General features: G+C 45.2%; 3 protein-coding genes and 1 pseudogene across 3 annotated transcripts in view; 2 read left to right on the top strand and 2 right to left on the bottom strand.

Annotated features, from left to right (window-relative positions):
* The window catches only part of SYT12 (synaptotagmin 12), a 116,247-nt gene extending 13,199 nt beyond the window's left edge, over positions 1-103,048 (top strand). Inside the window, exons 2-8 of the mRNA XM_088470397.1 lie at positions 31,351-31,404; positions 48,840-49,033; positions 51,666-52,031; positions 81,329-81,544; positions 82,375-82,495; positions 98,651-98,784; positions 100,688-103,048. Coding sequence (XP_088326523.1) covers positions 31,371-31,404; positions 48,840-49,033; positions 51,666-52,031; positions 81,329-81,544; positions 82,375-82,495; positions 98,651-98,784; positions 100,688-100,861 — 1,239 coding nt within the window. The 5' untranslated portion in view covers positions 31,351-31,370 and the 3' untranslated portion in view covers positions 100,862-103,048. The remainder of the gene's footprint in view (positions 1-31,350; positions 31,405-48,839; positions 49,034-51,665; positions 52,032-81,328; positions 81,545-82,374; positions 82,496-98,650; positions 98,785-100,687) is intronic.
* A 10,782-nt stretch (positions 103,049-113,830) lies between these two features.
* Positions 113,831-220,769, bottom strand: IGHMBP2 (immunoglobulin mu DNA binding protein 2). The gene is made up of 15 exons (XM_088470394.1): positions 220,454-220,769; positions 209,342-209,508; positions 205,132-205,324; positions 202,037-202,134; positions 192,612-192,775; positions 183,614-183,814; positions 180,562-180,709; positions 177,156-177,330; positions 165,371-165,553; positions 150,756-150,874; positions 148,617-148,711; positions 142,410-142,533; positions 134,494-135,336; positions 131,967-132,154; positions 113,831-114,054 (listed from the first exon to the last, which is right to left on the bottom strand). The coding sequence occupies exons 1-15, from the start codon at positions 220,522-220,524 to the stop codon at positions 113,866-113,868; spliced, it is 2,958 nt and encodes a 985-aa protein (XP_088326520.1). The 5' UTR covers positions 220,525-220,769; the 3' UTR covers positions 113,831-113,865.
* On the top strand, positions 220,637-244,463 carry MRPL21 (mitochondrial ribosomal protein L21). Its single transcript, XM_088470395.1, has 7 exons — positions 220,637-220,846; positions 228,690-228,750; positions 230,374-230,459; positions 238,589-238,752; positions 239,937-239,989; positions 241,704-241,807; positions 244,352-244,463. Exons 1-7 carry the CDS (start codon positions 220,765-220,767, stop codon positions 244,414-244,416), a joined length of 615 nt encoding a protein of 204 aa, XP_088326521.1. The 5' UTR covers positions 220,637-220,764; the 3' UTR covers positions 244,417-244,463.
* LOC148525789 (5S ribosomal RNA) lies at positions 235,642-235,759 on the bottom strand (annotated as a pseudogene).
* Positions 244,464-288,358: the final 43,895 nt, after the last annotated feature.

The raw sequence follows: 288,358 nt of genomic DNA, 5'->3' as shown, positions 1-288,358 counted from the left end.
TTTCCTTACAACTTGTACATGTACAGACCAATGGCCTCTCGCCCTCAATGTCTTTATTGTCAATGCTGCCCACTAACATGAAGAGACAACAGCCAGCAGCTTCTTACCTGTGATGTGGTGACTGTAATGGGCTGCCATAGAAGCATGAGGCTATGCTTTAAACCAGTGGTTCTCAAACTCTGTCCTCAGGACCCCACACAGGTCATGTTTTGCAGGTCACCCAGCAGGTGCACAGGTGTAATCATTACTCAATGACACATTTTAAAAGGTCCACAGGTGGAGCTAATTATTTTACTTGATTCAGTGTGGAGACCTGGAAAACATGCACTGTTTGGGGGGTCCTAAGGACAGAGTTTGAGAACCTGTGCTTTAAACTAAAGATGTGTCCTCATACATCTAGCCTCTGTACGCCATGTGGTGCGACTTGCCTGGCGTGAGTGAGCCGCCAGGTCCCGCGTTACTCTGCTAGTTCTGGGCGTGTTATCTACATCTTTTTTTTGCTGAAAATGCATCTTACTTGCAATGTAATGCAACTAGGATGCACCAGCAGCAAAGACGTATTTAGAATGATCTCACTGGGGCTCTAAGCAAGGCACCGATTTTGGGGCCCCCCTTCCTCAAACAATCCATAACACTATATTTTTATTCCTGATTTATTCCCCTTATATTATTTGTCATCTTTCCTCCTTTATACTCCGCTTTTTAAAAAAAAATTCACAATTGACCAACCTCTTTCTTGGCAGTTGTAGAGAATAATGCTGGGTACACACTGACAGATATATTGGCCGATCAATTGATCGACCAATATATCTGGTGCCCGTCGGACAGTGTGTATCAGTGGGATGTAGTCAAGTCAAGGTCTCTATGCAGACGCTGAAATCCCGACAAGGGACTTAAGTTAGGCGTCGAAATATCGACGCCTATCTTAATCCTGACGCCGGAATCCAGGAGGACACGTGCCCGAATGAGGTAAGTCCCGTTCTGTTAGCCGCAGGGGGGGGTTTAGGGCAGATATCGTGGTTAGCGTTAGGTTTTGGGTGATTTTACTAGCCCTGTTATAGTTATTTATTTGTAATATATGTATTTCCAATTGTTTACTGTATAGGCCTCATCGTCAGGTCATATGCTTGTCCCCCGGCTGGCTAAGTGACCATGGGGTCACTCAGGTCATGGAAGTCGTCCGTCGCAGATGAGGAAAATAGGTCGACGGAGAACCTGACCTCTTCCCTCCCCCCAATGGCAGCAACACGCCTCTGTCTTAGGAAACGGAAGCCATGTCACTATACCCCCCACCTCCGGCCAACAAGCAGCAGCAGACTGTCAATCACTGCCGCTCTGTGTACGACCACGCGGACTCGTTCAGCAGGTCACTTGTGGCCAGCACCCCCACCCTTCGCGGACGGCACTTTCGACTGTATGCAGAGTTTTATATACCTTGTGGTGCGTCTGTCCCCTATCCCTATGATTGGCTGGTTACACTTACTAATCATCATTATCCGTGCCCATCAGCCTACACTTGCAAAAGATGCACCTGGGAATAGGCATATTTACGCTTCTCACCAGCTCTGTGGCTGCAGTTCCAACAACACCTCCTCATCTCTTGTACTTGCGTATGCTTGGCTCATGCCCATTTTTCCACTTCCTCACGCAGGTAGAAAGATAGGGTCACCTTCATGCAATTGCCCCCCCAGGCTAAAATTTGCCAGCCAGCCCCTGATCTCCCCGATATAGAAAGAGAGCGAGATTTTAGATGTGGCTTCTCCAAAAGTACTTCTAGTGCTGCAGTAAGGAAACAGAATATTACTGTAGTTAGTGTTTATATTTTTTCATATCATGCCTGGTCCCTGGGTGCTTGGTGCACAAAAATACCCCCCCCCCCCCCCGTGGATGGCACAAAAGTCAAGTGTGCTAGTAATTGCAATCGCAAAGCATGCTCACTGACAACATGTAGATGCCCACTATCACTCTTTCATGTCCGCAATGCCTTGCAATACATCAAAAACATCAGTTACATCGGAGCAACTTGCACATTTAAGGCAGGTCTGACCCTACAACTAAATTGCTAACTTTCCTTCACGCAGTGAATGCTCAAGCTGCATATGCCATCACAGAGGCTAATTTATGCACGCCATGCAATGGCGTTCAAATGCACTGGCACGTCTGCGTTTCTCCGACAACCCCCCCCCCCTGTCAACACCCACAAATGGTACTTCCTGTCAATCACTCTGCGATGGGTCTGCATAGTCACTGCAATCACAGACCCGATCGCAATGGTGCCGTCGCGTACATGTACGCGCACTGCGATGCATGCGCAGTGAGAAACAATTGCCCGTCTACGTAGGCTTTAGCGGTTGCGATCCTTGCTGAATCAGGCCCTCAGTTGCACACAGATATACAAGTGTTGCATATTAAATTAATCCGCACAGTCTGCTGCTGCGTCCTAGTCACTTCGCTTTGGCAAAAATAGACGCAAAAAGACGCCTGGTGCTAGCAGAGTCTCACGGCGCCTGGCGCACCGAGAGGAGCTTTTTAGAGTGACTGCAGCAAAGATGTATAAGAACACATCTGTAGGTATAGCAAGGGGCACGGCTGAAGGGATACCTAGGAGAATCAGTATATAATACAGCTGTATGTATTGCTGGTGGACTGAATACCGACGCTGGAAGCCCGAACCGTCAGGATCCCGACTGGGGCTGGTAAGTACCCTAAACCTCCCCTCTCCCCCCTAACCGTAACCCTTCCTTGCCTGACCCTAACCTCCCCCCGGCGATGCCTAACCCCCCAACCTGCAGCCTAAACCTCCCGGGGGGGGGGGGTGCTAACCCTCACTGCCCCCAAGTTATGCCTAACCCGAACTCCCCTGGGGGTGTCTAAAACCAGGGCTGGCCCAATGCACAAACCGAATGTTCGCACCCAGGAAAAAATAAAGGGGCATGGTTTAGAGGTAAACATAATACACCCCCACCCCACATGATAATGCGCAGCACACCCCTCAAATAACAATATACCACACCACATAATACACCCCCACTCCTCAGATCACATTAATATACCCACCACCCCACATAACAATACACAGCACACTTCTCAAATAACATTAATAAACAACCACCCAACATAACACACCACCACTACACAAGATAATACACCCCACACATCTCAAATAACAATAATATACCCGGACCACACCACATAATACACCCCCACCCCTCAGATCATATTAATACATCTCCACTCCACATAATACACATCCCTCAAGTAACATTATTAACCCCCACCCCACATAATACACAGCACACCCATCAAATAACATTAATAAATCCCCACCCAACATAACACACCACCACCCCACATAATAACACACAGCCACGCCACCCCTCAAATAACAATAATATACCACCACACCACATTATGCACCCGACCCCACATACTACCCAGCACACTTCTCAAATAACAATAATATAACCTCACACCACATATTACACCGCCACCCCTCAGATCACATTAATATACCCTCCACCCCAAATAATGATACACCCCATACCTCTCTCAAATAACATTAATAGAACCCCCCCCCCTCCCCTAATACTTACCACTACACCTGTAGAAGGCTGTCACTAGTCTGGTGGTCTCGTCACAGTCACAAACTGCTAAGCCCGACCAATGTGCTGGGTGCATCTCACCCTAAATAGCACCCTAAATGCAATGCACAGATTTACCCCCCACACACACAAACGGGAAGCAGTCAGGAAGCCGGTGGACGCAATGCCGACCGCCGGCTTCCCAACTGTCTAATCCCAGCAAGTGTCAAATGTCAGGCGTCGAGATCCGGACGCCTGTCATTAGTCCTATACTGGGAGCCTGACACCCGACTTACCGATCAAATGTAAGCCGAGCGTAGACAGCCGCGGGGGGGGGGAGGGTTAGGTTAGGGGCTCATGGGGGGGACTTATGGTTAGGCACCCCCCGGGAGGTTAGGGTTAGGCACGAGGTAGGGGGGGGGTTAGGCACCCCTGGGGGGAGGTTAGGGTTAGGCACCCCTAAGGGAGGCTTAGGGTTAAGGGGTAGAATTAGCTTAGTTGTACGATCGGGATTTCCTCCTCTGTCGGGCTGCAGCTGCCGGGATTAGAACCACCAGCCATGCGGCCAGCAATAAATCATACTGAGTCCCCACAAACACCCACACCCTTACTAAATGCAATATACAGCCTAGCTTTACCAAATGTACAATGTACAGATCCCACCACCCCAGCCTTAGCAAATACATGGTAGAGATCCCCACCACCCCAGCCTTACTAAATGCAATTTACAGATCCCCCATCCTTTCTCTACAGCAGCTACACTTATAGCTCTTAAGCAGTGCTGCCTCACTTCTCTGCTCCAGTCCTTCAGGATCCAGTACAGGCGGCTTCACACTGGTTCTCTCTCCCGCTCTACAACTGTAAACTGAGGCTACACCCGTGTACCTCAGTCAGGCGATTCGGCCGCGGCGGCCGCCTGCTCCTGTGCAAGCATGCTGCTCCTCTTCAGCTGAGTACTTCTCCTCACAGGTAGCCAGGCACACAGAGAGCGTGCGTAATGGGTGGTCCGGTGCGGCGGAGAAGGAAAGTTGTCTCTCTACTTCAGTGTCTTTTCCTGCGCGGCTACTCATGGTGGCGCCATCTTCTGGCTGGCGCTCTACGCACCTGCGTAGTCAGTGTAACAGGCGGGCTGGGCCCTGCCTAAAACTAACCCTGAAAGCTAACCGTCCCCGCTTACCTAGGTTCGGGATCCCGAGCGTCGGGATTTCGGCATCTGGCTAAAGATAGGCGTCTGTATTTAGACACCTATCTTTAGTACAGAGTCGTCCTTCCAGCGTCGGGGTTCCGACGTCCGGAATTCTGGACGCCGGTAAATGAACTGCGGGCCTGATTCAGGCCCACTCGCGAGTGCACAGCGCTCGCAAGCGGGTCAATGGTTCCCCACTGCGCATGCCGGGGCTGGCTCCGGCGTGCGCATGCGTGAGACCTGGCCAGTGACTGGCGCTCCGTCACCAAATCGGGGCAGCTGTCGATTTTGATTGACAGCTTACATCATTTTGGAGGCGGGTAGGTGGGATGGCTGGCCAAACGGAGGCGTTCCCGAAGGAACGCCTGCCGTTTGGGGGCGACCCCACTGACATCATGAGTGATGTCAGTGGTGAGCTTCCGGCTCTATTAGAGCTGAAAGCTCACTGGGGCTTGCGGGAACAAGACCCTACCACAAGGGTCTCGTCGCAAGCCCCGATGGTTGTGATCAGGGGCGCAGAGAGGGGGGGGGGAGCGGGTACAGTTTGCCCGGGCTTCCAGAGGGGCCCGGCGGGGGCCCGGGTCTGGCGCCGCCCCCCCTCACTTCCTCCCTCCCTCCCTCCCTCCCTCCCTCTGCAGCAGCCCAGCACACAGCGTGAGAGATTGCTTGCGGCTGCTAAGTAGCAGCCGCAAGCAATCTCCTATGCCTGAAGGGGGGAGCGATCACACTGATCGCGCCCCCCACTGGCTTTGCACCGGGCTGAGGGGCTCCCAGCGCCCCCTCCCCGGCGCGCAGCTGCAAAATTCTCTCTACGCCCCTGGTTGTGATGGCCGTGACCATCGCGACCATCACCTGGCCGCTCGCTGAAGCTGTGCATGGTCACCCACAGCTTAGCGAGCAGCCAGGAGGTCGTTTTTTATTTTAAAAAAAACAATGACGCCCTGATTCAGAGCGAGCGCTCCCAAAGAGCGTCCGGCTCTGAATCAGGCCCTGCATCCCCACCTAGGGTAGCAATACAACTAGAACCCCTCAAATCTATTACAAATTTTTTGGCAGAATTGATTTAATCGTGAGCGATGAAATCACTTAGTAAATAAGTTGGTATTACATTTTTAAAAGAGAGGATAATGGGGACCCACATGTACAGTAATTGCAGTAACTTGGCCGGAATAAAATTGCTGATGATATTGCCGCTTTACTGTTATTTCATTTGGCTCCAATTGCCGAAAATGTAAAATAAGCAGGACTCACAAAGAATGCTGTATCCCGTCTTCCAAAAACAGGTTAGCTGATGGCAGCTGAACACTAGTAGGCTATCACATTTTTGTATGGTCCTTGTGTCAAAGATTCCTGTACTTGCTTTTAAGTGTCTGTTTTATGATGACTTTACAGTAGAGAATGAAGCCCCAGATGTAGGCATTCAAACAAGCCTGTTGGCTAGAGCTTCAATTGCATAAATCTATACTTCAGAAGCTGGTATTAAGCGGCACATCTCTTCCTTTGGAGACTGCTCAGTTGTGCCAGTTTGTGCTGCTTCAGCTGCTGGATAATAAGATTTTCTTCTCTGGCTGCAAGAGAAAAAGTGTCATTTTTACTGCTGTGCAATAAATGTCTTTTTTTAATGGAATTGAAATAAGGGGCAAATGTACACTGGCTACATTCATTTCACAGTTTACAAATCAAACATTTTCTGCCACCAGCGTGAAGCACATTGAATCATGAACATAACTGACTCATTACCAGAACACAATTAGTTAGTTCAGCTGTAACACACCTCAAAGTTATAAAGAAATCAAAATGGAACCCTGGAACCATTGGTTGGCATTATGAAATTATGGGCACACAGATGTACTAATCCTTTGGGGCCTATTCATGATTTTAATTATCGGACCCTGATAATAAATATTATAACTCGCTGCGGATTCCGGAGCAATTCATCTTTGCTCCGGCACGATGACAGCTGATGCAAAAATAAGCAGCCCGCGAGCGGCTTCACTGCTCCTTTTCGGAGCAGTAAATCTTCACCCTCTTCTCCCTTTGTGACGGGAGTGCGCATGCCCTAGCTACTGGTCACGCATGTGCACAAAAGCCCCAACGTCCAGCAGAAAGGAGCCGGACAGGGGCGGAGGAATCTGAAAGGATCCCTCTTCGCCACCCGGGACTCCTTCCCATAGGAAAGGAGCGGGTATCAGGAGCATTCACCATTCCAAAGGTGGCGAATGCTCCTGCAGTCAAGCTCCGAAAATATAATATTTTCTGACCTTATACAGGGATACTATCTTTCTCACTGACCCAAAATCAGACAACCATTGCTCATTCCATGATAGGCACAACACCAAGCAGGGGAGAAAAATCACTTAATAAGGAGAAGTAAACACTTCAATCGCTTTTAACTGATGCCCACCAATTGCGACCTCACCCCCTCTGCCTCCTGATTCATCAACTGGTCACATCCACCTCCAGAGTCTAACTGAGAATCCGGTCCTGTGTGTCTACCCTGTTTTATGCCTGTGTGTTATCTGCAAAAAGGCAGATATTATCTTCAATGCAATTAATAATGTCACCAATAAAGACATCGAAGAGCACTCATCCAAGTATATATCCCTGGGCCACTCGTTCCTTCCTTTCAATGTTCTCTGTCTACTACAACTCTTTTCATCCACTCTTCAATCAATACCTTATCCATTCAAGCACCTTTAAATCCAGTCCTAAGCTTTCTCATTACTTTAGTAGTTTTCGGTGTGGGTACCCCTTTGGCACTTCCCCCTCTTCCGTGTCATGGACTACCCCGTCCCACCTCTCTCCGGGACATAAACTACTCACCTGGATGGCCAGGTGACTCCAGGTAAGAAGTATATGTCCCGTTGAGAGGTGTGGACAGGGTTGTCCATGACCCTGTGCTGGCATCTGCGCACGTCTATGGGTGTGGGACAGTGTCTAAGGCCTTACTAAAATAGAGATATGCTGCTTGTTAAACTCTGCTTTGATCTATTGCCTTAGGGAGTGATACTGCAGTGCACTGCTGATTGCAGACTCCTGATGGTCAGGAATCTGCGCATGTGCCAGACATGTGCAGTACGGGTCTGCGATGTTGCGTGCAGTCCGGCAGAAGACTGTTAGTGATTAACAGTCTGCTTTCATTTCTAATTCATCCACTAGGGGACACTGGACTTCATGACAGTAGGGTATAGACGTGTGCTAAGTAGGAGCTGGCACTTTAAATGTAAAAAATGTGACTAGCAACTCCACCTCTGTACCCCCATCCAAGCTCAGTTTTAGTTTGTGCCCGAGGGGAGCTGGTAGTGTTATACACTTCTCCTAAGGGTTATGTCTTTAGTTTTATTAATAGCGCTGCTGCGCTGAAGATAATGAATGAAAGAGGGCAGGCAGTGGCTGCCACTACCTGTCTGCATCATTGGTGCTCCCAGGTGGACTCACTCGCAACAGCTCGCAGTTCGCCTGGGGTCCCTGACTACAGACACCAGTGTCTCTACAAAGGCGGTTCTACATGCCGCTGCATCGAGGTCCTCCACTAGTAAAACCGCCACCGGCAGCGGAGGCAGTTACGTGAGTATAACCTGGCTCCCCGACTAGCGGGGTAGCCAGCTTCATTGACTGTGTTTTATAACAGCAGGTTGCTCTGAGTAGCATCATTCTCTGTGTGAGATCTTCCTCACACAGCGCGCTTCACAGTTCAGATTAAGCGCCATATCCGGGGGGTAGGGGAGCCTAGCTCCAGAGTCCTGCTCCTTCCTCCCAGCGGCCTCAGCGCTTCTCTGATGCATGCTGCCGGCCATTACTCAGAGGACACTGACTGCTGCAATAAGAAAAAGGCTGCTGCATGAGACTGATAGCCTGACCTAAACCTGTAAGTGAACAGTGGGGTTTAGGCTTGTCACAAGAGCATTTATGGCAGAAAGTAACAACTTTCACTTCAGTGGTTGCTTATTAATGCCTAGCGGTCCTTATCTAAGCCCTTCTCTCCTGCCTCTAAACTTATCTCAGTTTCTTCCTGTCCTACACTTTACTGTTTTTTGTGTGGAGTCTGTATGTACTATGGCTGGATGGGGCTCTAAGTCGTCTCAGAAGTAATTTACCTGCACAAATTGTGCTGAGAAGTTTACGCAGGGGCAGTCATCTAACTCCCTTTTGTGTGACAATTGTGATCCTGAACAACAAGCTTCAGGGATGTCCGATCCGCCGTCTTGGTCGCTGCAGTTTGCATCTGTTATGTCGCATCTCTCTGCTGAGCTGGAAGCTTCTCGAAAGAAGAGACAAGCTTCCAGGTCAGCTACTCTAGAGGAACAAGCATGGGCGCAGTCCTTAGTTAAATCAATGGAAGGGATCACAAAAGCCATGGCTCAATCCCATGCCACGGCAACACGACCCTCTCCACGGGTCTCAAAAAGAGATGGTTGCCCTCAGTCCTCCAGTTGGATGACTCGGAGGAGGAGAATATACCAGATCTAGAAGAGGGTGAATATGCTCCAGATTCGCCTGAAGAGCTCCAAGAGGAGCCTGAGCCTGTGTCCGAAGGGATAGAGGTGTTAATTTCTGCAATCTGCCATGTATTGCAGATAAAGGAGGAGGACAAGGGTCCTGCACGGCAATCTTTCTTTTTAAAGAAACAAAGACAAGCTACAGTACTACATTTCCAATTTCAAAAGAATTGGATTCTCTTCTGATTTCAGCTTGGGAACATCCTGATAAAAAATTTCAGATGTCCCGGTGGTTATTATCTTCTTATTGTTTTCCTGCAGATAGCAGAAAATCTTGTGAGACTCCTCCTACAGTAGACCCTTCGGTCTCGCGTCTGTCTAAGAAGACTACACTACCTGTTCTGGGAGCCACGTCTTTGAAGGAGACATTGGACAGGAGATTAGAGAATACTCTTAAATCTATTTATACAGCTGCAGGGGTGACTCTGCATCCTGCGATTGTAAGCTGCTGAACTAACAAAGCTATTGAGCTTTGGGCAAGACAATTGGCTGATGAGATGAGAGACCAGCTATCGGTGGAGAAACTTATTCCTTTGGAAGAGCATAAAGGTGAAGCTGCGGCTTACCTTGGAGAGGCATCCAAGGACGTTTACAATCTTGCCTCCAGACCTTCAACTCTGGTGGTTTCAGCATGCACAGCGCTTTGATTCTGAATCCACCTGCCATTTTTTAAGCCAAAGAAAGCTGTGGAAGCTCTTCCCTTCACAGGAAGTGTCTTATTTGGAGCGGAACTAGATAAATGGATTTCTCAGGCTACTGGGAGTAAATCCACTTATCTTCCATCTGCGGCTCTGCCTCCTAGAAGATCTTACTCTGGACCCTTGTTTTGGTCCGTCCGTGCCCCAGGACGTTCCCGTAGTCACTTCAGAGGAGGACCTACAATGTCCCGTGGTTCCAGAGGACATGGCAGAACCGCACCAACAGCTACACAACAGGAGGTTAAGGGCCTGATTCAGAGCCACTCGTAAGTGGCAGCTCGTTCGCTCCGAGCGATGTTTGCCCAACTGCGCATGCGTACGGATCATTATACACATGGGCGAACCAGTCAGTATGGCCGAAATTCATGTGCTCGCAAAATAGCGAATGCCTGCTAATTTGAGTGACAGGATGAGGCGTATGTGGGTGGTAACAGGGGAAGGTGCTTGAAAACGGGGAGTGGAGATCCGATCGCAGGCGTGCTTAAAGGTCAAAACGGGCGTTTTATGGGTGTGCATATTTAAAACAGCAGCGTCATTGACCACGTCACTGGGTTATTTTATAGCCAGAACTGCTCGCAAAATTGTGGTAGCAAAAACCAACCACAAGAATAGCGAGCAGTTCATACCCTGTTCGATGTACTCGATTAATCTAATAAATAGCGGACATGACGTAGGATGCGAGCGGACAGGGGGCGTAGTTTCCCAAAAAACGACCGCAAGTTTTGTTCGCTCGTTCAGACCTAGAGGCGTGAACAGACCGCAAACAGCGAACGTTTCATTTGAATAGCCACCCCTATTTTCTGGACGAGCGGGCGCAAATAGCGACCGGCTCTGAATCAGGCCCTAAGTCCACTAACAAACCTAGTGCATGACTGGCTTCCCTCTCACCTGGGGGACCCCATGGTGGGAGCACATCTTCGGGACTTCAGAGAAGTATAGACAAAATCTTGTATAGACGCTTGGGTTCGAGACCTCATCACCCACGGATACTAGCTCTATTTTCAGTCTCAGCCTCCCCCTCTGTTTTTCAACACCGGTTTCCCAGTTTCCTACTACAGGAGTGTTGTATTACAAGAGGAAATAGACAGACAAACTTCTATCCGTGTGGGTATTGGTACACAAATACCCAAGTCTCAGACCGGGCAGGGTTTCTACTCCAGTTTGTTTGTAGTTCCAAAGCTGGATGGCTTGGTCAGACCTATTCTGAACTTGAAGGATCTCAATCCCTACTTGAAGATATTCAAGTTCAAGATGGAGTCCCTGCAGTCGGTTATTGCAGGACTGGAGGAAGCCGAATTCATGGTATCTCTAGATCTCAAGGACGCCTACCTTCACATGCTTATCTGGCCACCTCATCAGCCATTTCTGAGGTTCGCCATTCGGAATTCACATTTCCAGTTTCAAGCGTTACCCTTTGGCTTATCATCCCCCAGGGTATTCTCTAAAGTCATGGCAGTGATGATGGGTCTCCTTCGGCAACAAGGGATCACGATTATCCCTTACCTGGACTATCTTCTGCTGAAGGCTCACTCCAGAATAATTATTGTTGAACATCATGTGACTCACAAGCTTCTCGTATGTCACGGGTGGATCTTGAATTTCCCCAAGTCTCATCTACAACCGACACAGATACTCCGGTTTCTGGGAATGATCCTGGACACACAGTCAGCGGGTTTTCCTTCCTCAGGAAAAGGCAGCCTCCATTCAATTGATGGTGAGGACGGTTCTTCAACATAGTAAGGTATCAGTGCATGTCTGCATTTGACTTCTGGGAAAGATGGTGGCAGAATTCGAGGAGATTCCTTACGGATGTTTTCACTAAAGACCGTTTCAACTCTACCTCCTCTGCAGTGGTCAGGATCCCATCTTTTTCTTCACCAATGCATGAGATTATGTCCCAGAATTCAGATTTCCCTTCTCTGGTGACCTAATCTCTTCCCCTCCAATAAGTGTGCTGAGTTCAGAGTGTGGGATTGGTCTCTCCTCACCACGGATGCGAGTCTGAGAGGATGGGGGGGCTGTGACTCAGGAACACCACTTCCAGGGCTGCTGGACCTCGCAGGAAGCGAGTCTGCCAATAAATATCTTGGAATTATAGGCAGTGTTCTACGCTGTTCAGCTAGCACATCATCTGTTGTGGGGCCAAGCAGTCAGAGTTCAGTTGGACAATGCCACAGCAGTGGCATACATAAATCGACAGGGTGGCAATGAAAGAGGTGAGCCGCATCCTGAGCTGGGCAGAAAAGTTCGTAGTGACGACTCCAGCAATCTTCATACCAGGTGTCAACAATTGGGAGGCAGATTACCTCAGCCAACAGAACGTGCACCCAGGAGAATGGGTGCTCCATTCTCAGGTGTTTCAACAACTTGTCCACCGGTGGGGTCTTCTACAAGTCGACCTCATGGCGTCCAGACAAAATCATCAACTACCTCAGTACTTTTCTCGGATGAGAGACCCCGTGGCAGTGGACGCACTGTCAACACCTTGGCGGTTCCAATTTGTCTGTCTGTTCCCACCTTTTCCCCTTCTCCCTTGGATTCTACAATGCATCAAAAGGGAGAGGTGCAAGGTTCTCCTAGTGGCTCCAGATTGGCCTCGCAGAACTTTGTATTCCAATCTACATCTTCTGCTGATCGACAATTTGTGGCTCCTCCCTCTGAGAGACGATCTTTTACTAAACCTTCTGATGAAACCGTTAGAATTGTTAAAGAACAGGGAAATGCGTTAAGAATTTTGAACCATTCATACCGGCTACCTCCTGCCCTTTAAAACAGCTGATGGGCGATATCTGCTATTTTACTGCATTCGTGAGACACATAGTTCTGGGCATTGCAGAGACCACGTCGCAAGTGGAATCTGTGAGTACCTATTGAGCCGACATACCTTGGCTACACGGCCCCATTCACCACAGCTAGGCTGATGCTAAGAGCAAGCCAGACGATTCGATCGGTGACAAGTGGAACTCCAAGTTATTCCCCAGCAGTCTCTTTGGAATTGTACTCTATAACACTATTATTGAGCCGTTAGAGTGAGCTATTGGTGATTAACTATTTTAAGAGGAAAACATTTATCTCCGGAATACTGGATTCTCCCCAGATTTCTTCTGTACTTGGATTGATGATACATGGGACTATAATTCACAAGTAAGGAGTGGGCTCTATATATTCCCCCTGGAATTAAAACCTTTTTACAAAATTTGCACTACATTCACCTTTTTTCCATTGACTATTATGTAAATCGGCATCCAGCTGGTTTACGGTATTACTTTTATTATTGATATGTCTTATTGGCCATTTTTATAATGATTTATATTGCCTTATGATTGACTGTCATTAAAATTGTTGTAAATCTCTTTAGTGAATATAATATATTTATTTATTATCTTTATCTTATTTTTAATTGTGCATCCATGGTTTTGTGGGGTGCTCCCAAACACCCTTATTGAGAGCTGCTTTATTAGTTGTTTTTCACTATTTATAATGGGCACCTGATATATACTTCTTTAGTATTTATTGGTTTCTACATTATGTGTACTTGTTTTACCTCCTCTTCTATTTAATTTTGTTTTTTAAGCAGTCCTCGGGCACAGTTTCCTAAGAATGAGCTTGGAGGGGCGTATAGAGGGGGAGGAGGTAGTCACATTTTTAAAATGTAAAGTGCCCGCTCCCACTTAGCACACGTCTATACCCCACTGTCATGAAGCCTCCAGTGTCCCCTATGGAATCGGAGAATGGGGATTTATCGGTAAGTACCAAAATCCTGTTTTCTTGGCGGGGGCCTCCGTTTCCCTAAACTGAGGCACGTCACCGCCATTGGGGGGGAGGGTGGAGAGGCCAGAATTTCCATCAGCTGATGGAGATTTCCTGGCCTCTTTTACTCATCTGCGGCAGCCGGCTTGTGTGACCCCATGTTCACTCAGCCGGTCGATGGGTTCGCAGATGATCCAATGCTGCGTGCAAGGATGCAGCTCAGATAAGTAATGCATGCAGGACGCGTGTCACCTCCTGCTGCATTACCATATTACAGCTATTGCAGCTGCTAACATGTTAGCAGCTGCGATAGAAGATCCGTCCTCTGCTGAATCAGGCCCTTAGTCATTACAATAAATCAGATCTCTTTGACGCGATCTCTCCCAGTGAATCCATGCTGCTTATGTTCTAGCAAGTTGCTGGAGTTTAGATGTTCTACACTTTCAATGTTTCCATTGGTTTCTTCATCGCTGGAGTCTGGCTCACTGATCTGTATTTGCCGGAGTTTTTCGACTTCCACTTGGTGCAGCATGTGTAGATTTAAGAGGAGATAAAACTAGGCACTTCAGTATTAATCTATTGTGGGGTAAAATCTGCAGCTCACCAAGTGGGGGTGGCAAGTCCCTATCAATTGCAAGAACAAAGAAAACAAAAAAAAATTATTTAATGTCTAAAATACACAATATAAATTATCAATGTGAACACAATAATAAAAATAAAATTGAAAACAAAAATAAAAACAAGTCCTATAGGTGCAATGGTAAATACCTGACCTAATGGACGTAGGTGAACATGAGTGGCTGATACCACTGGAAGAACTAAATAAGTAAACAACAATGTGGCCACATAAAAATAACCATAAAATAAATAATAAATACAATTTAAAAAAATGTGTGTAAAAAAATAGATTTAGGCTTTTCCTCTAAATTTTAAAATGACTATGGCCTGCCGAAACAGCGCTCTGTAGAGAGACCTACCGGTAAATTGTGTCCTTGGTCTAATTTTATCAGGGACTCCAAAAGCAAAGATAGAGGGATATTAGGATGGGTCCACGACAATTTAGGTAAGAGAGGTATTGGGGTTCAACTGAAAAAAAAAATATTCAAAAAGTTGGAATCAGCAATAAAGTCAAATGATCACTGCTGGAACGACTCCTGTCAATAATGACTGGTGGAATAAATCTGTTAGTGGTGTTACCAATACCCATTTAAGCTCATTTAGGGGCCTGTTTATCATACACAGTGAGCTTTATCACTCGTTGTTGATAAAACTCGTTGATACTGGTGCTCCAGCCAATCAGCCTATAACTGTCTTGTGTTTAAAAAATGACAGTTGGGAGCTGCTTGGGTGGAGCACCATTTATCATACACAGTGAGTTTTATCACTTGTTGTGTATGATAAAACTTGTTTAAATAGGCCCCTTAGTGTCCTTGTAGGCATCTCTTCCGCCCCATTGACTCGTTTACTTTCAGTTTTGAGTGTTATGTTACATTCTTCTCTGTACCTGTCCTTGTGCCAACCTCCTTCTTGTCAGTGTTCTGCGGCGAAGCTGTGGACCTCTCCTTCTTCTGCTATGAATACAGAGCAAAAATAAATACTGTATTAAGATTATTATTATTTGCAGCACTGTACAATAAGGGAATCATGACAGTTACATGACCTAAATGGCCTGATTTAGCTTCACGTGCAAAGTGGCTGTAGTTAAGGGAAGCCGCATGAAATTGATTTGCAAATTTCTGGTAGTGCGAGTATTGTTTCAAGTACGTAATGTGGGGGGGGGGGCAGAAGATGCACTGGCCCATCGATTTTATTCTGGCTGCCGCAACTGTCATCATTTAGTATGTGCACGTGCACCAGCCCCATGCTAGCTGCTAGAGATCCCTCAGAATCAGGATCACTTCACTGGCAAGTTCCCACCTCGAAACGCCCTATTTCAGGGAAAGATATATCCAGCTGAATTACGTCGAATTCTGAATAGGACGGACATACGCAAAAATGTATAAATTTGCTTCTGCGTATGCACTCTGGGCCTGATTCGGAGCCGGTCTGAATCAGGGCCAGGCTTTTATTTTTTTTTTGGATTGGCCTCTTGGCCGCTCGCATAGCTGTGGGCTTGCGACGAGACCCTTGTGGTAGGGTCTCGTGGCCGCAAGCCCCAGAGAGATTTCGGCTCTAACAGAGCCGGAATCTCTCCACTGACATCACTCATGATGTCAGGGGGGCCGCCCGCAAATGGCAGGCGTTCTCATGGGAACGCCTCCGTTTGGGCAGCCACCCCCCCGGCCCGCCCACCAAAGGGGGCGAGCTGTCACTCAACATCGGCAGCTCGCCCCCTTTGGTGCGAGACCCGGAGCGACTGATTGCCCGTTGCTAGCCAGGTCTCGCACATGCGCACGATGGAGCCGGGCTCCATCGTGCGCATGCGCTGTGGGCCACCATCGACCCACAGCGAGCACTCAGCGCTTGTGACCGGGTCTGAATCAGGCCCTCTGTGCAAAAACTCTACATTTGAATCCGTGAAGAGAGATCCTTCTGAGAGAGAATCAGCCATACTGTTTGTTTTTTTAAAATGTCCTCCCTGGGAGAAGCCAGGAGAGGAGATTCAGGTGGGCAGTAATGGGGGCGGACTATTCGTGTATTTAAGCCCCTCTTCTCATGACAAAAATGACACACATTTGAATAGGAGGTGGGGCCAAATGTAGCGATTATCATAGAATCCGGTCATTAAGCCCCGCCCCCTCCTGACAGACTGCGGATTGATTTTACAATATTGTTTTAAAACTGTTCATTTGAAATTGCATTTTTTATTTTTAAACAAGTACATGGCTTGCTAAAGCACCCCACACTGGATGCGCTCCTTTTCCAGGCATATTTTGTCATTACTTAAGTAAAAATGTTCTCAAGGATGTGGAAAGTGATACGAATACTTGGGGAAAGTAAAGGCATTATTGTCCTTAAATACATATATGTACAGTACTTGTGCTACACTTCAGAAAATACTGCCTAAAAGTAGTCTGCCCGATGGGCTGACATATAGTACCACGGGTACATATAGAGCGATGTAATAAACAGAATGATCCCTTGTTCGTCCTTCATTAACATGCCTGGAGTCGCAAGCAATATAGTCGGGTTTCATGTGCAGCACATCAAACCTGACGACCATGCATTCGATGCTTGCACGATATGCATGATATATCGTTACGATCTGGCCAAATCATAATGATATCATCTCGGTGTGAACCCAGCTTAAGAGCCACAGCAGAAGTTACTAGTGGGCAGTAAATGATGGCCTTGTGTTTTGTGTCTGAGACAAATAAGCTTTTGATCTGTCATTACAAAAGCGGGGAAACCAGTGTGATGCCTTTATTAGAGATGAATGGCAAAGTGATGGAACGATGTGTGGGTGGGAAACAACAGGATAGAAAAAATTAAACACTTCTACAGTACAAATAATAAACACAAATAGAAACATCTTATATTTAAATCATAGCTCACTAAATCAATAGCATGGGTATTGCCACAGTTATCTCTGAATATACAAGTTACATTCTAATTAGATTTTCACTAGAATTAGGGGGGTATATTTACTAAAGTGCAGATTTTTAGAAGTGGCGATGTTACCCATAGCAACCTATCAGATTCTAGCTATGATTTTCCAAAAGGTGCTAGATAAATGTTAAGTAGAATGTGATTGGTTGCTATGGGCAACATCTCCATTTCTAATAACTCTCACTTTAGTAAATATATCCCTAGGAGTCAATGCTTTAAGGCACAGTTTCCCAGACTCTGCTATTACAGTCCAGGTTTTTAGGATATCCATGCTTAAGTCCAGATGGTTAAATCAAATTGACTGACGTACTAATTAAGTCACATGCTCAAGCATGGTTAGTTATCCTTTAAAATCTGTACAGCAATGGCGGCATTTGAGAAACCCTTTTTTAAGGCTTTTGTTGAGAGTAATCCTTTATCCCTTTTACCCTCTTTACCTGAGTTTTTGTAGTGTTCCTCCCTGGGGCCTCCTGGCACCTCCTTATTGTGCTTTTGGGTTCTCTGATGAAATTTGGCATGATGGCAGATCTCTGTATTAGTAGCTAGAGCCTGTTGACAAGAAAGTGGAGAAGTGAGGAACACAGAGAAGTAAAGATAGGCTTAGGCTTACCATACTACCACCGGGACACTCATGGATTACATAGATTCTGTGGCTGACTGACTTAAAGCCTGCATTTCATCTGGTTTTATTCAGCCACAGAACCTGTGTAATTCACATGTGTCCCAGCTTAAAGATATAGGGCCAAATGTATTAGAATGCTAGTTTTTTGTGCAAAGGCCAACTCTGTTATTCTCGCATATTTAGAATGTGCGAGTTTGTCCTGCAACTCGCAAATGTAATAGGGTGCGAGTTTTAGTATCTTGTTTTTACTTGCATGCAAGTTTAAAACTGCGGGAAAGCTCCCACCTTGTAATGTGACTTTCATTACAAGGTGGAAATGCAGGGGACAAAATGAGTAGGAGTCCCCTATATTTTCCACAACCAGCACCGGACTCTTCCTGGCAGAGGGAGTAATGCCGCAGCCATGGGACCCTTTCACCGGGTCCCCCGGCCAAAGCATTCATCACCCCTTGCTAGTCAGCCCAGGCCGTGGATCCCTGGGGAGGTAGGGACCCCCTTATAAAGCAGTCTCCCCTCTCCAGGGCACCTCAGGCCTGGGCAGATAGCCCGGGGCTATCCCTGGCACCACTGGGCGGTGGGTGCAGGGTTGATTATGCAAAAAAATAGATACAATATTGTCTTTTATAGGAGAACTAAAGGTCCCAGCAAGCCTCCCCAGGGGTGTATTTATAATGGGTGCAGGGTGTGTGGTGCACATGAGCCCTCGGGTCCAGGGGGGGCCTACACCGCACACCCTGCACCCATATGTTTTAATACTTGCCACTTTGAAGTCCTGTAGCGCTGGACAAAACACCTGAAAAAATGGCCGCCGCAGCCATTTTTCCAGCGTTTTGCACATGTGCACTAGGGGAATCATCAGGAACAAGACAGCCGCAACATTTTCCCGATGACCTGTGCATACTCTAGTGCCCAAAGTCTACAGGGGCAGCGCTGAGCACTGCTGGCCACCGGAGAGAGAGGAGGGGGCCTGGTCAGAGACTGCACACTGCCCCCTCCCCTCTAGAAATGACCCTGCCTCCCCCAAATGCTGGTACTTGGAGAACCAGAAGTAGCAGCATGCGGGGTATTAAGGGCCCGCTGGTACCTTTTTTAGATCACCTGCAAAAGAATTATTAAAAAAACGTAGAACACTGACACTGAAGGTTTTAATATTTTATTACACATACATTCACTCACACTAACAATCCATGTAGCCATTCATGTCTTCTTCTCCATATAGTATCCACATAACCTGTATAAAAAAAAATCCGTACTCACCTACCCCTTGTTCCGGTCTTCTTCTGTCCATGTAGGTATCCATGTCTTCAGAAAAAAAAACCCTGAGAAACCCGATCCACGGACATAAGTACCGTCCTCTAAGGATGGTACTTCACAAATGATGGGTCATCCGCGGAATTTCACATAGAGATGCATTGGCTGAGAGAGGCGAGCCTCAGCCTCTCTCAGCCATTGAGCGGTTCCTACCATTGACTTCAGTGATGGGAACCACTAGGTAACCTTTAGTTGCCAGACTCAGACCCTATTACCAGTGTCGTAACAAGCAGGGCATGTGCCCTGTGCACCATGGCAGGCCCAGCAGAGGGCCAGGGCAGTGTATCTTGTTATAGAAGAAACATCCCTTGGCAATGTAGCTTCCTGCTCTCTGAGTCCCGGCATCTCTTCCCCTTCAGTCATATTCTCATTTCAAAACACAGTCATATTTGAGACTCAAACCTGTCACTTTATGCTTTGCAGTCACACAGCTTACCAGTGGAGCATCTGCTATTACAAAGGAAGACAGTGAATTCCAAGTATATGAAGCTACTTCACATTCTTATTTATCTAAAATACAGCCATAGCTAGGATTCGAACTTAGCACCTCATACTTTGTAGCAGAGCTGTAACTAGACTTTTTGATGCCCTGTGCCAGAAAGAGCATTGCACCCCCCCCCCATTTTTCAATGGAGCCATTTGCCTGTGAGTTCTAACTATATCAAGCTACTTCACATTCTCCTTAATTTAAAATAGTCATACCTGGGATCCAAACTGGATGTCACGGCTGGCTAGGGAATCTCCTATGGAGGAGCTGAAAGCCGAGGTCCCGGGTTGTGCAAGGAATCGGAGGCGAGGGGCCTGGATGTATGTCCTCCTCATCCACAAGTATCTGATATTGGCGAGACCTGACCAAAGGCGCAGAGTCTAATATGCTGGGAGGTGTTCACCAGTGACCCCCCTCCAAGCGGGATATCGGTTTAAGCTGCACCCAGCAAGCAGGTCGCAGCCCTTTAATCAGGTGTCCGAGACAGGTGGGAATTGGAGGGAGATAGCAACGATGAGGCCCAGGAGAATGTACCTCCTGAAAGAGGCACTAGCGAGGATTTTGTATTTGGATGTTGTACTGAGTACGCGGGCACACTGCTGGCACAGGAGAATGACACTGTGGTTGTACTTGGAGGATGTACAGAGCACGCGGGCAAGGTATCCAGTCGCACAGCTGGCACAGGAGAGTAACTAGAGATAACTCGAGAGTAAACAGCAAGGGAACCTGAGAAAAAGTGACGGCAAGCAAACACTAGTAGTAACGACGTTGTACAGGCAACTTCCTGCTGTACGGAGCCAAGTATGGGGCGCTGGGGTGATTGGATACATTTTATACAGTAATTTTATGGACTAAATACATTTGAAAGGATCAATGTGAAATACTGCATGTGTCCTGGGATCTGAATACTGCGCATGTGCTGGTGAAGTTCGGACATACGCATTGAGAGCCTGTGTGGGCAGAGCGAATTGGCCGTCGGAAGGAGGGCTGTCGACAGTCTGGGGTGACCTGGCATATGTCGGGTCCCATTATTGGCATGTATGCACAGTGTGTTGTAGATTGTTGAATATGTGTATCTATGTATAATGAGTATATTGTCCTGGGCTGGAACAGTGTTCCAAACCCCGGGTCAGACCTGGAATTCTGGTGTAAAAGGGATATAAATGTATGAATTAGCCCCAGATACACAACATCGATGTTGATCGATTTTAAATGGATCAAATCGATTAAAATCGACCTTTAGTAAATAAACCCCTCATAATGTTGTGTAAAATACACTGCATGTAGCTGACAATACCAAAAAATACTTCAAAGAAATATATCAAACACAGCACTGCTATCTATGAAAGTTCAGCTCTCTTTCCTTTTACATACCTTCCACCTGCCCCAGCTTATGCGAGACAGCCCCTATATAAGAACTATGTCCTGCCTTCCCAATCAAATCAGCTTTGTCCTATGGTGGGAAATTTAGATGGTATCTTCCATTCCCTACAGCTGTGTATAGTACTGCACGTGCATGCTATTGGTACACCTGGCAGTGAAAGGCTGTTTGGAGGGGAGTACAGGGTCTAGACTCCATTTCAGTGGTAGGCATGCCAACTAGGGTATGGTCACACTCCCTCTGTTATGTATACCCGCTCACCTGTCCCATTTCCCGGATCAGAAATGCCATAAAAAGGGATGTTTCACTCTTATCAGAATTTCATTTCCTAGCTATCAATATAGTTGCTAGAAATATGAAACTCTGCATTGGTAACAGACAGCTCATTTATTGTTCTCCATGCCAGTCTCCAGGGGATGGATATTATTGGAATCATCCTAATGTGCTCTAATGGAGTATAGTATATTTTGATTGTGTACGAATGGCTGGCAGCAGAGAACAGGACGGGGTAAGCTGTACATCCTAGAACACATATTAGTTTGTGACAGAATGTGTTTAGTCATCTATTCATCAGGAGGATTTGGCTTAACTGAAAAGGTTGTACATTGTATGCTCTTTTATAAGCAAGCACGGGGCAAGCTGTCATGTCAATGTTTTATCTGTTTTAATGTGATCGAACGTCTGTTGTTGTCAAAACAATTACTTTTAGTAACTGCAACTGTAAAATTGCTGGTTATCCGGGTTACATGTGCAGTGATAGTTATCAGAAAATAGGGAAGGCGCTCGTGTGTGTGTGTTTGTGGGTACTAAATACTAAGGATGTGCAGGCTCGGATAGATTCGAATTTTCCCACCAAGTTCGGATTTTTCCCGCCAAAAATCGGGTCTCAGAAAGAGGCAAAAACGTTATCTTTCATGGACAAACATCATCATTCCTGGACAAAAGTCCATGGAAGATGATGTTTGTCCGTGAAAGATGACGTTTTGCCTCTTTCTGAGACCCGATTTTTGGCATGAAAAATCTGCACTTGGCGGTAAAATTTGAACGTATCCGAGCCTGCGCATCCTACTAATTACCTGTTGTAGGACTCCGGCGGCGGCCCAGGCCAGCTGTGAGCAGGACAAATGTCCCCCTTTGCAGCGTGCAGTGTCGATTTGGACACTGGGCCTGATTCAGAGCCGGACTCTCTGACCAGAGCGCTCGCTTTGCATCAGGGCCCTCCTACCTAAACTTGGAGCGGCCTCCTGGCCGCTCACATAGCTGTGGGTGACCACCCACAGCATATGCGAGCGGCCAAAAAGATGGTCGCGATGGTCAAGACCATCGCGACCATCGGGCTTGCGACGAGACCCTGCGGTAGGGTCTCGGTGACCGCAAGCCCTCAAGTGATTTTGGCTCTATCAGAGCCAAAATCACTCCCACTGACATCAATAGTGATGTCAGTGGGGCCGGACCCAGACGGTAGGCGTTCCCATGGGAACGCCTCCATCTGGCAGCCACGCCCCCGGCAACATTGACAGCACGCCCCCTTTGGTGCGAGACCTGGAGCGACGGCTTCCCCGTCGCTAGCCGGGTCTCGCGCATGCGCACGACGGAGCAGCCTCCGTCGTGCGCATGTGCACTAGGGCACCATCGACCCGCTTGCGAGCGCTCAGCGCTCGCGAGTGGGTCTGAATCAGGCCCACTGTGCATAGTATTTTAAAAAAGCTGACAGTAGTTATTCAGTAACTGAGGGAAAAAAACAGCTGGTAAATCAGCGCTGCACATAACTGGATTGGAAAAGTCTTGAGTCCAACTTTCCTGCACTTTTTGCACGAGGTCCGTTGAGCAGCCGGTTCATCTGAACTGTGTAAAAAATCAAACCTTTCGGTGCCAATAGGTGCAGTTTGTCCATGCAAGTGTCCATTATCATCTAAATTGAATTGGCCCCTTTGTGTATGGGTAAGGTTGAGCCTTCCATACCATACTTGCCTATTTTTGAAAAAGCTTTTCAGGGAGTGTGAAAGCAACATCTATGGTCGTGTCAGTAAAGTGGGCGTGTACTGCTACATCTGAGAGCCGTGCCATAAAACTGACTTACATCTAAATGTAAATGAGCCCCAGAGCAGTCAGTAAGATCTTCGTGTTGATAAAAACACACTGATACTTTTCCGAAAATGCATGAAGCCATAGGGATCATTGTGCCTTATAACCAATGCAGGGAAATTATACTAATGATCCCATTGAATGTACAGATCTCTGTTTTTTATATATAACGGTTTCACTATGGGTGTAAGATGCAATCAGGGAGATTACTAGATGCTTCAGGGAGACAGGGAGATTGCTACTATTTCAGGGAGTCTCCCTGACAATAAGGGAGAGTTGGAAGTATGGCCCTGATTCAGAGCCGGACGCTCTGAATCAGGGCCCACCTCCATAAATATGGAGCGTCCTCCTGGACGCTCGTATAGCTGTGGGTCACCACCCACAGCATATACGAGCGTGCAGGATGATGGTCGCGATGGTCTTGACCATCGCGACCATCGCCACTGCGAGCAGAAGCCTGCGGTTGAGTTTCTCAACCGCAAGGCCAGGAGTGATTTTGGCTCTGTCAGAGCCAAAATCATTCCCACTGACATCACTAGTGATGTCAGTGGGGCCGGCTTCACCAAAGGGGGCGTGCTGTCAATCAACATCGACAGCACGCCCCCTTTTGATCAGACACTACGAGCGAAGGAAAGTCCTTCGCTCGCCGCATCTCGCGCATGCGCACGACGGAGCTCCCTCCGTCGTGCGCATGCACAGTGCAGACCATCGACCCACTTGCGAGTGGACAGCCGCTCGCGAGTGGGTCTGAATCAGGGCCTATGTTCATACAGATTCTCTTTTCTTCTCTACCTCAATGCTTTGTAGATGTTGCAGTATCGAGTTCACTTCACTCCAAAGTTTGAGTCCCATTTTTACCAGAGATTTTTCATAGATGCCAAACATACAGTCAGAATGGCCATCAGTTTGTTTAGTATAAAAGGTGGATACACTAAGGGAAAAGTTAGACGATCTTGGTATCCGGTCGACTTGACGACGTTCAGGTGTTGACATTCTGAATGTCGAAAAGTCATACCACACCCTTTGCTGCAGATAAAATTGAGCCACCTTTTACATGATAAAGGGAATGACGATCACCCATTATTGGGAAACGCATGGCTTGTTTCTGATGTTTGTAAACCCGGTGGTATACGCATATATCCCATGTTTGGGGGTCTGCACATGTGCACAACGGGTCCTGCATGATCGCCCGCAGTTCCCCCTTTAATCATTTCATCATGCTGTGACATTTAGGGGGCAGAGCTGGGGCGGCGACCAGGACTGTTGTACAAACCGGGGTATGTCCGTCCCGTTTGTAGGCTTGCCATACCCAGGGTCTGCGTGGTCGGATGCAGACTTCCTGGACCTGGTAGATGGGTTCAGATGGACAGGCTGAGTAAGCTTTGGCTTACGCAGTATGACCGAGGGTAGAAACCAGTCACAATGGTGATTCAAAGCCGCATCTACAGATGCTGCACTTGGATTGCAGATACATGCAGGATTTCCTATTTGCTACATACACCTCCTGCTGCTTTTGCATTTTAGTTGGACGGCATGACAGTCGCTTCCTTGAAGATATGCAATCAGGCCTATACTTTGGCAGAGAACTTTTATATGCAATCCAAAACACGCAGGATCCAACTCTGGGAAGATGATGTTTTGCCTCATTTTTGTATCAGAATTTGTCCGGAAGACCTGAGGTGGGACGTAAAATCACTCTACAAGCAAACTAAACAGAGCTGGAAGAGGTTTTGAAGTTCTTTAAAATGCATAAATTACCCAGTCTGATGGGCTTTCCACGGGATGTAGTGAGTAGGCCAGTGGACGGGATACTGGCCGTCGATATACCGACGCCAGAATCCCGCTGCCCGGCACTATATCGATGCCGTTATCCTGAAGGGGATCAGGATACCGGCGTCGGCATCCCGACTGCCGGAATCCCAAACAAAGGATCCCCGGTAACTATGCGCGTAGGTTTAGGGGAGGGAATTAGGGTTCGCACACTCTGGGGAGGGTTAGGGTTAGACACCTCCCCAGGAGTTAGGTTTATGGTGCCGGAAGGGGGGGTTAGGCTTAGGCACCACTAAGGGAGGGTTAGGGGGGGGGGGAGCGGAAGAGGGTTAGGCTACTTCCCACCGCTGTTGGGATTCTGCATCTTCGAGATTCCAGCGTCGGGATTTGAACCAGCGGCTAGTCACCCGCCAGTATGTTATACCCAACCCATTTCCACAATCATATAAAAGTTGTTATGCTCATAGAAATTCATATAAAACCTTTTTGCCTCTTTTAAATTCATTTTTCAATGGTAAATCAATGACCTAACCTCATTCTTTTATTAAAGAAATACCTGATGTAGTGCTGAATGCTGACCAATGCCATAATTACATTTACAACACAACAGCCTCAAAAATGAGATCAATGTTTTTAATTGGATAGATAAATCAGCACTTTAGTCACTGTAAAGTATTCAGTTGGCTGGGATGGACCTTCTTGTTTAAGTCATTGATACATATGGGTTTTCAGTAAGCAACCTCCTCATATTATTGTGTGCAGATATCAGGACAGGGGAGGCTTAAGAGAGCAGACGTCCCATGTGTAGTCTCCTTGTTCCCCCTCTCTCCCTGGTGAGTCTACGCTAGGGGTGGGCAATAAGCTGTTCCCCAGCTGTAAACAGGGCCTGATTGGCCATCTGGCTCTTCTGGGATTTGCCAGAAGGGCTGATGGTCTCTGGGCGGTTCGCGGAGAGTGGTTCCACTGGATACATGGTATTAGCTCCAGGGGAGGGAAGGGGTAGGTGCCAGTGGGCCAGGAAGAGAGGGGGGCATGCCACAAGGCCAGGTCCCGTGACTTGAAACTGAACCATGTCCCCTTCGCAAGCACGTGCACACGCATAGGACGGACTGCCAGGGCTGATGTATGGCCCCAGTCCGTCCTTGGTTGTAGAACTATACATCGCAGCATGCCCTGCCACAGTTTTGCTATTTGACCATGCTAGAGGCGGGATGCATGACGCATCGCACTCGCGATGCATTCCGCCGGTCATCGCATGCATGCCTTTGATCCCCGCAAAGGGCCACTCTGTCAGAAAGAGCGGCCCTTTGCAATAAAGGGACTTCCAGGTCTATGACCAAAAAGCAGATCAACAGGAAATGGGACTGCCAACATTTTCCCAGATATCTCTCTACTGCACATGTACAGGTCTCCAGGAATATGGTGCATGTGCCATTTTCCCGGTGATTTCTGCTCCTGCCAGCAGAGAGGTAAGTATAGTCTATGGGTGCAGATTGTGTGTTGTGTGCCGTCCTGGACCCAGGGGCCTGCGTGCATCCTGCACCCATTATAGATACAGATGTGTTCTTACCTTACACATCTTTGCTGCAGTTGCACCAAAATGCCCCTTCTCGGTGTGCTAGGTCCTGTGAGACTCTGCTAGTGCCAGGTAGTTTTTTTTGCTTCTAATTATTTATTTATTTATTTATTTATTTATTAACAGTTTCTTATATAGCGCAGCATATTCCGTTGCGCTTTACAATTGGAAACATTGATAGAACAAAACAGGGTAATAACAGACAGACATAGAGGTAAGAGGGCCCTGCTTGCAAGCTTACAATCTATAGGGAAACAGGCATTGATACACAAGGATAGGTGCTATATATATTGCAATTTGGTCTGGCCAGAATGCAGAGTTTCTTGGTGGGCTGCATGATCCAGTCACATAGGAATGTCGGCAAAATGTCAGGAGTATGTGAAAGAAAGACAATATGTGAGGTTATGTGTGGACTGTGAGAGGGGATGTGATAAGACATGGAAGCTATGAAGGTTATGTGGTCGGTTCTGGAATCTGATAAGCTTGTCTGAAGAGGTGAGTTTTCAGGGAAGGATTGAAGAGTAGAGGTAAGTCTTATTGTGTGTGGTAAGGCATTCCATAGAGTGGGTGCAGCCCGAAGAAAGTCCTGTAACCGTAAATGGGAGCAAGTAATGCGTGGGGATGAGAGACGCAGTTCTTGTGCTGAGCGGAGAGGTCGGGTTGGGAGATATTTTGAGATGAGTGAAGAGATGTATGTTGGTGTAATTCGGTTAATGGCCTTATGTGTAAGTAACAGTATTTTGTATTGAATACGGTAGAAAACTGGCAACCAATGGAGGGACTGACAGAGCGGGGCAGCAGACGATGAACGTTTGGCAAGGAAGATAAGCCTCGCAGCTGCATTCATAATGGATTGTAATGGCGATAGCCTGTTTTTGGGAAGACCAGTAAGGAGACTATTGCAATAGTCAATGCGGGAAATAATGAGTGCATGGATTAGAGTTTTTGCAGTGTCTTGTGTGAGATATGGTCGAATTTTGTATATGTTTTTTAGATGTATGTAACATGATTTTGAGACAGATTGAATGTGGGGAACAAAGGACAATTCAGAATCAAGGATGACACCAAGGCAGCGAGCTTGTGGAGTGGGGTGGATTGTTGAGTTATCAACAGTGATAAAGAGATCAGATTGGTAACTGTTATTGGCCGGTGGAAATATAATTAATTCTGTTTTCGAAATATTAAGTTTCAGGTAGCGAGATGACATCCAAGATGAAATGGCAGAAATACATTCAGTGACACGGACCAATACAGATGGTGATAAATCTGGAGAGGATAGGTAGATTTGAGTATCATCCGCATACAGATGGTACTGAAATCCAAAAGAGCGGATTAGTTTGCCAAGAGAGGTGGTATAGATTGAGAATAGCAAAGGACCTAAGACAGAGCCTTGCGGTACTCCAACTGATAGAGGTAGCGAAGAGGAGGCAGAATCAGAAAAACGAACAGAAAAAGAGCGATCAGATAGGTAGGAAGAGAACCAAGAAAGGGCTGTGTCCTTAAGACCTAGGGATTGTAATGTTTGTACGAGAAGAGAGTGGTCAACAGTGTCAATTAGATATGTAACACTTGTATCTGTGTGCGACTGAGTCCCTGAATCTGTGTACAAAGTGCTACAGTGTAACGGCCGCTGCTTTTTTCATTCCAAGTTATGTATTTTGTTAATTGTAGTTAATGTCATACACCCAAGTTGTTTAGTTTGGTTGTTTGTTTATGTTTATTAAGGGGTCTATTTATCAATCAGTGAAAAGTGTGGAGAAGTTGGACCAGTGGAGAAGTTACCCATGGCAACCAATCTGCTTTGAAGTAGCATTTATCAAGTACAGTCTATAAAATAATAGATAGGAGTTGATTGGTTGCTATGAGCAACTTTTCCACTTCTCCACACTTTTCACTGCTTGATAAATAGACCCTATATCTTTCATCATTATCTTTTAGTGTCCCCATTGCCGTGGAACCAGAGGTGTCCTCATGTTATTGATTTAGCTCCTATTTGTACTTGTAATGTTACACCTTATGGGGAAAATGAAACTGTCCACAATGTCCCATGGTCCATGAAGGCATTCCGTGGTGATGTATCTTCCAGAAATGGGGTTAGAGAGAAAACGAGCAAAGATTACTGTAATGTGCTCAGTCTGCCTTTTCAAGAAGTTCGGCAGCATATAATGGAGAATTAAATCCCCCCATTGATTCTTGGTTTTCATTTACTTTTATGTGGGATTATTTTAGATTTTTGTTCTGTGCAGATTATTCTTCCTGTATTATTATGTCATGATATCTTTCTACTTTGCTTAATTTTGTCAGGAGCGTGTCAGTTGCTTAGCAACCAATTGTATGCTTGGGTAAATTAATTTATACAATGTGATTTTCATTGTGCATTCGACAATTTTGCCTCATTGTTGCACTTCTATTGTTTCTAAATATTTGTTCTATATTAATCATTTCATATATGTCCCTTTATTACACCTGCCACATCCATGTTTCTTGTTTAGTCTCCCTTGAATTTGTCTGGCCGGAACTCAGTAGGGAACATTTCAATCTGTCCAGTTTACAGCCCTGCAGATGCTGGTATTCTGTCCCACAAAGCAATGCGCTTACTTGTAAAAACAGGAGCATGGCCTCATGAAAGGTGTACTAACTAGTCAGATCAGGACGCTTCATGCTTTTGCTGTCAGATTCTCTCTGTGCTTTCTGATCCTTCTACTGTACATGATTAATTGTTCGCTGTAAAGTTTTTTTTTTTTTTGTTTTGTTTTTTTACAGTCCATACATTACTCTTTTTATAATCAATTCTAGTTTATTAATGAGTGCAAAGTGCCCAAATTGGCTGCATTTATTTATATCTATTAATTCAAAATGCTGTCCACAGCAAGAAAAGGAACCGATTCCCTTATAACCTGCTTTTAACTTAAGCTGGTATAAACACCCTTTGTCTGAAAGGAATTTAAAAATAAAAAATAAAACCCACCCAAAAAAACATGTTGTCATTTTACATTACGTACTGTTGTATGGCTTTATGGTCAAGTGCCAGTGGAACCGTGTTTACATTAGAGATCCGTCGCTCTGGGTCTCGCACCAAAGGGGGCGTGCTGTCGATGTTGAGTGACAGCACGCCCCCTTTGGTGTGCGGGCAGGGGGGGGGTGGCTGCCCAGATGGAGGCGTTCCCATGAGAACGCCTACCATCTGGAGCCGGCCCCACTGACATCACAAGTGATGTCAGTGGGAGAGCTTTCGGCTCTGTTTGAGCCGAAAGCTCTCTGGGGCTTGCGGCCACGAGACCCTACCACAAGGGTCTCGTCGCAAGCCCGATGGTCAAGACCATCGCGTCCATCATCCTGGCCGCTCGCATTATCTGTGGGTGGCAACCCACAGCAATGCGAGCGGCCAGGAGGCCGCTCCATAAAAATAAAAAAAACGCCCTGATTTAGAGCGAGCGCTCTGTCAGAGCGTCCGGCTCTGAATCAGGGCACGAGTCTTTAATCATATCACTGTTGGGGTTCCTAGTAGAACCAAGTACTGTCTTGGGTCTTCCTGTCAGTTGGATCTAAAAACCGGATCTCATGTGTTTTTGATTGCATGTAAGTTCCTCCCTCGTTATTTCAGGTGCCAAAATTGGTCAAAATGGATGTCATTGATGTTACTAATACTATAGGTACAAAAACAGGTCCAAGTTACATGATTTTACCTGTTTTTATAAATTTTAGTTAAGAAATCCAAAATTGAAACTCAACCAAAAGCTTGCTAGATCTTGATTTTCAGTATGAATACAGACTGTGAAAGCGTGGACGAGCAGCTTGTGGCGGCCAAGTTTTCATAGCGAAGTAGTTTTTTTTTCCTTTGATGTCAGTTCTCCCTTTCACGCCTCCAAATTACATCAGGCTGTGGGAAGACTACCTAGCTGGGCTTCCCCCAGCCCTCTCCCATCACTGAATGGATGCGCGCAGCATCCATTCAGACTCTGGGGTCCAGTACAGCTGCGGCAGTGGGGTCCCCAACCTCCCGATTTGACGACCCGCGGGCCCCTTTGGTCCACGGGTGGAACAGCGGGACAGTGCTGCTGAAATCGGGATGCTGGGGAGGGGTGCGCCTTCTATGGGTGGTGCCCCTGTTCGACCGCACTGGTAGAACACCCCTAGACCCGGCCCTGGTCGTAAGACAGGTTAGTTTTACTCTACTGATGAGGTGTTGTCGCCATAGTAATCTTTCTAGGTGAACGACTAATCAAATCACCTAGTAGCTGGCTCCCTGTAAAGTTTCCCTCAGGATAGCTTGCTTTGAGAGTGGTTTTGCCAAAACCAAAACACAGGGGTTCTCACAAGTTGACATGCATCAACTTGCATTTTTTAGACCTATTTAAAAGGCTAGTAAAAGTCACAATGAATGGAGGAGGCAAATTTTTCACTTTAAGGTCACTTTTTTTTTAATGCCAAAATCAAACACTCACACAATCTCCAGTAGCATGCAATTATTAATTATAATTTTAAATTACTTTAAACTCCACCTAATATGAATATGTGACCTCTACTGGGTTTGAGGGTACATAGTTATACCGTCTACTTTACTTGTGTTGTATTTTATACTATTTTAAGTTTTTGGTATAGACGTAATAAACTACTACTGGGGTAGTTTCACATCAGTGTGATCCTAATGGACAGGTCTTTATATGCATGTGGAATGCTTTACATTGAAACAGTATAAGTGGTTGATGATGCCCATGGGGAATGTGCAAATGATAATTACTATTTGGGCATCTCTTATGATGTTTTTCTTGGCTACTTTAAAAACAGACACTGTCACAACTATCTAAACACTGGCAATAATAATAATACTTATTATTACTTATTTTTACTGAAGGTAAACCCTGAATAAATGCCATGGAGAACAAAATTATCGACTATCACGTTAGTGGTAAGTAATGCTTTATATTTTACTTAAATATACTGTAGATAAAATACTAAATAAATTAATGAGCGCAATTATAAAAAAAATATAAATTTTTTGGGGGGCTGCTAGCAAATTGCATGCCTGTTTTAATAAATCACTAAAGCTCTCATGTCATGCCGGATAAAACATTGAATATATGTATAGTAATCCATTGCTAAAAGGGCTACTTAGTGCCAGAGAAAGCAGCATATTTAATGAAATGCAGCGGTTCTAAGTCAAGTATTTTAGTATAGATTGGGGCAGATGTCTGAGTCTTTATAAAAATTAAAAACATTTTTTTTTAATGGCTTTGCCGATTCCGGTTTATGATGTTTTGGTCAATTCATTGTGCCTGTAATAGAAGGAATTATTTCCATGAATTAGATTAATGTGTTTCTGAATTTTGTTGGAATGAATTGTCTTTCTAACTTTTATAATTAGACCAGCATAAAAAAATAATGGCACAACAATTCCCTATTATTCGGGCTGATACATTACAGTGCCAACCAGCAATTTAGCACTGTCAGTTAAAGACTTCATAGATACAAAGGCTTCAAAGCAACTATACAGCAGTTAACATTTATACAATTTGATCTTGGTTTGGTGTACTCAAATTAATATAGATGATAAAGTAATACAAAAAAAAGTTGCCTAGTGACTTACACACATGTTGGTTGTTGTGGAAATTTCTTACTATTTGTAACGTCATAATTATCTCTTTTTTAATTATGGTACAAAATTGGACAGACCTATTTAATTACTACAGTACCATCTTCTAAGGCTGTTGCAGCTGTTCTTAAATAAATCTATCTAGCCCTAGTCATTCTGAAATGGGTGTGATTGTAAAATAGGTGTTGGCAGTATAACTATAAACATGCTGCTTTAACTATATATTTATTGCCGACTAGAGATGTGTGGTTCGGTTATCCAAAAATCCGAATCCACCCGAAATTCGTAACTCCATGCAGAACAAAGTCGCCATTCTTGTCTCCTGAGGAGATCCAGACAGATCTGAATCGCATTTCTGATCTTCCTATGGTTCGGAGTTTGTATTTTAAATCCGAATTTCAGGTTTTGGATTGCAAAAATTACCTGGTTTTACCTGTTTTTAAAAACTTATCAACTAAAATAAAAAAAAACTCAGATCCAAACCAAAAACCAAAACACTTGAAGGTGGTTTTGTAAAACCAAAACACGAAGATAAATCCAGATCCAAAACCAAAACACGGGGTCAGCGCACATCTTTGCCAGCACAGTTAAAATTCTTTAATTACCATTTTAACTAGGCTGATATTGCAGTGCCGGGATTATGGCGCTGACACTATTGAAAATTGTCTGCAATGTTCTTGTCGATATATTGTATCACATTCTTGAAATGGGCTACTTAAAATTCATGGAACAGGCTGACCTGTCCATTGGTGGTGTTAAGACATTGCAGAGCAATAAGTGTTATGCTGGGTACACACTGGAAGATATTTTGGCCGATCAATTGATCGCCCAATATATCGGGTGCCCGTCGACCAGTGTGCTGCACAGCCGATAGCAGATATACCTGCAGATATTACATAAACACAAAAGAAGAAAGTGAGGTGTTACATGTGGTGCACAATGAGAATCCCTAGTCACATCTATTATTTGGCTATATTGCTTTAAGTTTGAATTAAAACTTAATAAATCCTTATTAGTCTTCCTTAAAATATATTGTTCAGGACAATAGGGCAAAATATTTGTTAAAACGATAGAATTGTTGTGTGAAAAAGATATGAAAAGTGTATTAAAAAGAGAGTTTCATATACCGCTGATCTATTGCATATATTTTTATACTCTTCACATGTATCGGTTCAATAATGCTCCCAAAATCTCAAATAATGGTGGTTTAGTTACAAATATATCTACCTAACTATCACTCTACCATGAATAATATATTGGAGACACTGAATCTAAATTAATTCCTGGTAACCACCTATTCTTAACACTTCTAGATATAGTAAGTAAATCAGTGTTGTTCAATCCTGTTGCAACTTTAATGCATAAATGTTGCCAAATTTGTAGCAGCTTTTAATAAATTTATATCTGTTCCTCAACCTGATACATTGTAGACCAAACAAACATCCACGTGTATTCTCCAGTGTAAATATTCAGTGGTGGGATATAATGACAGATATTCTACCCTGGAAGGTAATGATAATTATCCCAGTTAATAGTACTGTACCTTGTTATTGCTACTAATTATTCAAGCTTTAAAATATATTCATGTTAGTTGTTTAATAATTCAGTGATTTTATTTTTGTATGATAGATAATATTTGTGTGATGTTCATTACATCTGTGTCTCTGTCTGTAGCTATGTAGGAAATTGCTATAAAGAAATATTTTAATCAATATATAATACAATATGTTCTGCTACATCACAGGTTGCATTTTCACTGTGAACTTGTTCATAAGATGACAATCTGTATTGTCATCTAATGCACCGCTCTCTATTTTATTAATGGTGTTGGCTTCTACATATAACATTGAGTGGTGCTTCCAATATTAGGAGCCATGTTACCAGTCACTGCATTAGTGCTGCTGTGGGCAGGGAACTGCACTTCTCTCCTTACTGCACGTCCCTTCCAGGTACAAATACAGAATAGGAAATATACCTTTCCCATCTGGCTTCCTCCACCCACAAAGTTCACTAAAAAAATAAACTTGCCCCTCGCCACGCTTTGGGCTTGGTGGCTCGCTACACTCACCCCAAGATTATATTCCCCCTCTATGCCCACTTGGATGGTAGAGAATGACGTTGGACAGTAATTGATGATGTCAGGGTACAGAATGGGTTCTAACTGTAACCAAGCCAGAAGGGAAGTACGGGGGAACCTGTCAAAGTAACCCATAGTAGACCATCCCTCCGATATACAAAGCCGCAATCCCACTATTAAATGGGTGTGGGACCACGATGACACAATTTAGCGTGAAGGGGGAATGGGTGACCAGCAGGGAGCTGATTGCGAGATGCCTATCTGCTCTTCCCAGGGTCCGGATGAGATTTAGGAGTCTCCCGGACGTTGAAATAGAGCAGAGGCAAGTATGATCTTTATTAGCATACTATCAAGAAAAGAAATGGGTTAGTTGGTGAGCTGTAGATATATCTAGTTTCATATCTGCAATGGCACTTCACAGGCATGACCAATTAACCCTCTATAGTACACTGATAGTGATGCTAAAATCTTTAAGTGACAGCGTTAAAACTATCAAAGCGTATTTATTTCATACAAATCTGACATTCCAAAAAATAGAAACCCAAAAACTCTTCTAGCCGCTCTGTCTCTCAATATAAATCACCAGCAGCTGTTTTTAGATGAAAAAAATTACTTGCATATTAAATTATACAATTTTATTTAAATTCCACAATCAATAAAAAAAAATATAAATCTCAACAACTGACTTGATATAATTGCAATTACAGTATGCACCATATAGGGATATTGACTCACTGACATAAAATCATCTTTATCCATTTATATTAGGTAGTCCAGACTAAACATTTAAAACCCTTTGGGATAGTTTGTTGTTATATTAATTTATAGTCTCTCTGCTCCTACTATGTTCCTTGTATACATACAGACTCTGCCATGAAGCATGAAATATGTCTATGATGTTTTATAAATGCAGTAAAAATAATTAGTATTCCCTGACACATTTTATCACGATGATTTAAAGGCGTGCAATGAAGTGTCCATTCTCGAGCATTTCAATCCCACCCCACCAGTCAATAACATATAATGGAAGCAACAATCCCATTAAAAAAATGAGGTTTGTGTGAGTTTTGTTTTCACTCATATCACTGTGGCAAGCTAAAAGACCAGCATGATAATACACATTTCATCTGGTTTGTTTATTCAAACTCCCACTAATGATATATGGTTCGGTACAGTTTGCACAGTGTCATGTGATAACCATGGCAACCAGACACAAGGCATATGATAGTAAGCAGAGTGGCTTGGTAATGCCCCTCTGAGCTCAGTCTGCTATTCACTGTAAAATCCTTCCCCTTTTTCTCCCCCCTCCTCTAAGAAAAATCAGATACATGCTTAAAGGTACTTAACGTGCTATTTAAAGAATATAAAAAGTTTGTGTGATTACTCACTGAGGGCCTGATTTACTACAGATCGCAATTCTGCTTATACGCACGCAACACAGTTGCTAATATCAGCGGTGATATGCAAATGTCTGCATTCGCATTGCGATCGCAGAATAACATATGGACTCCCACTTCCCCTTACTCGCATCCGTATACTTTGGCAACATAGCGAAATAATCAGTAACATTGAGAACCATCGGACCTATTCGCACAATAGTGGTTGACCAGACCTTACTCAGAAATTGCTAAACTTCCTGTGTGTATCTAGAGCTCAAGCTGTGTCTTCTGTTGCAGTGGCTTAATTATATACGCCCTTGTAACGGCGTTTGAACACACTGGCATGACTGCGTTTCACTGACCACCCCCTGTCACACCCCCGAACGGTCACTTCCTGTCATTCGGTGTATAATGATGCTGCGTGCTCACTGCGATTGCAAGCCGCTCGCAGTGAAGGGTTCACACACTGCAACGCGGACGCATGCAAAGTATTGCGTGCGTATAAGCAACTGCGTTCCTTCCTGAATCAGGCCCTGAATTAGTAGTCTCCAAAAACAAGTCAATTTTTATATTAAAACAATTAAATCGATATAAAAAAAATCATATTAAACACTGATAAAAGACTCACTAACCTTATCCATAACACATTTCAGCAGAGATTAATATTTTACAAATACAGTGACTGCACAAGTTGCGTACTACTACTGTTATCTAATAAGAGCAATCATCTGCAATTGCAAGTGTGACTCAAGATAAAAATAATTTGATCTGTTTACAACAGCAATTGTCAGAAGAATTTAGATCACATTAGTCAAAAGTGGCATATCCATCATGTGTGCAGGGTCTGCGGTACACACAGGCTCATGGATCTAGGGGTGCCCCTCACTGCACAGCCTACACCATGGATGGACCAATATGCTTTGCTGTGGCTGCGCACCCCCACTCCCTGTAATACCTGTGGCGCCATTATTCCAGTGATTTCTTCAGAACTATGGAGCCGCACAGGAGTCTCCTCTTTCACACTATGCATGCTCCAGCTTTAGGAATACACCACTTGAAAGATGGTGTCATTGACAGATTATGGGGTCTATTTACTAAGCCGTGTTAGGAGATAAAGTGAACGGTGATAAGGTACCAGCCAATCAGCTCCTAACTGCCATGTTACAGGCTGTGTTTAAAAAATGGCAGTTAGGAGCTGATTGGCTGGTACTCACCAATCAGTTTATCTCCTAACACAGCTTAGTAAATAGACCCCTGTATGTGGTAGAGGCCATTTGTAAGGGGGGAGGTGGGGGGAGAGAATGGACATAGATCTTAAAGCAGACCTGGTACTTGTGTAATAAATTACCAGAGAAGTGAGCAGTTATTGCATTGAGACAAAGGGGTTTACTTAATTAAGGGCAGGATGTATCAATGTAAAAATCTGGTAAGACCTACGAAAATTGCTGTTTTTTTTAGGTTGACCACAGTACATATGGTTTCCATATGTATTAAATTGGTTCTGCAAGAGATACTGTAGGTGCTGCGGACCTGAGGCACAAAGGGCCTGATTCTGTAAGGATCGTAATTGCAAAGTTGCACACAGGCTATAGATATATGATGTATGCACGCAGGCTATAGATATGATGTATACACTCAGTCTATAGATATACAGGTCCGGATCAAGGTCTGTGGGGGCCCCTGGGCAACAAAATTGGTGGGGCCCTTATTGATAATTGATAATTATCGAAGCGATATTTTGCGGATGTCAACAAAAAGCATAATGTACTGTGTATGTGTAATATATATATATATATATATATATATATATATATATATATATATATATTATACACACACACACTTACCTACTTGTACACAGGCTCTCTCCTCTTCTGCTCCACGGCAGAGGCAGTGTAACATGACACCTTGGAGTCCCACTCAGCAGCTCTGCCTCATGCTGTCACACACTGCTGGCAGGCTGGCCCCTGGGTAGCAGCTTCCTTGCTTGCTTGGGCTCTGTTCCAATCAGGTACAGTCTCGCGAGATTTTGCATCCTAATCTCACGAGACTGTGACTGGAATGAAGCTCCTCGGCAGCTGCTGAAAGGAAAAAGCTGAGCTGCCGAGGAGTACCGCACCGGAGACAGCTAAATGCTGTAATCCGGTTTTCAATAGAAGTAGTGGCCGGAGGCAGGGGACAGCGTGTGGGGGCTCCTTATGTGTGGGGGCCCCAAGACGACCGCCCCTCTCGCCCTGCCTATAATCCGGCCCTGTAGATATATGATGTATGCACGCAGGCTATAGATATATGATGTATGCACGCAGGCTATAGATATATGATGTATGCACGCAGGCTATAGATATATGATGTATGCACGCAGGCTATAGATATATGATGTATGCACTCATGCTATAGATATATGATGTATGCACACAGGTTATAGATATATGATGTATGCACTCAGGCTATAGATATGATGTATGCACTCAGGCTATAGATTTATGATGTATGCACGCAAGCAGCTTTGCAATTTCAATCCTTGCAGATATGGTAATGCAGCAGGAGGCATCGCACCTCCTGTGCATTACTTAACCGAGCTGCATTGTCCAACGCAGCATCAGTTAATCTGCGTACCATTGGCCGGCTGCGGTTACCCATGGGGTCTCTCAGCGGGCCACCGCAGTTTAGGGGAAGAGGCCAGGAAATCTCCGTCAGCCAACGGATATCCTGGCCTCTTCTCTCCCCACCAACGGCGGCAACACACACCTACATTTTCAGAAAACGGAGGGCATCGCCACCCCCTCCCCGCCCACAAACTGGAAGCAGACTGTCAATCACTGACAGTCTGCTGGCAGTTTGCGTGCGACCTTATAAACCCATTCTGCACATGTGCAGAATTGGTCTGGCACCTGCGCAAATTCCCAAACATCGGGAATCTGCGTTCAGCAGTGCACTAGCATGCACTGCTGCATCAGACCCAATGTGCCTAATGCAGCAAATTTAGGAAGGGGAATCTTTCCCGGACTTCAGTATTATAGGCAATGCTGATAGCCGCGCATGCGCGATAGGACTCCTGGGTCATGTTTGTTAGAGCAGGAACCTACCTGGGGCTTGCGTTAGATGAGACCCTACCGCAAGGGTCTCGTCGCAATTCGCGATGGTCTCGACCATCGCGACCATCACTTAGTCACTCGCTAAAGCTGTGGGTGGTAATCCACAGCTTAGCGAGCGACCAGGAGGCGGCCTTTCAAAAGAAAAGCGTCCGCCCTCATTCAGAGTGAGCGCTTGCTTTTTGCGAACGGCTCTGAATGAGGTCCTGAGTCTTGATTGATGCAATAGCATTGAACAGAACATTGACACTACACACATACACAACACTGAGCACTTTGGAACCACTTAAATCATTTTGTTGATTGAATTTCCTCTGGAGGATAAAGGGTTTCTCTTCCCAGAAACTGAGTGACACAACGAACCTATTGAAGACGGGAGTACGAGTATCCCACTATGACAGTATGGGGCTGATTCTTAGTCGTATGCAGCGGCAACCATATCTGCGTCTTTTGCTGGTCGCATGTCATTGACTTTATGCTAATACCGCTACATGCCCTTCCCTGTTGTACTGTACATCCATGTGTCTGACTGTGCAAGGACTGAGACTCCCATTGTAATATACTGTAATACCTCTTAGTGCATCTTTGGACATAACCATTGGCGGCACTATCAGAATTTGCACCAGTCCCATGCTAGGGGCAGATTCCCCATCATAGTATGGTCTCCAATGTAAACTATTTATGCATCTGAGTTCGCAAACACTCCAGCGACTTGTCCGGAAACTCCCATTACATGCCCTTAAGACCACCGACATTGTGCATTAGCCGTGCGTATATTTAAGCAGTTCAGCGGTTATCAGTAAACTGCGCATGCGTGAAGGTATATTACCGTAGTCGCACTGTGACTTTTCACTCACCTTTTGTGAGTGTTTGTGGGAGGTACGAGGAGCTGTGGCAAAAACACAGGTGCATTGGAACCGTTTTTGGGGCGTGTCACAGCCTGCCTCTGCGATCTCGCACACAATAAAAATATCTCTGGCTTTCATGGTGATTGTTTCTGGGTGGTAACGGGGGTGGCTTCCCAGATGCAGGTGTGTCACAGTCAGCGACTGATTCTAAATACGTAGTTGCACTAACACAGGCGGCCATGTTCACATGGAAATTCTGCGCCTCCATAGGGCTGGTGCGATCATCGGTGGTGCGTCTTAATAATGATATTATATTCTTAATTTCTATACTATTTTGAAAATGTAAACCTCTCTATCTTGTTATTTCTACCTGTTAAGCTCCTTTAGTTCTATTTGGAGAAAGAGCACTATATACAATGTCTTGCAAAAGTATTCACCCCCCTTTGCATTTTTCATGTTTTGTTGCCTCACAACCTGGAATTAAAATGGATTTTTTGAAGTCGTGCATCATTTCATTCACAGAACATGCCAGTAACTTGTTGTGTTTTTTTTTTTTATATTGTGAATCAAACATTTAGGACAACATAACAGAAAACTTCAGCGTGCATAACTATTCACCCCCCTAAAGTCTGTACTTTGTCGAGTCACCTTTTGTGGCAATTATAGCTGGAAGTCGCTTTGGATAAGTCTCTATGAGCTTGCCTCATCTTGCGCCTGGTATTTTTTCCCATTCCTCAAGGCAAAACTGCTCCAGCTCCTTCGTGTTGGATGGTTTCCGCTTGTGAACAGCAATCTTCAAGTCTAACCACAGATTCTCAATTGGACTGAGATCTGGGCTGTGACTAGGCCATTCCAACACATTTAAATATTTCCCCTTAAACCAGTCGAGTGTTGCTTTAGCAGTATGCTTCGGGTCATTGTCCTGCTGGAAGGTGAACCTCCGTCCCAGTCTCAAATCACAGGAAGAATGAAACAGGTTTTGCTCAAGAATATCCCTGTATTTAGCACCATCCATCTTTCCCTCGACTCTAATCAGTTTCCCAGTCCCTGCTGCTGAAAAACATCCCCACAGCATGATGCTGCCACCACCATGTTTCACTGTGGGGATGGTGTTCTTGGGGTGATGGGATGTGTTGGGTTTGCACCAGACATAGGACCTGATTCAGACCTGCTCGCTAGGATGCGATCGCTCGTTGTTGGCCGATATTTGCGTTCTGCACATGCATCACATTGCGTGTGTGCGAACCACTGTGACAGATCAGGAAGCATTCGCTCGCTCAACATAGCCAAGTTTAATGAGTGACAGGAGAGGCTGTTTGTGGGTGGTAACAGGGGCAGGGCAAGAGTAACGGGGGAGTGGAGTTGTGGACGCAGACCTGCCTGAGTGTTTAAATGCTGTTTCAGAGGCATGCATAATTAACAGGCAGCGTCATAGTACACGTCTCCTGGTTGAATTATACACTGAAGGGAGCGCAGTGCTTGCGGGCAGTATATTCAACCTCAAGCGCTGCGAGCACATCCGATGGTGCTCGATGTACCAATGTTTTCATGCACTTCCTGGGGATGACGTGCGCAAATGGGCGTCTTATGAATGGCTGGTGGGCGTCTGCATACACAAAGTGATCGCTCGCCAAGACATAGTGGGAGTGCTAATTCCTTGCCAAGCGATTGCCTGCCTTGCTGGGCGTGCGCTGGATTTGCATACGCTGGGAGCGAGCGATCGCATCTAGTGAACGGGTCTGAATCAGGCAGATAGTGTTTTCCTTGGTGGCAGAAAAGTTACAATTTAGTCTCATCTAACCAGAGCACTTTCCTCCATACATTTGGGGAGTCGCCCACATGCCTTTTTGGCAAACTCAAATCATGTCTTCTTATTTTTATCACTAAGTAATGGCTTTTTCCTGGCCACTCTTCCATAAAGCCCAGCTCTATGGAGTGTACGGCTTATTGTGGTCACATGCACAGATACACCAGTCTCTGCTGTGGAACTCTGCAGCTCCTTCAGGGTTACCTTTGGTCTCTGTACTGCCTCTCTGATTAATGCCCTCCTTGCCCAGTCTGTGAGTTTTGGTGGGTGGCCCTCTCTTGGCAGGTTTGTTGTGGTACCATGTTCTTTCTATTTGATGATGATGGATTTGATGGTGCTCCGGGGGATCATCAAAGATTTGGATATTTTTTATAACCCAACCCAGAATTGTACTTCTCAACAACTTTGTCCCTGACTTGTTTGGAGAGCTCCTTGGTCTTCATGGTGTGAGGCCTCTTGCTTAGTGGTGTTGCAGCCTCTGGGGCCTTTCAGAAAAGGTGTGTTTATACTGACAGATCATGTGACACTTAGATTTCACACAGGTGGACTTCATTTCACTATGTGACTTCTAAAGGTAATTTGTTGCACCAGAACTTTTGAGGGGCTTCATAGCAAAGGGGGTAATTACATATGCACATGCCAATTTTCAGAATTTTATTTATAAAGATTCTTTTTTATATATTTTTTTTCTCATTTCACTTCACCAAATTAGACTATAAAATTCAGATTTAAAAAAATAAATAAATAACAGGTTGTAATGTAACAAAAAAGGTTAAAAGCCAAGGGGGGTGAATACTTTTGCAAGGCACTGTAAATAAAATTATTATTATTACTATTTATATAGTGCAGACAGAGAATATTTAAGTCATTCACATCAGTTCCTGCCCCAGTGGAGCTTACAATCTATGTACACACACATGCACGCTAAGGTTATTCATTTTTTTTGTCATAAACTATTTGGCTTATTGGCCAGATTACGGTGTGTGGGCCCCTACCAATAAAATCGTTATATGATATGCTGTCAATGTTATTAAAAATTATGCCTTACAGAACCCCGAGTACACATTATGCCACAGTACCTGCTATGATAATATGCTCCTTCCTCCCCGTCTACCCTATCTGGGTCTCACCTGTTTGTCTGCCCTTCCCCTTTAGGATGTAAGCTCTAATGAGCAGGGCCCTCTACCCTCTTGTGATTCTCCCTACTTTACTTTCATCTACTTCTTACTCCCCACTAGTGTACCTAACACTTGGTTGCTTATGCTCTGCTGCTTATGTGGGTGTTATGGTCGCTAATGTAGCAATGTATATTATCCATGTCTTTGTACTTGTCCTGTATTGTATTGTATTGTACTGTAAGTCTTTGGTCACCTATTTGTTTATATATTTTGTAAGGCGCTGCGGAACACTTGTGGCAACATATAAATAAATGATGATGAGGATGATAATAATAATAATAATACACTTGAAACGATTGTAGACACGATCAAACAATATAGATGGGTTGTTAACGACTGCAAATCATTGGCAATATATTGTTTGACAGCAAACAACCTCACGATGCATCTTCTGTCTCCCCGTCGGCTGGCAAAAAATGGAGGAGGGGAGTGGGCAGGAAAAGTGACGACAAATCGTTCGTCGTCAATGAAATCATTCGTCATGCGTACACACGGAACAATGTGTTTCAAATCGTGAAAGACAGGTCGTGATCATTCTGCATGTTCAAAAGACCACAGACCACCACCAACGACCAGCGGGAGCGTGCATGTGCATCGTTATCATGCCTACACACTGCAATTTTATAAACTATTTGACGTTCCAATCGGTCGAAAACGGCAATATCATACCATATGCGGACACCTTTTAGATCAGTGCTGTCAAACTCGAGCCCTTCAGCTGCAGTGGAACTACAAATCCCAGCATGCACTGCTATTAGGGCATGCTAAAACTGTGGCAGGGAATGCAGGGATATGTAGTCCCACAGCAGCTGGAGGGCCCGAGTTTGACACCACTGTTTTAGATGTATATTATAAAAATAGCTGAATACAGTGAACAAAATATTGTACAGTAAAGTAACAATATTTCAAGAATCCAAAAGTCAATAAAAATTTACAATATTTAACAATAATTATCATATATAATAGTATATGTCATACACTGACAAACAACCTCTCCAAATGTTAGTGTTACATTAGTAAAATCCTATTGTATCAATCATATTCAGGAACTAAGGGAAGAGGAGTTAAAGCAAGGTGACTGTAGCAGAGGGGAATACAGTACACGCATAAAGAGTGTGGCTGAATCTCACAGTCCATTCACCCTTGGATCAAAAGCAAAATGTTCCATCGTCCTCTCTCTCCCTGTGAGAGGAATAGCAATCTAGTCTCTCTAACGTCAAACAAAAATAGTTAGTAACCGCCTCACACGTTCTAGGTCACCGGTTACAACTTCGGAGAGTGATTGCTCAGAGGCATCAAAATCTTCTTGTTTCCTAGTATATTGAAACATTGTTAAGTTAATCATAAAATGTCACTATTCAACCCGTCTAATTATTATATTAATTAGTGAACAGATGATGCGCCGAGAGCAAGCCAGTTTCTATTTTGTGACTAATTGCATTGCGAAAACATAAAAAATAAAACCAAGATATAATTAAAAATAGATGCATATCTTACCTTAATGCGACATTTAGATTTTAATAACGTTGACAGTGTTACTGTATATTAAAAACAGTAGATTACTGCTAAATAAATGAATTGCTACATAATGGGATAAAACAAGATCTACCTCAATATTTACAGAAATATCCATTCTCCAAATGAATGTGAGTGGGTGTATAAAAATCTAATAATATAGGTAAAAAATATTTCTTTCATATTTAGTCAGCATAGTCACACAGTATTTGAAGTACATATTATAAGAACTTATTATATTGAAGATACTAAGATATATTAAGTACATATATGTAACAATATTTCATTCAGTCTACAGAGAGTACCATTTCCTTCAGATATCTCCAGGGGTCCAGAGAAGGGGGCAGTGGGTACTGATTACCTGGGCCCGTGGGAGGGATCCAGCGGGGGTCTGTGCCAGCTGCTGAGGGGGACAAAGGACCCCCTTTGCAGTGTGCAGCGCAACTTCCCAGCATCACACATAGGGCCTCATTTACTAACGAGTTTTATCACTAAATGTGTGATACATGTCACTGTGTATGATAATGGTGCTCCAGGCTCCCAACTGTCAACTGTTAGAAAAATGACAGTTGGGAGCTGATTGGCTGGATCACCATTTATAATACACAGTGAAATTTATCACTCGTTTTGGTGATAAAACTCGTTAGTAAATGGGGGCCATAGTATTTTCTGTTGCCAAGCCCCCGTTTTGTACACGCCCCCTTCCGTATCTGGGCCCCGCAGAGGAGTCAACGGCCCTGTTTATTTTCTTATAGCATCTAGTAAATTCAGAGCTCACTGATTGCAGCATAACAAAAAAATTCTAAGTGAACAAAAATCCTAAAAGAGCTGTAAAATACAGTTACACAATGTGCATCAAAAAGTGAAAAAGCAGTAGGCTTTAGTATTGTGTTGCCATATGTTTACCAAATACTTAATTTGGAATAAATTGCACTAACTCCAAGGGCCAAATGTAATGGGGTGAGCGTTTAGAAAATGTGAGGGTTTAGCAGTAAACTTTCACATTGGTCGAGTTCTATCTTCAAAATGGGAAAACATCTGGATGAGATTTTAATACCTGAGAATGTTTTGAGCCTGAAAAACATGCGAGTTTGCTCTGTTGCTTTGTTCTCGGACTCTATCACATTGGCCGAGTTTAAAAAGTGTTAGAAAACTCTCACATTTTCTAAACTCTCATCCTATTACATTTGGCCCCAAGCGTTTGTTGATACCAAAATCAGCACTTAAATAATATATCCCCTTTAGATTAATAAGAAAAAAAACAAACTCACAAATGGCAGAAGATCTCAGATGTGTTTTCCCTTTCATGTAGTATCCCTCCCATCTTAAATATTTTTAATATCTAGTTGTCTTTGTCATTAAAGACTAAATAGTTTGTTCTACAATGGGCTAATTGTCCAAACTAGTACAGAGCACAGCAACAACACAGTGATAACAGTGTAAAACAAAATAGTTATATATCCAAAAGCCTACCTTTAATGGAGGCCTGGCTAATGTTTAAACCTATATGCAGGGTGATCAGGGATAATTAGTTTTGCCAATATACTTACTATGACTACACAGATTTAACCACTTATTTTATGGAATGGGATTGATGCTGGCGGCTGTTTAGACGCCGGTTCAAATCGCGACAGCAGGTGCCCGACAGGATGAGATCCCGACTGGGGTAGGTAAGTATCCAATTCCTAACCCTCCCTTAGTGGTGCCTAACCCTAACCTCCCCCCCAGAGGTGCATAAACCTAATCCACCCCCTACCCGCACCCTAAACCTAACCCCAGTGGTGCCTAACTCTAACCCTTCCACCTAGGGGTGCCTAACCCTAAGCCCCATCAAACCTAACCCTAACCTCGCTAGAGTCCCTGGCGTCCTCGGTATTCATCTGTCAGTATTAATATAGGCGTCCGTATTTTGATGCCTATGTTAAATCCCTTGCTGGGATTCCGCAATCGGTTTTGAGACCAGAGGTGTCATCACTACATCCCTATTCCATTATTTACCAATATGCAGAGGTTTTGGCAGGAAAACTGTATTGTTTAGGCTGGTAAATAGAATGGGATTCATTCAGCTGAGAAGGGTTCTACTGCAACCAAAATCCACCTCCCTGGTGTCTAGTGTACTGAGCCTACTGCCAAGACGTCTCACTGGTTAGAAAGCCTCCTGTTCTGCCAGGGATTAATATGCACCTACTGCACAGTACAAATGCCATTGGTAGTTTAGTGGGGCTTTGACAGGGCCTTAAATGTATGATTTTTAGTTCAGTTACACATGAGGGGGAAAACTGGTGCAAGCGAAATGCCTTCACCAGTCAAAGATGGCCACTGGGATTAATGCCAAATGAAAGAGCACACTGGGGGCTGGGGAATATTCTAGGGCTTTAGTTGACCAGGTCGGGCATCTAATTTAACAAGGGTACCTTACAGTACCTGTTCTGCCAACCTTGACTAGTACACACACCTTTTTTTTTTGTGCTGCCCATGTCCAACTGTTCTTAGAAGGGGTTCATGCCAGAACCTCAGTTTGACTCATGCCGCCTCTTCATCTTGATCCCAGCGACGTCATCTGGACAGCAAATGTTAGCTCTTTTGTGATCGGGAAGCGTATGGCACCATGATTTGTACTTGGCTCATATACAGTGCCAAAATTCAGTTGATTGGCTCACGCAGGGCCGTAGCTAGGGTAGTGCGGCCAGTGTCACCGCACAGGGCACCACAGGTCAGGGGGCGCTGTTTGGGCCTGTCAAACTTCTATTTATTATCATTCTTGCTTGTAGCTTCCTCTTATTTCATCCCCAGCATCTCCTGGCCTCTCCTATCTCTTCCCTGGCTCTTCCCCATGAAGCCATAGCTTTATTTTGGGTGCATTATGTCCCTTTGAAAAATGAGGGGGGCACCAATGCTCTTTCTGGCACAGGGCACCAAAAAGTTCTATTTACGGCTCTGGGCTCACCATGCAGCCTTTGATTATGTAATGATGAATTCTCAGAGATTTATGATGCCCAGTGCCAGAGACCATCATGGACAAACAGCTGAACTGAAGAAGCCTCTGCCTGAAGGTGCTGGTGAGCAAATCTTCATCCTCTTGGAGCAGGAGCAAGAACAGGGAGCTGACAAATGTTCAGACTGGGCCAGAGGCAATCCAATTGAGGTCCAGAGGCCTTACACATCTGCCAAATAAGTGTGAGCACAGGGAACTTGCCCTCAGGATATACAGATTATTATTATTATTATTATTATTATTATTATCATTTATTTATATGGCACCACAAGTGTTCTGCAGCGCCTTACAAAGTAGATAAACAAATAGGTTTACAAGTGACTTACAGTACAATACAATACATTACATGGATAATAGACATTGCTCCATTCGCGACCATTCGCGACCATAACACCCAGATAAGCAACAGAGCAAAGCAACCAAGTGTTAGGTGCTCTAATGGGGAGCAAGAAGTAGATGAAAGTAGAGAATGGAGAAGCACAAGAGGGTAGAGGGCCCTGCTCATAAGAACTTACATTCTAAGAGCTCACTCACGTTTGTCTACATGAGCAGTTCCTTTATTTTATTTCGGGATAGTCCCATGCTATAATGTCATATACACATGCTGCTGCTTGAGAGGGTTTAGTAAAGTTCGATGTTTTTAATATCCTAAGAATTATATTTACCTATGGTGGGTAATTCTATAACAGGCAGTGTTTCCTGACCTTAGTCCTCAAGGTACACTAACAGTCCAGGTATTTGTGATATCCATGCTTGAGCACAGATGGTTAAATCAAAATAACTAAGGTACTTCTTAAGACACCTGTGCTCAAATATGGCTATCTTTACAACCTGGACTATTAGTGTACCTTGAGGACCGTGGTTGGCAATTTCTGGTGTAGGGTAACGGGTAAGTCTAGTGTGCTTTGGGGGTCATTCAGACCCGCTCGTGAGCGGCAGTACGCTGGCAAGCGGGTCGATGTTCCCCCACTGCGCATGCGCATGACGGAGGGAGCTCCGTCGTGCGCATGAGCGAGACCCAGCGAGCGACGGGCTCTCCATCGCTCCGGGTCTCGCACCAAAGGGGGCGTGCTGTCGATGTTGATTGACAGCACGCCCCCTTTGGTGGGCGTGCTGGGGGCGTGCCTGCCAGACGGAGGCGTTCCCATGGGAACGCCTACCGTCTCAAGCCGGCCCCACTGACATCACTAGTAATGTCAGTGGGAGTGATTTTGGCTCTGATAGAGCCAAAATCACTCCAGGGCTTGCGGCAGCGAGACCCTACCGCAGGGTCTCCATCGCAAGCCCGATGGTCGCGATGGTCAAGACCATCACGACCATCATCATGGACGCTCGCTATAGCTGTGGGTGGTAACCCACAGCTATGCGAGCGTCCATGAGGACACTCCAAAAAAAGGTAGGAGGGTCCTGATGCAGAGCGAGCGCTCTGGTCAGAGCGTACAGCTCTGAATCAGGCCCTTTACCTGCTCCCAGAGTTACTTATTTCTCTCTGATTTCTGAAAGTTTGCTGTTTCTCCCCAAATAATTTATTTTATTTTATTGTCCTCTTAGGTAGAAGTTTCAAATATATAAATAAGTAATTTACAGTTGGTTTGGGAAAAGTTTTTTTTTTTGTATTATTCATTGCTCATTACTGATGGTATAACACATGAATACACTTCCTAGTCGGGCTGTTTGAGCTTTAGGACTTCCAGAAATGTTGCACAGTAGAAAATTCTTGCTTTGATCACTAAGTGACGTACATGGTTCTAGAACCCATTTAGAATGCTTTATATGTTGGCTGCCATCATCTGAATGTTATGTGTCATTTATATTTCTACATGAAAGCACTCATCAATAACTTATGCACTTGCTTGACAGTCATCACAAGTCCGCCAGGATGGGAAATAGGAATATACATTGCTGGTGCGTTGACGCTACTTGGAGTAGTGGGTCTATACCTATGGAAACTGTACAGATCAGGAAATTACCCATCACCTTCACCGTTCCCCAACTATGATTATCGATATCTCAAGCACAAATATGGGACATCATACGCTGAGGTAAAGAAGAAGGTAAGCACATGTTGACCAACTGCGAGCATGTGGATTATATTTGGCTTGGTTTTAAGAGTATTTTAATTCACAGAATGTTCAAGATATTGTTCTCGGACAATTGTTCTATTTTTATTGAGTAGATTCACAAAATGGTAAAATGATGATGAACACCCTTTGTGCCGATCGCTGTTTTTGGCAGTGCAGTCACAAATTTGTGGGCAATCCCCCGGACCACCAGAAGAGAAAGCAGCCCTCCCGCATTCTGTCCACTTCCTAGCAAAGTGGGCACTTTGGAGAGGATAATGCAGCAAATTGCGAGAAAACTGTGAGGGGGCGGGGCCAACATGACGTGATCCTATGAAAATAACTTCATATTGGCCCCACCTCCACTCGATCAACCTGCTATTTGTGGCATTCCTCGCATGAGGGCAGGGCCTAGTAATGCGTAGCGCCAGGCCCCGCCCCCACCTGTCAGCTGCACCTCTCCTCTGAGCTTTTCCTGGAGGAGAGAGTGCAAAAGTAGGCAAGTAGGATACATACATACATACATACATACATACATACATGCATGTTCCCATTCTGCTGATCAGCATTTGTGAATCTGTGGCTTTTACTAACGGCTTCATGCAATCTTCTGTTGGTTCATTTAAGTAATGGTCTGCTATGGCTGTCTGTCAACATTTGTCTTATTGTCAGACTATTGGCAGGGATATTTTATTTGTAAACTACTACTGCTGTGTTGTTTTTATTATTTTTTTGCATATTAATCTACCGCCACTATATTAAGCAGCACTGAGCAGAAACTCACACCAACACAGATGGCATTAAATGGTTTCACTATCTCATTTAAACAACGCTGTGGTTTTCGATAAATAGATTATAACACAAAGGTAGAATTGTTCTCGGGTGATTAGGGCCCTGTAGTTTTCCTTGGTAGAACTAGTGGGTGTGCTATTCAGAAATTCGACATGGACAGTATGTCGCATTAACAAAGTCAACACTGATATAATGTAGACCCTGTTAATGTTGACAGTCGGCATGTTGACAATGCATTTTCCATTGACTTGTCAACTAACCCTAACCCAAAACCAGGGGCTTCCAAACTTTTTTCTTGGAGTGCCAAATGAAGAAAATTACGTTGAATGGAGTCCCACAAGATTGCTTCTCACAGTTTGCCCCCCCAGCAATTAGGTAAGTGTTCTTTGCTGAGTCCCCCCTGGCGTGCCAGCCCAGAGTCCCCCCACCCCCTGGCGTGCCATCCGAGAGTGTCCCCCCCCCTCCCTTGTGTGCCAGCCCAGAGTTCCCCCCCCCCCTCCCTTGTGTGCCAGCCCAGAGTTCCCCCCCCCCCCCTCCCTTGTGTGCCAGCCCAGAGTTCCCCCCCCCTCCCTTGTGTGCCAGCCCAGAGTTCCCCCCCCCCTCCCTTGTGTGCCAGCCCAGAGTCCCCCCCCCCCCCTCCCTTGTGTGCCAGCCCAGAGTTCCCCCCCCCCTCCCTTGTGTGCCAGCCCAGAGTTCCCCCCCCCCTCCCTTGTGGGCCAGCCCAGAGTTCCCCCCCCCCTCCCTTGTGGGCCAGCCCAGAGTTCCCCCCCCCCCTCCCTTGTGGGCCAGCCCAGAGTTCCCCCCCCCTCCCTTGTGGGCCAGCCCAGAGTTCCCCCCCCTCCCTTGTGTGCCAGCCCAGAGTCGTTATCCCCTTGTGTACCCCCCTTATGTTACTTACCTCTCTTGATCTGTGTCTGAGACATGGTCTGAATGCCGACAGACAGAATATTGATATTCTGTCCATGACAACATTCTGCCAGTGCCGACATTAAGAATGCAGGCATGTTGACATTCTCAGTGAAGGTGAAGATTGATTACATTCTAATTTAAAATTAGTTAAATGGATGAATTGGTATGTAATGCCAGTGGCTGTTTAGCCGCTGAATCAAATACCGTCAGCGGCAGCCCGGCAGGTCAAAATCCAGACAGCTGAAGGCAAGTACCCTAACCCTCCCCTCTCCACCCCTAACCCTCCCTTATGGGAGCCTAACCCTAACCTCCCCCCATTAGTGCCTAAACCTAACACACCTCCCCGCACCCTAAACCTAACCCTCCTAGGGGGGGGTGCCCAGCCCTAACCCCCCTAGTGGTGCCTAAGCCTAACCCCACCTTCCCCTACCCTAACCGTTCCGTGGGGTGCCTAACCCTAAGTCCCCCTGGGTGTCCCTAAACCTAGCCCCCCCACCACGGGATAGCGCCCACCGGTATCCTGACTGTATGCCACTTCGATGAGATATGCCGCTGGACAGCTCTATTTACGTGTGTGTCTACATCTAACCATCGCTTTTATATGGACACACCCTTTTTGTACTCGGTGTACATTTGCCAATCTGTTCCCTACACCGTTTCGCCTCTCCAGGCATAAGGATAAATAAGTCAACAATACACAACAGTCTACCAACTGATGTATGCGTCAGCATTTTATGAGTGTATGTGCAGCATGGAGCTCCTTAATGTTTAGAGGATACAGTACCTTTTGCATTAAGAAGAAGCTATATAGTATGATTTAGTATCTATGAAAATGTTGTTGGCTATAGGTGTGAAAATTGATACATTGTCATCTCATCCACTATTCTGTTGCTATTTCACTATGGTGTTTTCTTCCATTCCACAGAGAGCTGCTCATAGCAATTCTGCAAACAATGTGAGGAATCTCAATGACACCTATGAAAGCATGACGGAATTTGGCCATATGGAATTGATCAACAGAGAGATGGAAATGACGCCATATGGGATGTTAAAGAAATCCGTCTCTACGGATTCTCTCAGCTCCATCTCTTCCATTGGGAATAACTTCGGCCAAGACTTTACCGTAGGACAGATTGAAGTGACTATGGACTATGATGTGAATTCCAACACATTGCACGTCATGCTTATACAGGGGAAAGATCTGCTAGAGAAGAAAGAAGATGGCGCCTTTGAGTCCTGTTTCGTGCACATTAGTCTGCTCCCAGATGAACAGATTGTGGGCATTTCAAGGGTAAGGGACTTTTATATATGGTTGTCATTTTCACCTTATGTTTGTTCGCTTTACCTTTCAAAGTAATGATATACACTACAGTTCTTAGTGGAATGTGTTTAGCTAGATGGTTTATACTTAATTGTTTAGGTTTAGTTAGATGGTTAACACTGGTCATAAGGCCTCTAGCCATACAGCACCTGTTATGTCCAACAGTTGCAGAACTTCGTCCTCAGTACCCCATAGGCAAACACAAAGGGGGGGGAACACATGGAAACCTCTCCCCTCTAGAAATCCTGCGTTTGCTCCAGTACCTGGATACAAGGTCTGCCATGCTTCTCGTACCGGCTCGTATAATGGAGTTTAGGTTCTGCGTTGCCTCAGATCCCTCTTGGATAGAAGTCGCTTAGCAGAATGTCGTTTTAAGAGAGGAGGGGGTCTGTGTGCAGGCTCTGATCGGGTCCCCTCCTCATCGGTGGTGCAGTAGACTCTGGCATTGTGCCAGAGTCTACTGGGTAGGCGAAGGTCTCCGGGAACATGCCACCTGTGCCGCGTTACCATGACATCTCTACTGCGCGTACACGAGTCTCTGGAAAATGGCCACAGTGGCCATTTTCCCGGTGATTTCTGCAGCTCTGCAGATAGCACCGTGCTGCCGGAGCGGGTATGTATATCTATATGGGTGCAGGTGTGAGGAGTGTGGGCCGCCCCTGGACCCAGGGGCCCGTGTGCTTGCACCCATTATAGATACATCCCTGCCGTTTAGACATGCACAGTAACTCTGCCAGGACCGTGCTTGGAAGTAAAGTGATCACACGAGCATTCACTTTACCTTTCATTACTTCTGAGGGACTGGCTCCCAAGATCCTATTGGAGCCCATGTGCCTGCATGTAGTTCTTGATACATTCCCCCAATACATAACTTCTTATATTATGCTTATAGGACCTATAATACAGTCATTGAGGTATGTTTTTTTTTCTGTGTACTTCAGGTAACCAAACACATGCCTATGCATTTTTACCTCTTTGTGTTACCATGTTTGATATAATAGTCTTTGCATGAGTGCATAGGACTGCAAAATAATAATAAAAAATAATCTGACTAGATCTACAGATCCCTGTTTCCCCAGTGCCAGGTAATTGTGCAATGTGTTTGTACATTACATATACTCCCACCTCCCTCCAGTTGGTGAGACACTGCAGTATAGGAACCGTGAATAGCTGCTGTGTGTACAGACGAGCAGAGGAAAATCAGGCAGACCGTCCTTGGGGGATACTGCCTGCCAGGCTTCCAGCATCCCAGTGTGATGCGTGGGCGTTTGTGCTACAAGTTTAATATGGTAGATACTCATTAAAATATGACAGCAGAAAATCTTGGCCTGCGTCTTTTTATATACTGCACGATTCTCCCCCAAAGAATACAGTACATTCATCATACTAAGCATAGCCGTACCAGAGACTATAATAAAACCTTACCTCACACTTTTGTCAAACACTGACATTTTATTAACGCTTTAATGCAAGGATGAAGGTGGAACCCTCCGACAACCATATTAGACGACAGATTGAGGTTAACTCAAGCAGAATAAAGTTCCATGGGGAAAGACTATCTAGGATACAGTTAATAAGGACATATTTCCCCAGGGCAGGATTCGCAAGGAACATTCCAAACAAAATAAAAAATTTGTCAATACAACCGTTTGCCTCAAATGTTCAGAAATTTCAAGGTTGTTCCTAAACATATATATTTTGCAGTAAAATAATGAATAATACAGTCATAATAAATAAAAACATTATTTTGTTTAAATATTATTCCAGAAAAAAAGATATATAATATTATATATATATTTATATAAATATTTTTCAGAGTTGATATAAAAAGCGATGATAATTTAATTTTTTCAATTTTTTGAAGGTTGCGGCAGTTAGACGCCATTGGCTTTTTTTTTATAAACATTACTTTATGTTTATACGTTTTTGTTACTAATGGCAGATGTCATCAATCGAGAGGTAGGGTGCTATCTGCTTGTTTCATGTATAATGAAGTTGGTCCTAATTGCCTTTCAATGTAGGCTTTTAATAGCGTAATGTAGCTGGATGGATTTGTTTCTGTGCATTTATAACACTCTCATCTATTTGTAGCCTACCTCCTACATGAATTGGAATGAGCAGCTTAGTTATTTATTTTTCCATATAATCTAAAAATAAATTGAAATCATGATAGTATAATGTGTCCTTCTCATATACAGGAAAATTACAGTCACGCTCTTTAAGAAGAATGGAACACTCCCAACATAAACTTACGCAGACGAAATAGTATTTTATTGTAAGAGTACAAAATCCCCTTAATAAGGTGTCATTTGTAACAGCTCCTTCATTTTAATTGCTGGCAGCAGCCATACTTGTTGCTCCTGTCTAAAGGTTGAAGGCTTTCCTGGAAACTGACCATACCATATGTAAGCAGTTTTAATTGTAGCCTTCCGGACTATGCTTAATCTGCTTAATCCTTGCCGGGCTGTAGTGCCATGCACATGCTCAGACCGCCTTATAGCATGCTCATTTCATAGTAACCTGTCGCCGGCAGCATTAGGCTGCACACGGAGAACGGAGACACTGCTAGACAGGTAACTCATGTAATAACCAATGGTATAAAAGTATCACTGCAATATACAATGGTACTTAAATAATTATACCGCCAGCAGCTTGTTCCATTGTTTAATGGAGCCCCGTGTACTATGATATTAATGCATTTATCTTTACAAGCCTTTGCATCTCTACTGCCTGTTACATTGCTGGTCTATGTGGCATAACCTGCTTTATTGCATTGATGGTAAGCTACAGTGAACATTGGGCCTGATTTAGGTTTGGGAAAAGAGTAAAGCTGGGTACAAACTTACCGTTGTGTGTACCCGGCGATGCGATGGCCGACGGACCGATATATCGGCTCCAATCACTTGCCTGGCGTCAGCAGCTGGGTCGTTCCATCGGCCTTACATGCAGGCCGACGGAACGACCCAAATGGACAACCTGTGGGAGCTCGCATGGCTGTCCATAGTGGGTACACATTTGCCGATGTGAACGATATATGTCGGCCCTATCCGCCGGATCGGGCGATATATATCGTCTAATGTGTACGTTCAATCGTTTACAAAAGTGTCTAAAATGACCAGCGATGCGCGTGCCCGCTGGTCATTTAGACATCTATCATCTCGTTCCAACATGCTGGTCAACCTGACGATATCAGGTTTAGCAGGTTTCCAGATGATTAATCACCTTGCACTGAACGTCTGCACGTTCAGTGCAGGCTCATCACACGACTGACAAATGACTGAACGATTACAATGTCGCAATCGTGCAGTCGTTTTCAGATCTTGTAGTGGATACCCCCCTTAACTGTGTACCTGCACGAACCATGTTGAACGCAACATTTGCATGGCCCCTCGGTATTCTTTTCAGTACATAAATGGGCTTCGCTATATATTTTGATGTCATGGTCGTCATGTCCACATCCACCAAATCGACATTCAGCATGTTGACATATTGACAAGCACTTTTTAGCTAAACCCTATCAGTAACCCTAACATTAAGGGCTCTATTTGGTAAACTTAAAACCATATATTCTCCTTCCCCAGCCTCACAGCTACAACGTCCCTCCTTGCCACAAATTTCCCCCATGGTTGGAAAAAAAAAAAGACAAGATAAAGAAAGAAATGACCTGCTGGCAGCCATTGGTCCACAAGGGAAATTGCTGGTGATCCATATGTCCAATCTGCCCCTGCTCTGTTCTCAGTGTAGAGTGAGCAGTATCTGTCTGGTGTGGTGCTAAGACAGATCAGTCACCAGGTCCAAGTACAGTCCACCCTCCTGCCCTAACTTTACATTTCCTTATCTGCCCATCCCTTAGTCCTTTGCCCCCTCCATGCTAAGCACCTTGAGTTTGCGTCTGCTCCTGTGTGAGTTTCTATCACCCCCTTTGTGTTTGACTGTCTCAAATGTTGTATGTGAATTTCTTTAACTCTAAGTCTATCTGCCTCAATCTTTGTATGTGTGCCAATGTCTCCCCATCTGTCTCTGTATTTCTCTCATTCTGCGCCATACAAATGTTTTTGTCTCTGATGCCACATTATGGGTGCCTCTCCCTAGCTTTCCACTTCTTTGAGTGTCCCCTCTCATCCCATCGGTTCCACCTCCTGCTATCTGCTCCCCGCCATCCACTTTCCTCTTGTAGCAAATGTTCTCCTTATATTTCATATTCTCTCCATGTGATACTGGATGCCTAAATCTGTTTATTATTTATGCACAAACTGGCTACCTGGCTCAGTTTGTGCATAAATATCTATACTGGGCCAGTGTTGTGTGCTTGACCCAGAGTCTACAATTTGTCAGCAACCCCTGATTGCGGATGATCGATCTTTAGTGTTTCAGGATGCAAGATATCGATATATATTGGTGCCATCCTACCCCCCCAACCTCAGAGTTCAAATTGGGATGAACGACCTGGTGGGATGGTGGGCAGCCTTCCAAAGGCCGGGCTATTGTGAAGTAAGGTTGCCACGAGCAGCAGCCACTTGAAATGATTTTACAGGAGGAAAGGTGGCGAGAACCTATTGCTCCAAAAGCACCGGATGTGGTCTCACCCCTTGCCCCACGTGGCATGCCCTTTTTGCGCGCAATCAATTTGTCCTGGATTATGTCTGGGACAATGCTGGAAGGGATGAAAGCAGGAGCCGAATGTCACAAAGAACTGCAGATTAGGACATTATAACAATCATAAATTGTCACTTATAATTTAAGAGGGTGCAAATTTGCACTAGAACCACAGCAACCAAGCAGATGTTTCCTCTCATTAATTTTTAACAAGACAGAAAAAATAAATATCTGATTAGATACTGTGATTAGTTGCTAGATTCATTCCTTTGCGCAGTGTTAGTACATAGGCCTCAGTGAGAGATATGGTTGTAAAGAAATATACAGTACTATGCATCAAGCAGCCTATTGTTACTGCATTTTTCTTCATTTTACAAGAGATCAGCATCTGATGCAGCAAACTCAGTGGAGCAGGAAACATTTTTAAAGGAAGCAAATTAATACAAGTGGGATTTCCTGCAGTGACTGGGGATTATCGGTCATATGTTGCTGGGTTTTAACTATCTTGCTGCTCAATTTTCACATCTCTGAGCATCCTGCACACTTTTTAAAAGCACAGTGAGGAATGCTGCAGGCATGTGGAAAATAAATTAGGTTATGCAGGGGCGATTTAAGAGAGAAGGGGGGGCCTGTGTGCAGTCTCTGTGATGGCCCCCTCTCTCTCGCGCGCGCTTTCATGTGCCGAATAGACTCTGACACAGGGCATGATTAAGAGATGTACATTCATCCGAGGATGAATGCACATCTCCGATGTGTAGGGGTCTGCGCCTGCGCAGGACCCATTCTCTGCATGTGCAGGACGGGTCCTGCAATATCGCTCACTGATCCCTCCAAGCCGCAACATGATTGACATGCTGCAGTGTTTGGGTGGCAGAGCAGGGGCGTGCCTGGTCACCATTCCCGGGACGAACAAGGCTAGGGTCTGCATCGGCAGACGTAGGTTCCTGGACTCTTGTGTAACCAGGCATCGGCCAGACTGCGGGAGGCTTCAGCTCCTACAGCTTGAACGAAGGAGCAACCATCACTGATCCCAGCAACGATGGTGATCCCAGCCTGCGATGTCTGTCGCAGTGCTGGGATCGCAAATGCAGCAAAGAGATTTCTAACAACTCCTTCTGTGTTTGCATCTGAGGTGGACGGATTTGCACAGCTGCTTTTGTGCGGCTATGTAAATCCGTCCATCTCTAATTCAGGCCCACTGTACCAGGGTATACTGCGCTTGTGCAAATCTCCGGGAAAATGCTGCTGGTGCCATTTTACCACTTCTGCTGCGTCCGTGGAAAAGTAAGTATAGTCTGTGTGCAGGGGGTGTGGTGGGGATGATGTAGTTATGAGACCGGCGGCCGTGGTGCTGCCGGTGTCAAACCCGATGCTGAAAGTCCGACACAGGACTTAAGATAGGCATCGAAATACTGACGCCTATCTTAATCCCGACGCTGGAACAGAGATGCCAGCCTGAACCAGGTAATTCCGGGGGGGGGATTAGATTTAGATAGCATAGCGGGGTTAGCGTTAGGTTTTGGGGGGGTTAGGGTTATTCACCCCGAGGGGCAGGTTTAGGCTCCAGTGAGGGGAGGTTCGGGTTAGGCACTAAGGGGGGAGACTTAGGCACTAACGGGGAGGGTTAGGGTGCGGGTGGGGAGGGTTGGGGTTAGGCTACAAGAAAGGAGAGTTAGGGGGAGAAGGGGGAGGGTAAGTATACTTACCCGACCCCTGTCGGGATACCAACTATCGTGCACTGCTGAATCAGGCCCATAAACTGTTATCTCGTTCCTGGATTTACACTTCTGTATTTTTGGGGAGGCTTTCTGGCTTCAAATAAGTCACCGGACAGAGGGCCTGATTCAACAAGGATTGCAAATGCAAAGCTACATGCAGTCTATAGATATATGATGTATGCACGCAGGCTATAGATATATGATGTATGCACGCAGACAACTTTGCAATTGCGATCCTTGCTATGATGCAAATGCTTCAGGAGGTGTATGACACCTCCAGCTGCATTTGCGATCACAGCAATGCGACGGAGGTCACAGGCTGGGATCACCATCGTGACCATCGGTGGACGGCACCGGGCCTCCGGCCAGCTGAGTAAGCTTCAGCTTACTCAGACTGACTGGCTTGCGAGCCCAGGACACTGCATTGATCAACGCAGATCCTGGGCTGGCCACTCCAGGAAAATGGTATGGACACTTTTCCGGGAACGCCGGCCGCACCCGCACCGCCCCTTAAGTGCCTCTGCTTGTCTGTCAATCGGACAGAGGCATTCAAGGGTCTGCGTGCTACTACGCAGGACCCATTGTGCACACTCGCAGATTGGGTCCTGCGTGCACGCAGATTCTCGATAATCTGTAATCTGCACTGCATTTGCGCTCACTGCTGAATCAGGCCCAGAGTCCGTAAACTTATTTAGAAAAATAAGTAATCTTCCATCTGAAAAACACATTTTTGGTCAGCTGTAGGTCACCAGGCTTGATAAATACAGGACATATATTTAACATACATGACAAGGTTATAGGGAATCTAATAACTTGTGATGCTCCAGCACATAATCACTACAATTAGAATATCATTCATTTACCCCAAGTGGCAGAAAACAAGTCTCCATTCACAGTTGTGTTGATGCAGAGTTGGCAGCAAATTCACCCCCAAATGGCAAGATGAAAATGTGTTCACTATCAAAGCTGCAATGGTCGGGAGCCTCCTGAAAATTGGGTGGTACTCCCAGCCCCCCGGAAGAGTAGGCAAGTCTCCCAGTCGGCACCACGCACCCCCACCCCCTCACCATTTGCTCCCCCTTGCAATTGGCCGGTTTGGGGGAGACGATGACACGATTTGCACTTAAACGCATCATCGAGGCCCCGCCCTCGGCTGCACAATGCCAGTAATCTCGGTATTGTATAGTGGGGGCGTGGTCACGATGACGCAATCACACAGTCACGCCCGCGCCTACAAATTTGCATCACACCCGCGCTCTGACTATCTAGCTGCCTTCTCCCGGAAGAGGCAGATAGATTGTCGGCAATCCTGTATTGGCCAAAGGCTGCAGCGAGCTAACTGGCTAAACTAAGCGACAGAGCGACGGCACAAACACATGGCAGTTTAACAAGTATATAGCACATCTACGAAAAACAATTGCATGTAAGTGCAGCTCACTTCAAGTTCACTTCTGACAGACATGCACAAGAGCCTGTGTGTACTGGACTGCAGGCGCTAGCTACAGGGGCATTTTAAGAGAGGAGGGGGCCCATGTGCGGGGCCCCCTCCTCTCTCCCTGGTGGCTGGCAGCCGACTGACGCGGCTGTCCAGCCACCAGAGCATTAGTAGACTCCGGGCACTAGAGTGTGCCCTGAGTCTACTACGCATGTGCAGAACACCGGAAAAATGGCCATGGCGGCCATTCTCCGGCATTCTGTGCATGCACAGTAGACTCCGGGCACACTCTAGTGCCCGGGGTCTACTGCGCATGCGCAGAACACCGGAAAATGGCCGCAGCGGCCATTTTTCCGGTGTTATGAGCAGCAGTGACACCCGACGTGGGACCTCGGACAGGTAAGTTTAAAAAACAAAATGGGTGCAGTGTGTGCGGTGCAGGGCCCACCTGGACCCCGCACACACTGCACCCATTATAGATACGCCACTGGCTAGCTAATATCTGGCAAACAAACATACACAGTGACAAAGATGCCTGCAGTCTTTTACATGCTTCCCACCCACTCCATCTACCTACAACTCTCTAATGGTGGCTAGTATGTAGTATTGCAGCATGAGCTACAGCCCACGTCCTCTCCATACACTGTCCTCTGTGAAATGGCACCTGAAATCACGAGGGAAGGACATACATGCAATCCGAAACACGCGAGATATGGTTTTTAGATCTGAATTCCAAACTTGACGAAAAGACCAGAGTCAGGACTGTGTTCTACTCAGAATCCCAGGGTGATCCGAGACGAGACTCCGTTCGACTCAGAACCCTAACGATCAGTTGCGTTCGGTTTTCAGCAAATCCGAACCGCTCGTCTCTGACACCCATGCTTTAGCAATTTGCTTTGCATCGCTATAAGTTTTTAATAAAATTTAACAAACATCAGATCCAACTCTCCATCTTGTGTACAAGACATACTAAAACAAGCACAGAAACACTTAGGGCTCTATTTATTAACATTATTTTTACTAAAATAAAGTGAAAAAGGGTGTTTTCACACCCTTTTCACATTATTTTATTTTCACCTGTAGTTATTACAGGGCAATTGGAGTAGAATTAGTAAAATTCTACTCCAACCCCTAAGTATCACTTATTTTTAGTAAAGCAGATCGCATTTCACATAATTGTAATGGGAAATGTGATCCGACCAGAGTTACTAAAAATAAATTGCAAAAAAATACCGGGGGAAGCCCTGTGATAATAACGCCACCTGGAGGTGGCGTTATCCAGGGTCTCCCCTGGTTACCGGGCTCCCACTCTGCTCTAACGGGGAGAGCAGAGGCGGGAGCCGGTACCAGTAATCAGCTATGTGGTCTAAACAGACCGCATGCTGATTGCTGTAAAAAAAAGAAAAAAAAATGGAAACATTTTGTTTTTTACTTACCTGAATCCAGGGACCGGTGATCGGGCCTCCGGTGATGGCTCCTCTCTGGTCAGCTGGTCTCCCACAGTGCACTGCTGCCTGGTCATCAGGTGATCGGGTCCCAGTGCAGTATGGGAGATCACCTGACCGGGAAGCCCGGAGAAGATCACCGGAGGCCAGGAGGATGCAGGTAAGTGTAATGAAGGGAGGGGGGGTCGCGGGGGGCAGGGCTTAGCGTCGGTGGGGGGGTAGCAGCGACGGTGGATCGGCGCATGCGCGGGCTCTTAGTCGCGGTATTTTTTCCGCAGGGACAGAGCTTTATCGCAAGCTCTGTCCCTGCAAGGGATTTATAGTAAATCCCTGTGATATTGCCCGAATTCGCAATGTGAATTCACTCGGTAATATCACACTACAATCCGCATTCAATATGCGGATTGTAGTAAATAGAGCCCTTAGTGCCTGATTCTGGGTAGGATACAAGTGGAAATGCTGACGGATCTCACGTATAGCTGAAAACTGCATATGCATTGTAGAAAGAAATCAGCAACTACACCTGCGCCGAGCCATGTGTACTTGCATAGAGGCCCTGATTCAGTGGAGGATGCAGTGGACAAAATCGCGCAGAACCCGTACTGCGATTTTGCGTGCAGTGTGGAAGCAGACTGTCAGTGATTGACAGCCTGCCTGTATTTCTGGGCGGTGACGGCCTCAGTTTCCAAAAACAGGCACGTCACCGCCATTGGGGATTTTAGTGAGGAGGCCAGAATCTCTGTTGGCTGACAGAGATTTCCTGGCCTTTTTTGTGCATCTGCAGCGGCAGGCTTGGGTGACCCTCATGGTCACTTAGCTGGCCAATGCTATCGCAGATGATCCGATGCTGCATCCTAGGATGCAGCTTGGACCAGTAATGCATGCAGGAGGCGTGACGCCTCCTGCTGCATTACCATATTGGTAAAATCTGTCATCTGCTGAATCAGGCCCAGAGATTGCAGATTGTTCCATCCATTGATGGACCAATCTTTTCATGAATTGGGTGTTTCTGGGCGGCGACTATGCAGATGCATGGTACTGCTCCATCCAGTGGGAGTGTAGTGGGCGTGGACCCAGTGTGTGCAAGTCTAGATACTAATGATGACGGCTGCAGATCTGGACAGAAAAACAGCGAGCAGGTCGGCCTTCAACATGCAGACGCACAGACGTTTGTCATTCATAGGTAGATAGCATAAGGTAGTAAGTACGCTGCTGCGGCCATACATGACCAACGATTTCATGAACTACGAACGATTTTTTACAGTATTAAAATGAATGAAAATCAACCAAATCTGACTGCAAACACATCAGATGTCAGAAAAAAACGTGGTTCAATGCGCTCTTGAACAAAAAGCTAAATTAGAAGTAACTGCTCATGTAATGGTTTTGAGTTTGTTTTAATTCCTAGTGCTGCTTCAAATGTTAGTGGCTTTCCTGTGCCACTATAGACTCAAATGGTAATTGTCATGCATACGAGGCGCAAAATAGGAATTAATGGTTTTAATGAGTAGGGGTAATAAGAAGTATAGCAATGCATTAATAAATACCAATAAAAATAACAATAAAAAATTAATCCATAAATAGTCTAAAATGTAAATTATTCAGCATAGGCCTAGTTGCATTTGATCAATGTAAAATTAGATTGTATGTTTACAATTGAAATACAACATATGGGCACCTCAGGAAGAAGGCAGTTCAGTGTATTCCAAATAATGGCATCAATGTGTATACAGCAACATCACACATATTAATTAGGGGTGAGCGGGTTCGGATTTCTGAAATCCGAGCTCCCCGATCCGAGGCTGATCCGAGTCCGGCTCGACTTTTCCCGCCTGACTCGGATCTGAAATCGAGGCAAAACGTCATCATCCCGCCTTCCGGGTCTCGCGGGTTTTGGATCCTATATAAGGTACCCGCGTCGGCGCCATTTTCTCACTCGGCTGTGGACAGTGAAGAGGGAGGGTGGGAGTTAGGGCTGGCTGGCTGGGCTGTGTAGTGTGTAGTGTAGTGTAGTGTTGTGCTGTGCTGTGCTGTGCTGTGCTGCGCTGTGCTGCTGTTGTCCATAGGGGCTGTGTCCACTACTTCAAAGTCCATAGGGGCTGGCTGAACTGTGTTGTGCAGTCAGTTGTCCATAGGGGCTGTGTCCACTCCAAAGTCCTGGGCAGTGTCCCAGTCCTAAAGGGGTGCTGTAGTGTTGTCCAGGGGGTGCTCTGTCCGTCAGGGGTGCTACCCCAAGTGCTAAAAAAAATATATTTTTTTTCTGTGTTTGTGAATTGTGTGCGCAGTAGCCGCACGTGCATCAACAAAGTAGTGCCAAGCGTGCACCTGTGTCATAAGTAAAGGGCCGGCTGGCTTGACCGCTAAAGGGTGCTGTAACCCCCAAAGTACACTCCAAACCAAATAAAAAAATATTTTCTGTGTTTGTGACTTGTGTGCACTGTGGCTGCACGTGCATCAACAAAGGAGCAGCGCCAAGCGTGCGCCTGTGTCCCATAAGTAAAGAGCCGGCTGGCTCATTTCTTAAAGGGTGGTGTAACCCACGAAGTGCACTACTCTCCAGCAAATATAAAAAAATATTTTCTGTGTTTGTGTGCGCCTTAGCCGCACGTATATATCAATATAACATAAATGAAGGACAAAACTTTCTCCGATAAAAATAAAATAGGGAAAGATCAAGAACCACTTCCTCCTAGTGCTGTTGCTGCTGCTGGGAGTTGTTCATCATCCCAGAGAGGAAGTAGGAACACCACTACTTATACTAAACAATTGACCCTCCAACAGTCCCTAGCGATGAGGATGAAGTACGACAGCAGTCATCCTGAAGCAAAACGTATAACTGAGGCCTTGACTGCTATGTTGGTGTTAGACGTGCGTCCGGTATCCGCCATTTGTGCAGTGGGATTTAGACAATTGATGGAGGTAGTGTGTCCCCGGTTCCAAATCCCGTCTAGATTCCACCTGCATCCTCAAAGCAGCAGCGACAAGCGTGCGTCTGTCTGTTAAAGGATTACATCGGTGACAGCATCCAAGTAGGCATGTCAGATATTCCGTACCTGTACTGGCAGGAAAAAGAAGCAATTTGGAGGTCCCTGTACAAACTGGCTCTATTTTACCTGAGTCGCCCCCCCTCCAGTGTGTACTCCGAAAGACTGTTTAGTGCAGCCGGGAACCTTGTCAGCGAAAGGCGTAGGAGGTTGCTTCCACAAAATGTGGAGAAGATGATGTTCATAAAATGAATTATCAACTCTTCCAAGGAGACCAGCCTCCAGAACGTACAGAGACACCTGTGGTTGTGTATTCCAGCGGGGACGAATTAATACTCTGTTAGGTTGAGGATGTACTCAACACTGAAGAGGGTGAGGAATCGGTGGATGAGGACGACATCTTGCCTCCGTAGAGCCAGTTTGTGCAGGGACAGATAAATTGCCAGCTTGTTTTGTGGGGGCCCAAACGAACCAATCATTTCAGCCACAGTCGTGTGGCAGACCCTGGCGCTGAAATGTTTGGTTTGTTAAAGTGTGCATGTCCTTTTTATACAACATAAGGGTGGGTGGGAGGGGCCCAAGGAAAATTCCATCTTGCACCTCTTTTTTTTTCTTTGAATTATGTACTGTTTGGGGCCTAGTTTTTCAAACTGCCATCCTGTCTGCCACTGCAGTGTCACTCCTAGATGGACCACGTGTTTGTGCCGCCCACTCGTATCTCTTAGCATAGTCATCCAGCTACCTCGGTGCAACCTTTTGGATATAAAAACACTATTGTGAGGTGTGAGGTGTGCAGAATAGATTGGAAATGCGTGGAAATTAAGGTTATTGAGGTTAATAATAGCATAGGAGCAGAAAAACACACAAATTCTGTGATTTTAGCTGTTTTTATGCTTTTTTTTAAAAAAATACAGATCCAAAACACAAAATCCAGAACCCAAAACACGGAAGGGTGGTTTTGGCAAAACCAATCCAGATCCAAAACACGAAGAAAGATCCAGATCCAAAAACAAAACACGAAAAGTGGCCGGTGCACACTCCTAATATTAATCCCTTTGAGTTGCTGTAGTTTGCAGAATTTAATTAATTAGCTGTTTAGAATACCATCAGTCATTAAAATTCACCATAACAGGTGAATGGGTGGATGTTGGAAAATGCAGGTTTCCCAATATGGATTCAGGGGCCTATTCATTAAACGCAAAAATTCAATGGAGATAATTAGCTTTAGAACTCTCATGGAGTTCTAGCTAATTATAGGTGGAATTCATCATTCCACCTCTCCATAAGTATCTATTCCGAAAAGCTGTCATTTTTGCGATGACAGCTTTTCAGGAAATAGATACTTTTCCCTGCCTACACTACCTTATCGCATCTGGAAACAGTGCTGCGCATGCGCTGTTACATCTGTAAAACCAGCGCATGCGCAGCACTGCCTACAGATGCGTTAAGTTTCGTACCCCCACCCCCACCCCCCCGACCCCCTCCGCTCACCTTCCCATCCCCCCCGACTTACCTGTCCACGCAGCAGCCTCCGGCTCCGTCATGCTGGTCTGTCATGTGGTTTCCCAGCAGACCACATGACAGATTAGAAACGTTCTTGTGCTCTGCTGGGGAGCACACATGTCCGACCAGCCTCCGGAGCCTGAGGACGGAGCAGAGCGCCGGAGGGACTCGTCGGGGGACCTGCACACGCTGATACAGGTAAGTGGATTCTGCTATTCGCCACCTCACAGTGGCGAATAGTAACTGCATCAAATTCCGAAAATTGATAATTTTCGGAATTTGATGAATACCATAATTTCCACATCCCCATACTAATGTATGGGGAGTGTGGAAATTAACGCAGGGGAACTTAGCAAGGAGATATCTGAAGTCTGTTCATGAATACCAAAATAACGTTATTTAAGGAAAATGTCCTTAAAAACATTATTTTAGTGTTGATGAATAGGCCCCTCAGTCAGGTAAAACAGTCTCCAGTCTTTACTTTAAACTCTCTCCGTTGTCTCGAAGATATAGTGAGACTTTCCAGATAGTTTGCATGAATGGGGCGGTGCGCGCACCTCCTACCTTTGTGCTGATATCTGTGGGATGTAATGTTGCCTCCCTCTGGTTGCTCACCGAGTCCTGATGACAAAGTTGGAAACCCGTTCTCGGTGGGTCCCGCGATGCAGCAGCCGCTGAAGGTTGGGGAGAGCCGGCGGTGAGCGTGCACGCCTGTGTCACCATCGGATCCCTTCTTCCGGGTAGCGCTCCTTCCAGGGGGCGTGGCCAACGCGTTTCGCCCGTCCAATCAAATGCGGCCTTCGTCAGGGCTGTCATACAATCTAATTTTACATTGATCAAATGCATCTAGGCCTAAGCTGAATTATTTACATTTTAGACTATTTATGGATTAATTTTTTATTGTTATTTTTATTGGTATTTATTAATGCATTGCTATACTGTTCACTCTTCTTATTACCTTTAATCATTAAAATCCATTAATTCCTATTTTGCGCCTCGTATGCATCACAATTAACATCAGATGTCAGATATCATTATCTGACAAATGGGAACGCACATCGTTCATCATTGCAGGGACATATGTCAAATTTTCTTTCAGATATGAACGATTTTTAAAATCGTTATTGTACAAATCTGAAGGAAAATCTGACTGTATGTATGCACCATAACCTTAACTAAAATCTGTAATCTTTTTCTCTCAAACAAACCCCACCCCACCCCCCAAAAAAAAAAATAAACAAACTAAAAAAAACACAGGGGCTACTTCAGCATTTCCCGTATGTATGAGTGTAGAGAACCGGTCCTGCATGATTGACAGGCAGAGGCATTTAAGGGGCGGTGCGGGGTTTAGCCGGCGTTGGCAGAAACGGGGACATGTCTGCCCTATTCTCCGGGAGTGGCAAGGCCGGGGGCTGCGTTCACGGACGCAGTTTCCTAACCTCACAAGAAAGCCAGCCTGAGTGAGCTGAGGCTTACTCAGCTACTCAGCTGCCCGGCGCCATCCTCGGTCGCAGTGCTGGGATCGCAAATGCAGCAGGGGGTGTCATACATATTAGCACGGACGGAATTGCAAAGCTACACGCAGGTAGCTTTGCAATTCCGTCCTAAGCAGAATCACCCCCACAGTTCGGAGCAGGGGCGCCGAGATGGGGGGGGGGGGGAACGGGTACTAATGGAGGGGCCCAGCGCTGCCCCCCTCCCTCTTACATCACAGCAGTCCAGCACACACTGTGCTGGGCTGCACTGGGAGACTGCTCGCGGCTGCTACGCAGCGGCCGCAGCAGTCTCCTGCCTGTGGGAGGATCAATCACAATGGTCGTGCGGCCGACTGACTATGCACCAGGCTGAGGGGCTCACAGCCCTCCCCCCCCCCCTTTGTGCAAAAATATGTTTTGTTTTTTTTCCCCTAAGGGGGCATGGTCACGCCTCCCGAGAGTAGGCCATGCCCCCTTCACCCAGCGTAGCTGTTTGTGTACCTGGTTCTGACCTAAACTACCATCCCATCTCTCAACTCTTGTGCTGCTTGAAAGACTTGCCTACACCCGCCTCACACACTTTCTTGACTTATTGGACCCACTTCGGTCCAACTTTCATTTCCAACATTCAACAGAGACTGCATTGACTAATGTGGCCAATGACTTGATAACTGCTAAGTCTAAAAATCCATTATTCACTTCTCCTGGATCTCTCTGCTATATTTAAGATTGTTGAACACTCTCTTGGATTTGGGGAGGTAGGCTGCACACTTGCACTCTGCTGCAGGCAGGAGGGAAGTGTTATGGGGGAATTGGTTGGCCATCATCCTGATTCTCCCCCCCTACTTCCTTGATTTGCCACTGGTAGGTACTGGAGGCTGCAACAGGCAAAACAGCGATAAGATACTGTATGTAGCTGGACCTCAGGAGGTAGAGCTACTGGGGTTGCTTCTGTTCAAATATATACTCTTTGTAGAAACATGTAGTCACCGTAGGTCATAGAACTTCTCAGGAGAGGTAACTGTCACTGTCTTAAAAAAAATTCCAAATAGTCGCCTTCTTATTTTGGCAAGCCTCTTCACTTTCCTGTGTGGCAGCAATGAAAACATGATGGTATAACAGGGACCCGAGCAGTATTATTTCCCATCATCTCCTGGGGGATATGTAGTAAGCCTTGGAACATGATAAAGTGGAGATAAGTAAATTACCAACCAATCAGCTCCTAACTGTCAGTTTACCGGCTCTGTTTGAAAAATGGCAGTAGGAGCTGATTGATTGGCTAGTACTTTATCTCCATCCACTTTATCTCTTTCCAAAGGATTAGTACATCTCCCCACCCCCCATGACGGTATGACATCTCTACCGTGAATTCTGAAAGGCCTTCTCCCGGCACTTGCTTTACATGCCCTTGGTGTATCACACGGTAGTAAATTTATCTCACTAATTGCACAGCTTTGGATACTTGCAGAACACGAGGTCAGTTTAATTAATTGTCCCCTGAGATGAAACTATATTATGCAACTATGCTACCTCAGCCTGCCTGTCCATTTACTCTATCGATTAGACTAAGCTTGTAATGAAGCAGTGATCACTGATCCCTGCTGTGGCAATCCCAGCTCAAGTCATTTAAAACCCAGCAGGATGACATTGTTTGCAAATGTACAGTAAAATCTACCCCTATGCTTATATACAAACAGAAATAGGAATTATATACATCAAAGCGCCAGAAGAACACGGATGCCAATAACTTCAGACTATGCGACACAAGGCCTATGGTTTTGTTTTTTTTTCACAATAACACAGTAATTATAATTATATTGTTAGTGAAGGTATCAACCCTTACATAGGAGATGTCAATGCAGTAAACTATGCTCAAATGATTTATTTTCTGTTTGTGGCTTTGAATACAGAAATGAGTGAGATTTCTTCAAGCAGATGGTCATAAGCTTAGAAAAAGCTGAGCTAAGGGAGATAGAGGAATATTTAATGTAAAGCATTGTCAGAACACTGTAATTGGCCGCAAATTGCTCCACAGTATTTCATATTGGGGGAAATTCCCCTATGTCAGCATTCTGTGAAAGGATTTCAGTAGTAGGAGGCATCTGATAATGGTGACTGGCACTAGAATACCCCTTTCACACTGCCGGCAATATACTGGGTTGTTGTACAGTGTGAAAGGGCCCAGTTGAAATAACCCGTCGTGAGCAACCTGGCATTTCAACCCAGGTAATGAACACGTGTTCAACACAGCTCACGGTGCAGTGTGAACGGGTAACCTGGGTCCATGTGACCAGGGACCTGTACACAGGGGCAGGACGGGCCCAGGTGAAGGGGGCGTCACCTAATCGCAGGAGGTGTAACCACGCCCCCTTAGTTTTTATTTATTTTTTAATATATATATTTTTGCATCGCTGTGTAGTGGCGCACTGGGGCAGGAGGTGCTGTGAACCCCTCAGCCTAGCTCAAAGCCGTGGGGGGGCGTGATCAGCGTGTGCAGGGCTGCTGTGTGATTTAAGAGGGAGGGGGGACGGCACTCCTGCCCGTACAGCATAGGAAGCAGAGCCGGCACTTGAAGATGATCTCATCTCCAAGCTAAACTAAGCTAAGCGACAGCAGTGGGCGGCAGTAATGTGGCAGTTCAGCTTTGAACATGGCACAGAGTGGCATTGCAGTGGTAGACAGGATAGCAGTTTAATAAACTATATGACCCCTAGGAATTTTAAAAACCAAGAATGCTTTCCTTAACTAGGTCAGAGGCCCAACTGAGTTGGAATGTTTATGGACTGCAGACAGGGAAAGGACCGAAGGATCGATTAATTTTTAATTTATTTAATTTAATATTTTGATTCTTACAAAAATTTATGAGGGAAGATCAATCTAGGATCAAGTTCTTCAGTTCCTAAAATACATCTATGATCTGGAGGAGGTTTTTAAATTTTTTATACATCATGCTCTAATAAAAAAAAAATGAGGTGGCCTTGCTTTTGGAGGTGCTGCTAGAACATACTGTAAACAGACGTTTACTTGTTTGTACTCAGGGAGGTTGTTAGGGATAATGGGACCAAGACTTGCTGTTTACATCAGAGGAAAGCAGCCTGTAGTTCTCCGCCCACCCCATCAATTTGGTGGTTCAGAATATTCTTTAAAAAAAATGAGTGGCATGAAGGAGATGCTGTCTGTGGCCATTACAATTTCTGAACATTCATAAACCATAAAATTAAAAATGTCAGGCAGCAATGCCCCAAACAGCACATAATGCAAAGAAAAGAGGTGCAAGATGAAATTGTCCTTGGGCCCACCCACCCTTATGTTGTATATATGAAACAGGACATTCACAGTTTAACAAACCAATCACTTCAGCGACAGTGACTTGTGGCTGAAATTATTGGTTTGTTTGGACCCCCCACAAAACAAGCTGCCAATGCGCAGTGGACATTGGTGGCAATGATCCCATACACAAACTGGCTTTACAATATAGGTAAGATCAGATGTCGTTATAGTCATCCCCATCAGTGTGTACATCCTCTTCTTCACACAATATTAATTCGTCCCCGGTGGAATCCACCATTACAGACGCTTCTGTATTTTTTTTTACTTAATTGCTGGTAAAACGTCTTCCTTGTGGAATTTGTAATTAATTTTGGTGACCATAATCTTTTCCACATTTTCAGGAAGTAATCTCCTACGCCAATCACTGACAAGGTTCCCGGCTGCACTGAAAACTCTTTCAGAGTACACACTGGAGGGTGGGCAACTTAAGTACAGCAAAGCCAGTTTGTGTAAGGGACTCCAAATTGCCTCTTTTTCCTGCCAGTAGTGAAACAGACTATCTGACATGATTATTTTAGGGATAGTATCCAAATAGGCATCAACCATTCTCTGAATGGTGACCGTATCAGACAAAGTCACGGTAAACATGTCACTTATTGTAGGTAGTTCTTTCAGACCCAACCAGATGTCATTAGTTTTTGCTGACTGATCTGCATAACCACCAGCAGTGGGTCTCTTAGGTAAATTTAGTTTTTTTCCTGGCAGCCGCAGAAACTGAAGCAGGAGATGATGCCGTGTCACGTGCCGCTTGAGCTGACAATTTTTTCAACAACAGCTCTTTGCATCTTTTCAGATTTATGTTCATCGGAAAGAAAGACACAAGGTATGACTTAAACCTAGTGATCTTATTTCAAGAGATTGACGACCCTTGGATCCTGGTGAAGCGAATGAAGTGCTTGATCTACAAGTCTGACATACTTAGCGGAATCACTCCGTTTCAGCTCCTCCTTCATTTTCTCCTGCTGCTTTTGCAAAAGTCTGATTAGGGGAATGACCTGACTCAAGCTGGCAGTGTCTAAATTAACTTCACATGTGTCAAGTTCAAAGGGTTTGAGAACCTTGCACAACATGGAAATTATTCTCCACTGTGCTTGACTAAGGTCCATTCCCGCTCCTCTCCCTATGTCATAGGCCATAGTGTAGCCTTGGATGGCCTTTTGCTGCTCTTCCATCCGTTGAAGCATATAGAGGGTAGAATTCCACCTAGTTACTACCTCTTGCTTCAGCTGATGTCAGAGAAAATTCAACAGTTCATTCTGGTTCTGCAATCTTCGAGATGCAGTTGCTGATTTTCAAAAATGTCCAGAAATCTTTCAGACCACCGAGAGCATTTCTTGCACACCCGTCATTTTTAAAAAAAATGTTGCACCACCAAATTAATTGTGTGAGTAAAACATGGGATGTGTTTGAATTCACCGACATGTAATGCTCGCACAATATTGCTGGCATTGTCAGAAATCACAAATCCAGAGAAGAGTCCAAGTGGGATAAGCTATTTTGCAATGATTTCCCTGAGAGGTTCTCAGCGGTATGCCTTTTTAGTGAAACCGGTGATACACAGAGTAGCCTGCCTCTGAATGAGCTGGCATGTGTTAGATGCTGCTGCTGTTTGCACTTTTGGAGGCAATACACCTAGCCAGTGGGCTGTCACAGTCATGTAATCTTTAGTTTGCCCTGTCCCACTTGTCCACATATCTGTGGTTAAGTGGACAGTGGGCACAACATCATTTTTGGAGGACATTAATATGTCTTTTTTTAATGTCCTTGTACAGATTGGGAATTGCTATTCTAGAGAAGAGGAATCTAGAAAGGACATGGTAGAGGGGACACAGGACCTCCATTAACTGTGTAAAACCCACTGCATTAATGGCGTATACTGGACGTATATCTAATACCAGCATAGCTGTTATGGCGTCAGTAATCCGCTGTGCAACTGGGTGTCTGCTGTCATACTTGTTCCCCATTGCAAAGGATTGTTTGACAATCAATTGTTTGGCTAAATTAAAAGTAGTCTTCCTCCTGGTCCCCTTCTGGGATGAAGACCCACTCACAGCAGCAGCAACAGGCATAGCACTCAAGGATCCTTCTGAGGAACCACGGATAGGAGAGGAGTCAGTCATTCTTACTGGTTGCAGAACTACTTTCGATCACGATTGAGGATGTTGATGATTATGCAGGTGTCAGTGGTGGAGATTGCAGGCGCTTGGATCCAGATAGAAGGGAGCAGCTAGGTGACACTGGCCTGATTGTTGTTACATTTTTTTTAGCCAAAGTTTCTGAATTTGAAAAACCCTTTTAAATTTTATGAATGCGCTGCAAGTGACGTAACAGGGAGGAGGTTCCTAGAAGGTTAAGGTCCTTACCTCTACTCGCTGTTACTTGGCAATGGTTTCAAATGGCTTGGCAAAGGTTGTCCGGATTTGGGTGGAAATAATTCCACACATGAGAAGTGGATTTTTTGGTCCTTTGCCCATGCATGATAACAATGGGATTTTTCCCACCATGGACAACACATGTTGCCTGATTTACAGTTTTTACACAAACATCCTTGGCATCAACATCTTCATCATCCACGTTGTTATCGCCAACTACATAAATATCCTCCTGGGGCAATTCCACAGAAGCATCCTCTATTTCTACGTCAGCATGTTGACTTGTGCTGCTTATCCCCACATTTGCAGAAGGCACACAAATGGTGGAAGGAGGATCCTCTTAAAGTACAGTACTAGAAAGGTCAGGCTTACACATGGCAACTGCGTTCATACTTGGACTCTCCTCTGGGATCTGTGGCTTTTCGGAGCACACAGTTGGTTCCGGTGTTTTACTCATCTTTAACAATTTGAATTTTTTTTTATACCTTTACTACAAGCAGAATGGCTTAAATCATCACAACTAGAACCACCAGTCATAAATAGAGGCCGAGGCCTTATCCTTTCTTTGCCACTACGTGTAGTGAATGGCATATTGCCTATTTTTTTGTTTCTCTAAAGCTGACTTCGCTTTAGATTTTTTTTTTTTCTTTGATTTTACATGGCCTGACTTAAGCCCTTGGGCATCGGCCTTCATAGATGACGTTGACGGCCTTGCATCATCATCATGACTGCTACAGGCAGCTACAAAACTGGTATGTGGTTCCTGCTCTCCAGTCATGCGACTGTCCTCCATACTCACTGCGGTCTTGCAGCAGTGTCACCAAGCAATTATAGCGCGGCTAATGCACACAACCACCCAAAAAAAACCCAACTATTTTTAAAACTGGGGAAGAGCACCCCTAAACGAGGCAGCAGCCTCTTGATAAATGACACAGGCAGCACTGGGGGTGAAGAGCACCCCTGATGGATAGAGCACCCCCTGGACAACACAGCAGCATCCTTTTATCGACTGCAGTGACACAGGAGCCACTGAAGAACCCTTCTTCTGTCTGCAGCACAGCTCCTATAGATAACACAACCACCATGGACAACAGCACAGCACAGCTCAGCCAGCCCCTATGGTCAACAACAGCAGCCAGCCCCTATGGACAACAACAGCACAGCACAGCCCCTGCTTTCTCTTCACTCTCCACAGCCGGAATGAAAATGGTGGTGAGTGCGGGAACCTTTATACAATCCAAAACCCGCGAGAATCCGACAATGGGATGATGATGTTTTGCCTCGGTTTAAGATCTGAGTCAGGTGGGAAAACCCGAGCCAGACTCTGATCTCGCCTCAGATCTGTAAGTTCGGGTGGGTTCGGTGCTCAGAGAACCAGAACCGCTCATCTCTAGTGTATGCACCATTACTGTAATATCTTCCTGTAACAACTGGCATTGTTTACCATTGCCAGTCACTACTAGCACAAAAAACCAGGGGTTTTCATTTCTTCGTACAGCAATATTCAGAGAAGGGATTACCGTGGAGAGGTCTGATATTTCTCCAGTGGAGCCCCTGCTTAGTGTTAGAATTGGGAAAAGCTATTCACAGAAGAACAGAAAGCTCAGCTTTAAGTTCCTCTTCTCTGTAGAAATTTGCTGTCTCAGGTTGGCGTAATGAGGCAAAACTAATCCCTCATTAGGAGAAAGTAGGGCAGATGAATACTTCCCTACATCCTCCCCATACTCGTTTCGCACCCTTTATATCATCCAGCGTTCCATTGCACGAGCAGACACTAGGGTACATAACACTGCCGGTGCATGCGCAGTGTGACCAAAAGGTAATCTCATTGCGATAATTCATTCCTGCCGGCATCATGGAGAGGCTGCTTTTATAGGACATCACCAATAAGGTAAGTATTAGTGCATGCCTACAAATTATTCTTATATATCCAGGATCGTAGCTATACCTATTGGGGCCCCATAGCAAAAATTCCACAGGGCCCACATAGATCTTGCTATGCCATCCCATCCACCCCTCACACTATTCAGCACCTGGGCTTGGCGATCCATCTCTCCTCACTGATGCTGGGAGGAGGTGAGGCTGTGGTCCGGGCATGTCCTAGCACAGTGGTGGTGAACCCTGGCACTCCAGCTGCTGTTGGACTACATACAGGGCCGCACTGGGTCCGGGTGACAGGGGGCATGGCCTAATCGCAGGGCAGGGGACCACGCCTACTTAGGAAAAAAAACACAGAAAAAAAACCTTTTAGCAGCGCTGAGAGGGGGCGCTGTGTGCCCCTCATCCCGGCGCACATCCAATGGGGGGCGCGATCAGCATGATTGCTCCCCCCATAGGCATAGGAGACTGCTCCAGCTGCTACTTACCAGCTGCGAGCAGTCTCCCACTGCAGCCCAGCACACAGCAGCATGTGCTAGGCTGCTGTGATGTAGAAGGGAGGGGGGGTGGTGCCAGACCCGGGCCCCCAACGGGCCCCTCCAGCAAGCCCACGCAATTTGTACCCGCTGCCCCCCCCCCGTCTCGGCACCCCTGACAACATGTCCCAGCATGCCCTGCCACAGATTTAGCATTCCCTAATAGCAAAACTCTGGCAGTGCATACTGGGATATGTATTCCCACAGCAGCTGGAGTGTCAGGGTTAGCCACCACTGTCCTAGCATGATCAGCACAGCCACGCCCCCACCCAGCATCAATGAGGAGAGTCGTATCAGAGGAGGGATTGGTGTGGGGGAGCTCCAGAGTTGCTGTTGGTTAGTCTGACGGGGGCCCGCAATGCTGATGATCCCTGCAGCAAACTGCTTCCTAGTCACAGGCTGAAGTGTGCCTGTGACTAAGAAGCAGTTTGCAGGAGGTATCAGCGGCCACTTCTCTTCTCTCACTGTGTTATGCCACTGAGGTGAGCTGGGTACATGCAGGGCAGCTTCCAAACAACATGGCTTCCAGTACTGACAGTCGAAATGCAACCCCCCCACACACTTTTCGAAACATAATGTGAAAAGCAGTCCTGTCATTCTGTGTAATGCCACCCACCAAGCAGAGTGCCGAAGTCCAGATAGCCTATCTGGTGACAGCAGCCAGCAGGGGTTGGAGCTCGCCCGCCCCTAGAAACGGCCCTGGGTGCAGGGAGAGGTGGGCCCCATAGGTGCAGTGGGCCTCATAGGATCCGCACCTCCTGTATCCACGGTAGCTACGCCCCAGTATATATATCACATCGATATGTGATATAGAGTGAGAATTACCACTTTGCACACACTGTTCTAAATGAATAGACCCCAGGCCACAGTCTATAAAATTATAGCTATAATCCGTGTCTGACTGGGGCATAAAGGGCCCACCGGGAAAATTAAGTACTAAGGGCTCATGCTTAAGTGGTGTGATCATCCACCAGAAGGTTTATGGGCAACCACCACAGTTGCTTGGCTAACCATTAGGCAATTTGGTGTACTTTCTATAGAAGAAAACAAAGAATGGATTTTTTTCATTGCATAGTTGGGAACATGACCCCTGCAAGAGAGAGTGGGGGCCCTCAGACAGTGGGGCCCACCGGGGAATTCCCCTTTACCCCTGTGGGCCAGTCTGACCCTGGCTATAATCTGATTGGTTAAGATGGCTAACACCTCCACTGGTACTATTCAGAAGGTTTGATAAATCACCCCCTTGGTTGGCAAGTCCCTGGCAATGGTACATCACATACTTAATACTGTAAGATTGTTCACCTGTGATAGGAATGTAGAGAGCAGAAGTGCAGAACCGAGTAAAATGATCAGTATTCTTCAGCGGCCCTGATACAGCTGTCATTCCTAAGGTCTCTTTGGATTCACACCACGCAGATAACAGGATAATATCCAATTTTAATGTAAAGTATGTGACAAATTTAAAATAAGTGAACAATTCTAACACACTCATGGGCTTATTCTCAATTAATTTAAATACATATTTCAGCTGCCTTACACCTGCTTCAGAGCCTGTAGCTTCCTTTTGAACAGGGAGAACATGATCTTCCAGATGAAGAGATCGATAGCAGAGTTGATTAGCAGTGGAAATAGATTGCAAAACAATTAGTTTCTGTGGTTTCCCTAGTTCAAAGCTTGTAAGCTATAAGCAGAGGCAATGGGGGGGGGGGGGGGGGGGGGGTTTATATTTAGTAATTGCCGATAATCAGCATTTTTTGGCTGTTTTTCTGCAAGTGGCGTTTGCTGCATGTATTGCCTTTACATCAAATCTTTAAGGGGCCTATTCATCATCACTAATTGGCCGATTACCGTTACACGTGCAGAAATGCTAGTTTCCACATATTTTAGGTAACGGGCCATCCATCATCAGGGGTTCCGATAGGACCACCTGATATTCAGCAAACTCTGAAAACGTTAAGTTTTGGAGTTTGCCTGCGAAAACAAATGCCATCATCAGATAGCGCTAGTTGTCTAAGACCGGCTCCCTCCTCACTGCCTCCCCAGCGGTTTTTGAGCACGCGTGACGCCTTGGGCCTCTGTGGGGACCCAAGCAGTGGCGATAATGATGATGGTGGAAATAGTTTTGACCCCATCTGCCTGGATGGGGGCACTGAAAGGTGACTGCACGGAATAGTAGCTTTCTATTGGACCATGCACGGGACTCGCACGTCACCCAGACAGCAGGCATTTGCTGAACTGTATGCGCAGCCTGAGGGGAGAGGGTGGTTCATGCAGTCCCCCCACTGCCCCCCTCAGTTTTTTTGCCATAGCTAGGGGAAAGGGCCACTAAGTGGTTGTACTGTGGTTGCTTTCAGTGGCCTGCATATAATCTAATGTGCATAGTAATGTAGCTAGAATGAGTTGTGAAAGTATTGCAGGAGCCACATTTTCATAGTTGGATCCTAAGAACAGTGTGACTGCAGAGGAGATGATTTATTATATGCACACAGCTAAACACCTTGGAGTCGCACCATTGCCAGTAGATGGTCTGCCTTCTGCACTACTCGGCAGCTGCAGCAAAATAGAGATATGCTTTTATGTGTGTGGAACTTAAAAAGTACTGGAGGTGCACTGAGCAAAAAAATAGATGTCACATGAAAGCAGGGGGTTGCCGGTACATTTTGGCCTTGTGTGCTTGCAAACAGCTCATAGCGGGTGAGTCCGCACTGGACATACTTGCAAAGCTGCATGCAAGCATTCCATCCTTCCTATTATGTTAATGCAGCTGAGAGCGTCATACCTCCCTCATGCGTTAATGATCTGAGCTGCGTCTGCTTGATCTTGGCCTGCATGCTTCCATCACAAATGTCCAGAAGAGGCCAGGAAGCCTGCATCTGCCCATGGAGATCCTGAACTATAGCCTCCCCCCCCCCCCACACCCACCCAACGGCGGAGACCTCTGCTTTGGCATACGGAGGCCATCGCCACTCCCTCCCCACCCCCAATTGGCAGTAGACTGTCAATCACTGACAGTCTGCTGCCACTCTGCGTCCGATCACGCAGGACCCATTCTGCACATTCCCGACTGTTGGCAATCTGCGTACAGCAGCGAGCTGCTGAATCACCCCCATAGTTCACAAGCAGCAGCCAATCTGTTATGGTAATTTAGGTGCTATGACCGTGGTGACAGTTCCAATTAAAGTATGTTTTGTGGCTGTCTGTATTCCAGTGTAACCTATGGCTCTCCACTGTGCTATCATTCTATGACAATTGGTGCCGGTACTTAGAAAAAGCTTCAAGCTGACACAAGATGTACGAGTAGCTTTCAACCTCTGGCTAAGTCTGGACGCCTACTGTATTCTATTCATTTCCGAAATGATTTCTCTGATTTCTTACAACTTATAAGAATTAAAAAATATAACCAAAAAAAAGGTACATTTACTGCATACTATATAGTACAACAAGAAAAAACTGATTCTCCAGCTATTTTGGAACTATAAGTTTGTTCATTGAGAGAATACATGGGCCCTTTCCAGGGGCGCCTCAAGAGAGGAGGGGTCCCATCTGCAGTCTCCGTGTGGGCCCCCTCCTCTCTACCATGTTTCTGATGAAATTTCCTACTGATTTCTGCAGCACTGCTGCCAACGCAGGACTCCGAAGAGGTGAGTATTGAACATGGGTGCAGGGTGCACCACACACCCTGCGCCCATTCTAGATACGCCACTGGCACTTTTCTATTTAAAAGTGCTCCATCTATGTTATATCACTAGGAACAACCCACCACCAGGCTTTAGTAATCAATATCGGAAAAATATAGAATTGTTCGAAAAGGTGAAAAATAATAATAATAAAAAAATAAACACACACACACATACACATATATATTGTGACACAGTTAGGTTAGGGGGTCCCTCTCCTGGGTAGAGGACTCCTTCCTTTCACACACAGCAGCTGGGAAACAGTACGCCAGACTGGATGCAAGTACAAGCTGGTCGGCGCCAGTCTTTATTGTACAATGTCAGAAACAAACATAAAGAAAACATAAACATAAATCCTAGCCCTGTCGGGGCACTAACTTCACAGGTAGTTCCCTCACTACCAGAACCTGGCAGGGCCTAATGCCCTCACCAGCAACAAGGGCACAGCAAAACACTTACAGTTAGGTTTTCAAGTGTCTCTGAGCAAACTCCCTGTCTGCTCTCCCAGGTGAGACAATCAGCCCTCAACACACTAGGCTTATATTGGCCACTCTCAGGTGGAAACCCTAACAAGCCTGTTACTAGGCTAAGAGAACCAAAACCTGGAGTGGCCGTGGGTGGAGCCCTCCCTCTCCTCTCACCCACAACCCCCAGGTCCCAACCCGGCTTTTCAAAAAGCCGAGACTCAAGCCTGCTACACTGCAGACTTTCTCCTGGAGGTTTAAAACACATAAGACAGGAATCTGGGACAAATGTACCTGCCACAGACCACTTTACCAATGATCCTATCACAATATATATATATATATATATATATATATATATATATTATGACATACACACAGCATATATTAGTCACACACGGTAAAAGTCAACAGGCACTTTGAACTTATCGCCTGATTCAGAGATGTCTGCTAATCCGATGGTTATCGCACATCTCCGATGGTGGGAAGACTGTGCATGCGCAGGAGGTGTACTGCACATGTGCAGCCCTCCATCTGCGAGATCGCTCCATCTGCGAGTTCCCTCGCAGAACCTCACAGCCGCAGCCTGGTTGACAGGCTGCGGCATTTAGGAAGTGGAGCGGGGGGGGGTTTCTGGGCAGCGTTCCCCAAAATGGGGGGGCGTGTCACCCCTGTTTTTCAGGAGGAACAAGGCCAGGGTCTGCATGGGTGCATGCAGACTTCCTAGCCTCGCAAGCTGCCAGGACCCGGTCAGGCTGCGGCAAGCTTCAGCTACCGTAGCCTGGCTGAAGGGACAATTGTGACCGATGGTCACGATTGTTTCGATAGTCATCCCGGGCTGTGACCTCTTTGCAGCGCTGCGATCACGCAGATGCAGCAAGGAGGTATTTGACACCTCCTTCTATATTTGCATTTTAAATGGACGCAATTGCACAGCGGTTTTCGTGCGTCTATGCGATTCCATCTATTTCTGAATCGTGTAATGTAAAATACAGACTACACTCCTCTCCCCATGTCCGTAATCAGTCCCAACACAAGACAGCTTGTAACATGGATAATACAAGTATGCCCCCTACAACAGAGAAAATCAGCCCCAGGTCCATCAGTGTGGGGCTAACACCTCTATGGGGGGTACACCCCAAAAATAATTCAAACTAACTGCCAGAAGTTACCAGTATGCGCTCTTCAAAAACAGTAATTAACGGATTGGAACCCCTGGAGTGAACACTTTTTGCTTTTCCAGTGGCTTATTATCCATTAGTATAATAGATAGGGGATACCTAAATGCCCCTTATACAAAATGAGTTAGACATCAAAGTACATTTTCAAATAAACTTTGAGTAAAAAGATTCCTTGAAACCCTAATGCACTCAGCCCACTTATGTCCACAATTCTCTTCTTCTTGATGGTACAAACTTTTGCACTCCTGCATATTCTACAGTACATAACCTTTATCCGTATAACTGAGTGCATCAGTCGTTGGGTGATGGCACAAAATAGCTTTTATGGTGCAGGGTCACACTTGTGCACTTTTGTAAATAAGCATCAGAGATCAATAGTGACATGTTTGGGGAAAATACGTAATATGTGTGTGTGGTTTTATTCCTCTCACTGTAAAGGGCTGTGCTATATGTTATCTGGAGTGAACTGTAGCAGGTTTTGCCAAGCCGCAAACAGCAGTCTGCAGGCTGCAGCAATCACACCGAGTTTTGATAAACTGTCACTTACTTTGTTTTGTCTCAAAACAAAATTACAGATTTTGAATTTGGCACAGAGAGACTTAAATATTTCACCCCGCACAGTTCCCATTAAGTACCTTGTTTTGACATGCGCTTACCATTTTTGTTTTGACAGATACAGAGAAACGCTTATTCAGTCCTGTTTGATGAAAAGTTTTCTATTCCTCTCGATCCGCTGGCACTGGAAGAAAATAGCCTGAGGTTCTCTATTTTTGGAATAGATGGGGATGAAAGGAATGTCAGCACGGGAGTAGCAGAACTGAAATTATCAGACCTGGATTTGACAATTCGTCCTTTCAATACATGGATATACCTGCAAGATGTTAATAAGGTTATTTCTATTTAATTATTATTATTTTTTTTACTTTTATTTTAAATGTGTAATAGTATTCCATAACCAGTAATCAGGGACGCGGAGAACGAGCACAAGCCCCAGCAGAATTACTTATACCCCTTTTCCACTGCTGCAATAAGCCGGTTTATTGCTGGGTCTTCCCAGGTAGCGGCTCAGTGGAAGAGGGTCGCTGAAAAATAACTCTAGTCAAGTGACCTGGGCTACCAGGGTTGGACCCGGAATGGACCTGGGTAATGGTGCAGTGTAAATGGTACGACCCGGGTTGTCCGACCCAGGTCATGCCTAAAATGAGCTGATTGGTGGCTGTGGAGCAGTCACCTCTCACTTTTTATGACCTCACAAGTTTAGCAGGGCAGACTCAGATTCAGTGTGAACGGGGATGACCCAGGAATAACCCGGATCGAAGGCCCAGTGTAAACGGCGTCTGGCCTGGGTTGGAACAACTCTGCCTAATTTAAGACCTTGCATATGTGGAATGTATTGGACAGAGTCAGACTAGAGAGATCCTCTCCAAGCCATTATTTAGATATGAGTTGTTTTGTCCAATTCACCATCAGATTCGTCCTGCTGCAATTTAATACATGTAGCTGCTTTGCTTGGTAGTAGTCGAAAACTGCACAGAAGATAAACTAAATTCTGTTTTAATGGTTATTTCCACTATTATGCAAGGCCTGTGGCTACCATAACTACAGTAGAAAGGTTATGTTCAGCTACAACATTTGTCTTTATATCTGTATATACAGTATATTGGTAAATACAAGACTATATGAAAATCTATGATGGAAAACCACAATATTGTCTTTCAGACCACAGATACTGTAGGAGAAATTCTGCTGTCCCTCAGCTACCTCCCTACTGCCGAACGCCTCACTGTGGTTGTCGTTAAGGGGAAGAACTTAGTGTGGACAGAAAACAAGGCCACAGCAGGTAATCACTTCACTAAAATGTCCTACAAAGCAAAATAAAACTGCAGGCATTGTTTGTACATTCTTGCAGAACAGAAGATTATTACTGCTAAATATTTATGGGTTGTGTTGTGGACATGATTTATCTTAACAGTTTTCACTTAAAAAGCTGCAGGAAAGTTGTAAAAGCACAAAGTATGATCTACGCCGGCAATAATAGGGGGATTGTAAAAATGGAAAACTATTTTTATGTCAGATGAATCCGTCCACTCATATAATCATAATAAGAACACAAATGCTAAAGATAGAATAAAACATTCTAAAGTGTCTGTACCAGAAGTGCAAACTCGCAGATAGATATAGGGTTTTTTTTTAGTTTGGTGAAAAAATCATCAGGTTTACAATTTTATATAAATAAGAACTGGAAGGCAATCTGCAGTTTAGGCTTGTTAGCAGAGTGCCTGAGCTGCCATTCACATACCTAAGAGTATTGGTATGGACGTGTATCTAGAGAGATGTGTGGATGGGCAGGCACTCAGGCAGTGACATGGGTGTCGCTATAGTGGGTGCAGGAGGTGCCATTGCTATGGGGCCCAGAAACATAGGGGGACCTGGACACAGGTCATCTACACTAGTTGTCCACCAAATTCCCAAATTTTCCTGCTAATCAACTGAGTCCTACCAGTTGCAAAGCCAAAATGGGGTTACATAGCATTTTTAATGAATTATGTGTTTAGTGGATTTTAGAATGAAAAGGGGGACTTGTAATGTGGTATAAAATGAACTGGAGGGCACTATAATGTGGTATAATATAGAGTACTGCAATGTGGCACAATATGAACTCAAGACATATGAAGAGGGGACACTATAATGTGGCATAATATGAACTGAGTGGTACTGTAATATGGTATAAAATGGACTGGGGCACTGTGAAGTGGCATAATATAAATTGGGAGCACTACAATGGTGCACTGTATGAACTGTGGGCACTACAGTGTGGCATAATATGAAATGGGGGCACTACAATAAGTTGGGAGCACTGAGATGTTGCTCTGTATGAACTGTGGGCACTACAGTGTGGCATAATATGAAATAGGGGCACTACAATAAGTTGGGAGCACTGAGATGTTGCTCTGTATGAACTGTGGGCACTACAGTGTGGCATAAAATGAAATGGGGCCAATTTTATGTGACATGATATGTACTGGGACACTGTGTGGCATAATGTGTACTGGCAGCACTACAGTGTGGCATATTGTGAACTAGGGCACTACAATGGGGTATACATTTAACTAGGGCACTACTAATGGGACATAAAATTAACACAAGTTGGCACAACTATGGGACATTACTAAGAGGCATAACATTAACTCAAATACTACTATGGGGCATAATGTTAATTTGGGCATAAAATGAACAAGTGCAGCAGAGAAAGGTGTCTCTTTAGATGCATTAGAGTGTGGGCTCTTCAAATGTTGCTATGGGGCCCACAAAGTTCTGGCTATGCCCCTGGGCAATGACATCTCACCACAAGGGGTAAGTGAAAATCTGAGTGGAGCACTGCAGTGGGGTAAAGGGTCTGTGTCAGTTCCACACTATTATAGTAATTTGGACACACACAATCTGTCGATTGACATGTTGTCGACAGTCAATATGTTGACAGCATAACGGCGTCGGCATTAATAAAAAGTTATCAGGCCGACACTGTTACAATGCTCTGAATAACATTACAACAGTGTCGGTATGGCCCTGTCTATATCATGCTGTCGACTGTATGTTGATTGATAAACTAATTACTTCCTAAGTAAACTGATAAACAATCATTTAATATTGACTTGATCTTGCTAAAACCTGTTAAATTCAAAATGCAAAAATTCAGGACCTAATCACTTAGAACTACAACACACAGATGGAGCATAAGAATTGTTACTTACAGATGGCTCAAGACGCAAAAGTTCTATATTTCTCTCAATCAGAAGGATCGTTAACATGTGAAGCTACAACACAAAATAAAAAGGCTCTAAGACAGTACAAGGGGGAAAATCAAACAGAGAGATATCAAGGCACTAAGTGACAGTAATAAGCACTCACTGACCCAGCGCCATGGAAGAGGCAGACAGAAAGGACCAGAGTCACTGGCTGTGAGGGGTGGGTGGGGGGCGCACTGGTGACCAGGACAGATCAGTGTGAGAACCAAGAATATGGACAGCTTACGGTCTAGGGGAGTGGGTGGTATAACTAGGAGTTAAACTAAGAAGGCTTGAGGTACTGCACGTGTCTTAGAAGTAGGGGTGAGCGGGTTCGGATTTCTGAAATCCGAGCCCCCCCGAGCCCCCCCGATCCGAGTCCGATCCGAATCAGGCTCGACTTTTCCCGCCTGACTCGGATCTGAAATCGAGGCAAAACGTCATCATCCCGCCTTCCGAGTCTCGTGGGTTTTGGATCCTATATAAGGTACCCGCGTCGGCGCCATTTTCTCACTCGGCTGTGGACAGTGAAGAGGGAGGGTGGGAGTTAGGGCTGTGTAGTGTAGTGTAGTGTAGTGTAGTGCTGCTGTTGTCCACTACTTCAAAGTCCATAGGGGCTGGCTGTGTTGTGCTGTGCTGCTGTTGTTAATAGGGGCTGTGTCCACTACTTCAAAGTCCATAGGGGCTGGCTGGACTGTGTTGTGCAGTCAGTTCTCCATAGGGGCTGTGTCCACTCCAAAGTCCTGTGCAGTGTCCCAGTCCTAAAGGAGTGCTGTAGTGTTGTCCAGGGGGTGCTCTGTCCATCAGGGGTGCTCCCCCCAAGTGCTAAAAAAATAATATATTTTCTGTGTTTGTGAATTGTGTGCGCAGTAGCCGCACGTGCATCAACAAAGTAGTGCCAAGCGTGCGCCTGTGTCATAAGTAAAGGGCCGGCTGGCTTGACCGTTAAGGGTGCTGTAACCCCCGAAAGTACACTCCAGTCCAAACCAAAAAAAAAATTATTTTCTGTGTTTGTGAATTGTGTGCGCAGTAGCCGCACGTGCATCAACAAAGTAGTGCCAAGCGTACGCCTGTGTCATAAGTAAAGGGCCGGCTGGCTTGACCGTTAAAGGGTTCTGTAACCCCCAAAGTACACTCCAAACCAAAAAAATATATATTTTCTGTGTTTGTGACTTGTGTGCACTGTGGCTGCACGTGCATCAACAAAGGAGCAGCGCCAAGCGTGCGCCTGTGTCCCATAAGTAAAGAGCCGGCTGGCTCATTTCTTAAAGGGTGGTGTAACCCACAAAGTGCACTACTCTCCAGCAAAAAGAAAAAAATATTTTCTGTGTTTGTGTGCGCTTTAGCCGCACGTATATATATCAATATAACATAAATGGAGGACCAAACTTTCTCCGATAAAAATAAAATCGGGAAAGATCAAGAACCACTTCCTCCTAGTGCTGTTGCTGCTGCTGGGAGTTGTTCATCATCCCAGAGAGGAAGTAGGAACATCACTACTTTTACTAAACAATTGACCCTCCAACAGTTCCTAGCGATGAGGATGAAGTACGACAGCAGTCATCCTGAAGCAAAACGTATAACTGAGGCCTTGACTGCTATGTTGGTGTTAGACGTGCGTCCGGTATCCGACATTAGTGCAGTGGGATTTAGACAATTGATGGAGGTAGTGTGTCCTCGGTTCCAAATCCCGTCTAGATTCCACCTGCATCCTCAAAGCAGCAGCGACAAGCGTGCGTCTGTCTGTTAAAGGGTGTTGTAACTCTCAAAGTGCTCCAAAAAATAAAAAACTATTTTTTTAATGTGTTTGTGACTTGTGTGCGATGTAGCCGCACTTGCATCCTCAAAGCGGCAGCGACAAGCGTGCGTCTGTCTGTTAAAGGGTGGTGACACCCTCAAAGTGTGCTACACAAACAATTAAAATATTCTTTTTTTTTTTCTGTCTTTGTGAATTGTGTGGGCTGTAGCCGCACTTGAATCCTCAAAGCAGCAGCGACAAGCGTGCGTCTGTCTGTTAAAGGATTACATCGGTGACAGCATCCAAGTAGGCATGTCAGACAGTCCGTACCTGTACTGGCAGGAAAAAGAAGCAATTTGGAGGTCCCTGTACAAACTGGCTCTATTTTACCTGAGTTGCCCCCCCTCCAGTGTGTACTCCGAAAGAGTGTTTAGTGCAGCCGGGAACCTTGTCAGCGAAAGGCGTAGGAGGTTGCTTCCACAAAATGTGGAGAAGATGATGTTCATAAAATTAATTATCAACTCTTCCAGGGAGACCAGCCTCCAGAACGTACAGAGGGACCTATGGTTCCAGCAGGGACGAATTAATACTCTGTGAGGATGAGGATGTACACACTGAAGAGGGTGAGGAATCGGTGGATGAGGAGGATGAGGATGACATCTTGCCTCCGTAGAGCCAGTTTGTGCAGGGACAGATAAATTGCCAGCTTGTTTTGTGGGGGCCCAAACGAACCAATCATTTCAGCCACAGTTGTGTGGCAGACCCTGGCGCTGAAATGATTGGTTTGTTAAAGTGTGCATGTCCTGTTTATACAACATAAGGGTGGGTGGGAGGGCCCAAGGACAATTCCATCTTGCACCTCTTTTTTTTCTTTGCATTATGTACAGTTTGGGGCCTAGTTTTTCAATGCCATCCTGTCTGCCACTGCAGTTTCACGCCTAGATGGGTCACGTGTTTGTGCCGCCCACTCGTGTCGCTTAGCATAGTCATCCAGCTACCTCGGTGCAACCTTTTGGACATGAAAACACTATTGTGAGGTGTGAGGTATTCAGAATAGACTGGAAATGAGTGGAAATTAAGGTTATTGAGGTTAATAATAGCATAGGAGCAGAAAAACCTACAAATTCTGTGATTTTAGCTGTTTTTATGCTTTTTTTCAAAAAAATACAGATCCAAAACACAAAACCCAGAACCCAAAACACGGAAGGGTGGTTTTGGCAAAACCAATCCAGATCCAAAACACGAAGAAAGATCCAGATCCAAAACCAAAACACAAAACACGAAAAGTGGCCGGTGCACACCCCTACTTAGAAGAGTTTGGAGGCTGGAATGAACAGGGGCGTTTTCAGGGCATGATTGCTTCTTACATCTTATTTTGCGGCCTTTTTTCTCTCTGCTTCTCCCTCATCTCTTACAAAAAGGAGGGTCACTGTCCAAGAGACAGAATACACAGGACCTGATTCAGGGGTGCTCGCTAATGCAGCTGCGTCTGCATATTTTGCTGCAGTGCGACTGCGACTTTATACTGATACCGCAGCGGATGGGATTCATACAGAGATGCCGACCGTCTGCAGCACTAAGACGTACCATCGAACACTGCACCAGCCCTATGGAGGCGCAGAATCTCTGTATGAGCATCGGCATTGCCGCAATCAGTTAGTGCAACTGCAGCGAAAGACCCAGTCGCTGACCGCCACAAGTCTGTTTCTGGCTAGCCACGCCCATTACCACTCAGAAACAACCACAGAAATTGCCTCTCTCTGCATACAGATTTATTCTGTGGCTTTTGGCGGTAACCATCGGGATGTATGTGATGACTGAAAACTATGCCCACTAGCGTGCGGCATCGAGATAGCATGCGTCTCTGAATCAGGCCCACAGGGTGCTGGAGGTCATGATTTTCATGGTGTTTTTCTTAAAAATGGTGTCTCCTTCAATAACCATAGAAAATCATCTGACAAGACGTTATATCATACCTGCCTACCCTCCTAGAAGTCGTGGGAGGCTCCCGATTTTTTTTTTTTTTTTTTGGTAATCCCCCGCACCCTCGGAAGGGTAGGCACTTCTCCCGAATTCTGCACACTTCCTAGTGAAGTGGGCAGAATGGGGAGAATATTACCGGGGATCGGCGGGTCAGTTCGTTGGGGCGGGGCCTAATGACACAATTCTATGAGAATCACGTCATATAGTCCCGCCCCTATTTTAAATACCTGGCCCCCGCACCGATTTCTTGTGAGGGGGCGGGACTTAATTACACGACCCGGTCAGTTCCGTCCCCAAATCCGCCCACCTGCTTCTCCTCCCCAGGCTTCTCCCAGAGAGGACAATTTATAAGTCGGCAAGCATGCGTTATATGTGTAAATAGGGTCATTTTTTTTTTCCCTTTACATCTTTTGTCTGAGGGTGGAAATCTACTTATTTTTGGAATGTTACAAAATACAGTACCTTCTCATATTACATCCACACAACATATACTTTAGGTCAGGGGTGGGGAACCTCAGGCCCGGGGCCGTATAAGGCCCACGGGATCATTTGGTCTGGCCCTTTGAGGTTTTTTTTTGCTAGCTCCATCTGGCTAGCAGGGTGACTAAAATTGCACCCTGCAGCCAGAATCTATGCAGCAGTGCCTCCTGGAGTGTTCTTGGGATGCTTAATACAGTCACACCACTGCCCTTACAGCTCCCCAGTGCATCCTCAGGATGTAATCAGCGGCGATTGTGGACTGGGCCCGCGAATAATGTTATATTTATCAAAATGGCCATCGGCAAAAAAAAGGTCCCCACCCCTGCTTTAGATTAAATGGTAAATTGCAGCACAAGTTGCACAACACTAACAAAATGGCTGTCAGACAGTAAAGTCACTTGGTTTACATTTCAGGTAAAATCATTGTCTTGAACAAAAACACACACAAAATCAGGCGCTCCAGAAATGACTGAAAATTGCAAATCTAAATGCAGCTCACCACTGTGGGTTAGGCAAACCCCCCCAACAAACTAACAAAGATTGTTTAAGGAAGTGTGGGAGCGCTAAAAGATTTGGAACTGCAGCACATAAGGTGTAGAGATATCAATGTAATATATACATATTTATTAACTCGACAGCATAAATCAATAATTATTAAAAAACAGTATACATGCAAATGTTAGAAGATGTAAATCGGCAAGTAAATCATCACATAAATAAAGATAAAGAGGATGATGAAGAGAATGGTCTCAAAATAGTCCTAAATGGTCTCTAAGTTGTAGGAAAAATGTTTTTATATACAGTCTTATTAGGTCTTAAAAGGAAAAATATGAATGACCATAAAATTAAAAATAGAAAATAAAAATTAGAAAATATACTGAATGATAAATAGATCCTCAAAGAGTCTTGACGATTGTATGAAAAATGTGAATATCACAACTTGTGTACAAAAATATAGTCGATGGTGCTGGCTTACCGGCTGAATCCACGAGGTAGCCTAGTTGCCCAATGGCAGAGTAATCCCAAAAGGTATGTCCACTTGTGAATCCCGGCTGGGAAAGAGTGGTGTAGGTGGACAAGCAGGGCGGCTCCAAATCGTAGCGGCTGTGTAGCTCTGAAAGTGGAGCGGCTGTGATGAAAGCCCTCTGCCTCTGAATAAGCAGCATCTCAATCGGAAACCGTGTCCGCCGGAGATAGCCTGGCAAGTGGCTAATCGCAAGGGATCACGTGGAATCAGCGTATTGCCGTACCTGGATGCTGTGTGTGAGAGCCGCCTCCGGAGACGGCCTCTCAGCTCAGTATAGTAGAATAGTAAAGCTCAATGAGCCCTGTTCTTGGAAATGTGAATGGGAACACTAACGCGTTTCTCGGCTCAAACAACTGGCCGTTTCCTCAGAGGTTAAAGTTCCCATTCACTGCAGTTAGTTTTATAGTTGGAGGTAATGATAGTTACAGGTGTAGTCCTCAGTTCAATTAAGAGTGACAATGTATAGTAGTTGATTATTCGAAAGAATCCTCCATTTGTGCGTTTTTGTAAGACTCTATATTGAACTCAGTTATATTAAAAATGTTAAATTAGAATAGTATATATATATATATGCATGTGTACATATTCACATATAAAGTATACAGAAAATTTAATAAATAAAAAATACACAGAATTAATAAGAGCAATCTAAAAAAATATATTAAATATAAATAAATATTAAAAATATATATTATATAATGAATATCTAAATAAAAAAAATGCATATATAGAGGAATCCATAAATATATGCCAGCATATTGATTATAATTCTGATACCGAAAAATACAAAATACAATATCTTAATCTAAAACATGGTAATAATGATATAATGAAGAATTGATGCTATATTGAGATAATTATTATAGTGAATCTATTGAAAAACAGAAACATAAATACAGTTGAATAAAAATAAAAAATAGAAAGATATTTGTAAAATTGTAAAAAATAATAATAATAATAATAAAGGTGAAAAAATGAATGATTTAAAAAAATAAATATAAATGTAAAAAAATATATGTAATGATAAAAGAGGACCAAAGAAAGAAACCTATATGAATGTGAACATGTATAAACATAAACATGTAACATGTATGAGTGAAATGGAAACAAGGAAAGTGTATTAATAGGAAGAACAACTGTTTGGACACAGTGTTCTGTAGGACCCAATGGCATACATGAACACGCGTGCATGCATGTGTGAATGCATACACGCATGTACACTTCGAAACATGGATGACGTGTGTGCAAGGTGGTGAAAGAAGAGGAAGGAGAAAGGGGGGGACTGAAGGCTAAAAGAAGGCAACCATGAGGGATGATAAAAAAGCAGGGCATATTGAAGGCTTGCGTGCGCGTTGTTACAGCGGGCAACCCCAGAAGAGTGAGATATATTTAAACTCAGAATGCTGGGGATGTCAGTGGCCCAACACACATGGATCAATGAGAGAAAAGATAGTCTAATGGCCCAAATGAATGATAATACATGAATAGAAGATAAATAGTAAATAAAAAATGAATATATATATATATATTACATACAAAGGTGTATGTTGTATCAACATAAGTGACCGTAATAAATACAAATAAATAATTGCAATGATATAGGTAGAATTACAAGGAGACCCAATGACTGATTCAAAGAGGTTGAAACACAAAATATACAATAGTGAAGGTGAAAGTGAATAAGTGAATCGTGAGTGAACATGCGCGATATAGCATCGGTCAGCCCCCACATTGAGGTATTTTTAAACTCAAATTGTAAGTGCTGACCAATGGTAAATCGAGCATATATCTGGAATGAGAAAAGGGAGTTGACACCAAATCAACCCGAAATGACTATGCACCTATGACAGAAGTGGAGAGCCCACCCCTAGGGACCTAGGATCTGGGGTTCCACCATCATAATGGTGTCAGCAGTTATTAAGCTCAATTGTGTCGTTGAGACCTTTTGGTGAAAGAGTATCTAAGTTGAAGATCCAGAAGGCTTCACGTTTACAAAGAAGATTAAATCTATCACCACCTCTTTTAGTGAGGTGAATTTTTTCTAAAGCTGCAATAGTAATGTCTTGCATTTTACTAGCTTGACAGTTATGCATATGTCGCGAAAGGCTATGTTGTTGAAAGCCTTTGATAATGTTTCTTCTATACTCCATAAATCGAAGGTGTAGACTACGTGTCGTCCTGCCAACATACTGGATACCGCATTTGCATTGGATAACATAAATGACAAATTGTGATCTACAATTCAGAAAACTCTTAATGTTGAATCCCATTTTAGTGCTATTTGAAAATTTGGTATGAGTACCATTAACCGTATGTTGACAAGTTATGCATTTGTCTCTTCCACATTTGTAGAAACCTTTTGGGTTTTGGTGGTAACCAATTACCAACAGAGGAAATAGATGTTGTAGCTATATCTATAGGGAAAGTACTAGGAGCCAATTTGTGTTTAAGAGTCTGAGCTTTTCTAAAAATAACCATGCTTTTGGATGGAAGTAGAGAGCCAAGATATCTGTCATGATGTAAAATGGTTATATTATTATTATGAATTTTCTTAATATCATGTGCTGCTGTGTTAAATTGGGTGACAAAAGTGAGTGATCTGTCAGATGGCGTGTGTTTAATGATTTTATTAACTTTTTTAGAAACTTTTTTAGAGAGAATAGACAATATGGGTGTCTTATGAATTTCTTTTAAAGCTTGGTCTAGGATAGATGTAGGGTATCCTTTTTGGACAAAAGTCTGATATAAATATTGGCTCTGTTATTCAAATGCTTGCTCTGTTGAACTGTTTCTTCTAAGGTGAAGAAACTGTCCTTTAGGGATGTTGTTTTTCCAAGGTCTATAGTGACTACTTTTATAATGTAAATAATTCTGGCAATCAACCTCTTTTATGTAAGTGGCTGATTGTACTTTCCCGTCTAATATTTGAACTTGAATATCAAGAAAATTGATGGTAGTAAAATCATAAGTGTGGGTGAAAGTGAGACCAAAGGTGTTGTGATTGAGGTGATTAATAAAGTTGTCTAAATCCTTAATTCCACCATCCCAAATTATAAATATATCATCAATGTAATGACCATAAAGTACCAGGTTTGCACTGAACTCGCACGACCAAACATGACGCTCCTCAAAGAGGCCCATGTAGAGGTTGGCATAGCTCGGAGCTAACCTGGTACCCATGGCCGTGCCTCGTGTTTGTAGAAAAAATTGAGTGTTAGAAGGAAAATAATTGTGTTCTAAAATAAACCGTGTAGATGATAAAAGAAAATCTCTTAAGTTAGAATCTATTTCCATATCACTGTGTAAATAGTGATTTATAGCTAATAGTCCAAATTCATGTGGAATATTCGTGTAAAGTGATTCGACATCACAAGTTAACAGTATATATGAGTCTTTCCAAACTATTGACTCTATCATCTGTAGAAAATGTGTGGTGTCCTTAATATGAGATGGGAGTGCACTAACTTATATTTGTAGATATGAATCTACATATGCTGAAAGGTTGGTGGTCATTGAACCTACTCCTGAGATTATAGGACATCCAGGTGGGCATTATAAAGATTTGTGCACCTTGGGTAAATAGTAAAAAATAGGTGTAATAGGGTGATCTATAAGTAGGAATTTAAAAGTCTCTTTAGTGATAGTTCCAGTGATGTGAGTGGTAGTAAGAAGAGTGTATAACTCTTCTTGAAGTTTACTCATGGGATCAGAAGATTGCAAGTTATCCCAGTTGTCTGGAAGACTCCAATAGATAGTCCTCTCTGTTGAGTAGTACTAGGCTCCCCCCCTTTGTCTGCTTGTTTAATAATAATGGTTTTGTCTTTCATCAAGTCTTGTTGGGGAATATTATGTGACCATAAAAACAATGATCCCATTTGTGAAAGCATTGGAGGATAATGCTGGCTGGAAGTCCTCAGTGTAAGCAAGACATGGGGCTTTATCAACTTGCAGAGCTGTTTGAGTTAGTACATACAGTATATGTCTTGGTGTTGCTCCTGGTAATCTTAACATGGCTTCACTTGAATTTCAATGAAGTAGTTGACTAATCACAAGAATTACACCTTTATCTCGTTGGTACTTTATCATTATTTAAATAAAAGGCTTATATTTTCTGAACTGTTAGGATTTCAGAGTCCAGGCTGGGCTGATAATAAGAAATCTTCAAATTGGAAGAGATAAAATCAAGCCATTATGAAACTGTAATGGCTTAGAGCACAGGTTCTCAAACTCTGTCCTCAGCACCCCAAACAGTGCATGTTTTACAGGTCTCCTCACAGAATCACAAGTGAAATAATTAGCTCCACCTGTGGATCTTTTAAAATGTGTGTGTAATTTAATAATGACTACACCTGTGCACCTGCTGGGTGACCTGGAAAATGTGAACTGTGTGGGGTCCTGAGGACCGAGTTTGAGAACTACTGACTTAGAGGATCTATTCTATAAAGATTACCATTGATAAAAATGAGCTCAACACATTGTACATGGGGGCATAGTTTGGCTGCCATGTTAGCAGTGACCTGCCTCCTGGCCATCCTCACACAGCTAGGCCCCGCCCCTGTGCTTTCCTGTGTGTCCACAGTCCCAGAACGATGGGGTGGGGCTGAATGTGGGTGGCTGAGACTGATGTTGGGTCCACTTAGTATACTACATACTGTATATATATCTGTGAGAGAGGGAGCAGTTGAAGGGGTTAATACAACACTTTGAGCATGAACCAGCGCTGCACACTAATGAATGAGGTGCATGAGAGGAAAGAGGCCGATTAGGCACTGTCCAATACTAGTTGCAAAAGATACACCTCCAAACACGCGTGACTTCATTTATGTCCGGATCAGGGGTGTAGTAGGTATTACCACTGGCCGCATGGCCGGCGGTTCAAATCCCAACAGCAGAAGCCCGGCAGGGGTGAACATCCCTATCGCTAATTAAGATAAGTACCGCTAACCTAATTCCCTACCCTAATCCTCGTTTAGGGGTGCCTAACCCTAACCCCCCCCTTCCCCATAGCCTGCACCTAAGTCTTCCTGACTACATTCCCTGGATCAGGCATGGACAGTGAAAGGCCACCATCAAATGATGACTGGGCTTCTGCCATCAAGACTTCTAACCTAACCATCTCATCAACAGAATTCTATGGGAAAAAAATATTAATATGGTTAGCACATGTGCAATGGCACCCCGCGACCATACCCAATATTAAACAGCTGAATTCAATGGCCATTGCTTCCATACCATTTGAGGGCAACTACTATTGGAAAGCGGCAATCGATTGGTGAAAACACTACCATCGAAAGGGAAACATCGATGGTAGTCCGGATTTCCACAGCACACAATTGCATGATCACACCCTAACTGCACTTTGTTTAAGATTGATCTGTCAAAATGCATATAACACTGCATTCCATATACTGCGTGCACCCATTATCAGAAAATGTACACTTGCAAATTCATGCGAGCTATGCTCAACATTCAGGGAGGATTGGCAAGTATGATTAATGCCACTAACCTGTATTAAACAAGCAACAACGCCAATTTGCCCAACTGCTGCATTCTGTTTGGCTCATGAAATCCAAGTGCCTACAGTACCTTATCCCAAAGGGCAAGTGCAAAAAGTAGGCAAGAGATATTCCATAATAGCATTTGCACTGCAGCTTTTGCAGCTTGTAAAGGACTCTCTTAAATTCAAGCAATGGTTATATAAATGTGCCCAGCATGCTCATTGTCTCTTTGCCATTATAGAAAGGCTGCTTACTTAACTGCAACTCATTCAGGTAGTTGTGAAGCTTTTGTTCTAGTGATTGGTCTGCAGTCTTCTAGGTAACAGAAATTCCCTGTAGAGAACTGCAGGCCTGATTCAGCAAGGAACACAGTTGCTTATACGCACACAATCGGCCGATTGTTGTATACTGCGCATGCATACATCACAGTGCGCAAACCAGACACTGCGATTGGGTCTGCAATCGCAGTGACTACGCAGATCCATTGCAGTGTGATCGACGGGAAGTGACGTTTGTGGGTGGTGACACAGGGGGGGGAAATGGTCGGGCGAACGCAGGCGTGCCAGTGCGTTTCAACGGCATTGCAGGGGCATGCATAAATTAGCCACTGCAATACCATACATAGCCTGAAGCCTCATAGCGTGCACTGAAATAAGCAATTCCTGAGTGAGGTCTGACCTGCCTTAACTGTTCGTATAGGTCCAATGTTACTCGATGTTAGTACTTCACGGTCTTTGGAATTACCAACCAAAAAATGTATCTGCCCCTAACTAGGCAGGTTTGTAGAGAGACCTGAAAATATATGTTGTGATGTATAAACATGGTACTAAACTCCCTATGGGCTCCGTCTACATTTCTACACCAGGTGAATAGAGGAAAAAAACATATCTACAACAAAGAAGAGGAGACATATTGGCGGGGAAAAGGGTCGGCTTTATTTCATTATTGAATTGAAAGGAGGGAAAAGGTATGGTGACAAAGAAAGAACGTCCCTACACCCAGTATTGCCATCTTAACAAATAATGCTATAAAAGTTGCAGGTGGGGCCAACTGCCAGCCCATCACCAACAATTCAAGGCAAAAACCACGTATCCACTAGACTATATGCTCCATGAGCGATATCGTCTAGTGTTTGCCCTGCAGTGATGGGCTCAATGTTGTTAACGACACTGAGCATCCATACTGAACGATATCGTTCCTTGATGTCACCCTCCCTCATCCCCGTACTTGCAGAACCTGACAATATTGTCAGGTTGACCTGCAAGCACAGGCGATGAAAGATATCATCAACGACCAGCGGGAGCACGCATCGTTGATCATTGATGGCATTCCCACAACATGATATTGGGGGTGATTAACGATAAGGATATCGTTATCTTTCAAAGCGTCCAATTTATCATGTAGTGGATATGCGGCTTTATATTGGGGCCAACTGCTAGCCCATCACCAACAAATCAAAGCCTAGATGGGAGCAAACTGCCAGCCCATCACCAACAATTCAAGGCTTAGATGGGAGCCAACTGCCAGCCCATCACCAACAATTCAAGGCTTAGATGGGAACAAACTGCCAGCCCATCACCAACAATTCAAGGCTTAGATGGGGGCCAACTGCCAGCTCATCACCAACAGCTTAAGGCTTAGATGGGGGACAACTGCCAGCCCATCACCAACAATTCAAGGCTTAGACAGGGACCAACTGCCAGCTCATCACTAGCAATGAAATGCTTAGATGGGGCCAACTGCAGTCCATCATCAGAGATTATTTCAGGGGATGGATGTTCTTATCATTTGGCCAATTTAGCTTGTTCTGTGACTCATTTTAGACTGTTCAGAATAACTACATTGGTAAAACTTAAGGTATTTTGTCACCTAATAAAAAGCACAATTCAACCAATAAATAAGAAATGTACTGTATTTAAAAATATTTGTTACTTTTCAAATTAAATTAGCGATGTGCGATGACCCATGTGTGTTGGTTTTGATTTTGGCAAAATCATCCTCAAATGTTTTGGTTTGAATCCACTTTTAGTTTTGGATTTCTTTAAAATTGATCAAAACAGCTAAAATCATACAATTTGGACCTGTTTACATTGAATCCAAAACCTGAGATTCGTTTTTTAAATCCAAGTTCCGAACTTACAGTAGACCCGAGCTGGAACCCTGTTCTACTCTGAATCCCAGAAGTTCGGCTGTGTTCGGTTTTCAGGGAAACTGGACCACACATTTCTAATTTTAATATGAGTAAAATCACACCCGTAAGGTCATTTATGGAGCACAAAACAAATACTACACATTTTCCCTGTTCATATAGTACAGCTAAACACACTTCTAGGCTGGTACATCTGTGTGTGACTGAGGGCCTCATTCTACAAGGAACGCAGTTGCTTAATACGCATGCAAACGGACGATTGTTGTGTTCTGCTCATGCATATGCATCGCCGTGTGCGTGCATGAATCAGTCACTGCGATCGCAGACCCATCGCAGAGTGATTGATAGGAAGTGCCGTTTGGGGGGTGGTGATGGGGGAAGTTGGCCGCACGCTAGTGTGCCAGTGCGTTTGATCGCCGTTGCATGGGCGTGCATAAATTATCCAATGCGATACCATACGTAGCCTGAGGCCTCATAGCGTGCGCTGAAGTAAGCAATTCCTGAATGAGGTATGACCTGCCTTAACTGTGCATATGGGTCCGATGTTACTCAATATTACCGATTGTTTCGCTGTGTTGACAAAGTATACGGATGTGAGTAAGGGGAAGTGGACGTCCTTATGTTAGGCTGCGATCACAATACGAATGCATACATTTGCATATCACAGCTGATTATACGTTGCGTGCGTAGAAGCAGAATAGCGATCAGGCCCTGAGTCTGAATCTGTGTACAAAGTGCTCCAATGAGCAGCCCGGGCTTTTCCTCACACTGCATTCCGTTGTGCTTCATCTGTGACTTTGTGTGTTTATAGCAATTCCTGTGCGATTGAAGTTGCGGCCTAGCGTCTCTGGTACAATGTGAGTGACTTTTCGCCTCGTCTGTGATGCAAGTAAATGCACAATTGAAAGAAAAATACTGTGCATTAATCATCTGAGAGCGTCTTTGTTGCGACAAGCGTCTCGCGCCAAGACGCTCAGTGTATGAGGACACATCTGTAATAATGTATTTTTGTATGTTTATATATGAAATGCACAATATATGGGTGCTCACAGCAATAATGTGAAAACATAAAGGGGCATATATACTAAATATTGGGTTTTAGACCCAATAATTACAATTTAAACTTTCCTCCAAATGTACTAAGAATCACATGCAGGGGCAGCAGCTCTGAAAGGACCCCATCCCTGCAATGTGTAAATTAGGGAAATGATGGCTAGAGCAATAATTTCCCTTCTATATTGGGAGCCGCGGCAATTGCCGGGGAGTGTTCCAGCATTCACTTATAAGTGCAGACAATTAGCAGTTCATAATTAATCTGTTTATTTGAATCTGCAGACCCGTTTGTAAAGGTGTACCTGTTACAGGATGGCAGGAAGATCAGTAAGAAAAAGACAGCAGTGAAACGAGATGATAGAGATCCGGTATTTAATGAGGCGATGATATTCTCTGTACCAGCCATAGTACTGCAGGTAAGTCATTGCAATCATGCCTGTGAGGCTTCACTCCTAGTTTGTGCTTTGAGCTCTAGGGGACCCTGTAATAGAAAATGTGGGTATGAATACATTATACTAGTTTTGAAAGTAAACATTGTGTTCCTGGCTTTATTTTAAATGGATCTTGCACTGAAGATTTTTTTTTTTTGGCAAATATAATTTGCTACAGTAAAGGGCATGTAAAATACAGTCAATCATGGCATAACATGGGTGGGGCAAGCAGGGCATTTGCCCTGGGCACGTTAGTGGAGCAGCCCCCCTCATTTTTTGGTTTAGATTTATTTGCTTTCACCTGGCTACGGTGATCACTATCTCAGCGATCCCAGTGCCATTGATTTATAGTTGCAGTTTAACAGAAGCCCCTCTCCCCCCCCCCCCCCCCCAATCAACATACCTCTTATATGGCAACAAGGAAATCCCCCACCAGCAAACCCATTTCCCCCACAAGCATAGACTGAACCCATATAAAGCTCCTCTAACAAATGACCAACCCCTTCCTTTTCCTTCCACTTATACTGGGGTCTCCAATCTTCTTTACTCAGGGGCCTGATTCAGCGAAGGTCACGGTACCGATATTTACGCAGTTGAGCGCTGTTTTCCTACTGCTAACGCGCGTAAAGTTCAGAAATCCCTTAGTGTGCACGCACAAAATAATGTGTGTGATACTGATCGCAATTGCGTACAGAATTGCTAACACTTGAGAAGGGGCGTTGCGATCCCTGGGCGTATCAGGGTAGAGACTGGGAGGTGACCTAAAGTGATCATAAAAGGGGTAATGTCAATGGCGTTAGGGGAGTGTCTTCTCCATTGCCAATGGCATATACAATACTTCAGAGGCAATGTTAAGTTGGATATGAGGAGTGTAGCAAATGTCTATGTTGGGGTGATTACAAACTCCACTGCAAATGCACAGACCACACAGCCTGATTGTGGGCGCCTCACCGCTTGTATACTCCATCGCACAGTGGAGCACACAGGGAAGGCTGAGATGATCATTTGCATAGTCCCGCAACCACTATTTCAAGAGCGGCTGCATCCGCGGCTGTATTAGCTACCATCTCGGAATCAGAGCCTCAGTGTGCACTAGGTGACATTCAGTTGTCAGTGCCCCCTAGATCAGAAGCTTCTAGGGTGTGCAATGATGGAACAATGGGCATCCCCCGGAATAACTCTGATTATTCACTGCTAGATTCAGTAATAAAGCTGCAGCTTTTAAGATTGTTTTAAAACCTTAAGAGGGAACGTAATATTTCCATGATCAATATGTAGGGCACAAGAGGGGTGGACTGCTGTAGGTCACCCGTGGGACAGCTTTCAAATCCGTAATTACTGTTTTGCTTACCTCTCCATGCACCTGAGCCCATCATGTGCTCACTTTGGGAAAAGCATTGGGCTGCATGACCGTGATGCATTTGGGTCTGTTTAATCACCTCTGTCCTTTCAATGCTGTTGCCTGCAGTGGAGGAGTCGTCATTTTGTGGGCCAAAAATGTTAGCGCATGTGTTATAATTTGTAACTACAGTATTCTCAATGGATAGAGCTCACAAAATGTATCCATATTAAAGTTTCTAAAATTTTTGTGTATGTTGTCCTGCAACATTTTAATTTCACTTTCCCGTCTTCCCATGCAGTACTAAAAAAAATATATTGGTGATTTATACCATTATTGATAAGCAAAATGTTTTTGCTTTGGGTTTTTTTGCAGTAATTTATTTGTTTTCCATTATTTCTCTCAGAACTGAATAAATTTTTTCAAATCAGAGCAATAGGAATACATATCCCCTAACGTCAATGTATGTAACAGGATCCATAGAAAAACAAAAAGTTGATGTGTGTCCAACTGGTGACTGTAGACTGTGATGATTTGTTGCCGTTCCAGGACCTGTCTCTGAGGATTACGGTGGCGGAATGCTGTGATGATGGGAGGGCCGAGAACATTGGACATGTGATCATCGGTCCAGCAGTCAGCGGGCTGGGCGTGACTCATTGGAACCAAATGTTAGCTACCCTAAGAAAGCCTGTTTCTATGTGGCACCAGTTACATCAAAATTAAACTATGCACCCCGTTATGTCACCAAGTGCAGAAAAGCATAAGATCGGGGAGCAATGATGACACCAATCTTGTAAAACATATTAATGAACAAATATATTTTGTGTACATAATCTGCATGGGACCTCAACACTCTGTCATTATAGTTCAAGCAGAAAGTTATGGTAAAGCTGCTGTTTTTCCTATTTGTTTTGTGACTATTTTTGTTCTCGTTTCCAAGGATGATTTAAAAATCAAGCTTGTATATTGCAGACAGAAATGATGATGCATTAAGATGCATCACCAAATGGTGCTTTGCTTTACAAAATATAATAAAAGTTTGGAAATAATTATATTTTAATGACAGAGAGGTATAAACTTAATAGTAACTTAAAACACTTAGGGGCTGTGCTTGCTTGTTATTATTGAGATAACAGCTGCCCCTGGCCAAAGCCATAATTACATGTAGTAACTAAATGACAAACTACTTACTGCTATGTTAGAAAAAGATATAAAATATAAGGACAACAAAATCCAAAAAGTGACACTTTCATCGTTCATCACTGTGCAGCATATAGCTGCCTATTCACGGTCAGAACCTTACTTTGAACAATTTTATATCCATACTCATGGTCAAATTGGATGGGGTAATTCTGATCTAAGTTTGAGAGACTGGATCACGTGGAAGTCTATTCATGTGGTCTGTCAGCAACCACACTTTGTAGATGGTGGTCATTGGCCGACCCAATTTTTGTCAGTCCTAATTAACGTCCAGTCATACCAGCTATTCTTCGAGATTAATGAACACAACTTTGATGGCCAAAGTTTAACAAATTCTAATTAGCTGTCCAAGTCTGTGCATGTTTGGATAACTTTAAAGTGTGTACCGACTTTTTATTAAAAGTGATGCAAGACAGAGACACTCCACCTCACTAAACACATGTGAAGCCTTGACTAGAGGATCTCAGATAGCATAATGACCTGGTTTAAGAGATGTATAAAGTTGTCAATGAAAAACTCTGGTTAGGTATATACATGCAATAGAAGTCTTTATATTTTTGTACACCGCTGATGCGACTGGGAATCCTAGGATAACAGTCTACTGTAAAGGTGGATTAAATATTTACAATAAAAACGTCAACTGTAATACCTTAATTTGCAGACAATGCAACACTGGCAGAACAAAATATCTTGTTCTATAAATAATTCACATCACAGTGATCATTATAAAAATAAACTGTTGCTTCTTAAACATAGTATCTAGTATTCAATATGGTACGTTTACTATGAATCAAAGGGTTTTAGCAAGTATTAGTATTATCCTTTAGAATGGGACTTTGATTTTGAGGGATTTTGTTCTATCTGGTGTGTCACATTCGCTCTGAAACCAGTGTATTATTTTGGTGTAAATATCTATACCACCACCATTCATCAGCAAAAACTAAGCATGTAACATTGATATTTTTCATAAACTACATGTTTGCACCTTATTCTATTTTTCTATGAGACTTTACACTTGTTATAATATATATTTAATATACATTAGATGGTACACAACGTTATTATTGCTACCGACAATGTTATGTTAAAGCAAAAACATAATAAAAAAAAAATAAAATCTGTATCTAACTAGTCTTTTTGGCTTGATGATCTTCCTCTTCAGTATATTGTGGTCTGTGATGATTTGTAAGTCACTGGCTTCATCTCACATGTATTATTATCTTTTATCTATAAAGTGCTGACATACTTCAGATACAAACAACATCAGTGATCCTTGCGGGTTATACAAAAATCGACTAAAACATACTAAAGAGGGGGAAAGTCATAACAAAACCATCTAAAAAAAATAGTTTTTTCTTAATGAAATGTTAAAATTTTTTAATTTGACCCAATACAATTTAGTTACTTTCACAGGTATAGGGCTCGGAAACATGGACTTTGAAAAATAATGCCTGTTAAAAGCTTAGACAAAACCTTTTACTTTGTCCTCACTTTTAAGAGGCTAAATTCTCAGTTTCCCTAATATATTATGGACTCTATGTATTCCACAGTACTTAGTTTCTGTATTAGAGAGGTGCAACGTGTAATATTTAGTTATTACATATGACACAGCTCTGCGCAATATAGCCTAGAAGTGATCTCAGAATTTGGTGCACGGAGGAGGGGAGACAAGGGTACAATATATCACATATGGGGATCTATTTACTAAGCAGTGTTAGGAGACAGAGTGAAAAGTGATAAGGTGCCAGCCAATCAGCTCCCAACTGTCATCTCACAGGCTGTGTTTGAAAAATGAGTTGGGAGCTGATTGGCTGGCACCTTATCACTCTGTCTCCTAACACTGCTTAGTAAATAGACCCCATACTGATTCACCTCATTACAATGCGTTTGAGCCCTTGCTCCAGCCACATACCCAGTGGACAGCTACACAAGTAGCAGAGAGGACACAAATATGAAGAGTGAAAATGTGCTGCTCTTGTTTCCATATTTGCATTAATAAAATGACTCAATTGCACTTAATTAGCATTCCAAAAAAAACTCCATTATATTGTGTTAAATGTAATAATTTGTAAATGCTAAAGACATTAGTGAAACTGACATGAAGCATAGCAAATGCCTGTAAAAAATGATTGCATCCATTAAATGATTTTTTGGATTAGTGGCATTTAAGAATACACACTAAATGCATCAGATTAATGTCTATATTTACGATTCCTAACTAAGGTGTGCGTGTAGGTCTATTAAATGACTTTGCTGACAGATCTATTCAATTATTTGTAGCACTAGCAGCATCGAGAATACGCACCGAGGTGCTCATGCAAATTGTATGTAAACGCATTTTTACACATCTTACTGCAAAATTGTTCTTTGAAGAAAATCTAAATATTGTGCTTTCAATGCACACACTACACAATGTATTTACCTGCAAATGTATATAGAAAAATATGGGAAACAAAAATTATTTTTTTTTCTCCCCTACAAATGCTACAAGTATTTTTTATTCCCAATGAGGTATGCTATTGTTGCGCAATCATTTTAGCTACAATAACATGTTACCATTGTGCTATAGTTCGTCTGACTTTGAAAATGATTTCTAGTTATTTGTTCTCCAATATGCAATGGTGTGGACTATTCATAAAGGCTTCATCAGAAATGGGGTTTTTTTGCCACTTTGGCTTTGAATGAAGACATTTTGCATAAAAGTTACACCCTGCTGTTATGTGTAAAGGTGCATACACAAACAACGATTTTTTTGAACGATAATCCTTGAAAAAATCATTCACTTTCTAAGTTAAAAAGATGAACGATTATCGTTCATGCGCGTTCACGTTTGTAGTTCAGTCAGACTGACCAACTCAACGAATATGCAAGTCGTTTGTAGTTAAAAAAAAATCGTTCATTCCATTTAGTAAATGAACGATTTTAGTAAACGATTTTCGTTAATTTTTCCCTTGAAATAATGAACGAAAATAGTTTACTAAAATCATTCATTTACAAAATCGTTGTGTGTGTACGCACCTTAAATGTTTGTGCTCTTTGTAAGAGAATATGCTTACTCCATGGAGTTTGTACTGTGTACAGCCCTTCCACACAAGGCCATCCTGAAGCCGATGCCACAAATATTAGGCATATGACGTGCTGGTGGGTGGGGGTCAGCACACAGCAGAGACTACAGGGCAGTGATAAAAGCAGGTTCCCCTGGAAACGAGCACAAACACAGCAAACGGCAATCTGTACTGCATTTATTTTTTTTTCAAGCACAAACAACATGGTAGAAAATATTTCCAAAATGTGGTCAGATTAATAATGTTGGCATTACCCAGTCTCCTCTAAATACTGAAACTGTGAAAAGAGTAAAACAGTGGGATCCGATCAGATCATTTATCAAAATGCGTACATCAGTATCTACATTCAAATATTTAAGATAAATAAATGCAGTAATATTAATAAAACTATTTTGCATGTATTCCATATTTTATTGTACATATGACTTCTCAAATAACATGTCAGTGATTAATGTAATTAAAGTTGCATTACCACCTAAAGCTGCATACACACACAACAATGTTGGTGAACGATTTTCATTCAGATTTTCCCTTGAAAAAGTGACCGAAAATCGTTCACTAAAAATCGGTGTTGGTTACTAAATTGCTGAACGATTTTCATGAACGATTTTTTAATCAGGCATACAGTAAATGGAAATCGATCATCGTTTATCGTTCATTCTGTACAACATGAACGATTTTCTGAACGAAAATCATTTGTTGGACAGTCAGAATGGACGATGTATTACAAACGTGAACACGCATGAACGATTATTGTTCACCTTTAAAAAGATGAACAATTTTACAAACGATTTAACGATAACGGCGTCGTTATAGTTAAATCGTTCAAAAAATCGTTGTGCACCTTTAGAGGCAAAACATTTACGTTTGCCACTTAAAATTGCTGCAGAGGTGGTTTGAGTGGTGTGGACCAATCAGAAGCCACAGTATTAAAGGGAGAAGGGGCATATTAGTATAGGTGGTAATGAAGCTTTAATACAGTGGTATACAAATATTGAAAGTAACATATGGATTTATACATGACACAGCTTGACATTACATTAAACACAATTATAAGGTAGGCATAGCACTAACTCACGTTTAAATTGTTTTGTAACACTTGAATACCCTGTAAATATTTCTATACTTCAACAGAGCTTTATTTAGTGATAAATGTGGGGTGATCTACTAAACTTTTTGCCAATTTTAATATTTTTAAATCTATGAAAGTGTAAATCTCCATTAAAATTGTCACTTTTTTTTTAAACTTTCCAAACAGAATTTTTTTTTAAATAAATCTCTAAATTACAAAGTACATTGGAACCTAGTAAATAGGTAATTTATACTCGCCAATAATTTCAATTCCTTAAATCTCTGCAAAACAGCCATAAAAAAAGAGGTTAATCCCTAATCAGGTGAAAACAGGGAAGAGGAGAAAAAAATTTGACACCCCTGGAAAGAAAATAGTGTAATTCGTTGTCTTTAATAAACTTACCGAGCTGCCGCTGACAAATATATAGACAGAGCAGCAATTCAAGTAAATGAAATTATCGGGGAGTATAATATGCTTATTTCCTCCTGTTTTCATGGCAGCTCTAACAAAATGGGATGTACCAAAGCAATAATCCTGGGTGGGCTTAAAAAATAAAAATTCGTCAATCTGCTCATACCAAAAAAAGTATGAATTGATGGCCAGTCCACTATTTTGCATACAGGGCCGGACTGGCCATCTGGCAAATTTCAGAAGGGCTGATGGCATCAGGGACGGCTCAAGGAGTTCAGCTGCCGCTGCACAGGGCGTAAGTCGCCTTCTGGACTTCGGAGGTGTCCCCATCCTCTACCCCCCCATCGAAGTTCATTCATAGTATGAGCTCAGGGGGAGGGAAGGGTTGGCGGCAGTGATGGGCCAGAGCGCTTGGATTGGCCGGGAAGAGACGTGGATGTGCCGCAAGACCAGGTCCCTGTGACTCATGGCACGCCCCCCTTTGCGAGCTTGCACGCACAGGGGGGACTGCCAGGGCTGATCTACAGCCCCAGTCCATCCCTGTTTGCATATGTAATTTGCTGAAACCTCCCAAGGAGGCTGCTACAGTATTTTTGGCACTTTACATCCATTTCTTTTATAAACTCGTGACTTTCTGAATCCATCAAGCAAAATGTTCTTTGGATGGAGTAGAGCCTAGATTAGAACATTCAGGAAGTAGTTCTTGAAAGACAGTATCATTGCTCTGACTGGTTGGTTTGGGACAAATTTGATTGATAAGAAATGTGGAAACTACCTTGGGCAGGAAAACTACTTATTCAGAACACCAATTAATCTGCATAATGTTGAAAAATAGTCCCACGCACTATAATGCTTGAATTTCTACAACTCTCCTAGCAGAAAAGATTGCCAACAGATACAGAAACTTGAGTGTGAGCCATTTAAGCAATGCTTCCTATAACGGATCAAAGTGCTCTTTTACAGCAGCCTCTAACACATGATTAAGGTCCCTCAGCTCCTTGAAGGAATCGTCTTACAAGATGATCTAACAGTAATTGTGTCTAGGAGCACTCTAAGTACCAAGACTGCACATTTAATGTACAAAGGGCAAGACCCGTTTTTTGCCACTGCCATTGGAGGAAACCTTATACCAGAGGTGTTCTAGCATGAACTGGACCCATTAATCTGGGTTTGCACCAACATGTAAAGGCCTTACAAACTCTGTAACACACTAATGAAGAATTTTTCTTTCTTGCTTGAGAGTCATTTGTTTCTAAGTAATGGCCGCACCATCAGAAATAAAGGGGTATATTTTATTACAATTTAAAAAAAATGAAAAGTAAAGGGGGTTGCATTCTAGAAAATGATAGGCTGGCAAGCGGCTACTGCTTCCATTGTCTCTTTTCTGATATACTTCGGTGTGTGAGGAATGAGAAGAAGGAGGCAATACACACCCCAGTTGGGTATTTCAGGTTCAGATCTATTCCCTCTGCTCTGTAATCTCTGTGATTGGAGTAGAATTACGGTCAGTGTTTTGGTTTGTCAACATCAGGTCTGTTTCAGGGGCCGCACATTTTTCTACCTCCTTGTGTGGGGTCTATACTCCTGGTTAGATAAGATACCTGCTTAGATTAGTTGCTACCTGTACTTTGCTCTCTCGGCCTATGCGAAGAGCCGACAGATATGGGGCACAGAAGCTTTGCATTTCACTGTGTCTATTTGTATTCCCCAAAATTGCAGATGCTCAGTTGATGCCAGGTGACTATTGCCTGCGTTTATGATACAACCAAGATCATTACTTTTGAGTGCGTTGTTTTGAGCACTATGTCTGTTCTCAAATCACTATTAGCAGGATATTGTTCAGAAAAGGATGATGTGGGTAAAGGTTTTGGGAGATGACAAGAAGCCAAATGACAGACTTGTTAACTGGGAATTACGCCCCCTGCAGAATTATTACTGGAAGCTTTGATGCTTGGTGTTCTGGGAACGTGCATGTAGGCAGCCTGTAAGTCTGTTGACATAAGGAAACCTCCTTTCTCTAATGCTTTGAGGGCCTACAGTACTTCTGAGTTGGATGCATCCCCATCGGCTGTAGCCTACTTCTATATGCTAATGCAATATCCACTCATGTATACTAAAAATCTCTGCGCCTGCATGCGGAAGCCTATCCCACCCACTGTGTTTTATCTTCACAGATGCAAACGTCATCATTAGTATCTGGACTTTTGCCCACACACATGCTAGATGCAAAAGACCCACCTAAAACAGGCTGTCCCAGCCAGCTGACATGCCCATGACACTCCCATGAGACGGAATAGTTCTGCGCATTCACATGGTCCCACCCCCCCACTTACCGGCCAGAAATGCCATTTTATGGATAGTGTGCTCCGTCGACTGACATATCAATCTGTAAACACCAGGGAACTCCATCCGTGTGCGTATGACGGATATCGATTCCTTTCTTTAGCGTTCGTGCAGTATGACCATATCCACAAGATCAGTCTCCATCTACACTTGCCTCTGCCTGAGACTTAATGAGGAAATGCCTTTCATACATAAATTGAGTCTTCTCAAATCAACAAATAGCAAGTTGTGGTTTACTTAAGCACAGTTCTGGGTATCTTCTATATTACTTTTTTTCTTTTCCTCTTGTTATACAACAAGTATTCTCAGGGCATATAAAGAAGAGAAACATAGAAGTAACTTATGGTACAGTTCTTTAAACAATTAGACAGCCTTGTATTGAAATCAGTGTAGTTATTTTTCTAGTCCAAAACAGTTCTCAGGCACCAGATCAACCCCCTTTGGTGTAATCCTTACTAGACTGAAGTTTTGGAGGACGTATCACATCACTCCTCCATCAAGGATCAATAATTCACTGAATCCATCTTCAATCTCACCATCATTTCACCAAAAAGAGGGAGAAAATATATATGATCATTTTTCATACTTCATTTAATTGCACGCAAATAAAACCAATCTGGTTTGCCTTTTAAATGATTGTCACTTTAAAACGGTTGCCAGACTTGCGACAATACCTGCAACTGCAAGCCACAGGCTATTACATTTACCCATAAGACTTCTTCAGGACAGCTGAGAGATCAACGGATCCTGGGTACTAGGGGTGTGACCAAATATGGGGGGCGTGAGGACCACACCCCCATATTTGAAAAATACTATGCGCGGCACAGCAGCTGGCCCAGGTCCCGCCAATAGACCCAGGTAATCAGTACCCCCCTCCACCCAAGTCTCTCCAATAGGCCCAGATGATCAGTACCCCCTCCACCCAAGTTTCTCCAATAGGCCCAGGTAATCTATTTTTTGCTCATTCACTATCACTTTCTGTAAAATAAATACAATAGTGAGTAAGAGAAAAAAACAGGAAGAAATAAATAAATGACCTTGAAAGAAATGTAACCACTGGCTTTATGTTATTTTCATTTTAAGAGTTATTTGTGTAAAAAAACATTGAAGTTTAATGAAAAGCAATAAAACATGGAAAAATAAATGCCTTGTTGTGTTGTTGCCAACACTTGGGTATCACAATGAAATTGGATCCTAAAAAATCAGTTTGGTAATACTAGACACACCAGAGCCTCTGGTAGATTACAGGAGTTACCAGATTGCCATCTCTCATATCAAGGCTTTAAAGTTCTCTGCCCATACTTGCTGGCTTTTTGGTTGTCAGTCGGGTAGATGGTGCAGGGAGGTGGGGGTGGGCAACTAAGTGAGAAATGCAGGGAGCATACTGCAGCTTAGTGGGCATTGTGGGAGGTGTGGGGGAGCGAGGTTAAGTGAGTGGTGTAGGGGGCGTGACAATGCATCATGGCCCCGCCCTCCACCATGCAATGTCGCAATTACCAGCATTTAAATCGGTGGGCAGCGCCATATGCCAGTCACCCCATATTTTCAAAGTGGCAATCACTTTAAAGGTTAAATCTAACAGGTTTAGCCTTTGAAATGATTGCTACTTTAAAAATACGGTGAGACTTGCAAAAATACCCACAGTAAACAAGATGGTAGCCCAGGTATTAAAAAGTTTTATATTGCAATTAGATTGTTATTTATTATCCCACTCCCGGGAGTTTTATTAAGTGTTGTATAATGAATATTTGGTATGTTTACTTTTTTACCAATAAATCTTTGAGATATTACCCCATGCTGGGAGTGATAAGCGCTACTTACCTATTGTGTTTTTTTAAATACCCACAGTGGCTGAAAATCGTAACCCATTACATTTAGGTATCAGCCACAATCAAATCTTCATTCTTTCACCTGATGAACATAACCAGAATCAAGCACTCAATTTCCTCAGACGACCTGCCTAAAGTCATGCAAAATAATTGCACCACTTACAACTTACACCACTTACAACTGGTACAAAATGCAGCCTCCACGCTGTTAACTAACCAGCTCCATTCCTGCCACATAACACCCATATACTCCCTCCACTGGCTGCCTGTAAGAATCTATTTCAAGATTGGCTTACTGACTTTCAAAGCCCTACATAAGCAGGATCCAAGGTATCTGCAGTACTTCCCATTCCTTACTGCCCCGCTCGCTTACTTTGATCTGTAGATGAAGGAATATTAGCATTACTGTACTTAGAATCTCACTTAATTAGTTGCGTCAATATTTTAGCTTTGCGGCTTCAACTCTATAAAACTCGCTTCCTTGCACAGTCCGAGAGGCCTCCACTCTAGAGACCTTCAAAAACAGACTCAAGACCTACATATTTCCTCAAGTATTTCACTAATGTCCCCATAGTTCATCAAATCAAATAATACTACCCAAATGCTTAGTTGTTTTTTGTGTTAAAGTTTATTTTGTATTCTGTATTTTTTTTAAATACAAATGTAAAGCCTTTGATTGCTATTGGGAGAAAAGTGCTATATAAATAACATTATTATAATACAGACCCCGTATCAATTGATACGGGACCATCGATTGGCCATCCCTATTAAGGAGTACCATTTAAACTGGTGAAATGAGCTGAAATCTGACATGCCTGCTGAATTATTGAATTTAATAACCTGGCTATAGTCTGTTAGAAACTGAGCAAACCTTTTTCAGTGCTTTGTCAAACTACATAAAACAGCTATGACAACATCCAGAAAAGCAAGCTTATGCTGGGTACACAGTAGACCATATGTCGGGTGATCTGGTGGATCGGAGCGACATATCAGGGATATCGTCTAGTGTGTAACCGCTATGACGCCAACAACGCGCACACCCTCTGTTTCTCATCGTCATCCTCTGTTGGCCTTGCATGCAGGGTAGTCGGGGGATGTCTTTAGCGAGGGCCATGCTGCCAATTGCAGCATGGTCGTCGCTCTGTCGCTGCCCGCATCGGCAAGTGTGTATGCACGCTCCCCGGCCGAGTCCCCTCATTGCCGAGGTCGAGCTGGGTACACATTGTCTAGTGTGTACCTAGTCTAAAGCAGATAACGTTATCGTTCATTATATCGTCCAGTGGATATGCCGTCAATGACCAGCGATGCGCGCTCCCGCTGGTCGTTGACGATGTCGCTCATGATATTGTCAGGTTCTGCAAGTACAGGGATGAGGGAGGGTGACGTCACTGAACGATATATCGTTCAGTGTGGGTGCTCAATGTCATTAAGGACATTGAGCACACCACTGCCGGGGACACAGTACACGATATCGCTCATGCAGCAAATTGTGTAGTGGATATGCGCCTTTACTCTGATCTGCAGAAGACTTCAAGGCAGGGATAATGATCTCCTGATTAAAATGAAATCTAGATACAACCTTAACCCTTAGTACAGATTCTCTCTCTTCTATCTTATGCAATAGCTGGAAAAAAATATATATTTCCCATGGCAGAAAATGAAGTAAGTTGAATGAGCTGAAAGAATAAGGTTAAGCAGGGTTCCAAAGCAGAGCTATATGGAGGCTGCATATGTAATCTCTGATATATCAGCCAATTTCCCCTGAAAATATATGGATAATGCAGATACCTGCACCTTTAAGGAACTAATGTGCATGCGGCACCTAACTAGACTGTAAGAAGAAAACATAGGGAGCCACATAGGGAGTTATGTAGTGGGTTCTGAGATTACAGAACCGGCATGATTTTGGCAAGTTCGCAGTTAATTTTAAAGCAGCAATCAGTACGTCAAAACCAGCCTTATAACAGATTGCCGCTTTAAATTTAGTGGTACACTCGCCAAAATCACTCCAGTTACACAATCTTGTAACCCAGAGGTTCCCAAAGTCCGCCATTACAGTCAGGGGCTGGCTGGCAACTTTTAGCCTGGGGGGCAAATGCATGCAGGCGGCCCTGGCAGAGGAGCAGTGTGTAGCCAGGGTGCCCGAAGAACGTGCGTGCTACGGCGCCCCCCCCCTCAAGTGTTCCAGGGAGGAGGCGGGTCCATATGGGATTAATGTAAAGTAAAAATAAATATTATGGGCAGCCCCATCATGGTGCCCATATGCAGTGCCCCCCTGTGCCCCAGGAGAGGACCCCCTTATGCAGGCCTCCAGTAGTGATCCCCCCTATGTAGTGCTCCTTATACAGTGGCCCCAGTAGTGCCCCCAGTAGTGGTACCCCCTATGCAGTGCTCCCAGTAGCAGTCCACCCCCCATGCAGTGCCCCCAATAGTGGTAGCCCTTATGCAGTGCTCCTTAAATAGTGGCCCTAGGTGCAGTCTTCCCCCTATGCAGTACCCTTTTTATAGAGCCCCAAGCAGTGGTCCCTCGATTGCAGCGCCCCCAGTGGTAGTCCCCTCCCCCTATGTAGTGCCCCTAGTAGTAGTAGTAGTCCCCCCCTTGTAGTGCCTCCTGTAGTGGTTCCCCCCTTGTATTGACCCCAGTAGTATCCCCCCCCCTTGCAGTGCCTCATGTAGTGGTTTCCCCCTTGTATTGCCCCCAGTAGTAGTAGTGGTTTCCCCTTGTATTGCCCCTAGTAGTAGTAGTAGTGGTTCCCCCCCCCTTGTAGTGCCCCCAATAGTAGTGGTTCCCCCCTTGTAGTGCCCCCAGTAGTAGTGGTTCCCCCCTTGTAGTGCCCCCAGTAGTAGTAGTCCCCCCTTTTGTATTGCCCCCAGTAGTAGTCCCCCCTTTTGTATTGCCCCCAGTAATAGTAGTCCTCCCCCCTTGTAGTGCCCCCAGTAATAGTAGTCCACCCCTTGTAGTGCCCGCCCCTCCCCCAGTAGACACATGTAATTAAAAAAAAAACACCTGAATCCCCGCTCCCACCGTCCGCACTCCCGGCCGGGCTGCTCTGCATTATGGGAGAGATGTCATGACATCATGACGCCTCTCCCATTGCCCACTGCGGGAGCCGGAAGATGGAGCGGCTCCTGCAGTGGGCGCAGCAGCAGCTAATGATAGTCTGTCAGACTCTCATTGGCTGCTGATCAAAACAAACACACAGCTGCCAGTGCCGGCGGCTGTGTTTGTCACTTGTGTAGCGCTGACCGAACTCGTCCGGTCAGCGCTACACGCGCGGTGCAGTCTGTGTCACAGTGACACAGACTGCCCGCGGCCCGCTTGACGTCCACGTTTTAGGGATATCCATGCTTGAGCACAGGTGACCTAATTAGTACCTCAATCCATTTGATTTAACCATCTGGACTCAAGCTTGGATATCCCTAAAACGTGGACTGTAATGGCGGACTTTGGGAACCTCTGTTGTTACCTATTACATAACCCCTATAGTCTTCTAATTTAAAAAAAAAAAAAAAAAAAGACTTATGGTCCCAGAAACATATTTTGGTCATTTCGGTAAGGACAACTGTTCTATCTCATTACGAATTGATACAACGGACTATGAACACACCATACTCTCCGTGTGATGAGATCCACAGTTTGCGCAAGACCATATATTTTTTTTGACAGATAACATGTATATATAAATATGACAAAGTGGGTTCCTGAAAGTCACTTAATGAGCACATAGAATGTATCCCCCTCCCCAAACAGAGCAGATTCCTCAGACATACATGTGAAGTATAAATCTTTTATTGCAAGTCAACAATTTATTTTTCCTTCTTAACTTTTCTCTGTTTTGAAAATTCATTAATCTTCTTATCTAGTTTTCTCTGCAAATGAGCTTTCTTAGTGGGGTCCAGCGAGTGGTCCTTGTGCCCGCTCCCTGGGTAAATCACTCCGTCCCGGCTGATTCTTGCACGTGCGTTTGCTTTGGCTCTTTCACCACAGCCGTGAACCTGGAAGATATTGTAAACATTTAATCTATTCAGAGTATATGTAACAAATATGCATTAAATAATAATTTTATACTGTACAGATTACAATAGGAAACTACCAGTCTTGTTTGCTAAAGACAAACATGTATTTTTATTTAAATAAGCAGATAATGAACAAATTAGAAACATTTTCGAAGGCAAAGAAAAAAAAAAGTGTTAAAACATCAATTAAAAAGGGGTGTGGTATGACCAGTTCACATTCAGAATGTCGGCAGGTTGTGTATGTCTACATGGATGTTAGATCAACAACAAATATGTCGACCTACACTTAGGTCGACATTTTTTAAATGACGACACGTTCAGAATGTCAACACCAGAATTTTGACCTTTTTTGCCTACTTTAGCCTAACCCGAACCTTTAATGCTGGGTACACACTAGACCAGGGGTGGGCAATAAGCGGCCCGCCAGCTGCTGTTGAACTATACATTCCAGAATGCCCTGCAACAGTTTAAACCTGGGCATTTAGAAAAACGGTGGCAGGGAATGCCGGGATATGCACTGCAGGCCGACCAGAAGATGCAACACATTTTTTTTTTAACCAGCAAAATCAAACGTTCTGCTTGCTACAAACAGGATTTAAAATGTCAGCAGCTTTATGGTGGAATAATGCACTTCCTAACACTGACGTATGTGCTGGAGGATCCAGCTGACCAAATTAACAGCGTGCCATTCCGTGCTGGCTCACTCACATCAGAACTTACAAGACAAACAAAGGGAGACTCTGCACAGGATAAAGAATATAGTACATGGATATAGAAACCAACATATAAATTAGTATAAGAGGGGAAACCCTATCTCATGACCTGGTTGGTGGTGCTCCCCTGGAGTAATCCCTAGATAAATGCATACCTGCTGACCTTCTGGCTGCTCCTTCCGGGTGGGAGCAGCCAGATCGGCAGGAGGAAGGGGGTGGGCGGGTCAGGGGGGAGTAGCCGGGCGGGTGACAGCACTTGTGGGCATGGCGGGGCCATGCGATGGCGTCAGTTTGGCCCCACCCCCGCTACACAATGCTGATAAAAAAAGCATTGTGAAGCAGGGGGCGGGGCCAAAATGCCACAAATCGCGTCTCCACCCCCCCCGCTGCGGGGGTTGCAGGGGTTATTGTGGGGGGGATAGGAGGGGTGGGTGGCAGCCGGGAGGATTGCCAGCCTTCCCGGGAGGTCGGGAGCGGCACCCGATTTTCGGGAGGGTAGGCAAGTATGGATACATGAACCTAATATTACCCTGTATAGCAGGATAACAGAAAAAACTCCTTTGTGGGGGCACTCTTATCAAGTACAAAGAAAATAATTATAAAACATAACTTTTATTATGTATTCACCTAAAAAGCAAGAAAGAATAATCTTTCACACATACAACTCAGACAATACATACACTGCGGTATTGGTGACATTTTTTTTTTTTACCACAGAAAAGAATATTATTTACTAAGAATAATAGTTCAGTTTTGAATGTAATATTTAGTATCCTATTACATTCCTTTCCTTTATTGATAATTAGTGGGAAAGAAAAGTCGAAATGTTAGATATGCTTGTCACAACAATCTATCACTATTTTGTAGCAAATAGGCTGTCTATGTATATTTGTTGCAAGCTATATCTTAAACGGGTGTCGGGAAAAATTGTCAGTTAAGTGACTAATTACGTATAACACATAGACACAATGTAGTAAAAGATCCACGAGGGTGAAGGCTTGTACACACTGCCCTTAATATTATGCTCTCGTCACATGTTCTTAGAACCCAATAACCACACAAAGGGGAATATTTACCATTTATACGGAATTGGTCAAAATAATTATAATTTCTTACAGCGACAATAAGAAATAATGTGTCGCCTAAATTTACCGATAATCACATGCAGGAACAGGGGCTCCCCCTGTGATGTGTAAACAAGTAGAGCGATAGTAAAGTGACCAAATAACATAGGCCCTGATTCAGAGCCGGACACTCTGACAGAGCGCTCGCTCAGAATCAGGGCCGGCTATCTTGTTTTTTTAGAGCGGCCTCCTGGCCGCTCGCATAGCTGTGGGTGACCACCCCACAGCTATAGCGAGCAGCCAGGAAGATGGTCAAGACCATCGCGACCATCGGGCTTGCGCCAAGACCCTTGTGGTAGGGTCTCGTTGCCGCAAGCCCCAGAGAGATTTTGGCTCTCACAGAGCCGAAATCTCTCCCACTGACATCACTCGTGATGTCAGTGGGGCCGCCCCCAAACGGAGGCGTTCACATGGGAACGGCTCCGTTTGGGCAGCCACTCCACTGGCCCGCCCACCAAAGAGGGTGTGCTGTCACTCAACATCGACAGCACACCCCCTTTGGTATGAGACCCGGAGCGACGGTATGCCCGTCGCTAGCCGGGACTCGCGCATGCGCACTGGGCCACCATCGACCCGCTTGCAAGCGCTCAGAGCGCGCGAGCGGGTCTGAATCAGGCCCATAGTGCGATGTATAGCCCAAACACTACAATGCCTAATGCCATCTTGGCAAACTTCACAATTTAGCAGCCCCCATAGGGGCTGCTTTTGTTTGCAAACAAAAATGGAGGGTATGGAAGATATTTTCTGCGGTCCCCCAATCTTACATCCTGGGGATACTTTGTGTTTTGCAGAGATTTTCCACAATATCCCCTTGGTAAATGTTCCCCTAACTCTGGTAGTCCAACAAATAATGGCAGATAATAGACCTTATACACACACAGTTCCCAACCAATGTTCACATTGCCTCAGTGTTGACTGCAGTGTTCAAACGTCGCTGCTGGGTGCAGTATAATGATGTTTTCTGGAACCGCAGGGAAACTTTGAGAACATGTTTCACAGCTTGTTAAAAACCAGGACAAAGAACAAGGTTTTGTCTATGCTTTTAGCTGGTGCTTTTCAACACCCTTGTGTACTAACCAGTGTATCTATATCTAGCTTGCTGTGTTGTACTTCAATGACTATTGTTCTTAGAAGTCTGCAATGCTCTGGGCACATGGATGATATATTATTTTGTGTCCTGACAAAATAAATTGACCGGTTTAAGTGCAATTTTTTATTTTGGATAACATACTGTAAGAAATAGTGCATTATAATATTTTCTCCTTTATTTATAGAACTGGACAGACTGACACTTCCTCCTATGTAACCTACAACTCCTGGCTACAAGCCAGGACAGGGTCCTTGGGGACGAGAGAGCTCTGCTACTATTTATTACAGTACTTCCTGGGGGACAAGTGCTATTAGTTACTCACATGCTGCTATTTTATAGTCCTCTACATTTGTTAATCAGCTGGCTCCTTTCTGTCTAACATGAGCTGCCTAAAACGACTGACATAAATTTTAAAGTGTTTAGGAGCATTGGCTCTTCTGGTTGTAAGTACATCCTTTATCACTTCAAGCTTACAATTAATGCTAATTCATTATTTACATTTGTGTAGCTCGTCTTACCTTGTATTGCGGACGTTCGTATGGCTACTTTATTATTGGTTGCTTTTGTTTTATGCTTACAATTTTAGCTACTTAAGTAATTTACACACTAAAAACCAAACCAAACAGCACAGCAGCGCTCAAGATTTAGAGCAATACGCTGCACTATTAAGTAGAAAATTGCTCCAAATACTTTGTTTTGGGGCAACTTTGTGTATTTTGCATTTTTGTTTTTTAAAAACAATGAAGCACAATATTGGGATGATTTAAAAAGACAGACTGGGGAGGATAAGCGTAGTTTACAGAGCACCAACAGGACTGTCTGGAGTACGGCCAATTTATACCATTGGCAGCTCCAAAGCTCTATTTCTATGAAAATACCTATGTACTGTATGTTGTATCGTAAACCTACATGCCACTGCAATACTCTTGGCGTACCTGCATGACAAGTATAAAAAGATGTTGCACTGCTCCTTGCTTGTTTTGTTGCTGTGACTCTGTGGGGTAAATTTAGAAGTGATGTTGCCCATAGCAACCAATCAGATTCTATCCATTATCTTCTAGAAGGTGCTAGTTAAATGTTAAGTAGAATCTGATTGGTTGTTATGGGCAACATCAATTCTAAAACGCACTTCTAAAAATTCTCACTTTAGTAAATTTACCCGTGTGTGTTGAACCAACAATTATGAGAATATACCCCATGTAAATAAAATGATGGCCTTACTTTAAACTAATATCACAAAGTGATGTAACTAGTTACTAGTGCATGGATAGGTTGCATTCTCACGAACATTAGTTTAGCAAACAAAATGGCTGCCTCTACTGCACGTAGATTAAAGAGGCAATACAAAAAGTTAACATCATGTAATATACTGATGTTATCAGAAATATCAGGGACAATGAAGGTATAGTAGCACCACATTACCTCATCGGTCCCAGGGCAGCTCTACACCATTAATATTAATTATAGATCATGCTGCAGATTGGTCTATATGGCCTAACTCAATATTTGCAATAGGTGGAAATGACGTCCATCTCCAATGACCCAGGCGTTCAGCTCACACATTTTTTATTTATTTTTAAAATTCTTATCATCTTTGTTATGTATTTACAACCTATTTCTAAATGAGAAAATTGAAATTTAATGTTACGGGCAATTCTTATATATCCTTAAATTAAGTTTTTGTATTTTATTTAAAATGTGATAAAATACAGATGTCTCCTCATACATCTAGCCTCCTTGCGCGTTAAACAGCCCTTCTAGTCGCGCCATGCCGTGGCGTGACTCGGCAGCATCTAGCGTCTATTCGTGCAACTTTTTACCTTCAAATGCTTCTTATGTGCCCGGATGCGAACAGCAGCTTCTGCTGATTAAAATGATATGCAGAATACATATACTGTATTCTGTGAGCAAATGCGGGTGTATCTGCATGCGAAATGCTACGTTACAGTGTCAGCGGTGGTAAAACTAACGTAGCGCTTTGCATGCAGATACACCCGCAGGCGCACACAGAACATAGGCATGCCGCATATCATTTTAATCAGCAGAAGCTGCTTGTGCTAACTGTTTGCATTGCAGTGCAAATCAGATGCATTTGAAGGTAAAACGTTGCACGAAAGACTCTGCGCTACAGAGTCACATGGAGCTCCTGCGTTATGTGTTGCGCGACTTGTAGCGCGCGGAGGATAGATGTATGTGGACACATCTGTATACTTGATGGAAGAAAAAAAAAAAAGAAAGTTGTCAGGCAGCTTAAGTACTTCCTTCCTCTCTTTATATTTTTACTTCACATCAAGGCAAGTACAAGCCAAGGTGTGATGTTTGTCAGTTTGCTGAGTGGATATATGGATCGCTGTGCGTTGTTTGTCAGTATGCGGAGCTGATATATGGATCGCTGTGTGATGCAGACGTGTCTGGAATAGGATAAGACAGGAACACTGATTTCTCATCATGGCAATAATAAAATGACTGTACGGGCAGGATATTGCAGGATTACTATCTGTATATAAATCTAGAAATGTGGTTACCATGGATGTAAATTCCAAGTTAAATAGACATTTCTTTTATTAGGGAAATGCACTGGAGAAAATGAATTTACACCTCTGTTCCGTGCACAGAACACAATAGATATGATTAGTAACAGTGATTTGCAGAGAACGGTAAACTTACAATGGTAAAATTCACATTCTGCAGCACTGGCTTAATCTAGTAATGTTCTCAATGTGCGATAGTGTTGTGCAGTAGGAGATTCAGACTATCTTGGACACTGCGTGATACACTAGCAATCGACTGTACTTATTCTTATAATGTGTTCTATGCCAAACTCATAATTCTCCCATAATACATTCAGCGCCTGGAACGCACACAAGCAGCCAGAAGCCAACACTGCAGTCTAATCTAATAGATAACACACTGATTGAACCTCTACTAAAACCACACACTGACAGACAAGCACAATTAAGGGAAAGGTATGCTCATGTCTGCAGTAGTCCTCAAATGACTGATCTATTGATCACTAGGAAGACTACATTGTCAGTACTTAAAGGTGCAAAACCGTGAAAAACATTGAGCATTGTTTTATTTTTTCTTTAACATAAATCACTCTGCTTTATTGTAAGAAGATACATGATACTGTGTAAGCGACTATTAATGATTTACAGATTGTGAAGTGTCATGGTCTTGCCGTGGTAACCACAGTCACATCACATGATAAAGTGTGCACACAAAGGCTGTGGAACACCCCATTTTGAGTGCTGAAATGAAAAGGCAATTCAGCTGAGAAACTATGCTTTGCAGTGGCAGCCCTGACTGTCTCCTCGCAGAAAGATTTTGCTAAGTATAAGTATATTGCTAGCCAGAGAAAGCCCATCTTGTTTGGATGGCTGCAATAATAATAAGAAATAAAAATTATGTGGGTTTGCAGACTTGCTTATGAAGTCATTAGTTAGTAACAACAGTGTAATTCTCATTGCGTTCAACAGATCACTATTTTGAAAACGTTATTCCTGCGTTCACCTAACAGTGAATGCAGACAATATAATTAGATAGATCTACAAGCAATTGTGAGTTCTTACCCTTACTAGACTTGTTGTCTCAGGGGTGTATAATAAGGCACTATCCACTTTATCTTTTACACCAGTGGTTCCCAAACTGAGTGCCGTGGAACCATGGAGGTACCACTGGGCACTTGCAGGAGTGCCACGGATTGGTGGTCCAGAACCAAACCAAATCCAGATCCAAATAAAATGATGTATGTAATAGACAAAACCAGTTATGGTGGCTGGCAGTTCTAAAATACATGCACAAACAGGAGCACAACTCTGTCCACTGCCCCATAACTGAACCGGAGGATGACAGATGAGCACAATTTACTTAAATTAAGAATGTTTCTGATTTTCTCGCTAAGAGATGTTTGGTCTCGGGGTACTGTGAAAAAACAATGCTGATATTTTAGGGCACTGTGATTCTAGATGGTTTGAGAACCACTGGCTTCAGGCTCATACACTCTAGACCAGGACTAAAATCTAGGACCCAGGATGAAAGTGTAGGAACCAGACCACCGTCCCCCCAAAAAATATTACAGGAGTGAGGAGCACAGCTCTGTGTGTCATGCAACTGTTATACACACTATACTAGTTCACAAAATGGTCACAGTTGAATGGATACAGTAAAATGGAGGCCCCCTCACTGCTCTACACAGCTCCCCTGCTCAACCCCCCAGTAATAACAAACCACATTTCACATAAAATAATGGTGCCAGAAAGTACAACAAAACCCCCCTCCCCTCGTGGTCTCACCACTATCCCTCTGAAGCTGCTCCGCAATCCCTGGCCACGCATAGACCCTACTACCGGAGAGCTCTATGCAGCCGGAGATAGGAGACAGTAGACAGCCGGGATGTACAGGAGGATCAGCGTAGACTGGGACAGACAGTAGGGATTAGAGCAGACCAGGATGGAGAGGAGTTGTCAGCACAGGCCGGACGGACAGAGGCACAGCAGTCACCACAGGCGACACTCAGCACATGCACTCCTGTGCATGATATGAACACAACAATACTATAGGCATGAATCTCCTCCCTCACTGCAAAATCTAGTAGCCAGGCAGCAAAATCTGGTAGCCATGGCGACCTTGCCCCTGGGATTTGTCGAGTCCTGCACTAGACGATGTGCTGTATGAAAAATATTGGTGAAAGATTTCCCTTGAACTTTCTGTAATGCAGATCAAATGATATTAGGTGTACACACTGACAGAAATCTTTTAAGATATCCTTCAAATGGTACCCGCCAGAGGTATTCCCTCTCCCCCTTGATATTCACATTAGCTATAGAACCTCTAGCTGAAAAAATGTAGATCCTGTAATTCCCTTGAGGGTCTCTATTGGCTGTTTTAAGCATAAAATCTGTTTATTTGCTAACAATGTTTTATTATTTGTCACAAAACCCAACACTTCTGCTCTCCATGACATTCTTAATGAAAATTCAGCAATTTCTTACTACAAATTAAATACTACTAAAACGGAAGCCTTAGCGTATGGTATAGAGGATTCCTTACACACTCTCCAGAACCAATATCATTACACCTGACAGACTTCCCAAATTCCAGCACAACTACAGGACATCATACCTTGTAACTACCAATCATTACTCCTACAATTCTCTACTCACTACAAACTGGGCCAACTATGAGATTTCTTGGTTAGGATGTATGGCTTCTGTTAAAATGATGTCACTCCCGAAATTTTTTTAATCTTTTCAGAGCTATACCTCATTTAATTCCTGGTAGTCTCTTAACTAACTTCTACGCTGTTATCTCTGCTTTTCTCTGGAAGGGCAAGAGACCCAGGGGTAAATTTACTAAAGTGAGAGTTTTTAGAAGTGAGTTTTAAAAGTGATGTTGCCCATAGCAACCGATCAGATTCTACTTAACATTTAACTAGCACCTTCTAGAAGATAATAGCTAGAATCTGATTGGTTGCTATGGGCAACATCACTTTTAAAACCCACTTCTAAAAACTCTCACTTCAGTAAATTTACAACCCCCACCCCCCCCCCCCCAGAGTGTCCAGGACTCACTTATTTAGATCTAACCCTAAGGGTGGTCTGGCTGCTCCTAATCTTGAATTTTATCAACATGCGTGCCTTTTAGATCAACTAAGACATTGGCTTTCCCCCTCACTTATTAAACCCTGGGTTGATATTGAGCGCTCCAACAGTACGCCTTTCACCTTACCAGATTTTTCATGGACGGAATCCCAAAGTAGATCCCCTCAATCCCTTAGACTGAAGAGTATATCAGATTCTTTAGTGGTTTGGGAAAAGTTGATTAAGGTTTATGGCGAGGTCTCTCCCTATTTCCAACACTTCAAAGTGGCGGTTTCAAACTTAATTCCCGATTTATCTCAAACTACTTGGTTAGAACGGCGTAGTATACTGACAGTCCAAGATTTGTATGATCACCAGCTTCTTAAGACGTTTCTCCAGCTTCGGGAGAAATATTCATTGCCTTCTAAGGACTTTTACAAATATCTACAAATTAGACACTGGCTATCGTCTAAATCTGCGAATTGTCAACCCCTTCCTCCCCCTCCACAGTGGTGTCACAAGGGGGGTGCTGGCCACACCCGGGTGTCACACGCCGAGGGGTGACGCCAAGGTGCAGACTCCCCCTCAGTGACAGGAGCCGGGTGCTGCACTATATAATTAAGTGCAGCACTCGGCTCCTGACACTGTGAGGGAGCCGGCCGGCACTGCACACAGGGTAGTCCGCACCTCCAGCACCCTCCTTGCCCCCCAGTAATAACGCGACCACGGGGTTCGTCCACCCCGCTTCCCATGTGGTCACGCCCTTGTCCGCGAGGGCCCCCTACCCCCATTTCGGTGGCGCGCAAACTGCGTCCCTCCCGCCCCAGTTGACACCGTGGGGACGGATGCCACTGCCCTTCCGCCCTACATAACTTTCAAACTCTCCTCCCTAAATCACAAAAGCGGTATCTCTATGTGGTATAAAACCTTACTTTCCTCATTGGAAGATAAAAAGTTAGAAATTCAAACCAAATGGGAGTCACAACTTCAAATCTCCCTTACAGATGAGGATTGGATGGTTTACAAATATTTTTAAAATGTCCAAATGTATAAATCATTCTGAAATGCTGTTTAAACTCATACATGGTTTATAGTATACACACTGAATGATAATCGTTGAACAATATCGTTATCGTCCATAAAAATAGTCTAGTGTGTATGCAGCTTTACACATTACTTCGGCCAACATCTGCTTGCATTACTGTCAGGTACTTGGCTGTTAACATGTAAAATTATTACAAATCTCCTTTATCAAAATTTTCCAGCACTGCAACACCCTGCTCTATAATGATTTAAAGTCATGACGATTTTCAATTTAAGACAATCTTGGACCTTGTTTATATTAACTCACCAGAGCGCTTGTCCAATGAGTTGGAGAATGTACTGTGTTCACTTCCTGATCACCCGACTGCTAAACCTAGCACAAGGTCAGGGGCGATGATTATTAAAATATTGCCCCCCCCCGCAAGTCAGCCATAGCTAGATACTGTGCTTATTTAGCCATAACAAATGTACCAATTACATGGATATATCACAACACAGCTCAAGCTGAATAAAACATAAATAAGGGATGCTTTGTTTAAAAAAACCCCGAAAAGCCAACTTTCGATCACATTTAATGAAACGGTAGCCTCCATCTAGTCTCAAGACAAATTATTTTGGCCGCCTGGTAAATTAGACAAGATCGAGAGCCACACTTACAATTTATACCAATCACACATTATATAAAGCAGTATTCCAGCACATTGAATCCAGAAGCACACCCACATTCTAAGAGAAATGACTCCTATACATTGTATTACAACACTACCCCCATTTCATATTCCAGCACAATGACACTGGAGTGGATATAGTGGTGACCTGTATAGCCTATTCTCTGTCAGCCAGTGTGCAATACCCAGCCCACTCTCTGGTGGCTAATACAGAAACCATTCCTGTGTGGCTAATATATAGTATGGGACACTTGTCCAGTTCAGGGCTCATTTCCTGGTGCTCAGTGTACAATGCAAACTACTGTAAATATTCTAATAAATGATTTATCAGTTATTAATATAGCGCACACATATTCCACAGCGCTTTACAGAGAATATTTGGTCATTAAGTCCCTGCCCCAGTGGAGCTTACAATCTATATTTCCCAATCACATGCACACACACACACATACACACTAGGGTTAGTTTTGTTAGGAGCCAATTAACCGATCTGTAAATTTTTTGGAGTGTGGGAGGAAACCGGAGGAAACCCACGCAAGCCAGGGAGAATATACAAACTCCACACAGTTTGGGCTGTAGTGGGAATCGAACCCATGACCTCAGTGAGGCATTAATGCTAATCATTATACACCATTTATTTTACAATGTTATTTTTACGTCAATGTCTTACTTCTATTGACCAACTGGTTATATTGGATGTTCTTTATTACAATTATTCCTCATCTTTGTGCCATACACTAATGTTTGTGCATTTATTTGAGAATTCCAAAATAATTTCAGCCACAAAGGGTCTGATTCAGAGTTATGTGCAATTCTGCATCTGGATGCATCTAAGGATGCGTCACGGCCTGACTAACGCAACCTAAAGCAATTACATGCAATTCATGCTGTCTGCATCTCAGTTGCATAACACTTGTGGCTGAATGGGCGTTCATTGGGTAATAACGGGGTGTTCGCACATAGGATTAATGTCCCGTGGGCGAGTAAATGAATTGCAGGCTATTCAGAGGTGAGTGTATGCAGAGATACATCTGATCTCAGTCAGGTCTCCAGGTTGGTGCACATGCAGACAGACAGCAGTGACGAGGGCTGTGGGGAGTGCGGTAGCATAGGTGCGGCCGACTCTGAATACAAGAGGGTGTTCAATAGAATTCCAATCACTGGAAGCAGACAAGATTGTGAATGATTCACGTGCGACTCAAGGTGCGTACACACTAGACTATTCGCTCCATGAGCGATATCGTCTAGTGTGTCCCCGGAATGTGTCAATGTCGTTAACGACATTGAGCACACACACTGAACGATATCCTGAATGATATCGTTCAGGGCAGGACACCCTCCCTCATCCCGAACGTGCAACAACCTGACAATATCGGCAGGTTGGCATGCTGGTACGGGCAATGAGTGACAATGGCCAACGACCTGCGGGAGCGTGCATCGTTGGTCATTGATGCATACACATTGGCCGATATACTGGGCAACCGAACTATATCGTTCGGTTGTTTAAAATATCGGCCAGTGTGTATGCACCATTAGAATCTCACCCACTTCCCTTGCTTATCTGCAATTCTCAGATTGTTTCTCTAAATCTACGTATACACTTCTTGAGTATGTTTTTTATGGGGCCCCCAGTAGCCTACCACTCTACTTCTCTAACTCAGCTACTGCACTGCGTACCCCTGCCACAGGTTAAAGAAAAATATTTTTTTGCACTTACTGTAGCTGTGCATCGGTTTTCATTGAGGTCTATGCTTAAGCTAGTGACACACAGATGCTTAGAGTGTCTAACAGTGTTCGAATCTGGTGCATACTTGACCTATTTACCTGCAGATAGAGATCTATAAATGATTCAGGCAGAATGGCCTCCAGCAGGGACTCCCTGATGTATATTAATGTACTCGCCTCTCCATACTGGTCTAGAACCCTGTGACCTGGGCGGTTTTGCAATTTGTATACTGGAGCGCTTACAGACCCTCTCCATACTTCAGGGGCAGGAGAATAGATACACATACTGTACACCTAAATCTTATACTTCATGCTAAATAAATATTTAAAGAAACAAAGTAAGTGACTGGTAAGAGGTTCTTTTTAAATCAATTAATAAAATCTCTGAAAAACATCTACTTGCTGCGCTGCTCCAAAATATAGTTTAACCGAGAGAAGTTGGATAACTTGTGTAACCCTTCCTGTTTCACTGGTGGCTCCCACTGGGACATAATGAATGACAGAAGTAATCTGCCTGGCTGAGCCCTGAAAGACAACAGCATCTGTGTCTGTAACAACCTTCCAGGATGCTTGCTGTATATAGGCATATCATCTCCCCCCCTCATGGTCACTTCATCTAAGATTTATTCTATTCTGATCTAACTCCTCAGACTCATACGTATAAATATGTGAATGTTATAATACAATTTATTTGAATGGTTTAGTGGTTACCTTTAATTCAGAGTTGCTCAACTTTTTCTTTTATTTAATCAGGAACCACTGTTCTGGGATCCCAAAGAAGGTAGTTCCCAATACTGTGTAACACATCTGACATTCAGAAGAGTCTAAAAGGTATATTCACTGAAGTGCAGGTTTTTAGAAGTGGAGATGTTGCCCATAGCAACCAATCAGATTCTAGTTAACTTTAATCTAGCACTTTCTAGAATGTAATAGCTATAATCTGATTGGTTGCTATGGGCAACATCTCCACTTCTAAAAACAGCACTTTAGTAAATATGACCCTAATCTACTTGTAAAGATTTACTTAGGCAGCAATAAGCACCAAGTAGCACAGCAGAATACGTATATAGGGAACCCTTCAGGATATTGAACACGAGTAATTTGAGGGAATGAGAACGGCATTACTACAAAACATGAAGCACTGGGAAACCCAACAGAGTGCTCTTGGTTTGCATGTTAATGCAATATTAGCTGGTTATTCATTAAACATGGACTAATTAGGGTTCCCATAGGATTGGACTGGCTTCAGCTGCTCTTACCGAGCTTGTAGGCATCTATACCTGTCATGTGACATCTGGTTAGTGGGGCATACGGGGACATGCTTATTAACTCCTTCATGACAGGACAAATTAATATGCTGATCTATTTGCTGACAAACATGCCAGGTAACAAAGTGCGCTAGTGTTTCTCAGTGCTGTCCTCAGATGCCTTTCTCATGCTAGAATCTAAAGGCTACCTCTGCCTGGAACAACCATCAGCTTAGATACAAATTCTAATTCTCTCTCAGACAGGGATAGTTTGAAGTGGAAATAAATACAGAAAAGCGCAGTGCTCTGCCTCTGCATGCCGACACCTCTGGACGGGGTTGATGCAGGAGCAGGGGGTGGGGGGGGAGTGTAAGTCATGTGCCCCCTGTGTGGTACATGTACGGAGCTTGATTAGGGACGGGAATCGAATGATGTTTCATCTGAACCAGTGATGGATTAGTTCCGATTGCTGACCCTGCAATGGTGAGGGTCCAAGATTCTCTCACCATTGCCAGTTTTTTCTTTTCCTGTGTCCTACTGATAAGGGAGCCAGGGCATGCAGCTTGTTGGACAACGGCTGAATTTAATTCTGCAATAAATGTAGGATGCAAGTAAAGCCATAGATTAAGTTGTGGGTACAGTCTAGAATAGAAGAATAACAGGTTCCACTATTATTACCACTAAGGCACAATGCCCCGTGGTATTTTATTAGGTGTTAAATGTAAAATGATCTACCCACTATTTCAACAAATAAGGTGTATGCAAGCCTTTGTATTGCCTATCTTTATGATATAAGTGACAATATCTAGGGGTACGGGGGGCGCGCTATGGCAGCATGGTGGAAGGGGTCTAAGATTTTATATATCTTAGCGTCACCCAATGTCTACACATAATGTAATGCTGCAATAGTAGCTATAAACAATGAAATACCATCAGCTGACCTTTGGTAATCAGGGTGGAAGGATGTAATATGCAGCACAGGTAATCTGTATGTTTGTATGACAGTAATTGTTTTCAGTAAATGTGGAAGTGTATAATGTAAAACATTGTTTCACACTGTTAGACCTGGCCATTGGTTGATCATGCATCCAATGAATGAAGCCGGAACTGGGAAAGGTGGGCAGCCCTACTGTAATTGGAAGGTCAGCAGATCACTAAGGAGTCCCCCAATCCCTGGCCAATCAGGTCTACCACTGCGTTATCTATACAGTGCAAACACTAAGCTAAAATAAAAGGTACAGAAATCACTGCCCAAACAAGCCGACAATCATTTCTTTGTGTCACTGTACCATGTCACTTACATTTTCAGACAATGATGTGTTTCATAACAGTGACCCAAAATACAGATCCAATATCCCTATAGGTTGGGGCCCACCTTTACTTTCTGCACTTTGTCTAAAATAAGATTGGATAAAACCAGTGACAGATACCTGTGAATTTTGGGCACGGTAGCCTAGTGCATGCAGAGAGCAGTGTAAGTGCTGAGTTTTGTTACGCGAGTCTTCATACACACTATAAATGTTTCATGCAGAGCTGCCTCCAGCATAGTCTCCCTACTGTACATTACGGTGTTCAGCTCTCCTTACTGATCTAAGGCTCTGTGATCTGAGCTCAGCTTTGCACTCCCTATACTTGGAGCTGCTGCAGTAAGAACTTCCTTATCGTTATAAGTAAGAGGGGGATAATATAAATATATATATATGTATATATATATATATATATACATACATACATACATACACACACACACATGTATGTTATGATATATAGAAATTCAATGAATACCAATCCATCCTGCATGAACAATATATATCCATTTAAACATTTAAAGAAAAAATGTGACTGCTTCTGGCGTCAGGTTCTTCTAAGCCATTTAACTAGTAACCACTGCCAGCTGGGCTTTTGTCGACACTGTTACGTTCCATGTGACCGTACAGTCCACGTCAGTTCCCTCGCTGTTAATGAGAAAACGTCCTCCTGATGCCCAGGATCCCCGGCAGTGATGTGGCCGTGCGAGCGGCACTCTGGGGGGCATGTAACAAAAGTACAGATGCGTCTTCACACACCTAGCCTCAATACGCCATGCGGCGCGAGACACCTGGTGTGAGTGGGCCGTCAGATCCCATGTGCGACTCCGCATGTGCAGAGCGTCTTTTTCACCCGGAAATGTGTCTTAGTCGCAATCGAATGTGACAACCCGCTTCACGAGACTGCACTGACTTGTATATGTGTATGAATTTGTATACGAAGCACAACTTGGCGTGAGAAAAAGTCAGCTGCTGCATCGTGGCACATCATATACAGATTCAGTCACACACAGATATATTTTTAGGGCAAAAAAGAAACATGGCGCAAGCAAAGTGGCCCTGGACCTGGTTTGTTTGGTGTGATTGCAGCAACAGTGTATGAAGACACATCTGTACTTGGAGGGGAACTCAGTTGCTCCCCTGAGCACTGCCTAGCCACATCACTGCCAGGGGTAATGGGCAATTCCAATGGTGCAGGGTTGTGATCCTTTAGGCACTGGGGAGAAAGGGGGTGAGTAATGCCCTACAGAAGGTTAATCATCCTGGGGGGTGTTATTATACACATTTATAGTGAGACAAGGGTGGGTGTAGTACTGCAGAGGGGATGTATGGTCACTGGTGGGTGGGGGTCTGTGCCACTGGAGACCTATCATTACTAGGGGTGGGGGGTGTGGGGGTAGTGCCAATGGGGGGGTGGAAGGTACTGTTGCAATGGAGGCCAATGGACACGGAGGAAGGGGTGACTAGGCATATTCTATTTCAATAAAATATTTAAATACAATTTTAAAATTAAAAAAACAACAATTTGGGAGCAGGTTTTGGGGCAGCAATTAGCCAGTTAAGTGGTTAAGTCGATTACCAAAGTCACTGAAAGCCTAGATTTTGTGAGTAGAAATAGTTTTAATTACAGTGCATCCGGAAAGTATTCACAACGCTTCACTTTTCCACATTTTGTTATGTTACAGCGTTATTCCAAAAAGGAATAAATTTATTTGTGTCCTCAAAATTCTACAACGTGTACAAAGTTTTTTTGATATTTTTGCAAATTTAATAAAAAAAAAAAAAAAAAAAAAAAAAGAAATCACATGTACATAAGTATTCACAGCCTTTGCCATGAAGCGCAAAATTGAGCTCAGGTGCATCCTGTTTCCACTGATCATCCTTGAGATGTTCCTACAGCATAATTGGAGTCCACCTGTGGTAAATTCAGTTGATTGGACATGATTTTGAAAGGCCTACACCTGTCTATATAAGATCCCACACTTGACAGTGCATGTCAGAGCACAAACCAAGCATGAAGTCCAAGGAACTGTCTGTAGACCTCCGAGACAGGATTGTCTCGAGGCACAAATCTGGGGAAGGTTACAGAAAAATATCTGCTGCTTTGAAGGTCCCAATGAGCACAGTGGCCTCCTTCATCTGTAAATGGAAGAAGTTCGGAACCACCAGGACTCTTCCTAGAGTTGGCCGGCCGTCTAAACTGAGCGATCGGGGGAGTAGGGCCCTAGTCAGGGAGGTGACCAAGAACCCGATGGTCACTTTGTCAGAGCTACAGCATTCCTCTGTGGAGAGAGGAGAACCTTCCAGAGGGACAACCATCTCTGCAGCAACCCACCAATTAATATGGTAGAGTGGCCAAACGGAAGTCACTCCTTAGTAAAAAGCACATGGAAGTCCGCCTGGAGTTTGCCAAAATGCACCTGAAGGACTCTCAGACCATGATGAGACAAAGATTGAACTCTTTGGTGTGAATGCCAGGCATTATGTTTGGAGGAAAACAGGCACCGCTCATCACCAGGCTAATACCATCCCTACAGTGAAGCATGATGGTGGCAGCATCATACTGTGGGGATGTTTTTCAATGGCAGGAACTGGGAGACTAGTAAGGATAGAGGGAAAGATGAATGCAGCAATGTACAGAGACATCCTGGATGAAAACCTGCTCCAGAGCGCTCTTGACCTCAGACTGAGGCGACGGTTCATCTTTCAGCAGGACAACGACCCTAAGCACACAGCCAAGATATCAAAGGAGTGGCTTCAGGACAACTCTGTGAATGTCCTTGAGTGGCCCAGCCAGAGCCCAGACTTGAATCCGATTGAACATCTCTGGAGAGATCTGAAAATGGCTGTGCACCAACGCTTTTCATCCAACCTGATGGAGCTTGAGAGGTGCTGCAAACAGGAATGGGTGAAACTGCCCAAAGATAGGTGTGCAAAGCTTGTGGCATCATATTCAAAAAAACGTGAGGCTGTAATTTCTGCCAAAGGTGCATCAACAAAGTATTGATTAAAGGTTGTGAATACTTATGTACATGTGATTTCTTATTTATTTTTTTTATTAAAATTTGCAAAAATCGCAAAAACACTTTTTACACATTGTCATTATGGGGTATTGTGTGTAGAATTTTGAGGACAAAAATGAATTTATTCCATTTTGGAATAAGGCTGTAACATAACAAAATGTGGAAAAAGTGAAGCGCTGTGAATACTTTCCGGATGCACTGTATGTAATAAAGTAGTTCTCCTTTAAGTTCTGGCCCGTTCATGAAACAAAAGGCAGTAATGAGAAACATTGCAACACAGTAAACTATCTGGCACCTGAGGGATAGCAAACTGGTCTAGTAAATGTATTGCAGGCGGCAGGAGGGCTAATCACAACATCATTGATTACCTCTGGAATATGGTGACTGAGGCAGAAGCGTTTATTGCAGTGTATGCAGAAATCTCCCACCGTTACAACACTCGCCTTGCATTTAGCAAAACCACAAGTGTTGTCAGCTTTCACAACAGATGCAATTAGTGCATCAAAGCCGTCCATGTCTAAGCTTTCTGCTTCCGGTTTCAGATCACCATTATTACCTGCAAGTGACATAAGAAAAGTACGGTGCAGTAGTAAATGTTAACTGATTACATAACTAATGATTATTTTCATAACTACTTTACAACATGCATTAAAGCCATTCCATTCCAAGAAATAAGTCATAGGATAGCATTTTCAGCAGTGTTCTACTCTTTTTGGATGTGTCTAATCTAGGGTTGCTATAAGTCCAGGCTTTTCCTGATCGTACCGAAATTGGGGTCCGTGTCCCAATTCCTCTTGTACTGTAATACACTATAGGTGGTATATTTACTAAATTGCATGTTTTTAGAAATGGAGATGTTGCCCATAGCAACCAGATACTACTTAATATTTGGAACTGAAGATTTTAAGGAAAAAAGAATAGGCGCTTCACAGAGATAGACAAAAGCTGCCTTTTAACCAACACCTAAAGAACTATCCCAAAAAAGATCAAGGAGGTATCTATGAAAAAATATGGTGGTGTGGAAGATGGCGCTGATGTTTTAACAGAAAAAACACAAGTACAGATATATACTTATCGGAGAGATTATTCGCTATGCAGTTTATATCTTCACTTGTTGTTCTCCAGGAAAAATATGAGTATTTTCAGAAATATGTGGAGACAAAAAATGAATAGAAACAGTGTGTAGTATGAAGAAAAATTCAAAAGGTTAAGAAATATAGACTGTATCGGATGTCTGATTCCTAGTGGATAATACAGCTTTGATTGATGTTTGATAATTGTTGACTTTAGACGTAGTATTGAGTCATACCTCACTTACGTCAAAACAATATTGGATGACACATATAAGGGTATCTTTATATCTGATATTTTTTCTGAACTATATGATGTTTTTTTCCTTTTAAGTAGTATGATGTATACCTTACTTACACAAGTAAAGTATATGCTGTGCCCATCAAGGTATCTTTACAATTTATGGAGCTGTAGATGCGTTCCAAATACTCACAAATCTTGTGAATGTGTTCCTCTCATTAAGGTTTCTTTTTCAAAAACTCCATCAATCCGGTAAAAATTAAAAAGGCTTTATTGACATGAGGATAAATAAAAGTATAAAAATGCAGATATAAAGCGTTGTTGGGTGGGAACTAGTCCGCTGCCCAGAGATGAGGCGCCGATTCCAATACAAATGAATGACCCAGCAAATCCGGTAACTGCGCAGTCAGTAGAAGTGAAAAAGTTGTGGATTGTACCTTTCCTTGTGTAGCAGGACCATTGAAACCACCTTTCAAAGCCTCCTCTGGCCTTTAACGCGTTTTGAGAGGTGTCCCCTCTTTTTCAAGGCATGGGAGAAAGGTTAGATCCACAACTCGCACTTTTACTGACTGTGCAGTTACCGGACCTGCTGGGTCATTCAATTGTATTGGAATCGGCGCCTCATCTCTGGGCGGCGGACTAGTCCCCACCGAACAACACTTTATATCCGCATTTTTATACTTTTATTTATCCTCATGTCAATAAAGCCTTTTTAATTTTTACCGGCTTGATGGGAGTTTTTGAAAAAGAAACCTTGATGAGAGGAACACATTCACAAGATTTGAGAGTATTTGGAACGCATCTACAGCTCCATATATTGTAAAGATACCTTGATGGGCACAGCACATACTTTACTTGTGTAAGTAAGGTATACATCATACTACTTAAAAAGAAAAAAACATCATAGTTCAGAAAAAATATCAGATACAAAGATACCCGTCATCCAATATTGTTTTGACGTAAGTGAGGTATGACTCAATACTACGTCTAAAGTCAACAATAATCAAACATCAATCAAAGCTGTATTATCCACTAGGAATCAGACATCCGATACAGTCTATATTTCTTGACCTTTTGAATTTTTCTTCATACTACACACTGTTTCTATTCATTTTTTGTCTCCAAATATTATTTTTCCTGGAGAACAACAAGGGAACATATAAACTACTTAATATTTATCTAGCACTTTCTAGGAGATTATAGCTAGAATCTGATTGGTTGCTATTGGCAACATCTCCACTTCTAAAAACCCGCACTATAGTAAATATGCCCCTAAGCTTTTTAATGTAATTTATTTAAATCATAACTGTTGTTTCTCTATATCATTCCTCTCTCACCCCATCAAATTTACCGCAGCTTAGCATTTCCCTGCCATAACAACCCATGCACCTGTCCCCTTTCCAGCCCCTTGCCCATCCTTATAATGTCATAGTAGGGGTTCCATAAACCCATATATTTAACACTTATCTACACTATTTCCATTAGACAAAAGAAAAAATTAAACTAGGAATAAAGCGTTTAGGATGAAAGTAACTGAAGAGCAATAACTACTATTTTACATTAGGTTTATGAAATGTTACTGACGTTTGGCATCAGTTGTCTTCTTTTCCATGACCTTCCGAACGGTTGCTTCATTTTTTTTTTTTGTCTTTTTTTCGTCAAGCTTTGCTTTCTCCCTCTGCATCCGTTCCACGTGTAAGGCCTTCAAGTCAACTTTGTCTGAAGAAACACTCTGGCGGATTTTTATTTCCGCTGGCGGTGACTGTAGAGGTTTCTGGGTGGTTGCGTCATCCACGTTCTGAGACTTTAGAAACACAGAAATTGGTATAGTTTTGGTAAGGGAAATGGTCCTACTTTTGCCATCTCCTGTGCTAACATGCTGAAGACCAAGTTCTTCTGCTACCTCGTGAACCAACAATCGGTCATGTGATGTTAGCATCGATGGGAAAATAAAGTGAGTTTTATCACGGTCTTCTAAAAAGTCTTCAATCACTTTCCTCAGACTTTCTTTGCTTGACGTCTTTTCAATTTGTGCGTCTAAGATTTTATTTTGCTGGAAGCTCCCAACAGAGTCAGTCCTCCTTTCTCTGTTGTTCTCCTTTGCCCGACTCTCAGTTATACCATTGGATTTTTGGTTGTCCAGTTTTGAAGCTCCAGGATTTTTTGGCTTAGTGTTACTGTATTTTTTATGGTTTATTTCTGGCTTGCAAGAATTTTCATTATCACGGGAATATTTCTCTGGGACAATATCATCAAGGTATTCAAAGGCCGTCCGGACTTCCCCGTGATTGCTGAAATAAGTCACCAAGTCTTTGAGAAATTTGTTGTTCCCGACAGTGTGGGAATCGCAAATAACAGCTACATGACGACGGGCTCGGGTTACGGCTACGTTTATCCTTCTCTCTTCAGACAAAAATCCCACTTCACCTAAAAAAAAACAATAATTCAAATTATCATAGAATAAAAGTTAATGTTGATGGAAGATGAATAGATCATAACTAATACTGCTTTTATACCTAAATTCCGGGTCTGACCCGGAGGTTGGAACAGGGTTCCAAACTGGATCAGACCCGGAATTTAGTTCGGCGCCGACCCAAGATATTCCCGAGACGGCGCAGTTTTCCGGCGTTGAAGTGGACGCTTGGAGATGACGTCATCTCCAAGCGCCACTGAAGCCGGCCAAACGGCAGGCATGCAGCTTGATCCAGGTCATCGTGACTCGGATCGCGCCGTTTACACTGCAGGGTTTCACGGGTTATTCCCTTGTAAAACCATGCAAGTTACCTGGGTTGGATTTCTGGGTCACTCCACCCGGGAATCCAACTCAGTCCCCTTTTACACCAAGTATCTACCCGGGTTAACCCTGCAATAACCCGGGTATTAGCTCTGGTGTGAAAAAGGGGTATCAGTTCTGTTTAAGTGTTTATTGGAGAGTAGCTCCTATGAAATATGCTGTATATGCATACATTTCACAAAGACAAAATTATGTACCTAAAACAGAAATGGCTTGAAAAATATTTCAATAAAAAACCCTCTGTAATGCACATTGAAACCATTTGCATTACTGAGCAAGTAATAAAAGCCTGAAGTAACAAGCACAAATACTTAATTGAAAATGTAATTCTAGCATTGTATATGTTTTATCTCTAGTAACACCCCTCTATAATGGACAAAGAGGTTAGACAGTGTAGAAGCCTGACCCAAGTGATTTGCTTGCGGTTTCCTCGGTAACAATAATGTTATGTACATAATGGTGTATTCGCACGAGGTAAGACATTCCAATGCATAATTAACAAACATGCTATGCTTTGCGGTTTTAACTTTTTGACTCATGCAGCCTTTTAGCCACTGGCCAATAGATGTGTGATGTGGGAGATGACTGCAAGTCACCTCCAATTATAATGCATATCATTGTCTTAAGATACTTTACTAAAAACACTGAAATGTTTGCTTTTCAGATTTTTTTAAATGTGGTTGTTTTCAGTCAGTTTGAAGAGTGATCGTATTTCCATTCCCCATCCACGTAACAGCACATAATACATTTTAATATGCAGAACACTTGTAATTTAAAGTATAAAATTGCATACTAGAAGCTCAGCATGTAAAAGGCAGCTGCTCACACTCACTGCTAGGAGATACCTTTGAGGATAAGAAGGCTCAGTACACTAGAATTTCATCTATAAAGGACAGCTTTCATAGTGACTATGCATGGAGGAACAATCTACTGCAATAAATGTAGCTAAACTAGTACCAAGGTTAACCCATTGAATACAATTGCTTAACAACCATAATGGGAAAATAATCTATAGCATGCATAAATCGTTGTAATATTTAGGGCCGGATTCAATTAGCCGCGAAAAGCCGCAGTTTGGCGAAAAGTTTACACTTGTGCAAACTTTTTGCCAAAAATGAGCCTCATGCTATCCTATTCAGTGCCGTAACTAGACTTTTTGGTGCCCTGTGCCAGAAAAAGCATTGGCGCCCCCCTCATTTTTCAAAGGGACATAATGCACCCAAAAAAGTGCCATGGCTTCATGGGGAAGGGCCAGGGAAGAGATAGGAGAGGCCAGCAGATGCTGGGGATGAAATAAGAGGAAGCTACAAGCAAGAATGATAATAAACAGAAATTTGACAGGCCCAAACAGCGCCCCGTGCCCTGTGCGATGGCACCAGCCGCACTACCCTAGCTATGGCTCTGATCCTATTAGCTGCGGCTTCTTGCACATTACAAATTTTGCGCAGCTAAAAGCGGCAAATAAATTTTCACCATCTCAGAGCAGCTGTGCAAAACCCCTATTTTGGGCTAAAAATGTGGGGACTTGGTTCAGAACCCCTAGGACACCCCCCAATGACTTGTTAAAAAAATTATTTTTGCCTATTAACTTAATTCCCCCTAATAATTACATGTAATTTTTGGGGTCAAAATGTAAAAAGTGTTGGAAAATGGGTTTAAAGTAGTGTGGTAATTTGGGGGGCTGTATGGATAGGACAGGTGTTTATTGGGATTGCAGGAGGCTGCATCAGGTGTATTTTGAACATTTTTGTTTAGTACCCTAAAATGACACAAAAATATAGTTGCACCCATTTTTATGTACCCCTAATTTATCTGCAACATTTATTTTGCCCCCCAAAAACTTGCTTTCTATCAAGCCATTTGACACAATTTAAAAACCCCAAACACTTTGATTTTGCCCAACAGTACACTTCTAAACATTTCCCCATTTTCAGGCGCACTTTTCGCCATATTTTTATCGGGCGTGTGCCGCATTGCGTCTTTTGTAATAGGATTGCCCGAAAACAAGCTTACGCGATAGCGGCAAAAAGTGACACATTCGTGCAAAGGGTGCGAAAAGTTTGCACATGCGAAAACTTAAAGTTTTTGCGTCTAATTGAATCTGGCCCTTAGTGTGTGTTTTAAATCAAGAGTAAAGTAAAATTTATAAAATGTATTACTTGGTATGGTGTCTATTCAACAAATAACACGGTGGCCCCAAATAATTTAGGCATTTGTCTTGCCAGGCCTCTGTCTTGCCACACGTTGCGGTGGATGGTAAAAAAAACAAACAAACACAGGAGCAATTCAACAGTGCGGGGATAGCAGCTTCGAAAAACAGCAGCTTCCGTAATCTGTGACACGAGATTCCTCCCCTGATTAATAGCGGAGTTCTACACTGTCAAAACCTGACCTGGCATTGTTAGTGCACATGCACACAGAGAAAGCTGGCGTTCCGCTTTTGGTGGAGGCCACTCTAATGAATGGAACCAGCACTTAAAGTTTTATAAAAGTAAGTGAAAGTTAATAATAAACCTACTAAGCATAATGAAGAGGCCGCTAACAGTTAAGGAACTAATAAAGCCAATATTGGATATTAATATTCATCAAAGGCTGCGTTACAGAACTGTATAATATATACTATTTAAAGTAATGGAAAGTTTATATGTAACTATATATTAATTTTTTAACTCCTCTGCAGCAGAAAGGAGAGAGTGCTGGTCTAACACAGCGGGTACAGAGAGACTGACAACTTGGCTGGCTTGCTTTGCAGAAATGAACTATGTGGATGGGCCATGTGCAATGATAATGCAGTCACTGCAATCTCACATGTATCACAACTCATTTGAACATTGTCCTAAAGAAGTGCGAGGGCCTTCAGCTGCCTGTAAAAGAATTGGGAGGTACTACTTTCTAACAGCGCTGCAGTGAGATGTCAGGTTCACACTGAACAAAGTATTTTTAAATAAAAGTTTCAATGTAGGTTTTTTTAAAAAAATTTTTAAAGATCAAGTGCTTTTTCAGCTTTCCATTATCATCAAACAATTACTCCCTCGACTTAGGGCCGTATTCAATTAGAGGCGAAAATGCTGTTTGGCAAAAAGTTTAGGCGGATTCGGACTTTCCGCCTGTTTTCAAAGTATCTCCATATTCAATTCTAGGACGATTTCACGTAAGCGGAAAGTCAATGCATTGTAATAGCCGGAAAAGTATCTTCTATGAATAGCATGAGAAAAAAAGTGCAAAATCGTTATTTTGGGGTGCAAACGTGGGGAAGAGCCTCAGAACCCTTGGGACAGCCCCCTAAAGAACAAATCAAACAAAATAAATAAAAAAAAATAATACCTCAGAACACCTCAAAAAGTACTTTTGTTTTGGGGGCGAAAAAGCAAAAAGAGAAGGGACAACTATAAAAACTAGCAAAATAGACTTCTTATGGTGCTGTAAGGAGGGGCCAAGTGTTTTAGGGATTGCAGGGTCATGTATGAGGGTGGTTTTTCAAGTTTTTAAAAAGATCACTTTAGAGACATAAAAACATGCTAGCACCCATTTTCAAGTACCCCAAATTTGACTGGACTACTTATTTTCACCAAAATATACTACATTATGCCATTCTTCACCACTTTTGCAAAGACGCTAATAAGAAGCAATTGAAACTACTTCAGTACCCAAAACACTTTTATTAGGGCTATTAGTACACATATACATTGATTCCCTATGTTAGTGCATCTTTTCTTGGGGTACCGACGGATTTCCCCACTTCTGACAGTACTTTCCGCCTGTTCCGCATTTCCCGCTTTCCGTTTTCACCTGTTTAGGAATTGAATAGGGCAAAAAGCAGGGACGTGCACAAACAGTTTTTGCCTCGAAACAGGTGAAGGAGGTGGAAAGTTGGAGAGGCGTAATGTCTCCGACTTTTTGCCTCTAATTGAATAAGGGCCTAGGTCGTCGTAAATGCAAACATCAAAAGTAAAACAGAAATCTCTCTGATGTAGTGTAGACACATTATATAACCTGCAGGTGGCAGTGCTGCTGTTGTGCATGGAGGTATTGTTATCAGCAAAATGATTTCCCCCCCAAAAAATACATTCATTTACAAGTATGCAAGCAGGTCGAATGCAAAACAAGCAAGGCCATGGCAGAAAAGGGTAGGGAAACGGGTCTTGCATCGAGTAAAAAATGCTGTCTTGTTATAATGTTTACCCATGGGATGTAGTACATGCAGAAGTGGCCTTGGGTATCTACATTGTTTTTGTTTACAAACAGCTGAAATGATGCCCATGGTGCGTCACCCGTTTGAAAAAAAAAACCTGATTGTTTGCCATTGTGCATGTGTGAATTCCGCACTGCGAGCACACGCAGCCATTGTATTGTGATTATAATCGTACAGAGGATTTACTTGTACAATGAGTGACAGGTAGTCAGCGTTTGGGGGGAGGTTAAGATTGCAGGCGTATTGGACCATTTAAACGCTGTTTCATGGGCATGTATACCTAACCATTGTGATCTCCTTCGCGTATGAGAGCTCTCTGCATGTCAGGAGAGCTGCAGTGTTTGCGGCTGGTCAGACTTGACTTACGTGCTGCATGACTGCCTGCTGTGCGACAATGTTACCACCATGTTTACGCTGCTGCACATCGTCGGACAGATAAGAGCAGGCAGCAGTGGGGCGACCCTATGCTCGGCTATGCTGTGGATGGCATTAGCATATTATTACTATTGCGGTCCAAGAGAGATCAAAGCTGCGATTTCATTAGCGTACATCTCAGATTCAGGCCCCAAGTTCTTCTACAGTTACTAAACACATTCATATATCTTTCCAGCTTCCTTCTGTGCTTTTTCAGCCATATACAAAGTCGACGCAGTTATTTTGTTGTTGTTGCCGTGCTCTGCTCATTGCATAGAACTGTATGCAGAGACCAATTATACTGCGCTCGCTCCTTATACAAAGACACTGCTCAGAGGGTAATGACAAATATAAATACAAGTAAAACATTACAGGTTGTGCACAACGCAAAAAAAATGCAATTCTCCTAAAAGTGGAAACCCCTATAAAAACTTAGGGACCAATACGGCAACACTTGTAAATCTGTTTCCTTATAAGCCTAGTACCCCACAAGAAAATCCATTATGAGAATAAATCTCAGAAGAATATTTCACAAAACCATCTGAACCAATCTAAAGTTTTGATTCTCTATCGCTACCCATCGCCATCTTGTGAGCAACCTAAGCAGTATGTAGACATGACCATGTAACCTCCGCCCTCAAGCACACGGACTGTAGGAGGCCACACACATACATTTCACTGTCCTAATTTACAATGAGGAGTAAAGCTGGGTACACATTAGACGATGTGCAAACATTGAGATGGTCCTCCCGATTTCCCTTAAACTCCCAGACAAATGATATAGGGCCTGATTCAGCGAGGAACGCATGGATGCAGACGCACGCACCCCGCTGCTGCGAGAATATGCTAATGACTGCATACGCACGGCAATGGCAGCAGAATGAGCAGACGCCCAGCACTACATAATACCACTCACTTCCTATTACTTGCGTCCTCCATACAGTACCTGGCAAGACAGCGGTAACATCGAGAACCATCGGACCCATACGCACAATACCGTCCAAACACCGAAACATACAAAACACCGTCCAAACGCACAGACACACCTGTATTTGCCCGACCACTCCCCCGTCACCACCCACAAGCGGCACTTCCTGTCAATCAATTGTCCCTGGGGCTGCGGACTCCTAGCGTACGCATACTCCATTGCACTGGCTGGTTCGCGCACACATGCCATCACAGGGGCTTAATTATGCACGCCCCTGTAACAACGTTCAAACGCACAGGCACGCCTGCGTTCCTTCGACCACCCCCCTCTCACCCCCTAAACGATGCTTCCTGTCAATCAATTATTTGACGCTACACATCTGCTGCACTTGCATACCTGATCGCAGGGGCCGGCTTCCGCACTGCGTTGCATACGCATAACACAAACATCGACCGGTTGCGTGCGTCCGCAGCCTTGCGATCCAACCTGAATTAGGCCCAATATCTCTTGCGTCGATCGGTCATTAAGATATATCGTTAACATATCTCCTGGTCATCCGGTAGTGCGTACACACTGCACGATGTGCTTAAAATCGTTAGTGATATCTTCAAATTGGCCTGCGCTTCAGGCAGATCTACAGATATGACGAACGACTCACGGGAGCGCGCGATAGTGCATACACACTGGATGATGTGGATGATTTGTCGTTCCAATCCGTCGGAAATTGGTAAGTCGTCCAATATACCGTCTGTGTACCCAGCTTAAATCCAGCTAGATTTCAACCCCAAGATGCAATTATAGAACACTGCACTTTGGCAAAATGGGCAGAGGGATTTGGGAGTAACTTTAACTAATTATTTCTTTTGAATTATAAACAGACGAGAAGCTGCTGTGAGCAGCAATTTGTAGCCCTACGGAAGCATCAGTCATAGAGTAGTTTATACTTTCTAGGGCAAGACACATACAATATTGGTTTGGCATGTGGCATGGGTGTATATGTGTAAAAAGAAGCACTTCTCTTAAAAAAAACAAAAAACGACATTCTATTACATTACCATTACTACTCAGCTCCCATCACTTAAAGGCATTTCCTATATTTTAATGACTGGAGCGATGTTCTAGGAAACAGCAGACAATAGGCAGACAATGGGCATGGATGATCAGGTACTGACCTTTAGCATTGGACCGTACAAAGGATAATATAACGGCTTCCTTCTCCCGTCCCTGAAAGCCATCCACAGACTTCATTTCTAGATCTGGGTACCTGTGCCGGAGACACTGCCTGAGCAAATCCACCTGGGAACGAGAACATACAGCAAACAAATTGCATTTTCCAGTCAGATTGATTCAGTATCAAAAGGAACATATTAACATTTTCAATTAGAATCGAGAAGTTCCCATAACAAGAGACACCACAGGAGGTTTCAAATGACAACCAAATCATATAAACGTTTTGCATCCACGATTACCTTACTGAAAATTGAGTTCAGGTAATGAAACGTGTCCTTGAAGTCCACATGTCACCTGCAGACAGAGGACATGAGCTGCACGCAAAGCAAACATATCTGATTTAATCACACCTAGCACGCTCCCTGGGTGAACATCCGCATCTTTGCAGATCTGCTCGCATGGAAGGCAGCTTGAGGCTACATGGGTGTAAACGGGGCGTTTGGAATTAGCATAAACTTGCCATAGGAGTGTGTGGGCTTGCAGACAAAACTACCACCTATATACAGGGGGAGGGGCCCTAGATTGCACACCCTAAGCACAATGCGGGGTGCTACTTGCTGAGACTTGTAGTGCTGCAAGCAGAAAAAGAGACAGATGCAAGTGCACACTCTAACCATGCTGAACCTAATAATTATACTGCTAAATTGCATCCAAGAGGTTCTTTGCATAATAATGGCCATAATTATGGGCCTGCCCACCGCGTCCAGGTGACCTCTATCAGGCAGGTCCTTAACACTCCTATGGAACAAATAGGATGCAATTTAGCAGTATAATTATTAGGTTCAGCATAGTTAGAGTGTGCACTTGCATCTGTCTTTTTTTCTGCTTGCAGCACTACAAGTCTCAGCAAGTAGCACCTCACATTGTGCTTAGGGTGTGCAATCTAGGGCTCCTCCCCCTATGCATTCTGTACTATGTGTATGTATGTATGTATGTACACTGGAAGGACGAGACTCCTTCCACTTTGATTAGCACCCTCTCACCTGTTCCTGGGTGTTTTTAAATACCAAGGAGTCCTTGCACTCCAAGACTGCACATCTTATGAGGCACACTGTGGGTAAGACCTATTATACATATGCTGTGTGTCAGTTTTGAGACTGGTATTGGGGTGCGGGGCTCTCTGGGCTGGTGTGGCTGGACTGCTTCATGGCATCATAATGTACACTTTTTCACTTCTTTAGTTTGTTTTTTGTATATCTACACTTTTTATTATAACCTCCTACTTATGTAGGACTTAACACATGGGTGTTTATTATTCTTTAACCCTCACTTTAAATCTCACATTATTGTGATGCCATGGGGCGGTTCTGCTGGGTTGACCTGGGGGGTCCCGTGCCCTGTGTTTGTTCCATAGGAGTGTTAGGGACCTGCCTGATGGAGGTCACCTGGACACGGTGGTCAGGCCCATAATTATGGCCATTATTATGCTAAGAACCTCTTGGATGCAATTTAGCAGTATTATTATTAGGTTCAGCATAGTTAGAGTGGGCAAAACTACCACCTATTCAGATGTGAACGAATGCAATTTCAGGGGGGCTTTTTATCACTCAGGATAGGCCTGGTGCAAATCCATGCAGATAGTGGTGCCAGCTGCTCCCACAAGCCACTACGGTTAGGCACTAGGGGGAAAGGGTTTAGGGTGCGGGGAGGGAGAGGTTAGGTTCAGGCACCGGGGAGGGTTAGGATACCTACCGACAAGTGTCGGTATCCTAACCCTGTCAGGATGTCGGCGTCAGGATTTTGACTGCCCAGGATCCCGAGAGCCTGCATCCCGTACCCATCCACGCCAGGCCTAGATGTATAGGGGCGGTGCAGCCGCATAAATGCGAGTGACCCTCTGAATACGGCCACAGCTATTTTCAAGCACGCAGATGTGGCGGTTTTCTGTGCATTCTATACAGGAGGCCCAGAGGGAGTGATTCATTGAACTAAACCAAATACTCATAAAAATGCTCATCATCAATACAATAGGAAATAGTGACATCATTAAGGCCCAAGACACAAATTCTAAGATTGTTTCCTTGTTATCTTTGAAAAGTCATGTGTTCCTTTTTATGCCCCAGTACCCAGAAATGATAAAAGAGGGGGTATCCAAGATGACCTCATCAACTACTCTACACACATTGTTTGAATTCTAAATGTTATTTCCTTTCACTATTGTACCAAGTTATGGTGTGCAAAGAAATCTAACAATGTTGCATTGTTGCTATACGTTATGGTGAACTGAAAGTGGAGTCACCCCAACTGCAAACCCAGTTATTCTAATTCCTTTCTACCTACAGATGTGTCCTCATACATCTAGCCTCCTTGTGCGTTAAACAGCTCTTCTAGTTGCGCCATGCTGTGGTGTGACTCAGTAGCGCTGTGCGTCTTTTTACCTTCAAATGTGAACAGATAGCATAAGCAGCTTCTGCTGATTAAAATGATATGCGGCATGCCTGTGTTCTGTGTGCGACTGCGGGTATATCTGCATGCCAAATGCTACGTTACAGTGCCAGTGACTAACACTAACGTAGCGCTTTGCATGCAGATACACCTGCAGTTGCACACAGAATATAGGCATGCTGCATATCATTTTAATCAGCAGAAGCTGCTTGTGCGCACGGAGAATAGATGTATGTGGACATCTGTAGTTCCCAAGGACTTTAGTTTGTTCACATATAGTTCAGGATCAACTTATAACACTGAGAATTCAGGGCATTGGGCCCGATTCTGATTTGTACACAAACCCGATGGTTTGCGAACAAGTCCACTGGTGGGTGGACTGCGCATGTGGAGAAAAGGTCCACTGACCTTTTCTGGACTGGACTGCTTCATGGCATCGCACGCAGTACCCCCCGTCTTGCAACTCGGCTATGTCACTATTTCCTAGTGAATTGGTAATGGCATTCTTATAAATATTTGTTAACGTACACTGCGCCAGCGTATTCCACTGAGCTTGGCAAGTGGGAATAATCACAGCAATACAACTAGACTAGGTAATAACATACAGACAATGAGGGAACAGGACCCTGCTTTTAGTCTTACCATCTATTTTCTCTTGCTGAAAAAAAAATAGTTGCAGTTAAGCGTTTGGGAGTGAGGAGGGGGCAGCACTTGGCAGAGTTCCCAAAACTGGGTTTGTCTCGCCCCCTTTTCCTGGAAGTGCCCAGTGTCTGCATCTTGCCATGCAGATTTACTGGCCTTGGCAGCGCAGGTGAGGTGGCCAATCTGAGGAGCCCGATGCTGCCACCATCGCGACCCATCTGATTGCTGCATCTCCGGACGCAACACTCGGATCTTGCGATGCCAGCAGGAGGCATCTTTTGTCATTAGACGCCTCCTGCAGCATTAGCGTCTAACTTTGAATCGGGCAAATCGTTGTTGAGGGCGATTAACTTATTCCCTACTATCAGCAATTGAAGATCAGAATTGGAAAGCGATGGGCCACAACAGGGGTGAACAACCTTTTTGTGGTCCGATGAGCACATTGGGAGATTATACAAATTTGAAAGGACTGCAATAAAATGCTAAATTGCTTAATAATTTAGAATACATATAATTTAGTAAGTAGAGGAGGAATCTCTTATGTGGTTATGCCAATACTTCTCAACATTGTAAAATTTCCCGTGGACATAGAAGGGAACTGGCTCCCAGACAGCAGCAAGACTTAATCCCATACGATGGGAGTTTGATCATGGCTGACTTGCAAGACTAAGCTCCAATGTGCAACGAGATTCTGGCAGTGAATCGAAGTTCAACAGATTCATTCGGATTTGCTGCCAGATTGTCTGAGCTCCCAGTCACAACCCCAGCCCCTGAAGGATACTTGGTGCAATGCTGAACAGGAGAGATACTACTGTAATATTTACTTCCCCATGTCTCTCTGGTACCCCTGTACCTGTCCTGGACCACAAAAACTTCCAGTGGACCACAAAAATTTGCAGAAAACTGGTGGTGCATCTTTGGGTCCACATTAAAAGCATACAGAAAATAAAGGGAGATAGCTTTTATATGTATACTTTAAAGTGCACCTACAACCACAAGCAGTGGATGCAACCATTTTATAAGGCAAGAGAAAATAGATGGTAAGCTAAATAAATTTTGACAAATATTTACAAGAATACCATCTACCAATTCACTAGGAAATAGCATGGCCACCGCCTCCTAGAGAACTGATCACATACAGGCTTTGTGTAATGTCTCTTTCCGCGAAGGCAACGGGTCTCATTAGCTAAGCACACTGGATGCGCTTGTGCCCAGCGCAAATCAGTTACTTATGGTGCACACACACGGACACATTTTTCTTCAGATCTGAACGATAACGATTTAAAAAATCGTTCATATCTGAAGGAAAATCTGACATATCCGACATGTCTGAACGATGAGCGTTCCCGATGGTCAGATAACGATATCTGACATCTGATGTGTTTGCACGATTCCATTCATTTTAATGCAGTCAAAAATCGTTCATAGTTCAAATCGTTGGTCAAATCGTTCATCTGATACATTACACTTTTGGAAATCTCTGAGGAGAGGCGGCAAAACCTAGCTAATGCTATTGGATGGACTAAACCGTTACTAGCTATTCAAGTAACTAGGCCAGGAATTTACATTGCGTACGGGAGCTGATGGACTGGCCACAGCTTCTATAAAAGTGTTAGTGCAGTTGGACCAGGAGCCAGATACAAGTAGGTGGGGGAAAGACAATTGCCCAACCAAAGGACTGCAGAATAAAGTATAGGGGGTGTCTAAATAGCAGTAGTCGTACAAAAGCAAATAATTACAATTGGCTTAATTTAAAATCAGAGCTTGAAGGTAGAGCAGCAGTGATAAAACTACTAAAGCCTCTAACATAGTCATTAGCCTTGGAGCTCTTTGCAAACTGCAGTGAAAGCTATTTCGACAAACAGACATTTATCTTAATGGTTCTTCCCCATGGTCAGTAGAGTGGATCAGTCTACTGCATTTGTCTTCAATAATCCCACAAAAGCTCAGCATTCATCATGCAAACAACAAGAGGACTGTCTGAAGAACTGCAGAATTTTTTAAAAGACACAACACCCCTAAAAACATATTAGTCATATATGAAAATGCATAGAGATGTGTCCTCAGGCCCTGTGTGACTCGCTGTGCCGAGAATATTTTTATGCTTAAAATGTGTGTTTTATTTGCATAATTAAAACAACTAGAAGTACCACAACTACATTGCTAGCATACAAAGACCACTGAGGCTTGCAACATTTGTATATCTGTGTGCGACTCAGTCCGAATCTGTGTAAATAGGGCTCTGATAAGAGCCGCCACAGCTTTTTCTCATGCCAAGTTCTGTTGTGCTTCAACTGAGTCTTTGTAATGTGTGTTATACCAATTCCTGTGCCATTAAAGCCGCAGCCTAGCATCTCTGGTACGCTGTGGGCGGCTTTTCGCTACGCTTGCATTGCGGGCAAGATGCTAAATTGAAAGAAAAATATGATATGCTACTTGCAAGCCTCAGTCTAGCCGGGCATCTCACGCCGAATTGCTTAAAGACGTTCAGTGTATGAAGACACATCTGTACTTTTATATCATGCAACAGCTCAACATATGTCCCTAGGGGGTCTATTTACTAAGCAGTGTTAGGAGACACAGTGAAGAGTGATAAGGTGCCAGCCAATCAGCTCCTAACTGCCATCTCACAGGCCGTGTTTGAAAAATGACAGTTGGGAGCTGATTGGCTGGCACCTTATCACTTTTCAATGTGTCTCCTAACACTGCTTAGTAACTAGACCCCCTAGATTACATAGCTAGAGTCCACAATCCTTTGTAATCAGCCATTGAAATGAAGACAGGCCGTCTGTAGTGTCACTGAATTGTCTTATAGATAGAAATTTAGGTCCGCAAAGAAAAACTGCTCTAGCGAGCCCATGATAGTGTATTAGTAGCTCGTTCATGCAGAACATAAGTACTTGCAATACTGACATTTTTATTTTACTAATTCATTTGGTAACAGACAAAAAAGAGCTTTATCTAAAACTTGTTTGTGTACATCTCCCAGTAATAACTATACGGTTCCACATTAAACACAGCAGATAGACAAATGCACAGCTTTGCCTATGGTACATCACTCTCGTGTCCTAGCAATGAGCTACATCCGACCATACAAAGGCAGCTGTAAAATCTTTCCTTACCTGAAGATTGTATGGTGCTATCACAGCTATATCACAGGCTTTCAAGCCCGCGCCGGTCAGCGCCTGGATGTGTAAATCCACCAGCCGAACCTCACCTGGCAGGAAAAAAGCACCGCAATGAATTCAGTCTTTGTATGCAAATGAGATTGCAAATGGCTGAAAGAAAATGAAATGCGGTGCAGAGCTCCTATAAATATATAAATATTCTGTAATGTAATAGAAAAGGGCTAGGGGAACAAACTAGAACAATTCATTTTTATTAAGTGAGCCGAAGTGATTTTAAATGAGAAGGTTACAGTTCCTCAGGAAGAAGATTTAAACATACAGGAAAGAGTATTGAATATTCGTGTTAAGATGACCACTAATGTAATTTCTTCATCCCTTGATCACACTTCACACTTGTATTTATCTTATTCATAGGGAACAAGGGCTCTTCCAAAACATATAGTATTATTTTATTATCATAATATTCTGGCCTCCTGGGACTAAGTAACAGCGCTAATAATATTTTCTTGTACAGTATAGGATTATCAGTCAGCCATAACCTAAGTTACAGCACTAAGTAGTAAGGAGGGGACAGGACAAGCCAACCTTAGGAATGGTAAAGAATACGCAAGCTACAGAACAGTGGCGTAACTCCTGATGGCAATGGAAGCGTTCGTGCAGAGTGGGGTGTTGTGCCAGTGGAAGCGTGAAGACGAGGGGGAAACCCCTGGTACAGAATACCAGGATATGACCCAGCAAGATATCATTATCATCACCCCTTCCCATAAATCCATGAGCATCTGCAAGCCTCCACCCTCTGCCTCCATAAGCTGGCAGGATGTCCTCCTCTGTTATCCTTTTTGGATGATATTTTCCCTCAGAGTTCACCTTAGACAATGTTGTACGTGAAAATGTCTCGTTCATCGAAGCTCCTGCCAAAATCACCCCAACAATCACCACTCTTTTAAAGCTGCTGTGGGTTTACTACTGCAGCATGCGAGCCATAATTAAAAGTCAGCCAGGTCACTCCAGAAATTTGATTCAAAATCCCGACTCTGGATTCTAGACATCCGACATCCCGATCAAAGGTACACCGGGACTTGTTAGCTGTTAGCCGTGGGAGAGGGGGTATTGGAGTCAACAGGCTCTGGGAGGGGGGGTGGGGTTAGGCCCTAAGGGGGGATATCTGATAGATGTCTCAACCTCAGATACTGTAGGTCGAAGGACTGGCAGACCTGAGCGGTTTTTTTCCTCTGACTAGTTTCGCTGCAAAGCACTGGGAGCTTTTTCAGTGCTGGACAGCTATATGACCCATATGGAGGAAAAGTATATTGTAGAAAATTAGGAATCATCGCCGTGGGAGATCAATTTCAAAGAGGTGGAGAAATATCTGGGCTGAGGGGTTGAAATTAGAAGCATAATAGCCATTTGGAACTAATATAATTTGCATTTCATCTAAGAGGTCATTACAACCCAGAGGGTGCGCACAAACGCAAGAACTTCGGCGTATTGGGTGTCGCACTTTTGTGTTGGAGCGCTTGTATCTCCATATATAAGGGGGGACTGTTAGGTGTAAGCACCAAGGGGGGAGGGTTAGGTTTAGGCACTAACGGGGAGAGTTAGGGTACGTGGTGGGGAGGGGGTTATGGTGCTAGAAGGGAGGGTTAGTATACTTACCTGACCCGTCTTGATACAGAGCATCGGGGTGCCACTGGCTGCATTTTGACAGCAGGCATCCCGACAGCTGGTATTTCATACCCAACCCGCTTAACACACCTGTGTGGAAGTTCATGCTTTCATTATGCATGGCGCCCCGGCGCCCCTCATTTACCCAGTTGTTTCCATTGTTTAATCTACTGCCTATATTTCAGTGGCCCTTTATTCTGGCACTGGCTGAGAGTAATACTACCATGGAAAAGCGATTATTCCTCAATGTTCAGCACGATCAGCTTCTGCATCCTTCAAATCACATCAGACTATGTAATAATACACTTTCTGGCCATTGTTTTGTTATTTCTATAATAAAACATATCTTTTGCAGATGCAGTGCAAGTTTACGTAGAAAATGATTTTGCATTACAAGTGGTCAGAGCCTCCAGCAAACTCAGCAAAAGGTCGTTCTCAGCTAAAGAACTCCGGAAGTTAGTGAAGTACCTGGATTGCCCTTGGATTGCTCATCTTCAACATCTATCTCCAACAGGCCGCAATGAGCAGTGTCAATCAGCAGTAAGGGGATGCTGGTCTCCTCCGTTACTGCTACCCCCGGTAAGTCTCTACGACAGTCAATAGGAGACACAATCAGTAATCTCTATGCATGTTTTCATGTTGTGTACACACCCAATCTTCCCTTTATGTACTATAAATACATGGACGGAACTAAAAACACAGAGGGCCTGATTCAGAGCTGGGCGCAGTGCCGATGTCAGACGCAAGTGGGCGATTTTTCAGTCTGTACTTGCCACTTGATGATTAATGCCGAAAAAACGAATTTGGAGGCAGAGACGGGCAATTTCAGTGGGAGTTCCTGGGTGGCAACGGGCAAAACACGGGCGTGTCGCAGTCAGCAACGTTTTCAGCAGTTGCACGGAGTTTGGCAGCCATTTTCAGACATACATTCTCGCCTCCATAGGGCTGATGCAATGCTCGATGGTGCAACCGATGTGCGATCGATGGTGTGTCTTAATATACAAAGCAGCAGATTCGCATCGCAGTCGCTGGAAGTCTCTGTACGAATCCCATTGGCTGCGGCATTGGCATAAAGGCGCAGACGATATGGAAAAAGATGCAGTCGAGGCTTCATTAGTGTCCACCCTCTGAATCAGGCCCAGAATCGTTATTTTAACTGACTACCTAACAAGTGTTAGCTATGGGCTGGCCACCAGGCAGCACTCAGGCCAGATACAGCCTCTACATCTCCACCCCGAGATCTCCTACTGATAAACTTTCATGACAACAGTTTTGTAAAATGGAGCTGGCCTGCCACATGTATTTATAACATATATGTAGCCCCAGCAATAAAAAAGGCTGCTCAGCACTGTGTTAGGAGAAAAAAAATATATACATCCACATAATAAGTAATGCTACAGAGTATTGCAAATGTTTTCTCTGGTTTTGAAAAGGGCTGAACTGAGGGCCCGATTCAGAGATGTATGTTCATCCGATGATGAACGTACATCTCCGATGGTTAGGGGTCTGCGTCTGCGCAGGACCCCCCCCCACCAAGCGGCAGCATGACTGACATGTTGCGGCGTTTGGGGAGCTGAGCGGGGGCGTGCCTGGTCCTGTATTCCGGTAGGGACAAGGCCAAGGTCTGCGTATGCAGATTCCTGGCCTCTGAAGTTACCAGGCACCGGCCTGGCTGCAGGAAGTATCAGCTCCCGGAGCCTTACCAAAAAAGCAGCCATCGGTTTCTGATGGTGATCACAAATGCAGCAAGTAGGTGGGACAGCAGCGGGGTAGGCAGAGTGGGACAGCAGCGGGGTAGGCAGAGCGGGACGGCAGCGGGGTAGGCAGAGCGGGACGGCAGCAGGGTAGGCAGAGCGGGACGGCAGCAGGGTAGGCAGAGCGGGACGGCAGCAGGGTAGGCAGAGTGGGACGGCAGCAGGGTAGGCAGAGTGGGACGGCAGCAGGGTAGGCAGAGTGGGACGGCAGCAGGGTAGGCAGAGTGGGACGGCAGCAGGGTAGGCAGAGTGGGACAGCAGCAGGGTAGGCAGAGTGGGACAGCAGCAGGGTAGGCAGAGTGGAGAATAGGTAGGTAGGCAAAGTGAAGAGTGTGGAAGCAGCAGGGTAGGTAGAATGGAGTGTAGGACAGCTACAGGGTAAGTAGAGTGGAGAGTGGGACAGCAGCGGGGTAGGCAGAGTGGAAAGTGGGGCAGCAGCAGGGTAGGCATGGTAGGAAGAGTGGGGCAACAGCAGGGTAGGGAGATTGGAGAGTGGGAAAGCAGAGGAGTAGGCAGAGTGGAGAGTGGGACAGCAGCAGGGTAGGCAGAGTGGAGAGTGGGACAGCAGCAGGGTAGGCAGAGTGTAGAGTGGGGCAGCAGCAGGGTAGGCAGGGTGGAGAGTGGGACAGTAGCAGGGTAGGCAGGGTGGAGAGTGTGGAAGTAGCAGGGTAGGCAGGGTGGAGAGTGGGGAAGTAGCAGGGTAGGCAGAGTGGAGAGTGGGGCAGCAGCATGAGAGGCAGAGTTTGCTTCCAGAGAGCGTTTGTAGGCTGGGGAGAGTTTTAATCCCATAAATCCAGCTTCAGTTCGCCAAGAGTTCTGTTGGGTGGTCTCTTCTACTGGGTAAAGTGCCCTCAGCTATTCAATTAGAGAAGAAAAACAAGACACACATTCCACCAGCAAGTCTGATTATGAGCAACCTCCATTCTGTATATAGCTATTTAATTGTGACCTGTGATCAACCCAGACATCTGCTTGCACCCCTCGGGGGTGTGAGTTAACCACGAGTTTGTCACGACACCGCAACCCAGCCTGCGCTCAGATATGCCAACCTGATGCAGATGGGCGGTTGTGATGTGGGTTTTACTAAAGCTGCCACCACGAAGAGTATTAGAATAGCGCGCTTGCACACTTATATTCACAATTATTACACAAATGTAGCATGGGCCTCTCCAGGAACGTGAATTCATTAGAGCACAGAGATAACGCTGATACATTTTAGGATTTATTAAGAAAATATCTCCAGGGTTAAATTACAAGGAAAAAAACAGGTGAATAAACGAGACATACAAATATAAATGCACAGAATGATTTCAAGCAAAAGAAAATGATAAAGAGTCAGAATCCTAAGTTATGTTACGATGAGATCTTAGGTACCTCCCCTTTAGGATGTAAGCTTTTTAATAGCAGGGCCCTCTACCTTCTTGTGCTTCTTTTCTACTTTCATCTACTTCTTACTCCCTACTAGGGCACCTAACACTTGGTTGCTTTGCTCTGTTGCTTATCTGGGTGTTATGGTCGTTAATGTAGCAATGTATATTATCCATATCCCGGTCCTGGATTGTATTGTACTGTAAGTCACTGGTCAACTTATTTGTTTTTGGACTTTGTAAGGCGCTGCGGAACACTTGTGGCGCCATATATATATGATAAGAACACTGGGATTGTGCGACACAACGTATGGTGATTGAACCTGCCTCTATGTGTATAAGAATGAATTCTGTGTTCAAGGACTGTCAGCCTGCAATAAATCATGATCATTGTAAGTTGGTGTTTACAGCTTATTCTGCCCTAGACCAATGACCATAGACCTGCTCAATTAATTTAACTGGGTAATTTGGTGCCTGTGGCAAAATAAAGAAAAAGTAATGACAATTCAGAACAACATATTCTTCAGGCTGAACAGTTCTATAAAAATAGTTAATTGCAAAAACCTTTATAGGATTGATTAATGATTAGTTACATTTTTACAATACAAGAAAATAAAGAAACAAAAGGAATAAATCCCTTCAGTACATCTTCCATTTTACTAATCCTTCTCACTACCTTGCAGGTAGAAGCCTTCACAAAAAAAACTGTGTGTTATGGTTATAGTATTGAGCCCGATGGGTTATGGATGGATAGACTCCTTCACCCTGCGCTATTGAAGCACAACACCAAAGAGCTCATGGTGGCTTCTGGCTTCAGGTAATAGGAAGCTCTGTGTGTACAGTAGGCCCCAAAGTACAGATTCCCCCCTCCATCAGTGACTGTATTCGGGTATGGAGAAAAAACAGGATTTTGGTATTTACCGATAAATCCCTTTCTCTGATTCCACAGTGGACACTTGAGTTCAAGACAGTGGGGTGGTAGAGTAGAGCCTGGCACTTTAAATAAGTTACAAGGGTGACTGGCTCCTCCCCCTCTATGCCCCATCAGCCCCAGTATGCCGCGCTGGGCGGGCGTCCAGTGTCCCCTGTGGAATCGGAGAAAGGGATTTATCGGTAAGTACCAAAAACAAGAGATATGGTAAGAACTTACCTTTGTTATCTCTGTTTCTACGAAGTCCATAGGGTCCACAGGGTTGACCTTGGGGGGTATAGCTGGATCTGGATCCATGGGCACCACGCAGTTAAAGCTTTAGCTGCTCCCAGGATGCACTTGGGTCCGTCCTCCTCTATACCCCGCCCCCGGCCACAGCACCTCAGTTGGTAAGCAGCCAAGGCCGGAGGAGGAGACTAAACAGAGAGAAGGAAGACTGGAACACACAAGAAACCATACTCACAGAAATGGGAGACGGAAAACCGGTGACCAGCCACACAGCCCATTTGAAGCCAGGTGCGTCAGGGCGGGCGCCCTGTGGACCCTATGGACTTCGTAGAAACAGAGATAACAAAGGTAAGTTCTTACCATATCTCTTGTTTTCTACTTCAGGGTCCATAGGGGGTCCACAGGGTTGACCTTGGGGATGTCCCAAAGCAGTACAACTAAGGGCGGGGACGCTCCTGTGCTGAAAGGAGTACCCGGCGCCCAAAGGATGCATCCTGAGAGGCAAAGGTGTCAAACGCATAGAACCTCAAAAACGTTTGAATTGAAGACCAAGTGGCCGCCTTACACAGCTGAACAGCAGAAGCGCCACGTCTAGCAGCCCAAGAGGGACCCACAGAACGAGTGGAATGAGCCTTAACAGAGGCTGGCACAGGTAATCCCTCCTGTGCATAAGCCTCACAAATAACGGAACGAAGCCAACGGGCTAACGTTTGTTTGTTGGCAGGCCAACCCCTCTTGTGAAAACCAAAGAGGATAAACAAGGAATCAGACTTCCTAACCGAAGCCGTCCGGTCTACATAAATTCTAAGCGCCCGGACCACATCTAAGGAAGTCTCACCAGCTGAAAGATCAGGGGACTGAAAAGCTGGCACAACAAGTTCCTGATTAATATGGAACTTCGAGACCACTTTGGGCAAAAACTCAGGACGAGTGCGGAGCACCGCTCTGTCCTGGTGAAAAATCAGGAAAGGAGGGCGACAGGAAAGCGCCCCCAATTCAGACACCCTCCTGGCCGAAGCAATTGCCAGGAGAAAAACCGTCTTAAATGTCAGCCACTTGAGCTCCACCGCCTCAAGAGGCTCAAACGGAGGACCCTGCAGGACCCGTAGCACCACCGCCAAGTCCCAAGGAGCCACAGGAGGCACAAAGGGAGGCTGGATCCTGAGAACACCCTGGAAAAAGGTGTGAACGTCTGGTAGTATTGCAATCCGCCGTTGAAACCACACGGACAAGGCGGACACATGAACCTTCAGAGATGCAAGGCGTAAGCCGAGATCCAATCCTGACTGAAGAAATTCCAAGATCCTAGAAACTCGGAACACCTGAGGATCATAATGTCTGGACTCACACCACTGAAAGTAAGTGTGCCACACTCTGTGATAAATCCGTGCTGAAGCAGGCTTGCGTGCCCTGAGCATGGTACCAATAACCGAACTGGAGAAGCCCCGAGACCTCAAGACGGCTGTCTCAAGAGCCACACCGTCAAAGACAGCCGACCCAGATCCGGGTAAAGGCAGGGCCCCTGAGACAACAGGTCCCGACGCTGAGGAAGAAGGTACGGAGCGTCGATGGAGAGGCTCCTGAGATCGGAGTACCAAGGACGTCTGGGCCACGCCGGAGCTACCAGCACGAGCATGCCGCCGTCCTGCTTGAATTTCCGCAGAACCCGAGGAAGCAGGGATATCGGAGGAAACAGATACGCCAGGTGAAACGTCCATTTCACCGACAGCGCGTCCACCAGACTTGCACCTGCGTCTCTTGTCCTTGACCCGTAAACGGGCAACTTGTGATTGTGACGGGAGGCCATCAAGTCCAGCTCCGGCAGTCCCCACCTGTCCACGAGTAGCTGAAACACCTCTGGGTGAAGCGACCATTCCCCGGGATGCACGTCGTGACGGCTGAGGAAGTCCGCCTCCCAATTGAGGACTCCGGGGATGAAGACCGCCGAGATCGCTGGAATGTGACCCTCCGCCCAAGTCAGGATACGAGACACCTCCGACATCGCTGCCTGACTGCGAGTTCCGCCTTGGTGATTGATATACGCCACCGTGGTGGCGTTGTCGGACTGCACCTGTACCGCCCTTCCGTGAAGAGCGGGGCCGGACGACTGCAGGGCCCTGTATACTGCACGCAGTTCCAGGATGTTGATGGGGAGAAGTGCTTCTTCCGCTGACCAACGACCCTGAAGCGACAAAGAGCCGGTCACTGCCCCCCAACCCCGGAGACTGGCATCCGTCGTGAGCAGGACCCAGTCCGGGATCCAAAATGGGCGCCCCTCGACCAGATGAGCTGTCTGAAGCCACCAAGCCAAAGATAGCCGAACGTCCGGAGACAACACCAGCACCTGAGAGCGGATCCGGTGAGGTAACCCGTTCCATTCTGATAGAATCAGCCCCTGCAGGGGCCGGGAATGGAACTGGGCAAATTCCACCATGTCGAATGTCGACACCATGGACCCCAAAACTCTCAAAGCCGAATGGACCGACAGGCGGCAACGGCTCAGGCAACTGCGTATCCGCAGCTGTAGGGAGGCGACCTTCAGGGCAGGGCTCCCAAATGAACCATCCGCTGTGATGGAATCAGGGAGGACTTTTTCCAATTTATCAACCACCCGTGTGCTTGCAGGCAAGCGATCGTCAGGTGGAGATGTTGAAGCAGTACCTCCGGAGAGCTCGCCAGCAACAGAAGGTCGTCCAGGTACGGCAGCAGCCGTACATTCTGGTTCCGAAGATGTGCGGCCATGACCGCCATAATCTTCGTGAACACCCTCGGTGCCGTGGAGAGACCAAAGGGTAGCGCCCGGAACTGATAGTGGTGTTGAAGGATAGCGAACCTCAGATACCGCTGGTGTGAAGATGCTATCGGAACATGGAGGTAGGCGTCCTGGATGTCCAGGGACACCATGTAATCCCCCGGTTCCATCGCCAGAATAATGGAACGTAACGTTTCCATCCTGAACTTGGGAACCCTGAGGAATTTGTTCAGAGACTTCAAGTTGAGGATAGGGCGATGAGAACCATTGGGTTTCTGCACCAGAAACAGAGACGAATAATACCCCATCCCTCGTTGTGATAGAGGAACGGGAACAATGACCCCTGCTTTCAGCAAGGACTCTATAGCCTCCTGAACCTGTAACGCCTTGGTCTTGTCCTGAGAAGGACTTGTGCAGAAAAACTGGTGGGGTGGTCTGTGCCGAAAAGACAGGGCGTACCCCTGGGAGACCACTTCTCGAACCCAGGCATCTGTGGTGGTATTGTGCCAGCACTGGGCAAATAGAAGAAGTCGGCCTCCCACTCTGAGGTCCCCCAGAGGGAGGCCCGTCCCATCAGGCCGCAGGTTTATCTTCCTGCTTGGAAGAAGGGCGCCGAGCACTCCAGGCTTGCTTCTTGGGTTTAGAGGCCGTCTTACTCGCAGACTGTCTCGGGAAGGACTGACCTTTCGCCTTACCCTGAACCCGAAAGGAACGAAAAGCCGAACTCCGAACCTTAGCAGGCAGTGCCGCCGAAGGGAGGAAGGCCGACTTGGATTTAGCCAGGGTGTCCACTATTTTGTCCAAGTCCGGACCAAATAGTAATTCCCCATTGAAAGGTAAGGCCTCCAGACCTTTCTTTGAATCAGAGTCCGCTCTCCAGGACCGCAACCATAAGGATCGGCGGGCAGACACCGCTGCAGCCGATACCCTCGAGGTCAGCAGACTAGCATCTAAAGAAGCTTCTCCAATGTAAGAAGCAGCGTCCCTCATTTGTCCCAACAACGCCCGCTGGACATCCGGAGCGTCGTCCGGGAAGGTATCTTCCAATGCACTGGCCCACCCCTCAATGGCCTTGGCCACCCAGGAGATGGCCATGGACGGTCGGGCCACCGCCCCGGAGAGGGAGTAAATAGACTTTAAGCAAGTCTCAACTTTCCTGTCCGTGGGATCCTTCAGCGAGGATATCGACGGTAATGGTAAGGTGGCGCCCCGAGTTAAACGGGTGACATGGGAATCCACCGCCGGTGGAGTTTCCCATTTTTTACAATGTGCCTCAGGGAAGGGGTAATTAGAAGCCAACCGCTTCTGAGGAAGGAATCTCTTACTGGGCGCCTGCCAAGCTACCGCCATATGATCCGTCAACTGATCCGACAGGGGAAACACCGCAGAAGCCACCTTAGTTTTTTTGAAACTAGGAAACTTCGACTTAGGAACCGGTGCCTCATCCTCTATAAGAAGAATAGCTCGCACCGCCCTAACTAGTGCTCGCACATTAATGGACGACTTGGTATCCATTTCCTGGACCGAGGCGTCCGAGTCAGTGTCATCATGGACCTCCCCATCATCTGAGGAACCCTCTGAGTCCGATACCTGAGCAGCCCGTGTCATGAGTAGGCGTTTTGAAATCCTAGAAGGCATGTCAGTCTGCAACATTGACTGAAAAGCCGAGGAAGCGGCCGCCAAATTTTGCACGGAGTTGGAGAGCACATCCACCCAGGGTGGAGGAGTCACCATAGGGGCCTGAAAAGGTACCACAGGCTGCTGCGGCACAGGGGAAGCCTGTATATACATAGGCAACCCCGCATAGGGACCCACCGACTGAGACCCAGGAGGACTCCGCAATAACTGCGGGACACCCGGGGAATGGGGGATGGTCGGCTGGGACAATGACCTAGTAGGGAGAGCAGTCGGGACCGACAGACGGTCCGCAATAGACACCAGCACTTGAGAAAACATCGCCCACGGTGGTTCCTGCGCCAGAGAAGGTCTGGATGGGCCAGGAGCCACCTGGCATCGACTACACAGGCCATCCTGTGACAAATCCTCCCTATCTACTCCTGCAGAACAGCATCCGCAGGAGGCCAACACCGGAGCCACTGAGCGCTCAACCTCCTCGTCTGACATGACAGAATATATTATATATCTGGCACCAGGGTAGAAGTACAACGCACTCACCGGTGTGCTGAACAACAGCCCACAATATGGCACTGAGTAGCACACAACTGTATGTGACGGACCTCACAAATACGTGATCTATATAAGTGAGGTCAGTAGAAACGCCCCTCCCCCACACACCTGTAGGGCTTGTAGGAGAAGTAAAGGGATAGGTATAAGCTGACAGTAAGTAGAAAATAAGCACAGACAGGCAGCACTAGCAAAAGTCACATACCATGCAGGAAGATATACTCACTGCACCTTTACACTACAATCAACCTGCCCAGATTCAGTGTCTGGGAGGGCTATAGTGCTGTGTACGCTGTCCTTAATCAGGGGAGAGGTACACAGGGGGACCGGTCCGCGTGCTCCCTGAAGATCTGCGCTGCCACTGTGAGAAAATGGCTGCTGGAGACCTCAGAGGAGGAGTGGCCGTGTAACTGCAGCTCAGCGACGCCAGACTCCGTGCTGAAAGGCGCGCTGAGCTGAGGGGAGGAGCCGCTGACAGGGAAGGCTTCCTCCCCTGGCTAGCATATTAACCCCAGGGCTTGCCGGCATCCCGCTTGCCATATATCCCTGGTGGTCTAGTGGTCCCACGGGTTATTCCTCCTCAGAGGGGGAGCCCGCCGCCACCGCTAGCGGCCCCCGGTCTGTCCCCTAGGACCGGGGGCAAAGGACTGCATCTGCAGGCAAAACCCGCGAGCCGCCGCTAATCGGCGACTCGCGGCTTACCTTGTCCCCGGCGACTCCGGCAGCAGTCCAGGGAGGGACCCAGAGTCCGGCTAGTACGGACTCTGGCCTCCCGCCGCGATCCCCAGTGCAGTACTGGCGTTGCGGCGCCAGCGGGGAAGGAGAGCGGCAGCGTGGGCGTCTGCATAGACAGCCCGTCGCTGCCACACTAGAGCCTCTGTTTTAAAATAAAAATCTAACAGGCTCTTTTTTTTTTAAAATAAAAATAGAAAGCTTTTGGGGGCTGCTCCTGCAGCCCCCCTGCGCAGGTGACCCGACTCCGGCCGGGCACCAACTCAAACTGAGGTGCTGTGGCCGGGGGCGGGGTATAGAGGAGGACGGACCCAAGTGCATCCTGGGAGCAGCTAAAGCTTTAACTGCGTGGTGCCCATGGATCCAGATTCAGCTATACCCCCCAAGGTCAACCCTGTGGACCCCCTATGGACCCTGAAGTAGAAATCATGTTTTCTCCTTCATCCACTAGGGGACACTGGAGTTCAAGACAGTGGGGATGTCCCAAAGCCAACCTCCTGGGTGGAAAGCGTGGAGAACTTGCTGACCCCTCGGTCAAACTGAAACAGGGACCGCCAAGAACCGTAGGCCCAATGGAAAAGCAAGAGCTGAGGATCAAGTGTCATGATACAATCAGAACTCCTTAATGAACAGTCACAGAAAATTCCACAACATACAGCATAAGTCGAATGGAACAGAACAGCTAGCTAGAGAACAACGGCAGATGAGAAGCATCAGAACACCGTAATCTCAGCTGAAAATAGACCAAACTGGACCATTGGTAGCAGAGAGCCCCAACAAGAATCCAGAGGAGAAGTGCAGTAACATGAGAACAATACTCATACCAGAGTCTAAAAGAGGAAGATGCAACAGTCGCAGACAGCAGAATGCCGGACATAAACAAATCATATAGATATACGTATACAGGTTGAGTCTCACATATGCAAAATGCTTGGGACCAGGGGTATTTTGGATATCGGAATATTCCGTTGTTTGGAATATGTGCATACCATAAAGAAATATCTTGGGAATGGGACCCAACTCTAACACAGAATGCATTTATGCACTATAAAAATCTTATACACACAGGGCTTGATTAGGACCCGCTCACAAGCGGGTCGATGGCTGGGCAGGGTGCACGCACGAGCCACGGATCGAGCGAGAAATCACTCGCTCCAGGGCTCGCAGCAAAACGGGACGGCTGTCGATACTGATCGTCAGCTCGCCCCGTTTTGTAGGCGGGGTGGCAGCCCAAACGGAGGCGTTCCCGAAGGAACGCCTGCCGTTTGAGGACGGCCCTACTGACATCACCAGTGATGTCAGTAGTGAGCTTCCGGCTCTATTAGAGCCGGAAGCTCACTGGTGCTAGCAGCAGATGAGACCCTACCATAAGGGTCTCGTCGTAAGCTCGATGGTCGCGACCATCACCTGGCCGCTCTCAAAAGATGTGGGTGGTCGCCCACAGCTTAGCGAGCAGCCAGAAGGCCGGTCAAAAAAAAACACCCTTCAGACCAGCGAGCGGGTCTGAATCAGGCCCACAGTCTGCAGGTCATTTCATACAATATTTTTAATAATTTTGTGTATCAAAAGAAGTTTTTGTACATACATGAAATTAATTTATGTTTCATGGGACACCTTATACACAGAGCCTGAAGGTTATTTTATGCTATATTTTAATAATTTTGTGCATTAAACAAAGTTTATGTACATTGAACCATCAGAAAGCAAAGGTTTCACTTTCTCAGTCATGCCAAAAATATTCCGTATTTCTGAATATTTGGATATGGGAGACACAACCTGTAACGATACCAATTACAGCTACAGAGCTGATCCTGTCCACAGACTTCTCTAACAAAGAGGATACATGGAGGCCAAAGCCAAGACCGATTAGTCAACCCGAACCATTCTTGAGGTCCAACTAATTACAGGGTTGGCAACCAGCGGAAGGGTTAGATCATAGAAGTCTCCAAAGAGTGGAGATCCCACTGAGCGTGAGGTAGAGGCATCATTGAGAGGATTGAGACTACAAATCCTTTCAGAGGTTCAGACAGCAGTACAACCCATTCTGGAGGGATAAACAGCAATCGGAACCCTGCAGCTGAAAAGAAAACCACAGCAACAAAACCCCAAATAGACAATTTCCACCGTGATGGAAGTGCGTAGTCAGTACCAGCTGCTGGCCTGAACATAGTATGAAAACAACCGGGATACTCTAGCAGTTAAAAATCAGGGATGCAACAGCCACCCAGGGAGTGCAAGCTACCAATATAGGGAAGCATCCCATACTGCAAGGCTAGAGCACTAGGATAACCATAAAGGTACTAGACAGGTACCTGTCAGTGTAATGAAAGTATCAACAGATACTGAACAGGAAATCCAACCAGTCCTTTTGCGGAACATAGTGACTGTCACACTTTAATGTAAAGATGTGCCCTAGCCCATAGATGCACTACAGGCCAGAAACCCAACAGATTCTAGTAGAATAGTGTCACTAATCTCTATGCTGGAAATATGAACCCACATGCCAGGAAAGCTCTAAAGTGTAGCCAACTGATATGAACAGGTACCATAAAAGAACAGATAGCTGCTAGGACAGCAGCCAGGGTACGGAAGGGAGGATAACGGCTGTGTAATGTCAGGTTCCGTGAAATAGGATCAACTTCCTAGGTTTTAGTGGGGTAAGCCTGCTTACCTGTGAGCGACCAGAAGCGCTCTGGACGCTACGTAGAATGTCACTGACCTTTTCCATCTCACAGCAACCCCCTTGTCAGGTATAGACAGTAGCTTCAGTGGGCTAAGAACCAATGCTCTACAGCGCGGACTTCAGTCTGGAGATGTTGCAGTAGAAAATACTGTAGAAACTAGCAGAATGTTAGTGGAGACATGAAGGTCGTACAACAGGACCACAGTCTGGACCTCATTCAGAGCTGGTCGCACAGAGCGTGCAGTCGGTCTGAATGAGGGGAGGATGTCTTGAATTTTCAAGACGTCCTCCTTTGCGGTGGTAAGGCTGTGGGTGCCTTACGACCGCCTAAGGTGATGGTCGCGATGGTCAAGACCATCGTGACCATCGGGGCTCACAATGAGACCCTAAGGTAGGGTCTCCCTTGTCGTAAGCCCCGGAGAGACATTTATAGTGGTCACAACGAGAGGGATATAGAAAACAAACCATAAATTTGAACCGCAGGGTCAAGGATTTACGTGATGCCCACCAATATAATACAACCCAGGCCTGACCCTGCCTATAATCAGCGGGTGGCCCTAGGTCTTTAGGCATAGGAGCAGTAACTGCAGTCTTAACCAATTAAGCCCTAAGGATCTAATAGAACCTGGATACGTTCGTGGTCTGTTTGCCTGTTTATTGCAGCCTTTTCTCCTCAACCTCTATGTTCTGATAGGAAATGTACCTGGGGCCACTTTACTTTACAGACTTTACAGACCATTTTACTGAGATAGCTTGTTCAGTCTGCGACAATTCAATGATATGGAGTGCCGGAATGTATACTGACAAGGGTACCTGTACATGGACATAGAATGCGTTAGTTATCCCAAATAAAGAAAGGATTTATCTGTCCATTTAGGGTTTATAAACAGGTTTTCCCGATTATTAGGAAATATTCATACAAGGAATGGGAATAGATCAGTATATACACACACGTGTACACAGACATAAACATAGTTGTGCGCTATAATGAAACGCGGGATTCGCTTATAAGGAGCACCCCTGCCTATCAGCACTGTGTATTATGCTAGCAGAGCCGATGGCCAGATGCTGCTTCAGGGTAACTGACTGCTCCTGTGCTAGCAGAGAGACTCCCTAGGAAACAGTTACATTCTGACTGTGCTGCCCTTTTAGGAGCAGGACTATAAAATGGCGGGGCCACGCTGTAAACTCCCTGCAATGGGAGCAGTGGGATGCCGCGGTCCCCTCACTACTAGAGACTGTGGAGGAGGCCCGTATCCCGGGGGGTGGCTAGTAAACTGAGTGTATTGCCCTTTGACAGCCTCGGCAGCCCGTCCACAGAAGCCGGCCCGATATCTACCTCTGAAAACCGGCGCGGCTGCGGAGTTCTCTCTTGGAGAGCGCTATTCTGACAGTGAGCACACAGCGCGGCAGTTTAGTGATAGCCCGACTACAGATGGCGCTGCTAATATGCATGACGCGCCTTCTTTAATACCGGCTCATTTGTGCATGCCCGCCAGCAGTAAGGCTCGCCTTTGCCTGCTTACTAGTAAAATACGGGCTGGGCGGATATGTAGGGTTGATCCCCTGCCCGTATTCCGACCGGTGTATGGAAGCATAAGCCCCACCAGTGCAACACATTGTATAAGGCTGGGCCTCTCAAAAAGGGAAGCCTACACTGCGCTGGTCAAATTATAGGACCGCGCTGCTGGTTAGAGCTGCCCCATGTAGAGGGACACGTCTGGTGTCCTGAAGCCCGCCCTTACTGTGTAGAGAAATGGCGAGATCTCGCCTGTCAGCGCTGCCCTGTCTAGGGAGCAGCGGAGTGCGGCGTCTCCTCCTGTCAGAGAGGAAGAAGTTTGTGTGTTAGCAACTCACACTGCCCATCGTTTCTTATTCCACCACCCGTTAGTCAGGGGTTGTGGTCATACTCACCACTGCTGCGGCCGGGGTGCTGGGTGAAGGGGGCGAACGGGGGACCCGGACACAAGCTGGTGTCAGCTGTGGCGGGCCCCGCTGAGTCTGATGACTCATGTATTATAGCCACCCTTTATGGACACTGAACACAGGCTGTAGTAGTCGTGGCGGCTCCCTCCCGGCATCTCCCACGTAACAGGCAGACTGTCACAGTAAGCAGTCTGCCTGTCCTCATTGCTTGAAAATGAAATAAAAACAAAAATATATGAAAAGGCTGGAGACAGCCTAATGTGCTACCGGCTCTTTCAGGCACAATCTAAAAACTGGGGCTGATGGTGCATAGAGGGGGAGGAGCCAGTCACACTACTAAATTATTTAAAGTGCCAGGCTCTACTCTACCACCGTCTATACCCCACTGTCTTGAATTCCAATGTCCCCTAGTGGATGAAGGTGAAAAAAGGTACTTCATGTCTAACACTATCCCCTTACTACATAATATTAGGCAAGGTTAATACACATTCTGGATGGTAATGAGCACTGTATACACTTAACTTACTTGAGTAAATGATGTGCAACAGAGGAATGTGCAGTCAGTCTGCCAGCATACATTGCTTGCGATGCCCAGTGCATTATACATTCATTCATACGATACTGGACAGTCAGCATCTTCACCACTCTATCACCATACTTCTCTATTACACGTTCCATCAAACTCAGAGACAGTCCTTTAGCTGCAGCCCTGTGGGAAACAGACCAGTAGTAAGTATGTATGCAGTTTATATGCACGTAGCTTTCCCACCTGCAGTGCAGGGGACTTCATTTATTGCTCTGCATGTGCCGTGCTGCAACTTTTACTAAATCCATTGCTTTATCATTCTGGCCTTCCACTTTGCAGTGAGAGGTTTTTTTTTTTTTAAATTTACATTTCCCTAGAATCTGATACAGGTCTGCAATCTGTCAATAGAATACATCTGTACGCAGAACTATGCCTGGTGGTATCAAATGCCACAGACAATAGCCAAATATACAAAGTGAGTCACTTAGCAAAAGATGCACTAAGGCACTTTGTAAAAGAACGTGTACAAACAAATACACTAAGGCTACTTTTTCTTGAACGGACTATATATTGGAAGACTATAAAGGTTGTGTAAAATACTCATTACATTATGGGATTAGAGATTAAAACCCAGAACAAAATGAAAGCAAATTGTATGGTTATTCAAAGTGCACTGGTTACATTTAAATATATTGAACTTCTTTCCAACACTAGGCTAGGCTGGGCATTTGGATATTAACCAGCCGAGAGGCAGGAGCATGTTGCATACAATCATAGGTGCAGATCAGTAGGCCACAGTATGTGCTGGAAAGTAGTAAAAAAAAATCATGAGGTCTGGTGTGGTGTGTGGGTAGGGTAAGGGAACACTGCCTGTATAATAATAATAATCATCATGATGTAAGGTGCAGATAGCAGTACTATCTGCTAGCAGATTAACCTTTCACCAAACCCTGGAGCCCTGGGTGAATATGTGGTATGAAAACCGTGGTCCCTGCTAGTATTCAGTGCTCTCCCAAGGATCAATTTCACGGGTGCTGCACCCATCTTTTTTTACAGCCAACCCGGCACTATCCCACTCCAGGGGGTATTTATTTTACTAAAGTGCACGGGTTTATAGAAGTAGAGATTTTGCCTAAAGCAACCAATCAGATTCTAGCTATTATCTTCTAAAAGGTTCTAGGTAAATGATAAGTAAAATCGGATTGGTTGCTATGGGCAACATCTCCACTTTTTTAAACCTGCTCTTTAGTAAATATACCCCCAGGTGTCTGATGGCCAAAACCAGAGTCGCTCTGTCACAGTTACAGAGATCCCTCCCCCGTCTTTATGAGGCAGGGTTCGGTTTGGCCAGCGGGAACATTGCAGAGAGGGTAGATAGAGAGTGCAGACGTGCAATGTGTCCCAGCATGCAGCACTGTGTATTAGCGTGCATCGTTGGACACATTACATTGCCCCCACCAGGGTGGCAACATTTTTTTGGAGAGAACACTGGTGTGCTTGTTCAATGATATCTGTACACAAAAATGAACAATACAACAACAAAAAAAGTAAATAAGCAACAGCATTTACTCTTATTATGTCCTCATATTAGTGCAATGTCCAAATTCATGGCATCCCAAATGTCATGTGAAGAGAAAGTGAATATGGTGGTGACGAGAACCGGGCTTCCATTTACACCTTGTGAAGCTGATTCTAAGTTGGATGCATCTATATTCACAGACACAAATAGCGAGTTTTAGCATACAGCGCAGAAGCAAATGTTCACATTGTTTTCTATCTTCAGCCGACTTGGAGTTGGCCGGATGTCCCTTTGTGAGAAATGGGAGTTACTGGGTGGCATCCATGGGAACACATCCAAAAGCTGTCTCATGGCAGTGCCATTAGAGTGTTGAGTTCCATGCTATTTTGAGTCATACATACTGGGAGTGGAAGCCTGATTCTGACGGGTCTCTTGCACCTAGCATGGATCTGGTGCAAGTTCCGAAACGAATAATAACAATTGCAGCTGTGGACAGATAACAGTGGAAGAAGCAGCTTCCCACTTGTAGCCGTACAGATCCAAACATTAACCCTATGGTTTGATGGTTGATTCCACCTAAACATACACTTAACCTTCCAATTCAAGTGGCAACAACCACCCCAGCTCCGGTTAGCTTACACAATTGGAGCAGGAAAATCTCCAGGAAGGAGTGTAGTGTGGAACTTCTCTGTGCATCAGGGACATAGCAGATCTAATATAGAATAGAGGGTAACAAGTAAGAAGAAGTAAAAAAATATGAGATATGGTAAGAACTTACCCTTGTTATCTCTATTTCTACGAAGTCCATAGGGTTCCACAGGATACCTTGGGGTATAGGTGTGACGTCAGTCGCAGGGCACCAAAGAGTTAAGCTTTCAGCCTCCCAGGATGCACTAGGTCCCCCTCCTATACCCCGCCCCCGGGCCAAGGCACCTCAGTTAGTTACCAAGCCATAGGCCGGAGGAGGAGAAGGAAGAGAGAGAACAAAGATCTGGACACATACAAGAATCACATTCTCACCAGAGGGAGACGGAAAACCGGTGACCAGAGCAAAGCCCATCTGCAGCACAGGTGCGACAGGGCGGGAGTCCTGTGGAACCCTATGGACTTCGTAGAAATAGAGATAACAAGGGTAAGTTCTTACCATATCTCATATTTTCTACTTCAGGGTCCATAGGGTATCCACAGGATACCTTGGGGATGTCCCAAAGCAGTATCCTTTAAGGGTGGGGACGCTCCTGTGCAGAAAGGAGAATCCGCCGCCCGAAGGAAGCATCCTGAGAGGCGAAGGTGTCAAACCTGTAATACCTCACGAAGGTATGGACAGAAGACCACGTAGCAGCCTTGCAGATCTGAACTGCCGAGGCACCACGTCGAGCTGCCCACGAAGGACCCACAGACCTAGTGGAATGAGCCTTCAGAGAAGGAGGGACCGGTAGGCCTTCATGAAGATAAGCTTCAGAAATAGCCATACGGATCCAGGCTGCCAAAGTTTGCTTTGAAGCAGGCCAACCCTTTTTACGGAAGCCAAAGAGGACAAACAAAGCGTCCGACTTCCTAAACGAAGAAGTGCGGTCAACATAAGTCCTTAAGGCCCGCACAACATCCAAAGAGGCCTCACCCACGGAAAGACCCGGTGAGTTAAAGGCCGGAACAACTATTTCCTCGTTAATATGAAACTGGGAAATAACTTTGGGAAGAAACTCGGGCCGAGTGCGGAGCACTGCCCTGTTCCCATAAAAAACCAAGAAAGGGGGTCTACAAGAAAGAGCCCCTAACTCAGAAACACGTCTGGCCGAAGCAATGGCCAGAAGGAAAACAGTCTTAGCTGTTAGCCATTTAAGATCCACTGAGCCCAGTGGTTCAAACGGCGGTCCTTGGAGAGCCCTCAGGACCACAGCCAAATCCCAAGGCGCCACAGGTGGAACAAAGGGCGGCTGAATGCGGAGAACACCCTGCATAAAGGTGCGCACATCCGGGATTGTAGCAATCCTACGGTGAAACCAGACAGATAGGGCCGAAACCTGTACCTTCAAAGAAGCAAGGCGAAGCCCATGATCTAGTCCCGCTTGCAGGAAGGCGAGAATCCGAGACAGACGAAACTCCCGCGGTGCATAACCTCTCGGTCGACACCACTGGAAGAACGTATGCCACACGCGATGGTATATCCTCGCGGAAGACGGTTTCCGAGCTCGTAACATGGTACGCACCACAGAGCTGGAAAACCCCCGGGACCTCAGCATGGCCGTCTCAACAGCCACGCCGTCAAAGACAGCCGAGTCAGGTCCGGGTGAAGGCAAGGACCCTGAGACAGAAGGTCCGGTCGTAGCGGCAACCGCAGAGGAATGTCCACGGACAGACCCTGAAGGTCTGAGAACCAGTGCCGTCTGGGCCACGCGGGAGCTATCAACAGGAGCGTCCCTCCTTCCTGTTTGAATTTCCGGATTACCCGTGGAAGAAGGGAGACCGGAGGGAACAGGTATGCGAACCGGAACGTCCACCGGACGGACAGAGCATCCACCAGAGACGCCCCTTCGTCTCTTGTGCGAGACCCGTACACCGGCAACTTGTTGTTGTGCCGGGACGCCATGAGGTCGATTTCTGGAAGACCCCACCTGTCCACCAGTAGTTGAAAAACGTCCGGGTGCAGGGACCATTCCCCCGGATGAACGTCCTGGCGACTTAGAAAGTCCGCCTCCCAATTGAGCACTCCCGGGATGAAGACCGCTGATATGGCCGGAAGATTGCGCTCCGCCCAAACCAGGATCCGAGAGACCTCTACGAGAGCCGCCCGACTGCGAGTTCCTCCTTGCCTGTTTATGTAGGCCACGGTGGTAGCGTTGTCCGACTGGACCTGCACCGGGCGACCCTGGAGAAACCGCTGTGCCTGCTGGAGAGCATTGAAGACCGCACGGAGTTCCAAGATATTTATTGGAAGCTCCGCTTCTGTCGGCGTCCACCTGCCCTGGAACAAGTGTGGACCCGAAACTGCTCCCCAGCCCCGAAGACTGGCGTCCGTTGTCAACAGGACCCAATTTGGAACCCAGAACGGACGTCCCTTGTTGAGGTGGGTCGTCTGTAACCACCACGTAAGGGACAGGCGAACCTCCTGGGTGAGCACAATCGTCTGGGACTTCAGAGACTGAGTCAGCCCGTTCCACTTGGACAGGATCAGGTGCTGCAGAGGTCTGGAGTGAAACTGGGCGTATTCCACCATGTCGAACACCGACACCATGGAGCCCAGTAACCTCATCGCCGAGTGTAAGGACACCCGGCGGCTGTGCAGACAACTGCGCACCCTTGACTGTAAAGCAGAGATCTTGTCCTCCGTCACGAAGATCCTTTGCTGTCCCGAGTCCAATAAGGCTCCAAGATGCAGAATCCTCCGAGACGGGATTAGAGTGGACTTCTGCCAGTTGATTAGCCAGCCGTGCCGTTGCAGCAGTGCAATGGTCAGGTCCAAGTGGCGTAACAGGAGCTCTGGAGATCCTGCCACCAATAACAGGTCGTCCAAATACGGCAACATGCGGACTCCCTGCAGCCGCAGAGAAGCCGCCATGACCGCCATCACCTTGGTGAAAACACGTGGTGCTGTTGCCAGGCCAAAAGGTAACGCCCGAAACTGGAAGTGGTCGCTGCTGATTGCAAACCTGAGGAACTGTTGATGGCGCCAAAGAATAGGGACATGCAGGTAAGCGTCCTGTATGTCCAATGACACCAAGTAGTCCCCAGGTTCCAGCGCCAGAATGATGGACCGTAGGGTCTCCATCCGAAACTTCGGGACCCGCAAAGACTTGTTGAGTGCTTTGAGGTTGAGAATCGGACGATATGACCCATTGGGTTTCTGTACCAAAAATAGATTTGAATAGAAACCCTGGCCCCTCTGGGAGAATGGAACCGCCACTATAACTCCAGCCTGGAGCATAGTGTGCAATACCTTCCGCAGCTCCGTAGCCTTGTTCCGGTCTGATGGGAGACCCGTGGTGAAGAAGCGAGCCGGGGGTCTGTGCCGGAAGGAGAGGGCGTATCCGTGGGAAACCACCTCCAGAACCCAAGTGTCTGTCGTAGTGGTCGACCAACACTGGGCGAACTGTAGCAGGCGGCCTCCCACCCTGGGATCCCCCAAAGGGAGGCCCGGACCGTCAGGCCGCAGGCTTGCCATCTGGCTTGGGGGCCGGACGTCTGGTACTCCATGCCTGCTTCCGGGGCTTGACCGATTTCTTAGGGCCAGCCTGTCGAGGAAACGACTGTGGTTTGGGCCTGCCCTGGGCCCTAGATGACCGAAAGGACGATGGTCCCGAACCAGAAGGAGCAGCGGCCGACGGGAGACAGGCAGATTTGGCTGCCGCCAGCGTGGCCACAATCTTATCCAGATCCGGACCGAAGAGAACTTCTCCGGTAAACGGCAACGCTTCCAGACCTTTCTTGGAATCTGCGTCCGCCTTCCAGGATCGCAGCCACAAGGTGCGACGAGCAGCTACCGCTGCTGAAGAAATTCTAGACACCAGAGTACTAATGTCTAGAGCCGCCTCGTTGATGTAGGTGGCCGAATCACGGAGATTGCCAATCAACTCCGCCTGATCGGCCGGACAGTCGGATTCAAAAGAAGCCTCTAATGAATCCGCCCAGCGCTCCATCGCTCTGGCAACCCAGCAAATGGCCATAGCCGGCCGTGCTGCCCCCCCAGCAAGGGAATAAGCGGACTTCAGGCAGATTTCTACCTTGCGGTCCGTAGCATCCTTAAGGGAGGACATGGATGGCATCGGCAATGTGGCACTACGGACAAGACGGGTCACGTGAGAATCCACCTGTGGAGGGGATTCCCACTTCGCAAAATAATTATCCGCGAACGGATAAGCCACCGCCAGGCGTCTCTGCGGCTGGTATCTTTTGCCAGGTTGTTTCCACGCCTCCTCTAAATGGTCCACCAACTGACCCGAAAGAGGAAAGACTGTGGCATCGCCCTTCACATCTTTGAAAAAGGCATACTTAGATTTAGCCGCTGGGGGAACTTCGTCCTCAATCACCAAGGCTGTGCGGACCGCCCGAATAAGTCCAGGAATATATACTTTGGACTTAGCATCAGCGTCCTTAGTATGGAGAGGTTCCTGATCGTAAGGATCTAGAATCTCCCCATCATCAGACGTCCCTTCGTCATCCTCATAAGGAGCGGACAGAGACGCCACCGGCCTTTTATGAGACCGCATCACAGACTCCCCTTGCAACACATCCGACAAGTGCTGTACAGAACTCGTCAGGGAGTTAACCCACGCTGGCTCCTGAGAACCCGGGAGCGGGGAAATAGGGAGACTGTGGGGTACCACCAATTGTCGTGGGAACCCCTGCATGGGTGACGACACCACAGACTGCTGGGACAAACCCATCGGAGTAAACGCGGGCTGCGGAGCTAACTGGCCCACTAAAGCTGTTAACGCCTGAGCGAAACAAGCCCAGGGCGGCTCCTGTACCGGTGCTGTAACCGTAATAGGCCGCGCCATGGACAAACACTGCCGGCAAAGGCCCTCCGCGCTACCCTCCCCCTCCGCTAACGGTACTTTGCATGTGGTACACTGTAGCCGGAGGGGAAAATCACTTTCAGACATGATGGCACCACGTATGTGACCTCTCTCACCAATTAAGTATTAAATAGGCGAGAGACCACCCTGCAGCACCGCACCGCAAGGGCTTTAGCAGAAAGAACAGGGACAGTAATAAAGCTGACAGTTTAGAAGAAAAGATTACAGGCAGCAGCGCTAGCACAGTCACATACAATGCAGAAAAATAACAATTCCTGCACTAACAGCGCTGATCACTCAACTACACAGACACAGGGCCTGGTAGGACACAGCGCTGCATACACAGACCTGACCACAGCGGAGGAGAGGTATGCGGGGGGACCCAGACCACGATGCTTCCGTCCAGCGCTTCCAGCAGCGTTCACCATGCGTTCTGGAGAAGATGGCCGCCGAGGAGCAGAGAGGAGGCTGGCCTGGGGGAGGAGCGCTGCCACAGGACCAGTCGGCAGCATGCAGAGAGGGCTGTGTGCAGCGGGGGAGGCGCCGGCTGTGAGACAGGGAAGGCGCGCTCCCCTGGCATGCATTTAACCCCTGGGACGCCGCAGCGCTACCGCTCTGCTGCGGTCCGCTGTCCCAGGGGGTAGTGGAAGCGCAGGTTGGTCGCCTGGCTCCACGCTGCAGCCAGTCCCCAGGGAGCCCCCTGCCTGGGGACTTAGGACCATGTGATCAGCGGGGACCCACCGCGGGACCCCGCTGCTTACCTCTGTCCCCCTTGAATCCGGCCATGGTCCGGAGCATCTGGGGTCACCGCTAGCTGTGACCCCAGACGCCCACCAGCATCCCCGGATCAGTACCGGCGTTCTGGTACCGGCGGGGTGTAGGGAAGACAGCATGGACGTCAGGACTGACTGTCCATGCTGTACATCCAGATGTGCAGCCACAGCTGCATGAAGAATAAGCTTCAGGGGCTCTTCTAGCCCCCACTCCAACAGGTGCACCCGACTCCGGCCGGGCACCAAACTAAACTGAGGTGCCTTGGCCCGGGGGCGGGGTATAGGAGGGGGACCTAGTGCATCCTGGGAGGCTGAAAGCTTAACTCTTTGGTGCCCTGCGACTGACGTCACACCTATACCCCAAGGTATCCTGTGGATACCCTATGGACCCTGAAGTAGAAAGTGTAGATTCTGTTTTAGCTGTTTGACAAAGCTCATCCAGCCTCTGTTGTCACTTTATGATCTCTTATGTTACTGTCATTGTTGGGATGATTAGTGTCACCTTGATGATCAATGACTATTAGAAGGATTCTTGAATACTGTAGAAGCCAAGGAATCCTAAAGGTTCCTTTTTTGATTATTTCCTGCCTAGGATGGATCATGAGAATCGTTTGGGTCAATTAAGCCCTTATATTTTGGACCCTGCAAGTCTCAATAATCTTTAATGTCTTGGTCTCAGAAGACCACTGACTGGTGCTCATGGTGATCACTTGCCATGTCAGCATGGATACGTGCCAACTTCTAAACAACAATATGGGCATTCGGGGTAAATGACAAAGGGATTGATCCCAAGTCACAGAAGTTCCTTCTGCAGGTTATGAATGTGAAACTGGACAAATGTGACAACTTCCACTATAAAGACCTTGGCTTTGCTAAGACCTAGCAAGTTAGTGGGAGTTTTCACTATATGAAAAGAAGAAGAAACCTGCCAAGGAAACAGGTCCCTGAAACTGCATCCCCATAGTCTGGTATAAGGCACTATTAAGGACAATTTACAATTATGCCTCTGCAAATTCAACATAGTCATCTATGTGCACAAGGTCCTGTGGGGGATGTTTAGACAAGCAGGACATAAAGGTAGGATTTCAAAAGATTGCAAAACTCTGCCTTAGAAGGCGAGTTGTAAAGGCACCCATTCAGACACAATACGGCTGAAACGTCCTTAACAGGTGGAAACACGAAGAGCCGAGTGAATCTCTCAGCACCAGAATATGCCAGCAAACTCACCCATTCAGGTTGAAGAATTGAGGCATTCATACAGTACTACCTACGAGAACAATAAGGAAGTCTTCGAGGTGTGCCAAGCCCAGGGACCCAGAATGAAGACTGGATAAGCAGTTGCAGAAGATTGTAGAGGATTCTGACAGCGGTCCTAGAGGTGGGACTATACTATAGTGTCTCTACTGGGGTTACATACCTCAGTATCGGTTTCCTTATGTTCAGGAGCAAAGGTGGACTTTAAATTAGACCCGTTGCTAGAGTGGAAAATAAAATTTAAAAAAAAAATCGAACTCCTTCCAACCATATCCCTATCATGAGCAAAGGTAACATCAGGCTATGTCAACCAAAGTGGCAATTCTGCCTAAAAAGAAATTCACCACAGGTGTAAATGAAAAGAGAGACTGTTACTGCTGCAGATGGTGTGTGGCCCTGTAGATACCCAGCTACCTGGAACTCTTAAGATTAAGATGAAAGAAGTTGGCTACAATGGCACATTACTGCAAAGCGCATGGGTGGAAAATAAAAAAAACCCACCCCTGTTTTAATTCTTTGCTGGACTCAGTCCATCACCACCTAAGTAATGACACAATTTCCAATAGATTTCATATCAGAAGTGGGTGGTGGAGGGCCATATCTTGAGTAAGGCAGTTATACCAAGTAATAAGGGTGAAAAGTATGGCTGGCAAAGAATTAGGGCCAAATGTAATAGCCCATGATTTGTGAGAGCCAGCGTGATTCCAGCGAGATAGTCTTTAGCTTTAAATCGGCAATTTGTTCAAAGCCAAGAACAGGTTGGCTTAGCCTCTAAACTAATTGGCGCTTTAAATCTATTGGACTATCTATTGGAATTGCGCCAGCTCCTGCATCAGGAATTTGCGTCCAACCTTCTGTCCTGAGAACAGTTACAAAGACACAACTCCCTGGTGTGGAAAATGCGGAGTGGAATAAGTGGGCTGGGACTGGAGCTTACCCTTCCCGTCTGTATGGGTTTCCCTGATGGATGAAGAAGAAAACGTTTTGCTTTCAACATGATCAAAACTTTTTCTTGTAAGCACACCACAGGAGACCAATCAATCAGACGGTCGATAAAATGTTTCTAATGACCGCAGAGACATACTATTTTATTGTTTTGGAAGTCGTAATAAATTTGGATTCAGCAGTTTTCAACCTGGTGATAATTATTAAGCAATATATATCAGAGAGTTAATACTAATTTAAGATTTTGCACACATTGAGGGTTATATAATAGTCTGCGAGATGCAGACACAGGCACGATTCCAGTGAGTTTGCCTGCATATTTTTAAAGAGGCAATCATTTAAAAGCCAAAACCAACCTGGTTTTGCCTTTCAAATGATTGCCGCTTTAAAATAAATAAATAAATACTGACACACTTTCCGGTATTGCGCACGTGTCTGCATCTTGCAGGTTATTACATAGGTCCCAGTATGTAATCGCGCCAATCAGAAGGGAATACCCAGGTCCTTTGCGGATTTTGAATATTTTTGAGGTGCTTTGGACAGTTACCGATGACTCACTAAATGTTGTAAATCTATTTGAGCATAACTCTGATCCTTACTATGAACCCATTAGGAGTAGATATTTGATTATCAGACTTGAATCATATTTGGGCCCAATTGGGTCATGATTAATCAGCTGAAGTACAGCAATACCCACCAACTTTCGATTATTACCTTTAAATCATACCCCTATGGGTTATCAATAACAATTTTTGATACCTACCCCTGATGAAGTCAAAACACATAGGGTTTACCAGTTATGGTTCCACTGACCAGTTGTGTGAAGATTCCCTCCCTATTAAGCTCACAAGTGTTTAAAAGTGACGGTGGGTCTCAAAATTAACATCTCCTCTACACTGGCCTTGGCTCACTGATTTATTGGATCTATGTTATGATTCTTACTTTGTTTATGTGAACTAGAACTTTTAAATGTTGAACCTAAGTTTTTATCAAAAATAAACATTTGGCATCTTTCTTAATGGCCTTTTTGGCTTTCTGCTGGGTGATTTTCTGATGGAGGGTATATCCACAGGATCCCTCATGGTCTAATGTTACACAGTTCAAAAGGAGAACACCTTATTTAAACGGTTAGAGGACGGAAATTCACATTCAAGTAACCTGTTAACTCACACTGTCTTAATTCGATTGCACACTTAGGAATTTTGTATGTGTTTATGTTGTATTAGTTCCTTCTAAACAGAGGTTTCCTCCTGTAATGCTGCTTATCATCTGAGCGTGAAATTTAGGTATTTTTTTGGTTTAGATCATGTACATATATATATATACAATATACAAAGAAAACAGCGGCACTCCAGGGTTTTGCAAAAGTCAAAAGCATGTATTTAGATCATCCAACGTTTCGGGGCCGTGTCGCCCCTTTGTCAAGGTATACAATGTACATTGTATACCTTGACAAAGGGACGACACGGGCCCGAAACGTTGGATGATCTAAATACATGCTTTTGACTTTTGCAAAACCCTGGAGTGCCGCTGCTTTCTTTGTATATTGAGTGATATCACCGGAGGGCACCCGGGTGATATGTTCTAAAAGGGAGAGTGCCAGGCTGTACTATACCTATATATATATATATATATATATATATATATATATATATATATACTGAGTTTTTTAAGTCTGTGCCAGTTTTGTAATTTTTTTTCAAATACTTAGGAAGATAAACATAAGAATTGACAGTACAGAGAGAACTGGAAAATGACCGCAGTCCGTGTCTCCTTACTTGTGAGATATGATTGTGGGAGGTAGCTGTTTGTGATCTCCAGCCAAGACACACTTTTTCGCCTGCAGTAGTACGATCCAACAGCTTGCTTCTAATGCCTGAGCGCACTCATCAATCACCACCAGGTCAAAATAGTTATCAGGAAGCAGCTTCAGAGGGCCATCCAGGGAAGCACCTGGCAAAGGAAATAATTTGGAAACAGATCGATGAGCTTACAACTCTGTAATTTCGCAATGGACAATTATTGGTCATTAATCTACGTCTCCAAATGAAATGCCGTATTTGCACGGCACTGTGCCAGAATCCTGAGATCATTAGACAATCTGTTTGCAGGATTATGTGGGGAGTTCAAGCCTCAGAGCCAAAAAAAGTCCTCAATCTTGTGGATACTGCATCAGTCATGTGTAAAGGGTTTGCTGGGAAAAAATAGGAATATATTGGCCTATATTCATCATTAAAGTACAGTATTTGTGACAAGTTCCATATTCTAATGCAAGTATTCATCCCTTTTTATGTAACAGAAAATGGGAGAAAGCCTTCAACACTGCTGCACACTCTTACCATTAAATTATTATCTATGATTAAATGCTGACATATTACACAGTACTGTGCATTGAGGGGGATCATGACCCATGCAAATGACATACAATGACATAAAACAAACGAGCTGACAATCTAAGAGGTGAGGGGAACACTTTATACATTAGGTAGTGAAATGACAATTGTAGATGTTGGAGGGGGCTGTGTTATGGCTACTGTAATGGTGGTACACATTAGGATGACCGGCAATCGTGCAGATGGTCAGGGCGAATTCCCTTCACCTTGGACCAACACAGATTAACCTTACACACTAGACGATTTAATGAACGATGGAACGATACTTAGTTCCGTCCTTAATTAAAAAGCACTGCCGTACACACAATATCGTTTGATTGACCGCGCAGTTGGTCAATCAAACGTTCTCATATGTCGTATGGGAGCGAGCAATTGTATGTACACAATAGACGATGTAGACAATTTGTCGTTCCAATATGACGAATCGTCCAGATATCGTCCTAGTGTGTATACCCCCTAAGGCTGAAGCATCATCAGCCACAAATAATTATCAGTCATTGGTGACTGGCATTTCTGGGTAGCTACCGGTGGTGGTTTTATTACAAAAATCGCCATAATATTACTCAACATAGTCAACCTGCCATATTCTCCCCGGTCATTCATTCCACCTCCTTTACTCATTTTGATTCTTTCACTCCTAAAACACCATTTTACACCTGGAGATTCAGTGCTCGAGCTAGATCTCATCCAGTATCACGTGAGATATTTGGGGCAGATGGAAAAGGACTGCTCACAAAAGCCAAGAGAGGTCATTTGCGGTCATTTTCCAACTAAAATGACCAAGACGTCCACTAATGATCCGATTCATTATTTTGGGGTGGCACATGGTATCATTTGTCCAATAATGCCACTTGTGACCAGCATATGTAATAAATTGCTCATATGTTTATACCATGGTGCCCCAGAACTTTGGCAACATGTTGCTTGCTTTGTTCCCCTCCCAATTTCATCCCCTAAAACTCTCCTAAGAGCTGTTCTGTTGTTCACTGCAGCTACTGTACCTAGCATGTAATAGCAGGATTATACTGGGGCAATTACTGCTAATGTCTGATTGTACTACGCATATCAGATGTGTTATGGTAGATGTCCATCTGTACTCCATTAATGGACTCCACCCACCTGTCTGGCATCACTGTTTAATAAAAAACGAATGAACCATCGGAGACATCTGGATATTAGGAATTCCTTCACTAACAAACGTCCTTAGTATTTTAAGCCTTGTGCACACTTTTTGCAGTCACATAAGAATGGGCACAACGTAATGCATTTAGCTGCCACGGACCATAAAGACCTGTAGCAGTTTACCCATAGAGTAGCTTTCACAGTAAACACTATATAAAAGATTTGAAAAGGAATTACAGCATGCCTGAATAAGAGCGGTGCAAACTTCATGGTATATAGGGCACGGGGATCATTGGTACCATAGCCAGTGCACATGGATGTTGTAACACAACAGGTGACAGAGCACGGTCAGTACAGAACTGTACAGGATATGATAAAGCAGCTGTGTGTATAGACTTTCCATACGAGTGATCGAGGAGGGTATGGTACAAAGGGGTCTATGTACTAAGCCATGGAGAGAGATCAAGTGAACGGAGTTAAAGTACCAACCCATCAGCTCCTGTCTCTTTACAGGTTGTGTTTGAAAAATGGCAGTTAGGAGCTGATTGGCTGGTACTTTGGGCCTGATTCAGACCCACTCGCAAGCGGCTGTCCGCTCGCAAGTGGGTCGATGTTGTGCACTGCGAATGCGCACGACGGCGGGAGCTCCGTCGTGCGCATGCGCCAGACGCAACGAGCGAAGGACTTTCCTTCGCTCGTTGTGTCTGATCAAAGGGGGCGTGCTGTCGATGTTGATTGAGAGCACGCCCCCTTTGGTGGGTGTGCCGGGGGCGTGCCTCCCTGACGGGGGCGTTCCCAAGGGAAAGCCTACCGTCAGAAGCCGGCCCACTGACATCACTAGTGATGTCAGTGGGAGTGATTTTGGCTCTGATAGAGCCAAAATCACTCCGGGCCTTGCGGTTGAAAAACTCAACCGCAGGCTCCGGCTAGCAGTGGCGATGGTCGCGATGGTCAAGACCATCGCGGCAATCAAACTGCACGCTCGTATAGGCTGTGGGTGGTGACCCACAGCTATACGAGCGTCCAGGAGAACGCTCCATAATTATGGAGGGCGGCCCTCATTCAGAGCGTGCGCTCTGCTCAGGGCCTTTATCTCCTATCCACAGCTAAGTACATAGACCCCGAAATGTCAACACTGACATTGTGAATGTCAACAGTTGGATTGTCGACATAGTGATTTTAGCATATGAGTCATAACCCTATGCTACCCCTAACAGCAGCCTAACCTATACGGTCAACATTTTCACTGTCAACATAGAGTCACCATTCTGCACATACACATATTGACTGCATAGCATCCTCCTGCCTACCTCCATTAGGTAGTGAGCAGAGAACAACTGGCATGTGGGCAATGCCCACTGGAAGTGCCTACTAATGACCTCTGCCTACTTGCAATGATTTTGCATAACATGCTACCAGTTATTAAATCTGAACATTGGCATTGATGCATGATTTACAGAGCGCCTCTGTCAGCGCTCTCATGAGTCACCCTGACACCCTCTATTTATATCTTTTTGGAAACATCTAACACAAATGACATATGAATCACAGAGATGGAGGATTATTTTAGCCGAGAATCGACGCCAGCAATAAAGAGGGTTTATTGAAGAGTGCTTCAGATGTGATAACAGCAGAGTGCGACGTACTGGGACATCATTATCAGGCTGACCTGTATTTGTGGCAAGGATGACATTAGCGCCTTTCAGTGTCTCTATCATAGCAGCCTCCTCTCTCTGCTTCAGTTCTTTCCTCAGCGCTTTGATTTCACATTTGAAGCTGCTTTTTTCTTCCCTCTGCTGAAGCTTTCTCATTTTCGCCTTTGGAAATGATTACAAAAAAAATATATATCACATCATAATAGTTTTTTTTTTTTAATGGAGTTTTATTTAAAAGTACATCCGTATCCCATACTAGGTGAAAGCAGACATCTTTTTCACATAAATGTACTCAACTTGTTCAAGTTCTTCCTAAGGATGCAGCTTATCCATTCACCTGGATTCAGCACAAGTGAGGTCACTGGTTTGCAGTGACCTGATAGGCTGCACAGGAAAACGGTCTGCTTCTACCATGTGCCGGTGGCCTTTCACAACAATACATAAGGCTGTCTTTAGGGCAGAGAGAAGAATACCACTAAAGGATTTAGTAAAAAAGTATTTTGTTTGACAAACATGAGCTGTATCAATAACACAGTAGATTTCTACAACTACCAATAAATAGCCTACTTATACAGCTAGGCCAAGGCAATAAACATTAACTTCTCACTATTATGTTTGGCACAGAACATCTGATATACAGTTGGGGTTATGCTGCTGTGATATAGTTGATTTTCACTTCTAAAGGGGCCTATCCATTAGCAGATAAATTGAACGATAGAACGATATATCGTTCAATTTATCTGCTATGGATAGGCCCTGAACGATGACAGATGCGCACTCCCGCGGCTGATAAATTGAATCTTTCATCTCTCCAGCATGTTGGTCAATTATTGCGTATCGCTGCCAGATATTAGAAATATCTGGTAAACGACGAACGATGAAAGATATAAGCAGCAGCTACAGTGAAAAAAATCCACTCCCTATATGATGCCATGCGATATCGTTCATCGTTTGCCAAAATCTGTCATGTACATGTTCAGCACAACCACCGGAATTTTCAAGAGATATCTTTTGTCTTTCATCTCTCAGAAAAACATCTGCTAATGGATAGGCCCCTTAAGGAGTAGCAATTACAAATGTCCAAACATACCTGCAAAAGATAAAATATTTTATATCAGGAGGAGGATTGGAAACTGCTCCCTGTAGTGGAGGAAATTAGTTGCACTGCAGCACAACGGCGGCAAACCATACCAGCACCCTCAGAGACGGACTGTGCAGGCATTAGACTCACCAGGCTGCAACCCCACCAGAACTGTGTTTACACTCTGGTCGGCAATGAAACATCAGCACATGCCCTGGGACTCTCAGTACTACTTCAGGACCCAGTTCTACCCGCTATCTGCCCCCATCCACCACACTCCAGAGACATCTATTTCTATCATTTGTCTAGCACAGTCTATAAATGACAAATAGACGCCGATTGGTTGCTAATAGCCACTGCTCCATTTTTTCTCTCTTGAAAGTTTAATACATCTCCTCCCCAAAGATCTTGGGGTCAAATTCAGTTATCCTCGTTATGTTACAGCGAGAGGATAAGGGGTTGTAGCCTCGAGCTTTAAAGCTCGAAGCTATTCAATTAGAAGTCCTTTTCCTTATGCTGTAACCTGCAGCTAACATGCGTTAAAACATAGGATAGGCACTTGGAGCTATGGGTTAACAGGTTCGCAGAGGCTGCGATAACAGCAGAAAGCCAAACTTAACTCTAACTTTTTGTTCAAGCCTCGGGAGGAGTTGAACAGAAATCTGCATTAAGTGCCGGACACTGCCTCATGGCTAATCCTCATTTCAAGAATTATGGGATTTGGCCCTTAGACTCACTTGAGTTTATCAAGGTACAGTCATATGGGCAATCTGTGATCTTGCCTTTCCATCAGTGTGTTTATTAATCCATACACTGGCAGCACAGTTGGCATTACTGCCTCACAGCACTGAGATGTTGGGTTCGATTCACACCACACCCCATACTGTGTGGAATTTGTATATTATATATTCTGCCTTTGCTTGTTTAGTTTCCTCCCACAATCCAAAAATATACTGGTAGGTTAACAAAAAAATTAACCTGTGCGCACATGTGGTAGGGAATATAGATTGTAAGCTCAAATAGTGCAAGAATTGATGTAAATGCACTATATAAATAAATGAGCAATTTGGATATATGCAATTGCTATACTTTAGAACAGGGTTAGACTACATGAAACACTTCAGGGACAGCAGGGTCAACTCTCTACCCTACATAAGGGCTGCATATCATCATAAATCTCAGTTACTGTATATGTCAGGGGTGGGGAACCTTTTTTCTGCCAAGGGCCACTTTGATATATAGAACATTATTCGCCGGCCCGGTGCAGACCACGCCCCCTCAATGTGACGTCACATTGGGTGGGGCCACAATCGCCTGCGATTACAGCAATGCCCGGAGCATCCTGAGGATGCTTCGGGGTGCTGTAAGGGCAGGGTGTGACCGTCTGAAGATTCCTAAGGAAGCCCCAGGCGGCATTGCTGCATAGATTATGGCTGCAGTGTGTCATTCTAGGCACCCTGCTAGCCAGATGAGGTTAGAAGAATAAAGCTCAGAGGGCAAGACCAAATAATTCTGAGGGCCTTATACAGCCCCCAGGCAGGAGGTTCCCCATCCTTGGTATATGTGAAGACAATCCATTAAATCAAAGAAAGACACATCTGTAATAACATAACAGCAGGTATTTTTAAACAAGTGTAAGCAGCTATAATAAATCTGACCGTAAGGAAGTAGCTGATGAACACAAGTGAGACACCGAGTGCCCATCACTGCTCATCAGCCTCACAGTTCTGTACCAGACATAACAAAAACTAAATTCCTGCTACTTTGCCCATCACAGAACCACAACTCTACAGTCATTTCTAATATCCACATCTTATCACATATATTATTACATTATTATTATTATTATTATTAAACAGTCAATATTTGTAATAGGAATAGGTGATGTAAAACACAATCAGAAAGTATCACCACCACATAGCTAACTATAAGAAACATGATAACAACACAGGCCATTGAAAGAAGAACCACATACTGTTACTTACAAAGGTCAGGTCAATATCTTTGCGGATGTCAGCCACAATCTGCGCATTGTCACTCCGCGCCAATAAGGCATCCAAAGAGTGATGCTGTAAGGATTCCAGGAGGCGCGCCGGGTGACCAAGACGTAATATCCTCTCCTTGTACCCAGCCAACCGCTCCACCAGATTGTCCACAGCTACATTGGAAGGAGCGCAGCAAAGAACCTCAGGGAGAAACAATAAAGATCTTAGACTCACTTGAGTGTAACAGTTTGTCGAGGTACAGTCACATAATACGTGATTAAACCCAGCTGACAAAGCGTTCTCATGACCCAGGCTACAATATAAACAGGAACGTAACTGAGAAAACATCACACCATTACACTAAGAGCTGTGGCACTCTGTCATTTAACAACTCAGCAGTTTTATCACTAAAAGTCTTTAGAAAGATATTAAATGCTCCGTTAGGGACTCCTAAAGAGGAACGCCAATGGCAAATTGTAAAAATCATTTTACCTAAGTAAAATCATTGCGAGTTACTGCGAGTTCCTTGTGCTGTACATAGGACTTCTGCCCAAAATCAACAGTTGACGACTGACATGGCTATTGCTGTCCTTTTGCAGATATGTGGTGAATACCTTACACTCCTCCACATCTGATAATGTCAACATTATTATAATGTCGTCATTGACAGTGTTGACATTCATTATGTAGACAGTTTTGAAATGTCGGCATGTTATAATATCGGCCCAAATGTGACTTCCTGCTCCTGATGTCTGCGGCATTTCCAGTGGTGTCATCTGGGTCCCGGCGATCATGTGACCGTCACTCTCGGGTCAGACCTGTGATTCTGCAAAGCTACGGAGAGTATTGTCTCCTATCCCTAACCCCTAACACTCCCCCTCTAGTGCCTAAGCCTATACCGCCCCCCCCACAGCCTAACTTTAACCTCCCGCCAAAGCCCAACCCTAATGTCGACATTTCACACGTCAACAATCATCACGTTGCCTGTCGATATTTTAACAATGTCGGTATCATAACTGTTGACATTGTGGTGTCGACATTACCAGGGCAATTCAATTGTTTTGCGCAACCCCTGCTGGGCGTCTATAAGAATAGGCTCTCGACGGAGCAATTCAATTGTTTATCCATTCAGGCTTACATTAGTATTTAACGCGGCTACAAGCACAGTTTAGCCACGCACAGCGGCTACAAGCACAGTTCAGCCACGCACAGCGGCTACAAGCACAGTTCAGCCACTCACAGCGGCTACAAGCACAGTTCAGCCACTCACAGCGGCTACAAGCACAGTTCAGCCACGCACAGCGGCTACAAGCACAGTTCAGCCACGCACAGCGGCTACAAGCACAGTTTAGCCACGCACAGCGGCTACAAGCACAGTTTAGCCACGCACAGCGGCTACAAGCACAGTTCAGCCACGCACAGCGGCTACAAGCACAGTTCAGCCACGCACAGCGGCTACAAGCACAGTTTAGCCACGCAAAGTGGTTAAACCCATCTAAATAAGTGGTTAGGGCTGATAAATCTGATATTAAGCTATCCACATAAGACTATGTAACAGGATGGTGTGTCTTTAAGAAGAAGTTATTCATAAGCTTTAATAACTGAAAACTGTTGAGCAGGATTTTCTTACTAACCCTCAAGGCCAAGTCATGAAATGTGCAGCTGGTCAGCAGTATAGCCAAATAGATATGGGTAGACAATGTAGCCTTGCCGCCCATGCATGTATCCTAACCTCCCTTAGCTCCCATCCTGAGAAAGGGATAATGAGGAACAGGGAGAGAATTATGTACTCCCAATACTAACCTTGTAGAACAATGAATGCCTGTATTTTCTGTAATTCTGCATGTCACATTTTGAGATCTATCTCTTTGTAGATACGCCTATAAAGTTGTATGCTTTTCTGTAATACAGTCGGTGCAATCTTTGAACACACGACTGATGGATGTGTCTTGATTTGTCTCCCCGGAGTATACTCTGTAATACAGGGGTCTGACACATAACAAAGGATTGGCTGGTGATTAACTATCAAAGAGTTAATAGCGATCTATCAGGGCGCCCAAGCAAAGGAAATTGCACACATTTCTTCTAGCACCTCAGGAGGCTTTGAGAAGAACGCCCACTTGCCCACCACCACCCGTCGTGCGGCTTTAGGGGAATCGGTATGAATTACCACTGGACGCAAGTTCAAATCTCGACAGCGGCTGGCTGAAAATCCTTATTGTCTTCAGGTAAGTATTAACTAACCTAACCCCCCTAACCCTCCTTAGGGGTGCCTAACCCTAACCTTCCCCCCAGTGCCTAACCCTAATACCCCCTCTAAGTGCCTAAACCTAAGGGGGGTGCCTAACCCTAAGTCCCCCCCGGGAGCCCTAAACCTAACCCCCCCCCCCGCACGGCTGTCCGCAGCGGCGCCCAGCATCACTTCGATCGTGATGCCAGGCGCCGGTCTCCCGGCGTTGGTAAAATGACAGGCGTCTAGATTTAGATGCCTGTCATTTAACCCTCGCCGGGATAAATCAGTCGGGAAGCCGGCTGTCGGGCTTATGCCCGCCAGTTTCCCGACTGCATATCGGCTTTAAGCATCTGAACGGAACAACAATTGAATTGCTCCGTTGGGGCGTCCAATCGTATAGTCGCCCAGTGGGGGGAACCCAAATTGAATCGCCCACTACGAGTGTCGAAATTGTAAATGTCGAACTAATGACTACAATCCCATGCAAACAAACTGTGGAAAGCAATTACTGTATCCATAGTGTACATTATACACAACATGTCTGTGAAATGTAAGCAAAAGGCCATGTTTTTGCATTCAACTGCTGATTTTGGGCAAAAGTCCTATGTATATCATGTATCATGAGTTTTTACAGTCATGATTTTAATTAAACACTGAAAGGGAATTTAACACTGAAAGGGAATTCTCAGTCGCACATGATCTCCTCAAATAGAAACTGAAGCTGCATTTAATACCATTAAGAGGGAATTCAATTGCATGCGATGTCTGCCGGCCTTGCGGCAATGCCTGGCTGCACACATATCGGCCACTTCCGGTACTAAGTTTCCCTACACACATCTATGGGGAGTGAGGGAAAACTAGCAATGTAGGTGGATGCGACTCATTATTCAGGAATGGCACAATGTTTCAATGCTGATTAATTGAATTCCCTCATTACAACGTTATAGAGTTGGGAAACCGCTGTGTACCAAAATGCAGGTACATGTGACCTCAATGCTAACCATGGTACAGAAGTGGAAAATCACCAGTAGATAACACTAAAACTCAAAGGTCTATCAGGTAATAATAGTGTAATATTTAAAATAATGGTTTTATTCTCAGAGAATGTGTTAAAAATACATATATAAAAGATAATTTAGTAACCTAGATACGGTGCTTGGCTGCCCAAAAAGCTCAAAATCACTTTGGATTACAGGGGGGAGGAAACGGCCTACACCTTCAATAAGGATGAAACACTCCTGTCCCTACACTTTCCCACAGTATGGGCTTCCGCAGGGGCATGTGCTATTTACTAGAGAAAATATATAATATTATAATTTACACACAAATACTTTCTTAATTGTACCTATCAATTTAAAGGTTCGGACTAATAAATGGGGTCATAGATTCAGCTCCAATATACACATGGACATGTAAAAATGAGTCCAATTCCAAACTTTGGGGACTCAGGGCCTGATTCTGACTCGCTCGCAAGCGGGTCGATGGTGCCCAAGTGCGCATGCGCACGACCGAGGCGGCTCCATCGTGCGCATGCGCGAGACCCGAATATCGACGGCCAAGCCGTCGTTAAGGGTCTCGCACCAAAGGGGGCGTGCTGTCGATGGTGATTGACAGCACGCCCCCTTTGGTGGGCGTGCTGGGGGCGTGGCTGCCCAGACAGAGGCGTTCCCATGGGAACGCCTACCATCTGGGTCCGGCCCCACTGACATCACTAGTTTTGTCAGTGGGAGTGCTTTTGACTCTGATAGAGCCAAAAGCACTCCTGGGCTTGCGGCAGCGAGACCCTACGCAAGGTTCTCGTCGCAAGCCCGATGGTCGCGATGGTCTTGACCATCGCGACCATCATTTTGGCCGCTCGATATAGCTGTGGGTGGTCACCCACAGCTATGCGAGCGGCAAGGAGGCCGCTCCAAAAATGAGCAGGGACGGCCCTGATTCAGAGCAAGCGCTTTGTCAGAGCGTCTGGCTCTGAATCAGGGCCTCATTACATAGTGCGCGAATAAAACCACTAAAAAAGATTGCAGAGACCTTCCCTAGTAGCGCACATGCCTGGCTCAGTAGAGACAATATATTATAACACAATACTTACCAATGGTGTTGTAGTCTACCACATAAACACTACACATATCACACCTATAGCGCTACTTTTTAAATAACACATTGGACAGTAAGCAGCACACCTATACTGATAACACAAGTAAGGTGAGGGGTGCTGCTTCCTGATAGTCATCCCTGCTGCTGCTGCTGTAGTCCTGGCTGCCTTTTCTAGTACTTCTAATGCCCCTTTCCCATGGACATGAAAATCCCGGATTTTTGCATGTGAACATACATAAACCCAGGATTTTTGTCAGTGGAAGCAGCTCAAACCAGGTCCAGTGTCCCAGAAATCCAACCCTGGTAGCTAGTAGGGTTTTACCCGAGAAGGACCTGGGTAAGGTTCAGTGGAAACGGTTATCCTGGGTCATCAAATCCGGAACCCATTCACAGCATCGGGAGTGCTGCTTTCCTGGGGCAAGGAGATGATCTCCTCTCCAAGCGTCGACACTGCACCTGTGTGCAGTGTGAATGGCATCGACCCTGGCCGGTGCTGCAGTGTAAAAGGGGTTGTCTCGGGTCTGACCTGGTTTGGAACAGTGGGCCTGATTCAGACCCGCTCGCAAGCGGGTCGATGGTGGCCCAGAGCGCATGCGCACGACGGAGCCGGCTCCGTCGGGCGCATGCACGAGACCTGGATAGCATAGGGCAAGCCGTCGCTCCGGGTCTCGTACCAAAGGGGGCGTGGTGTCGATGTTGAGTGACAGCAGGCCCCCTATGGTGGGCGGGCCGGGGTTCGTGGCTGGCCAGACGGTAGGCATTCCATTGGGAACGCCTCCGTCTGGGGCAGGCCCCACTGACATCACAAGTAATGTCAGTGGGAGTGCTTTCGGCTCTAATAGAGCCAAAAGCACTCTCTGGGGCTTGCAGCAACTAGACCCTACCACAAGGGTCTCGTCGCAAGCCCGATCATCATCATGGCCGCTCATATAGCTGTGTGTGGTCACCCACAGCTATACGAGCGGCCAGGAGGCCGCTCTAAAAAAAACAGAGGGACGGCCCTGATTCAGAGCAAGCGCTCTGTCAGAGCGTCCGGCTCTGAATCAGGGCCTGTGGGGGTCATTCAGACCCGCTTGCGAGCGCAGGACGCTCGCAAGCGGGTCGATGTTCCCCCACTGCGCATGCGCACGACGGAGGGAGCTCTGTCGTGCGCATGCGCGAGACCCGGCGAGCGACGGGCTCTCCATCGCTCCGGGTCTCGCACCAAAGGGGGCGTGCTGTCGATGTTGATTGACAGCACGCCCCCTTTGGTGGGCGTGCCTGCCAGACGGAGGCGTTCCCATGGGAACACCTACCGTCTGAAGCCGGCCCCACTGACATCACTAGTGATGTCAGTGGGAGTGATTTTGGCTCTGATAGAGCCAAAAGCACTCCTGGGCTTGCGGCAGCGAGACCCTACCGCAGGGTCGCCGTTGCAAGCCCGATGGTCAAGACCATCGCGACCATCATCATGGACGCTCGCATATGCTGTGGGTGGTCACCCACAGCTATGCGAGCGCTCCATTTTCATGGAGGAGTGCCCTGATTCAGAGCGAGCGCTCTGGTCAGAGCGTTCGGCTCTGAATCAGGCCCTGTGTTCCAAATCCTGGGTCAGACCGGGAACTTTAGTGGAAAAGAGATATAAGTGATTTGAATCTTAAGGGGCAACAAAGAATCCAATCCCTGACTTATAGGTTGAAAAGATGGCATTTTCTGGGCCTCCTGTGAATAATTTGCATTCTTCTTCTTAAATTGGAAACTTCAATCCCCAACATGGTGGTCTGTAGTATACTACTCCATGTGAAACAAACAGAGAACCACTGAGCTAAATGTTTCTCTAACTCGGTCCTCAGGACCCCACACAGATCCACAGGTGGAGCTAATTATTTCACTTGTAATCCTGTGAGGAGACATGGAAAACATGCACCGTTTGGGGTCCTGAGGACCGAGTTTGAGAACCTGTGATTTAGCTTTTCCATTATTTAGATAAGAAGAGTTGACTGTTTCACCATCTGGCTAAGTCTCTGATCCATTACACCAGTGGTTCCCAAACTCTGCCATTACAGTCCAGGTTTTAAGGTTATCCATGCTTGAGTCCAGATGGTCAAATCAAATTGACTGAGGTACAAATTAAGGCACCAGTGCTCAAGCATGGATATCCTTAAAATATGGACTGCAATGGAGTTACACAATAAACTCAGAGCATGCCAGCACAAATGTACTACTGAATGTGCCCATAGGGGAGATTTATCAAACCTTCTAAAGTGTACAATTGGAGATGGTGCCCATAGCAACCAATTAGATTATAGCTGTCATTTTATACAATATGACAGATAAATGATAGCTACTGTAAAATCCGTTTTGGTTGCTACGGGAAACGTCTCCATTTGTTTTCTCTAAATTGTTTGATTAATTTACCCCATAGAGTGAGGATAGTGGCGTCCAAAACCTAACCGAGCTGTTCATATATAGCATGTCCGGTATGCAGAGTGTACATGTGCTCTAGTGTACCGAGGCGGCATGTGCTTTATGGTTTTTTTAATTGATATGACCATCTTATATTTACCCCTCTCTCTCATACAGATACCATAACCAAGATGGTCCCACAATTGTGTGCAGCCAGGTTTTGTTTTCACTAACAAGTTAGTCAGTGTTTTCTGTTTGGCCCAGGTGACTTCAGACAAACATGTTGCATCACCAACTACGAGCTGCGTACAATGACATTAGGACTAGCTCTTCAATCAGAAAAGGTTTTACAGCCTTCTAGATGAGGAGTGGTCTTACATGCTGGGTAGCCTCAAGACGCTACAGCCTGTGCTAGGTTTCAAGAGGGTCATTTATACATTATTCATATTGTCTACTGCAAGCCAGGGGGCCTATTTCGTATGGGGGTTCGGAGCACATCCAGGTGCCCAAAATGTGGGGAAGTGGGTTGTTCCTTCTGGCACCTTTTGTTGGGCTGTTCAGGGGTGGCACATTTCTGGGAGCAGGTCTGGAGCTGTATTTGTCATACTTTACCTCCCTTATACCCTTTTTACACTTGCCAAAATACCCGGATTATTGCCGTGTCACCCCGGGTAGCAGCACAGTGAAAAAGGCTCCTAGGAAAAAAAATACCGGGTCGATTGACCCAGCATTTCTTCTGGGTCTCGAGCAGGGTTTTATATGGGTAAAACCCTGGTCATGCTCAGTGGAAACGGGTAACCCAGGTCTTCCGACCCGTGACCCGTTTACAGCATGCTGATTAGGTGCTGATTGGGTGGTCCTTTTCCCCCCGGGTAAGGACCACCTCCCCTGGCCGCTGGTCCGCTCCGTTCTAGCGTTCAGTGGAGAGCTAGAATTTCCGGGCCATTGGTGATGACATCTCCAAGTGCCGGCACTGCATCCGCGTGCAGTGTGAATGCCGCCGACCCGGGATTTTCCTGGGTCAGCGCCGCAGTGGGAATGGGGTAAATCTCGGGTCTGACCTGGCTTGGGAGTGTGGGCCTGATTCAGACCCGCTCGCAAGCGGGTCGATGGTGGCCCAGTGCGCACGCGTGAGCCCCGGAGCGAGCACAAAAGGCACTTGCTCCGGGACTCACTACAAAAGGGGCGGCTGTCGATGTTGATCGACAGCTCGCCCATTTTGTAGGCGTGGCTTGGGGGTGGCTTCACAAACTGAGGCGTTCCCATGCGAACGCCTGCCGTTTGTGGGCGGCCCCACTGACATCACCAGTGATGTCAGTGGGAGAGCTTCCGGCTCTATTTGAGTCAGAAGCTCTCTGGGGCTTGCGGCCACGAGACCCTACCACAAGGGTCTCGTCGCAAGCCTGATGTCTTGACCATCGCAACCATCATCAAAGCCGCTCGCTATAGCTGTGGGTGGTCACCCACAGCTATGTGAGCGGCCAGGAAGCCGCTCCTAAAAAAACCAGCGCCTGCCCTGATTCAGAGCGAGCGCCTCTGAATCAGGCCATGTGTTCCAAATCTCGGGACAGACCCGGGATTTTGGTGGAGAAGGGGTGCAAAAAACTGCTTATATGCTCTTACTTTAGAGGAACACTTTTCTAAAGTAATATATAAATACGTATTTGGCCTGGTAACTCTGGCTAAAGGTATTATTGCCAGGTCTTGGATGACGAGCGCAGCCCCACAGGTGAATCAGTGGATAACGCTTGTTAATATTACTATGCCGCACGAGAGGTTATGTACACTAACTGCAAGGGGCAGACAAACTACTTCCAGGTATGTTCTTTTTCCTGCCGAAGGGGATGTTCCTGGTGCTGGTGGAGCCCAGGAACAACCAGTCCTTCCTACTCACTCAATTTTTGATATTCATTTGTCTTTTCTAATTTTCTGTTTCGTATTGTCTATGTATATGGACCCTCTGTGTATGATATGCGTTTGGTTTGTCGGGATAATGGCACACTTCTTTGTATCTTGAATCTGCTTTATGTTTGTTTTTTTCTTGCTTTGTGTTTTTTTTTTCTTTGTGTTATGTAAAAAACAATAAAAAAGACATTTGATTCACAAAGTGTTTTACATTGAATCTGCATTACCATGTGCTACCCCGGAGCCAACGCACACAGCACCGTTTTTCTCTGCTGCGGGGGTCCTAATGAAAGGGACTGACTTCAGCCTTATGATACAACAAAGAGTTACTTACATGAGAACATCAAGTTCTAATCAGCACAGCGAAAGCCCAATTCTCACCTTTAGTCCTTGCTTCACAGCTTGCAAGACAATTTCCACCACCGTCGTTGTTTTACCAGTGCCAGGGGGGCCGTGAATAATCGTAATTTCCCTCTGGTTGAGAGAAAAAACGACAGCTTCCTTTTGTGACTCGTCCAAGGATGGATTGAGAAATTCCACAGGTCCTGATGAGGGGTAAAATGAAAAGTGAACAAAGTGAGGGTTATTGTAACGAGAAGCATATTTATTATGTGATCCTTCCTTGTAACACGGCCATATTTTATTCTTTAACTTCTTCAAAGTGTCAGCCTGTGTAATACCCACTCTTCCTGCTATATATTAATCAGTTAAGATCACTGACTAAGGGGCCTATTTACTAAGCTGTGTTAGGAGATAACGTGAATGGTGATAAGGTACCAGCCAATCAGATCCTAACTGCCATTTTTCAAACACAGCCTGTGACATGGCAGTTAGGAGCTGATTGGCTGGTACCTTATCACCATTCACGTTATCTCCTAACACAGCTTAGTAAATAGACCCCTAAATTCACTTGGAAATTATTTTCAAAAATACACATGTAACAACTAGTACACAGAAACTTATACAGTAATACATACAAATGTAAAAATACACCTTCATTATATTCTACGGAGAGTGACCAGGAGCCATCTATCAGTGCGCGCACCACCCCCCACCACAGCGTTCATCACTAACCAGCCCAAGACAGCTCACGTGACCCGGAAGCACCAGCCACAGACGAGAGGACTCCAATAAAGCTGAGGCCAGCAAGGGGACACACTGAGGCGCCGTCGAGACGACAGGGAGGTAAGTCTCCTTAACGGAGGAGGAGTGCGGTCCCTGGTGTCACGAACCTACACCGCTACACCTCCTCCCCAGGCACACGCAGCCCGCCATCGTGCGCCGGCGGTGCTCGTCCGCTCACCCGGACAGGCGTCGCCGTTCCGCACCACCACCGGACTGTTCAGCCAGGAGACCCCTATCCCTAGCATCTCCGGCACCCGATCGGTCACCCCTCAGAACACTGCATCCCGGGCACCGCCATCTTTACCCATTTTCAGCAGGCACTGTCATACTGACTAGCGGGACGCCGCAGTCACCATCATTACTCACCTATTGACTGAGCTACGTTTCTCCCTCCTACCCTGGTCACACACTCCCAATATATCTATAAGACTATTATTCATCACCATGTGCTCATTGTGACATTCACAACTCTGCACAATCATTCCATTTTATCCTACCAACTGGGTTTCACAGGTCCTCTGCACTGTGACACTATTGATTTTTATTTTAATTTTATGTTGCCAATAAACTACCTCAATACAACATTGATACTGAATCGACATTCATTCACTATAGAAGGGGGTCATTTGAGCGCACTTACCATCCCTAAATCAAAAATAATTTATTGTACAGTATATCCATGAAATTATACAGGATAGGAAATTATTCTGAATTATTTACAAAATAATAAATGAATGGAAAAAAAAAGGACAATAATAATTTGCATTCAAGGTGAATATAATATCACCCTTAGAATATACAAATCACTCTGATATTGTATAGCTTTTTATTTCAGGTTTTAAAATAAAGGCTTGTTTTATCCTACAATGAATATGTTTTTTACCTCAGACGGAGCCAGCTGTGAAATAGTGAAAAAATTAGGGTAATTTACAAAGAGCTAGAAATAGAAGGAATGGCACGGCCTACACGTGTCCTGACTCCTCATACACTGAGCCTCAACACCATGTGGTCACTGCATCGTAGCACTTAGTATACAGATTCAGAGACTCAGGGGTATACTTAGGATTTTTAGAAGGGGAGATGTTGCCCATAGCAACCAATCAGGTTCTATCTATTATATTCTAGAAGATGCTAGATAAATATGGGTAACAACCCCACTTCTAAAAACCGGCACTTTAGTAAATATACCCCTCAGTCACACACAGATATATGCGTCGCATATCAAATTAACCAAACACACGCTCTGCACAAGTAGAGTCACATAGGACTTGAGAAGGGCTCTTTGGTGTGACTGCAGCAACAGTGCATGCAGACACATCTATCTATATATGTGCAATTGTGTCTATTTTACAGGTCATACACATCATACGTGAACATCTACAGATATGTCCTCAATCGACTTTGCTGCAGTTGTGCCAAACAGCCACTCTCGGCGCGCCTGGTCCCATGAGACTTTGCCAGCACCGGGCATCTTTTTTTTGGCCGAAAATGCGTCTAAATCCCAATGTGATGCAAATCGCCATGCAAAGTGCTATGATGCAGGAGCCGCAGCTTTTTTTCCAAGTTAAGCTCCATTTACAGACTCAGTCGCGCACAGATATACAAGTGTCACGTATTAAATTAATCAGCACAGTCTGCCGGTGCGCCCTAGTTGAATCGCATTGTGACTTATACACAATGCGAAGAAAAAAGTCGCCGAACGCTAGCTGAGTTGCACAGGACCTGGCGGTTCACTCACGCCAGGCATATCGTGCTGCATGGCGTAATGAGCCTAGATGAGCAATGACTCATCTGTATGCATTCAATGTATGGGATCATATTTTAAAGTTGGACACTACAGTGCATGGCTTACATAACTGAAACCATCACCCCAGCGCATTGAACAATTACATTTGGCTCATCACAGATGTAACTTTTCTGTCTTCCTCCCTACTTGCCAATACTACTCCCAGTGTTGGACTGGGGCATGAAGTGCCCACCAGGGAATGCAGTGGTAGGGGCCCAAGCTTAAGGGGTGTGGTTATCCATCAGAGGGGGTGTGGCCAGTCACCCAAAATGCTTGGCTAATCAATAGGTGTAGATTGTATAGAAGGGAACCAATCACCCATATTGATCAGTGGTACTGCTCCATAGATAACTGACCATCTAGTAGAGTAACAATGTATAATTTGAGGTCTGGAACCTGACACCTTGAAGAGGGGGGTGGGCCCTTAGGCAGTGGAACCCAACGGGGATTTCCCCTGTACTCCTGTGTGCCAGTCCAACCCTGACTACTCCTTTCACCAACATTCATGTTTCATCTAAGTTTTGACAGTAACAAGATACCAGGAATGCCTGTATCCTTCAGACTTACTTCATGGCATTTTGCTAAAAATAATCCCGGATTTCCCTGTCTAGTAGAAATGACCGCTAGAGCTGGCAGTTTTACTATGCTGTATTATATTAAAGGATAATTCTACCCAAAACTCTTTGGACATGTTACGCGTCTACTGTTGACCAGATTATTCCAGCCATCGGTATGTTGCCAGCTATCTGCACGTAAACAGACAAGGTTACCAGGAGCCTTGGGAGACCTAGCTATGTTTGCCAAACTCTACTCCCTCCGGCTGGCCAGGATACACAGATGAGGGGCCCCCTCTTAAAGTTTGAAAGGCAAAAGCAGTATTCAATCCTTAAAGGGCCCACGGGTGTGACAATTACAGAGAATAGTCATGATGAGCAAAGTTAGTAAAACTGGGTTCTGAGGAACTAACAGTCAGGTTTTGTGAGCTAACAGTACAGTTCACTCACTAGGGCAGGGGTGGGGAACCTTTTTTCTGCCGACGGCCATTTTGAGATTTATAACACTATTTGCGGGCCCGATGCAGGCCACGCCCCCTAATGAGGATGCTCCGGGGAGCTGTAAGGGCAGCAGTGAGACTGTATGAAGCGTCCTAAGGACGCTCCAGGCTGCACTGCTGCATAGATTCTGGCTGCAGCATGCCATTCTAGGCACCCTGCTTGCCAGATGAGGCTAGCAGAAAAAGGTCCTAGAGCCAGAAAAATGAATGATGACTTATAAGGCCCCGGGCCTGATGAACAGTGTCATGCAATCTAAAGAGTAGAGATGCGGACAAGTGGAGAAGTTGCCCATAGCAACCAATCATCTTCTACGTATCATTTTATAGAATGTACTTGATAAATGCTAGCCAGAAGCCGATTGGTTGCCATGGACAATTTCTCCACACGTCCACTCTTCCAGTCTTTAGGAGGCTTGCTACATCCCCCCTTGGTCAGATAACATACAATTACTATAATCAGTATAGCTCTGCTGCCCTAATGGGCTGGGAGTATCTGCTGCACCAGGGGGTTATGAGCAAATGGAGGACTCTGAAGAGAATTATACCCTAAGAGCCCTAAGATCAAACAATCCTCAGGGATAGATTTCACCGGGCCCAATCTTACCTGGCCAATGAGATTGCTGTACAATGACAGACCCATTGAACGCCATTGTCTTGCATCTGATGCCACTAACAGTGCCAGGAGATTAGCCGAGTGCCACAGAATCAGAAAGATGGCAGCTCACCATCTAGTAAATGTAACTAGGAATATGCCAGGAGCCTCACTCCATCAATGCCACCTCTAACCCTTCCTCACCTGTCCTTTATTTGGAATAACTGGAATAAAAGAGGTAATTGGGCTTAAGAAAACATTGACCATGATTCCCATTTAGGAGCCCCTTACAAATAAAGAAAAACATTTCCTCGCCCTGTCCCATACCTACAATAGAAGGGACAGACTTATAGAGGCCATTAGTGGGATGGGGGCCACTCACGCACGCAGGGGGGGTTTCCGAGTACCTAGAAACCCCCCCTAGCTGCCGATTTATCACAGCTTCCTATTTCAATTTTTTATATTTTACTTTAGAACATCGCCGCCGGAGCAGCGCAGCCACCGCAGTACAGTATGTCACTCACTCACTGCGTGGCTGCAGAGCTCCGGCGTGTGAGAGGCTGGCCGCAGCTGGCAGCTAGGGGGAGCTGCTCTCAGCTGCTCCTCTCAGGCTGCTCTGTCACATGGGATAAGCGGCGAGTGTCCTGTGTCCTCCGAGACGGCTACACAGTGCAGGCGCAGGTAAAGTTGTTCACTCACGCCTGTATGGGGTGAGCGGGCAGGTGCCGGTAAAAGCCAGTCATCAGCATGATAGTCGGGAGGCAGGGAGGGGAGAGGAGGAGGTGGTAGTACTGTCTGTCTATGTAGGGGTGGTGCTGGGGTGGGAATGACATGGTGGCTGTGCTATTTGTGTATGGGGGTCGGGGGTGCTGTCTGTGTGTAGGGGTAGTGCTGGGGTGGGAATGGACATGGTGGCTGTGCTGTCTGAGTATGAGGGGCTGGGGGTACCATCTGTCTATGGAGAGGGGGGGGTGAAGCCACATACTTTAATTTCTGATGGCAGCTCTAGTTAATGCATCTATTTTTCCTTGCGTTTGCCTTCGGCCTCGCTCACGCAGATGTCTATTATTGCTCAGCAGAACTAATTTTATTGTCATTTATATTAAAACACTTGAAGTACACAAACAGGTGTATGTTGCAGTATTATTCTGGTTAGACTTTTTTGTCATTGGTTCTGTAACCAATTATTTGGAAACCCCCCTTTCAAATCCTGCGTTTGCCACTGGGGGCTTTTTATTTCTCTTTTGGGTCCCTCGCTTTCAAGAAAGAGTTGCCTATCTCTTGGCTCGTCAGAATGTAGTGACTACAGCTACAAGACCTGTCAATTATCCTGTACAAGTTCCTGCATGGAAAGGGTTGTACACAATAAGATTATCTACTTTATTTTCAGACTACTGCATTTCAAACTGTACTACATACATCTCACACGCATGTTTAAGTCTATTTTGCAGCCTGTCTTAATCAAGGATACCACTCCTCTATATTCAGTCTAGGGGCAGCTGGGGCTGTTTGCAGCTGGGGTTAAAAACACCAAGTGTTAAAGGCACAAAGTGTGATTACTTAACAGTTAATCAAACAGTTACCCTGCATGAATATGGACTAATCATCTGTTTATTTCATTTCATCCCTCAGGTATGTGATATTTCATCTCTCATCCTGCCTACTGCATATATACTCTGCATAGACCTTCATGCAATCATGTGCAGTTTTTAAATGTATGTGATATTTCATCTCTCATCCTGCCTACTGCATATATACTCTGCATAGACCTTCATGCAATCATGTGCAGTTTTTAAATGTATGTGATATTTCATCTCTCATCCTGCCTACTGCATATATACTCTGCATAGACATTCATGCAATCATGTGCAGTTTTTAAATGTATGTGATATTTCATCTCTTGCATAGAATTGTTTTTACATGTATAGTCTATATTGTTCAGTGAAGCATAGTTTATGGTATATATCTGGCCTGGCTTTTGCTCCAACTCAGAGCAAGTTATCTCCTTTGATCAGCAGAGCAATTGAGTCAGTTGTAGCCCGTCTTAATCAAGGATACCACTCCTCTATATTCAGTCTAGGGGCAGCTGGGGCTGTTTGCAGCTGGGGTTAAAAACACCAAGTGTTAAAGGCACAAAGTGTGATTACTTAACAGTTAATCAACCAGTTGAACAAACATTGACCAACATCTAAGGTAATTTCAGATTAAGAAACTGATTGCTTTAAAATTTGTCTAAAAATAACAAACCTAAAACTCACCATGTACTACACATTTCTTTTTATCAACTCTCTCCTTTGTATTTTCTCCAAGGATATAACATCCCTAACTTTCCCTGCATCTCCCCTCTCTGGGCACACTGCCGCCCTATTGAGTCACTCACCTCCTCTAAAAACTAATGAGCTTTCTTTTCATCAAAAATTGACAATTACAGCCTCATTGTGTCACTATAAAAAATTTTTACACACCTACAACTATATCTACTTCTCCATCCTTCTGCTTTTATTATCTGGTGACATATCACCAAATCCAGGCCCCTCACACATGCAGCGGATTTACTATGGAATATATATCCTGCAAACCTCACATGTCTCCCATCACCCTCCAAATCAATAAATGTGCCTTATAGAATTCACACTTGATCACAACTTATTATTTTACATCTGAACATCTCTTTACAATAACTGCTTTCACCAATTTCGACATTTACCTGAGACTGCTGGTTCACACGTTAACCCCACACTCTAAATAGCCCCACATAAAGTGGCTTCTGCCACCCGTCAGACTTCACGTAAACTGATATAACAGCCATGGCTCTCCACAAACACCTACAAAAACTGCCTCTTAAAGTAGAATGTCAGTGGCGTAAATCTTAATTCAAATGACTTCCACACATACTGTAAAATAGGAATCCAGCCATCTGTCATCCTAACCCTCTGTCCCACGCTCACTGTCTACCCCATCTGTGTCACCCCTGTCTGTCTGCCCATCCCCTTTAGAATGTAAGCTCTCACGAGCAGGGCCCTCTATCCTCTTGTGCTTATCCTTTCTTTACTTATACTATCTGCTCTATACTCAAAAGCACCTAACCCGTGACTTTTGCCATCCTGTTTCTGTTGCAGCAGTGTTTATATACCATGTACTTGTCTTGTAGTGTCTTAAACTGTATGACACGGTTTTCTTGTTCTGTTCAACTGTTTATGTACTATGTTTCTGTACTATGTAAGGCGCTGCGGAACCCTTGTGGCGCCATATAAATAAAGGATACTAATAATAATAATAATTTTGGAATTTCACCTCATTTCATGTGATTATCTGTGTTTAGGATTTATTGTACTATTATATTGTAAATGAGATCTCCGTAATTATGCCCTGGAAATACCGTAATACTTTGATAATTGTATCACAGTGTGCACTGGAGTCATCTACTTGTTTTAGTGATGACCAAGTTTCATTTGAACGACCATCTGAGCCTCGGGAAATGTTCTTTCCATTGCAGCACTAAATATGCATTCATTTTCTTTCCACTTTTACTCATCAAGATGAATTAAAAGATCTTAAATTGTGTACACTACCGGCCAGAGGTTTTAGGATAGCCCTACTTTTCAGTTTTTTATTGAAATTTAAGCAATTCAAGTCCACTGAATAACCTGAAATGCTAGGAGGTAAAAAAAAAAAGTTAGCAAAAACTGAAAAATATTGTGAAATGCAGTTATTAAAAAAAAAGTTTTTTCAGGGTACAACTAATGGGTTAAGAATTCACTGCTGTTCTGCAGCAATGAAAAAGAAGCTTGCCTGGGCCACGAGGCACCGCCAGTAGACTACTGAAGACTGGAAAAAAGTCTTAGGGGCAGGGGCGTATTAATGCCAGAGGAGGCCCGTTGCACGCCCCCCTCCTCTGAGGAGCACTCCCCCCCCAGCCACACATCTTACCTTGTGCGCCGGAAAGTGGGTCCCTCCTCCTCCGCTGCACCATATTTGGGAAGATGGTGCATGTGGATAAGAGAGCCGAGGCTCTGGCACTTGCGGAAGAAGAGGGAATCGCTTGCCGGCACAAGGCAAGTATAATCTGGGTATGCAGTGCCGGGGCCCCCTGCACCCAGGGGCCCAAGTGCACTGCACCCCTTATAAATACACCTATGCTTATGGTTCAATAAAGCAAAATGTGAAATCTTTGGCTCATAATGCAGGGTTTTCGTTTGCCATCGAGTAGTTGAACGGATTGTTCCTCAGTGTGCAGGATTTATGGGCCTGATTCAGACCCGGTCACAAGCGCTAAGCGCTTGCAACCGGGTCGATGGTGGCCCAGTGCGCATGACGGAGCCGGCTCCGTCGTGCGCATGCGCGAGACCCGGATAGCGACGGGCACTACGTCACTCCGGGTCTTGTACCAAGGGGAGCATGCTGTCGATGTTCCTGGCCGCTCGCTATAGCTGTGGGTGGTCACCCACATTTATGCGAGTGGCCAGGAGGACGTTCAAAAAAAAAAAAATAGCTCGGCCCCGATTCAGAGCGAGCGCTCTGTCAGAGCGTCCGGCTCTGAATCGGGGCCTATGTTCGGAGTGTTAACGCCCAAAATTGAAAAGGGCAAGCTTTTAATAGCAAAACAGCCCATGTTGGTTCTCAAGACAGCAACTTGCACCCTTAGCGAAAAGGGCTACCACAGCATTTTGCAGCGCCATGCAATACCCTCAAGTAAATGCCTAGTTGGTCAAGAAGTCATCCTACAGCAAGATAATGAACCAAAACATAACTACCTTTGAGGAAAAGAACAAGATATGTAGGCACCAAATCATACAATGGCCAGCACAGTCTCCCGACTTAAACCTCATCGAGCTGGTTTGGGATGAACTGGGCAGAAGGGTGAAAGCAAAAGCAACCTACGAGTGCAACACATTTGTCGGAACTTCTGAAACAGTGTTGGGAAAAACTTCAATGGGTGTGCTCGGCAGTTATACATGCAAGAGGTGGCTCATTGGGGTGTCAAAAATTCAGATTAAATTTTGTTAAACAAAATGATTCTATGATTTTTTTTTTTTCTCTCTCCGTATGTTTATTTGTTCTACGTTTCACAGTACATTGAAACTGTGTAAATTTGAACAAAGACTGGAATAATGGGGGTGTTCTACCACTTGTGACTGTAGTGTATGACTTTAGGAACCAATTCCGATGTATATTTTTCTTTCCTCCTTTTGGAATCCGTTTGATAATAAAACTGAGAATGACAGCATACAATTCAGAGATGGTCTTACCGGATGGTGCCGAGCAGCTGGGCTCAGAAGAGCTGAACAGAACATCTATCACACTGCCAGCAGGTCCAGAGTGGTACTGACCTAGTGCAATCAAAGCCCTGAGAATAAAACAATAAAAAAAACTTTTTATAAGCAAGATAACTCCTTTAGGCCTGACGAATAAAATGTGCTTTTGGGTACTATGTATGCTGCAATACAGTGCTCCCATACGCTGTGCAGGTTCTCGATGGCTCCAAATATGCACCCCTCTCCATTACCGAGATGGGCCCCTTTCCAACTCGCAGCCATGAGGTCTACCCCCACCCATCCCCTGGGAACTATGCAAGAACGGAGAGTTTACAGGACAGATGCACACAAAACATTGCTGCCTGCTTTGTCTATCACTGGACCAGTACAAAGATGTGAATTTTCACCTCTGACACATGCGCAGGGCAAACAATTGCGGATGCGCCCGCTTTGCACGTCTGTGAATCAGGCCCTTTATGTACAACCAGACTCACAAAACTCCATATCACTGTAAGGGCTCAATCCTGTTAGGTGCGAGTTGGGTCCAGTGATACGTTCTCTCGGAGAGCTCGCACTGGCGAGTTGGGTCCAGTGATACGTTCTCTCGGAGAGCTCGCACTGCGAATTACCGTTCCGAGCGATGTTCGCACATCTGCGCATGCGTACGGTTTTTAGTACGCATGCGCGAACAAGTCAGTGCGGCCGAAAATCGTTTGTATGCTATATAGCGAGTGCCTGCTATTTTGAGTGACAGAATGAGGCGTATGTGGGTGGTAACAGGGGAAGGTGCTTGAAAACGGGGGAGTGGAATTCGAACACAGGCGTGCTTAAAGGTCAAAACGGGCGTTTTAAGGGAGTGCATAATTAATACAGCAGCGTCATTGACCACGTCACTTGGTTTTTTTTTAACTCAGAACTGCTCGCAAAATAGCGGTTGAAAAAACCAACCACAAGAATAGCGATGCAGTTCATACGCTGTACGATGTACTCGATTAATCTAATAAATAGCGGACATGACGTATGGTGCGAGCGGCCAGGGGGCGATTTTATCAAATAAACAAGCGTATGTTTTGCTCGCTCGTTCAGACTTAGAGGTGTGAACAGACTGCAATTTGCGAACGGATCATTTGAATAGCCACCCCCTTGTTTTTGAACGAACGACCGCAAATAGCAAACGGCTCTGAATCAGGCCCTACATTTGCAATCCAACGCCAAACTCGCATTGATTTTTCGGAGGAAAATCACGTTTATTGTGTGCACCCTCATGAACAGGTGAAATGGTAGAGAAAATCTTTATCTTATAGTAAAAATGACAGGACAAAGTGCAGAACCTCTGGAAAAACCACTCACAATGAATTATCATGTACTTAAAAATGTTTAAATGGCATAATTTGGCCAATATAGACATGTCAGTGTTCAGGTGGATTTCTCTAAACAGCTCAATAATAGGTTAAATGATGCGGGACAGGTACGTGGAGGTGTAAATTATGCGGCGCAGGTATACGTGGAGGTGTAAAATATTCGGAACAGGTACGTGGAGGTGTAAAGGATGCGGAACAGGTATGTGGAGGTGTAAAGGATTCGGAACAGGTACGTGGAGGTGTAAAGGATGCGGAACAGGAACGTGGAGGTGTAAAGGATGCGGAACAGGAACGTGGAGGTGTAAAGGATGCGGGACAGGTACGTGGAGGTGTAAAGGATGCAGAACAGGTACGTGGAGGTGTAAAGGATGCGGGACAGGTACGTGGAGGTGTAAAGGGTGCGGGACAGGTACGTGGAGGTGTAAAGGATGCGGGACAGGTACGTGGAGGTGTAAAGTATGCAGAACAGGTACGTGGAGGTGTAAAGGATGCAGAACAGGTACGTGGAGGTGTAAAGGATGCGGGACAGGTACGTGGAGGTGTAAAGGATGCGGGACAGGTACGTGGAGGTGTAAAGGATGCGGGACAGGTACGTGGAGGTGTAAAGGATGCGGGACAGGTACGTGGAGGTGTAAAGGATGCAGAACAGGTACGTGGAGGTGTAAAGGATGCGGGACAGGTACGTGGAGGTGTAAAGGATGCGGGACAGGTACGTGGAGGTGTAAAGGATGCAGAACAGGTACGTGGAGGTGTAAAGGATGCGGGACAGGTACGTGGAGGTGTAAAGGATGCGGGACAGGTACGTGGAGGTGTAAAGGATGCGGGACAGGTACGTGGAGGTGTAAAGGATGCAGAACAGGTACGTGGAGGTGTAAATGATATAGGACAGGTATGTGGTGGTGTAAAGGATGCGGGGCAGGTATGTGGAGGTGTAAAGGATGCGGGGCAGGTATGTGGAGGTGTAAAGGATGCGGGGCAGGTATGTGGAGGTGTAAAGGATGCGGGGCAGGTATGTGGAGGTGTAAAGGATGCGGGGCAGGTATGTGGAGGTGTAAATGATATAGGACAGATATATAGAGGTGTAAAGGATGTGGGGCAGGTACATGGAGGTGTAAATGATATAGGACAGGTATGTGGAGGTGTAAAGGATGCAGGTCAGGTACATGGAGGTGTAAATGATATAGGACAGATATATAGAGGTGTAAAGGATGTGGGGCAGGTACATTGAGGTGTAGAGATAGTAGAGGGGTTTTTGCACTTGCGGATGAGAGGTAAAAGTGTTTATTCCAACTTTTAACAAACTTGAATAAAAACACTGAAATGTTACTATACAGACATTTTTCTGTTCCCCAAAATGCTGGAAAGACTTTCATTTGATGAAAAAATTTGCTTGTTATAATTTTTCAACCATTAGTAAAAAGTGCAAAGATCATTCATTTGACACCATTTAAGACGTAGCATTTCCTTATGGCCACTAACAGCCTTCTATATGGTCTTGCTATCTCAGTTGTCACTTTTTTGGGGTCTAGGATGGTTTCCCATTCTTTCAGACACTTCTCCCAGGTCGCATTCTATAGAAAAAGTCACACCCCCTCGCCGTGACTGCTGTGAACTGCCATTTCTAATTGGATCCCGCATATCTAGTGAGCACGCATTAGTGGGTTATATGGTAAGGAGTTAATACGGATAGTGTCTCATACTGGATAAAGCAAAAAAAAGGAATCTTACTTTTTGATTCTTTTGTAAGTAATATCATTTGCCAGCTTCAGCAGCCTGTATGTGCTCTCGCTACCCAGATTTAATGAGTCACTGTGGGACTCATCAAAGGCCACATTAATAGCTTTCTGTGTAATGCCAGACACAATCCCTGTGGATAGGGGGTCACTTCCGCAATCCGAATCATAGAGTCCCACAATGTCACCTGCAATAGAAAGGAGAGACGTGGTACAAGAGAAAAACAGAACACCACACATTTATTTCTACAGTCACATGCCCCAAACGACAATGAACTAATTTGCAAATGGCTATCAAGAGGGTTTTTGATCGGAATGGGTATGTATTGCCGGCTATCGGGATGCCTCCTGTCAGAATATCGACAGCGGCAAACCGATGGTTGGTATCCCGACAGGGGACGGGCAAGTACACTTACCCTCCCCTCTTCCCCCTCTAACCCTCTCTCCTTGTAACCAAAAACCTAACCCTTCCCCCTTAGTGCCTAACTCCCCCCCCCCTCCGAGTGGTGCCTAACCCTCCCCAGTAGGAGTGCCTAACCCTAACCCCCCCCCCACAAAACCTAACCCTAAACCCACTAAGCTCCCTAAACCTAGCACCCCTCCCTTCCCGCAGCTAACGCTAAGGGCGCCCCCGACTTACCTTGTTCGGCTTGGCGTCCTTCAGCGTTCCGGCGTTGGAATTGAGATAGGCGTCCAAATACCGACGCCTATCTTAAGTCCCTTGTTGGGATTTGGATGTCGGTATTGAGACCGGCGGCTCTCATAACTACGTCCTCTTTGATCTTTAGAGAGCTATAACCTATTAGCTTGTACGTTAAGACCTGCAATTTAACTATAATTTTTTATTGTTAGTTTTCCAGCAATATATTCATATCACTAATTTCCCTGAGATAAGACATGAATCTGCTCTCTGGGTACAACTGTATTCAATGCAGATCTGAGTAGCGTAACAATCATTCATTATTGCTATAGCCTACTAAAAATAAGCATTGCTAACGGTACCCGCACATACAAAGCTTTCATGCATACGATTATAGCTATGTATAGGTCTCATGTAGTCTAACTTAAAGATATTTTCTGAAATTCGATTATCCAATTGACAGCCTGGTACTAGAAAACAAGTGTGTCACCAGAATAATCTTTAATTTGCTCTGTGTGCCCAATTCTCTACTTTATTGATGTCACTGAACCTCATCAAGTGAATTTGAATAGACAGGTAGCCTGGTCCCTTACAGAACGCTCCCTACAATGAAACATGGCAGGCAGGCAGATTGGAGGACGCCGTTTTGCTTTCGTTTTGAATCTAGTTGCAACATTGTCACAGCTCTGTGTAAAACAACTAAAACTAGGCCGAGTACACACTAGAGCGATATCGGCAATATGTTGTTTTGAGGCAAATTGGAACGACATATCGTTCGGCTCACACAGTATGTAAACTTAATTGTGCGCTCCCATGTTTCGTAGATGACATGCTCTGGTTGGCCCTGCTGCACGGTCAATCAGAAGATATTGTGAACGATGTGGTGCACATTGTGTAGTGTGCATTGCCAACCGGACGACCAGGTGATATGTCATTCTGATTTGGCCTTTGAAGATGTCGCCTCTTAAAAGATGGTTGTTCTAGTGTGTATATGCGCAAGAAACAAATTAAATGGGTCAGTCGCATGAAGGACTGCCCAGTGTGTACGCTCAATATCGTTTGTTTGGGATAATGGAAATTGGAACGAGCATCACGTCATTTTGGCATCGTACTGGTGTGTACACAGCCATACTCTTAAACTTGCCATACAGTGCACAACAATCGCTCAAACCAGTCAACTACATGAGTCGTGTGAATGATTACCGATCAATGTACAGTACTGAACGATGATCATTCACAGCCTAAAAACCTGGATCCTTCGGTTTCATTTTCAAACCTGTCCGATCCACCCGACCGTTGTTCAGCCAACATCAGGCTAGGAACGGAGATCTACACCATGTATGGAGGGGCTCCAACTATCGGGGAGTCAGCTTCTCCTCGGTCTCCGTCAGCTGCTCTGCTACACTGTCATACAGTCTATGGCTGGTCTTAGTGCTACATAGCAGTGGATCATTTCTAAGGGGGTGGGGGGTATTAGTTAAGGAGTTAACAGTGAAGACCAGCCTTACTTACCAATTACTTCTATTCAACACTGGTAGATGTAGACTTTGTACACTCGAGAAAGAGAAAGGTGGAAAAACCATACAGGACTAGTGCATGTGAGAAATGGTATCGTTAACTATTATTTTAAAACCGGCTGTGAAAGTAAAGCTAAAAACAATGCTAAGGTTTTACTACTGGATCTGAATATATAAGATGCAGATCCCTCATGTAGCCAGACGGTGGTGCTCTCGCAATCAAACAATAACAATATATTGTAAAGTGAAGAAAAATTGAAAGAAGACTCTTGGTGGGGGCTCAGCTATTTTTAAATGGAAATCATTAATATAAAAAAAAAAAATTGTATTAATGCATATTAAAATAAAAATCACCATATGATTCTTTTGCAAAAAAATTGTATATATAGACTTGTCAATTAAGAGTCATTATACATACTCACCTATGGTATCACCGCTATAACGCTACTATGATAATATAACCTCCTGTATAGCTCGCAGGATTATACTGTAAGGGATGTAGTCAGGATTCCGACCATCAGAATGGCAACAGCGACATCCCAATGTTCACGACGGTAAGTATTAGGGTTAGGCACTAGGTTTTAGGGTCAAGGTAAGGCTGTGGGAGGGGAGGGTTATGGTTAGGCTGCGGGACAGGACGGTTAGAGTTAGGCTGCGGGAGGGGAAGATTAGGGTTTGGCTGCAGGACAGGATGGTTAGAGTTAGGCTGCGGGAGGGGAAGATTAGGGTTTGGCTGCAGGACAGGATGGTTAGAGTTAGGCTGCGGGAGGGGAAGATTAGGGTTAGGCTGCGGGACAGGACGGTTAGAGTTAGGCTGCGGGAGGGGAAGATTAGGGTTAGGCTGCGGGACAGGACGGTTAGAGTTAGGCTGCGGGAGGGGAAGATTAGGGTTTGGCTGCGGGACAGGATGGTTAGAGTTAGGCTGCGGGAGGGGAGGGTTAGGGTTAGGCTGCGGGACAGGACGGTTAGAGTTAGGCTGCGGGAGGGGATTGTTAGGGTTAGGCTGCGGGACAGGACGGTTAGAGTTAGACTGCGGGAGGGGATTGTTAGGGTTAGGCTGCGGGACAGGACGGTTAGAGTTAGACTGCGGGAGGGGAAGATTAGGGTTAGGCTGCGGGACAGGATGGTTAGAGGCTGCGGGAGGGGAGGGTTAGGGTGAGGTTGCGGGACAGGATAGTTAGAGGCTGCGGGAGGGGAGGGTGAGGTTGCGGGACAGGATGGTTAGAGGCTGCGGGAGGGAAGAATAAAGTTTTGGGTTAAAATACTTACCAAAACCATCTGCATTTTGACCATCAGGATGCCGCTGTCTGTATCTCTGACTGTCAGCATTCTTACCGTCGGGATCCCGTACCCAACCCAACTATAACATAGGCCCTCATTCACAGGCGGTCGCAAGAAGCGAGCGCTCGCTCTGAATGAGGGCGGCCGCTTGACTTTTCAAGTGCGGCCTCCTGGATTGCTAGCTAAGCTGTGTGTTACCACCCACAGCTTTAGCGACCGACCAGGTTGATGGTCGCGATGTTCAAGACCATCGGGGCTTGCGAGGAGACCCTAAGGTTGGGTCTGGGCACTCGCAAGCCCCAGGGAGCTTCCTTATCTGATCGAGCAGGAAACTCCCCACTGACATCACTGCTGATGTCAGTGCGGTTGACCACAAAACGCCTCCGTTTGTGAACCCCCCCCCCCCCCGCCTACAAAACGGGTCGAGCTGTCGATCATCATCGACAGCCGCCCCTTTAGCAGTGAGCTCCGGAGCGAGAGAATTTCTCTCTCACTCCGGGGCTTGCGCACGCGCAGTGCGGCCACTGCTCGTGCGCAGGGCCTAAACATCGACCCGGTTGCGAGTGCTCAGCGCCTTGCGACCGGGTCTGAATGAGGTCCATAATGCTTCCTCCTTATACTGCCATCATGACTTCCTACCAAGTGTTACCTTGTGCTATAAGCTGTAGGTAGAAAGAAGGAACACTGCGTTTGGTACTTTATGGATAATTATATGTATATATAAGCAACTTTACAGACATAAAAGAAAGTTCTCACATCATCAATACCTGATCTAAAGTCGTTACTTGGAAGCACTGCCTCAGCATCGTACTTGGGTGTAAAGGTGACCACAAAGCGTCCATACAGCCCTGTCCTTTGGTTTGATACTCGCAGTTTCAGCAAGCAGACACCCTTCCGCTGTAATTCTTTTAAAGATACATTCTCCTGCCAGGCCCTATAGAGAAAACACAACACATTATCTATAACAGTGCTGCCTTAACATGACCTCAGAATATAGGTCGAGGTAGCCATTTTGCAGCCTGTCAATTCATTAAAAATCAATTGCATTACTGAGACATAAGATACAGTGATGTCGCTGGTTCATACTAAAATTAAAGGTTTAATTTTTACTAATTAGTGTGTAAGGGGTGGAAACGAGGTAAAGACCTTTAACTTTGCTCTCTCTATTGGAATCACGGCTCTTCTCAGGCAGCATGCTCATTGATTCAGATCACAATATGGCGACCTCCATTGTGTACGGTTCACCGAAAATGGACTTTATACTGTAGCTTACACAATAGAGGAAACAACAATTATGAAAGTTTTAGCGAACATGCTGTTTTCTTAAGGTGCGTACACACTAGACCAATGATTCCCAACCTCGGTCCTCAAGGCACACTAACAGTCCTGGTTTTAGTGATATCCATGCTTAAGCATAGATGGTTAAATCAAAATAACTAAGGTACTAATTAAGTCACCTGTGCTCAACTATGGCTATCCTTAAAACCTGGACTGTTAGTGTGCCTTGAAGACCGTGGTTGGGAACCCCTGCACTAGACGATTTGCTCCGTGAGCGATATAGTCTAGTATCCCCCCGGCAGGGGTGTGCTCAACGACATTGAGTACACACAATGAACGATATCGTTCAGTGCCAGCCACCCTCCCTCATCCTCGAACATGACAATATCGCCACGTTGGCCTGCATGTTTGGGCGATGAGCGACAACAACCAACGACCTGCGGGTGCGCGCATCGCTGGTCGTTATCGTTCATCGTTTTAGCATACACACTAGTCGATATAGTGTACGACTGAATGATAACGATATCGTTCAGTCGCTTAAAATATCGGCAAGTGTGTACGCACCTTTACAAACTGCAGTAATGCTGGGTACATACTACTAGATGTAGGGGGGTATTCAATATGTGAGCGAAAAGTCCATGCTGGAGTTTTCGCTCCATATCGCCCGGGATAAAGTATCGGGTGCGTGCCAGCTTTATCCCCGTATTCAATTTGAAAGCTGCGAAAACGGGACCCGACGGAAAGGTATCGGAAAAAAATCTGGATTTTTCGGGAAAGGATCCAGGGACCCCCCTAATGATGTCCTGACATGGGGGATCATTATGCGTATCCCCATTTTGGCCTGCGGAAGGTAAGTAGGTTTTTTAAATAGCCGCTGCAGATGTTTTTTCCCGACAGGGAAGAAGGAGTGAAGAAGAGCATTTAGGATTTTTTTTCCAAAAAAAAAAAAAACTAGGTGCATCAGATTTGGGGTACATGGAAATGGGTGCAAGCCTATTTTTAAGTCCCTAAGGTGCATTTTGAAAATTCTTCAAAAATGCACCTGCGCTACCACCCGCATTCTTTAAAACACCTGCCGCATACTTGGGAACCACCCCCCGGAATTTATTTTGTTAGTTTCAAATTTGTTCACCATATTTTTTAATATTCTTTTAACCCCAAAATTTTACTTAATTTTTTTGGGGTGTCCCTATTTTTTTTTTTTTTTTTTACTTTTTTCGACAATAATCGTTTTAAGGGGGCATTCCCAAGGGTGCAGGCTATTTTTTTAAAGCCTGCACCCCTAAACCCCAATTTCGCACTAATTTTCGCCAGCAAAAGGCTGGCGAAAAAATATCCCCGTTTTTTAACATTAACTTTTCGCACCGGCGAAAAGTCAATATAATTGAATACGGGGATATTAGAAATAGGCAAAAATGACGTCATCGGCGATATTGAATATGGCCCAGAGTAACACCCCAGGCAGGAAATATGAACTACAAGGGTTGTGAAAGGTGCTAGAATGAACACTATAGATATATCGTTTGAACGACATATCGGTAGCAGATCGACAGGAGCGACATATCAGGTCGGCCCTGCAGCACAGCCGTTGCCGATATATCATGCAGATACATACACACATCTGCATGTGTGTACGGGGGACCCATTGACCACCCATACACTCGCTGCAGGGACTGCTGACACTGACATCACAAGCTGTGATGTCTGTCCCAATATATCGGGCGGCTGATTAGGTAAGCTATACACACTTACCAATCGGCCGCTCGGTTGGTGCGACTGCCGGTCGGCCGCTCTGTCTCTTACGTGTGTACCCAGTGTAATAGAAGGCAAATAACAGTTAGCTACAGCACACTTCTTAGAGAAGAAAAAAAATTTTATTAGCGCAATGGCGGTATTGTGTTTGAAAGATTAGGTATACATCGGAAACACACACATCAAATATAATATACATTACAAAAGCACATAATTTATTCTTAGACATACGGGGCATATTCAATTGTTTGCAACTTTTTGTAAAAACTGTCACCGGAAGCTTTTTCCCACAGGTGCAAGATTTTTGGTATTCAAAGGGACGCAATTTTTTTTTTTTTCGCAACTCCAGTCTGGAGCAAAGTTTTTCAAGATCCATATTATAAGTCAGTCCCCTTTCAGACATAAGCCAAAAACCTGGGTTTTTTACTGTGCATGCGCATTGACCCGGGTCAGGCATACGTCTAAAAGAAATAACCTGAGTCGACATTCCCTGGCCCTGTAACCAACCACGTTTTTTCTGAGACTTGCAACCCGGGTAAGTGCCCCTGCTCAAGTCTGAAAGGTATGACCCGGGTCTTGACGACCCAAGGCATGCCTAAAATGACTTGATTGGAGGATACAGTAGGCGCTTAGAGATGACGTCATCTCCAAGCGCCCACTGAGAGAAGAAAGCATGAAGGGTGATAAATAACCCGGGTCCCCACCCCGATGTGAACGGCGGAGTACAAAAAACCCATGTTCTGAGAGCCGGGGTTTTGAGTCTGAAAACAGGAGATATGGTAAGAACTTACCTTTGTTATCTCCGTTTCTACGAAATCCTTAGGGTCCACAGGAATACCTTGGGGTATAGGGCTTGGCTCCAGCCATGGGCACCACAGAGTTAAAGATGTCCCTCCCAGGATGCATCGGGCCTCCTCCTATACCCCGGCCCCAGGCCAAGGCACCTCAGTTTTAGTATCAAGCCATAGGCCTGGAGAGAGGAAAAAGGAAGAAGAAAGTCTGGAACACACAAGATTCACGTTCTCATAGAAAAGGGAGACAGAAACTGGTGACCAGAACAACACCCTATGGAAGCACAGGGCATCAGGACGGGCGCCCTGTGGACCCTAAGGACTTCGTAGAAATGGAGATAACAAAAGGTAAGTTCTTACCATATCTCCTGTTTTCTACCTCAGGGTCCTTAGAGATCCACAAGGATACCTTGGGGATGTCCCAAAGCAGTATCCTTCAAGGGAGGGGACGCTCCTGTGCAGAGAGGAGAATCCGCCGCCCGAAGGAAGCATCCTGAGAAGCAAAAGTGTCAAAGGCGTAATGCTTGACGAAAGTATGGACAGAGGACCACGTGGCCGCCTTACAAAGCTGAACAGCTGAGGCGCAAAGTCGAGCTGCCCACGAAGGTCCCACAGATCTTGTAGAATGAGCTTTCACAGGGGGTGGCACTGGAAGTCCCTCATGAGTGTATGCCTCAGAGATAGCCATGCAGATCCAGCGTGCCAAAGTCTGTTTATTGGCAGGCCAACCCCTCTTATGAAATCCATATAGGACAAACAAAGAGTCCGATTTTCTCAAAGAACTGGTACGGTCCACGTAAATCCGCAGAGCCCGTACCACATCCAAAGAAGCCTCACCAACTGAGAGACCAGATGAATTAAAGGCTGGGACCACAATTTCCTCGTTAATGTGGAAACTAGACACCACTTTAGGAAGGAATTCGGGACGGGTACGAAGTACCGCCCTATCCGAATGAAAAATTAGAAATGGGGGACGACACGAAAGAGCCCCCAAATCCGACACTCTTCTGGCTGAAGCAATAGCCAAAAGGAACACTGTTTTTGCCGTAAGCCACTTCAGATCCACAGAACCCAAAGGTTCAAATGGAGGATCCTGTAGCGCCTTCAGGACCACAGCCAGATCCCATGGAGCTACCGGATGGACATAGGGAGGCTGGATGCGAAGGACACCCTGCATAAAGGTACGGATATCAGGCCGCGTAGCAATACTTTGTTGAAACAAAACCGACAGGGCAGAAACATGCACCTTCAGTGAAGCAAGGCGTAGACCTAAATCCAAGCCTGCCTGAAGGAAAGCCAACACTCTCGATATTCTAAACTCGCGAGGATCGTACGCTTTAGGGCGACACCACTCAAAATAGGTATGCCACACCCTGTGGTAAATTCTAGCTTAAGCCATCTTACGAGCATGTAACATGATATTGACCACCGCTCTAGAGAAACCCTTGAACCTCAAGAGGGAAGTCTCAAGAGCCACGCCGTCAAAGATAGCTGACTCAGGTCCGGGTAGACAATAGGTCCGGCCTCTGAGGTAACAGCCAAAGAGTGTCGATGGATAGACACTGGAGATCCGAGTACCAACTCCTTCTGGGCCACCAGCAGGATCTTGCCTCCTTCCTGCCTGAACTTTCGAATTACTCGAGGCAGCAGGGAGAATGGAGGAAACAGGTACGCGAATTGGAAGTTTCATCGCGTCCACCAGGAGAGCTCCTGCGTCTCTTGTTCGGGATCTGTACGCCCACAGCTTGCGGTTGTGTCTGGAGGCCATAAGGTCTATTTTGGGAAGACCCCACTTGTCCACCAGGAGTTGGAACACCTCCTGGTGAAGAGACCATTCCCCCAGGTGTACATCGTGGCGGCTGAGGAAGTCCGCCTCCCAGTTGAGCACACCCGGAATGAAGACGGCCGAAAAGGCCGGAAGATTGCCTTCTGCCCAAGTCAGAATGCGGGACACCTCCCTTAGAGCCGCTTGGCTTTGAGTTCCTCCCTGACGATTTAGGTAAGCCACCGTGGTGGCGTTGTCTGACTGAACCTCCACAGGTTTCCCCAGCAGGAACGGTCTTGCATGCTGCAGCGCCCTGAACACTGCTCGAATTTCCAATATATTGATTGGCAGGTCAGATTCCTCTGATGTCCACCGGCCCTGGAAGACGTGTGGGCCTGTCACAGCGCCCCAGCCCCGAAGGCAGGCACCCGTTGTTAGAAGGACCCAATCCGAGATGAGACTTTTGTAACCACCACGTCAAAGACAGGCGCACTTCCGGAGTGAGCCTGATCATCTGCGTCTTTATTCGACGGGGATTTCTGTCCCATCTGGACAGGATCAACATTTGCAGAGGCCTGGAATGGAACTGGGCATACTCCACCATGTCGAACGTTGACACCATGGAACCCAGTAACTTCATCTCTGAGAGAAGAGACACTCGGCGACTGCTTAGAACATTGCATATCTTGGACTGCAACAGGGCTATCTTTTCCTCCGTCAAGAAGATCCTCTGTTGCTGAGAGTCCAACAATGCCCCGAGATGGACCATTCTCTGAGAAGGAATTAGAGAGGACTTCTTCCAGTTCACTATCCAGCCGTGAGCCTGCAATACTGATATTGTCAGTTGTAGATGGCTGCAAAGGACTTGTGGCGACCCTGCCAACAACAGAAGGTCATCCAAGTAAGGTAACAGGCGAACTCCCTGCAACCGCAGGTGTGCCGCCATGACCGCCATTACTTTTGTGAACACCCGAGGAGCCGTCCAAACGGTAGAGCCTGAAACTGGTAATGGAGGTCCGACACTGTAAATCTGAGGTAACGCTGATGAACCCTGGCAATGGGGATATGCAGGTAAGCATCCTGAATATCCAGGGACACCACAAAATCCCCAGGCTGCACAGCTAAAACAATAGAACGCAGAGTCTCCATTCGGAACCGAGGGACCCTTAAAAACTTGTTCAGGGACTTGAGGTTGAGTATAGGTCGGTATGATCCATTTGGTTTTTGAACCAGAAAAAGGTTGGAGTAATATCCGGTCCCTCTCAGGGATAACGGAACAGGTTCTATTACTCCCATCTGAAGCATAGGACGCACCGACTCTTGGATCGCTAGAGCCTTCGTTGGATCTGAAGGACGTGCTGTTACAAAGAACTGATGAGGAGGCCTTCTGCGGAAGGAGAGGGCATATCCCTGAGATACCACCTCCCTTACCCAAGTGTCTGTGGTGGTTTTGAACCAACACTGGGCGTATTGCAGAAGTCAGCCTCCCACCTTGGGATCCCCCAAGGGGAGGCCCAACCAGTCAGGCTGAGGGTTTGTCGTCCGGCTTGGCAGCTGGACGTCTGGTACTGAAAGCTTGCTTCTTGGTCTTAGCGGTCTTTTTGGGACCTGAAGGTCTCGGAAAAGACTGAACCCTAGGTTTTCCCGGAGGGTGATAGGGCCGAAAGGACGGATTTTTAGACCCAGACGGAGTCGGGGCTGAAGGTAGACATGCAGATTTGGCAGCCACCAGCGTGTCCACTATTTTATCCAACGCTGGTCCAAACAGGACCTACCCATTGTAGGGTAAGCATTCCAAGCCTTTCTTGGATTCAGCGTCCGCCCTCCAAGAACGTAACCACAAGGAGCGTCGAGCGGCCACAGCCACCGCAGAAATCCTAGAAGCAGGCTCAAATCCAAAGCTGCTTCGTTAATGTACGTAGCGGAATCCCGAAGGTTACCCACTAACACAACCTGTTCGCTGGTAACCTCAGAAGCAAATGATGCTTCCAAAGCGTCCACCCACCTTTCCATAGTCTGAGCCACCCAGCAGACAGCCATAGCTGGTCTAGATGCTCCTCCAGCAAAGGAATAGATAGACTTTAGGCACGCCTCCACTTTACGGTCTGTAGTATCCGTCAGAGAAGACATAGACGACATAGGCAAAGTTGCGCTCTTTACTAAGCACGTCACATGAGAATCCACCTGAGGAGGAGACTCCCATTTAGTGAAGTAATCTTCCGCAAAGGGATATGTACGAGCCAGACGCTTGTGAGGTTGAAATCTCTTTCCTGGAGATTTCCAGGCCTCCTCCATGTGATCTGCTAGCTGACCAGATAGAGGGAATACTGCTGCAGCTCCTTTAACCTCTTTAAAATAAGCATGAGTAGGTGCTGCAGGTAAGTTGTCGTCAGTAATTACCATGGCCACACGGACTGCCCGTATGAGGCCTGGAATGTAAATACTAGACTTAGCCTCTGCCCCTACTTGAGGAGTGGCAGTGTCCGACAAATCTAGAATTTCGCCGTCATCCTCATCATCCTGAGCGGATAGATATGACAATAACGGTCTTTTAGCAGGTCTAGATTGATCCTGCTGAGAGCCCCGCACCCCAGAATCAGACAAACCTGTCAGCCTGATTAAGGACATGTTGCTGGGGGCACTGCATTACTATCGGCCCCGGAACTCCCAGAACAGGAGGCGGGACTACTGCCTGCTGTGCAAACCCCAATTGTGGAAACGTAGGAGGGGCTGCAAGCCTATTTACAAGAACAATCAGGGCTTGTGCAAAACAAGCCCAAGGTGGTTCCTGAGAGGTGCTGGGTACAGCAGAGGTACCAGGGATGGGCAAACATGCAGCACATAACCCATCCTGAAGTACCGCCCCCTCCCCCACACCTGCTTTACATCTGGTGCAGGAAAATAGGAGAGGTGCTCCTTCTAACAGAGTCCTCACTGCACATAGTGGTATGTGACACTCCTCTCACAGAAATAAATCTTAAACTGTGAGGTAAATTCCTACCCTGACAGTACTGGCACTGAGAGGGCTGGTCAGAAGGAAGAAATAGGGATAGTAAAATGGCTGACAGGAGAAAAGATCAGGCACAGCGCTGGCATAAAGTCACATACAATGCAGAAACCCTGCACTAAGTGCACTATCACTTACACAGACCTACAGCCTGGCAGTGATAGCGCTACATACTCTGACATTATACTGGGAGGAGAGGTATGTAAGGGGCACCCAGGCTCCGCACCCTGCACCACAGCATCTTTGCTCATAAAATGGCCGCCAGAGGATGAAGGGAGGCGGGCCTGGGGAGGATCACTGCCTCAGCCCGCCAAACCCTCAACGTAAGGCGGCGGAGAGCAGTGATGGGGAGGAGCCTCCTGTGCACTACAGGGAAGGCATCCTCCCCTGTCAGGCCATTAACGCCCCCGGGATGCTGGAGCGTGTTCCGCAACGCTCCAGCCTCGTATCCCTGGTGGTCTAGTGGAGAGCGTAGGCATCCGCCTGGCTCCACTATACTGTCCTCCCCAGGGAGCCCCCAGCCCTGGGGACGCCAGACTGTGAGTCAGCGGGCGCCTACCGCAGACGCCCACTGCTTACCTTATGTAGCCACCCGTAGATCCGGCCACAGTCCAAGGCCCCCCGGGGGTTCCGCTAGCTGGAACCCCCAAGAGCCCACCGAGCTACCCGGATCGCTACCGGTGGCCAGCGCCAGCGGGGGTGTCGGAGTGGTAGCATGGATGTCCGCTGGACAGTCCTATGCTCTTGAAGATCTTCAGGGGCTGTTATACACAGCCCCCCTCTGTGATGACCCAGCTCCCGGCCGGGCACCTACTGAAACTGAGGTGCCTTGGCCTGGGGGCGGGGTATAGGAGGGGGCCCGATACATCTTGGGAGGGACATCTTTAACTCTGTGGTGCCCATGGCTGGAGCCAAGCCCTATACCTCAAGGTATCCCTGTGGATCCCTAAGGACCCTGAGGTAGAAAGGGGTATTAAAAATGTCAAAACTTTCTTCAAAACCCCTTGGACAACTCCCCCCCATGACATAAGGCAATTACAAATTTCCAATTACCTTCAATTAGAATAATTACATTATAATAGAATGTGGAAAAAAAAGGACTTAAATTACCCCAAAATAAACTTTATAGTCAGTCTATGCACCCCAAATTTGATTACAGTATTTATTTTAACAAATAATTGCCTTTTGTCATTTTCTTAAATTGGTATCAAATTACCCCAAAATCAACTTTTGGTCTACTTTTTATTATTGAAGTTTACTGTTGTATTCATTTGTAATTAAATGAAAAAAATGTTGCTCTTTATCATTTTAACTTTAAAAAAAATAAAATAAAATGCACAAATCAGCCATCGGCAGGATTTTAAAAGCGCAATTTAATATTTCTTTGGGACAGTAATATACTGATTCCCAATATTTATTTTTATTTGTTTAAGGTACAGGCTGATTTGCACATTTTATTTTACAATTCTTGCTGGTCTTTGCCAGAAAAATTATCATGACCAATTGTTTTCAAGCAGATTGCTCGTGAATAGCCACGGTAATCAGAAATTGGTTGCGATACCTGCTGTAATTTTTCCAGGAAAAACCCTGGGATAAGTGCCCATAGCTATTTAATTGCCCGCGCTGTGTAAACCCACTTAGGAGCTGTATTCAATTCATTTTGCATACGCGATAAAGTTTCGCCTGCTGGACTTTGCAAACATCACGTATTTTAGCCGCGGAAACTTATCATGCGCGTACCCGTGATTCGCCCTATTCAATTCCAAAAGACGTGAAGACGGCAACAAGCGAAGTCATAACAGGCTGAAAGTGGTGTCAGAATCGGGGAGATCAGCCTGAACTCCCCAAAAAGATGCAGAAACATTGGGGATCCAGTGGCAAACGCAGGATTTCTAGAGGGGAGTTTCTAAATGCTTGATTTTAGAGTGAGTGTGGCCAGTCCATGAAGAGGGCTTAATTAGCAGTTAACCAGGTTTAATATGCATCATACAAAGTATATTGTGTGTCATAATTTCAGCATATACAGGACCAGCGATCACAGTGAGCCATTAGGTGCGGCAGTAGGTCCATCCTGCCTGAGCTGAATGTTTTTTATTTTAAATGTGGGCACCATTCCAAGAACATGCATATTACTATTTCTATTGTGTTGATGGTGTGGGCTGGGGAGGGGGGTTTCCAGGCAGACGGAAACCCCCCCTCCGTTTGCCTATGGGATCAATGTAGTAGTGCCCGATTAGCCCTAATTCAACTGTCTGGGGAACTTAAGTTTGCACAATTGCTACTAATTAGTGTATTTGCACAAATGAAGAATAGCATAAAGCAGTATTTTTTGGCAGATTACAAGTAGTCCTGGCACATTTGGGGTACCTGAAAATGGGTGCTAGCATATTTTAATGTCTCTAAAGTGCAGTTTTAAAAAATGTGAATTTCCACCCACATACAAGCACCTGCAATCCCAAAAACACTTGACCTCTTCTTAGTGCACCCCCAGAAGCTTATTTCACTAGTTTGCGAACTTGTCCCCCCACTTTTTGCTTTTTCACCCCCAAATTCAAAGTACTCTTTTGGGGTGTTGTTAAGTTTTATTCAGGAATTTTTTGGCGCAGTTGCCCATTGGGGGGCTGTCCCAAGGGGTCTGAGTGGTTTCCCCACCTGTGCACCCCAAAACAAAAATGTTGCACTTCTTTCCTCCTGCTATTCAGAGGCGAATCTATTCCGCCTATTCCATTGCATTGATTTCCGTGTACACGAAAAGCGGATGGAATTGAATAGGGAGATAAGTTTCCGCCTGGTGAAAAAGTGGCAATCGGTGATACTTTTTCGCAGATCTTGGCTTTTTTCTTCTAATTGAATACGGCCCTAAGTCGGAAGATGCAGTTTACCGCGACTAATGCACGGGGCTAGTCACGGTAAACTGCATTTTCCGACTTAAGTGCTGGACGCAATGCTGTTACCGCACGATGTAACATCGCAGCTAGCCCCCAGGCACTAGTTAGTGCAAATTCTCACTGCGCAGGACGGAGATTGGACAGTCAATTACTCTATAGATAAATATTATTTCTGCTGTAGTCTACGTTGCGGCTAATAGTGCAGTTTGTGCATTAATTAAGGACAGGGACTTAAGATGTGGGCTATATAGAGGTGTAGTTACAGAAATAAGGCAGTACACCCCACCAACCTATTCTAGAGCAGGTATACAGCAGTGTTGGAGAGGTGTGCTGTAATATATATACTATAGTATACAGTATACACCACAATGTATAATACTACAGGATCTGCTTCATACCTGGCCTCTTCAATCTCAGCCTCTCTCTCCTCTTGCAGAAGTTCCAACTGAGCTTTAACAAACAGCTCCATCCATATAACAGTCCCAGTACCGGGAACAGAGCATTTGCCTGATATCTTCAACAAACTGCTGCTATGTGTCTGTGACTGTCAGTTTTGGTGTTATCGTTATCATCCCCCGCCACTTCCTGTTGCCGCGGAACTAAACACTCTGTGCCTAGTTTCCTGAGAGGCGGCTATTGCCGGTGAACACTGTACGGAACCGGCGCTGATGCACACAGTGTGTGTACGGTAGTGGTCTAAGGGCAGAAAATGGCGCTGGCTGCAGCCTGTGGGCAGATAACGCGGAGTGTGATAGCCGGGCGATGTGGTCAGGCCTCGGCAGCAGCAGCAGGTAATATATGTAGGGGACTCGGGGGATCGTCACTGACAGACCTGTGACACTCCCATAGCATGGTGGTGCTGTCACAGGTAGCTGCTGCAGTGTCCTTGGCTTATTTCCACTACACCAGTGTTGCCATTATATATAAAAAAAAAAAAAATGTCAGGGACACTTTACTATTGTGATTGCCATGGCGTTCTCTATAGTGGAAGCAGCTGAAGTTCTTCCTCTGTCCAGTGTGTACATTGCCCATTCTGTACCATCCTTACTTATGAGTGGTTTCAACCTTCCCCTACAATTATTGTCCAGTACCTAAATGAAATGTAAAACTGTGTAGATGGGTGTGCGGTTATCTCTGTTGCATGTACTGCACTCACACATGAACGCCCTTGATCCATCTCTCACATAGCAAGTGTACAGAGGTATCATAAGTGCATCATACGGTTGCACGTACTCGCGGGTAAAAGCACTCATACTTAATTAGATGGACCCTAATGAGTAAAGGTGCCCATCCACTTGCCGATAATACTGAGCGATTGCTCGATTACGACATCGTAATCGTGCAATCGCTCAGTTATTGGCTGCACATTGGGCATTTAAATGTCTAAAACGGCCAGCGAGGTGCGAGCCCGCTGGTCGTTTCCGACATCTATCGTCCGAACGTGACTGTCAACCTGATGACCGCCGTCAGGTTGCCCATGTTCGGGGATGATTGATGTGCATACACTGAACGTTCAGTGTATGCACTTCACCCCGAGGGTAGATGACAGCACGATTACGATGTCATAATCGTGCCGTCGTCCCAGCATCTACAAGTGGATGGGCACCTTTAGGGTGAGAATACCGGCACAGGATGTGTGCAATGAGGCCCATTTTACAAGTGCTCTCACCCCAACCCATAGTCGCCAGCTTTCACTGCTCCCCCACCAGAAGACTTCCTGGGGGGGAGTTTAATTCAAAATAATGTGCCATGGAGATGCCCGGTTGCGCACATATCAGACACTTATGGTAGTGCCAACATGACAAGTTTTCCCTAGCACCTCTACGGGGTGCGAGGGGGAACTTGTAGTGCGGTCAGGACACAATATGCCTTTCTGGAACTGAACTCTTCCCCCCCCCTCCCCCCCACTTTAAGGGAGACCGAGCTGGGCATCATTCATTGGTGTTATGCAAATATAGATGGTCAGAGGATGATATTTGTTTATCATCAGTGGTCATTTGGCAATGCTGGAGGCACACTGTTGGTATAATGTTAAAGTACTATTCATTGCTTTTCTTTCTGACAGGAAGTATGTTTGGTGTAATGGTTAGCATTACTGCCGCACAGCACTGAGGTCTTGAGTAGCGTTCCCATTAAGCTGTTTCAGCGGGGTGCCGATTTTAAAAGGCTAGAATGCGCCCTGCGCCCACGAAGGCACCCCGGCTCCCTGCTTATCACAGCCTGATGCTGGCAGGCATGCGGTGCCCTGCCTCCCGCTGTCCCAGCCTTCGTCCTGTGGGTCCAGGGGGTTAAAATTTGGGGGGAGCAGTGATCAGAGGGTGAATAGATGCCGTGCGCACAGCATCTATTCACAGTGTGTGAAGAGCTTGGTGGCAGCCCAGCAGCTCCATGAGTGTCGAGCATGCCCCCGATAATGATGGATAGGTGGGTGTGCTGTGAGACCACGCCCATTTTGGTGTACACGCTCGTCTTTGGCGCATGCAGAAATTCCCTGCTTTTTGATCGGTGCCCTGCCCAATCATGAAGTTAAAATAAATACTATTTGGGTTTGATTACCACCATGGCCCTTTGTGTGGAGTTTGTATATTTTTCCAGTGCTTGTGTGGGTTTCCTTCCAAAATCCAAAGACATACGTAGCGTTCCCGCTAGGCTGTTTTAGCGGGGCGCGGCGCCCTGCCCTCCTTCTTGAGGGCAAAAATCACCCTGCCCTCCAGGAGGAGGGCAAAAAGCGCCCTGCCCTCACAGCCTGCGGGAGCCGTTCTCACCCGCGGGACGCAGTGTCCCGCGGGTGGAGAAACATGCGGTGACCCGGTCACCGCCGGAGAATAGACGCCGGGCGCATGCGCCCGGCATCTATTCTCCCTGTCTGCAGGGCTTGGGGGCTGCCCGGCGTGTCCGTAAGTGCCGGGCACGCCCCCAAGAGTGACGAAAAGGGGACGCGTCTTATAGACATGCCCCCTTTTCCGATGACCACGCCCCCTTCTCGGTCGCGCGCGCTCACGGGCATGCCCTCTCTAGCTCCGGCGCCCTGCCTCCCGCCGAAGCTAGAGGGAACACTATATACGGATAGGTTAATTGGCTCCCAACAAAAATTAACTGTAGTATGTATGTATGTGTGAGTGTGGGGAATGTAAGCGCCACTGGGGCAGGGGCTGATGTGAATGAGCAAATATCCTCTGTAAAGCGCTCTGGAATATGTGTGCGCTATATAAACAAATGTTAATAAGTAACGTCTCTGAGTACCAGCACCTTATTTTTTTGGTATACTTTTTAATTGTTAGTAATAACAGTGGACAGTCCTATATAGCCAGCTGTAGAAACACTGGTATAAGCAACATGCTGGGGGTACATAAATCTAACTGGATGTATGTGTGCCAATGTGCCTAGATTTATGTATGGCTACATATTTCAATGTCATTTCTGATGTTATCCGAAAGAAAGATTGACAGTCAATAGGTCGATGCCAGATGGTCGACGGGGTCAAATGGCAAATTGTCAACAGGGTTAAAATGTCGACACGTTCAAATGGTAAACACAACAAATGTACACAATAATAAATTACACGTTTTTTCATGGTGGTTCAACATTTTTAAGTTTAGTGTTAGGCACTAAGTAGAGGGTCAGGCTAGGGTTAAGTTTAGGCACTAGGGGGAAGGTTAGGATTATGGGTAAATTTTTTTTTTTTTAAATTGTGTTTTCCATTTGTGTGTTGACCATTTGAACATGTTGACCTTAACCCTGTTGAGCATTTGTCAGTCGACCTTTTGTCCCTGTCGACCTTTTTATCATGTCGACCTGTTACCTATCGACCCATCTGGTGTCGACCTATTGACTGTCGATCTAAATATTGTTGATCCATTATACCACATCCTTTCTGATTTATAACTGCAGTATGTATAAAATGTGTATATTTACTAACTAGCTGTTTGTAAAAACCACTGATCGATGGATTTAAAACGGCAAAAGAAATAAATGCTAAGCAAGCTTGATTTATCCATATTTTCTATCGTCTTTTTAAATCAGTCGGTCAAAGCTGCAGATGATGGTCGGTTTTTGATAGCCCTCTGATTAGTAAATCTACCCCTTTTGTATGACTTGCCGTATATACTCGAGTATAAGCCGAGGTATCTACTTTTACCACAAAAAACTGGGAAAACTTATTGACTCGAGTATAAGCCTAGTGTGGGAAATGGCAGCAGCTGGTAGTGCCCCCAGTAGTAATTCCCCCTGGTTGTGCCCCCAGTAGTAATCCCTCCTGGTAGTACCCCCAGTGGTAATCCCCCCCTTTTAGTGCCCCCTGTAGTAATCCCCCACTGGTAGTGCCCCCTGTAGTAATCCTCCCCTGGTAGTTCCCCCAGTGGTAATCCCCCCCTGTAGTAATTGCCCCCTGTAGTAATCCCCCCCTGGTAGTTCCCCCAGTGGTAATCCCCCCTTTTAGTGCCCCCTGTAGTAATCCCCCCTTTTAGTGCCCCCTGTAGTAATCCCCCCCTGGTAGTGCCCCCTGTAGTAATCCCCCCTTGGTAGTTCCCCCAGTGGTAATCCCCCCTTCTAGTGCCCCCTGTAGTAATCGCCCCCTGTAGTAATTGCCCCCTGGTAGTGCCCCCTGTAGTAATCGCCCCCTGGTAGTGCCCCCTGTAGTCCCCACCCCCACCAGTAGAGAGAGACGTGACAAGAATTAAAAAAAAAAATCTCTTACCTGAAACTCCCGCTGCTGGTCCCGCCGCTGTCCGCTCCTCCGGCCGCTTTGCATGGGAGAGACGTCATCATGACGACGTGTCTCCCATCACCCACTGCGGGAGCCGGAAGATGGCTCCCGCAGTGGGAGCAGCAGCAGCCGCTGAGAGTCTGACAGTTCCGGTTGCTGTGTGTTTGGCAGTGTGTAGCGCTGACCGAACTCCGTCCGGTCAGCGCTACATTTGACTCGAGTATAAGCCGAGGGGGTACTTTTTCAGCACATTTTTTGTGCTGAAAAACTCGGCTTATACTCGAGTATATACGGTAATCAGTATCTGCACAAATGTATGCTTTTCTGCAACTCTTATCTAAATTTCTGTGTTTATGCTCGTGTTGATGTGTTTGCATGCCTGTGTATTTAGACAAAGTTATGTAACTGAATAGGAAAAACAGTAAAATAAATACGAAACCTAAAACACAATCAGTGCTCAATACATTACACCACCAGCAAACCACTAATAATGTTTATCTGTGCAAAATGGTGCTTAAAAAAAATGCATCCCAATTCTATATAGAAATAGTAAGATAAAGTGGCATGCGTGTAGGATTTATATATGGAATAGCAGGCACTAGGTGGAGCATTCGTTGATTATTCAGTTGTACGAAGACAAATGGAAAAAAAAAAAAACACATTCCCAATGTAGCAATGTATGCCACATAGTTCTCTCCATTTCCACTGTAAAATGCGTATTAAAAAACTATGCAATCATACGACTGTATTTTTGTATATGCAGAGCTGTATTTAGTTTTACTTTTAATTGGTTTTGAGGTTTGAATGAAGAGGACATTCTGTATCATCTGGCTCTGAATGTAAGAATGTCTCACACGAGATAAGAAGCAATCTACATACAGCTATGTCCCAGCTGCTGGTTATCTGCTGCTATTTTTGGTTTGGCTAAAGCACAATAACCATTATACTGTTAATATTATTATAACTTCATTCAGTGGAAGTTTCCAACAATAACAAGTAAACAACATTTAGGGGTCAATTCAATAGCGGACGATGTGCATGATCTACTGTGTGTATATACCATCCTTATTGTAGCCCTGAGATAGGCATGAGAAATGCTAAGGTACACTATCACTGCCGCTGACCCTGTAACGTAGCGCCTCGCATGCTGCAGCCGCTCATTAATTGTGCATGAAAATGTTGAAAACCTCCAGCGATGCACGCTCCCGCTGGTCATTTTCGACATCAATCATCGCCTGAACATGCAGGTCAATCTGCCCGTAACGACAGATTGGGCATGTTCGGGGATGAGGGAGGGTGCCTGCACTGAATGACATTATCGTTCAGTGTAGGCATTATAGGGGATGAGGAAAAAAGAGACTAATAAATTCTATAAAAAAAACTGTCCGCAGGATGGACACAATATTAATCAATGGAAGCATAGCTCAGTCTTGCCATGGTGTATGAACTGTGACATGAAACTGTCTTCCACAACCTCACCTTTGTAGCAGAGTTTGGCTGTTCCTCACCCAGTTTTAAGTCTTTCACAGCTGTTTCTGTTTCAATCTACATATGGAAATGATCATTATCACCTGTTTGGTATGAATGGTTAATCATACACCTGACTATAATCCTACAAACTCCCTGACTTTGTGCAAGCGTACCCAGAAGAATTGATGCTGTTGTGAAGGCAAAGGGTGGTCACACCAAATATTGATTTGATTTAGATTTCTCTTCTGTACATCCACTTTGCATTTTGTTAATTGATAAAAATAAACTATTAACACTTCTATTTTTTAACCACTTGCCTGGCACAGTCGTATCTGATACCACCGCACCAGGCTGGGCTTTCCCTGACATGGTCGCATCTGATACGACCAGTCAGAAGTGTCCACTAGACGGCTGCGGGAAGCTAGTCTTCCCACAGCCGCCTACATCAGAGGGACCTCAGGGTCCCTCTGCACCCGTAGCTGCCCCTCCACAATGTCCCAATCACTGCTGGCCACAGTGATTGGGACCCGCGGCACGCCCCCTGCACGGCTGCAAGGGTTCCACAGACACAGTGGCTGATGCTGTGTCCCGATCACTGTGGCCAGCAGTGATCGGGTAGCCTGCGCCGCATCTTAACCATACAGCGCGCCTGCCTGCTTACCTTGTGGGGTCATCCCCCTCCATGCGGCTTTGCGGTGGCCCGTCCACCCCTCTCATCCGGCGGTTGATCCGTGTTCTGGCCGGCATCTTCCCAGCTGGCTCCTCCCAGCGCTGCGGTGGCTTGGCCACCCCTCTCAACCCTGCATTCCTCCCGACGCAGTGGCTGCTTGGAAAGTGGCCACCCCTTCTAATCTGGGTGGCCGCGGATCTGTGTTGCCGGCCATCCTCCCGGCACTGCGTCCGCTTGGCCAGCCCTCATCTGGGCGGCTAATCTGCATGTCCCCAGCCGTTCCCTCGGCACTGTGTCAGGTTGGCCACCCGGGCGGCCGCTGGTTTGTGTAACCCGCTCCGCCCACCACTGCGTCGTCTCGGCGAGCCCTCATCCAGACGGCTGACCTTTGTCCCCGGCGCTGCTGACTATAGTCGGCGGCACCCATGCCCCATCCCTCCCATTCAAGCTCCGCCTTGGTCCTCGGCCAGTGTTAAAAAAAAAATGTATATATATATATCTAATAGTGTGTGTGTGTGTGTGTGTGTGTGTGTGTGTGTGTGTGTGTGTGTATATATATATATATATATATATATATATATATATATAATGTATTATGCATTCAAGCTCCGCCTCGGTCCTTGACCAGTGTTGCATGCATACATATATATATATGTGTGTGTGTGTGTATATATATATATATATATATATATATATATATATATATATATACACTGTATATGTGTAAATACATATGTGTGTGGAGAGAGAGAGATATATATATCTATAGCTATATCACAGGGGCTCTGCACTCACCATAATAACTAATACTAAACATAAGAAACAGTGGGGTTTTGGTTCATGAATTGATCAATGCATTTAAGCTTGCAGCCCATCGTCACGGGACCACACTTTACTGCAAATCCCTACTCTATTGCTCAGAGTAGGGACTTGCAGTAAAGTGGGGGTCCCGTGACGATGGGCTGCAAGCTTAAATGCATTGATCAATTCATGAACCAAAACCCCACTGTTTCTTATGTTTAGTATTAGTTATTATGGTGAGTGCAGAGCCCCTGTGATTTCTATTTAAACAATGTGGTCACATACCATGTTGCACCCCAAATGGTGAATGGTGAGTGCCGTGGATTAGTGACACACACACACACGCACACCCCCCTCCCCCCCCCCCCCCCCCCCCCCACAGACCATCGATGATTTGCTAACCAACGATAGTCTATGGCAAGTGTTTTTTTTCCATCACTGACAGGCACCGTTGCTGCATCAACTATGGCAGCCACCAATTGATGTTAAGGAAACATCAGTAGCTGCGGCCTCAAACCATCGATAGTTTCTATCGATGGTTGAACTCATTGACGACCGATGGTACAGTTGTCAATTTTTATGGTATACTGTGTGTAATTTTTTTTTTTTTTTTTATAAAATCGTGCTGGAAAAGATTTAAAAAGATCTTCTTGACCTAATTCAATAAAAAAAAAAACGACTATTTTGGAGCGGTTTTTGGAAAAAGAATTCGTCAGTTAAGTGGTTAAAGCATTATTACTTTGCAGCATTTTGTCTACACCTGCCTAAAACTTTTGCACAGTACTGTATATTAAAATAAAACCATACATTTCCAAGATCGAGGAGAATTTAGTTTTTAAAAGCCACATGTAAGTAGTTTTTTGTGGATTTAATTAAAATTATGAATAGAACTTTATTTTTTTTATTTTTTTTTTAATTTAGAACCTTGGATTATAATTTTTTTTACTTTTTTATTATTCCTTTTCTAATGAGATCATCATTATTTCAGTGTCTTTGCTGCGGCCACCTGTACGATGTCAGAGCTCGCAGAGGTCTTCACTTAAGCCTAAGTAAGTATCATGTCTTAATATTTGGATCCTATCAGTAATATACTTGGCATTACATTTACATAACATTATCTGTTGCTGGGAAATGTCATAGTACTTTCAAATTATATTCATAAAGCCTGTGCTATGCACGTCCGCATCATGTGGATGATGTTCTCTGCCGATGGTGTTGCTTTTAGAAAGTAAAAAATAAAATATATATTTTCATATAAGTAAATTGCCATTTTTTCTAATATAATGTTATTAAATTACCAATTTACATTGATTTTTATTGTATCATTAACTCCAGTTGACTCCTTCATGCGTGCCCTGTATAAGGTCACTCATATATTTGTTTTCTGTATTTATGTAGATATTGTACATTTATAATGGGAATACTTTCAACTACAAGTGTGTGTCCATTCCTGATCAAACCTTCTTTTTACATAGTGCGCCCCCAGACTACTTGCACATTTTTAGGGCTTTATAGGTGTCCGTAGAGGTGTCCTAGTTTCCTGATTACATCTGTTGATCACAGAAACAAACCTGACTATAACCAAATCTATAATTAATACAACACCCCCAGCACAACTGGTAAAGCAACCAAGGTAAAACACTTGGTTCATCTTAATGCCCCAAATATAGTGTAATGAATGGAAACAAAGTGTGGATTTGCCTGCAGTGTCTAACAAGCAGTGCTGGTACCAGGTATGGGTGTTCTGCTGCGATGATCGCCTGTAGTCCTTAATGCGTTTCGAGCCCTATAGATCTACCTCCTACCTTGACTATGACCTTCTTAGGAAGAGCTCCGGGGTCCGAAACTCATTAGACACTGCGGTCAAATCCAGACTGTCCGCGGTGCACTTTCAATGCTGAACTTACATCTTTGAGCTGGTGCGCAGACCTCTGGGCCATCCATTGCTGTGTTGTTGTTTTTTTATTCATATGGGATCTATTTATTTGTTATTTATCGGGTATTTGAAGCCTATTATTTGTGGGCTATTTGGAGCCTAATTATTTGTATATCTTGTTTATCTACAATATTACGCTATATATTGTCCTTCCTTTCTATCCATATATAGGAAATATTATTGAAATTGAGGACTACGAGAGAAATAATGTTTTTTATTCTATTTATTTATGGTTTAGTGCCACTGGGTTTTACATACTTTTTCATTCATTAAACCTGACTATAACTTTTGTTACAAACTGAGGGAAAATTGTAACAGACGTTATAAAAAATGTTACCAAGTTCCAGTCTTACCGCCATGTGATTCTGTCGGGGCGATTCAATTCTTATATCGCACCAGATCTCCCATTTAAAGTGACAGGAAATAGGAGGACGCCCATGCTTTATTGCGCATGTTGTGCCCAAGTAGACCGGGTTTTGCCTCATAAAATGGCTAAACCTACCTAAAGTCCAGTTTAGCGTGCCTTTGGGCGCCCAAAACCAGGGCTTTTTGTACATTTGTGCTCGCCGCCTCAGGAGGGTGCCAGCAGAAATGTGTCCACCCGCAGCATTCATGCCCGAATAGAGCAACACTTGAATTGCTGTCGGGCGCCCATTAGTCACAACAGCGAGTGATAACAATTGAATCGCCACCTTTGTGTTTAGCATGAACATAACCAAATGCTGATTTTTTTCAGCTATGTTCCAAAGACCTCCTTATCTGAGCCCCCGTGGGCAGAGATCAAGCTGCCAGATCCCATTGAAGAAGCAGAAGAGCACCAAGGTTAGTGCTCAGTGCGTTTTATATTAGGTTACATGACCGAGATTGCGGTATGAGACATCTCTGTGACAAAACCAACAATATTGCTATAGGCAGAGTGCATTTATAGTATGTGGCTTTTTGCCCCCTTCACTTTTTCTTTATACATGTCTGTCTGCATTCTTATAGTTCATAAACTTGAACTGCTTTACTAAAAGCTCATGAATAAATGTCACATTTAAAATGTATACATTATATAGTGTTCACTCTGGGTACGGTGCCGGGCAGGGAGCCGGACCTAGGGAGAGAGCACATCTGCACGTGCGTGCCGGAAAAGGGGGCGTGTCTTTAAGATGCATCCCCTTTTTCGTCACACATGGGGGCGTGCCTGGCACTTACGGACATGCCAGGCTGCCCCCGAGCGCTGCTATCAGTGTGAATGGATGCTGGGCGCATGCTTAAAAATTGTGACATCAACTAAGAGCGTGCATAGAGCATGACAGATTTCTAAGAGCACCAATATATGGTTTAATTTAAAAACCCATTTGAGGGCTTTCCTGGTATATTCAGTTAAAACTGAAACATGCAGAAATCTTCCTCTTGCTGCTTCACAAATACGAGCAGCTGACCTTACTTCATGAGTTACTGGCATACTCCTGTATACACCAGCCTGTCTCTTACTGAACACTCAGTCACTTCTGGCTGTACCTTGACGATAGGTGAAACTATAACCACCCTTATATTACACACTTCAGGGTTTATTTACTAAGAGACAGCTTGCAAAGAGGGCAATGCTTTTAAGAACATAACGCAGGTGTTTTGCAATTAAAAGCTTTACCCCTTTTAAATGTTGTTTTTAAACACGCCATGAAGCTGCGGGGTGTGCAAGCCTTTATGGCTGCACATGTTAATGGCCCTAGCCAAAAGGGATAAACACACATATTGCGTCTACAAATACTCCCTGCTGATTGAGTGCAAAGATAACAGGATTTTGGTACTTACCGATAAATCCCTTTCTCCGATTCCACAGGGGACACTGGAGTTCAAGACAGTGGGGTATAGACGGTGGTAGAGCAGAGCCTGGCACTTTAAATAATCTAGAAGTGTGACTGGCTCCTCCCCCTCTATGCCCCATCAGCCCCAGTTTAAGAACTGAGCCCGAGAGGAGACGGAGGACAACAGAAAAATTAGGAAAAGGAGAAGACCACAGAACGGAACAAGACCGACTGAAGGAGAACAAAGGAACCCATTGCAGGGAACCCATGCAGTCACACAACTATAGAAACCAAACAAAACGGCAGGTACGCAGCGCTGGGCGGGCGTCCAGTGTCCCCTGTGGAATCGGAGAAAGGGATTTATCGGTAAGTACCAAAATCATGTTTTCTCCTTCATCCACTAGGGGACACTGGAGTTCAAGACAGTGGGGACGTCCCAAAGCCAACCTCCCGGGTGGGAAGCGCGGAGAACTTGCTGACCCCTCGGCCAAACCAAAACAAGGGGCCGCCAAGAACCATAGGCCCAGCGGAAGCTGAGGATTAAGTGTCGTAGAGCGCAGGAGATAAATACCACTCCTCGCTAAACAGTCATAGAAACTTCCATAACGTACAGGTTAAGTCAAAAGGAACAGAACGGCTGGCGAGAGAACAAAGACAGTTGAGAAACGTCAGAACCAGTTATCTCGACTGAAATAGACCAAACCGGACCGTTGGTAGCCGAGAGCACCAACAAGAATCCATAGAAGGGCCGTAAACGAGAACAAACTCGAGAACCGTATTAGAGGCTAAACAGGAAGCTGCAACAGGTGCAGACAGCAGAATCCCAGCACAGCTGGACATAATCGTATATACAGAAGTATAACAATATCAATACACAGAGCTAAACTTGTCCACAGACTCCTAACAGAGTATGCAGGGAGTCAAAAGACTAGACCGAACAGTCGCCCTGAACCATCCTTGAGGTCCAACTACAACAAAGTTGTTAACCAGCGGAAAGGTTAGGCCATAGAAGTCTCCAAAGAGTGGAGATCCCACTGGGCATGAGCCCTAGGCGAAATAGAGAGGATTGAGACTACAAGACCCTTCAGAGGGTCAGACAGCAGTACATCCCATACTGAAAACAGGGATACAACAGCAACTGAAACGCTGCCGCTAAAAAGAAAAACAACTTCCAGCATGATGGAAGTGCCTAGTCAGTACCAACTGCTGGCCCAAACCCTACCAGTAAAAGAGCACGAATGCAACAGTCAACCAGGAAGAGCTACCAATATAGGGAAGCATCCAGTCAGCAAGGCTAGAGCACTAGGACAACCATGAAGGTACCCATCAGGTACATGTCAGTGTGATCAAATATCAACAGCTATAGAACAGAAAACCCAACCAGGCCCCCTGCGTGGAACATAGTGACTGTTACACATCTATGTAAAGACGTGCACTAGCCCATAGGTGCGCTTCGGTCTATAACCCCAACAGATTCTAGTAGATAGTGTCACTAATCCAATGTTGTAACGATGCACCCACACACCAGGAAAACTCTAAAGTGTAGAGCCAACTGATTAAAAGAGTGGATGGCTGCTAGGACAGCAGCTAGGTGCATAAGGGAGAATAACACTATGTATGTCAGGTTGCATGAAATAGGAGCATCTTCCTAGGCATTAGTGTGGTATGCTCTTACCTGTGAGCGACCAAAAGCCCTCTGGACGCTATGTAGAATGTCACTGACCTTTACCATCACACAGCAACCTGCCACGTTAGGAATAGAGAGTAGCTTCAGTGGGCCAAGACCAATGCTCTACAGCACGGACATCCATCTGGAGATGTGCAGTATAAAATACTGTGGAAACTAGCAAAATGTTAGTGGAGACAAGAAGATCGTAGAACCAGGACTCTATACTTTAGCCTGTTCCATAAGAGATGTGTATCTGTATAGTCGTGTTTAGACTATACATATACCCCTAAAACGATCTGCTAGTGTAAGTACCCTTACATAAATATTTATAATGGTGAAGTGCGTATTATGCCCACCAATCTAATACCACCCAGGCATGACCCTCTTATATCGGCAGGTGGCTCTAGGCCTTCATGATATGAAGTGTACACAAGGGCCCCTTAGAGTCTAATTTTATTAAGTTATGTGACAATAATATGGAGTACCAGAATTGATATTGAAAAGTGTACCTGTAGTTAAGGGTACCTGTACTGAGACATAAAACGCGTTTGTCATCCCAAGTATTCATACAAGGAACGCATTTGTCATCCCAAGTATTCATACAAGGAATGGGTGTCTAATAAGTCTTCTACCAAGTGCATCATTGTAAATAATAATGGGTCCTCCGAACGGGGCGCTGTAGATATAGACTAACGGGAACCGAACTATAACCCCAGGAGGGTGTAAGTACGTATCTTTATATACATGTGTGGACATACACGAAGGCCCCAGGACATGTATAGGGTCCATACTGGAAGCAATGCCTAAGACTATCACTATGTAAGCCGCATCACATGACTAGTTTATAGAGCACCATATAATATGTATGGATCTAGCCTACAGCTTCTGGGAAGCCCAGGCGGCATTCGCATGCGTGTAATTATAGGTAAACCTAATGATTGTGGAATTATAGGCATACCTACACACATACATAAATATATATATGAATATGTACACACACACACACACAACTCAAACCCCAGGGAGAGAGTGTGTAAAGCGGAGTTATTGTACCAACAACCGCATCAGGAGAGTCAGCCTCCAATCGCAGCCTTCTTCTATCAATATGCTAGGTATCAGACAAAACCGATAAGAACAGATCTTACCTCTGCTCTTATGGTAAGGTTAAGAAGCGATATCTACATATGGATACGCGTACCTCATACAATCATATATTATACACATATATATATATACATATACACATACACACACACACGCGGCTTGCCTCCACTCAGAGAGACTGCTCATGTGCCGCGTGTGGCCGTCATTCTGCTACTGCGTAGGGGCAGGATATTTTAGCAGCGTGCTGTCCCAGACTGGTTTTTCGATCCTGGGACCCTTCTGTTACTGGTGTACTCGCCTTATCAGGTGAGCCATTTTATCTCCAGATAAACCCGTTTTTGAAGTGGGAATCAAAAAGACGACCTCAATGCTGTGAGGCAGTAATGCCACCGCACTAGCCGTGCATCACTAACTTCTTCTTGTATGTGCCACCGAATGGAGCACAGAAGATATAAATCTATATAGATGCAATACCCTCTAAGGTAAGCACAGAAAGCTGGTGAAAAAGGTTTTAAGATCAGCCTTAAATGTAGTATATGGGTTTCCACATATATACATAGGAAGAGTACTGCCCCTCTCAAAGGCGAGCCAATGTGAGGCATAAGCCTGGGGAAGGGACGCAAAAAAGAGCTAACCCTGAGTGAAGGGTATGCTATAACCATAAGTGCTAACCGCGGCGCCAGAACAGCGGCTAATACTATACATTTAGGCAAGGTAGTTAGTATACCATGAGGTAGCACAGACTTTAGATGAAGCAAGGCACCCTTTGTGATAGATGCGGTGAGGCAGTTCCAAGGGGAAGTCTGACAGGGGGTAATAGCAGGCGCTGCAATTGGCGGGACTGTCTCGTCAGCACAGCGCTACTAGCAGGGATGTGCACCAACTGAATAACTGGCCCCTCTCAGAACCTCATAACGCGGTGTTATAGTTCAAAATTAAAAGGGGATTGGGCTAGTTCCCATTCTGCTAGCAAACCAGCCATCACTATACTCCTGTCACCCAGTGACAGGTATCCCTACCGTTTGCGCTGAAGCACTCCCAGCGTGGGAGGGGGAGGGCATAGGAGACCCACGCTAAAGCACTCCCTGCTGCAGGTAGTGCACTAAACTATACTACCTGCGTGCAGGAGATGACAGTAACATTTTCTAAAAAAGAACATGAGCAATAATTAAGAGCTATGAAATGTATGTTCTATAATTACTGTCCTTAGAAGGGAAGCAGGGGGCGCTGGAATACCGCTCTGAGTGTGCAAAGTGTTACACTCCAGTCAGCACTGCTAGCCCCGTTAATAGAACTGCATAAAGCGGAGTAGTTGTAAATCCGGTTTGTGCCAGGAAAACGGGGGAGCATTCAAGGCTCCTGATGCAAAACCCCTCATTAACTAAACATCTCTCCTGCTAGACCGGAGAGGATTCATGGGAGCACTGATGTTGTTCTAGGCCTACAGCTCCCGGTATTCCCAGGCGGTCTCTATCCAAGTGCTAACCAGGCCTGACCCTGCTTAGCTTCCGAGATCAGACAAGATCGGGCGTGTTCAGGGTGGTGTGGCCGTAAGCTGCTATGGCAGGGCGTGACGGTCATACAGCGCTACATTGGGGAGCTGCATTTGGTATAACGTTAAGGCTATTAGCCCTATGCTACAGACTAGCCAAAAGGGAAGCCTGCTCAGCCGCGCCAGGAGCTGCGGGATGCAGCGTCTCCTCCTGAGTTTAGATGAGAGCTGCTAATAGCTAAGGCAGTGCTGCAAGCACAGAGAGTACACACAAACTCCACACAGCAAGGGCCGCGGTGGGATCCGAGCCCACAACGTCAGCGCTGAAAGGCAGCCATGCCAACCATTATCTGTGTTATAGCGCAATGATAGCAGAACCGCGCTGCTCTATGTCCAGCAGGTCTGTTGTAGCTTGACTGTGCCTCAGCTGCGTATACTAGCTCGCCTTCTGAAAAGGGAAGACGCAGCGCTCCTGTTATGGAGAATGGCGGGCCTCCGCGCATTCTTAGCACTTGCTGCCTGGGGCACATAGGCTGTACTAATACAGGGCAAGAGGGTGCGCGGTGCAACGGAGACTCTCCCACTATCATCGCACCACTCCTCAGCGGTGCAGCGTCTCCTCCTGTAACAAGAGGAGAGACATTGCAGGTACAGACAGGCCCACTGTAGCGGCGTCTCACAGGCGCGCGGGAGATCAACTCGGCGCCGGTGTTATTTGTGAGCACTGGCGCAGTGATTACAGACAGCCGCTAAGCGGCTCTCCAAGTGTTCCCGTCAAAGCCATCGCCGGAGCTTCTACATTACAAGCCCCGGCGCGGCTCAATTATTAGCTTGCCTGCTCCCGCTAATGGTGTGCGTTTAGCGCGCCTACCGCGGCTACACCTCCTGTTCCCCATCTGGGGAGGAGGACCCGGACTGCGGACTGTCGGCGCTGCACTGCCTTTCAGGGGGAGAGCCCACCTCAACACTGAGCCACAGAAGCTCAGTAACAAATGGCACCGCTGAAATGGCGGGCATCAACAGTGACCGCTAGCGGCATGTCACTGAGCCCAGCTAACTTCCACTACTCCTGCTAATCAGGAGCAGTGGTCATACTTACGGACTGCTGCGGCCGGGATGCTGGGCTGAGGGGGCGGCGTGGAACCCGGACACATGCCGGTGTGAGCAGTGGCGGGTCCTCGCAGGGTCGGATGACTCCAGTATGTGTGCCCCCTCCTTAGGGTCACCGGACACAGGCTGCAGTAGCCGTGTGGTGCCCTTCCCGGCGGCTCCCACGTAGCAGGCAGACTGCCACAGTAAGCAGCCTGCCTGTCCTCAGTGCTTGTAATAAAAGCTTAAATATAATTATATGAGAAAGGCTGCAGACAGCCTGATGTGCGACCGGCTCTCTCGGGCACATTCTAAAAACTGGGGCTGATGGGGCATAGAGGGGGAGGAGCCAGTCACACTTCTAGATTATTTAAAGTGCCAGGCTCTGCTCTACCACCGTCTATACCCCACTGTCTTGAACTCCAGTGTCCCCTAGTGGATGAAGGAGAAATAACCTTTCCTTGCTACTAGTAGAAATGTCAGTTGTACAATATGTTCTGCTCCAATTAAGGATTGCAAATGTCTTAAGAAATATTAAGTAACAAATAATTAATTTGTTACAGTAAACCAAAATATATTGGGGCCTGTATCACAGGTGGCTGTATGAAAAATGTTCTATAACCCATAGCAACAAGGCTGACTGACGTGTTTGCTCATTTTGTGCATTATACAAGAGGGAATATAGTTGCTATGGACAGCACCATCACTCTGTTTATGTATCTAGTGATCAGATTTTGTACATGTCCCCTATTGATAGACTGTGTAATACATTTGAGCTTTTTCAGCTGAAGATGTTGAGAAAATGTTCATGCCCATTTATTTTGTATATATGATAGTTCAGTACTATGCTTGTTTTATGATCACCTATGGCAATGATGCTTACAGACATGTTTACTTCCTCTTTCTGCTGAACTAGCATAATTGATGTAGTGTTCACTCTAGGGGCCTGATTCAGACCCGCTCGCGAGCGCATGGTGCTCGCAAGCGGGTCGATGCTCCTGGGCTCGCGTGCGTACTGCCCGACTGAGTGAGAGCTTCACTCGCTCGGGGCTTGCAGCAAAACGGGGCAGCTGTCGATCTTTATCAACAGCTCGCCCCATTTTGTAGGCGGGTCGGGGGGGTGGCTGTACAAACTGAGGCGTTCCCGAAGAGCAGGAAGTTCACTGGGGCTTGCGGTGGATGAGACCCTACCACAAGGGTCTCGTCGCAAGCCCGATGGTCAAAATAATCGCGACCTACGCCAGGCTGCCCGCATAAGCTGTGGGTGGTCACTCACAGCTATGCGAGCGGCCTGGAGGCGGATTTTTTTTTTTTTTTAAACAGCCCTGATTCAGAGTGAGCGCTTGCAAATAGCGAGCGCCTCTGAATCAGGATCCAGGTCAGGACCCTGGACCTAAAGTAAGCTCGTGGCCAAGGAAAGACGTATCCCCTTTTCATCACTCTTGGGGGCGTGCCCGGCAACTTACGTACATGCTGGGCTGCCCCAAGCGCTGCCCATTCACTGGCGGTTATGGCTACACCGAAGTTTACCCCATCTGCGGGATACTGCAAACCACGGGTGGGGAAGGCACCTGCAAGCTGTTTTTGCGGGGTGCCGCTAAGGAGAGCATGGTGCTTTCTGCCCTTTAGAAATAGGGCAGGGCGTGGCGCCCCACTAAAACAGCCTAACGGGAACACTAATTGATGATTGTGCTGTTTAAAAGAAAACTTATCAATTAATCATACCAAACAATGTATTTTTCCCTTCTGATTAATATTTGTAATTTCTGTATTATTTTAACACCCTTCTTATACATTTTTGTAGAGCTTGTCAAAAAAGTAAACAGTCTCATTGCCACGGGGCAGTTCGGGCGGCTTTTTGCCGTCATCCACTTTGCAAGTAAACAGTGGAAAGTAACCAATGAAGATATTCTTTTAATTAAAGGATCTATCGTAGCACAGTGCGGAGATCGGATCAGGCTAGAGAAGGTAAGTAAGGCTCCTTGTTCATTTCTCATTTGTACCCTAACTATTGGCATGGTAACCTTGCCAAATGCGTTTTGCAGAATTTAGTTTTCCTTAAGTATAAGAGTCGTCTTTAACACTGTGGGGTAGATGTATTGACCGGCATTATGGGGTTTAGTGGTATCGGCGCATGTTACGCGGAGATGTTTGAAATTACGGGGACGCTATTGCACCCCTGTCATTATCGGTGTGCCTATCTTCAAGATAGTGCGCTGATGTGCAGGGAAATGTATGAACAGTCATTGGCACTGACCGTTCCGACAACTGCAGCTATGGATTTCAGCACCTGTCGATGCCGCACTTCAGCACCGCCCCTGGCTGACGGAATTGCAGCTGGGGACCTCTTACAAAAAAAAAAAAAAAGTTTTTTTCCTTTCAGTAACGGCAATGGCTGCCACTGGGGATTTCTGACCGGCGCATGCGCAGATTCGACCGCAAGCGCCAGTCAGATGCCGAAAGAGAGAGTGTGCGATGCGCCAAAGATGGGAATTAGCACTCTCCCTTTTCAGCAAACCAATCAATAATACATCCGGCCGTTATCACAGTGATCCGGAGGTGAAGCAGGTCAGCGCAGATAATGGCTTCTGCCTGCTGTTTATTACATCTACCCCTGTGTACCTGAGTAATGTCTAGTGTTCCAAGTGAATCGCGGTTTTATTTTTGGTAAAGTACAGGAAATTGTTGCTTCTGGCGTATGCAGGAAAATGGTATATTATGGAGTAATCAGCCCACATTGTGTATTTATGTGATGTATGATTCTATAAGTGACACGCATGTATGGATGCTGTCAGGCAAGTTCTTTGAATGTTTGCGCATTTATAAATGGGGAAAAAAATGTAGAATTAATGCCGCTTAATTGTTTCTGTGCTGATGTACTGAAGTGGAAGTACAGGACCCAGCACATTAGAGTGATTTAAAGTTCTGAGAACACCCCAAGCACCATTCTGTCGGCTCGATCCAACCAGGTGCATAGGGGGCAAGTTTGCGTTGCAACAGCATAGAAAATCCGGCAACCGCACGGCATATCGCGCCCCTTGCAGTTCGATCTCACCCCAGACTCGCACATTTTAGTACACACATCCGTGTGTTGGGTTTGGAAATCTTAGTCTAATATGTATCCCTTTTTTTTATATTCCCATCCTCTTTAGGTTTTGCTAGTTGGCAGTGATAACTTTACACTAATGGGAAAGCCTCTCCTTGGGTAAGTTATATTCTTTTCTGCACGATATACTTTGTTCTCTTGTTAATTGCTAAATCTAAAGCTGCATACACACACAACGATTTTGTTACCAATGATTATCTGTTAGATTTTTTAAAGTGTAATGAACGATTTTTTGAACAACAAACGATTTTTGTAACTTCCCTTAATGAAAATCGTTCAGTTGGTCAGTCAGAATAAACTACAAACAGGAACGCGCATGAACGATAATCGTTCATCGTTATAACTCAGAAACTGAACGATTTTTTGGAACGATAACGACGTCGTTATAGTTAAATCGTTAAAAAAAATTGTTACGTGTGTATGCACCTTAACAGATTTGTGTCCAACCGAATAAAAGAAGATTTGGGCAGATAGCATGCTTAGTAAATCATTGATTGTCAGCCTGATGTTCCCGTGTGGGTGGGATGTTTGCTGACCCGTGTATGTGCACTTATTCTACATAGCTTTATAATTGCTGGTAGATGTGCTTTTCTATAAAACTACCACTGTTCAGCATGAAACGATCTTCAATATGCAGTTCATCATGTGAGCTGTAACAGTACAGGCTAAAGGGTCCCAATCTCACAAACACAAGTTAATTGGACATGGCTGACATTGAATTTGGCTATGTGGATAAGTCCATATTATATGGATATCTGTCATTTTGACAGATAGGATCCAATCAATATTGAGAATGGTGAAAGAGATGTTCACCTGTTAATATATTCCCCAATTAGTCAAATCGGGTCCAGCCTATCATCCTGCACCATCTCAGTCACATGGGCAGAGGTGACCAATCCCGGAAGTCTGCACTAGGGTGCTGGATGGAGAGGGTCCCCTGCCAAATTACTGCTCAGAAAGAGAAGGGTAATGGTTTAAGAAAAGTATTCAAAATTAAAATTATTATAAGTCATTCACCTTGAACAAAGGAAGGGACTGTCATGCAATGAGGTAGTGACCCAAATGTACAGTATGCTCTCTTTGGGCCGTATTCAATTAGTGGCGAAATCAGCTGTTTTTCACCAAAAAACAGGCGAAAAGTTTTCTCCATCTCTGACCAGGAAAAAAAAAAAAGCATAATCCCTAATTTTGCCTAAAAATGTTTAAAAACTGTAAAAAAAAACCTGTAAAAAAACACCTGCGCCAACCACGTGCGATGTTTAAAACACTTGTTGCATCCATACGGCCCCTTGAAAACCAGACCCGATACGTTAAACCCATTTTCAACAATTTTTTTTTTTTCACCCAAAATTTAACCGGTCGTCTTTTGCCAAAGTACGCAACTTCCGAAAATAATTTGGGGTAATTTATCATAAGGAGTGGGGGTGTCCAAAGGGTTCTGAAAGAAATCCCCACATTTTTAGGCAAAAATAAGGATTTTGCTTTTTTTTTTTTTTTTTTCTCCTGGTCTGAGATGGAGAAAACTTTTTGCCTTTTACAGTCTATCCTATTATCGTGGGTGCGATAATATCGGCAAAAAAATTGGCCGATTATGATCGCCGCTAATTGAATCCGGCCCTTTGTGTGTGTGTGGGCATATTTGCAAGCTTACTGGCTATATGATCTCTATAAATGTAACTTATGAAATGATTATCACTGTTTAAATTGTTTTACCTGTTGCAACTTTGTAGTATTAGTTTATAAGAAAATGTAATTACCTTCTCATAGCCTGAAAGTAGCCAGAGTGAGGGTGTGTTCTGTGCATTTGTTACAGGAAAGATTTAGTACGAGTTGAAGCAACAGTGATTGAAAAGACAGAGTCTTATCCAAAGATTAACTTGAAGTTTTGGAGGCGCCACAGATACCAAAGGAAGAAAAGTAAGATGTGGCGATAAGAAATGATCGTGCATTGTTCCATTAAGTCATTGGGTTTTTGTCTTTATTGCATAAAGTCCAGTTTATGGAGAGCTGGTTCTCAATGCTCCAATGAGCTTATGCTGCATGCCTATGTTCTGTAGTGTTCACGCTAGGTCCAGCGCCGGGCAGGGGGGTGGACCTAGTAAGGGGCACTCCTGTGCGCCGAAAAGGGTGCGTGGCCAGGAGAAAAGGGGATGTTTCTTTAAAACGCGCCCCCCCCCCCCTTTTCATCTCTTGGGGGCGTGCCCAGCAGCTGCCCCCAAGCGCTCCTATCTCTTTGAATAGATGCTGCACCGCAATGTTTCCCACCCGCGGGCCGTTGCGGCCCGCGGTTGGCTAATGCACCCACCATGTTGCTTTAGCAGGGTGCATTCTGCCCTTTTAAAATCAGGCTGGGCATGACGACCTGCTAAAACAGCCCAGCGGGAACGCTATTCTGTGTACCACTGCTGCAGTATCTGCATACAAAATGCTACGTGTTCCCAGTGGACATTTTATAACACACGGTTATCGGTGAAGAAATTTCATGCAGTTGAGTAAAGATACGTATAATCAGATTTATATACAGAGGTAGAAATACAGTCTATTAGTGCATAATACACAACTTAGATGTGGTCAGATATATCCTTCATATCTTCATTCATCTCCATCATATTGATAATGGATGGTCACACTTGCAGACATCTAAGCACAGGTGCATGCCGTCTCCTTGCCTTAAATCCCCCATTCTTCCTTCTGATGAATTCTCCTCCTACGACTTCCCTCCTCATCATGGGGAACCACTGGTCATATACTATCACTGTTTGCTGAGCACACTATTCTGTGTCTGTCTCACGCTGACCATTCTTGGCATGTGGTTTGCTCACACCATGTAAGGTACTACCAGCTGTTTCTTATGAGCTCACTGCACCTAGGTCTCTCAATGTCCTGTTTGACCTAACATTTGGCCATTCTCTAAATAAAGAAAAACTGCATGGTACATTTGCTGTTTGGGAAATATAGAAATCAAATGATTAACCCTATGGTTACACTATGTTAGTGTCTCAGCCGCTGATACTGTAACGTAGCATTTCGGATGCAGATATAGCTTACTTACAAAATCTTCAACAAGACTACACCAACATACGTTTTTTCAGGTGTCTCAAAGTATCTCCCAATTCGACACCTCCGCTCTGCGTAAGATCTGCGTCTCCTCATCCACACTCCATTACCTGCCCTCATTCATGGCTACAGGGCGTTTTATAAGCATCACCCAGCCTATACAATTCCCTCCCTTGTACAATTAGCCCCAGTTCACACAAATTATGTTCTTCTGGTACACTCGCACAACCCTTTCATCTCAGACCAACATTGCTCTACGACTGGGTCATATAGCACTTGAGTGCATACTTTCCTTTGCAGTCTGGCTGGAGCAATATGCAATACTTAGCAATTAACCTTATGTATCTAACATAATGAATATACATGGCAAGCTAATGTGTCCATCCATGTGGCAGACTTTTTTTTTTTGGAGGGGCAGGCTGTATCTTTGGGGGGGGGGCAGGCGGTATCTGTGTGGCTTTTAACTAGCATTCCAGCTGGCTTATACAGTCACCAGGCCGCTGAAAACACAGATTCAGGACAAAATCTATGGTGATAGATCAGAAGTACATAATCACTTAAGGCCTTGTCCAGTGTACTAGTGTATTGGGAATCCACCGATGAGGGAAGAAGACCATAGAATTCCTGCGGTGGTGGGGACAAATTAGACAGCCTGAGGTCACATCTGGTTGTGGGATATCTCTTACGTATGACATTACACTCTGTTATCAGCCCTTATGAAGAGCCCTAGCTCTTGGTGGCGCTCACAATAAATGAATCATTATGCTGTAATATTCATTTTTCTGTATTAAAAATCATATTTATTTGCACGTTATTGAACTAATTTACTGAGAGACTTGCTATATAATTGTTTTATCTGTTTGGCCTCAGATACATTATAATAGTAATATACAGCTATATAGTAATATTTTTATAGTTTACTATTTATCCCACAGCTCTAGGTGAAATTAACAAAACACGGAACTGTGTATTATGTAAAGTGTGTGTTTATACAGTGTGTGTACACACACACACAGCACTGTATAATATTTAGATGTACACTTGTCCCTTTGCTTTTGATGCACACTTAGCTTTGCCAAATTGCATTTGAATGCCTTGGTGCCGCAGTATACTGTACATCTGTAATCTGTATAGAGGGTATTGTTGGTTTAGTGTGATCGCGTCAACCCCCCAACGTTCATTCTGGCTCTCTAGTTAGACTGGGCAGTACAGCTTTGTGGTAAAGACATAAATACAGTAGAAACCGTGCGGATTTGAATGAACGCTGACGCAGGGAAGATACACCTACATTCTTGCATTTTGTTTGTTTTGAATGGATAAATAATCCTAATATGCATATTAATTTAACGTTATATTGTCGGTAAAAAGTTATTCATAACCTGACTTTTTTTTTTTTTTCCCCAGTTACAATTGACCCACAGATTGTTTTGAGGATCAACACAATTGAAATAGCTCCTGCTTTATCCTGAATATTTTTTTTTCTACTGTAATGTTATTAAAATAATGTCCTCTTCTATTAACTGTACTGTGTGGTTTTTGTGTGGATTCTGATTTTTTTTCAGTATTTTTTTTTATTAAGGTGGTTTTGTGCTTGCTGTATTACAGTACATGTGAAACATGTAATTTCCTTTTCTAAAGAGAAGTTGGTGATCAGAAGACCCCTAACGGGGAGGGAGACACACCAAAGATTATACTTATAAGTGTACAGAGGTACAGGCAGGCACTTGCCGGACTCCATTCCGTTCAGTGAATTAGGGTCCATCTTAACACATAACATATGTATTGCTCCATCTTTTATCATTCGTTGCCAGTGCAAGCTTAAACTTGTAACCGCCTAATTGGTGTTATGAAGAGGGTGACTATGGAATGATTACTTTTTATTGTACTTTTGTGCCTAGAATGTGCTAGGTGACGGTGATATTTATAAAGAGGGAGCATTGTCAAGAGGGAGCTCTGTACTTTATATAAAGTCAAGCCTTTACACTGGCTATAAAAGGTATTCACTCTCTTTTGACCTTTAGCATTTATAATTTTTTTTACTTTATACAACCAACATTTATATATTCTGGAACGCTTGCCACTGAGCAATTAGCTTTGAAAAAAAATAAAAAGATACACCAAAATAAATCACTGGAACAGAGGTCACATAGTTTTTTGATTTGAAACCATGTGTGTACAGCAATGTTGGTTAGTTTCCAAACGTCATCGCAAAGATCAAAAGGTTAAAACAAATCTGAGAAAGCACAGAAAAGTGTACAATAAAGACTTAGGACCTCATTCAGACCCGCTCACAAGCGCTGAGCCCTCGCAAGCGGGTCGATGTTTAGGCCCTGCGCACGCGCAGCGGCCGCACTGCACGTGCGCAAGCCCCGGAGCGAGAGAGAAATTCTCTCGCTCCGGAGCTCACTACAAAAGGGGTGGCTGTCGATGGTGATCGACAGCTCGCCCTGTTTTGTAGGCGTGGCGGGGGGGTGGTTTCGCAAACGGTGGCGTTCGTTAAGGAACGCATGCCATTTTGTGGGCGGCCGCACTGATATCAGCAGTGATGTCAGTGGGGAGCTTCCTGCTCGATCAGAGCAGGAAGCTCCCTGGGGCTTGCGGTTGCTGAGACCCAACCTCAAGGTCTCGTCGCAAGCCCCGATGGTCTTGACCATCAACCTGGTCGGTTGCTAAAGCTGTGGGTGGTAACCCGCAGCTTAGCTAGTGACCAGGAGGCCGCACTTCAAAAGAGAAGCGGCCGCCCACATTTAGAACGAGCGCTCGCATTTCGCGAGCGCCTCTGAATGAGGGCCTTAAACCCTTCACTGCTAAGGACCAGTGATATTCATCTTAAGCACTGCAAGGGTACAAATGGGGGGTGGGCTTTACATAAATGTCCAACCTCCCCCTACACTTTTAGTTGCTTAATGACATAGAACAGGCATTAATGTCATTAAGCCACACTCCTTCAAGCAAAAATATTGAAGAAAATTTTACAAGCTAGGAAATAGAGGCTGAGCATTAAAAGTGCATTTAACGTGTATGATTTCCTCCATTTTAGCAGCTTCACTCTCACGGGTGCACTAATTTGAAAGAGGGAAGTTACATTTTTAAAACAATGTGATCACTTTGTAGTTATCTGGTTATTACCTGACAATATTACACTTTGCTACAGATAGCCTTAAATCCAGAGATTGAGTGAGTGTTAATTGCCAGATTTCCGACATCCTTGCATCAATAAAAACTCGGGGGTCACCTTATTTAATGCGGTTGTTGGGCTACCACATATTGGTCAGAATCAGAGTTAAGAGCAAATCAAAAAAGGAGCAAAGAAGGACAATTTTCTCCTGTCACAAATGCATGGAAAAATATATATATATGTACACACACACACTGTGTATATATATATATGTGTGTGTGTGTGTGTATATATATATATATATATGTGTGTGTGTGTTCAGTTTAGGTCCAGCGCTGGACCAAAACAAAGGGCACTCTGGCACGTGCCGAAAAATGGGGCTTGGCTGATAGAGAAGGGAAGCGCCCCCTTTTCTTCATTCTTGGGGGCGTGCCCGGCACTTATGGATATGCCGGGCTGCCCCCAAGCCGTAATGCTCTGCATGCATGTACTTATGGTTCTCCAAGTACCAGCATGCGGGGAAGGCTTGCTGGGATCTGTAGTTCCACAGCAAAAGACAATATCTTTAACTCTACTTGCACCACACTTGACACAATCAACCCAGCACTCACCGGCCAGGGATAGCCGCGGGTTATCAGTCTGGGGTGCCCTGGAGTTCTGAAAAGGCCTGGTGCTGGTTGTGCGTCAAGGGGGAGGTGCACGCCATTTTTTTTTAAACACAAAATCACAAACTTGTCTCCCTGATCCCGTCCCTGCTTCTGTGTTTATTTATACACAGATGCAGGTATCATGGATCTTTCAGATCCGAGCCTGCATCTGTCTGTTACGTTTGGATTAAGGAACCGGACTGGTGGATTTACCTTATTTCTAGGAAAGACTCTGGGAATTCTTCTGGTTTCAATCGCTGATATTTACCATGGGAACATACTACTACAGGTCAGTGTTCGCAAATACGTGCTATAGCGCGTATTTTGCCCGATATCGGGCACTTGGGACTTTTTTAAAGTACCCGGGGACGTGCTGTGCAGTGGCCAATCCCTGACAGCTGGCAGCAGCACAGCGCGTCCCCCTGCAAAGACAGACATAACGCTGTCTGTTAGAGCAGCGAATGAGAGTAAGATAGTCTCTCATTGGCTGCTGCTGTGGAAAGCCGTGCTGGGATAAAGTGTCTGATCCCAGCATCGGCACAGCGTCCGTGCCTGACACTGGGACAGTGTTTGTTCCCAGCATCGGGTAAGCCACTGCGGCGGGTACCTGGTGAAGGGACCGCCTGGTCCCTTCCACCAGTGATGGCGGGAGTAGCTTGGCTCCTGGCGCGAGCTGAGCTGAGCTCGCTGCCCAGGAGCCAAGTAGCGGCGGTGGTGGTTTGGCACTGGCCGTGAGCTTTTGGCTTGCGGTCCAGCAGCCAATAAAAGGCAGACGCGACGAGCCAATCATGGCTCGTCGCGTCATAGCCCCGCCCACTCGCAGCGTCTTTAATAGACGCTGCTGAGCGGGAAAGTTCTGTCTGTCGGCGGAGGGGAGGAGTGAAGACCTCCCGAAGACAAGTGATGAGCGGCGCGGCAACAGTTCCGGCGGCCGCGCAAGAGGCCGGAAGATGGCGTGATCAAGAAGGAAGAGGCGGCGCCGCTGACCAGGACGGGCCAGTGGCAGAAGACTGAAGCTGAGGACCGGAGAGGACTGCGGGGTGGAAAGAAAAAGAGCTATCGAAGCTCCCCCCCACAGCCTCTTCCACCGTGCAGCCTTGGGCCACTGTTATTTACCCCTCCCTAGACCACCAGGGTTGTTGGGCACTAGGCCCGTGGCATAAATTCAGGCAGTAGGCCTGTGGGTATATAGGTGAGCTATATAGGGGGCATTAGGCCCAATTGAAGGTGTGTGACCTGGGCATTAGGCCCAGGTCACTAAAGGGCAAATAGGTGGGTTCCCAGTAGTTGACCCACCAATTTGCCCTTTAGTGACCTGGGCCTAATGCCCAGGTCACTCCTATTTGGGGGGCAGATACCTCCACTGCCCTGCATAGGGGGTCTGAGAGGCATATGGGGGACTCCTGGGGGCACTGCATAGGGGGACTAAAGGGCATTAATGTGCGGCATCATTTGTAAGGGGTATTACTGCATGGCCTAATGTGTAAAGGCTGGGCATTGCTGTGTGGCATAATGTGTAAAGACCGGACATTTATCCTTTGATAAATATACCTATTACCTAAAGCGTTATTCATAGTCTAACCATACTATAGCTTTAAAATGGGACACTCATGAATTAATTACAAAGGTTCTGTGACTGGCTGACTTCATGCCTGGATTTCACCTGGTTTTAATGAGCCACAGAACCTGTGTAATCCATGAATGTGTCAGTTTAAAGTGATGATATGGTAAACCTACTTATTAACTATGGGTTTTGTGGACAGACAAGTCATATGACCTGAAAGATCATGGAGGCATTAAAACATGCATTTAAGGGGCTTGTGGGGATATATGATGCTGTTGGGGGTATCAGATGGGCATTTTAGGAGGATGTGGGGAGATCTGAAAGGCATATGGGGAGCTCTAAAGCATAAATTATGATGTGACCCAGAAATGGTCAGGTAGGACCCCATTTTATTTAAAGTGGTGGGTCCCTGGTACCCACAAATGTTGTCACTCACCGCGATCACTGCAGGTGTTTGTTCAAATTAATTTGGAACGCTGTGCAATTCTAAATCCCTCCTGTGAATTGAGTCTAAGGAGGTGAGCATATTTATCGACACTGTGATATACAGGAGTGATACTCCAAGTGACTATTAATATATGCATGTTCTATTTCTTCTGGTCCATCAGGTTAAAATGTATTGGTTCTAATTTTCTGAGTATCTCAATGTTCTATTGTAATAAATACTAATTGGTTTTATGTGTCTGTCGGTTATAATCGTAAAGTGTCTCTGCACTAATTATCTTCTAGAGAAGAGGGCTGTAAGAACAGTAGGGAGGAGGACTCTGCTCCAAGGAGCTTACAGTCGAGGGGAGACAGACAGGATGACATGAGCATGTGGATGGGGACCTGAGGGCAGGAAGTATGCAAAGTAGAGATGGCTGAGGCAGGAGGGTGGGGTGAGTGACCTAAATATATACATATATTTTGCATGCACTTAAAAAAAATCACCTGCTGATGTGAAAAAATATTGGGCAGCTTTGTTTTTACACTGAAATTTTGGATTGGGCTAGGACACTATTCTTCCAAACTCTAAATCTTTCTGCATAATTTAAATCTGCCCCACCTGCAGAGCAAAATGGTTTTTATAAAGGTGGCCTATATTTGGTTCCTTCAAAAAGAAAAAAATGCATTCAATCATTAGGGAACAGATTACATGGCCCAACTGGGAAATTGTCTGGAACAGGTTGTCATCCAAATCTGAGCAAGAAGGATACTTGTTAGCGAGGCCACCAAGAGGCTTATGGCAACTGACACAATTAGACTTTCATATCAGACGTGGGAGAAACTGTCTTATGGGACTTCTCCAGCACTTCATAATGCTTTATTAGAGGGTGGCAAATAGAAATCTATTTAAGCTACTGTTGTGCAAAAGTACATAAAATCATCTAAGGCTGGCATGTAACTGCACATAAACAATTGTTAACTCCAGCACTTTTCCAATATCGGGGTAAATTTGTGCAAACTCGGCCCTCTAAATACTAGACAAGTGCTTAAAAAATGCTTTGACTATACTACATGGGACTTCTGGCTGGTCAACTTCCAATATCCATTTTATGTTCCCGCGGATGCTCCCAGATCATAGATCCTACTGTTTCATATTGTGCAATCAACCATTGTCCGTATGACCTTTCCCATGGATGGTTACCATTATTGATTCTGGGGGAGCTGCCGTTGCTCTCTGTCAATATTCTTCTGTGTGCTTTTCAACAATTGATTGAGCTATAATAAAAATACTTTTGAAACTCTACTGAGGTTTCCAAGCAGAGGCCCTGATTCCAAGTAATAGCATTTTGTTTTAAGGTCTGTTGGGACCATAGAAAAATGCTATACTTGGTATCAGAGTTTTCTCAGTATTTCCTCCACAATGTTTTAGAATGTGGGCTATTGTTAACTAAAGTGATCTGCCGAATCTTCTCTCTTTATGATCGCAAAAGAATAAGAATAGTTATCTATGGGGTCTGTAAAAATACTCATTTGCCAAGCTTCGAAAAGTCAAGCCCCAGTTACCTAATGCCATATTTAGAGGATTATATATAAATGATATCTGATTTGTTGCTATGGATAACACCTCCACCGTTCCTTGTTATGTTAGGTACACACCTGGCCTGACCCAACGGTGACCGACTTTCTCTAACCTTTGATATTTAATATCCACAGAAATCCTGCCCTACTGGAAATCCCAGACACATACTGTTCTCTTTCTTATATTCTATAATGTCATAGTGTCACCCGCTGCCATGTGGCATCGATAATGTGTAGCAAAAATTTGGGGGTTTATACTAAGAGTCGGGTTCAAAAACCTGTTGCTTTTGATCGCGTTTATGCTGAAATTTAAAAAGGCAATGATTTTACTAGACGCGTTTTGCTAGTAAAATCATTGCCCTTTTAAGTTTCGGATATAAACCAGTTCAGAACTGCCGGGTTTTAGAACCCAACACATCGTAAATAAACTAGCATGTGTGCAGAACTGATCTCCTGCTATGGATCGCTGAGACTGATGTTCTGGACTGTGGCTAATAATGGGGGGGGTCATCTTTAGGCACTGGGGGTGGGTTATGCTGACCCATAAAGGTTTTTTGGCTGGGGGGATATATTAAAAATAAAGAATTGCATATATAGTAACACATGGGGCGCAGGGGGGGGGCTAATACAGTGGCGGCCCTTTGACACTGGGGGTGATGGTGGGGGCTCTGCCACTGGAATCTTTTACCAATAGAGGGGTTATAATGCTGGGGATCTTTTGCCACTACCCCCTGCTCTGATGGGGGGGGGGGTGGATGAGAAGTGAATATATATGGGGACCTATAGACATGGGGGGGAGAGGAGTGTATTTAAATATATTTTTAAAAACATTCTAAACATTAAATTTACAAAATAAATCTGATTTTTGTGGCAAAAATGTCAGTTGGTTAATTGAATTGTCCTCATTAAATATAGGAAGAACAAACTGCTGGGGTTTGAGAACAAAGTTAAGTTACTTCATGAAATGTGGGATCTAAAAGAACAGTGTGTACACTGAAATCATTTGTACAGTTGAAAGTAAAAAGCTGAAAGAAATGTATTTACACTATACGAAGACTGTTTTCATGATGGTGGAAAACAATCTCCAGTGGTGGGGTTTTATGAGAAGATGAACCATAGTCACTGCTTATTTTTGCTTGTCCTATGGTTTATACCACCACTGAAGAGTGTAAGTATTTCAATGTATAATGCTGTAAAACCTTTAATCTCCCAACAATGTCTCATTTGACATTCAAGGAGAATAAGTAACTATAAGGAATTGAAGATTACTTTTGTTTATTCAATATGTTTCGGACTGTGTGTTGCTGACTGTCTCTGTCCGCCTTCTGTCATTTGGGGTGCTGGAGAAATCCGGGTTGGGAAGCAGTCAGGAAGCCGGCGGACGCAATCCCGACTGTCTAATCCCGGAACGGGTCTAATGACAAGCATCGAAACCCCTGCACCTGTCATTAGACCTACGCTGGGAGCCTGACACCCAGCATCCCAATCGAAGGTAAGCCGGGCGCGGACAGCCACAAGGGGGGGTTAGGTTTAGGGCTCTCAGGGGGTACTTAGGGTTAGGCAGCGGGGAATGGGGGGTTAGGCACCCCTAAGTGAGGGTTAGGGGGGGGAGAAAGATTAGCGTTGCTTAGCAGTCGGGATCTTCACCCCTGCCGGACATGCGCTGCCAGGACTTGAACATACCGATTCCTTTGGGTTACCTGTAAGAAAACCAGGCAAGTATTGGTATAATGCAAATCTCCACGCAGATAGTGCCCTGGCTAGAAATAAACCTTTGATGATGGTGCTGTGAGACAGCAATGCTAACCCCTGTGCCACCATACTGCTCTAAAATCCACCTTTTGTGCAGCCTTATGTAGTCACTAAAATTAATATATACTAATATACAAGTCCCATCTACAGGCATGGACATGCTTACTGTGCTCCAAAAAAGCTTTCAATATATTAGTTATGAATAAATCCATGACATCTTTGGCACAGAAACGTCTGCCCTCACCGACATCTTCTTTATATAATGACTGGGGCATTTATAACTCAGAGAGGGGGCACAGTTTGATATGATTCTTCATAATTTAATCGACTTATTCCTTCCAGCTCACCCTCTTCCTTTAATGTGCAGGGCCCTAATATCCTTGTACTATCCTTAGCACCAGTCTCCTTGTCCCCCACAGTGACTGGCACTGTTTGCTCATCCATACCATGGGTTCCTGATCATTGAGAGCTGTTGTGCCTTCTCACTGCAACTCACCTCTGCCTACTCCTGCAAGCTACAGCGATTTGCCCTACCTTTCCCCCTGTCCATGGTTTTATAGTAAAGTTTGTATTCAGGCTTTGTACTTATGTGCTGGTTCTCAGTTGTGTATTTGTGCTGTTTATTTTACTTGTTTTTATATCTTCCCCATATACTGTGCTACATAAACTTTTTGGTGACTAATAAAAGATCACCATGCATCTTAATGAATGTACAAGTCAATTAGACTTTAACTCAGGTTGCCATATTAATGTAAAATTTTTAGAGATGGCATGACGCCTTCTCAGTAACAGCAGAGTCCTTGAATGAAGAGATGTTACAAAAGAGCTTTTGGATAAAAGGGGTAATTCAGTTCTTAGCGTGTGACTCCGCAACGGATGTGAAGATACTTTGCAGCAATATTTCATTGCTCATTTTTCCCATACTCCCATAGAAGTGCTGTGTGAGGAACAGGATGGTGACAACTTAAACATATATACTGGAGAAGATTGATAGATACAGGTGCAGCGGCACTTGTGGAAAAACAATACAAGCAGTCAGGAGCCGTAAAGCCAACGTTTCAGTGTATTAGGATTACACTTTTGTCAGGGTCCTAACTTATACAAAATAAGTGCTGATCTTTAAGACCACTACCAAAGGCTCCCAGTGATCCCCTCCTGGTCAAGCAATACTACGGCGCAAGTCCTGCGAGACTCTACGTCATGAGGGTCGAAACGTGAGAATATTAGCATACAAAAACAAACAGTAAGAAAATGAATTTACATTGCAGAACTATGAAAAGTAAAACTAAACAAAACATACACAGTGTCAATATATAAAGGCTGTATAACTGGTCCAATAAGCAAAATACTAAAGTAAGATGACAATATCGATGTGGATCAGGATCATAGGAACAGCAGAAATGTTATTGTAATCATTATAAATGAAAATAATATAACTACACCAAATACAGAAGCATGAAAAACAACAAATAAAAGAAACAAAGGGAATGCCCACAGTGGGAACCACAAGATAGGGTAAAGAGAACAAATGGGTACAGAAAATCACAGGAGGCAAGAGATGAATAAGGATTAGTTTAATCCTCTAGTGGGACACCCACTAATGAAGTCTTGGTATGATGAAACGCGTCTGAGGCGGAGCTACTACATAGAGCCTGAGATGCATTGTGCCATTGGTCTGGAATAGAGGCATAGAACATACGTGGCATTAGCAGCATTCCACTGCCCAGGGGAGAGAGCTGTGACTGCACTCTGTAAGAGAGCAGTCTTGCCGTTAAGTAACATTGGGGCTGATTCAGTTGCATGCAATGCTGAACGCAGATTCAAGATTATTGGTAATCTGCGTGTGCACAGATTACCCATTCTGCAAGTGTGCAGAATGGGTCCTACGCAATCGCATGCAGTCCCTTCGATGCCACTGCCTAATTGAGGCGTTTAAGGAGCAGTGGTGATCCCACCCTGTGACCTCTGTCGCAGTGCTGGGATCACAAATGCAGGGGGTGTCATACACCTCCTGCTGCATTTGCATATTTGCAAGAACGGATTTGCCAAGCTGCCTGCGTGCAGCTTTGCAATTCCGTCCAATGCTGACTCACCCCCATTGTATGGACAAGCAGGGAGGGATGATCCCATATCAGGCTTGTCATATGTTTATAATCTGAATCTGAAATGTAGATAACTGATGCAAATTGTGTTATTAAAAGTTTTAACAATTAATATTGATTATCGGTTGTGGACAAAGACACAATAAAAGGACCTCTTTCCACAGTCAATTTTTCTTTGAGAGATTATATATCTATATATATATATATATATGTATATATATATATATATATATATATATATATATATATATATATATATATATATACACATAAATACAATACCATTCAAAAGTTTGGGGTCACCCAGACAATTTTGGGTTTTACATGAAAACTGACTTCTATTTATCAAATGAGTTGCAAAATGATTAGAACATATAGTTAAGACATTGGCAAGGTTAGAAATAACGATTTTTATTTGAAATAATAATTTTGACCTTCAAACTTTGCATTTGTCAAAGAATGCTCCTTTTGCAGCAATTACAGCATTGAAGACCTTTGGCATTCTGGCTGTTAATTTGTTGAGGTAATCTGAAGAAATGTCACCCCATGCTTCCTGAAGCACCTCCCATAAATTGGATTGGATTGATGGGCACTTCTTGCGTACCATACGGTCAAGCTGCTCCCACAACAGCTCAATGGGGTTGAGATATAGTAACTGTGCTGGCCACTCCACTACAGACAGAATACCAGCTGTCTGCTTCTTCCCTAAATAGTTCTTGCATAATTTGGAGGTATGCTTTGGGTCATAGTCCTGTTAGAGGTGGAAATTGGCTCCAATCAAGCGCTGTCCACAGGGTATGGCATGGCGTTGCAAAATGGAGTGATAGCCTTCCTTATTCAAAATCCCTTTTACCTTGTACAAATCTCCCACTTTACCAGCACCAAAGCAGCCCCAGACCATCACATTACCTACACCGTGCTTGACAGATGGCGTCAGGCACTCTTCCAGCATCTTTTCACTTGTTCTGCGTCTCACAAATGTTCTTTTGTGTGATCCAAACACCTCAAACTTCGATTCGTCTGTCCATAACACTTTTTGCAATCTTCCTCTGTCCAATGTCTGTGTTCTTTTGCCCATATTAATCTTTTCCTATTATTTTCCAGTCTCAGATATGGCTTTTTCTTTGCCACTCTGCTTAGAAGGCCAGCATCCCGAAGTCGCCTCTTCACTGTAGACATTGACACTGGCGTTTTGCGGGTACCATTTAATGAAGCTGTCAGTTGAGTATTTGTGAGGCGTCTATTTCTCAAACTAGAGACTCTAATGTACTTGTCTTCTTGCACAGTTGTGCACTGGGGCCTCCCACTTCTCTTTCTACTCTGGCTAGAGCCTGTTTGTGCTGTTCTCTGAAGGGAGTAGTACACACCGTTGTAGGAAATGTTCAGTTTCTTGGCAATTTCTCATATGGAATAGCCTTAATTTCTAAGAACAAGAATAGACTGTTGAGTTTCACATGAAAGTTCTATTTTTCTGGCCATTTGGAGAGTATAATCGAACCCACAAATGTGATGCTCCAGATACTCAACTAGCTCCAAAGGAAGGCCAGTTTTATAGCTTCTCTAACAAGCAAACCCGTTTTCAGCTGTGCTAACCTAATTGCACAAGGGTTCTCAAGGGTTTTCTAATCATCCATTAGTCTTCTAACATGATTAGCAAACACAATGTACCATTGGAACACTGGAGTGATGGCTGCTGCAAATGGGCCTGTATACACCTATGTAGATATTCCTTTAAAAACAGATGTTTGCAGCTAGTATATTCATTTACCACATTAACAATGTATAGAGTGTTTTTCTGATAAATTTAATGTTATCTTCATTGAAAAAAACTGTGTGTTTCTTTAAAAAAGAAGGAAATTTCTAAGTGATCCCAAACTCTTGAACGGTAGTGTGTGTGTGTATATATATATATTTTATATATATATATATATATATATATATATATATCTCAATCAATCAATGTTCTGAAGATGTCCAGATCAATATATATATTTTATGTTCTATCTAGTGGTTAATTTACTAGCAATCATAATAAGTTGTGATGGAAAGAATTACAGAGGAATTAATGTTAACTATCAATAAATAAAAATGAAAACATGTCCATAAATTCCAAAGACGATAACATTGTTGGCTGCGAGAAGAGAATGACGTTGTCATCGAGCAAAAAGCAGAAGGAATTTCAAGTACAAAGGGAGGCGTGCTTAAAAACAATTTGGATACTGTTACAAGGAACACATGTAAGGTGGGTGGAAGAATTCAGGCAAAATAAACTGTCTGACAGTATCTTGAGCTTTTACATAATTATTTTTTATAAATGATATTGTTACATTAAATACTAGCAACAAACTGAAATTCAGATTTGGGTAAAAATACATCTTTTACACTGGGCATTTTATACTTGTTATTTTGTTTGGAGCATCTACTTTAATATTTCTTGTTTCACATTATTATTTATTAGTAGTTGGGGCAGTAATGGCTAAAATAGGCCTAGACCTTCTCTGTTTAATAGGGAGTTTGTAGTAAAGGCAAGGTTTTGGGGAAATAGTATGATTTTTGTTGCCCAAAAAGGGTGGGTTATGCCTCCCACTGGTGTACCTGGGACTTTAGAGGCCCCCAACCTCCCTGTGTCACAGAGCACCGGACTCCAGGGTGCACTTACTGGGTCCGGTGACACTGGTGTGTCAGGCAGCGGACGAGGAGTCCAGGGCGCCTGCTGCCGATGCTTCCGGCTCCCTCCAGCGGCAGTGACAGGGGGCCGCGGCTCTAATAGGAGCGCGCGCGCCATCCTGTTCTATATTTAAAGGGGCAGGTGCACCAAATGTAATAATCATATTTGGCGCGAGATTTCAAGTCCTCCCTATAAGAGGGAGTCTCTGGCAGCACATAGGTGCCAGAGTATAGGCTCATCTCCCATACTCCAGCATTCCTGTGATATTCCATGATCTGTTTCTGATCTTGGCTTCGTTTTGTGACCCTGATTTCGCCTGACCCCTGGTACTACATCTGATATCTGGTTTTGAATTTGGCTATTCCCTGTGACCTGTTTATGCCTGCTCCCTGGTACCGTCTAGTCCGTTTGGTTCTGACCCGGTCTATCGACTAAGCAATACGTCTCCTCCACTGCATCCACAGTTTACCAGCACCTCTATAAGGGAACCTATCCTGAGGGCCGTGACCTGTGTGTCGGACGCAGCCAAGTCCATACCTTCTTGCGAGGGTCCCTGGTGAATACCGCCGGCACATTAGACTCTGCGCATCAGGCATAGGTCTAGCTAACTCCCTGAATACGGGCAGCATCCATAATCTATCTGAGAGATGTGACAGAATACTCTGGCCCCCAAAAAATTGGATACTACTGGTAATCCGTCACCACGAGACCTGCTCGAGAACTTACTTGCTAGAGTCAAGAAGCAAGAACTAGACCAGGCTCAGATTATGCAGTGTTTGCTGACCCTGATGCAGCAAGTCGGTGTCGCTCAAGCACCTCCTGTACAACTGGGTCCATCTACTATGGCACCAGCCGCAGGGGCTTCCGCACCAATACGGATTCCGAATCCAACAAAGTATGATGGGGATCCGACTGGCTGTCGTGGAATCCTGGACCAGTGCTCAATCCAGTTTGAAGTCCATGCAGTAAGTTTCCTTCAGACAGGACAAAAGTGGCTTATATGATCTCGCTGTTGTCAGGTCAAGCATTGGCTTGGGCCTCTCCATTGTGGGAAAGGAATGATCGTCAACAACAGAGTTTCTGAGAGCCTTCCGGAAGGTCTTTGATGAGCCTGGGCAAGAATCCTCCGCAGGGTCGGCCATCTTGCAGCTGAAGCAGGGAAACAAATCTGCGGGACAGTATGCTGTGCAGTTTTGAACCCTTGCTTCAGAGTTGGGTTGGAACAATGAAGCCTTAGTTGCCGCATTTATGCAGGGATTTTCGGATCAAATTAAAGATGTCCTTGCATCTAGGGAGTTGCCAACTTCCTTGGACGACTTGATCTCCTTGTGTATCCGAGTAGACCTTCGCCATAGAGAGAGGGCATGAGAAAGGGGAATAGTCTTGTCGCTTCACGATTCACGGCACCTACTGAGTCTCCAGAAGAACCCATGCAGATTGGAAAATCTCACCTCCCTGCCACAGAAAGAGAAAGGAGGTTCAAAAATAAGCTTTGTTTGTACTGTGGTGAATCAGGCCATCTTCTCTCTGGCTGTCCAAAGCGTCCGGGAAACGAGAAGGCCTAAATGATCGAGAGGTGGTCAGTTTAGGTGCATTGAAATACAGCCCAAAAAACAAAGTTACTTATCAGTTTTCCATCGACGTAACTCCTTTGAAGTAGTCAAGGCCTTCATAGATTCGGGTGCCGATGGCAATTTCATTATGGCTAAAAAGGTCAAAGAGTTGGGTATTGCTAGTATGCCTCTGGAAAAACCCATTCGCATCATCGGAGTGGATGGGAATAACCTTCCTACGGCTACCATTCACTCACAGTCGACGGAAGTCACCATGCAAATAGGGGCTCTTCATCGAGAGTTGATAACATTCTACATTCTTCCATCAGCCAAGAGTCCAGTCATTCTAGGTCTCCCCTGGCTCCGCAAGCATGCTCCCGTTTTAGATTGGAATGAAACTCAAATACTGTCGTGGGGTTCTCAATGCTGTGGGTTCTGTTTATCATCCGTTAAGCCTCCTCAACCTGCCATTCGCAGCTCAGTCGTCTCTCCAGAAGGCCAACTTCCAGTTGCTTATTAATTCTTTAGAGACATGTTCAGTAAAAAAGCAGCAGAGACGCTACCTTCTCACCGAGAGTGGGATTGCGCTATAGACTTACTGCCTGGGAATGTACCACCCCCTGGAAGAATTTTTCCTCTTTCGCTTCCCGAGTCCCAGGTGGTGACTGAATACGTTAAGGAAAATCTGGAGCAGGGGTTTATCAGGGAGTCTAAATCACCCACTGGAGCTGGTTTGTTCTTCGTTAAGAAGAAAGACAGAGGTTTGAGGCCATGCATTGACTACCGGGGCCTGAATGCAATCACCATTAAGGACCGGTATCCCCTACCACTAATTTCTGAACTTTTTGATCGGATAAAAGGGGCAAAGATTTTTACCAAACAGGATCTCCGTGGGGCATACAACCTAATCAGAATCCGGTCTGGGGATGAATGGAAGACAGCGTTTAATATGCGTGATGGCCACTATGAGCACTTAGTCATGCCCTTTGGATTAAGCAATGCTCCAGCTGTTTTCCAAAAGTACATGAACCATATTTTCTGGGATCTGTTATACAAGTACGTGGTGGTATATCTGATATTTTCAGAGGATATTGCTAGTCACCATCAACACGTGTGTGAAGTGCTGTCACGACTCCGGGCTAATCAGCATTATTGCAAGCTTTAGAAATGCTCCTTCGAGCAAAAGGAACTAACATTTTTAGGATACATAATTTCCGATTCCTGTCTTAGAATGGATCCAGAAAAGCTTGCCGCCATTGTAAACTGACCTCGTCCAGTCGGATTGAAGGCTATACAACGCTTCCTGGGGTTTCACAATTTCTACCGCCAGTTCAACAGGAACTATTCATCCACAGCAGCCCCCATCACTGCTCTTACCGAAAAGGTTCAAGACACTCGTGTATGGTTGTCTGAGGCAGAGGAAACATTCACCCAAATGAAACAGTGTTTCCTTTCAGCACCTATTCTGAGGCAACCTAATTGTGATTTACCTTTTTTTTGGAAGTGGACGCTTCCACGGTTGGAGTGGGGGCAGTGCTGTCACAGAAGGCGAGGGAAAACAAGTGGTACTCCTGTGGGTTCTTCTCACGAAAGTTCTCTGGGCCAGAAAGGAACTGCGCGATCGGAGATAGGGAACTACTGGCCATCAAGTTGGCTCTTCAGGAATGGCAATACTTGTCATAGGGAGCTAAATTTCCAGTGACAGTATATACCGATCATAAGAACTTGACATATTTCAAGACGGTCCATTGTCTAAATTACCGCCAGTCTAGGTGGTCGTTATTTTTTAATCGGTTTAATCTTATGATTACCTATCTGCCGGGTAATAAGAATGTGAAGGCCGATGCACTCTCAAGCATTCAGTTTTGATGAGATGGAGGAATTAAAGGAGGACAAGGCCATTCTAAATCCTGCTTGCTTCGTGGCTGTTACCAACAAGGTCAAGATTCCACCACGGAAGACATTTGTAGCACCTGAATCCCGATTCGTTGCTGCAGTGGGCACATTCTTCACGTTTTAGTGGGCATGCAGGAGTCAATAGAACTCTGGAGTTAATTTTCAGGGGGTATTGGTGGCCAACAGTTCGTCAAGATGTTAAGGATTTTGTGGCAGCCTGTCAAATTTGTGCTCAGCACAAGATTCCTCCGCATTCTCCACCTGGTCCTCTGTTGCCACTACCAGTGCTTGATTGTCATTGGACTCCAATTTCCATGGACTTCGTGATGGATCTACCTTCAAGCCAATGGTTCAATACTATCCTGGTGGTGGTGGACAGATTCTCCAAGGCTGCTCACTTTGTGCCATTAAAAGGGCTACCCTCACCACCTAAGCTAGCGGAAGTATTTATTGGGGAAATGTTTAGATTGCACGGATTTCCTAAAGATATTGTTTCTAACCGAGGGGTACAGTTTACCTCTAGATTCTGGAGAACTCTATGCAGGTGCTTTGGCATCAAGTTAAACTTCTCTTCGGCCTCCCATGCACAGAGCAATGGCCAGACGGAACGAATAAACCAAGATTTAGAGCAGTTTATTCGCATGTATGTTTCTGCCAATCAAGATGACTGGGTTTCTATGCTGCCTTGGGCTGAGTTTGCCCACAACAATTTGTAACATGAAGCGTCAGGACATTCCCCATTTTTTACTCAGTATGGTCTGCATCCACTTTTACAAGTTACAAGGCCTGCAGTCTTCCAGCTGTGCATGGTGCAGTGAATCGGTTTTGTAATCTGGAAGGAGGTAAAAAAGAATTTGTGCAAAGCCTCTTCAAGGTATAAACTTTTTGCAGCCGGAATAGGAGGCGGGGTCCGTTGTTAAATTCTGGTGATAAAGTCTGGCTGTCAACCAAGCATCTGAGATTAAAAGTTCCCACTATGAAGTTTGCTCCTAGGTACATCGGTCCTTTCCAGATTCTTCATGTGATTAATCGAGTGGCATTTTGTTTAAAATTACCTGGTACACTTAGGATACCTAACGTATTTCATGTATCCCTAAATACGGGCCGCATCCATAATCCATCCGAGAGTTGTGACACCCTGGCCTCCACTACAATATCCTGAAAATTCCACACGTATAATCCAAGCCACTATAACGTAGGTGAGTTGTATCAAACCTTGGAGAAGTTACCCATATCAATAAATCAGTTTCTACCTATCATTTTATAACATGTATTTGACAAATTCTAGCTATATATAAGTTAGCAGCAATACATCCAAATATATTACATCTCCTTACTTCAAAATAAAGGTTCTGTGTATCATTCTATTTTGTTTGTTGCTTTTCAAACTCTGTAAACTTCCCATTTTGTGGGTTTGACAAGTCTTCCTGTACTAATATACTTTGCAGACTCCTGACCAGCGGCAATGTCACTGTCAGCTTGTTCGGTTTTCATGGAAAATACTTGGATGACATTTGTAAATGTCCTTGTTCTTCCTCTCTTGGTCATTCCCTTGTCCTGGTTTGTTTCAGTTGAGTGAGAAGTAAGGAGTGTTCTTTGGTGATCTTTCTGTCTGTCTGTCTTCACTTATTTCACTGCTTTCAGCAGCAATGGGTGGCCACATCTTTTTCTCTGTCTCAGGTGAAATTGGTTCTTTCTTATTTGTTTACTAGTTGAGATCTATGTGTTTCTGTGCCTTTTCCTGGTTTCACATCATGCTTATCCTTAAATATGAGAGCAATTCTGAAAACTGTACCACGGGAGCTCTGCTCTGTAAATAGGGATGGCCATTAAAGAGCCCATCATCGATGGTGCAATCAGTGTTTTACATTGATGGCAGATAGCCATCAATGGATACCATTAATGGTTTGCACCGTTGATTACTCTGCATGGAGGGCATCATTGCCCTGTGCGCCATTGATTGTGGAGAACCATTGGTGGATAAGCTGCACCAGATGATCAAATTGGCAGCTATAATTACGCCATATTGCTTCTTCAGGGTCCATAGGGATGCACAGGGATACCATGGGGATATTATGGTTGGAGACCAGCACCATACAGTTAAAGCTTCAGCTTCCAGGATGCCTCGGGCCCTCCTCCATATATACCCTGCCCCTAGCCTTAGGACTTCAGTTGTTTGTTTGGTGCAGTAGGATCAAGACACACCTTTGTAACGGGACTGCTATGGCAGTCCTAGGCTTTTATTTTATGTTTTATTTTATGTTTTTGGGTTGGCAGTACCAACTGTCTGAATTAAGACGCATATACTGTGACTCCATCTACCTCCGCTGGGCTGCAACACCAGTAACTGGGCTGTTGATTTCGGCAGGTCGCGGCTAAGCTTGCTAGCCGCAATGCTGTGACCTGGACTGCAACTGGATGTACGGAGATGTCGAGTAAGGTGATTCCTCGCTTACAGGGAATCACGCGTGGCAGTCCTTGCTTCTGTTGTCAGAGACGCACCAGAACCTGTTGCTGTCAGGGCCCGGTATTGTCCGCATCCTCATTACACCACCTGGGCCTTATCGTCTGATGCCAAGGATCAGCAGCAGATGCTTCGGCTGCCACGAGACCAGCGTACCCGACTGGTTAACGCAGCTATGGGGAGGTAGGGGCTCCCCCGGCAGCTCCTCCCCCGACCCAGTCCCTACGAAGGGTTTTGCGCATCTGGGTTGCTCTGCCTACCCTCCACGTGTAATGACACGCTCACTGTCCATGCTCAGTGCGCCCTGTAGCTGTTGGTCTCAGGAGGGTTTGGGTCCGTCTCTCTGTATACTTCTCCCTTGGTTAAGGTATATAGTGCTCTATATCCTGCCATTCCTTTCTGTTTGTGTAGTTGATTTAGAGTCAATTGTAATTTTATTACATAAGCATTGTATGTGACTGTTTGCTAGCTGATGTATTGATACTGTCTTTTATTTCGGTGTGTCAATTAGAACATCACTGTTTTTCTCTCCTTCCTCTTGGGGTGGAGGTTTTTCTCTAAGGACTTCACATTCATTAAGAATTTGTGAAGGTTGTCACATAACATTGCAATTATTGCCTTTATTTGAACATGTCAAAAGATAAAGGTATACAGGAGGGGGAGCCATCTATGCTGGTTTCATGTAAATCATGTATGGCTTATTTGTCAATTAAGGATGGTTTGTGTGTTGTCTGTTATAAAGAGCCACCTCACCAGTCCAGTTTACCTGTCCCTGGACAAGAGCCTTCTTGGCTGCTCCCACTAAGCATGCTGTGGACACCCCATCCAAGGAGACAAAGATTGTACCTCCTATGCATCCTTCCTGGAAGGATGTTGATGGCTATTCTAGTCAGAGTATGGCACCATCTAATGTTGATAGCGTAACGGTAATCACTAAGGCACCCATGTGCAAGTTAGCTTTTTATCAGTCTTCTCAACATATGGCCATCCACAGTGGATGTTCCTTCTTGGGTAAAGGCAGTTAAATCAATCCTAGACATTCAGGATGATGAGCCAACTCATAGTAAGAAGGCTCCAGTGTTTAAGACCACCAGAAGGTGGTCAAAACAGAGTTTCCTGTGTCTGAACAGCTCACTGAGCTTATGGATGAGGTATGGGGTAACCCTGACAAGCCTTTTTAAGTGAATAAGAGAATAACATCGTTGTATCCTTTCCCGGCTTCTGTGTGTACTAAGCGGGATATACCTCCTACTGTAGATGCTCATGTAAATCATTTAATCAGAAATGCTACATTGCTTATTCCGGCGGCATATTCCCTGAAGGATTCCACGGATAAAAAGATTTAAGCATGACTCAAAATGATCTTTTCATCATCTGGAGCTATTACCCGTCCAGCTATGGCTGGAGCCTGGGTAGCCAAGGCTGTTGAAGAATGGATGGGAGCAATGGAAAATTCTTTACCAAATGCTACCAGAGAACAGATATTGTATATCTCTCATATACGGGAAGTAGCTGCCTTTCTGGGAGGACCTGCTGTAGATGCTGGAAATTTAGCTTCTAAAGCATCAGCAGCTTCAATAGTGGCATGCAGGGCCCATTGGTTAAGACCCTGGAAAGCTGATACAAGTTCAAAGGCACTGGAAATTTTACCCTTTTATGGAAAAGTACTTTTAGAAGCAGAGTTGGATAAAATAATATAGCTACTTTGGCAGCTTCAAAGTTAGCAGGTCTGCCATCTACAGCAACAATAAAGTCTAGACAGGCTTATTTTCGTTCCTTCCATTCTCAGGGACGAGCAAGGGAACAGCCTTCCTCTAAGACGTCTAGTTTTCGCAAAATATCAAGGCAACAAACTAAGAGGTCTGGCCCAGAAAGACGTTCAGCTCCTAAGCTGGACGACAAACCCTCTGCCTGATGGGGCGGGTCTCCTCCTGGGGGATCCCAGGGTGGGAGGCTGACTTCTTCAGTTTACGGATTGTTGGCGTCAAACAACAGATGCCTGGGTCCGAGAAGTGGTCTCTCAGGGGTATGCCCCACTTTCAGGAGGATCCTCCCCAGAAGTGTTTTTGCACAGATCCTCCAGCAGATGTGGTAAAGGCTTTGTCATTCACTCCCGGTTCCTGTGTCACAACAGGGAAGGGATTATTATTCCAATCTATTTCTGGTTCAAAAACTGACTGGGGTTTATCGCCCTATACTAAATCTAAAAACCCTCAACATGTTATCCATGTGCCCAAGTTTCGTATGGAAAATATCCGATCAATTATTTTTGGCAATGGAGTCGGGGGATTACAAGGTTTCCCTGGACATTTAGGATGCATATCTGCATTTTCCTTTTAAACCATTCCACCAGTAATTTTTATGGTTTGCTGTCCTTCAGCAACATTACCAATTGCAGCTCTACCCTTTGGCCTATCTACGGCTCCCCGGGTATTTACCAATATAATGGCAGTCATGACAGCCTATCTCAGGGGTCAGGGAGTGAGAATTCTGCCATATCTGGACGACCTTCTGATAATGGCACAGACTTTGTTTTACAAAACCATCTTCAACTGACCATAGCTTGCTTATCAAAGCATGGCTTGATCATCAAATGGAAAATATTATCTCTTTCTCCAACACAGCAGATGGTATATCTGGGAACTTTTCTTGGATTCTCTTGGGTACAGACAGTGTTTCTGACAGAGGACAAGATTGTGGCCTTATCATTGCAAATACGCAAGCTGCTTCACAAACTAAGGGTATCCATTCTGCTAGCAATGCAGGTCCTGGGATAAATGGTTTCCCTTCGACATGATGGGGTATGCTCAGTTCCATTCCAGGTCTCTGCAAAGATTGATTCTCTCCAAGTGGGACAGTATGATCAAATAAAGACCCAGAGGATCCTTCTTACTCCAGAGGTTCGTCACCCCTCCTGTAGTGGCTGAGAAAGGATCATCTGTACAAAGGGCACCCATTCTGTATTCCAAATACGGTGCTTCTCACCACAAACATTAGTCTTCGTGGATGGGGAGCAGTGACATGTCATCACACCTTTCAGAGAAGGTGAACAAATCAGGAAAATCATCTGCCAATAAACATTTAGGAACTGCGAGCAGTATACAAAGGACTTGTCATGGTACAGGACCTTCTCCAAGGCAAGCCGGTCCAGATCCAGTTCAACAATACGACAACAGTGGCCTACCTCAATCATCAGGGAGGCACAGGAAGTTAAGCAGCCATGAAGTAAGTGACAAGGGTTCTGATTTGGGCAGAACGTCATCTTCCGACAATTTCGGCAATGTTCATACCAGGAGTACTCAGTTGGGAAGCAGACTTCCTAAGTTGCCAGGACATACATGCCGGAGAGTGGTCTCTCTATCCGGGAATGTTTCAACTCCTGGTAAACAAATGGGGTCTACCAGAAATAGATCTCATGACGTCACATCACATCACAAGCACAGGGTCCTCAGGTACAGGTCCAGAGACCCATCAGCAGCCTTTGTGGATGCACTGGCAAGGAAGATGGGTCTTCAAGCTAGCGTATCTCTTTCCTCCAATTTCCCTCCTCCCAAGAATTCTCAGGAAATTCAAGCAGGAAAGAGGAACAGTAATATTGGTGGCTCTGGCTTGGCCCAGACGTCACTGGTTCACCAACATACAGAATTTATCCATAGATAGTCTGTATCTTCTTTCGCTATGGCAGGACCTGTGAACGCAGGGTGTCCCTGCCAGCATCCGTGCTTACCTCGTCTGGCTTTGACGGCGTGGCTCTCAAATCTTCCATCTTAAGAGCAAGAGGTTTTTCCAATTCAGACATTGCTAAGGGCACGAAAGCCTGCCTCTGCCCGCATCTATTACTAGGTTTGGCATTCTTTTGGTCAGTGGTGTGCCCACAGAAAGTATGATCCTAAGGTATTCAGGATCTCCAGGATACTGGCTTTTCTCCAGGCTGGATTAGACCTTGGTCTCCGTCTGGCTACATTGAGAGTACAAGTTTCTGCACTCTCAGTCTGGTTCCAAAGAAAGATTGCTTCTTTGCCAGATATTAGAATTTTTACTCATGGAGTTCTGCGTGTTCAGCCTCCTTTTGTCCCACTGGTTGCACGGTGGGATCTGTCTTTGGTTCTTAAGGGGCTGCAGGTTTTCCAATTTGAACCTCTGGACTTTGTACACTTGAAATGGTTGACAGCGCAGACACTTTTTCCTCCTCGCTATCTCTTCTGCACACAGAGGGCCTGACTCAGAGGCGCTCGCAAAAAGCGAGCGCTTGCTCTGAATCAGGGCGGGTGCAGGTCTTTTTAGTTGCAGCCTCATGGCCGCTCGCAAAGCTGTGGGTTACCACCCACAGCTATTGCGAGCGGTCATCAAGACCATCGCAACCATCGGGCTTGCGACGAGACCCTTGTGGTAGGGTCTCATGGCCGCAAGCCCCAGAGAGCTTCTGGCTCAAATAGAGCCATAAGCTCTCTCACTGACATCACTGGTGATGTCAGTGGGGCCGCCCACAAACGGCAGGCGTTCGCATGGAAACGCCTCCGTTTGTGAAGCTACCCCCCCACCACGCCTACAAAACGGGGCAAGCTGTCGATCAGCATCGACAGCTGCCCCTTTTGTAGTGAGTCCCGCAGCGAGCTCTTTTTGCGCTCGCTCCGGGGCACGCGCAGTGCACATGCCGCGCGTGCGCACTGGGCCACAATCGACCCACTTGTGAGTGGGTCTGAATCAGGCCCAGAGTCTTTGATTTGGCAGCGCTTTTTTGTTGCTCCCAATTTTCTATTTTTCACCAGGATAAAGCTGTTCTTTGTACTAGAGAGGGTTACCTTCCTAAGGTAGTGTCCTATTTTCACGTGAATGAAGAAATTGTTGTTCCATCTTTTCAGGCTCCAGATCTTTCAGTAGGTGAAGCCTCCCTGGATGTAGTTCGTGCTCTCTGTATCTATGTGGAGCATACAAGCTGTTAGAAAATCAGATGTTCTTTTTGTATTATATGGCTTTCACAAACGAGGATGGCCAACTAATAAGCAGACTCTGGCGAGATAGCTACGCATGACTATCTCTCAGGTGTACATACAGGTTGATCTCCCTGTCCCAAGCACGGTGACAGCACATTCTACTCGGTCTGTAGGGCCATCGTGGGCATTTAGCCGTGTTGCCTCTGCTGAACAATTGTGCAAGGTAGCTGCGTGGTCTTCTGTCCACACTTTTCTTAAGTTCTATGCCTTTGATACTTTTGCTTCACAGGATGCTTCCTTTGGGCATTGAGTTCTCCTTTCTGCTCAGGAGCGTCCCCCACCATAGGAGAACTGCTTTAGGTAATCCCCATGGTATCCCTGTGGATCCCTATGGACCCTGAAGAAGAAATTAGAGTTATGGTAGACTTACCTAGAAAACTCCTTTTCTTCGAGAACCATTGGGTCCAAAGGGCACCCACCCTGATGCACCTGGCTGCATGAGTAATTTTTTCTTTCAATCACAGATTCCATCATCTTGTGTGTTTCTGGTGTACAATTGCTCTTCCTTCTCCTCTTTCCTTCTCCTGCCTTGAGGCTTGTTCACTAAACTGAAGTCCTATGGCTAGGGGCTGGGTATATATGGAGGAGGACCCGAGGCATCCAGGGAGCTGAAGCTTTAACTGCTTGGTGCCTGGTATCCAACCATAATATTCCACATGGTATCCCTGTGGACCTCAAAGAAAAGGAGTTATCTAGGTAAGTCTACCATTTTTCTAATTTTTTTGGCTATGTGACACTTTAGAAATATCTCTGTATTTTATTATGACCTGAATAATGGAATAACTGCACAATACCCATTTGTGTGCAAACCATACTTATTGTTACTTGTTCCTATTCAATATATATATATATATATATATGACAGCAGCGTACCACTTCTCCGGTTTGGAGTGCCATTCTTAGTACAATCGTTTATCAGTTATCTTTTCAGCCACCATAAACCATGGAAATCTTCAGTTTCTTTAGCTTTGTTTCAATATTATTTACTTTATTTTTTAGTTCTGCTACACAGAAATGTAAATTAAAATAAATCAGAGGCTATATAGACATAAAAAGTGTGAGCCACTACAATTAGGGAAAGGAAGTTTCTCTTACATGATATTGTAGAGACAGCAAATGCAGAATATGTGTCAAGAGGAAAAAGTTTCATCTTACAAATAATTTATATTAGGAACCCTAACACTAGTCACCCTCAGGCCTATAAGCTGGGCGACTATTTCACCGTCAAGCTCAATTTCCACATTGTCTCTGCAGCTCTTAAACCAGCTGTCTGTAATCAGCTGCCTTTCCAGGCACTGATTGAGGCAACACCTGAACTGGACATTCACACAATCCTAATGCTTTTCCTCTGCCACACCTGGGAGATGTGGATATTCCACATTTACTTCATGTGGAATTATGCTGACCCTGTCACACTATGTACACTGGTAATATGGAATAATATTTTTAATCATACTGTATTATTAGTATCAATCAATGTCTGCATGCTTGAATTTAAATGAATGCAGTATATTCTCTTTTGGCCCCAAATATGCCTGTTGTGTAACTACAGCAATTGCAATGGAGGCAGTGGCAATGGGTCCCTGTCACCTCCGATAATTGCTCCACCCACTGGCCATAGTTACGGCATAGATGACCAGCTGCTGCTCCATGTGTTCTCCTGTATTCGGATCATGAAATATGTGGACACATGTAAGCGCAACCCTGTCCATCACCACATCACTGAACCTTAGGATGATGGGTAAGCACAATTTACTTAATAAGTTTTGTAGTTTCTCAATAAGAACCTTTTGGCCTAGGGGTGCCATGGAAACAATGCTGGGCACAGGTTCTCAAACTCTGTCCTCTGGACCCCAAACAGTGCATGTTTTCCAGGTCTCCTCACAGAATCGCAAGTGAAATAATTAGCTTTACAGGTGGATCTTTTAAAATGTGTCAGTGAGTAATGAGTACACCTGTGCACCAACTGGGTGACCTGGAAAATGTGACCCGTGTGAGGTCCTGATGACCGAGTTTGGGAACCATTGCTCTAGGGGGCCGTGATTCAAAAACATTTGGGAACCACTAGGTTGAATAGTTTGTTTTGTTTTGTTTTAAAGGAAAGGGGGCAGCAATTCTTATTATTTGCCTCACACAAATATTTCTTGCCAGGCTCACCCTCGGACTCTGTGAGAGTGAGCAACTACTGCAACTGCTCAGGACGATTTTATTTGTTCTGTATGCTAGGTGGCATTTAGCTCCCTCCAGGGCTGGATTAAGGTTTGTGGGGGCCCCTATATACCACCGTTTCTCGTCACTCTAGGATTTTTTTTTCTTTCTATTCACCTTAATGCCCCTCTTGCAATGCCCACTGTAGAAGTGCCCCTTATGCAATGTCCCCAGTAATTGTCCCCCCTATACAGTGCTCCTTATGCATTGCCCCCTGTAGTAGTCCCCCCTATGCAGTGCCCCCTGTAGTAGTGCCCCTTATGCAGTGCCCCCAGTATTGGTCTTCCCTATGCAGTGCCCCTTATATAATGCCCACAGTAGTGGTCCCCCCTATACAGTGCCCCCTGTAGTTGTCCCCCCTATGCATTGCCCTCAGTAGTAGTTCCCCCCTATGCATTGCCCTCAGTAGTAGTCCCCCCCTATGCATTGCCCTCAGTAGTAGTTCCCCCCTATGCATTGCCCTCAGTAGTATTTCCCCCGTATGCATTGCCCGCAGTAGTAGTCCACCCCTATACAGTGCCCCCAGTAGTAATCCCCCCTATGCAGTGTCCTTTATATAGTGCCCCCAGTAGAATTCCCCCAAAAGCATTGCCCCCAGTAGTAGTCCCCCCATGCTCTGCCCCAGTAGTCCCCCCATACAGTGCCCAAGTAGTAGTCCCCCATGCTCTACCCCAGTAGTAGTCCCCACCTATACAGTGCCCCCAGTAGTAGTCCCCCCTATGCATTGCCCCCAGTAGCAAACACCGCCCATATACAGAGCCCCCATGAAATGGCCCCCTATACAGTGACCCTTGTAGCTGCCCCCCTATACAGGGACGCCTGTAACGCTCCCCCCACCCCCTATGCAGTGACAGTGCCCCACACACACACAAAAAAAAAAGCTTACATGAATCCCCGCTCCTTATGCGACTCCCGGCTCTTCTGTTGCACAGTTGGGAGAGACGTCAGCGTCATGACCACCAGCTGTGTGGGGGAGCCGGCTCCCTTCCGTTGTACAGCAGCCAATGAGAGTCTGTCTGACTATGTCACTGTGTAGTCTACACTACACTAGCAGAGGGGACGCTAGCGGCGGGCGCAGACAGCGCAACGCTGCTAGTGGGGGCCCCTCCATGTGTGGGGGCCCAGGGACGACCGCCCCTGTCGCCCCCCCTTTAATCCGGCCCTGGCTCCCTCTAACTAGCAGCTATAGAGAAGGGACATGTCACCTGCAATCTGTATATTTCAGTGGTTCTCAAACTCGGTCCTCAGGACCTCACACAGTTCATGTTTTGCAGATCACCCAGCTGGTGCACAGGTGTACTCATTACTCACTGACAAATTGTAAAAGTTACACAGGTGGAGCGAATTAGTTTACTTGTGATTCTGTGAGGAGAAATGGAAAACACGCACCGTTTGGGGTCCTGAGGACCGAGTTTGAGAATTTGCGGTATAATTGGAAAATGAGATTGAAAGTACCACAGTTCTGTAAAACACAAGTGATAACAAAAAATCAAGGAAAGGGGATGGTGTAAAATCCATTATTGCACTATTGCAATAAGCACACCACTTCTAGTAAACTAAATGATAAAAAAAATTGCTAACTACTTGTCATTAAATAAAGCATTCCAAATATATTTAAAAATACAAAAAAAAAGTTAGTACCCAATCAAATCAAAAGAAAATATATTGAAACTGTTCAATTTAATGTCTTTATAGCTGGACAAGTCTATTCTAAACTCCCAAGTTGCGTCAGGCTATTTGCAAAGATTTTTGACTTTTGTCTACTTCAAAAAGAAAATCACTTGCTTAAAAAGTAACAAACCCTCTTGTGTACACATAGTATTGAAAACACTCCTGCTTTATATCTAAATAAACCTGACACTAGAGATCCTCAGGGTTCTACAAATACATAAACTTTGTTTAACAGAAATGTAATTATGTTTGTGAATCATGGGTTTGTTTATGTACTGCTTAGATTAGCATTTTACATTGATGGCATTACATTGATGATCTAATTTTAGGAACTACTGGTTGATACTTTATTATTTTGTTTACTATATTTATAAAAAGTTAGGTTGTGTAATGTAGTATAAATGACAATTGTTGCTTACTGTTGCATGTTATTTGTGTATTAGTTGATTTGTTTTACAGAAGGTGGACACATATGGTGGGTTATGTTATACCCCTAGGAGGCAAAGTACTGGAAAACATAAACTGACTTCTCAAGTTCTCTCCATTGCTCAACTGTTCCTCTGCGCCTTTCTCAGTGCACTGTATAGGCTGTGGGTAGAGGGATTTTGCCTTTCCTTGTATGTGTTGTTATTATTATTAGTTATTTTAAACTCTCAAGCCCCTGCTGTCGCATCGTGGCAGAGGTATATTTTACCATTCTGCCCACCTGCTTCCATAGCAGGAGTCTATCACCCAGCTTCTTTCCCCAGACTCCGCTACATGTCAAGTGGATCATTGGCCACCTTAGGGGAGGAGGAATAGAACTTCCATGCATAACCTCAAAAAAAAACAACTATAACACAGCTGTAAAATGATAACATCCATATATATAATTGTGCAAGGCTGTCCTGTCTCCTTAATGTGCTCTCCCCAGTGACTGTCAGGGAGATGGGACAGACTTTAGAGGAGGATGGGGAGTGGTTGGGACGGAGCCGTGATGGGTGGATGAGGAGGACAGCAGAGAGGGGCGATGCCAGCCAGAGAGAAGTGAAGCCAAGTGGGCATGAGGACCAAGGTGACGAGGCATATGCTGAGTCCATTAAACTAGTACTTTAATATTAAATCTATGTATAACCTCTGCACTGATAATATAAGAGACAAATGGTATATAGGAATACACACACTAATTAAGAGATAATCATGAGCACATTTATTATTATAATAAACAATTCATTGACCGGTCAACAGGATAACTCTAAAATATCACAAACATTCTTCATATACAATAAAACATAGTATAAACAAATAAAAAAACAATTATTTGAATAATTAATATAGCTCTGCTTATTTGGGTTGCTATGGGAGGTGGATCTTTTATAACCTAATAAATCCAATATATAAAGAGGGATATTTGTAGTGTCCACACAGAACTCTTAATAATTGCAGTTATAACAGTATATACTACTCATCTCAGAAGTATCACAGTCCTTGAACTGTAGCTTATAGTTAGATTTAATGCAGTGATTATGTAAGCAGCTCCGTGTTGATAATAATATATGGTATATACATGTGTTAGTTTGTCTCCAATTCAGGAGATCCGGACATCCCCCTGCATGCTGATCGGGGACATAGGAGAGAGGGAGGCTTAATCTCCACCTGGAGACTTGGCGCGGTTGATACCTGTCAGGTTCTCTTGTGTGTCCTTAGAGAGCCGCAGCACGGTTACAGCCTCAACCTCTCCAACACTGTGTATCCATTAGCAAAACGTCCGCTCGTCCCTCCGTAATACAATGCATACGAGTGTGCCGAGGGACAGCCAGACTGTCCAGCAAAGCAAACTGGTAAGTGTGGTGTCACAGCAATATCCCACAGGTCCAAGCCACTGACGCGTTTCGCACTTCAAATGGGGGCTTTATCAAAGACCTTGTTAATCATTTAATAAGGATATATTTTATATCTATTTAATTCTTAGTGCCAGGCTTTTTTGTGTATGGTGGTACTTTAATATTAAATCAAATACACAATAATAATGTACACTTTAGGATGGATTCCCTTTAAGGGATCTAATTGAATAGATTGTTTCTCTGAAGAATTATCTCCAGATGCCAGGATACCTCATTATAGGGGAGATGTATTAAACCTGTGAGAGAGAGAAAGTGGAGAAGTTGCCCATACCAGCCTGGGCAGCACAGATGGTGTAATGGTTAGCATTGCTGTCTCACAGCACTGAGGTTTTGGGCTTGATTCCCACCACGGATCTAACTGTATGGAGTTTGTATATTCTCCCTGTGCTTGCGTGGGTTTCCTCCGGGTGCTCTGATTTCCTCCCACACTCCAAAAATATACTGGTAGGTTAATTGGTTCCCAGCAAAGATTACCCCTAGTGTGTATGTGTGTGAGCATGTGATAGGGAATGTAGATTGTAAGCTCCGCTCGGGGCAGGGGCTGATGTGAATGGGCAAATATTCTCTGTAATGCGCTGCGGAATATGTGTGCGCTATATAAATAACTGGTAATAAATAAATGAACTATTAGCTATAAATTATTTAGCACAGTCTATAAAATGACAGAAGCTGATTAGTTGCTATGGATAACATCTCCACTATGATATCTTTCTCACGGATGTTTAATGCATCTCCCACTTTGTGACCAGTCCCACTTTATTATTTAGAAAACCATAATACCTCCTGATAGGCACCCACGCCAGGCCGCTTTGGTGTTAATACCCACCTCCAATTGACTGGGTGAGACCTCCTGAAATATGATAAAAGTCTTCAATGTTGCTGCTCAGCCCAAGAGGCAGATCTTGTCCATTATGGCCACCTCAGACATTAATGTTGTTGCCTATTGCTTTAGTAAATCCCGTGTGTGAAGTCCTGTCACCTGCTATCCTTCAACTGTAGCAAATGTATTTTTTAATTCCTATAATAAGCAATTACTTATATCTGTATCAATTGGGTATTGTTGAGATTTTGATGCAGTGCTTAGAACAGGGGTCAGGGAACTTTTTTACCTTTTAGCCCAAAATATATTTAGATACGCCGACGTTAGTCCCTTGATTTGAAGGGAAGGAAATCATATAGTAGTGCCCCCATAGTTATGCCCCTGTAGTAGTGCCCCCATAGTTATGCCCCTGTAGTAGTGCCCCCGTAGTTATGCCCCTGTAGTAGTGCCCCCATATAATGCCCCTGTAGTAGAGCCCCATATAATGCCCCTGTAGCAGTGCCCCATATAATGCCCCTGTAGTGCCGCTTATACAAAGAAAAAAAAACACTTACCTTAATCCCCGCTCCTGCATTTGCCTCCATCCTGTCCGCCCGGCTGCTCCTCGAAACTATAGGAGAGACGTCGTGACATCTTCCCATAGTGTGCATGGGGAGAGCCGGAAGCTGGAGTTCAGAAGAGAACTCCAGCCTCCGGCTAGCGTGGCGCTGCATGGAAGGAGCCGGGCGCCAGCTGGTAATAACATCTCAGCGGGCGTCCGGCTTAGAGCCTCCCTGTGGCACCGGGCTTGAGGTCGCTGGCACCGCAGCCGGCGCCAGTGACCTCCATTCCTGGGGGTAATGGACGGACAGCCGGGCATGCAATGATTAACATGCATGCCCGGCTGTCCGTCCATTACCCCCAGGAATATCATTTTTACCCCATTTGGGGTCATTTACCCCTGTTCCCCGACCAGTGCCTTAGAAGGAGTGAATAGAAAACAACTACAATATATGATGAAGCTTGCTGGTCTCATTAGCAAACTGTGATTAGGGCTTTCTGGTTGATTTTAAAACATCTTGTAAGAAACAAGGCCAACAAACAGTGTAACAAGTAATGTTCCTTACAAACTCACAGCTGTTTTATGTCCCTGTAAGCAACCTCTGTTACCAGTCTTGGACTTTCACGATACAAAGTTGACCAGTGCATTCTTTAGATACAAAAAAAGTAATTTGTCAATTATTTCTGTGTGTCTAACAGAGCAATGGCTCTTGTTTAGGCATGGGGACTGCTCAAGTGTCGACAAGAGTGTAACTGCTTACAGTGCAGGCACTATACCGACACTTTGGCTTTTATGGAAAAAGGGACCCAAACCTATCTATACATTATTATTATTATTATCCTTTATTTATATGGTGCCAAAAGGGTTCCGCACCGCCTTACACAGTACATAAACAAATAAGCACACAAAAAAACAGAAATTAACAGTACAAACAATGCAGGACAGATACATGATTTATACATTGCTGCATAACACTTAGGTAAGCAGCATGGTGTCTGTAACCAAGGCTTGGGTGCTGTTGTAAATTAGAGTATAATTAAGTGAAGGAGAAGCACATGTGGGAAGAGGGCCCTGCTCGTGAGAGCTTACATTCTAAAGGGGAGGGGGCAGACAAACAGGTGTGACACAGATGGGCTGGATACAAGGGTCACAGTAATCTAACATCTATGGAGAGGTTAGTCATTTATCTTTCTATTAATAGGGATATGTGTTATGTATATACTGTATTTTAGTTTTCTTTTGAGAGATAGCTGATTAATCTGAAGTAGTCCCCAGAGACATGATTTATGACAGAACCCCCTCCCTCCTAGATTATAAATGGTTAATAATGATGACCAATATATATTAAATTATTTGTTTCTTCTTCAGGACCCATAGGGTTCACAGGGGAGACAATGGGGTGTAGGAGGTACGTGGAAGACCAGACACCAACAGCAAAGCTTTTCAATCTTAGGATGCTTCGGTCCTTCCCCCTATACCCCACCCACAGCCTGAGGGCAACTCAGTTTCGTTGGTGTCCGGCAGGAGCTGGTCCACCTTTTTAACAGCGGACTACTATTAAGCAGCATTTATTTTAATATTTATCTACTATGAGCAGCAGCACGAGACAGTCCATGGGACATATGCACTGCTGCTCCAACAGCCCTCTGCGGCGCCGTGACACCAGCCCCCGGCTAGGTACTCTCGGCAGAGCTCTGCGGGGGACCTAGCTAGCAGAGGCTCCCTGAACCCCAGACTGCAGCCGGGAACAAGGGGACAGGTAAGGCGGAAACCACGCTTGTGGGGATCTGCGTGTATGTGCAGTCTTACCTCCGGTCTTGGGAGACAGACCGGAGGCGATGACATGGACACCGGTTCGTCCAGGACTCCACTAGACCCCCAGGGCATATATACTACTGGCGCAGGGCTATTTGTAGGGTCAAGGGACTCGGTGGTTGAAGTCCGCATAGGGGACAAGGCACTCCCTGCGGCCCCTCTCCTCTGCTCAGAGCGGCATTCCACTGCGGTATTGCTGCGTCCTGAGCAGCTCCTTCCACACCCTTTGCCCCCTCAGAGACTCTCGGTAGCCATTTTCTGCATTCAGGTCTCTAGGAATGCTGGGTCCAGTTTCCGTGTATACCTCCCCCAAGGGCCAGGTTATACAGCACTATAGCCTACCAGCCACTACGGTCTGTGTAGTTGATTTTAGAGCACACTGCAGTTATATTGTATATTCTGCATTGTATGTGACTTGCGCTGCTGTCTGTTTTCTTTTCATATGACTGTCAGCTTATACCTTTCCCTTTCTTCCGATATAACCCTGGCATACTGAAGCATAAGGGGTTCATTGTACTTCACATCTCCATATATTTGTGAGGGCTATCACATACTACATATCGATGTTGCGCACTACACTGTGCCATATTGCACATACATATGGGTTGCTCACTGCACTGTGTCAGATTGTGTGTTATATTATTCTTGCAGCCATGTCAGGCAGAGGCAAGAATGACAAGCAGCTCGCTCCCCCCACTCTGGTGTCTTGTAAGTCCTGCTCGGCATGCTTAACTTCAGAGGACCTCATTCAGGATGGTCTGTGTGCAGCTTGTTATACTGCCGCGGGCCCATCAGGCCCGATATCCTCTCCTCAGGACCCACCCTGGGCTATATTTTCACAGGTGCTGGCAAAAATTGTGGACCATATAACGGTCCCTATGGTAGCTCCCCCTATGGGATGGCCACAGAAGGTACTCCCTGCAAATAAGTTGCCTCCCCCATGGGTAGAGTTGCCTCCACAGCTATTCAGCAAATACTGCAAAAAGAGAGACCCTTAGCTAGTAAATCTACTAAGCATGCGCTTGCAAACTGGCACCAGACTGCAAGTGATTGACAGTCTGCTGCCATTTGGGGGCGGGAAGGGGGCGGTTGACAGCCTCAGTTACCCGAAACGGAGGCGTGTTGCTGCCATTGGGGAGGAGGGAAGAGGCCAGGATCTCTGTCGGGTGACGGAGATTTCCTGGCCCCTTCCTGTAAACTGCGGTGGCTGGCTGCGGGACCCTATGCATCACCGCAGCGGGCCGATGGTATGCAGATTAACCAATGCTGCATTGAACAACACAGCTCGGTTAAGTAATGCACAAGGGGCAGGATGCCTCTTGTGCATTACCATATCTGCAAGGATAGCAATTGCAAAGCTGCCTGAGTACATACATCATATATCTATAGCCTGCGTGCATACATCATATATCTACAGCCTGAGTGCAGCTTTGCAATTACGATCTTTACAGAATAAGGCCCTATACCTACTAAAAGATTTCAGCTGCCTAAGCATTTAAGATCCTTTTATCCTCTTCCTGCTACTGGTTGCATCAAATGGGACGTTCCCTCAGCATGGATTCACACGTGACACATTTTGTCAAAAATGCTACCTTACCTATCCATACTGCAACCTCCTCAAAGGAGACTATGGATAGAAGGATTGAGGCTTGTTTAAAGTCTTTATACTCTCTTACAGGAGCTATTGCTCTCCCTGCTAGTGCTACGGCCTAGGTGGCAAAGGCCATTGAGAGTTGGGCTGAGGCCCTAGAAGAGTCATTTCCCTCTGATGCCTTGAGGGAACAGCTGTCTTACATATTTCACATTAGAGATGCAGCATCCTATTTGGGTGAAGCAGCTATGGATACGGCTCTCCTAGCTTCCAAGGCATCTGCCACTTCTGTAGTAGCCCGCATTATTGTTTGGCTCCGCTCATGGAAGGCAGATACGGACTCTAAAAAGGCTCTGGACCAAACAGGATATCTCCTGTATAAGGCAGAACATCCAGAGTTGGACAAAATTGTGACTACCTTAGCAGCTTCTAAGACGGCATTCCTGCCCTCTGCATACAGTGCGAAGCCTCGGACGTCATCCTTTCGGTCCTTTCGTCCTCAAGTAAAAACAAAAAGTCAGTCCTTTTCAAGGCATCAGGCATCAACTAAGGTTTCCAAACCTAGGACTAAGCAGACCTGGGCCACTAGATGTCCACCTACCAAATCTGAGGACAAGCCCTCAGTCTGACGGGGCGGGCCTCCCCCTTGGCGCTCCCAGGGTGGGAGGCTGACTTCTTCAAGTCGCCAAGTGCTGGCATCAGACCACAAACAGATGCTTAGGTAAGAGAAGTGGTCTCCCACGGATATGTCCTATCCTTCCTGAGGCGACGCCCCAGCAGTTCTTTTGCACAGGCCCTCCAGCGGACCCAGGCAAGGCCCTGCTTATCCAAAAAGCCATTCAATCCCTACTACTCTCAGGAGTAATAATTCTGGTCCCCTCTGCACAGCAAGCGAAGGGCTATTATTCTACACTTTTCTTAGTTCAGAAGCCCAACAGGTCTCATTGGCCTGTTCTAAACCTCAAGTCTCTGAACAAGTTTTTCAGGGTGGAAACCCTCCACACTATTATTCTGGCTATGGAGCCTTGGGACTTTATGGTGTCATTGGACATTCAGGACGCTTACCTACATGTACCTATAGCGCCTTCTCATCAACAATATCTCCAGTTTGCTATACTACAGCAACATTACCAATTTCAGGCTCTGCCCTTTGGCCTTTCAACAGCTTCTTGGATCTTTACCAAGATCATGGCAGCCTATCTTCGTCGTCAGGGAATCAGACTGCTCCCATATTTAGATGAACTTTTGCTGTTGGCCAGCTCCCGAGAAGTGTTTCACCGCCATCTACAGATAACCATTGCCTTTCTACAAAGGCACAGTTGACTGATCAACTGGAAAAGTCTTCCTTGACACTGTCTCAAAGAATGGTACATCTGGGTTCTCTCCTGGACTCTCAGGTCCAGAGAATCTTCCTAACAGGAGAAATAAAAAAAAAATCTTGGTATTACAGCACAAGGTGCGCAGACTACTATACAGTCACTGAGTGTCAATTCACTCTACAATGCAGACCCTGGGATCCATGGTGTCCAACTTTGACATGGTGGAGTTCGCTAGGTTTCACTCCAGGCCCTTACAACACTTGATCTTCTCCAGGTGAAATGGGCTGCCTCATTTGCTCCAATCACAGATGAGTCTATCCCCAGAGGTTTGCCTGTCTCTGGCCTGGTGGCTACAGACATTCCACTTGGACATGGGACACCCCTTTTGGATCCTGAACTGGGTAATCTTAACCATGGATGCAAGCCTTCGAGGGTGGGACACGGTGACTGGCCAGCACTCCTTCCAGGGCCGCTGGACTCAGACCAAGGCAGTCTTACCAATCAACGTCCTAGAACTCCAAGCCATCTACAGAGCTCTCACTCTGGCTCAGGATGTCCTTCAGAGCAGGCTAGTACATGTACAGTCCGACAACGACATGGCAGTGGCCTACCTCAATCACCCGGGAGGCACTTGAAGTCGAGCATCAATGGCAGAAGTGTCCTGCATTCTCAGATGGACCGAATGCCATCTCACAGACATCTGCAGTGGTCATCTCAGGAATTCGCAGTTGGCAAGTGGATTTCCTAAGTCATCACGACGTGCAGGCCGGAGACTGGTCTCTACATCCAGAAGTCTTTCAGCTTCTGGTGGATAGATGGGGTCTACCAGATGTGGATCTAATGGCCTCAAGACACAACCACAAACTTCCAGTGTATGGAGCTAGGACAAGGGACCCCAATGCAGCCATTGTGGATGCATTACAGTATCTGAGAAATGGATCTTCCATTTGGAGTACCTCTTCCTTCCAATATGCCTTCTTCCTCAAGTTCTTTGGGAGTTCAAACAGTAAGGGGGCACAGTCCATTTGATAGCTCCGGCTTGACCGAGATGCCATTGGTACTCCAACCTACAAAGTCCTCTATGACCAGGCCTGTTGTCTCAGGGTGCCTGTCTACATCCAGACCTGGCCCGCCTGTCTTTAATGGCTTGGCTCTTGAGACATCCCTCCTAAAGGTCCAAGGGATTTTCTGGCTCTGTGGTCCAGACCATGATCAGAGAACTTGTAAACCGGCCTCTGCCAGGATTTATTACCGGGTTTGGGTTTATTACCATATTTCCAGTGGTGTGCCCCTAGAAACTATGACCTTCAGGTTTTTAAGGTTTCTCAAATACTTGCCTTTCTTCAGGCTGGTTTGGATCTTTGCCTCTGCCTAGCTTCTCTGAAAGTGCAAGTCTCTGGTTTCAGCGAAGAATTGCTCCTCTACAAGATGTTCACACTTTCATTCAGGGTGTGCTACTGTACATATACAACCTACCTTTGGCCCTCCTGTGGCTCCATGGGATTTGTCAGTGGTGCTCCACGCACTTCAGGAGCCTCAATTCGAACCCTTGGAGTCAGTGGATCTCAAATAGCTCACTGCGAAGACTCTGTTTCTTTTGGCTATGGCATCTGTCTGTAGGGTCTCTGATTTAGAGGTGCTTTCCTGTCGCTCGCCCTTTTTAATCTTTCATCATGACATGGCTGTTCTTAGAATGCTCCTGGGTTTCCTTCCCAAAGTGGTTTCTTGTTTCCCCTATTAATGAGGAAATTGTGGCTCCAGCCTTTACATCACCAGACCTCTCGTCAGGTAAAGCCTTCTTTGGATGTGGTCCATGCTCTGAAGATCTACAGTACTAGTTCCATCAGGAATTTAGACTCCCTTTTCATCCTATACGGATTCCATAAGAAGGGATGGCCAGCTAACAAACAGTCACGTGAATCCATCTGGCCAGAGTCTATCTCACAGGCTTATGCGCAGACTGACCTTCCTATGCCAACTACATTATCTGCTCAATCTACTCGCTCTGTGGGTCCATCCTGGGCAGCCTGACGTGTCGCCTCTGCTGAACAACTATGCAAGGTGGCTACGTGGTCTTCTGTCCACACCTTTCTTAGGTTATATGCTTCCTTCGGGCGCAGCTTTGGGACTTCGCCATTGTCTCCCCTGTGGAGCCCTATGGACCCTGAAGAAGAAAAGGAGAGTTATGGTAAAACTTACCCTTGTTAACTCTCTTTTTTTCGAAGTCCATAGGGTCCACAGGGCACCCACCCTGACGCTCCTGGCATCTAAAGGGTTCCTTCTCTGTGTGAGTGTGTGATCTTCAGTGTACCAGTCTTCCTTCTCTTCTATCCTGCTCCTGCCTTGGGCTTGTTAACAAAACTGAGTTGCCCTCAGGCTGTGAGCGGGGTATAGGGGGAAGGAGCAGAGCATCCTGGTATTGAAAAGCTTTGCTGTTGGTGTCCGGTCCTCCCGGTCCCTCCTACACCACATTGTCTCCCCTGTGGACTTCGAAGAAAGAGAGTTAACAAGGGTAAGTTTTACCATAACTCTCCTTTTAAAAATTCCTTCTGTATGGGAACATCACCGATGGTAGGCATAGCATGGCCAATTGATATAACACTGAAAATAAATTAGTTAATCGCCACATTCCTGTGTATAAAGTTGCGGAAGGGCACTTTACTGGGCATAAAACTGCTGATTTTCATGTAATTGAGCATTATGCTCCTTACTCAGTGTCAAAAGCAGGAATGCAAATGGGCACATTTATCTTTCTCAGCAGCTGACATGGGTTCCCGCCAGGGCCCTCCACCAATCCTGGGACCGCATAATCACTACCAGTCCTGACTGGGCCAGCTAACACATTAAGCCGGCAATAGGGTTAGCCCATATGAGCTGAAAGTTTTTTATTTTTCTGGATGTGGGCACCATTCCACAATCTAAGTCCCCTGCTCTGTGAAGCATTGGAGCAAGTCCAGTAATCTGGGGAAGCGTCAGATGAACTGAACACTGGCCCCGAACATATATGGACAACATAGTTAACTCATATAAATACAGTTGTCAGGAAAAGGTGAAATATCACATAATATAACCAATAGGAAACAGACCTGAGCTTTCTAAGCACACATTCTCCCACCCAGGTGCATATTAATGTCTAAGGCGGCCCCCTCATCTGTGCAGTGCCCCCTCCATCCCAACCAGGCACATTACATAGTGGTTCCTCCTCCGCGGTGCCATCTTCCCAGTGACATTTGGAAAGATGGTGCATGTGCACTAGAGATCAAAGGCTTTGGCACAGTTCCAGATTCTTTGCTGTCAGTGTACAGTGCCATTTTCCCAAAGATGTCACTGGAAAGCTGGTGGCGCAATGGACGAGGGCAGGGGCGCCAAGAGGGGGGGAGAGGGTACAGATTACCGGGGCCTGGGCTTCCTGAGGGGCCTGGCGGGTCCGGCACCGTTCCCCCTCCCTCACAGCAGCCCAGCACACAGTGTGTGCTGAGCTGCACTGGAGACTGCTCGTGGCTGCTGAGCAGCAGCCACAGCAGTCTCCTATGCCTGTGGGAGGAGTGATCACACTGATCGTGCCCCCCCTGGCTTTGAGCAGGGCTGAGGGGGCCCAGAGAGCCCCCTCCCCAGCGCGCAGCACCGCTGCAAACCTTTTTTTTTCAGGAAGGGGGCGTGGCCACACCTCCCACGATTAGGCCACGCCCCCTATTACCCGGGTCCGCCGCTGCTCTCAGCAGGCCTGGATGAGGGACCCACTTGCCAGAGAAAGTAAGTATACTTTGAATGCAGGATGTGCAAATTGGGGCTCCCCTGAACCCAGGGGCCAGTGACCCTGCACCCATTATAAATACGCCAGTGCACCCATCTCATGTTAAGACACCTGTCTCTTCTTGCTGGCAGATGCTCTCTGGTCTAGTGTATTGATTGAGACCTGCAGACACATACAGCAGATTTGGTAGTAATAGCTGATGCCACTGTACACGCACAGCAGCTCCATTCTATCCCTTATACTACATGCTGTTGCCATAGATTCAGTAAAATTAAATTTTTTACTACTATTGTGGTCATGATGCGAGCCACTGGCCAGTGGGAGTGGGGTTTCTGGGCAACTGGACCTCCCCCATTCCCTGCGTTTGCCTATGCTACTGGTATATTGTGGCTTAAATTGGATTATGGACATTATTGACAGTATTCTTTTTGTGTACCAGTCGAGGACAGTAGCAGATCTACTGAGAACTTATAAGACTGAATCTGCATTATATAGCTATATGCAATTTGGGCAGGGGATAATAATAGAGCTGTAGGAAATACCAAGGTCTCCTAACATTCAGCCTTGATTAATATGTAGTTTAATAAATAATGTTAGAATATATTCTGAAACATAGACACAGATTGGTAACATGAAAAAGCCCAGAAAATCAGAGGGTCGGGTTCAGGTTCCCTTTATGCTGTAACTATGTATTATGGAAAACGTGTTATGATATACATCAGGGATGGTCTATGTCAGGGGTCTTCAACCTTTAAGGCAGTGTGGGCCACATTAAAAAATTTGACGAAGCTGAGGGCCACTGAGCTATACTGCGGTATTTAGACTCTGCCCCCTCCTCACACAATTATGACCCATAACTGCCCCCTTCTATAATTTTAATTATGTCCCATAACTGCATCTCTCTGCAGTGCCCCCAGTAGTGCCCCTTATACAGTGTCCCCAGTAGTGGTCCCCCCTATACAATGCCCCCAGTAGTGGTCCCCCCTATGCAGTGCCCCCAGTAGTAGTCCCCCCAGTAGTTCCCTTTATATAGTGCCCCCAGTAGTAGTCCCTGCCCTATGCAGTGCCCCCAGTAGTGCTCTTTATATAGTGCTCCCAGTAGTAGCCCCCCTATGCAGTGCTCCCAGTAGTATCCCCCCGTATGCAGTGCCCCCAGTAGTAGACCCCCCTATGCAGTGCCCCCAGTAGTAGTCCCTCCTATGCAGTGCCCCCAGTAGTAGTCCCCCCTATGCAGTACCCCCAGTAGTAGTCCCCCCTATGCAGTGCCCCCAGTAGTAGTCCTCCCCCCCGACGCAGTGCCCCCAGCAGTGCAGACAAAGACACATACGTAAGAAAAAGAAAAATAGAACACCTGAATCCCCACACCGGCTCCTGCTCCCGTCGCCATCCACTCCTCCATCCTCCCGCTCCGGCCCGCTCTGCATTATGGAAGAGACGTTATGACATCTCTCCCATCACCCACTGCGGAAGCCGGAAGATGGAGCTCAGAGTGAGCTCCAACCCGGCTCCTGCAGTGGGCGCAACAGCCAGTGAGAGTCTGTCTGACTCTCATTGGCTGGCTGCCAAAGCAAACACTGCCTGCAGCGGCGTTGTACTTGCTTCTGTGTGTAGTGCAGACTGCACTACATTAACCATTGGCGGACCATGGTTAGAAGACCCCTGGTCTATGTGTGATGTACTGACTGGTTTGTACAGTGCTGCACCACTAGCACCAGGTTCAGGTGTGTTTGGATTGCTTCGGTGGCCGATTTCCCCATGTTAAGATAGGACACACCGTGACAGAGAGGCAAGCCTGAATTCCCTTTTGCAGACACAATGACCAGTCAGGAGGGAAGGTGCAACGCAATTTTATTATTTGTTAATAATTAACAACAAATGACAGGAGACATTTACCATTTACAGATGGAATGAAATTAATTACACTATTCAATGACAAGGTATTTATTTATTACCTACCCGTCATCTACCGGTGACCCCAGCTGGCAAAGCAATGTGAAACCAACAAGAACCACAATCCCTGCAGAACTTTACCAAAAAAAACAAATGAGAGACCTAAATATGAAACCTGCTGGTCTAGCTTGAATCAATGGTGCTCTGGCAGTCTATAGCTGTGAAATACAGTCTGGGTTAACGCTCCCTTTTTGATGAGAAAAACGTGGGAAAACACATGCAGGTTGGACAGGTTCTTGTAGTGCGCCAGCTGTAACCACAAATAGTCTATGCAAAATAATTAGCTCCAAGCAGGGTTATGCACATGCAGGTTGGATAGGTTCTTGTAGTGCGCCAGCTGTAACAACAAATAGTTTATGCAAAATAATTAGCTGCAAGCAGGGTTATGCACCTACAGGTTGGATAGGTTCTTGTAGTGCGCCAGCTGTAACAAAAAATAGTCCATGCAAAATAATTAGCTGCAAGCAGGGTTATGCACCTGCAGGTTGGATAGGTTCTTGTAGTGCACCAGCTGTAACCACAAATAGTCTATGCAAAATAATTAGCTCCAAGCAGGGTTATGCACATGCAGGTTGGATAGGTTCTTGTAGTGCACCAGCTGTACCAACAAATAGTTTATGCAATATAATTAGCTGCAAGCAGGGTTATGCACCTGCAGGTTGGATAGGTTCTTGTAGTGCGCCAGCTGTAACAACAAATAGTCCATGCAAAATAATTAGCTGCAAGCAGGGTTATGCACCTGCAGGTTGGATAGGTTCTTGTAGTGCACCAGCTGTAACAACAAATAGTCTGCAAAATAATTAGCTGCAAGCAGGGTTATGCACCTGCAGGTTGGATAGGTTCTTGTAGTGCACTAGCTGTACCACAAATAGTTTATGCAAAATAATTAGCTCCAAGCAGGATTATGCACATGTAAGTTAGATAGGTTCTTGTAGTGCACCAGCTGTAACAACAAATAGTCTATGCAAAATAATTAGCTGCAAGCAGGGTTATGCACCTGCAGGTTGGATAGGTTCTTGTAGTGCTTTCCAGGCTAATGTGAAGTCTGGTAATTGTAATCCAAGGCAAACATAAAAGTTATAGCATCCTTATGTTTACAGCTCCAAGGGCACTCCACAGCAACTCATTACAGACAGCACACCAGGTACAGTATTTGTAATCCAGGGTAAATGAGAGTGGTTACTGCACCCCTATATTTGTACAGATCCAGGGACACTCCACAGAAGCACCTCACAGACAATCCTTTTTTCAGAAATTCCTCCCAGACTCCTTTTTCTAGAAATTCCTCCCAGACTCCTTTTACAGAAATTCCTCCCAGACTCAGCACTGACAGCCCCGGGGATGGTATTTTATAAGCTCTCCCTCACTCTCCTCCCTGTTGGTCCGGCATCTATGAGTGGACAGAGGGGACCCAGCAACAGGCCGCCTACAGGGATCTCTGCCTGGACACCTAGGCTACCAATCAATGGGGCAGGATTTTTCCTCCAAAAATGGGTCGCTGACCAAGGGGCACTTTCTACCTCCCTGTCTGCACATGCTCAGTAAGGTCCGAGGGAGAAAGGTCAGCAAAAGTTCATTGTATTATCCTATGGGGCCAATGGTGCTATATGATCTTGTATATATATAATAAATAAGAAAAAAAAAATGACAGGGGCTAAAGAACACCTAAGTGTCTCCCTGATATACTAACGGGTAACCCCATAACTATGGGGGTATCACATATGTCATGAATACTTTTATAGGGAGAAAAACTATGAATTCCATTATATAACTTTTACCCTTTGATAGAGATGAAAACAATGGGCCTGATTCTGAGGAAGACTCAAACTACGGTAACTGTATTTGTGGGAAGCAGGGCAGTTTGTAGATGATATGGCTCCCAGTGCAAACAGTCAAAATGCGTGTGTGCCCCCCATTGATTTTCAAAAGTTATATCTTTCAACACCAAGCATCGGACAGTACATTTGCGCTCATCGAAGGTGCACATGTAGGAAAAGGGGGCATGGCCTCACAACAAGGGCAGAGCAGCACTACAACCTCAGAAATGCAGAGGCTGGCTGAGGCTACACTGTGTGGACTGGCCAGCGGCGGTAGGCGGTTGCGTGACCTATGATGTGACGCTGCTGCGCAACCATAAGTCATGGCATTGGCAGCGTGTGAGCTGATGGTCAGAGCCCAGCACTGTTCAGACCCAAAGGTAGGACTGGTGGCGCTGCTGTTGCTGCCAGTCGCGCTGCTTCCCCGTACCCCCGCACTTGTGACCAGTGTGCCTGATTCAGACCCGCTCGCGAGAGCTGAGCGCTCGCAAGCGGGTCGATGTTGCCCAAGTGCGCATGCGCACGAGGGAGCCAGCTCCGTTGTGCACATGTGCGAGACCCGAATAACGATGGCCAAGCCGTCGTTATGGGTCTCGCACCAAAGGGGGCGTTGCTGTCGATGGTGATTGACAGCACGCCCCCTTTGGTGGGCGTGCCGGGGGCGTGGCTGCCCAGACAGAGGTGTTCCCATGGGAATGCCTACCGTCTGGGGCCGGCCCCACTGACATCATAGTGATGTCAGTGGGAGTGCTTTTGGCTGTGATAGAGCTAAAAGCACTCCAGGGCTTGCGGCAGCGAGACCCTACCGCAAGGGTCTCGTCGCAAGCCCGATGGTCACGATGGTCTTGACCATCATTTTGGCCACTCGCTATAGCTGTGGGTGGTCACCCACAGCTATGCGAGCGGCCAGGAGGCCGCTCCAAAAGGTAGGAGGGACGGCCCTGATTCAGAGCTAGCGCTCTGTCAGAGCGTCCGGCTCTGAATCAGGGCCAGTGTCAGCAGGGGCCGGAGTGCCCTGTGCGATTGCCCCTAGAAACTGCCCTGGCGGGAAGCCATGGAGGTCAGATTTACTGCCTTATGCTAATGCAAATATCCACAGGGCTAATGCGAGGGTCCGTGAGGCTACAAGTGGTAAGCCACACTGGGCACTGTTTTTCGATCCACAGCGGAGACCGTCATCATTAGTATCAGCACTTGCATCTGCCCTATGCATGCGCAATGCACAACCATCAACCCGCTTGCGAACGGGTCTGAATGAGACCATTAGTCTATAGCGACAT

This window comes from Taudactylus pleione, unplaced genomic scaffold (assembly GCF_031769625.1).
Source record: "Taudactylus pleione unplaced genomic scaffold, aTauple2 ptg000100l, whole genome shotgun sequence".
In the NCBI taxonomy this organism is placed as follows: domain Eukaryota; kingdom Metazoa; phylum Chordata; class Amphibia; order Anura; family Myobatrachidae; genus Taudactylus; species Taudactylus pleione.
This window is presented reverse-complemented; position numbering and strand designations above follow the sequence as displayed.

Excerpts from the sequence above, each read along its gene's own strand:
- IGHMBP2 (XM_088470394.1), bottom strand. The coding sequence starts at position 220,524 with ATGGAGCTGTTTGTTAAAGCTCAGTTGGAACTTCTGCAAGAGGAGAGA. Across the intron at positions 150,875-165,370 it reads GTTGCACATCATTTACTCAA|AGACTTACCGGGGGTAGCAG; the intron begins GTAAGTTAAGTG and ends TGACTGTCGTAG. Across the intron at positions 142,534-148,616 it reads TAGCACCATACAATCTTCAG|GTGGATTTGCTCAGGCAGTG; the intron begins GTAAGGAAAGAT and ends TCTCGTTCCCAG.
- MRPL21 (XM_088470395.1), top strand. The coding sequence starts at position 220,765 with ATGGCGCTGGCTGCAGCCTGTGGGCAGATAACGCGGAGTGTGATAGCC. Across the intron at positions 220,847-228,689 it reads GGCCTCGGCAGCAGCAGCAG|TGTCTTTGCTGCGGCCACCT; the intron begins GTAATATATGTA and ends TCATTATTTCAG. Across the intron at positions 239,990-241,703 it reads ATGGGAAAGCCTCTCCTTGG|GAAAGATTTAGTACGAGTTG; the intron begins GTAAGTTATATT and ends CATTTGTTACAG.